Source organism: Muntiacus reevesi, chromosome X (assembly GCF_963930625.1).
Source record: "Muntiacus reevesi chromosome X, mMunRee1.1, whole genome shotgun sequence".
In the NCBI taxonomy this organism is placed as follows: Eukaryota; Metazoa; Chordata; class Mammalia; order Artiodactyla; family Cervidae; genus Muntiacus; species Muntiacus reevesi.
This window is the reverse complement of record NC_089271.1, coordinates 51,023,938-51,284,132: the sequence shown is the minus strand read 5'-3', so window position 1 is coordinate 51,284,132 and position 260,195 is coordinate 51,023,938. Positions and strand designations below refer to the sequence as shown.

Sequence of the window (260,195 nt, the reverse complement as noted above, 5' to 3'; positions counted from 1 at the left end):
TTAACACCGACTACACCAGAAGGGGCCTATAGCTATTGAGAAGTGTAAGCTGGAACAAGGAGCTATCTGAAACTGAACCAAACACACACTGCCCACAACAGCTTCAGAGAGAATTTCCTAGATATATTTTTACTTTTTTTTATTAAAAAAATTTTTTTCTTTATTTTATTTTCTTTTAAAATTCCCTATTACTCATCTATTACTCCTTAATTTTCATTTTCTTTTCCTTTAAAGTCCTCTATTACTTGTCTATTACTCCTTAATTTTCATTTTCATATATTTTTACTTAAAAAAATTTTTTTCTTTTCTCTTTTATTTCCTTTTAAAGTCCTCTATTACTCCTTAATTTTCATTTTCATATATTTTTATTCTTTTTCTTTTTAATTAAATTTTTTTCTATTTTCCTTTAAAGTCCTCTTTTACTCATCTATTACCCCTTAATCTTCATTTTCATTTCACTATAACCTTGCAAAAAAAAAAAGACCCTATTTTTAAAGCAAACTTCACATATATTTCTTAAATTTTTTGAGTTTTTGTTTCTGTTTTTAATATTGTATTTTTAAGAGTCTAACCTCTACTCTAGATTTTTAATCTTTGTTTTTCAGTATTTGATATCAATTTTGGACTTTAAGAATCCAACCTTCAGTACCCATTTTTACTCAGGAGTGTGATGACTGGTTTGATTACTCCCCCTTTTGACTCTCCTTTTTCTCCCCCAGATCACCTCTATTTCCTCCCTCCCCCTTCTCTTCTCAATTCAATTCTGTGAATCTCTGTGGGTGTTCTGGGCTACGGAGAACACTTAGGGAAAAGAGTACTGGGTAGATTTGTCTCCTTTTGAGTCCCCCTTTTTCTCCTCCTGCTCATTTCTACCTCCTTCCTCCCACTTCTCTTCTTCATGAAACTCTGTGAACCTCTTTGGGTGTCCCTCACTGTGGAGAATCTTTTCACCATTAACCTAGAAGTTTTATTATCAGTGCTGTATAGTTGGAGAAGTCTTGAGGCTGCTGGAAGAATAAGACTGAAATCCAGAGGCAGGAGACTTAAGCCCCAAACCTAAGAACATCAGAGAACTCCTGACAACAGGGAATTTTAAGTAATAAGAGATCATCCAAAAGCCTCCATACCTACACTGAAACCAACGACCCCCCAAGAGTCAATAAGTTCTAGAGCAAGACATGCCACGCAAATTCTCAAGCAATGCACGAACATAGCCCTGAACGTCAACATACAGGCTGCCCAAAGTCACACCAAACACATAGACCCATCTCAAAACTCACTACTGGACACTCCATTGCACTCCAGAGAGATGAAACCTGGTTCCACGCACCAGAACACCGACGCAATCTTCCCTAACCAGGAAACCTTGACAAGCCAGTCATCCAACCCCACCCACTGGGAGAAACCTCCACAATAAAAAGGAACCACAGACCACCAGAATATTGAAAGGCCACCCCAAACACAGCAATCTAAACAAGATGAAAAAAGCAGAGAAATACCCAGCAGGTAAAGGAACATGAAAAATACCCACTAAGCCAAACAAAAGAGGAGGAGATAGGGAATCTACCTGAAAAAGAATTTAGAATAATGATAAAATAAATGATCCAAAAATCTTGAAAAGGAGTTACAGATAAATAGCTTGGAGACAAAGATTGAGAAGATGTAAGAAATGTTTAACAAGGACCTAGAAGAAATAAAAAGGAGTCAATTAAAAGTGAATAATGCAATAAATGAGATCAAAAACACTCTGGAGGGAACCAACAGTAGAATAATGGAGACAGAAGATAGGATAAGTGAGGTAGAAGATAAAATGGTGGAAATAAATGAAGCAGAGAGGAAAAAAGAATCAAAAGAAATGAGGACAACCTCAGGGACCCCTGGGACAGTGTGAAACACCCCAACATTCAAATCATAGGAGTCCCAGAAGAAGAAGACAGAAAGAAAGGCCATGAGAAAATACTTGAGGAGATAATAGCTGAAAACTTCCCTAAAATGGGGAAGGAAATAGAACACTTTGTAACACCATACACAAAAATAACCTCAAAATGGATTAAAGATCTAAATGTAAGACCAGAAACTATAAAACTCCTAGAGGAGAACATAGGCAAATCATTCTCCGACATAAATCACAGCAGGATCCTCTATGACCCACCACCCAGAATATTGGAAATAAAAGCAAAAATAAACAAATGGGACCTAATGAAACTTAGAAGCTTTTGCACAACAAAGGAAACTACATATATACAATATACATATACACAATGGAATATTACTCAGCCATTAAAAAGAATTCATTTGAATCAGTTCTAATGAGATGGATGAAACTGGAGCCCATTATACAGAGTGAAGTAAGCAAGGAAGATAAAGACCACTACAGTATATTAACGCATATATATGGAATTTAAAAAGCTGGTAATGATAACCCTACATGCAAAACAGAAAAAGAGACCCAGATGTACAGAACAGATTTTGGGACTGTATGGGAGATGGTGAGGGTGCAATGGTCTGAGAGAATAGCATTGAAACAAGTATGCTATCCAGGGTGAACAGATCCCCAGCCCAGGTTGGATGCATGAGACAAGTGCTCAGGTCTGGTGCACTGGGAAGACCCAGAGGGATGGGATGGGGAGGGAGGTGGGAGGGGGGATCGGGACGGGGAACACATGTAAATCCATGGCTGATTCATGTCAGTGTATGGCAAAAACCACTACAATATTATAAAGTAACTAGCCTCCAACTAATAAAACTAATTGAAAAAAAAAGCATCAATTTTTGGCACTCAGCTTTCTTCACAGTCCAACTCTCACATCCATACATGACCACTGAAAAACCATAACCTTGACTATATGGACCTTTGTTGGTGAAGTAATGTCTCTGCATAGAAAAGGAGTACGTCAAGGCTGTATATTGTCATCTTGCTTATTTAACTTATATGCAGAATACATCATGAGAAATTCTGGGCTGGAAGAAGCACAAGCTGGAATCAAGATTGCTGCGAGAAATATCAATAACGTCACATATGTAGATGACACCACCCTTATGGCAGAAAGTAAAGAGGAACTAAAAAGCCTCTTGATGAAAGTGAAAGAGGAGAGTGAAAAAGTTGACTTAAAGCTCAACTTTCAGAAAACTAAGATCATGGCCTCTGGTCCCATCTCTTCATGGGAAATAGATGGGGAAACAGTGGAAACAGTGTCGGACTTTATTTTTTGGGCTCCAAAATCACTGCAGATGGTGATTGCAGCTATGAAATTAAAAGACGCTTACTCCTTGGAAGGAAAGTTATGACCAAACTAGATAGCATATTAAAAAAGCAGAGACATTACTTTGCCATACCCTTCAAGTGCACTATATTTCCTGCTGCTCTAGCTTCCAACTCCACTGAGTACCTGGTGCTGACAGAACACCTGTGACTCAAGCAGCTGCACCACCACCACACCTGGACCTCACAGGGGGCAAACCCAAATCCTCCAGGGCAGCCTCAGGAGCAATTCCCAGTGGATGACCCACATGCAGAGGTGGAAATAAAACCACAGTTGAAACCCAGGGGCAGTGTGGCTAAGGAAGAAGACTGAAAACCTTCCCACCAACTGTACAAGCTGCAGCTTAAATCCACATGATCAACCAGGCAGACCCTGTGTCTATGAAATATATAAAAGGACATTGAGAGCTCCCACAAAAGAAAACACACTAGTTCTAATAGCTGTGGACATTGGAGACAAGGACACACAGGAGTAGGGCCAGACTAGAATCTGAGCTGCCCCCACAGCAGATCCAAAGATCAGTGCAATGTGGGAGGGCATCCTAGGGAGGTGAGGTGGACTGTGACTCCCAGCAAGGGAAAGGACTCTGACAACAGTGACTCAAGAAAAGCATTTATTATTCTTATGTTTTGACTTGTTCTAATATATCCTTTTGGATCATTTTTTCCTTTTTTTGTTTTCCTTCCCCCCCACCTCACCCATTGTAGTTGTCAGTTTTGGTGGCAATATGAAACCTAATTAAGCCTTTGAGATTTTTTACCCCCCTCAGTCACAGTTTAGTTGCTGTTGTAAACCTCTGCCTCTATGTTGGGCTTTTGCAGTTCTGTGGAGATTTCCATTTTTTCTTTCTTTTCTCTTTTTAAAATTTTTAAAGCAATTATTATTTTCTCTGCATTTATCCCCTTGTTTGCTTTTCCTACTGTTCTTTCCCCCTTGCAGTTAATCTTTAATGTATATAAATTTCTTTATCTATTTCTATTTAACTTTGCATATCTATTCTTCCTTTCTTTTCTTTCATTCCTTTCCTCACAACATATTTGTTAGTTTTCTTTTTGTTGCTTTATTCCCCACTTGGCACCTTGCTTTACTTTTGTTTTCCAGTTTGTGCTTTAGTTAGTTCTGTTCTTAACTGGTAAATATGATATTTGATTTCCTTTGTTTGCTGGGTCAATCTACTGTACTTTATTTTAGTTGGACTGTTTTGACTTTGCTTATGGATGTATATGTCCATGTGTATATTCTATTATTTCAATTATTATTTGCCTGATTTTGTAACTACCATTTGCCTGGGGTCCATCTTTGGTTTCTCATTTTTGGGTATTTGTTTTAATCTCACTTAATGCCATAACAAACTACTTGTGGAATCTTCGTTCCTGACCAGAGATCAAGCCTTTGGAGTGGGAGCACTGACTCCAAGACCCTAGACTACCAGAGAACTAACCCTGGGGAGTATCAAATAGTGAGAATTCACTCAAAGGAAACCACTTGAATATAAGACCCGGCATCACACAACCACCAGTAGCACCCTGTGCAGGATGCCTCATCTAAACAACAAACAAAATAAAAATACAAACCCAGTCATCAGCAGACAGGATTACCACCTCACTCAGTCTTCCCCATCAGAGGAAAAGCAAGCAAGCAAACAAACAAACAGAAAACTCAGCAAAAATCTCACCATATACGAAGCTTATATAAACCACGACCAACCTTAGGAGGGCAGAAACCAAAAGAAAGAAACAATTCAAACTTGAAGCCTGGGAAAAGAGGACCTCAAACACAATAATTATATAACAAAAAGGCAGAGAAATACTACACAAAGGAAGGAACAAATTAGAAGTGAAGAAGTCCAAATAAATGAAGAGGAAATAGGCAAACTACCTGAAAATTAATTCAGAATCAAGATGGTAAAGATAATCACAAATCTTGAAAAGAAAATGGAGAAAATTCAAGGATCAATTAACTATAACCTAGAAGAATTAAACAATAAACATACAAAAAACACAATTACTGAAATTAAAAATACTCTGGAAAGAATCAATAGAAGAATATCTGAAGCAGAAGAACAATTCTGTGAGCTGGAAGAGAAAATGGTGGAAATAGCTTCTGAAGAGCAGAATAAAGCAAAAAGAAAGAAAATAACTGAGGATAGTCTCAGAGACCTCTGAGACCATATCAAACGCACCAACATTCAAATTATAGGTGTCCCAGAAGAAAAAGAGAGAAAGAAAGGGTATGAGAAAATTTTTGAAGAGATTATAGTTCAAAATTTCCCCAATATGGAAAAGGAAATAATCAAGTCCAACAGGCACAAAGAGTCCCATATAGGATGAACCCAAGGAGAAACAGGCCAAGACATGTACTGATCAAACTAATAAAGATTAAATACAAAGAAAGAATATTAAAAGCAGCAAGGGAAAAGCAACAAGTAACATACAAGGGAAACCCCATACTTTTAACAGCTGATCTTTCAGCAGAAACTCTGCCAGCCACAAGGGAATGGCAGGATATATTTAAAGTACTGAAAGGGAAAAATCTACAACCAAGATTACTGTACCCAGCAAGGATCTCATTCAAAATTGATGCATAAATCAAATGCTTTTCAGACAAGCAAAAGTTAAGAGAATTCAGTGAAACCAAACTAGCTTTACAAGAAATGTTAAAGGGACTTATATAGTCAGGAAATACAGAGAAGTAAAAAGATTTACAAAATGAACCCCAAACAATTAAGAAAATGGCAATAGGAAATATGTATCAATAATTACTTTAAATGTAAATGGATTAACTGCTCCAACCAACAGACACAGACTGGTTGAATGGATACAAAAACAAGACCCATATATATATTGTCTACAAGAAACCCACTTCACACTGAAAGTGAGAGGATGGAAAAAATATTCTCTGCAAATGGGAAGCAAAAGAAAGCTGGAGTATGAATACTCATATCAGACAAAATTGACCTTAAAATAAAGAATATTACAAGAGATAAGGAAGGATACTACATAATGATCAAGGGATCAATCTAAGAAGAAATAACAATTGTAAATATCTATGCACCCAACACAGGAGCACCTCAATACAGAAGACAAACAGTAACAGACATAAAGGGAGAAATTGACAGTAACGCAATAATATTAGGAGACTTTAACACCCCACTCACACCAATGGACAGATCATCAAAACAGAAAATTAATAAGGAAACACAAGTCTTAAATGATACACTGGATGAGATGGATCTCATTGGTATCTTCAGGACATTCTATCCAAATGCAGAAGAATACACCTTCTTCTCAAGGGCACATGGAAGATTCTCCAGGATAGATTACATCTTGGGTCACAAATCAAACCTCAACAAATTTAAGAAAACTGAAATCATATCAAGCATCTTCTCTGACCACAATGCTATGAGACTAGATATCAACTACAAGAAAAGAAAACTGTAAGAAACACAGACACATTGAACAACATGTCTATAAATAACCAACAGGTTACTGAAGAAATCAAAAGGGAAATAAACAAATTCCAAGAAACAAATGACAATGAAAACACAACAATTCAAAACCTATGGGATGCAGCAAAGCAAGAAGAGGCCAGTTTATAGCAATACAATCCTACCTCAAGAAACAAGAAAAACATCAAATACACAACCTAACTTTACACCTAAAGCAACTGGGAAAAGAAGAAAAAAGAAAAACCAAAATTAGTAAAAGGAAAGGACCATAAAGATAGGAGCAGAAATAAATGAAAAAGAAATGAAAGAAACAATAGTAAAGATTAATAAAATGAAAAACTGATTCCTTGAGAAGATAAAAAAAAATGGACAAACCTTTGGCCAGACTCATCAAGGAAAAAAAGAAAGAAGAATCAAGTCAATAAAATTAGAAATGAAAAAGGAGAAGTTGCAACAGACAATGCAGAAATACAAAGGATAATAAGAGACTGTTGTGAAGAACTAATAGCAATAAAATGAATAACCTGGAAGAAATGGACAGATTGAGTTTTCCAAGTTCCAAGTTCTAACTTCCAAAAGGTCCATCTTCCAAGACTGAACCAGGAAGAAATATATATTATAAACAACCAAATTACAAGCAGTGAAATTGAATCTGTGATCAACATCTCCCAAAACACAAAAGCCAAGGACCAGATGGCTTCACAGGAGAATTCTATCAAACATTCAGAACAGAACTAATGCCTATCCTAAAACGCTTTCAAAAAATTGCATAGGAAAGAATACTTCCAAACTCATTCTACAAGGACACCATCATCCTGATATAAAAACCAGACAGAGACAATACAGAAAAAAAGAAAGCTACAGGCCAATATCACTGATGAACATAGATGCAAAAATCCTCAACAAAATTGTAGGAAATATAATTCAGCAACACATCAAAAAGCTCACAAAACATGATAAAGCTGGGTTTATTCCAGGGATGCAAGGATTATTCAATATATGCAAAATCAATCAATGTGATACACCATGTTAACAAATTGAAAGATAAAAACCATATGATGACCTCAATAGATGTAGAAAAATCCTTTGACAAAATTCAGCACCCATTTGTGATTAAAACTCTTCAAAAAATGGGCATAGGAGGTAGTCCTAAGATGGCGGAGGAATAGGATGGGGCTACCACTTTCTCCCCCACAAATTCATCAAAAGAACATGGGAACGCTGAGCAAATTCCACAAAACAACTTCTGAATGCTGGCAGAGGACATCAGGCACCCAGAAAGGCAAACCATTGTCTTCAAGAGGAAGTCGCCTCTATCTCCTCCCTCCCCCTTCTCTTCTATACCCAACTGTGTGAATCTCTTTGTGGGTTCCAGGCTGTGGAGAATACTTAGGGAACTGATTACTGGCTGGATCTGTCTCTCTCTCCTTTTGAGTCTCCCTTTTCTCCTCCTGGTCACCTCTGTCTCCTTCCTCCCTCTTCTCTTCTCTGTGTAACTCCGTGAACCTCTCTTAGGGGTCGAGACTGTGGAGAGCACATAGGGAATTGATTACTGGCTAGCTTTCTCTCTCCCCTTTTGATCCCCCCTCTTGTCCTGGTCACCTCTATCTCGCTCCTCCCTCTTCTCTTCTGCATGTAACTCTGTGAACCTCTCTGGGTGTCCTTCATGTGGAGAAGCTTTCCATCACTAACCTAGATGTTTTATCATTGGTGCTGTATAGATGGAGACGTCTTGAGGCTACTGTAAGAATAAGACTGAAAACCAGAGGCAGGAGGCTTAGTCCAAAACCTGAGAACACCAGAGAACTCCTGACTCCAGGGAACATTAATCAATAAGAGCTCATCAAAAGCCTCCATACCTACACTGAAACCAAGCACCATCCAAGAGCCAACAAGTTCCAGAGCAAGACATACCAGGCAAATTCTCCAGCAACACAGGAACATAGCACTGACCTTCAATATACAGGCTGCCCAAAGTCACACCAAACCCACTGACATCTCAAAACTCACTGTTCGGCACTTCATGGCACTCCAGAGAAAAGAAACCCAACTCCACCCACCAGAACACTGACACAAGCTTCCCTAACCAGGAAACCTTGACAAGCCACCCGTCCAATCCCACTCACAGCAAGGAACTTCTACAACAAAGAGAAACCACAAACTGCCAGAATATGGAAAGGCCACCCCAAACACAACAATATAAAGAAGATGAAAAGGCAGAAAAATACTCAGCAGGTAAAGTAACAGGATAAATGCCCACCAAACCAAACAAAAGATGAAGAGATAGGGAATCTACCTGATAAAGAATTCCGAAAATGATAGTGGAAATGATCCAAATCTTGAAAACAAAATGGAGTTACAGATAAATAGCCTGGAGACAATGGTTGAGAAGATGCAAGAAATGTTTAACAAGGACCTAGAAGAAATAAAAAAGTGTCAATGTATAATGAATAATGTGATAAATGAGATCAAAAACACTCTGGAGGAAACCAACAGTAATATAGAGGAGGCAGAAGATGGGATACATGAGGTAGAAGACAGAATGGTAGAAATAAATGAAGCAGAGAGGAAAAGAAAAAACAGAATGAAAAGAAATGAGGACAACCTCAGAGACCTCTGGGACAATGTTAAACGCCCCAACGTTCGAATTATAGGAGTCCCAGAAGAAGAAGACAAAAAGAAAGACCATGAGAAAATACTTGAGGAGACAGTAGTTGAAAACTTCCCTAAAATGGGGAAGGAAATATTCACCCAAATCCAAGAAACCCAGAGAGTCCCAAACAAAATAAACCCAAGGCAAAACACCCCAAGACACATATTAATCAAATTAACAAAGATTAAACACAAAAAACAAATATTAAAAGCAGCAAGGGAAAAATGACAAGGGGATTCCCATAAGGATAACAGCTGATCTTTCAATAGAAACTCTTCAAACCAGAAGGGAATGGCAGGACATACTTAAAGTGATGAAAGAGAAAAACCTACAGCTCACATTACTGTACGCAGCAAGGATCTCATTCAAATATGAAGGAGAAATCAGAAGCTTTACAGACAAGCAAAAGCTGAGAGAATTAAGCACCACCAAACCAGTTCTCCAACAAATGCTAAAGGATCTTCTCTAGACAGGAAACACAGAAAGGGGGTGTAAACTCGAACCCAAAGCAACAAAGTAAATTGCAACGGGATCATACTTATAAATAATTACCTTAAATGTTAATGGGTTGAATGCCCCAACCAAAAGATAGACTGGCTGAATGGATAAAAAAGCAAGACCTCTATATATGTTTTCTACACGAGAACCACCTCAAAACAAAGGACACATACGGAGTGAATGTGAAGGACTGGAAAAAGATATTCCACACAAATAGGGACCAAATGAAAGCAGGAGTAGCAATACTCATATCAGATAAAATAGACTTTAAAATAAAGGTTGTGAAAAGAGACAAAGAAGGACACTACATAATGATCAAAGGATCAATCCAAGATATAACAGTTACAAATTTATATGCACCCAACATAAGAGCACCACAATACTTAAGGCAAATGTTAAGAAGTATGAAAGGGGAAATTAACAATAACACAATAATAGTGGGAGACTTTAATACCCCACTCACACCTATGGATAGATCAAATAAACAGAATATTAACAAGGAAACACAAACTACAAATGATACAATAGACCAGTTAGACCTACTTGATATCTATAGGAAATTTCACCCGAAAACAAGGCATTTCACCTTTTTCTCAAGTGCACACGGAACATTCTCCAGGATAGATCACATCCTGGGCCATAAATCTAGCCTTGGTAAATTCAAAAAAATTGAAATCACTCCAAGCATCTTTCCTGACCACAATGCAGTAAGATTAGATGTCAAATACAGGAGAAAAATTATTGAAAATTCCAACATATGGAGCCTGAACTACACACTGCTGAATAACCAGCAAATCACAGAAGAAATAAAAAAAGAAATCAAAATATGCGTAGAAACAAATGAAAATGAAAGGACAACAACCAAAAACCTATGGGACACTGTAAAAGCAGTGCTAAGGGGAAGGGTCATAGCAATACAGGCTTATCTCAAGAAACAAGAAAAAAGTCTAATAAATAACCTAACTCTACACCTAAAGCAACTAGAAAAGGAAGAAATGAAGATCCCCAGGGTTACTAGAAGGAAAGAAATCTTTAAAATTATGGGAGAAATAATGAAAAGGAAACAAAAGAGATCATAGCAAAAATCAAAAAGGCTAAAACTGGTTCTTTGAGAGGATAAATAAAATTGAGAAACCATTAGCCAGACTCATTAAGAAACAAAGGGAGAAGAATCCAATCAACAAAATTAGAAATGAAAATGGAGAGATCACAACAGACAACACTGAAATAGAAAGGATCATAAGAGACTATGATCAGCAACTATATGCCAATAAAGTGGACAACTTGGAAGAAAGGACAAATTCTTTGAAAAGTAAAACTTTCCAAAACTGAACCAGAAAGAAATAGAAAATCTTAACAGACCTATCACAAGCATGGAAATCGAAAGTGTAATCAGAAATCTTCCAGCAAACAAAAGCCCAGGACCAGATGGCTTCAGAGCTGAATTCTACCAAAACATTAGAGAAGCGCTAACACCAATCCTACTCAAACTCTTCCAGAAAATCACAGAGGAAGGTAAACTTCCAAACTCATTTTATGAGGCCACCATCACCCTAATACCAAAACCAGAGAAAGATGCCACACACACAAATAAGAAAACTACAGGCTAATATCACTGATGAACATAGATGCAAAACTCCTTAACAAAATTCTAGCAAACAGAATCCAACAACATATTAAAAAGATCATACACCATGACCAAGTGGGCTTTATCCCAGGGATGCAAAGATTTTTCAATATCTGCAAATCAATCAATGTAATACACCACATTAACAAATTGAAAGATAAAAACCATATGAATGTCACAGTAGATGCACAGAAAACCTTTGACAAAATTCAACATCAATTTATGATAAAAAAGAAATCCTCCAGAAAGCAGGAATAGAAGGAACATGCCTCAACATAATAAAAGCTATATATGACAAACACACAGCAAACATTATCCTCAAATGGTGAAAAAATGAAAGCATTTCCCCTAAAGTCAGGAACAAGAAAATGGTGCCCACTCTCACCACTACTATTCAACATAGTTTTGGATGTTTTGCCCACAGCAATCAGAGCAAAAAAAGAAATAAAAGGAATCCAGATTGGAAAAGAAGTAAAACTCTCACTGTTTGCAGATGACATGATCCTCTACATAGAAAACCCTAAATACTCTACCAGAAAATTACTAGAGGTAATCAATGAATATAGTAAAGTTGCATGATATAAAATTAGCACAGAGAAATCCCTTGCATTCCTATACACTAACAATGAGAAAACAGAAAGAGAAATTAAGGAAACAATTCCATTCACCATTGCAATGAAAAGAATTAAATACTTAGGAATATATCTACCTATAGAAACAAAAGACCTATATATAGAAAACTATAGAACACTGATGAAAGAAATCAAAGAGGACACAAATAGATGGAGAAATATACCGTGTTTATGGATTGGAAGAATCAATACTGTGAAAATGACTATACTACCCAAAGCAACCTATAGATTCAATGCAGTCCCTATCAAGCTACCAACGGTATTTTTCACAGAACTAGAACAAATGATTTCACAATTTGAATGGAAATACAAAAAAAACCTAGAACAGCCAAAGCAATTTTGAGAAAGAAGAATGGAACTGGAGGAATCAACCTGCCTGACTTCAGGCTCTACTACAAACTACAGGCATCAAAGGCTGTATGGTCCTGGTACAAGAACAGAAATATAGACAATTGGAACAACACAGAAAGCACAGCAATAAACCCATGCACCTATGGGTACCTTGTATTTGACAAAAGTGGCAAGAATATACAATGGGACAAAGAGAGCCTCTTCAATAAATGGTGCTGGGAATACTGGACAGCTACATGTAAAAAAAAATGAAATTAGAATGCTACCTAACAACATATACAAAGATAAACTCAAAATGGATTAAAGACCTAAATGTGAGACCAGAAACTATTAGAGGAAAACATAGGCAGAATACTCGATGACATAAATCAAAGCAAGATCCTCTATGACCCACCTCCTAGAGTAATGGAAATAAAACAAAAGTAAACAAGTGGAACCTGATTAAACTTAAAAGCTTCTGCACAGCAAAGGAAACTATAAGCAAGGTGTAAAGGCAACTCTCAGAATGGGAGAAAATAATAGCAAATGAAACTGACAAAGGATTAATTTCCAGAATATACAAGCAGCTCATACAACTCAATACCAGAAAATCAAACAACCCAATCAAATAGTGGGGGAAAGTCCCAAACAGACATTTCTCCAAAGAAGACATAAAGATGGCTAACAAACACATGAAAAGATGCTCAGCATCACTCATTATTAGAGAAATGCAAATCAAAACCACGATGAGATATCACCTCACACCATTCAGAATGGCTATCATCAAAAAGTCTACAAACAATAAATGCTGGAGAGGGTGTGGAGAAAAGGGAACACTCTTGCACTGTTGGTGGGAATGCAAATTGATACAGTCACTATGGAAGATGGGATGGAGATTCCTTAAAAAAACTAGGAATAAAACCACCATATGACCCAGCAATCCCACTCCTAGGTAGATATAAGGAAACCAAAATTGAAAAAGACACATGCATCTCATTGTTCATTACATCACTTTTTACAATAGCTAGAACATGGAAACAACATAAATGTCCATGGATAGATGAATGGATAAAGAAGTTGTGGTACATATACACGGTGGAATATTCAGCTCAGTTCAGTTCAGTTGCTCAATTGTGTCTGACTCTCTGTGACCCCATGAAGTGCAGTAAGCCAGGGCTCCCTGTCCATCACCAACTCCCGGAGTCCACCCAAACCCATGTCCATTGAGTCGATGATGCCATCCAACCATCTCATCCTCTGTCGTCCCCTTCTCTGACTGCCCTCAATCTTTCCCAGCATCAGGGTCTTTTCCAATGAGTCAGCTCTTCACATCAGGTGGCCAAAGTATTGGAGTTTCAGCTTCAATATCAGTCCTTCCAATAAACACCCAGAAATGATCTCCTTTAGGATGGACTGGTTGGATCTCCTTGAAGTCCAAGGGACTCTCAAGATTCTTCTCCAACACCACAGTTCAAAAGCATCGATTCTTCAGCACTCAGCTTTCTTTATAGCCCAAATCTCACCTCCATACATGACCACTGGAAAAACCATAGCCTTGACTAGACGGACCTTTGTTGGCAAAGTAATGTCTCTGCTTTTTAATATGCTGTCTAGGTTGGTCATAACTTTCCTTCCAAGGAGTAAGCGTCTTTTAATTTCATGGCTGCAATCACCATCTGCAGTGATTTTGGAGCCCAGAAAAATAAAGTCAGTCACTGTTTCCACTGTTTACCCATCTATCTGCCATGAAGTGATGGGACCGGATGCCACAATCTTTGTTTTCTGAATGTATAGCTTTAAGCCAACTTTTTCACTCTCCTCTTTCACTTTCATCAAGAGGCTCTTTAGTTCTTCTTCACTTTCTGCCATAATGGTGGTGTCATCTGCATATCTGAGGTTATTGATATTTCTCCCAACAATCTTGAATCCAGCTTGTGCTTCCTCCATCCCAGCGTTTTCTCATGATGTACTCTGCATATAAGTTAAATAAGCAGGATGACAATATACAACCTTGACATACTCCTTTCCCTATTTGGAACCAGTCTGTTGTTCCATGTCCAGTTCTAACTGTTGCTTCCTGACCTGCATACAGGTTTCGCAAGAGGCAGGTCAGGTGGTCTGGTATTCCCCTTTCTTTCAGAATTTTCCAGTTTATTGTGATCCACACAGTCAAAGGTTTTGGCATAGTCAATAAAGCAGAAATAGATGTTTTTCTGAAACTCTTTTGCTTTATCGATGATCCAGCAAATGTTGGCAATTTGATCTCTGTTTCCTCTGCCTTTTCTAGAACCCGCTTGAACATCTGGGAGTTCACGGTTCACCTATTGCTAAAGCCTGGCTTGGAGAATTTTAAGTGTTACTTTACTAGCACGTGAGATGAGTGCAAATGTGCGGTAGTTTGAGCATTCTTTGGGATTGCCTTTCTTTAGAAATGGAATGAAAACTGACCTTTTCCAGTCCTGTGGCCACTGCTGAGTTTTCCATATTTGCTGGCATATTGAGTTTAGCACTTTCACAGCATCATCTTTCAGGACTTAAAATAGCTCAAGTGGAATTCCATCACCTCCACCAACTTTGTTCATAGTGATGTTTCCTAAGGCACACTTGACTTCACATTCCAGGATGTCTGGCTCTGGGTGAGTGATCACACCATCGTAATTATCTGGGTCATGAAGATCTCTTTTGTATTGTACCTCTGTGTATTCTTACCACCTCTATTTTACATCTTCTGCTTCTGATAAATCCTTGCCATTTCTGTCCTTTATTGAGCCCGTCTTTGCATGAAATTTCTCTTGGTATTGAAAGGTTGTTGTTGAACGAAAAGACGCTGGGATTCTTGGCCTCCAGAGGAGAAGGATTCAATCCGGGGCCAGAGCCGAGGCTTGATGGCTCAGAGCTTTTGTGTAATAAAGTTTTATTAAAGTATAAAGGAGATAGAGAAAGCTTCTGACATAGGCATCAGAAGGGGGCAGAAAGAGTACTCCCCTGCTAGTTTTCAGCTGGATGTTATATAGTCACTAGCCGTCTGTTAATGAGAGAAAGGAATGTCTTAAAACTCAGAATGGCATCAGGCCCCTAATCCATAAAATGTGTTTTGGGATATTCTTGGCACCAGACGATTCATCCTGGGCCATAAAACGATTGACTTGAATCTTGTAGAAGGGCAGATTACCATACAAATAGTTTCGTTTACATAGATTAGGGGAACCATATCTGAGTATAACATAATGGTTTGTCAAGTAGGTTCTGAGCCATTAGGTGGAACCAACTTGAAGACAGAGTCTGGGGTGAATGCATAGTACATTGACATAGCTTAAGACAAACATTTCCATAAGAAACATGCATTGGTTAACTCAAGGTTGGAGAATAGTTAACTTCAGGTGAAACCAGGTGTCATATGGCAACACAGTATTTTAAGAGAAACCTCCTTTTAAATTTGTATAGAGAAGGAAAAAAATATTGCTAGTTTGTTTCCTCCTGCCACTTGAGAGAGATAAAAATGTCTGACTCTTGCAGCCTATCTCCTCCATTTGGAGACCCCTGACCTTCCTGCCTGTTACCCTCTCAGTAACTCTAATTTTCTCGAAGAGATCTCTAGTCTTTCCCATTCTATTGTTTTCCTCTCCTTGCACTGATCACTGAGGAAGGCTTTCTTATCCCTCCTTGCTATTCTTTGGAACTCTGCATTCAAATGGGTATATCTTTCCTTTTCTCCTTTGCTTTTCACTTCCCGCCTTTTCACAGCTATTTGTAAGGCCTACTCAGACAGCCATTTTGGTTTTTTGCATTTCTTTTTCTTGGGGATGGTCTTCATTCCTGTCTCCTGTACAATGTCACGAACCTCCGTCCAGAGTTCATCAGGCACTCTGTCTGTCAGATCTAGTCCCTTAAATCTATTTCTCACTTCCACTATATAGTCATAAGGGATTTGATTTAGGCCATACCTGAATGGTCTAGTGGTTTTCTCCACTTTCTTCAATTTCAGTCTGAATTTGGCAATAAAGAGTTCATGATACGAGCCACAGTCAGTTCCTGGTCTTGTTTTTGCTGACTGTAGAGAGCGACTCCATCTTCGGCTGCAAAGAATATAATCAATCTGATCTCAGTGATCTTATCTGATCTGGTGATGTCCACGTGTGGAATATTACTCAGCCATAAAAAGGAATGTCTTTGAGTCAGTTCTAATGAGGTGGATGAACCTAGAACCTATTATACAGAGTGAAGTGAGTCAGAAAGAGAAAGATAAATATCATATTCTAATGCATATATATATATGGAATCTAGAAAAATGGTACTGAAGAGTTTAATTAGAGGGCAGCAGTGGAGAAACAGACATAGAGAATAGACTTGTGGACTTGGGAAGATAGGAGGAGAGGGTGAGATGTATGGGAAGAGTAACATGGAAACTTGCATTACCATATGTAATATAGAAAGCCAATAGGAATTTGCTGTATGGCTAAGACACTAAAACCGAGGCTCTGTATGAACCTAGAGGGGTGTGATGGGAAGGAGATGGGAGGGAGGTTCAAAAGAGGGGGGATGTATATGTACCTAGGGCTGATTCAGGTTGAGGTTTGACAGAAAACAACAAAACTCTGTAAAGCAATTATCCTTCAATAAAATAAATAAATGAAAAAAAATGTGAAAAAGAAATTCCTGTTTATTTACAGTTATGATGACCAATGCACTGTTAATGAAGAAGCAGCAATATCATTGCATTATGGTAGCCTCATGTAATTGATATGATTGCTTCATGATAGTTTAGCCTATACACTAATGAATGAACTTTTAGAAACATTTTGTGGCATACAGTATTACAGTCATATATTTAATACAGTTTTGGAAGCATTTTTACTTAAAAAAAAAACACCTCTGATAACAGGCTCATATGCAGTTTCTCCATTTACAAGAGAGTGAGCGAGTCATGCTGCACAATAATGTAATTCTTTGAGAGCAAAGTTGTGAAACAGTAAGAAAACTAACACACTAATAATTTTATATTGGATGTTGCTCATCTTATGCCTATTTGAGGATAGGCTATCCATTGCACTACATCTTGCCCACAATATTCTATATCATGCATACTTAGGAGATGAGAATGACACAAAAACATCTCCGTATGTTTCTTGTCATACAGGTATTAGATTTTCACACGAAGACACTCAGAACACATACACATCAGATGTGTTTGCTAAGCATAAGTCATGATGATTCTTTGCTAAAGTGAGTGTAGATCATCATGAATGTTTTCATGCTTGTCTTTGTGTTGAGAATGTTGGAGAGGAGGAGGAAACGGAGGACTTGGTTTCTCTGTCTCCGGGGCAGCAGAGGTCAAGGAAGTGGAAGGGAAGACAGAAGAAGCAGGCACACATGGTGTAACTTAATGGAAACACATCATGATCTCTGAGTTTTTTGTTTTTTCATTTTTCCAAAAATGTTTCTATACTGTACCAACCCTTCTTCCACCATTTGCTTTAGTTTCACTTCCTGTATCATAGAAGATTCCCTGTTATAAAAGAAGTCAAAAGTAGTCTAGAGGGGTCAGAACACTTCTGCCAGATTGTCTAATGTCAGGTTGTTTTCTGACTCTGCTTCTTCTACATCTTCTTCCTACTCTTTGTCAGGTACTGGTTGGAAAGTTCTCATCTCTATCAAATAGTCTTCTGTGAATTGTCTGGTGTGGTGTCTATTAGCATTTGAATTTCTCCAAGATCTGTATCTTGAAATCTTTATCACCTGCCTTCGTGCGCACGTATATGTGGCATCCACAATCTCTTTCCTGATTTCCTTGATGGGCTCTGTCATAAATCCTGTGAAGTCATACACAATATCTGGAGACTTTGCTCCCACAGAAGTTTATTGTTTCAGGTTGATGATTTTCATTGCTTTTTCTAAAACAACAATAACATCTTCAATAGTGTCATCCTTACAGACTTTAATGATGTCCTCTCTATTTGAGTTCTCTTCCATAGTGTTGACAATCCTTTCTTTAGAGGACTGTGTGTGATGAGCCTTAAAGGTCCTTATGACCACCTGATCTAGAGGCTGACCTAGAGGTATATTGTTTGGGGGCACTTGAATCACTTTAACACCTTCAGTGTTGAACAGTTGGAGTTCTGGGTGGCCAGGGGATATTGTCCAAGGTCAAAACAACTTTAAAAGGCAATTCCTTACCAGCCGAATATTTCCTGACCTCAGGGACAAAGCATCGATGCAACCAATCCAGGAAAAGAGTTCTGGTTCTTCAGGAGTTCTTGTTGTACAATCAAAAGACCAGCCGCTGGTGTTTATCTTTTCCCGTCAAGGCTTGCCTTGTGGCTCAGATGGGTAAGAATCTGTCTGAAATGCCAGAGACCCATGTTTGATCCCTGGGTCAGGAAGAGCCCCTGGAGAAAGAAATGGCAACCCACTCCAGTATTCTTGCCTGATAAATCCCAAGGACAGAGGAACCTGGAGGGCTACAATCCGTAGGGTCGCCAAGAGTCAGACACAACTGAGCGACTAACACTTGGGGTTCAGGAGTTAGTATCTTTATAGATAAGGGCAGTCCAGATCATAAACTCGACTGCATTTGAAGAAAACAGTAGAGTTAGCTTATCCATCCCTGCCTTCAATTCTGGTGGTTGCTTCTCTTCCTTACTAATAAATGTCTTTTTTCACATATTTCTGTCAGAATAGGGCACGTTTAACTGTATTAAGAACCTGTTCAGACTTTCTAACACCATACACAAAAATAAACTCAAAATGGATTAAAGATCTAAATGTAAGACCAAAAACTATAAAACTCCTAGAGGAGACCATAGGCAAAACACTCTCCGACATAAATCTCAGCAAGATCCTCTATGACCCACCTCCCAGAATATTGGAAATAAAAGCAAAAATAAACAAATGGGACCTAATGAAACTTAAAAACTTTTGCACAACAAAGGAAACTATAAGCAAGGTGAAAAGACAGCTCTCAGATTGAGAGAAAATAATAGCAAATGAAGAAACAGACAAAGAATTAATCTCAAAAATATGCAAGCAACTCCTGAAGCTCAATTCCAGAAAAATAAATGACCCAATCAAAAAATGGGCCAAAGAACTAAACAGACATTTCTTCAAAGAAGACATACAGATGGCTAACAAACACATGAAAAGATGCTCAACATCACTCATTATCAGAGAAATGCAAATCAAAACCACAATGAGGTACCATTACACATCAGTCAGGATGGCTGCTCTCCAAAAGTCTACAAACAATAAATGCTGGAGAGGGTGTGGAGAAAAGGGAACCCTCTTACACTGTTGGTGGGAATGCAAACTAGTACAGCCACTATGGAAAACAGTGTGGAGATTTCTTAAAAAACTGGAAATAGAACTGCCATATGACCCAGCAATACCACTTCTGGGCATACACACTGAGGAAACCAGATCTGAAAGAGACACGTGCACCCCAATGTTCATTGCAGCACTGTTTATAATAGCCAGGACATGGAGCAATCCAGATGCCCATCAGCAGATGAATGGATAAGGAAGCTGTGGTACAGATACACCATGGAATATTACTCAGCCGTTAAAAAGAATTCATTTGAATCAGTTCTAATGAGATGGATGAAACTGGAGCCCATTATACAGAGTGAAGTAAGCCAGAAAGATAAAGAACATTACAGCATACTAACACATATATATGGAATTTAGAAAGATGGTAATGATAACCCTATATGCAAAACAGAAAAAGAGACACAGAAGTACAGAACAGACTTTTGAACTCTGTGGGAGAAGGTGAGGGTGGGATGTTTCGAAAGAACAGCATGTATATTATCTATGGAAAAACAGATCACCAGCCCAGGTGGGATGCATGAGACAAGTGCTCGGGCCTGGTGCACTGGGAAGACCCAGAGGAATCGGGTGGAGAGGGAGGTGGGAGGGGGGATCGGGATGGGGAATACTTGTAACTCCATGGCTGATTCATGTCAATGTATGACAAAACCCACTGAAATGTGAAGTAATTAGCCTCCAACTAATAAAAAAAATTAGTGACTGAAAAAAAAAATAAATAAAATTCGAGTGAAATGGAAATAAATAAATAAATAAATAAAAAACCTGTTCAGGCAGCTATCCCTATCCCCAGTGATTTTTCTACATGGTATCTGGAACGCATCTGCTGCCCCCTGGTGGGTACAAGCTGCTTCTCCTCTTATCTTGACATTTTAACGTTTCCCTGATAGTTCACTTGGTAAAGAATCCACTTGTAGTGCAGGAGACCTTGGTTCGATTCCTGGGTCGAGAAGATCCGCTGGAGAAGGAATAGGCTACCCACTCCAGTATTCTTGGGCTTCCCTTGTGACTCAACTGGTAAAGAATCCACCTGCAATGCGGGAGACCTAGGTTCGATCCCTGAGTTGGGAAGATCCCCTGGAGAAGAGAAAGTCTACCCACTCCAATATTCTGGCCTGGAGAAGTCCATGAACTATAAAGTTCATGGGGTTGCAAAGAGTCGGACATGACTGATCGCCGGTCAGTCAATCCTGATGTCCCTGCCTTCAATCTTGGTGTTTGCTTGTCTTCCTTACTAATAAATGTCTTTTTCCCACATATTTCTGGCAGAATAGGGCACTTTTGTCTGTATTCAAAACCTCTTCAGGCAGATACCCCTCTCATTGATTTTTCTACATGGTATCTGGAACTCATCTGCTGCCCCCTGGTGGGTACAAGCTGCTTCTCCTCTTATCTTGACATTTTATTTAATTTATTTATTTATTTTTATCTTGACATTTTAAAAGCCAAACAAACCTCTCTTAAAATTATCAGACCTTTCTTTGCTGACATTACATTCTCCAACTTTCGATTCTTCACCTTCCTTTTGCTTTGGGTTGTTGTAGAAAGACTTTGCTTTTCCTAGAATCATATAGAGGCTTTTGGCATGCCTTTCTCAGAGCAATCCTGCATCTACATTAAAGCTGCATTTTCAAAATTAGATACGGTGTTGCACAAAATGTGCAAGGTTTTCAGGCCTGTTGGTATAGCTGCAATGACAGCTTCACCAATTTCCTTTTTTTTCAAGCAATAGTCCTTTTGATGGATTCATTTGTCTTGAAATGGTGGGAAACCACAGCTGCAGACCTCAGTTCAGTTCACTCGCTCAGTTGTCTCCGACTCTTTGAGACCCCATGAACCGCAGCACGCCAGGCCTCCCTGTCCATCAACCTATAGCAAATATCAAGCAGTTCAATCTTTTGTTGTAATGCTGTGGCTTTTCTCTGCTTCTTGGGAGCACTTCCAGCATCACTAGCGGTTTGATTTGGTTCATGGTGTCATTCAAGGTTTACAGTATTGTACTAAGCATGATGAAAAATACATGAAAACCATGGGAGATGGCTTATTACTTCAACACACAGTTTTTTTTTAAAAAAAAACTGCTCACACAGAGATGATTAATATCACATGGTGTTTTAAGTGGATACCTGCATGTCTTGAGCTCATTACAATTGCCCAAGGAGCTGGCTATGAAATGATTACAGTAGTAGGTATGGACTACAGTTAAATTTATGCAGTTATAGTGTCCTACTGACTTTTTCCATTGCTTACATTTCTCTTGGCTGTTAACAGAGCTGTGTATTGTACACATGTCCTTGAAGTTTTGATAAATTTTAACTTTTTATAATAGATTTGTGTATATTTTATGGTAGTAAATGCCAAAAGAGACCATTATCTACACGTATTTTATGAATTCAGGATGTACCTAACATTTTCTTAATTTTTTTGATATTTCTAGGTTACATGATTCATCTGCAAATTTTTCAAATAAATTGTTACGAATCCCAAGAATTTTTTCAGTAGATTTTTTGAAAAAAATATATGCATTATTGGACCTATACAGCTCAAAACCATGTTGCTCAGGGGTCAAGTGTACGTTGAATTGACTTAACAGGGTGACTTTAGATTCCTTTTCACTTATACATACCTCAACCCTATCAGCTGAATCTGGGTGTTTTTTCATCCCTCAAGATCAGATAGAATGGTCTAGGTGCATGTATCCAAAAGATCCTTAAAAGTCCAAGTCTCTCGCTTCTTCAAAGCTCTCCAGAACACTCAGAAGGGGGTGTATGGCCTTTGGTCACTCTTGGGAACCGGGAGCCCCTGTTCCACCCCAATAATTGCTTCAAAATGGCCAATTTCAGAATACAAGGGAAGGGAGGGACAACGTGTAGAGTGAGAGTGAGGCTCTATGACAGAAGGCAGGTCTTTACCTTTATGTTTAGTTTTGAACAATGCAACAGCTGCTTGGGCCTCAACCAAAGGATCTCATGTTTTCAGTATGCCCAGAGCTCTGTATCGGGCAGCAAGGTCCTTGTGACAGATGCCACCTCTTTCAAATTTGAGGATGCCTTGATTCTGCAGTCATGGCCATATTGCTTTCTAGCTGTGCCCATTGGCTAGCTCAGGTATTACTAGTGCAGTTGTTGCTTTTGTTCAGTCACTAATTCGTATCCGACTCTTTGTGACCCCATGGACTGCAGCATGCCAGGCTCCTCTGTCCTTCACTATCTCCCAAATTTTGCTCAAATTCATGTTCATTGAGTCGGTGGTGCTATCTATTCATCTCATACTCTGCTGCCCCCTTCTCCTTTTTTCTTCAGTCTTTCCCAGCATCAGGGTCTTTTCCAATGAGTCAGCTCTTTGCATCAGGTTGCCAAAGTATTGGAGCTTCAGGTTCAGCATCAGTCCTTCCAATGAGTATTGATTTGTTTAAACATTGACTAGTTTGATTTCCTTGCAGTCCAAGGGACTCTCAATATAGCGTGTGATCCCTGAAGGGAAGACTAGAGCAGTAGCAACTTTTAAAGATATTCACTTTAATTCAGGGCATGTGCTACCCACTTTCATTACAGTGGGGGAAGAAAAAGGTTTTCTTGACTTCTTAGGGTCCCTGGCTGAAGTGGAAATTTAAACTGACAGAGACAGATTAAGAGAAGAAAAGCATACACATTAGTTTGTAAGTTTTACATGGTGTGGGAGTCTTGATAAGGGAATGAAGACACAAAGCAACAGTTAGACCTGAGGAGTTCTCTGCTGGGTTAGATGAAGACTGGATGGTTGTGGAGGAATATGATAAGTCAGAGAGTATGACGTAAGTTTAGTAACTCGGAGAGACTTAGCACAAACTGTGTCTTAGGGTCCCTTTGTTTTCTGAGATAAGGATGCTCTTTTAGTCTGAGTGTAGTCAGGGAACCACTCACCTGGGGGTTCAATGACCTGCTTCAGGGAAGAAGGGCAGGGGGGAAGGTTGGAGTGACCTCACTGCTTCCTCTGTTTTCTCAAAGTCTTTCAGCTTAGAGTATTCTGTACACCAAGGTGCCATGTTTGGGGGTAGCACATCCTGAAGCCCAATTATACCTCTATATCTTAAGTTTTTGCTCAATTTTCAGATAAAGGCTAGGGAAAAATTTTCAGGGCAGTGGGGCTGACCTCAAGAATTTATCTAGAATTTTTGGGGTCAATTTCTCTCTTGGCAGTAGGTCGTCTTCATCAGCATTATAGATCCAGTATGGAGCAGTCGAGCCCGGATGCCAGTCATTGCCTCATCTGCGGTTTCCTACGGAAGTTTGTCTTGGTGAAATCTCCCCAAGAAGCTGAGCTATAGCAGGCAGGATCTACTGCAGAAACCTCTGAGTCCTTTGGCTGTGGTTTCTCCATGGATCTGAGGTAGGCATGGTAGACTGTAGATGGACTGAGCCGTAAGACATTTCAGCTTCTTTTGCAACAAGCGTCACATCCCCTCCTGCCCCTTGCTCAACCAACCAGCCAAAGCTGTCACCATGTGCCTGGCTTCTGCCCACACTGGTCATGAGTTTCTCTCCCTTTTCCCTGAGTATAGATGCTCACCTCTGAAACTATTGCCTGAAGAAGTGTTGCGAGCCACACCTGCCCTCCCCCAAATCTTAGTACAGACTCCCCTCATTTTACTTGTGCTTTACAGATATCACGAGTTTTTCCTTTTTTTCAATTGTTTCCATTATAGTTTATTACAAGATATTGAATATAGTTCCCTGTGCTATATAGTAGGTGCATGTTGTTTGTCTATTTTATATATGATAAGCTTTTTTTTCAATTTTTATATTTATTTTAATTGGTTGATTGCTTTACAATATTGGTTTGATTTCTGTCATACATCAACATGTATTAACCATAGGTATACATATGCCCCCTCCCTCTGAGTCTCCCTCCCATCTCCCACCTATTCCCACCCCTTTAGGTTACTACAGAGCCCCAGTTTGAGTTCCCTGAGTCATACAGCAAATTCCCACTGGCTATCTATTGGTGTGTGTTACTGTATACGCATCCATGCTACTCTCTCCACTTATCTCACCCTTTCCCTCTTCTCCCCCACCCAATTTTTTAAAATTTATTTATTTCAGTTGGAGGCTAATTACTTTACAATATTGTAGTGGTTTTTGCCATACATTGACATGAATCAGCCATGAGTTTACATGTGTTCCCCATCCTGAGCCTCCCTCTCACGTCCCTCCCCATCCCATCCCTCTGGGTCATCCCAGTGCACCAGCCCTGAGCACCTGTCTCATGCATCCAACCTGGAATGGCAATCTGTTTCATGTATGATAATGTACATGTTTAGATGCTATTCTCTCAGATCATCCCACCCTCGCCTTCTCCCACAGAGTCCAAAAGACTGTTCTGTACATCTGTGTCTCTTTTTCTGTCTCGCATATAAGGTTATCATTACCATCTTTCTAAATTCCATATATATGCGTTAGTATACTGTATTGGTGTTTTTCTTTCTGGCTTACTTCACTCTGTATAATAGGCTCCAGTTTCATCCACCTCATTAGCTGATTCAAATGTATTTTTTAATGCCTGAGTAATATTCCATGGTGTATATGTACCACAACTTTCTTATCCATTCCTCTGTTGATGGACATCTAGTTTGCTTCCATGTCCTGGCTATTATAAACAGTGCTGCGATTAACGTTGGGGTACACATGTCATTTATATATGGCAATATACATCTGTTAATTCCATACTCCCAATTAACACCTCCTAATTTGGTAACCCTTAACTTGTTTTCTGTGTATTTGAGTCTGTTTCTGTACTGTGGGTTTGGTTTTTTTTTTAAACAAATTGATAGTTCGTGTGCAACCGGGCATTCAGCATGTCTGTTGCCACCATTTTTCCAATAGCATCTGCTCACTGCCTGTCTCTGTGACTCATTACAGTAACTTTTGCAATATTTCCAACTTTTTCATTAGTATTATACTTGTTATGATGATCTATGATCAGTGATCTTTGATGTTACTACTAATCCATGACTCTAGATTCACAAATTTAGATGGTAACTGTATGTGTTCCAATTGCCTTGCTTCCTGTCCCACTCCCTCTCCTCAGGCCTCTCTTTCCCTGAGACATAATTATATTGGAAATTAGGCCAGTTGATAAACTTACAATTTGCCTCTAAGTGTTAAAGTGAAAGGAAGAGTCTCTCACTTCAAATCAAAATCTAGAAATGATTACACTTAGTGAGGAAGGTGCATCAGAATTTCAGGCAGGCTGGAAGCTAGGCCTCTTATACCAGTTACTCAAGCTGTGAATACAAAGGGAAAGTTCTTGTAGGAAATTAAAAGTGATGCTCCAGTGAACACATAAATGATAAGAAAGAGAAACAGCCTTACTGCTGATATGGAGAAGGTTTCCATGCTTTGGGTAGAAGACCAAACCAGCCACAACATGCTCTTAAGCCAAAGCTTAATTCAGAGCAAGGCTGTAACTCTTCTGTTTTGTGAAGCCTGAGAGAGTTGAATGAGGCTGCAAAGGAAAAGTCTGAATCCAGCAGAGGTTGGATCATGAGGGTTAATGAAAGCTGTCTCCAGACCATAAAAGTGCAAGTTGAAGTAGCAAGTGCTAATGTGGAAGCTGCAGCAACTTATCCAGAAGATCTAGTTAAAATAACTAATAAAAGTGGCTACACCAAACAACAAATTTCCACTGTAGTGAAACAGCTCTATAGCAGAAGAAGATGTCATCTAGGACTTTCATAGTTAGAGAGAATTCAATGCCTGACTTGAAAGTTTCTAAGGACTAGTTGGCTCTCTTTGAGTGGCTAATGCAGCTGGTAACTTTAAGAAAGAAGCCAGTGCTCATTGAGCATTCTGGAAATCCCAGGGCTCTTAAGAATTAGGCTAAATCTATTCTACCTCTCCTTTGTAAGTGGATTTCCCTGGTGGCTCAGATAGTAAAGAATCTGACTACAATGAAGGAGACCTGATTTCGATGCCTGGGTAGGGAAGATCTCATGGAGAAGGGAATGGAAACCCACTCCAGTCTTCTTGCCTGGGAGAATCCCATGGACATAGGAGCCTGGTGAGCTAAAGTCCCTGGGGTCACAGAGTCGGACACGACTGACAGCCTTACATTTTCACTTTCACTCTACCTATCCTCTGTCAGTGGAACAACAAAGCCTGGATGACAGGACATCTGTTTACTGCATGGTTTACTGAATATTTTAAGCCTGTGCTTGAGACATATTACTCAGAAAGATAAAAAGATTATTTGTGAAATATTACTGCTCACTGGCAATGGACCAGTCACCCAAAAGCTCTAATGGAGATGTACAATGAGATAAATGGTTGTTCTCATGCCTGCTAACATGCTATTCATCCTACAACTCATGGATCAAGAAGGAATTTCAGCTTAAGTCTTATTATTTAAGAAATACATCTCATAATGCTTTAGCTGCCATAGGTAGTGATGCCTCAGAGAGATCTGGGCAAAGGCAATTGAAAACATTCTGAAAAGGTTTCACCATTCTAGATGCCATTAAGAACATTTATGACTCATGGGAGGATGTCAAAATATTGACACTAACAGGAGTTTGGAAGAAGTGGGTTCAACTCTCATGGATGATATTGAGGGTTTCAGGACTTCACTGAAGGAAGTAACTGCAGATGTCAAAATAGCAAGAGAATTAGAATTTGAAGTAGAGTCTGAAGATGTGACTTAAGTGCTGCTATCTCATTGTGAGCTTGAATAGATGAGTAGCTACTTTTTATGTGTGAGCAAAAAAAAATAGTTTTTTCAAATAGATTGCACTACAGATGAAGATGCTATGAAGATTGCTGTATATGACCTAAACTTAGTGGATAAAACAGGGTTTGAGAGGACTGACCCACATTTTGATAAAAGTTCTACTGTGGGTAAAATGCTATATCAAACAGCATCAGATGCTGTAGAGAAGTTGTTCGTGAAAGGAGGAGATAGTGAGGCAAATTTCATTTCTGTCTCATTTTAAGAAATGACACAGTCACCTCAACCCTCAGCAATCACCATCTTAGTCACCAGTACCCATCAAAATCAAGGCAAGACTCTTCATCAGCAAGATGATAAGACTACCAAAGACTCAGATGATGGTTAGCATCTTTTAGGCCTAAGTGCTATTCTGTGCTCAGTCAGGTTTGACTCTTTGCAACACCATGAACTGTAGCCCTCAAAGCTCCTCTGTACATGGAATTTTCCAGGCAAGAATACTGGAATGGGTTGCCATTTCCTACTCCAGGGGATCTTCCTGACCCAGGGATCGACCCAACGTCTCTTGCATCTCTTCTGCTGTCAGGCAGATTCTTTACCACTGTGCCACCTGGGACGTCCTTAAGGAATAAATTTTTTCTTAATTAACTAACTTACATTGCTTTTTAAGATACAACGCTGTTGAACACTTAAAGACTACAATATGATATAAAGGTAACTTTTATACGCACTGGGAAACCAAAAATTTGTGTCTCACATTTTTGTGATACTCACTTTATTGTGGTGGTCTGGAATACCCACAATATCTCTGAGGTATGCCTGTATATAAGAGGCATAATGAGGAAATTTCACAAGGCCTGCACAGTAAGAGGCTTGAGAGTGTGTACAATAAGTTACACTTGAGACTGATCACAGTTTGTTCAGGAAGTCCCCCACCTAGAAGAATTAAGACCAACCGCACCTAACACTATTGAGCCAGCTGTCTTTAAACCTACTTCATGGTATTTTGTATGCAATAACTTCTCCAGTTCCTCCTCACTGACTGGCAGTAAAGTGGAGGACCATTTATTGACCATACAATTTGTTCAACATTTCCACTACTGACTCCAGAGACTTCTCTCAAATCTCCTTACTTTGCCTCTGTCCGTTTTCTATCATTCCTGTAACAGACTGCCATAAACTCGGTGGCTTAAAACAACAGAAAATTTTAATCTTGTCGTTCTGAAATCGTAAATGACTCCCACTGGGCTAAAGTCAAGATGTTGGCAGATATGGATTCACTTTTTTTTATTTCATTAATTTTGCCTGTGTTGGGTCTTCGGTGGTGCGTGCACTCTTCTCTAGTAGCAGTGAGCAGGGCCGACTCTGTTTCTGTGTGTGGACTTGTTGTGGAGGCATCTTTTGCTGCAGGGCACATCTCTATGTATGTGGGCTTCTCTAGTTGCAGCACATGGGCTCAGTACTTGCGGTTCCCAGGCCCTAGAGCGTGGGCTCAGTAGTTGTGCGACATGGACTTAGTTGATCCGTGGCATGTGGGATTTTCCCAGATCAGGGATCAAACCTTGTCTCCTGCGTTGGCAAGCAGATTCTTTACCACTGAGCCACCAGGGAAACCCAGATGGGTTCTTTTCTGAAGGCTCAACAATCAAGAATCAATTGCTTTGCTCTTTCTAGCTTTTAGAGGTTACACATATTCCTTGATATGGCTCACGTCATCCTTAATACCAGCAACAGCGGGTTGGACATTCTCATATTACATTACTCTAGCCTTCTTGTCTACCTCACTCCTACACTTTGAAGGACTGTTTTCATTGGCCCCACCCAGAAAGGTTAAAATAATATCCTTGTTTTAAGGTCAGTTGATTAGAAACCTTAATTCCATCTGCAGCCTTAATTCCCCTTTTGCAGTGTAGTATAACATATCCACATGTTCCAGAGACCAGGATGTGGACATCTCTGGGGCAGGGACGTCCAAGAGTCCCTTGTATTTCCTTTTCCAGAAAGCCACATATCTGTGCACAGCACATCCTAATCACCAAAACATCCAAGAATTGTGAAAGGTCTGAGATTCTGTCCTACATGCAAACTGACAAGTTAGCTGGCCACGGTGTTATGGCTGCTGATAGAAAACACGAGACTCCTGGGACAGAGTCCAATGACTTGAATACTCATAGCGTTAGTGGTAGTCAGAGTATGAACATTCTCACCAGTTCCCCAAGCTTCAGTTCCCACAGGGTAATGCAGAAGCCCAGATGATACCTGCATGTGCATTAGGTTCCATCACAGGAGAAGCACCCCTAGCTTATGGGCATCGATCGAGTCTTTCATAAAGGGTAGTAAGCCTCCCTGAATCTTGCCTTGAGGAAGAAATGTCTTGGGCATCATTTCTAGTATAAGCTGCCCTTTGCTCTAGAGAGGGTGACTCTATCTTCTAAGGCTGTTCACTATATAAGTATCTTTGAAAATGTAGTTTGGAAAAAAGGCAATCTTGGGTCTGCTCGAAAGATATACAGGAATTGAGATTTCTGGAGAATTCTCTCACAATAAACTCTGAAGTCCCTTTTAATCTGGAACTGATCTAATGGACTCTACCCCGGTTACATTTTTGTTGAAGCAACTGGGCCATTTGCCTTGAACTATGTTCCACCTTTTGGAATTTTCTAATTGCATTCTTGTGGTGTTATTTCATAGTTTCCATGTTCCTATGTTAATTTGAACTGATCATTTTAGAGACTTGATCAAAACAGATTCAATTTTTAGGCAAATGTACTTCAGAAGTGGTATTGAATGCTTGTTAATTCATCCCTCCAGATGGTACACAATGCCTGCTTTTCTCACTCGATATGTTGAAGTGTTGTCAACCCAAATCCACAGATTTTAAATCTATGGATTTGAATTCTATTTCCTTAAATCCCTTTCCTTCTCCAGGGGATCTTCCCGACCCAGGGATCTAAGCAGGGTGTCCTGCATTGCGGGCAGATTCTTTATCATCTGAACCATCAGGGAAGCCCCACATATTTTGGATATTAACCGCTTATCAGACATACAATTTGCAAATAATTTTTCCCATTCAGTATGCTGCCTTGTCATTTTGTGGAAGGTTTCATTTGCTATGCATAAAATTTTTAGTTTGGTATATTCCCACTCATTTATTTTTGTTTTTGTTGCCTTTGATTTTGGTGTCAAATCCAAGAATTTATCTCCACGCGTTATGTTAAGGAGCTTGCCACCTCTGATTTCATCAGAACTTGTATGGGTTCAGGTCTTATGATCAAGTCTTCAATCCATTTTGAGTTAACTTTGGTGTGTGGTGTAAGAGAGTGTTCCAGTTTCATTCTATTGCATGTGGCTGTCCAGTTTTCCCGAGCCATTAATTGAAGAGATTGTTCTTCCCTTTTCATTTTCTTGGCTCCTTTGGTATAAGTCAATTGACCATCCATGTGTGGGTATATTTCTGGATTTTCTCATCTGTCCCATTGATCTGTATGTCTGTTTTTCATACCACAATCAAGTTTGTCAGCACACTCATCATCCCACAGAGTTATTTTGTGCGCGTGTGTGTGTGTGTGTTTGTGTGTGTGGTGTGAACACTTAAGTTAATTTTTGTATATGGTGTGCGGTGTGGGTCATGGTTTGTTTTCTCTTCCAAAATGTTTATCTACTTGTTCCAGCACATTTTTTTTTAAAAGGCTTTCCTTTTCCACATTGAAGTACTTTGTCACTTTTTTCATAAATTGGTTGTTCATATGTGTGCAAATCTGTTTCTGGACCTCTATTCTGTTTCATTAATATATGTGTCTGTACTTACATCAGTAACACACTGTCTGAATTATCATAGATTTCAGGTAAGTCTTAAAATTACATAATAGAAATCCTCCATGATAATCCCTGCTTTGTGTATTCTAGTTCCTTTGCATAGAAATATAAATTTCTGACATCTCCATTTCAGTTTTCACCAACAAGATGACAAATACCTGGTTGAACAAGTAGAAGACAAATGAAGAAAGTGTTATGAAATTTCAACAACACTCAATCAAGTTGACATATATTAAAGAACACTGCACCCATTCTTGAATGAACATGCATTCTGCTCTTGGGACACATGAAACATTCTTCTAGATAGACCATGTGTTGAAATCAGGCAGAGTACGTTTTCCACCTCTTCATGGCTTCATAGTCAACAAAAGTGTCCGAAATACAGAGTTTGGGTGCAGTCTCAAAGCAACAGAATGATCTCTGTTTGTTTCAAAGGCCAACCGTTCAATATCACAGTAATCCAAATCTAGTCACCAACCACTAATGCTGAAGAAGCTGAAGTTGAACAGTTCTATGAAGACCTACAGGACTTTCTAGAACTAACACCCAAGAAAGATGTCCTTTTCATTATAGGGAACTGGAATGCAAAAGCAGGAAGTCAAGAAATACCTGGAGTAACAGGCACATTTGGCCTTGGAGTACAAAAATGAAGCAGGGCAAAGGCTAATAGAGTTTTGCCAAGAGAACTCACTTGTCATAGCAAACACCCTCCTCCAACCACACAAGAGATGACTTCACATGGATATCACCAGATGGTCAATACGGAAATTTGATTGATAATATTCTTTGCAGCCAAAGATGGAGAAGCTCTATACAGTCAGCAAAAACAAGACTGGGAGCTGACTGTGGCTCAGATCAAAACTGCTGGTTGCCAAACTCAGACTTAAATTGAAGAAACTAGGGAAAACCACTAGACCATTAGGTTATGACCTGAATCAAATTCCTTATGATTATACAGTGGAAGTGACATAGAGATTCTAAGGATTATATCTGATAGAGTGCCTGAAACATCATGGATGGAGGTTTATGACATTGTACAGGAGGCAGTGATCAAGAGCATCCCCAAGAAAAAGAAATGTAAAAAGGGCAAAACAGTTGTCTGAGGAGCCCTTACAAATAGCTGAGAAAAGAAGAGATGCTAAAGGCAAAAGAGAAAAGGAAAGATATACTCATTTGAAGCCACAGTTACAAAGAATAGCAAGGAGAGATAAGAAAGCCATCCTCAGTGATCAATGCAAAGCAATAGAGGAAAGCAACAGAATGGGGAAGACTAGAGATCTCTTCAAGAAAATTAGAGATACCAAGGAACATTTCATGCAAAGCTGAGCACAATAAAGGACAGAAATGTTAGGGACCTAACAAAAGCAAAAGCTATTAAGAAGAAGTGGCAAGAACATGCAGAAGATCTATACAAAGAAGATCTTAGTGACCCAGATAACCACAATGGTGTGATCACTCACCTAGAGTCAGACATCCTGGAAAGTGAAGTCAAGTGGGCCTTAGGAAGCATCACTACAAGCAAAGCTAGTAGAGGTGATGGAATTCCAGCTGAGCTATTTCAAATCCTAAAAGATGATGCTGTAAAAGTGCTTCACTCCATATGCCAGCACATTTGGAAAACTCAGCAGTTGCCACAGGACTTTAAAAGGTCAGGTGTCATTCTCTTCCAAAATTAAGGCAATGCCAAAGAGTGTTCAAACTGCCGCACAGTTGTACTCATCTCACACGCTAGCAAAGTAATACTCAAAACTCTCCAAGCCAGGCTTCAACTGTCCATGAACAGGGAACTTCCAGATGTTCAAGCTGGCTTTAGAAAAGGCAGAGGAAGTAGAGATCAACTTGTCAACATCCGTTGGATCTTTGAGAAAGCAAGAGAGTTCCAGGAAAACATCTACTTCTGCTTTATTGACAACACCAAAGCCTTTGACTGTGTGGATCACAACAAACTGTGGAAAATTCTTCAAGAGGTGGGGATACCAGACCACCTAACCTGCCTCCTGAGATGTCAGTATGCAGGTCAAGCACCAGCGGTTAGTACTGGACATGGAACAACAGACTGGTTCCAAATCGCAAAAGGAGTACGACAAGGCTGTATATAATCACCCTGCCTATTTAACTTGTATGCAGAGTACATCATGAGAAATGCTGAACTGGAGGAAGCACAAGCTGGAAACAACATTGCTGGGAGAAACATCAATTACCTCAGATAGGCAGGTGACACCACCCTTATGGCAGAAAGTGAAGAACTAAAGAGCCTCTTGATAAAAGTGAAAGAGGACTGTGAAAAAGCTGGCTTAAAGCTCAACTTTCAGAGAGGTAAGACCATGGCATCCGGCCCCATGACTTCATGGCAAATAGATGGGGGAACAATGGAAACAGTGAAAGGCTTTATTTTATTGTGGTCCAAAATCACTGCAGATGTTGCCTGCAGCCATGAAATTCAAAGATGCTTGCTCCTTGGAAGAAAAGCTATGACCAACCTAGACAGCATATTGAAAGGCAGAGACGTTACTTTGCCGACTAAGATCTGTCTAGTCAAAGCTATGGTTTTTCCAGTAGTCATGTATGGATGTGAGAGTTGGACTCTAAAGAAAGCAGAGCACTGAAGAAATGATGCTTTTGAACGGTGATGTTGGAGAAGACTCTTGAGAGTCCCCTGGACTTCAAGGAGATCCAACCAGTCCATGCTAAAGGAAATGATTCCTGAATGTTCATTGGAAGGACTGATGCTGAAGTTGAAACTCCAATACTTTCACCACCTGATGCAAAGAACTGACTCACTAGAAAAGACCCTGTTGCTGGGCAAGATTGAAGGCAGGAAGAGAAGGAGCCGACAGAGGATGAGATGGTTAGGTGGCATCACCGACTCGATGGACATGATTTTGTGCAAATTTCAGGAGTTGGCGATGGACAGGGAAGCCTGGTGTGCCGCAGTCCATGGGGGTCACAAAAGAGTCAGACATGACTGAGTGACTGAACTGAATGGAACATTTGCCAACAACTATGGAATTAAGTTAAAATTGACCCAGAAAAAGGCATCATGAGAAAATGCCTGTATTTTTGAAGGCAGCAGTAGTGGGAGCTATGTAAATTGAGAAAAAAGGGTTGATGCTGGGCTTTCCTGGTGGTCCAATGGTTAAGAGTCCACTTGTCAAGACAAAGGCCTCCCGTTCAAGTGACCCTGTGCACTAAAACGACTGAGGCTGCACTTTACAACCCAGGAGCCAAACTCAGAGCCTATGCACACCAGCCGCTGAAGCCTGTGTGCTTCAGAGCCTGTGCTCTGCAACAGGAGAGACCACTGCAATGAGACATGCTGGCATTGCACCTGGATGGTAGCCCCACTTGCCACAATTAGAGAAAGCCCATGCACAGGAACAAAGACCCCACCACAGCCAATGATAAATAAATAAATAAATGTTTACACAGTGTACATGCCTCCTTCAAAACAGAATAAAACACAAATTCCCCATTAACATGAGCAACAAAATAGAATAGACATCAAATCCTGGACAAAATTATTTTTCCCCTTTCCATCACATTATTTATTTATTTATTTACTGTTGGAATATAGTTGCTTTGCACAGCTGTGTTAGTTTCTGCAGTAGAGCAAACTGAATCAGGTATACACACCAGTATGTATAAAATAGATAACATGAAAATTATTATTTTTTAAATGAAAGACTGCTATGTACAATGGATGGCAGAAATTCATGACTAGATTTTTCATTCTATACATTACGTGTTCAGTTCAGTTCAGTTCAGTCATTCAGTCATGATCAACTCTTTGCGACCCCATGAACCACAGCACACCAGGCCTCACTGTCCATCACCAACTCTCGAGTATACCCAAACCCATGTCCACTGAGTTGGTGATGCCATCCAACCATCTCATCCCCTGTCGTCCCCTTCTCCTGCCCTCAATCTTTCCCAGCATCAGGGTCTTTTCCAATAAGTCAGCTCTTCCCATCAGGTGGCCAAAATATTGGAGTTTCAGCCTCAACATCAGTCCTTCGAATGAAAACCCAGGACTCATCTCCTTTAGATCAGACTGGTTGAATCTCCTTGAAGTCTAAGGGACTCTCAAGAGTCTTCTCCAACACCACAGTTCAAAAGCATCAATTATTTGGCGCTCAGCTTTCTTTATACTCCAACTCTCACATCCATACATGACTACTGGAAAAACCATAGCTTTCACTAGGTGGCCCTTTGTGGACAAAGTAATGTCTATGCTTTTTTTTTTTCATTTATTTTTATTAGTTGGAGGCTAATTAGTTTACAATATTGTAGTGATTTTTGCCATACATTGACATGAATCAGCCATGGAGGCGACACTGGAGACCTACAGTCAACTGTGTGCAATGGGTGAGTAAGCACGGCTGCCCTCTGCACCTTCCAGGGGCCTCAGAGAGGCTGCTTGCAGTCTCAGCAGCTGAAGGCTCTGGGGCATCTGAAGTGTGTAATGGTGTCCTCTTTGATTTGCTCTAGATACTTCAGTCCTTTTACACTTCTTGATTACTCTATTCCCAGGGAAATGGGATTACTTTCCTGAAGAGCAAATAGGAGCCTGGTTGAAAGGCCCTGAAACCCAGTTAACTGGACCCAATCCCGTGTCATGTCCTATTCACAGAGAACCAAGTTCCCAAACCAGAGGTCATCTTCAAGCTGGAGAAAGGAGACGGCCCATGGACACGGGAGGAGGAAAGCCCACATCACGGCTGCTCAGATGTGTGACCTGAGTAGCTGGGGGACGTGGAGTAGATCTGTTTTTCTAGGACAGGCTGATGCCTTCGAAAGACTCTGAAGATAACCTGTCTTGAAGGTTCTAAGAGCGCCCGTGATTCCTTTCCCAGAGTTCTCTGCACCATGAAGCGCCCGCCTGGAACTCGGGGCACTTTGTATTGGCTGCAGCCGTTATTACAAGGTGGCAGTGTCGGCGCAGACACCCGGGTGCCTCCTGGCGGGAGCCTGCGGCACTGGTGGCAGTGGTATCGCCGCCATAACTTAACGGCTCGCCTTTACCAGCCCCCGAAGTCGTCGCCAGAAGCCAGAGGCTCAGCCGGCTAACGGTGAGAACCCCCTCAACGGTCGGTGGGCTGGTGAAAAGACATCTGACAGTAGCGGTGGTCAGGGTCCCCTTGGCGGATTCTGGGCCCTGTAACGCTGAGAAACAGCCAGCGTTCCCTGTTTCCTGCCTGCCTTCACGGCCTTGCTCCGTGGACGAGCCTGAGGGGCGTCCGTCATCCCCTTAGAGGTGTCGGAGCTTAAACCCAACCCAATCTTTTTCTCTCAGGATGGCGAGCAGCAGCGGACCCAAGGCCGATTCCGTTGTCGGAGGGAGATATAAACTGGTTCGGGAGATCGGGTGTGGCTCCTTCGGGGACGTTTACTTGGCGATAGACCTCACCAACCAGGAGGAAGTGGCAGTGAAACTAGAGTCACAGGATGCGAGTCAGCCCCGGTTGGTATATGAGAAGGAGCTCTATAATGTTCTTCAAGGTGGGGTTGGCATCCCCCAGATACGGTGGTCTGGTCAGGATGCGGACTCTAATGTGCTAGTCATGGATCTTCTGGGACCCAGCCTTGAAGACCTCTTCAATTTCTGTTCGAGAAAGTTCACGATGAAAACTGTACTTATGTTAGCTGATCAGATGATCAGTAGACTCGAATATGTGCACACACAGAATCTGATACACAGAGACCTTAAACCAGAAAACTTCCTAATGGGTGCTGGGCAGCAGTGGAAGCAGTTATTCCTTATCGATTTTGGTTTGGCCAAGAAGTACAGAGACCCCAGGACGGGGCAACACATACCCTACAGAAAAAGTAAAAGGCTCACTGGCACACCCCTCTATGCTAGCATCAGTGCACATGTTGGCCAACAGAGTCGCCGAGATGACTTGGAATCATTAGGATATGTTTTGATGTATTTTAATAGAGCCAGCCTGCCATGGGAAGGATTACAGGCTGCAACAATGAAGGAAAGATTTGAAAAGATTAGAGAAATGAAGATGGCCACATCCATTGATGTTTTATGTAACGGCTTTCCTATACAATTTGCCATGTACTTAAAGTATTGTCGCGCGCTGTCCTTTGAGGAAGCCCCGGATTACAGGTATCTGAGGCGGCTATTCCGCCTTCTTTTCAGGACCCTGAATTACCAATATGACTATGCATTTGATTGGGTAGTGTTAAAGCAGAAAGCAGAACAGCAGGCTGCCTCTTCAAGTGAGCAGGGTCAGCAGGCCCAACCCCCAGCCCCCCCAGGCAATCAATCTGAGAAAACCAAAAGTGAAGCGAAAGATTCCAAAGCATGAATCAAGGAACAGAGGACGCAGAGCAGAAGACTGGAGCACCAAATTCATTTCCCTCTAAACTGGCCCTGGTCAGCAGAGATAGTCTCTCCTGAGTTGAAGGCTCTGTAGTTAGTGAACCATGGTATCTGGTTTTCTGTTTCACTTTTTCGAGTGGAAAAGTTCACTAAATGCTTCACACACACAAATGGGTGGGGAAATTGTGCCTATGCCAATTTTATTTAAAATCTTTATTTTGAACTAGGCTGCTTTGAGAGGTCTCATTGCAGTTGCTGTGGTTGTTAATGCATTCTGAGTGTTTATCCATCCCTGGGGTTTGCAAGTTGTTCACTTAACACATTCTAAAGGTGATTGGCTACTTGTTTGCAAGTCTGCTTTTATGGTAGCAATCAAAGAGTCCAGTGTTTGATCATATGAAAGACTGTGCCTGCTTACCTGTGCTAGAAATAACAGCCTCTTAAGTGAAGACTGAAGAAAATCTTAGTGACTACTAGATTATCCTCAGGACTCTGCATTAATTCTCTAATATTCTTGGTATTTAAGAAAAAGCATATTTGTCACAGAATTTTAGTTAACATCTTACAACTGAACCTGTATATATGTTTAGATAAACTAGTCACTATAAACATCTACATGATCTGGAATTTGTTTTTATTTGGAAATGAGAGCTTTATGATTTACAGATTCATTAAAAACTGTATGGGGAGGGAAGTGGGTGGTGGGTTTAGGATGGGGAACACATGTAAATCCATGGCTGATTCATGTCAATGTATGGCAAAATCCACTACACTTTTGTAAAGTAATTAGCCTCCACCTAATAAAAAAAATTGGGGAAAAAATAAACTGTTTCTGTTGAAAAAAAGTCTCTGAACTTTTAGAGTTGCTTATGTAGAGTTGACAGAATCCCCTTTAATACTTAAATGCCATCTCCTGGTATGACCCTTGCCAGTACCCATTGTCTTCTTTGGCTTTCTGGCAGGAGAGTGTCCTGCCCTTCTCCCCCCATCCCTGTAGTCTAGACCATATGCCACACTACCGTCTCAGGACCTTGCTTTCTTAGTTATTTTTTTCCTTCCTACTATTTTGTGCTGCTTTTGACCTGTCCCCCCCCCCCCCCCATAGCTTTTGACATTTTGTATTTGGATTTCAAGGATCTGCTTCCTTGCAAAGAACCAATTCCGCCCTTGCTCCTGCCAGTCCCTTTCCATTTCCTCTCCAGCTTCTCAATGTCATCTAAGGCCAACCTCATTTTGTTTTACATATCTCAACTCTGACATCAGATCCTATACTCTTGCTCATCACCCTATACCTCATCCTCAGCTGCTAACTTTGTGGTGTTTCAATTTCTCTTATAATCAACTACTTTGAATGTTAATTGTACCTGTTATCCACATGGGATTCCATTCTGTGAAGTGCTTGTTCTTATTGTCCTATCCATTATTACTGTAGATATTTTGTGTTTTCCTTGTTGGTGAGTACCTTGTTTTCTTTTTACAAACTTTTCCCCTTCCATCCCCTCTAGCTGAAGGGCCCTGTCTACTGTCCTCTGCTCTTCCCTTCCTTAAGGGAGTCTCCCATCCATTCTGAACACGTTTTATTTTCCTATTGTACTGACTCATATAGTGATCCCTTTAGTCCGTGCATTAGGACTGTACCTTAGTACCAAAATTTACCTGTGTAGAGTGACATTTCTCACAGCTGTGCAATTCCTTCCTTCTAAATATATTATTAACTGGAATCATCATTGCCCAAATCAGATACTGTTCTCCAATATTCTTCACTCTGCAATTCCTCTTTTTTTCTCTTTTTGAAAGTGTTATTTAAATGCCCCCTCCCCCTTTTAAGTCCCATCTATGTCACCACAAATCAGGTCCATATTGTATCCTGATTGGATTATTCTGTTCTTAATGGGATAACTAATTCCATTTTTTGACAAGTTCATTTTAGGTGCTACTGACAGGTTTCATTACCTAAACCATGACATTTATCTTGTACTAGCGTTATGAAATAAAATAGCAGTTACCACCTATTATGTAGCACATGATAATTAAAATTTCCTCTTAATGTCAGCAGGCCCCTTATTGCCAACTCAAACGTATATCTGTGTATCTTCCACAACTCATGTTTAACTCCAGTTTTCTTAAAGCTTCCTGCATAGGAAATTTCTCTCTGTGTCTAAACTATTGATTTTTTAAGACTCTATTTAGATACAGGCTTCACCTGTTCGATAAAATTGGGTCCTTAATCACTCCATTATCTAATCTTTTCCTTTTCTCACCCCCACCATCCCATAGAGCTCAGAGCAAATAAAAACTTTCCCCCTTTATCTTAACTTTTAATTTAAACTTTTTGGAGAGATGACACATTGACAAATGTGGAAATTCAGATGTGTGAAAGAGTAGGCACTGAAACATCTTACTCTCACCTCTACTCGCCAGTTCTCTTCCCTGTGGCCTACCAATGCTAATCATTTTGTACTTTCTTTCCAGAAATACATCTTTAAAAATAATGCTTTTAGATTGTGTGGTACATGATTACATTCTATTCTATACCTATGAGAAAACTTTAAGAATACAAAATTAATAATATTTTATCCTTAAATTCTCTAGTGGAATAATGGAGAAACCAGTTCAAGTACTGACATTGATAGTTTTTGGAGATGTTTCAGTGTTTTTTGTTTTTTTTCTTTTAAGCGTGTTAAAGAGTTTAAGAAACAGATTGTTAGTAGGAAGGGGAGAAATGGCTTGAAAACAAAAAAGAATTCAGCCTTGTTCATTAATCACTCTAGTGAAGCAGACAACTCTCACTCAGAAAGCATCAAGGTGGGCAGCATAGATAATGTCTGCTTTTAAAATGCAGAGAAAATTATGACTCCCTAAAGTTGTGGTGAGACTGTAGATTGGTTTTCAGAGCATAGTGCTCTTAACTGACCTATGAATCACATGTATATTTTGAACTGGCACAAAGAGCAGAAAGAGCCAAATTAATGGAAGGAGTGTCTGTGAATAATTGTTGGATTGGGGAATAAGCTGGATATTTTGAGGACACATTCGTGACTAGTGGCATCCCTCATAGCTTGGTTGTTAAAGAATCCACTTGCAATGCAGGGGACAGCAGCTTGATTCCTGGGTCAGGAAGATCCTCTGTAGATCGGATAGGCTACCCACTCCAGTATTTTTTGGCTTCCTTTGTGGCTCAGATGGTAAAGAATCTGCCTGCAATGCGGGAGGCCTGGGTTCAATCCCTTGGTTTGGAAGATCCCCTGGAGAAGGAAAAGGCAACCCACTCCAGTATTCAGGCCGAGAAAATTCCATGGACTGTCCAGTCCATGGAGTGGCAAAGAGTTGGACACGACTGAGCGACTTTCACTTTCATGACTGGCAGAATACAAACTCACATTCATAGACGACTCTATGGGCTCAGTCTATGGGCTCAGACTGTTAAAGATAATTATTTTCAGCACAGGCATTAGCTGTTTACATTGAATAGTGTTGGCTGTAACTAAATATTGCTGGCTTTAGTGAATTTTGTACATACATACTAAATGAAGTAGAAAGATGGGAAAAGTCTCAATCCATACCTACAAATCAGGATGCTTAAGATCTATAGAATGAATGAAATGAGGCTTGTGGATATAAAGAGTACAGCATAGGAGTGAAAGAAAAGTGAAGTTTGGCAGGGATAAGACAAAAGTTCTAGATTTCACTATTTTAGCCTAACTAAAAGAGGAAAACAAACTGGATTTCATGATTCGATCAGGCTCAGTATTTGAAACTTTGGTGTAATGGGATAATAGCATAACTTCTTCATTCTATTTCATATTAAAACCTATTGTACTTTTTCAGAAAAACCTATTGTATTTCATCTTCTGTACAAAGCATCAGTGATTTTCCCTTCCAGGTGAGTTGGTACGTTGCTTAAGGTAAAGCTGAGCTGTTGGAAGAACTACATGGGTACTATGTAGGTGTGTGTTTAGTCACTCAGTCGTGTCCGACTCTTTGTGACCCCGTGGACTGTAGCCCACCTGGCTGCTCTGTCTATGGGATTTCCCAGGCAACAATGCTGGAGTGGGTTGCCATTCCCTTCTCCAGGGGATCTTTCCGACCCAGGGATGGAACCCGTGTCTCTTGTGTCTCCTGCATTAGCAGGTGAATTCTTTATCGTCTGAGCCACCAGGAAAGCCCCCAAATGGGTATCAGAGAGTCTATGTAAGTGGAGACATGCTGCCTTGTTTTATTCTCTCCTGCATATGACCCGTATCATCTTGAGAATATTATTTACTTGTTCTGGGCTTTAGTTTCCTCTTTTAAGTAATGTATAATAGTATCTAGCTCATATGGTTTCTGAGAGAATTAAATGAGTTCATGTGTGTATATACTTCTGTGTCATACAGAACAGTGCCTGGCATGTCCTCAAAACTATAAGTACATAGCATAAATAAAGAACCATAGGAGTGTTTTCTATCATCATCATCCTCCTCCTCATCATCATCTGCTTTCCCTGTGTCCAACCTGGATCGGATGCATGTAGCTCCTCTATATTTGTCTAACTGTTCTAAGTTTGAATTTTGCCTTCTTTTTCTCCTTTTAAGAGAGAAACCTGAGATTGAAACCATACAGTAAATAACCGTAAAAGCTTCATTTCACAATGAGAAACTGGATGAATTCAAGAGGCATTATTCATTGTTTCTTTTTAATTAAAATGATTATTCACTTTAAATAAAAATGGTGACAACATGATGACCTGATAAATATAAGGAAAACCAAAAGAGACCTTTGTGTCATGTTGCTTTCATCAATAAGAACACATTGAATAGGTATAGAGACTGTGAATGTAAGTACACTGGAAAAATAACTGATATGAGCCCATAGTTAGTTCATAAGAACAACCCCTTAAAGGTGATTCATTTGGAAACTGTTTGAAGTATAGGTTAAACTTACAAGTACTAATAGAAGTAACATAAGAAAAACCTTGAGACGATTATTGGGTGTAGTCAAAATTTACTGATTCCTTTTTCTATGTTAATTCTCATCTAAATGAGAAATTCTGTGAACCTAATCAGTGTGGGAAAGCCCTCAGCCAGAAATAAGAACACATTCCTCAGTGAAAATTTCTTACTGGGAAGGTAGCCTATGTATGCAGTGAATGTGGAAAGGTCTTCACTCAGAAGCCACACCTCTTTGCCCAGCTGATTCTGTGGGAAAACCCTATGAATGCAATGAATGGGATGAGAGTTTCACTCATCAGTCAACAGTGAGTTTGCATCAGAGAATTCATACAGGAGTGAAACCCTGCATATGCACTGAATGTAGGCAGCCTTTTATCCAGAAGACCCACTTGATTGCACATCAAAACTGAATGTGGAGAGGCCTTCTCTTAAAAGTCAGTCTTGATTACATATCAGAGAATTCATACTGGTGAAAAACCTTATGAATGCAGTGACTGTGGGAAAATCTTTACCCAGGAGTCACACCTCATAGTACACCTGAATGTTCTTACTGGAAGGAAATCCTCTGTATGTACTGAATGTGAAATTCCCTGAACTCCCTCATGACCACTCTGCCAACTTCCCATTCTTCTCTAATGCTATCTTATCATTGGTAGCTTGTGAACCTCTCTGACTTCCCCATTCCTCAAATCATCCGGTGGTACATCTCAGAAGGGGGACTGTTCCATCCTAAATTTCCACCCTCTCACATAGTTGTATGTCTTAGAAGATAATTTCTCTGTCTTGCTCCTGTGCAATAAACTGAGGGTAACACCGTGGCACTATAAATACCATAGATCTCTCTACTCAGATCCAAACACCCCCCTACTCCTACTCCAGGAATCTTTCTGGACCAGCAATCAAACCTATGTCCCCTGTGTCCCCTGTGTTGGCAAGCGGATTCTTAGCCACTGTGCCACCTGCGAAGTCTGTAATGAGTTTTAACCTTAGTATAAAACATAGTATGCCTGTTACTAAATACTTAATATAAAATAACATTTTGTAGGAGAAAATACAATTGAGATTTCTGAAATTCAGTGTTCATGCACTAATAGTTGTTCTTTACTATAAATGAGGGCTACATAGACAAATGAATGGATAGAGAATATGTGAGATACGTATATATGTGAGAACCATTGTCTAGAAGACGGCTGTGGCAGATCTTACTATAATACACTTTTGACAAGATTACTGTCGATACCACTCTGTCTTTTTCATTCGGCCGACCCCTTGTCCAGTTTACACCTGTTGTTTGGTATAACCATTATTACTATTATTAATGGCTGCATTGCACAGCTTGTGAGGTCTTAGTTCCCTGACCAGGGGTTGAACCCAGATCCTCAGCAGTGAGCCCACAGAGTCCTAAGTACTGGACCGCCAGGAAGGAAGTCCCCCACCACAGTTACTAATGATGCCCCTTTCCCATTCTAAAGTGTCCTGATTTAGATGGTAAGGTACAAGGTTAACTCGGCTACACTCCATAAGGAGATCAAACATGTATCTGAAATTCAATTATCAGGAAACATCTACCCTGGAAGAATTGGCATATTTTGTACCTGTGACCAATGTAAATCTCACAAATTACTGCATTTCTTTTCCAGCTGCATCTAATAGGAAGGTAAGAAAGAAACTAATAGCTCAACTTTATTTACTCTGCAGGACTATCAGGCACAAATATCTACAGTCAAAATAGATCCTGGTGCTGACTTTGTTCATTCTCTCTATATCTCCTCTGACCTAAATTTATAGAGTCATACCTGGACATTTTACTTCAGGGATTCTTAAAGGCCCCATAAAGACACTGGGAAAGCAATGGATGCAAAAAACCAAATACATGAATTAATGATAACTCGTTAAAAACTTGGTTATTTCCTGCTTTTATTGGGAAGGAGCTTGGTCTGTGAAGTCAGAATCGTTGTAGAGATCAGATCCACCGGCCTGAAAACACCCACACTTCAGCTGGGGGTCACACCCTATGGGACACCCAAGGAGCACATTTCTATGGCCACAAGCTGTGTATCTGTAACTGATATGATTGTGTGAAACTTAGAAGAGGCAGGTTTCTCACCAGGACCAAGTGTGCCAACTATCGCCTCCTAAGTCATTAAATATCTTTCCTTACACCCTGACCCAAGACTTCAGTTTCTAGAAATCAATCATGTAGATGCACAAAGATTTAGATGCAGAAATGTATCTACAATGGTATTAATTTCAAAACCAAGACTATCCTTCATACATGTTTACTAACAGTATCAGGACAGCTCATTTGCTCAGTCCTGTCCAACTTTTGTGACCCCATGGACTGCAGCACACCAGACTTCCCTGTCCATCACCCACTCTGGGAGCTTGCTAAGACTCATGTCCATCTAGTTGGTGATGCCATCCAACCATCTCATCCTCTGTTGTCCCCTTCTCCTACAGCCTTCAACCTCTCCCAGCAACAGGGTCTTTTCTAATGAGTCAGTTATTCACATCAGGTGGCCAATGTATTGGAGCTGCAGCTGCAGCATCAGTCCTTCCAATGAATATTCGGGATTCATTTCCTTTAGGATGGACTGGTTGGATCTCCTGGCAGTCCAAGGAACTATCAAGAGTCTTCTCCAACACCACAGTTCAAAGGCATCAATTCTCTGCCCCTCAGCTCTCTTTATGGTCCAACTCTCACATCCATACATGACTACTGGAAAAGCCATAGCTTTGACTAGATGGACCTCTGTGGGCAAAGTAATGTCTCTGATTTTTAATATGCTCTCTTGGATTGTCATAGCTTTTCTTCGAAAGAGCAAGGTCTTTGAATTTTATGGCTTCAGTCACCATCTGCAGTGATTTTGGAGCCCAAGAAATAAAGTCTCTCACTGCTTCCATTGTTTCCCCTTCTATATGCCATGAAGAGATGGGACAGGATGCCATGAACTTCATTCTTTGGATGCTGAGTTTTAAGCCAGCTTTTTCACTCTCCTTTTCCACTTTCATCAAGAGGCTCTCTAGTTTCTCTTTGATTTCTGCCTTAAGGGTGGTGTAATTTGCGCATCTGAAGTTATTGATATTTCTCCCGGCAATCTTGATTCCAGTTTGTGCTTCATCAAGCTTGGCATTTCCCATGATGTAGTCTGCATAGAAGTTAAATAAGCAGGGTGACAGTATACAGTTTTGACGTACTCCTTTCCCAATTTGGAGCCAGTCTGTTCTTCCATGTCTAGTTCTAACTGTTGCTTCTCGACCTGCATACAGATTTCCCAGGAAGCAGGCCAGGGGTCTGCTATTCACATCTCTTGAAGAATTTTCCATTAGTTGTGATCCACACAGTCAAAGGCTTTAGCATAGTCAATAAAGCAGAAGTAGATGTTTTTCTGGAATACTTGCTTTTGCTATGATCCAACGGATGTTGCAATTTGATCTCTTGTTGGTCTGCCTTTTCTAAATCCAGCTTGAACATCTGGAAGTTCATGGTTCACGTGCAACTGAAGCCTGGCTTTGAGATTTTGAGCATTACTTTGGTAGCGTGGGAGATGAGTGCAACTGTGCAGTGGTTTGCACATTCTTTGGTGTTGGTCCTTTAGTGGACCGGAGCCTGGTGGTCCGGAGTCGACGATAAGAAAGTAAGAGAGAGAAAGAGACTGATAGCACTTGTTGGTCCTTTAATGGACCGGAACCTGGTGGTCTGGAGAATTAGAGAGAGAAAGAGGCTGATATCCCCTGGTTTACGCAGAAAGCGAATCAAGTCCTCTTCTTAGGGCTCGCGCTGCTGCACGTAGGCATCGGGCGCCCTCTCGAGTGGGTGACGGCACAGTGCGCCTTCTCGAGAGGGTCTTAGAAGCCAAGGCGAGAAAGTGAGCTCAGCGGGCCTCCGCGCTCCAAGGAATTAGCCAGAAACAGAGGGAGAGAGAGAGAGAGAGAGAAAGACAGGAAGAATAGAAAGAAAGAAAGAAAGACGCGGGGACCAAAGCTCTGATGGAGCAAAGGTGTTTTAATCAACATGGCATGGGCATATATACTGTCTTACAAGGTGGTTATTCTCAGCAAAGATAAAGATTAAAATTCCAGACTTACAAAAGCATAAGATGATCCCTATCAAAGAGAGAGTTGCAAACGATCACCTTTTCATAAGAAGGAAGAGGGTACTTATCACTGTAATGAGAAATGCCTAGATTCCTCAGCCCCGGGAAAGGTGTGCCTCTCCTCTTAATTCCTGAATATTCAGGAATCAATAAGAGCCAGAGATTTCCTGACAGATCCAAAACAGCACACAGGAAGCCTCTTGTTAAATGCTTCCTGACACTTTGGCATTGCCTTTCTTTGGCGTTGGAATGAAAACTGACCTTTTCCAGTCCTGTGGCCACTGCTGAGGTTTCCAAATTTGCTGGCATTTGAGTGCAGCACTTTCACAGCGTCATCTTTCAGGATTTGAAATAGTTCAACTAGAATTCCATCACCTCCCCTAGCTTTGTTCGTAGTGATGCTTCCTAAGGTTCACTTGACTTCACATTCCAGGATGTCTGGTTGTAGGTGAGTGATCATATCATCGTGGTTATCTGGGTCATGAAGATCTTTTTTGTATAGTTCTTCTGTGTATTCTTGCCACCTCTTCTTAATAGCTTCTGCTTCTGTTAGGTCCATACCATTTCTGTTCTTTATTGTGCCCATCTTTGCATGAAATGTTCCCTTGGTATTTCTAATTTTCTTGAAGAGATCTCTAGTCGTTCCCATTCTATTGTTTTCCTCTATTTCTTTGCATTGATCACTGAGGAAGGCTTTCTTATCTCTCCTTGCTATTCTTTGGAACTCTGAATTCTAGTGGGTATACCTTTCCTTTTCTCCTTTGCCTTTAGCTTCTTTTCTTTCCTCAGCTATGTGTAAGGCCTCCTCAGACTACCATTTTGCCTTTTTACATTTCTTTTTCTTGGGCATGCTCTTGATCAGTGCCTCCTGTACAATGTCATGAACCTCTGTCCATAGTTCTTCAGGCACTCTATCAGATCGAATCCCTTGAATCTATCTGTCACTTCCACTGTATAATTGTAAGGGATTTGATTCAGGTCGAACCTGAATGGTCTATTGGTTTTCCCTAGTTTCTTCGGTGTAAGTCTGAATTTGGCAAGAAGGAGTTCATGATCTGAGGCACAGTCAGCTCCTGGTCTTGTTTTTGCTGACCATATAGAGCTTCTCCTTCTTTGGCTGCAAAGAATATAATCAATCTGCTTTTGGTATTGACCATCTGGTGATGTCCATGTGTAGAGTCTTCTCTTGTGTTGTTGGAAGAGTGTGTTTGCTATGAGCAGTGCGTTTTCTTGGCAAAACTGTTAGCATTTGCCCTCCTTTGTTTTCTCCTTCAAGGCCAAATTTGCCTGTTTCTCCAGGTATCTCCTGACTTCCTGCTTTTGCATTCCAGTCCCCTATAATGAAAAGGACATCTTTCTTGGGTGTTAGTTCTAGAAGGTCTTGTAGGTCTTCATAGAACTGTTCTACTTCAGCCTCTTCAGCATTACTGGTTGGGGCACAGACTTGGATTACTCTGATACTGACTGGTTTGCCTTGAAATGAACGGAGATTATTCTGTCATTTTTGAGACTTCATTCACTTACTGCATATCAGACTCTTATATGGACTATGAGGGCTACTCCATTTCTTCTAAGGGATTCTTGCCCACAGTGTTAGATATAATGGTCATCTGAATTAAATTCACCTATTTCAATCTATTTTAGTTCACTGATTCCTAAAATGATTCCTATATTAACAGTATATTGGTTATAAAATTGATGATACATGTGAAAACTCAATATTACGCAACTGCTCAAATTGTATTAAAAAAAGTTTGCCAACATGGAGAAATGTTTAAGTTAGTGTAAAGAGCAAAAAATGAAGGTAAACAAGCAATTCTAGTTTTCATATCAACTAAGTGTGCATATATTAATGACATATTAAACACTCATGAACAGACACACATGCACATACCCAGAAAAAATGTCTGAAACCATTAATATCAAAATGTTAATAGAATTGATAGTTAGGTGATAGTAGAGTTAGAGGTCACTTTAATTTTCTTCTTTCTACTTAGACTGTGTGATTTCCTGTTCCAAAAATAAAGCTATTTTTATATAATCATATATAAATATACATTTTTACATATTGATATGCATATATGAATTTATATAATAATATAAAATACATTTAACTATTTCAAATCCATATAATAAACAAAACTATGTAAGGCAGATTTATAATATATAGTGTCTTACTGAGCCCCTGTGACAACCAGCCTGTCCCCGGAGTTGACAGCAGACTCAGGACTCTCAGAAGAAGGAGCTATGGGGCAGGGTCTGGCTCCCTCATCCTCCTGTGTTTGCAAAAATTCAAGGGGAACTTTTAGTGGGAAAGCTGGTCTTGACTGGAGTGTGGGGAGGGTGGAACACACAGTCAGGAGACCTGGCTCCAGTCCATTACTGTCACAACCCCAGGAACCTGGCCAACTCATGTACCTTCTCAGGCCACTTTATTCATCTTTGAGAAGAGGAGGAAGAACTAGAAGGGCCCTAGTGGCTGTGCGCACCCTACGACCTGGCCATCCTCTAAGTTCCAAAAAAAGGACGGGGGGGCAGTTTCTGTCCTAGATCAGGGTAGAGGGAAAATTATCAAATCCCCAAGGATCAGGAAAATGGAAGATCTGGTGGTGATCAGCTGAGCATTTGCACAGAGCCAGTGGGGAGTGCTGGACATCAGGGGGCAGTGTCTCCCAGGCTGGGGCTGGTGGTCACCCCTACCTGGACATTGCTGCCTGCAGACACCCTGGACCTCCCCCTCTCCCAGGCTATGAGGCTCACCCTTCATCCCACCGTTCCTCCATCAACTACATCACATTTTTCACTGAAATATGCAGGGCTCTAGATGTGGGACACCAGCCACGTGGTACTTACGCTCAGCGGTGGGATGGTGATTCATCTCCGGGACAACAAGTCTGGAATCTGCCCCTCCTGTGACACACTTGCCCTGCCCTGAGGCCCTGCTGATCAATAACAGGCTCCTCATTTAATTTTCACTGTAACCTTGCCAGCTACATGACAATGATTATCATTAGAACCATTTGACAGCAGAAGCTATTGAAGCACAGTGAGGTTAAGTCCGTTATCCTAAGGTCCCACTACTAGCAAGTAGAAAGACCAGGAAATACTGAAGCCAAGATCAGCTGACTCCAAAGTCAGTCTGTGATTCTGAACCCCATACTGGGTTGGCTCCCAATAAACAATATTCCTATTATCCATCATCTTCAAAATGCTCAGGCTGAAAGAGGACATCTTGTGGGCATAAAATGAGCTTCTGCATATTTCAGTGCACATCCACAGTAACCTGCCTAAATTTCCCTCTTCTGACAGAGGCAAAAACTCAAACTCATCCTCCCTCCTTTCTTAGACACTGGAATCCAGGTGTGCACCAAGTCCCCCAGTGACTGACCAACTCAAAAAAATTGATCTCTGCACACCTCACATCCCTGGCACTATACCCCTGATTCCTCTCGCTGACAATCAATCACTGACCAGCAGAATCCACCCATGGATGGACTACAGGGACTGCCAGAGGACACTTCAAAGTCCCCTAATCACTAGCTTGGCCAGCCTGTTCATATTATTAAGCCACAGTGATGACTATGACAACATTGAATAATAACCAACACAAGTACAGCAGTGCCACATCCCATGCAGGTTTTCAAGTATCCTTCTTCCCAGACTGCCAATTAAAGACCCACATAGTTTCTAAAATGGACTCATGGAGCAGCCAAACACTGGACTTTCCTGATGGATGCTATGGTTTTCATTTCAGAAACCAACCTAGTACCTTTCACAAAATCACTGACCTGCTAGTCCCTGTCTCCAATTCCCATAAACTTAATTGTCTAAAACAACACACACTGATTATCTCATAGTTTATGTGGGTCAAAATCCTAGGCACAGCATAGCTTGATCCTCTGTTTCAGGGTCTCTCATGTGGCTGCAATCAAGCTCTCAGCTAGGCTTGGGGCCTCATCCGAAGGCTCACCTGGGGAAGGATGTTCTTCCAAGCTCATTTATGTGGTTGTTTGCAGGATCCAGTTCATTTGGGCTCTTGGACTGAGAGCCTCAGTTTCATACTAACTGTCAAAGGCCATCCTGAGTTCCCTGCTATATAGGCTTCCCCAACATGGCAAGTTGGTTCACTGAGTCAACAAGGAAGAGAGCCTGTTAGCAAGACAGAAGCTACAATCTCTTGTAAGCTAATCACAAAGGTGGCATCTCCTCAATATTAAAGGTATGCTTCTGCTTAGAAGTGAGTCACACAAATGGAGGGAATTACACAAAGCCTTGAATACCAGGAGTCTGGGATCTTTGGGAGCCATCTCAGAAGCCACTTCTCATAGGCCATCAATAAAGAAGGACTCTTGGATACATATATATGTATGGCTGAGTCCCTTTGTTTTCCAGCTGAAACTATCACAACATTGTTAATATGCTATACTCCCATACAAAAATAAAAATGTAGTTAAAAAGAAGGACTCTAATGCAGCGATCCTATACCCACTCCCAAGAAAACACTCCTTGGAGCAAAAGAACAACAGTTTCAGACACTAAATAATTTGAAGACTATTCCACTAGCTTACTCTATTTGATGAAAACACCTAAGGAAGTATTCTAAATTAATGAACGGTGAATGAGACGATACATCTCAAAATAAGAGAGCAAAACAATGGTTAGCAATAACTGTTGTGGTAAAACATAGACCTGCAATTGCACATTCATATAGCTAGACTTAAATTATGATCCATAAAGAAAGTAATTGGGAACTTTGAATACAAACACTAAGTAAGTTCTCTTGAAGCAGAATTGACTTAACCTAAGAAAAATACAGTCTTCAAAAGAGCAGCTTTAATATTTCTAGAAAAACACAAAAATAATACTATTCATCATCCTGAGGCAAATATGGGTGATAAATATATTTGTCTACCAAGAAAGGTTAGTTATATTCTGATCAAAAAATAGAGAAAACATAAATCATGCCTGTTAAAAGTGACACAATATATAATTGTACATTTAGTAAACATAAAAAGCATTAATGAGGTAAGGGGGAGGGGCAAAAATGAACAGAAACGTCAAAGTATTAGGAAGAAGAAAAGAAACAATTTGCATTTAGGAAATATTAAATTGATAATAAGGAGACTAGAATACAAAGGACAAGATTATCATATTTATATATATTTAAATGGACTAAATTCGAAGACACAAGTGTGCAATGAGAGCAAAACATATATGTAGTTGAAAAGAAGTATATGTTAATCAATAAGAAAAATACAAAAAAGGTTTAGGCAATGATACACAAGGTTGTGCATGCTCAGTTGCTCAATTGTGTCTGACTCTTTGCAAGTCCTGAACCGTAGTCCTCAGGCTCTTCTGTCCATGGAATTTTTCAGGCAAGAATACTGGCGTGGAGTGCCATTTCCTACTCCAGGGGATCTTCCCAACCCAGGGATCGAACCCATCTCTCCTGCATTGCAGGTGGAGTCTTTACCACTGATTCACCTGGGAACCCACACACAAGGTTAGTGGCTGAAAAATAAAAGAAGCAGTGATGATGTACTTGGCAAAGTAAATTCAAGTTCAAAAGGACTAAACAAGCAAAACAAAGAAAACCCATAGTGGCATTGTGCAAAATAGCCTAAGATGCCTACTTTAGGATTTCCCACCTCTACCTGACAAAAGCACAACTACAAAGAAAAATTTGTTTTAAAATATTACAACATTTATTCTATCTTTTGATAACAAAATGGCTGGAGAGACAAAAAGACAAAAGTCAGAGTAAAGAAGCAGTAACTGTCAAACTAGATAGAAAAGTCCTACTGAGTAATCTGAACCTAACAGAAAATATATTTTCTTATATCCTTGAAAGTTTTACAAAACTCAGTTGAGTAATCTGGGCCACAAAGAAAATCTTGAGTAATATTTTGAGTTCAGATTCAACAAGCTACATTCTCTGATCACAGTAAAAGCATAATTACAAATATAGAAAGGAAAGATAGCCAAAACTGCTTAACCAATTAGAAACTAAGAAACAATCCTCAATAGGTAAAATCAGAGTGAGAAATCAGTTCTGAACTTACACTCTTCAGACCAGAGTTTATGAGATATAGATGCATTAGAAAAAAGTGTATAGTTTCAAATCCTTTACTACTATAATAGACTGGAAAACAAAATTAATAATGTTAGGAATTCTGTTCAAGAAAGAACAAAATGAAGCAAACATAAAAAATGAAACACAAGACAAAAAAATCAAGGTGGCAATTAACAAAATGAAAGTTTACATAAATATCAATGTAGGGAGTATAAATAAAACTAAAATTTAAGCTTATAATTATTTATATGGATTAGCTCCTAGAAAATAGGATCAAGTTAAAGAAAAAAGTACAATATTGGGAATAAAAAAAGGAGATATGGCACCAGATACGTAGCACATTGGTGGTGGTGGTGGTGGTTTAGTCACTAAGTCATGCCCGACTCTTGTGACTCCATGGACTGTAACCTGGCAAGCTCCTCTGACCATGGAATCTCCAGGCAAGAAGACCAGAGTGGGTTACCATTTCCTTCTCCAAGGTTGTGCTTTAGATAACTAATATACTAGTTATGGTGGAATATGAGGTGTAACTCTAGAGCAACATCCTGAAATATGTAGGTGAAATATCTGAGTCCATGCAGAAAAAACAATAGTGAAAATTTCTTAAAAAGAAAAAAATCTCCGAGAGTCTAGTGAGTAGGAAAAGAACAGGAAGAGTAGTTGAAGTCTCTCATTTGCGGCATACCAGTCCCCACAGGCAGCCTTACTGGACACACCTCCACAGGCCTGGCAGGGCCTTGCAAAGGCAGATGTGGCAGAGGTCCCATCCTCTTCTGGCAACCTTACAGCATTAGGTAGACAGAACCAGCTCGAGAGAGTAGACCCAGAGAAGGGTAGTGGGAAGAGGAGAACAAGACAGGATCAGAGATCTGGGGTTGGGGTTGGGGAGGGCAGTGGCGTGTGCGTAAACCAGGACTGCACTGACAGGGGCCAAGGCTGACAGAAGGGCTGGGACCTCGTGGTGTGGTGAGGGGTGGAACAAGATGGGCAGGGGCAAGGGCACGATTGCATTGACACCTTGAACTCTGCTCAGTGTCCCAAAATGGAATCATCACCTTTTCCCTCCATTGCAACATTTTTCCAGCACCTCTGGCCTAGGGAATGCCAAAATTATACAGAAGTCGGTCAAAGTGCACTAATCAGGTGACAGTGACAGACCTGATGGCCTGGGATGGGGGACTCAGGGTCACTGGTACCCACTTTGTAACCTCACCTCTCCCTTGACAGAAAAGGACAAACTGAGCTGAGTGTGGAGCACTTCTCAGTCAACTCCAAATGGGCCTGCCACCCAAGTGAAGCTGCACTGTCACCCACCACCGCTGGAGGTTTGGAATTGGGTTTGTGGGCACAGAGACTGGATTAGGGGCCACCAGGAGATACCAAAATGTCTTGCTAATCTCAAGTTTCTGAACAAAACTCTGGCCAGTGGGAGATGAGCACATGGCAGATCCTTTGGCCCTGCCCAGATTCAGGAAAGAGAGAGATAGGGGATAAGAGAAAGGACAGAAATGGGGAAATTGTAAAGACCAGTTCACCTTAAGGAGCATAGAGACAGGATACTAAATGGGGAACAGAGAAGCACAGAGAAACTTTGAGATGCCCTGAGAAAGACATGGTTAGAGGAACGGGTGTGTGAGAAATTCGTAGTGTCTCCCTTGCAACAGGTATCAAGCATAGGACCGCTGTCTACACTGGAGCGTAGGTCAGTGGTGAGTGGATCATGATGGGTTGCTTGGTGAAACATCAGGGCCAGCAGCCCTGTCCGATTCATAATGGCTGTGTGCACCTTGTGCTCCTGCTCAACGAGCTTGTGCAACTATGGGGGTACGTGCGAGAAGGGGCTTGTAGGATCCCATGCTGCCCCTCAGCTACACTCAGCCTTGTAACCCACCACACGTACACACTCTAGGTCCACCTCAGCACGCCTCAGCTTCGCCCAGCAATAGTGGAGGTTGCGGAAGCATTTGGGGAGATGACAGAAATCCTCAGTGACCTCAAAGACATTGTGCACTAGCGGACAACTGCACACCTCATCATCTGGAACCTTGGGCAGAAAGAATGATGAGGTACAGATGGGGGTGGTTAGAGGGGGATCAGACAGGTAAAATGAGAGGAAGAGGGGGATTGGAGGGCAGTCAGGCAGAAGGAGAGGGATGGGACATGAACTAGCAGGAAGGAAGAGAGGAATTCAGTGATTACTAGGGGGCAAAGAGGGTATGATCAAGCATGGAGGATGGAGGACGAAGTTAAGCTGGGATGTAGGAAAGGGTGTGATCGGGTAGGATGGATGGAAGAGTAGAAAGAGATCAAACAGGAAGGAGAGGAAGGATGGAGGGGAAGTCTGACAGGAAGAAGTACATGAATGTGAGTGACAGTCGCCTAGTCATGTCCAACTCTTTGCAACCCCATGGACCCATGGAATTTTCTAGGCCAGAATACTGGAGTAGGTAGCCTTTACCTTCTCCAGGTGATATTTCCAAACCAGGATTGAACACAGGTCTCCCAGATTGCATGTGGATTTTTTACTAGCTGGACCACAGTAGATGAATGGAGTTGGTAAAACATAGAGGAGGTGAGGAATGGGGTCAGGAGTGTGGAGGAATGAGGGCTGATCAAACAAAGAAGAAGGGATTTTGGAGATGAGAAGCAGGCAGAAGGTGACTGGGGAAGTCAGGGAGGAAGAATAAAAAAAATGAAGGGAAATCAGAAATTCAAAAGAGAGGAATTGAGGGTGGCCTTTCAGGGATGGTTGGGGTGGAATGTCAGGCAGGGGCTGGGAAAAGAAAGTAGATGAGCAAGCAAGGAGACAGGAGGAACAGGGGATGGTTATACTGAGGAGCAGAGCACCAGAAGAAGAAGGTGGTCAGGTAGGGAGAAAGGGGAGGGGAAATGGAAGCTCATGAGATAGAGAAGGAGAAGTCTCACCTTGGGGTCCATTGAGTGCTCGGGGCCTAACACCGGGAGTTGCTTATAGTACCTCTTACTCTGTGGGTTGTAAACATCACAGAAGAGCCTTGTGGCTCTGGGGAAAGATTGAAAGTAAGGTGCTAAAGATGAAGAGAAGGGTGGTTTCACCCTGACCCCAGGCCATACTTTCTCCCAATCCCACCCAAGTGGGCTTCCCTGGCGGCTCCTCATACAAACCCTGCCCCAAATTCACCCACTTTTGCCTCTGAGCCCACCCACATCCTGCCCTTGATCTTGCCCACCTTGCTTCTGATCCTGTCCACACCATGCCTTTGAAGCTTCAGCTTCATCATCAGTCCTTCCAATGAATATTCATTGATGATTTCCTTTAGGATTCGCTGGTTTGATCTCCTTGTAGACCAAGGGGCTCTCAAGAGTCTTCTGCAGCATGAATATTTACCAAAAAAAGACAAGCATAGATTAGCCTCAGAACAAGTTATTGAAACTTGTGTTTCACCAGTTTCCACCTCCAAGATTCCCTCAATCTGTTGACTTTGAGTCTTTTGCCTATTATTCCCTACCTGAGGGTTTCTTCCTGGGCTTTCCTGACTCCCTTTTTCCTGCAGGGTCTGCATTCTCAGGAGTCTCTCTCTCTCCAGTCCCTCTTCCAGTGTCTTTTCATAATGTAATAATGACATATGGTCTTCCCACCTAACTTGGCTCCCTTCACATGTCCAGAGTAGGGGTTCTTCCCTTAGAAAATAAGTGTAACCAAGGGGCTAACACAGCGATGTTTAACTGCTCCTTTTCTCCTTCTTTCTTCTCTAGCATGCCCCCAAATTGAGCAGCTGCTGCTAAGTTTTATGTAATAATCTGTTCTAGGTTGAAACAAATGTAGATAGGACTAGTGTGTGATTTTGAACTGCCTCTGGATCCATGCTGGTAAGTTGTGGGAAAGCCTCAACAAACCGCCAATGAAAATCACCAAAGAAATCACTAGTCTTCTGGATACACTGCTGTGATTTCTCCTAGTTCACTTTTCTTCAAAGGGCTTCAACTATGGCCACCTGCAGGCCTCTCAGTGGGTCCCTCAAGCCATTAGTTCTTCCATGGTTGTGGGATGTGGCATACAGTCTGAGTCTTTTGCCCACCTTTCCCCCTGATATGGTGGGTTACTTTCCGGTCCTGACATGCCTGCTCCATCAAACAACCAAAGCCTGCTGCATGCAGAATTCTGTGCAGCTATAAGGGCACATCCCATGTTTGGGGCTGTAAACTGAAAACACACTGCCAGGTACTTGTGCAAACTTCTGTGGGTATTTCCCAGGCCCAGGAAAAGAATCCCTCAGTGAATAATGTACAGAAGTTGAACAGCATGTAGATTTGTGCTGTTTCAAGTCTGGGTAGTCACTTAATGGCACCAGTTTTATTGGCAAAGTGGTAAGGGAAGGCTAACTGTCTTGTCATTGAGTCAGGAAAAATGTAGAATTAGACGACTCTTGGGTTTCCTTTCCCATATTGTGTTTTTCAGCCTAATGCCACTTTTGTTTGTCTATTCCAGTGACTGCTGCAACCACTCTCCATCCTGTAGCCACCATGGGAGGTGGGGTGTGGACACAGGCTTTTATTAAATTTCCCAGTTACTCCTTAATAGTATTGTTTTATCATCTCTGCTTTCCTGGCTATATAGTTTGTAGATAAGAAAATGCTCTTGAAGGTCAAGATCTAGGCTAAGCCTGAAATGGAATCACAGCTAGGGCATGAGACACATACATCTCACACAGGGCAGATAATTCATTACTGTCTCCTTGTTCTTCTTTGCAGGGAAATCTACTTAAACGCCTATCTTGAAGATCATCGTTTAACCCTTACTAGAAGTCGGATTGAGGTGTGAAGATGAAGAGATGCCATGGAAAGGGACCAAAATAAAGGGAGGCAGCAGAGAAAGTAGGAGGAGGGTTTGGAGAAAGAGAAAGTGACTTTAATTCTCCCATCCCTCTTTCATTTTCCTACATCTTCCCAAATAATGTTTAACCTTTTCCCTAGGTTGATATTCATCCTGTAAACACAAGTAATTCCTTTGCTGGGGATGAAAGTGCAAGTGTTAGTCGACCAGTCAGGTCCACCTCTTTGCAACACCATGGACCCCAGCCTGCCAGGTTCCTCTGTCCATGGGATTCTCCAGGCAAGAATACTGGAGTGGGTTTCCATTCCCTTCTCCAGGGGATCTTCCTGACCCAGGGATCAAACCCAGGTCTCCTGCATTGCTAGCAGATTCTTTACCATCTGAACCACCAGGGAAACCTGTGTAAGAGGTTCTTCTAAAAACCACCATATATGTTAATTCATTCAAATTAATGGAAGCATGCTCAGGCCAATATAAGCCTGCATTTTCCTTTCAAATGGATGCCCTTCCGAATGTCATATAGAGCTGTGTTGGCCATTCAAGAGAGAAGATCTGCAGGCAACATCTGGGCTTCCCATCTTTCCCACCATTAAAACTGATGGTGACCCTGATGGATTTTTATGTCCTGTATTATGCGTGCTTACTCAAAAAGAAAATCTAGAATTTGGAGAGTGAGATCCATCCAGGTCGTATTAGAAAAGAGCAAAGTGCTAAGAGGGGGGGGCACTTTATAATTCACCTTCACTGGTTTGCTCAGTTCAGGAACGTTCAGGCCATCCCATCCTCATCAGCAAACTTGGAAAATTAAAAGTACAGTCTCCTGAAAGCCCAGGACATCTTCTCCACAAATGGAGAATAGAAACAGAATGATTTCATTACTGAGTATTAAAGCAGACTGTGATTGGCATCATGGGCAACCTGCTAATCAGACTGCAAAGGTAGCAAGAAATCAAACTTTTGCTTAACTGAGCAGATACAGTCCAGTACCTGAATGTTTTTAAGAAGAATGACAACTAGTGGTCCTGCAAGAGGACTTGAGACCAACATTTTCTCTACATTCGATCATAGTTCATCTTAAGCTCTGCTGGTAATGGGGGTGGCATATATGTGAAATTTAGAAAAACGGTAGTGATGAACCTATTTGCATGGCAAGATTACAGTCTCAGACATGGACAAGAGAATTATGGACACAGCAGGCAAGCAGAGAATGGAGTGAATTGAGAGAGTAGCACTGAAATATACAGATTACCATGTGTAAAATAGATAGCTAGTGGTAAGCTTCTGTATAGCACAGGAAGCTTAGTTTGGTGCTCTGTAATGACCTAGAGGGGTGGGGTTGGGGGTTGGAAGAGATGTTCAAGAGGGAGGGGATATATGTATACACTTATAGCTGATTCACCCTTTTACTACAGCAATAATTAGCACAACATTTAAAGCAATTATAATCTAATTTTAAAAGGTGAGGAGAGTTCAAACCTCTCTGCCTATATACTTATCTACTGGGACTGGCATGAAAGATGCTCATATTTACCGTGCTGACAAAGTTCAACTTCACCTGAGCTGTTAATAAAAACCACAGAAAAGAAATCTCTGCAGACTTTCGTGTCCCCAAAATGACTTAATGCAAAGCACCACCCTTCCCCGTCGGACTTCGGTAAGACTCATCCAAAGTATCCAGTGACTCCTGGGTTTACCTGCTACAAGGTCAAGTACAGACCTTCCTCCTTGTCATTAAAGGGCGGATACAGATCATCCAACTCCTTGTTTCTGTCTCATGACTAGGAATGGAGATTAAAAGTCAGTTCTCAAGTAAACTTCATATATATTTCTTAAATTTTTTGTGTTTTTGTTTTTAATATTGTATTTTTAAGAGTCTAACCTCTACTCTAGATTTTTAATCTTTGTTTTTCAGTATTTCATACGAATTTTGGACATTTAAGAATCTAATATTCAGTACCCATTTTTACTCAGGAGTGTGATGATAACTCTCTACCCCTTTTGACTCTCCTTTTTCTCCCCCAGGTCACCTCTATATCCTCCCACACCCTTCTCTTCTCAATCCAATTCTGTGAATCTCTGTGGGTGTTCTGGGCTACAGAGAACACTTAGGGAACAAAGTATTGCATAGATCTGTCTCTCTCCTCTTGAGTCCCCCCTTTTCTCCTCCTGCTCATCTCTATCTCCCTCCTCCCTCTCCTCTTCTTCATGTAACTCTGTGAACCTCTCTGGGTGTCCCTCACTGTGGAGAATCTTTTCACCATTAACCTAGAAGTTTTATTATCAGTGCTGTATAGTTGGAGAAGTCTTGAGACTACTGGAAGAATAAGACTGAAATCCGGAGGCAGGAGACTTAAGCCCAAAACCTGAGAACACCAGAAAACTCCTGACCACAGGGAATATTAAGTAATAAGAGATCATCCAAAAGCCTCCATACCTACACTGAAACCAACCACCACCCAAGAGTCAATAATTTCCAGAGCAAGACAACCATGCAAATTCTCCAGCAACGCAGGAACATAGCCCTGAGCATCAACATACAGGCTGCCGAAAGTCACACCAAACACATAGATCCATCTCAAAACTCACTACTGGACACGATATTGCACTCCAGAGAGAAGAAATCCAGTTCCACGCACCAGAAGACCGACGCAAGCTTTCCTAACCAGGAAACCTTGACAAGCCAGTCGTCCAACCCCACCCACTGAGAGAAATCTCCACAATAAAAAGGAACCATAGATCATCAGAATACAGAAAGGCCATGCCAAACAGAGCAATCTAAATAAGATGAAAAGGCAGAAAAATACCCAGCAGGTAAAGGAACATGAAAAATGCCCACCAAGCCAAACAAAAGAGGAGGAGATAGGGAATCTACCTGAAAAAGAATTTTAAAATAATGATAATAAAAATGATCCAAAATCTTGAAAACAAAATGGAGTTACAGATAAATAGTGTGGAGATAAGGATTGAGAAGATGCAAGAAATGTTTAACAAGGACCTAGAAGAAATAAAAAAGAGTCAATTAAAAAAATGAATAATGCAATAAACGAGATCAAAAACACTCTGGAGGGAACCAACAGTAGAATAACGGAGGCAGAAGATAGGATAAGTGAGGTAGATGATAAAATGGCGGAAATAAATGAACAGAGAGGAAAAAAGAATTAAAAGAAATGAGGACAATCTCAGGGACCTATGGGACAATGTGAAATGCCCCAACATTCGACTCATAGGAGTACCAGAAGAAGAAGACAAAAAGAAAGGCCATGAGAAGATATTCAAGGAGATAATAGCTGAAAAAATTCCCCAAAATGGGGAAGGAAATAGTGACACAAGTCCAAGAAACCCAGAGAGTCCCAAACAGGATAAATCCAAGGCGAAACACCCCAAGACACATATTAGTCAAATTAACAAAGACCAAACACAAAGAACAAATATTAAAAGCAGCAAGGGAGAAACAACAAATAACACACAAGGGGATTCCCATAAGGATCATAGCTGATCTATCAATAGAAACTCTTCAGGTCAGGAGGGAATGGCAGGACATACTTAAAGTAATGACAGAGAATAACCTACAACCCAGATTAATGTACCCAGCAAGGATCTCATTCAGATATGAAGGAGAATTCAAAAGCTTTACAGACAAGCAAAAGTTGAGAGAATTAAGCACCACCAAGCCAGCTCTTCAACAAATGCTAAAGGATCTTCTCTAGACAGGAAACATAGAAAGGTTGTATAAACGTGAAGCCAAAACAACAAACTAAATGGCAACAGGACCATACCTATCAATAATTACCTGAAATGTAAATGGGTTGAATGCCTCAACCAAAAGACAGAGACTGGCTGAATGGATACAAAAGCAAGACCCCTATATATGCTGTCTAAAAGAGACCCACCTCAAAACAATGGACACATACAGACTGAAAGTGAAGGGCTTCAAAAAAATATTTCACGCAAACGGAGACCAAAAGAAAGCAGGAGTTGCAATACTCATATCAGATAAAATAGACTTTAAAATAAAGACTGTGAAAAGAGACAAAGAAGTACACTACATAATGATCAAAGGATTAATCCAAGAAGAAGATATAACAATTATAAATATATATGCACCCAACATAGGAGCACCTCAATATGTAAGGCAAATGCTAACGAGTATGAAAGGGGAAATTAACAATAACACAATAATAGTGGGAGAATTTAATACCCCACTCACACCTATGGATAGATCAACTAAACAGAAAATTAACAAGGAAACACAAACTTTAAATGACACAATGGACCAGCTAGACCTAATTGATATCTATAGGACATTTCACACCAAAACAATCAACTTCACCTTTTTCTCAAGTGCACATGGAACCTTCTACAGAATAGATCACATCCTGGGCCATAAATCTAACCTTAGTATATTTAAAAAAACTGAAATCATTTTAGTCATCTTTGCTGACCACAATGCAGTAAGATTAGATCTCAATTACAGGAAAAAAAAAATTTAAAAATTTCAACATAAGGAGGCTAAATAATACACTGATGAATAACCAACAAATCATAGAAGAAATCAAAAAAGAAATCAAAATATGCATAGAAACGAACTAAAATGAAAACACAACCCAAAACCTATGGGACACTGTAAAAGCAGTGCTAAGGGGAAGGATCATAGCATTACAGGCTTACCTTAAGAAACAAACAAAAAAAGTCAAATAAATAACCTAGCTCTACACCTACAGCAACTAGAGAAGGAAGAAATGAAGAATCCCAGGGTTAGTAGAAGGAAAGAAATATTAAAAATTAGGGCAGAAATAAATGCAAAACAAACAAAAGAGATCATAGCAAAAATCAACAAAGCCGAAATCTGGTTTTTTGAAAAGTAAATGAAATTGACAAACCTTTAGCCAGACTCATCAAGAAACAAAGGGAGAAGAACCAAATCAACAAAATTAGAAACGAAAATGGAGAGATCACAACAGATAACACAGAAATACAAAGGATCATAAGAGACTACTACCAGCAGCTCTATGCCAATAAAATGGACAACTTGGAAGAAATGGACAAATTCTTAGAAAAGTATAACTTTCCAAACCTGAACCAGGAAGAAATAGAAGATCTTAACAGAGCCATCACAAGCAAGGAAATCGAAACTGTAATCAGAAATCTTCCAGCAAACAAAAGCCCAGGGCCAGATGACTTCACAGATGAATTCTACCAAAAATTTAGAGAAGAGCTAACACCTATCTTACTCAAACTCTTCCAGAAAATTGCAGAAGAAGGTAAACTTCCAAACTCATTCTATGAGGCCAACATCACCCTAATTCTAAAACCAGACAAAGATGCCACAAATAAAGAAAACTACAGGTCAATAACACTGATGAACACAGATGCAAAAATTCTTAACAAAATTTCAGCAAACAGAATCCCACAACATATTTAAAAGATCATACATCATGACCAAGTGGGCTTTATCCCAGGAATGCAAGGATTCTTTAATATCTGCAAATCAATCAATGTAATACACCACATTAACAAATTGAAAGATAAAAACCATATGATTATCTCAATAGATTCAGAGAAAGCCTGACAAAATTCAACATGCATTTATGATAAAAACTCTCCGGAAAGCAGGAATAGAAGGGACACACCTTAACATAATAAAAGCTATATATGACAAACCCACAGCAAACATGATCCTCAATGGTAAAAAACTGAAAGCATTTCCCTTAAAGTCAGGAACAAGACAAGGGTGCCCACTCTCACCACTACTATTCAACAGAGTTTTGGAAGTGTTGGCCACTGCTATCAGAGCAGAAAAAGAAATCAAAGGAATCCAGATAGGAAAAGAAGAAGTAAAATTGTCACTGTTTGCAGACGACATGATCCTCTATATAGAAAACCCTAAAGACTCTACCAGAAATTACTAGAGCTAATCAATGAATACAGTAATGTTGCAGGATATAAAATTAACACACAGAAATCCCTTGCATTCCTATACACGGACAATGAGAAAACAGAAAGAGAAATTAAGGAAACAGTACCATTCACCATTGCAACAAAAAGAATAAAATACTTAGGCGTATATCTACCTAAAGAAATGAAAGACCAATATATAGAAAACTATAAAACACTGATGAAAGAAATCAAAGAGGACACAAAGAGATGGAGAAATATGCCGCTTTCATGAATTGGAAGAATCAATATTGTCAAAATTACTATACTACCCAAAGCAATCGATTGATTCAATGCAATCCCTATCAAGCTAACGACGGTATTTTTCACAGAACTAGAACAAATAATTTCACAATTTGTACGGAAATACAAAAAACCTCGAATAGCCAAAGCAATCTTGAGAAAGAAGAATGGAACTGAAGGAATCAACCTGCCTGACTTCAGGCTCTACTACAAAGCCACAGTCATCAAGACAGCATGGTACTGGCACAAAGACAGAAATGTAGATCAATGGAACAGAATAGAAAGCCCAGAGGTAAATCCACGTACCAATGGACACCTTATCATCGACAAAGGAGGCAAGGATACACAATGGACAAAAGACAACCTCTTTAACAAGTGGTGCTGGGAAAACTGATCAACCACTTGTAAAAGAATGAAACTAGAACACTTTCTAACACCATACACAAAAATAAACTCAAAATGGATTAAAGATCAAAATGTAAGACCAGAAACTATAAAACTCCTAGAGGAGAACATAGGCAAAACACTCTCCGACATAAATCACAGCAGGATCCTCTATGACCCACCTCCAAGAATACTGGAAATAAAAGCAAAAACAAACAACTGGGGCCTAATGAAACTTAAAAACTTTTGCACACTAAAGGAAACTATAAGCAATGTGAAAAGACAGCCCTAAGAATGGGAGAAAATAACAGGAAATGAAGCAACAGACAAAGCATTAATCTCAAAAATATACAAGCAAACCCTGAAGCTCAATTCCAGAAAAATAAATGACCCAATCAAAAAATGGGTCAAAGTACTAAACAGACATTTCTCCAAAGAAGACATACAGATGGCTAACAAACACATGAAAAGATGCTCAACATCACTCATTATCAGAGAAATGCAAATCAAAACCACAATGAGGTACCATTACACGCCAGTCAGGATGGCTGCTATCCAAAAGTCTACAAGCAATAAATACTGGAGAGGGTGTGGAGAAAAGGGAACCCTGTTACACTGTTGGTGGGAATGCAAACTAGCACAGCCACTATGGAGAACAGAGTGGAGATTTCTTTAAAAACTGGAAATAGAACTGCCATATGACCCAGCAATACCACTTCTGGGCATACACACTGAGGAAACCAGATCTGAAAGAGACACATGCACCCCAATGTTCATCGCAGCACTGTTTATAATAGCCAGGACAAGGAAGCAACCTAGATGCCCATCAGCAGATGAATGGATAAGGAAGCTGTGGTACATATACAACATGGAATATTACTCAGCCATTAAAAAGAATTCATCTGAATCAGTTCTAATGAGATGGAGGAAACTGGAGCCCATTATACAGAGTGAAGTAAGCCAGAAAGATAAAGAACATTACAGCATACTAACACATATATATGGAATTTAGAAAGATGGTAATGATAAACCTATATGCAAAACAGAAAAAGAGACACAGATGTGCAGAACAGACTTTTGGACTCTGTGGGAGAAGGCGAGGGTGGGATGTTTCGAGAGAACAGCATGTATATTATCTATAGTGAAACAGATCACCAGCCCAGGCTGGATGCATGAGACAAGTGCTCGGGCCTGGTGCACTGGGAAGACCCAGAGGGATCGGGTAGAGAGGGAGGTGGTACGGGGGATCGGAATGGGGAATATATGTAACTCCATGGCTGATTCATGTCAATGTATGACAAAACCCACTGCAATATTGTGAAGTAATTAGCCTCCAACTAATAAAAATAAATGAAAAAAAAACAAAAAAAATCCCTGTTTTTTCAATTCCATCAAGCTACAAAAAGGAGAAAAAAAAGAAGTGGTAAGAGATGATATCCTTCTATTGCTGATGATTTTCAGGGGAAGTACTTCTGCCTTTTACCATTAAGTATGTTGATAGCTGTGGGCTTTTCATAGATGTTTTATATTGGATTGAACATGCTGCCTTCTCCTTCTAGTTTGAGTCTTTTTATCTTGAACGGATGCTGATTTTGTCCAGTGCTTTTTAGGTAGCTATAGAGATGAGAATGTGGCTTTTTGCCCTTATTCTACTGATGTGGTATATTAACTTAATTGATTCTTAATATTAAGTCAACAAGGACAAGGATTTTGTAAGGATTTTTCACTTTCATAGATGCTGCCAAAATGCTGTCCATCAGCAAAGCTGATGTCCATCAGTAAAGCAGGAGAAGTAAAGCTTGTTTACTACCTCGTCACATATTCTGGAACCAGACACTCTGCTGCAGTGAACAGGATGCTTCGACCTTTGCTCATCCTGGAGTTCACCAGTTGTGTAGGACGGAGGCTGAGCATGGGTAGAAATGCAAATAGTCCGGTCCCAGCCAGGATCAACAAGCCTGAGTGAAAAATGGCTCCCCATGGGGGTCTCACCTCCTGGGGGTGTTGAAGGGTGAGGTGTGAGACAAACACATCATTGTGGCTACAGAGATGGGAAGCACAACCACAGGAAGTAGAAGGTACTACAGGGGAGAAGGTTTCATTGGGTAACAATGCAAGTACTGTGGATGGAAGGACAAACCGTCCACCACTGCCCAGGGTGACCAACCGCAGCCTTTGACACAGATGGGGAGGATGCTACCCTGGCGACTCAGGCCTAAAATCTGGACTGAGGGGAGTCCCCTTTCTCAGATGTTCAGGAGGATGCTCCAGCCCCATTTTGCCCATGCCCACTCCCTGCGGATTTGAATACACAAGCAGCAGTCATTGGTTGTGTGGCTTGGGAGGCAAGGAATCCCAGACCACTCTGGGGAGCCCACGTGGAAAACACAGCCTCAGGCTCTCACGGGGTACAGGGACAGAGAGCCCAGATCAGACCAGGGCTCACAGAATCAGAAGCTGAGGTTGATGGGCAAGAGTTTACAGTGGGGTCTTGGGCCTGAGCACTGGAGGACCAGTGGAACCCAGTCTCCAGGAGTGTTCACTGCCCAGTAAACAGGCTGGAGACGCTTCCCCACTCAGTGCTGCTTTAGTGAGGTCACTCTAGGAGTCAGCTGGCAACCGTGGGCGCATCTCTGAGTTTTAGGCAATCAATCGTCTGAGTTGCAGTGTCCTAAGCACTTCTAAGGTGCCATCTCACTTGAAGAAAACCCTGTCACTCTTGCAGGATGAGGGGTGAGTCCAGGATCCTTGAGTTCAGCTCTTTCTCTCAGAGACCCCCTCCATTTCCACCAACCCCTGAGGGAAGTGCCTTGGACACGTGGTCTGGGTCTGGATTTCCCCTGGATCCTAGAGAGATTTTCAGTTCAGCCCTCACCAGGACTTTAAGACAGACACCTGTGTGTGGGCAGGAGAGAGGTGTCCTGCAGAATGCAGGGAGCAGGCAAGGTCCTCAGGGGATCGTCTGAGGCAGTGTGGGTGCTGGGTGAGAGGCCACAAATGGGGTGAGGATGTAACTGAGGCCCTGTGAGCAGGGCTAGGGGAGGGGCTAAAGAGGCTCCTGGAGTGGGAGGGAGGCCTGGTGGAAGGTGAGGGAAGAGGGTGGGGATTTGGGGATAGAGAGGATTTGTGGCAGCTGTCACCAGGAGAGGGACTCTGGAAAATGACAGATGACTAGAGGGATGTAAGGGAGCTGTCACAGGCACAGTGAGGGGAAGACCTCTCCTATCTCCAGAATTCAGGAGCGCACCGTGTGTGCTAAGACATGACAGAGAGGACCAGGTCCCTGGGACTCGTTCTGTGGATCTGGGATTCACTCTGACCCTCCCGTGGGGCACAATACAAAGTCAACACGACCAGAGGTGACCAGCATCAGTTAAGTCCATTCTGAGGACCCAGACATGGGAAATCAATTTCAGAACTCCTCAGCTCTCAGGCAATCGCCACCCCTAGGATGAATCTGCCTTCCTCAGGATGACATGCTGGTGAATGCAGACTGCAGGGACTGCAGGACTGGAGGCCTCTCTCCCTTGGGGTTCACTGAACAGAGACTCAGTGCAAATGCCAACACAGCAGCCCAGAGGGAAAGATGTGGGGCTCTGTGTCCCAGGGTGCAGGCTGTAGGCTCTGGGGGAGAGGGGTGAAGCCTCTGAGCTAAAGGAGAGCTGTGAGCTAGAGTAGTGTCTACTTAAAGAAAAGCATATAAAAGGAGAGATGTGAGTTTAAGTTGGATTTGGAGTCTTCTGGGAACTACAACCCAGGACACAGCTCCTCCGTTACTTCTGAGGAAACTGCTTGGAGGAGGTAGCAGAGAAGTCAGTATGATTGTTGCCTAGGAAGTACATACAGTCAGGCGTGCACATTGGTTAAAGATTGCTGTGAAACACAGAGATCAGATGTCACAAGTTCATTATTTTCATGCTTTTCTTTGTGTGGAAGATGCAAGAATCTAGGGTCACTGAAAGTTTTCCTGAGGTATCAGTAAATTTAAAAAGGCCAACTTGTCCAAGAACAGTGTGCCTCATACTGTTTTTCACCCTAAATTCCTTCAGAATGCACTTTAGGTCAGCAACCACAGTGGTTACAACTCAAGACTTGTAGAACTGGCTGTGAGTAATGCTGTTTGTCTTAAGGATCTGAATTTACCTGAGGCCAGATGTTCAAGGTGGATTTACAAATGACAGAGGAACCAGAGATCAAATTGTCAACATCCTTTGGATCATAGAAAAAGCAAAAGCGTTCCAGAAAAACATCTCCTTCTGCTTTATTGACTATGCCAAAGCCTTTGACTGTGTGGACCACAGCAAACTGTGGAAAATTCTAAAAGAGATGGGAATACCAGATCACCTGACTTGCCTCTTGACAAATGTGTTTGCAGGTCAGGAAGAAAGAACCAGAACTGGACATGGAACAACACATTGGTTCCAAATAGGAAAAGGGGTAACTCAAGGCTGTATATTGTCACCTTGCTTATTTAACTTAGATGCAGAGTACATTATGAGAAACGCTGGGCTGGAAGAAGCACAAGCTGGAATCAAGATTGCCAGGAGAAATATCAATAACCTCATATATGCAGATGACACCACCCATATGGGAGAAAGCAAAGAAGAACTAAAGAGTCCCTTGAAGAAAGGGAAAGAGGAGAGTGTAAAAGTTGGCTTAAAGCTCAACATTCAGGAAACTAAGATCATGGTATCTGGTCCCATCACTTCATGGCAAATAAATGGGGAAACAGTGACAGACTTTATTTTGGGGGACTCCAAAATCAATGCACATGGTGACTGCAGCCATGAAATTAAAAGATGCTTGCTCCTTGGAAGAAAAATTAGGACCAAACTAGACAGCATGTTAAAAAGCAGAGACAACTGTGTCTCTTTTTCTGTTTTGTGTATAGGTTTATCATTACCACCTTTCTAGATTCCATATATATGTCTTAGTATGCTGTAATGATCTTTATCTTTCTGGCTTTACTCTGTATAATGGGCTCCAGTTTCATCCAACTCACAGTCTGTGGGAGAAGGTAAGGGTGGGATGTTTCGAGAGAACAGCATGTACATTATCTATAGGGAAACAGATCATCCGCCCAGGTGGGATCCATGAGACAAGGGCTTGGGGCTGGTGCACTGGGAAGACCCAGAGGAATCGGGTGGAGAGGGAGGTGGGAGGGGGGATCGGGATGCGGAACGCATGTAACTCTATGGCTGATTCATGTCAATGTATCACAAAACCCACTGCAATGCTGTGAAGTAATTAGCCTCCAACTAATAAAAATAAATGAAAAAAAAAAGCAGAGACAATATTTGGCCAACAAAGGTCCATCTAGTCAAGGCTATGGTTTTCCCAGTAGTCATGTGTGAATGTAAGAATTGGACTATAAAGAAAGCTGAGCACTGAAGAATTGATGCTTTTGAAATGTCGTGTTGGAGTCCCTTAGACTGCAAGGAGATTCAACCAGTCCATCCTAAGGAAATCGATCCTGAATATTCATTGGAAGGACTGATGCTCAAACTGAAACGCCAATACTTTGGTCACCTGATGCGAAGAACTGACTCATTTGAAAAGACCCTGATGCTGGGAAAGATTGAAGGTGGGAGAAGAAGGGGACGACAGAGGATGAGATGGTTGGATGGCATCACCGACTCAATGGACATCAGTTTGAGTAAATTCGGGGAGTTGGCGATGGACAGGGAGGCCTGGAATGCTGCAGTCCATGGGCTCTCAAAGAGTTGGACATGACTGAATGACTGAACTGAACTGAGGGTTGGAATTGTCTAAGATGGTTAGGGTCTGTGCCTCAGGTGTAACGTACTTAAACTGTTTTGGGTTGCTGTCCAGGATGAGTGCTCTGTGAACTGTTTGTGGATCTCTGTCCCGGGCATGAAGTCTCTGAACTATTGGGAGGGGAGGGGTGGTTGTCCAGAGGGTTGGGTCTCTAAGCTGTTCATGGATCTGCATATGAGAGTAGTCTTAAGAGGAACACTGGATGGACCCCACTATCATCGGTCTTAGAAGTAGACCTGTGATATCACATTTGCTACGATTTCTACCATGCCTCCCTACAGAGACGAAATCTTGTGGCTCCATCCTCAGGGAGGGCAAGTCATGTGCAGTACACAGGAGCTCACGGTAACAATACTGAGAAGAACAATACTTCCTGACATGACTACCACCCTTGATAGGGGCCCTGTGAAAAAACTGTGTACACACACTCACTCAAGCAATCTGCCCAACCCACGACAAAGAGGCCAACATTTGCAGATTGGAGCCCAAGGCTCAGTGCAGATGGAGGGTCTCGGCTCATGAGGACAGGAGGAACTGGATGCAGGCTTGGGCTCCTTGGAGGAGGCAGGGAAGACTCAGCAGAACCCTGGCCAGGTAATGGGGGAGGGGGGCGTTGGCACAGGGCCACAAGGACCCCGTGACTGTCTATCAGGATATGTTCTGTGTCTCCCCATCACACACCCAGCTGCTTACCTGATGCATCAAATGTAATCTGCACATTCCTTGGGGACGTGGTGGTGGAAAATACAAAGGTGAGCCTCCAAGCAGGTGGGGAGAAACCTCACATTCACCAATTTGCATGAGGCTCCACCACAAATGCAGCGATCCCTTCCTCTCTTTCCCCCATTAAAGCATTCATTGGAACTGAGGTCAGCACGAGGGCAGTCAGGGCAGGACAGGTTTTGAGGGACCCTGTGTACAGTATGAGCCTCTCCGTGACAGGAATATCTCCATATCTTGATCAGGGCAGAGGACCCTGATGTGTGCCAAGAGAGTATGATTAAGAGCCAGGGCATGGGCAACTGAGTCATTTCCTAGAGACAGTCCCTGGTGGTGGGGCGGGTGCAGGGAGGGGGAGCAGCTTCTTTTCTCCTGTAGAGATAGGCACCCCATCCAGTAGCAGGGCTGGGGGCCCATCACTTCAGTTGAGTTCAGTCACTCAGTCGTTTCTGACTCTTTGCGACCCCATGAACCACAGCACGCCAGTCCTCCCTGTCCATCACCAGTATCTGGAGTTTACTCAAACTCATGTCCATCGAGTTGGTGATGCCATCCAGCCATCTCATCCTCTGTCGTCCCCTTCTCCTGCCCCCAATCCCTCCTAGCATCAGGATCTTTTCCAATGAGTCAACTCTTCGCATGAGGTGGCCAAAGTACTGGAGTTTCAGCTTCAGCATCAGTCCTTCCAATGAACACCCAGGACTGATCTCCTTTAGGACGGGCTGGCTGGATCTCCGTGCAATCCAAGGGACTCTCAAGAGTGTTCTCTAACACCACAGTTCAAAAGCATAAATTTTTTGGCTCTCAGCATTCTTCACAGTCCAACTCTCACATGCATACGTGACCACTGGAAAAACCATAGTTTTGACTAGATGCATCTTTGTTGGAAAACTAATGTCTCTGCCTTTTAATATGCTGTCTAGGTTGGTCATAACTTTCCTTCCAAGGAGGAAGCGTCTTTTAATTTCATGGCTGCAATCACCATCTGCAGTGATTTTGGAGCCCCCCAAAAATAAAGTCTGACACTGCTTCCACTGTTTCCCCATCTATTTGCCATGAAGTGATGGAACCAGATGCCATGATGTTAGTTTCCTGAATGTTGAGCTTTAACCCAACTTTTTCACTCTCCTCTTTCACTTTCATCAAGAGGCTTTTTAGTTCCCCTTCACTTTATGCTGTAAGGGTGGTGTCATCTGCATATCTGAGGTTATTGATATTTCTCCTGGCAATCTTGATTCCAGTTTCTGCTTCATCCAGCCCAGCATTTCTCATGATGTGCTCTGCATATAAGTTAAATAAGCAGAGTGACAATATACAGCCTTGACGTACTCCTTTTCCTATTTGGAACCAGTCTGTTGTTCCATGTCCAGTTCTAACTGGTGCTTCCTGACCTGCATACAGGCTTCTCAAGAGGCAGGTCAGGTGGTCTGGTATTCCCATCTCTTTCAGAATTTTCTACAGTTTATTGTGATCCACACAGTCAAAGGCTTTGGCATAGTATCACTACGAACAAAGCTAGTGGAGGTGATGGAATTCCAGTTGAGCTATTTCAAATCCTGTGAAAGTGCTGCACTCAATATGCCAGCAAATCTGGAAAATTCAGCAGTGGTAACAGGACTGGAAAAGGTCAGTTTTCATTCCAAACCCAAAGAAAGGCAACGCCAAAGAATGCTCAAACTACTGCACAATTGCACTCATCTCACACGCTAGTAAAGTAATCCTCAAAATTCTCCAAGCCAGGCTTCTGCAATACGTAAACTGTGAACTTCCAGATGTTCAAGCTGGTTTTAGAAAAGGCAGAGGAACCAGAAATGAAATGGCCTACGTCTGTGGGATCATCGAAAAAGCAATGGGGCCCATGGGTGGGTGCTAATTGGGAATCCTTTGCTGCTAGAAATAGTCTCTCTGCTCCTGTCCAATGTTCTATCTTTGTCTTTCTCCCTGACATCTCTGTGCATGTTATACCCTCCCTTTTTGCCTTTACGAGACTGACTGTGACCTCACTCATACCGTGAGGGTCCTTCCTCTGTCTCTCCTGAGGGTATCATCAGTTGACACGGATGTCCACTGGGAGCAGTAGGGGGGATTTCCCTTAAGTGTAGGGGATTCCAGGAAAGGCATGTTCAACTGCAGAGGGTCTGTGGATTTCCTGGGATGAATCTAGAGCTCCTCAACAATCATTGTGTGATCTGAGCCTCTGAAAGAACCCTGGGGGCTTCTCTGGTAAGAACCCTCCTGTGGATCTAGTCAAAGTCCTCCCTGTGGACAGAATGCTGTAAGGGACCCGCCCCTCATCACGACTCTCCTCGGATCTCCCGGCTCTCCCTCCATCATGCTGTGTCAGTCACATAGCCCTCCTCATTCTTTTCATACACTCTACACTGAGATCCACTCGCCAGTTTTTCCACTGGCCTTAACTCTGTCTGGGACACTTTTCTCCCAGATATGCATCTCCTCTAGGCTTTTGCTCAAATGTCACGATCTTAGAAGGAAGGTCTCTGGCCACTCTTTCTAGATATCATCCCCTCTCTCTATTTCACTATCCCGGTTTAATGTTAACCAGAGCCGTTATGAACACCCGATAAATTACTTACCTTTTCGGGCTGTATGACCCCAACACAATGTAAGTTCCATGAAGCCAAGGTTGATTTTCTGTTTCCTAACACACATAGTTGTGCTTGACAGAAACTGTGGAGAGGATGAAAGAATGTCGGAATGATTAAGCAAATTTAAATTGTTGACAGAGGCATAGCTAGACAGGCTGAGGATTCTGCTAGGAAACATATTCAGGGGTAACAAGATGGTGACAAAGCCATGGTCTTTATCTCACCTATGCAGTATCCTAGCGTCCCCTCGGGGTTGACCCCTTTCCGAACAGAATGGAAAGTCCTGTTGTCCTTCTCACATATTACTCGCAGTCAACGACAGAGGCCTTCCCCACTCCAGACCTTCAGATCCCAGTCCGAAGCTTTCTCTCCCCTGCCCGTTGGGGGACTGTGGCTGGCTTTCCCCATTGAGACCTGCTCTGTATTAAACAGAAAAGTACAAACAAGCACAATGCCCAGCACACAGAAAATGCTTTCCTTGCTTCCTGTTACGATAGTGGCCACTACAGACAAGTAATCTTCAGTTTATGGAGACATTTTTCTGAGTCCAAGATTGCAGCAATCGGTGGGGTTTTCATCCTAACTTTGCCTTTCCACCCTTGGAGGATCATCCTCTAACGGTCCACCGGCATCTACATCGGCTGTTCCCCAGTCTCACCACCAAAGGGCGCGCCAGATGAAACAGTTCGGTCCTGGGATGTACCACGCAGTGGTAGCGGTAAGACCACCCACTCTGGAAGGTACCATTCGAGAGCGCGTATGACAACACAGAGAGTACCTTTATACCGCGTCGGGCATCGACCAGGGTTCCTAGCGGAGGCACCCATGGCACCACTGGCTCCATCCCCATTCGCTCCATTCTGGCTTCCCGCTGCATGCGAGTCCGAGTGGACACGGGTATGAAGCTGCAACTGTCCTCGTCACTTTTCCAATTCCACCCCTTCGTTTCTACATGGTTACATCCAAGGGGGGACCGCTACGGAGCAAGATGGGCTGCCAGTTTGGGGTCTGGCGTCAGGAAGCGTTCTGGGCATTGATTGGTCACCGCGAGATCGCCGGAATGAGCTCTTCCGGGGCGCGCATAGGCGCCGGAAGTCCCGCGAGTCCCGCCCTGCTTCGTCGCCAGCCCAGTTCCAGTTGGCTGGCTGGCTGTTACAGGCACTGGGATGGCAGAACTGGACCTGAGGACGAGAGGCATGTTGCCGTTCGCGGCTTTTTAGAGTATACAGTTTTTCTCCGAGTTGCATTGCTTTTCCCGAAGGGGCCGAATAGCTGCCCTGGTTAGTGGCGAGGTTTGGCGCAGTCGCTGGCTGTGTATGGGAACGACGTTTCGGTCTTGTTTAGCTCTCGCTCAGTCTGGAGCATGTCTTGTTTAGCTCTCGCTCAGTCTGGAGCATGTGGCAGCCCTCGGTCATCCGCACAAATGCATGCAATTCTTGTCCAGGGAGAGGTCTCTGACTTTGATGTCTCTCCCTGGAGACTAACCTGTGTCAGCGAGCCTTGGCTTGTACGTGTGAAAACAGGTGCTGTTTGGGTACATTTGATCTCTTTGAGCCTTTGGGCGGAGTCGTGACTGATGGGATATTTGATCTGAGTGGATTTTGTGAGCCATAGTACAAAGCCCCTAGGATGTGTGTGCCTGTATTCCGGGGTGTGCACTCTTGGAGCTTTCTGGCCTTTCAGTTCCTGGGTGTGAGATCTCTGTGTAGGCGTGTGCACCCGAGATTGTGAGACCTCTGAGTTTTTGATTCTGGTCCCAAGTTGTGATGTTTCTGAGCTGCTTTAATGATGGGTTTGTCTAAAGGTGTAAAGTCTCAGGTGCTTGGGGATCTGTGCACAGGGTGCAGGTTTTCCATTTGTCTGGGCACTTTATCTAAAGGTAATATGATGTTCTTGAGTTATTAAAAGTTCTCTTTCCGTTTAGGGTTTTTGTATTAGTTTGGTAAGTGTCCGAGTGGTTTGGGAGTCAGTCTCCATGGTGTGAAGTATCTGTGCGGTTCTCATTTGTTTCTGTCTTGAAAGACTTTGGTCTGTTTGGAGGGTCTTTTTCACAGCGTGTATGGTTATGGTCTCAGTTGTGTTTGAGGGTCTGAGAGTTGTGTGCTCTCTGTGCAGAGATTCAGTGAGCTCTTTTTGGTGTCTCTGGGTATCTATCTGAGCTGTCTGGAGTCTCTGTGTCAGAAAGAAAACCTCTTATGCTCTTTACTGTGACGTCTCTGTCCGGGAACTGAGGGTTTGGAAGCTGGCAGACATGATTCCAAGACATGGAACCTGACGTGCTGTGTGTTGCTGAGCGTATCAGTTGTCTCCTGGAATCTCAGTATGTATCATAATTAACACAGTGGGGCCAGTGTGCGTCTTGCAGGGTACCTGTGCATGTTAGCGATGTGTGCAAAGGGCCTCGCTTCAGACTATCCTTCAGCAAATGTTTTCTGAGCACCTGTCATATACATAAGCACTGTTGGAGGAGTTTGTGACAGGACAGAACTGACCAAATCTCTTCTTTGACAGACTTCGTGGTCAGTAAACAAATCAAGGGTGGCAGGCACTATGAAGAAAGATAATGCTAGATCAGGGGAAAGGGTATATGTAGGTATGATGTTATCATTTTATTCAAGGTAAGGAGGGAAAGTCTCCCTGAAAGATGGCAAGTAAGCAGAGATCTGGAGGAAGTGAGGGAAGTTATCTAAGGGAAGAGCATTCCAGGCAGAAGGAACAACAAATGCAACTGTCCTGGCATGGAAATCTGCTTGGCGTGCTCCTGAATGTCAAGGAGTCCTGTGATGCCCTGGGTTTGGCATGTAGCACTCATTGAAAGGGGTCTGGTTGCTGCTGTCTCTGTTTCTCTCTCAATTTGTGATCATCCGCATTTCACAGATGAAGGAGTGAAGGTTTCAACGTGTGCCCTGCACCGTCTCTCCTACCTATCCCTGAAATTAGGAGTGAGACCTTCTGGTCCATCATGAGAGAGAGAGAGTTTGAGTATCCCAGCTGCAGGGATGTCACACTGAATGTCAAGCAGCAGAGATCAGTTATAATGTGGGAATCATGCCTCGTAACATTGGTACTCTTGATAGAGGGCAGGACTTAAGAAGAAAAAGAAACTGGGGCAAAGGACAGAGGCAGGAAGGGAAGTTGGAGGACAACGAGGGGGAAAATAAAAAGAATGGCTTCATCCCATGGCTTGGGTTTGGCCCAGTTCACATTGAATGGCTGACTGTATTAGGACATAGTCACCTTTTGCTGGCCCTACCCTTTCTTTCCCTTCCCTTCTTTGTGCTTGAGCACGTCAGTCCTAAAGCCATTCGGTGTTTCCAGGCAAGGCATGTGTATGTGTAGAGGGGCATCCCTGCCTTGGGAGTCAGAGCCCAAGGTGGAAAGAAGGATATCCCTGGGGATTGGGTGGGAAGGAGGCTAACTGCTTCATGGATTCAAGGTTGAGTGAGGTGTGGAAGTCAAGGGCAAGGGATGGTTCCGCATAGATTGTGAGGAGGACCTTTTTGTGGAGGAGGGATCACTTGTATGCATTGGGTTCCTCAACTCAGCAAATACATAAGAATGCTGAGAGCCACGTCTGTCATTTTTGGAAACGGGAATTTCCAGTATGGAAAGGAAGTAAACTAGAACAATTTCTGAAGAATTCTCCTGGGATTAAAGGTCTCCATGCATACTTCTTGTATGCGATAGGTGTGCATATGTTGCTAGACTGATATATAACAATAGGTGTGTGTCTATGTGTTTGTGTGTGTGATTGTGTACACTCATATATTCCCAAGTTACTGGAAACAGCAACATTCCAACGGCAATAATTACACCAGTCCCCAGATCCTAGCTTCTGAACCCCTTTCTCCACTAAATGACGGGTTCCCAGGCTGAGGAAGGAAAGGATAAATGAGCCTGGTTCACCTTGTCATGTCAGTAATAAGGGGAAGTTCAAGAATGATGGGGAGATGTCAGAGGGACACAGAATATAGCTTGAGGGCTCTGCCACCGGAAACAGTCAGGACTCTCTTATGTTTTCCACCTTTTTTGAGGTATTATTGACATATAACCTGTAAGTTTAAGATGCCAGTGTGATGATTTGATACACACATATTTGGCAAAACGATTACCACAGCAGGGTTGGCACTCTATCCCCTCACATAATCCTTTTTAAAAATTGTTGAGGAAATAGCATCTCAGAACTACCCTCTTAGCTTTCACTGTATTATACCATTTTGTTAATTATACTCACCATGCTATACATTGGATCCACGCAACCTATTCATCTCATACCTGGAAGTTTGTACCCTGTACTCAACATTTTGCACAGGCCCTGGAAACCACCATTCTAAACTCTTGTTTCTGTAAGTTTGACTTTTTTAGATTCTGCATATAAGTGAGAACATACAATGTATGTCTTTCTCTCTTTCACTGTTTTCATTTAGCATAAAGCCTTTGAAGTCCATTCATGTTGTTGCAAAAGGCAGAATTTTCTTCTTTCTGACGGAATAATATTCCATTGTATATATCGCCACATTTTCTCTTTTAAAATTAATTTGTTTTAATTGGGGGATAATTGCTTTACAATATTGTGATGTTTTTGTCATACATCAACATGAATCGGCAATAGGGATTCACATATCCCCCCATTCTGAACCACCCTCCCACCTCCCTCCGTACCCGATCCCTCTGGGTTGTCCCAGAGTACCAGCTTTGGGTGCCCTGCTTCATGCATGGAACTTGACACTGGTCGTCTGTTTTACATCTGGTAATGTACATGTTTCAATGCTATTCTCTCAAATCATCCCACCCACTCCCACTGAGTCCCAGAGTCTGTTCTTTACGTCTGTGTCTCCTTTGCTGCCCTGCATGTAGGGTCATTGGTACCGTCTTTCTAAATTGCATATATATGCGTTAATATACAGTATTTCTCTTTCTCTTTCTGACTTACTTCACTCTATATAATAAGATCCAGGTTCATCCACCTCAGTAGAACTGACTCAAGTGTGTTCCTTTTTATACTTGAGTAATATTCCATTGTATATGTACCACCACTTCCTTCTCCGTTCGTGTGCCAGTGGGCATCTAGGTTGCTTCCATGTCCTAGCTATTGTAAACAGTGCTGCGGTGAACATCGGGGTCCATGTGTCTGTTTCACTTCTGGTTTCCTTGGGGTGTATGCCCAGCAGTGGGATTGCTGGATCACATGGCAGGTCTATTCCCAGTTTATAAAGGAATACCACACTGTTCTCCGTAGTGGCTCTACCAGTTTGCATTCCAATCCACTGTGTAAGAGGGTTCCCCTTCCTCCACACCCTATCCAGCATTTGTTGTTTGTAGACTTTCTGAAGGTGGCCGTTCTGACCCGTGTCACCACGTTTTCTGTATCCATTCATCCCTTCATAGACACTTAGTTGCTTACAACTTTTGATTGAAGCTGCAAAGTAAATTTCAGGTTTGTGTTATGCCTCCAACAGTTGTTTTTCAGAATCATTTGGCTAATCTAGTTCATTTGCCTTACCACAGAAATTTTATCCTCAATTAGTGTATGTGTACAAAAAATTCCTGCTGGAATTTCTGACTGGAAATTGAAGAAATTCCATGGAAATTGATGGATCTGTATGGGGACTACTGACATCCTAATTATATTGAATTTCTCAACCCACACCATGTGCCCCCATTTTGTTAGGTCTTATTTAAGGAACCACATTGCATTACCTTTTCTGTCATTGTTTTGTCAAGTCTAATTCTCATATATTAAATTCTGAAGATCTGAATCTGATGAAGGTATGAAAATATTAGTAGTCAGACTTGCATAAGTAATGCTTTATTTCTTACTTAGTTTTAACATTGCCCGTTTATTGTGTTTCTTATTTTTTCTGCTAATGTTCATGATTGTTTAATCCAAGGGTAATGGTATGGGTATTTTCTGGGGTAAATCGTGAGGAGATGTTCAGCTCTGTTTTGGGATGGAGACTCTGAGGACAGGGACACAGGGGAGAGAGAGCAGAGTAGGGGTGGGGGAGGTGAACGCGTGGGGGCAGGGACAGGGGGCTGCTAGTACAAGAGGAAACAGAAGTGAAGAGACACAGGAAGAAGAGCTCCCCTTCTGCACCATGCGTAGCTCTCCGTACATATACGCATAATGAAGTCTTTGAGTACTCTTAGCAACCCTGTGAGGTAAGCATCTGTAATGCTATCATCCCTTTTGTCAGCTGAGGAGCAGAGACACGTAGATGTTAACGGGTGAATGCATCTGCACAAAGTCACCTAGCTGGCAAGAGCTGAGTCAGATTGGTGCCCAGGCCAGAGAGAAACAGCCAGGTGTGGGATCTGACCACAATCTGGAATACAGTGCAGTGTCTGCCGTACTCTGGGTCAAAAGGCAGATCAACATGTCCATCCTCCTGAAACATTACTATGGATCTGAGTATGGATTGAAGACAGTGTCTCCTAAGTGCGTGAAAGACCATGGGGTGTCATGTCAGCATGCACACATAACAGAGAACCATTCCTGGTCCATACCGAGGTCTAAACAGTGATTCCTCTGACCAACATTAGTGGAGCACCCTCATCATTATGGAAAGTAGCATAACCATAATATAATATAATGATACACAGACAGAGCAACAGATATAATATCATGAAGAGATTACCTCCCCCATCTCGTGATTTTCTTAAATGCAGAGATCAAAACCTGGAAGGCAATAGACCACATCCTAAGTTTTTTTCTCTGAAGTATGACATTCTAGATAATTTCCAAATAACATTTTATTAGTATTGTAATTTGTTGTATCTTCATTGTTACATAGGCAGTTTTTCTGTTATAATTGAAAAATGGACTTTCTGAAGACTCGTTCTCCTCAGGTGTCTTGAGGTTTCAGCATAAAAAAGTTGTGTTGGTATCCTTGCCAAGTGAAACCCAAACGGCGCACGGAACTCAGAAGTGATGTCTTTGGTACAGCAGGTGGGGGGCTGTGGGGAGCAGAGAGGTCCTGATGGAAGGCTAGCTAAGCCTGCAAGCGTTGTGAAAAAGGTCAGTGACGCCATAGGCCCAAACCAAACAACAGCTCACAGGTGCCAAGGAAGACACTGGTGTTCTGTCCACGGAAATGTCTGTGAAGCACTTTCAGACCTTGGCTCTTTTGGCTCTCATGATGCAGTGGGGCAGCTTATGGCACTTGTAACACAGTCCTGCTTTGACCCAGGCTGTGGATGAGAGTCACAGCCTCCCCTGCAGCACCGCCCCCTTTGTGGGTGATCTGGAGCCCTTTTGTGATATATGGGAGTCGACAGATTCCGAAGAGAATGGAGAAAGAAGATACATGGCGCAGGGCTTACATGCACCCTCCCTGTGCATGTGGTGCTAGAGATGGGCTAGAGATGCAGGTGCAACTTCTTAGAGGGACCAGTTGGGGATGAGCAGGGTTGGATTTGGTGACTCAAGGAAGAAATGTGGAAGTGAGTGTAAAGGGAGAAAACACATTGAGAGGGGTAAAGACATACAACTCCCAATTCTGTAGCAGGGGAGGGTGCTCCATGACTGTTGTGAGGAGGCTCCCTGGTCTGAGCTCTGGGAGGGAGTGATGAGTGTTAAGGACCCGCCATCAACCCTAAGCAGGGGGCGCTGAGTGTGTGAAGACAGAAGTCTCAGCCTTCACCACTGACACACACAGAAAGCTTCTTAGCCCTGCTGAGAGTGGGGCGGTGGCACCTTAGGGAATTTCCAAGGGAAGGTGGAGGTGGTGGTTGTTGTTCAGTCGCTCAGTCATGTCCGACTATTTACGACCCCATGACCTGCAGCACGCCAGGCTCCTCTGTCCTACACTGTCTCCCCGAATTTGATCAAATTAATGTCCATTGTGTTGCTGATGCTGTCTAACCACCTCACCCTCTGTCTCCCCCTTTCTCCTCCTGCCTCCGATCTTTTCCAGCATTAGGGTGTTTGCCAATGAGTCAGCTATTCGCATCAGGTGGCCAAAGTATTACAGCTTCAGCATCAGTCCTTCCAGTGAGTATTCAGAGTTCATTTCCTTTAGGATGGGCAGAGTAGTTCTCCTTAGTGTCCGAGGGATTCTAAAGGGTCATCTCTCCAGCACCGCAATTCGAAAGCATCTCTCAGCCTTCTTAATGATCCAACTCACACATCTGTACATGACTACTGGAAAAACCATAGTTTTGACTCTGCAGACCTTTGTCAGCAATGTGATGTCTCTGCTTTTTAATATGCTGTCTAGGTTTGTCATGGGCTTCCTTGGGGGCTCAGCAGTAGAGAATCTGTCTGCAATGCAGGGGAGTTAGGACACCTGGGTTCAATCCCTGGGTCAGAAAGTTTCTCTGGAGGAGGGCATGGCAACCCACTCCAGTATTCTCGCCTGGAGAATCCCCTGGACAGAGGAACCTGGCGGGCCTTGGTCCATGGGGTCGTAAAGAGTACACTGAGAGACATCACCTTCCAAACAGAATCTCTGGCCAATGGGCTGTCTCTCTAGCTTTACTCATCTCAGGTCAAATCTGTTCCCTGGCCTCAGAAGCCTCGTGAGATAACGAAGGAAACTTGAGGCAGTGGTCATTTAAGCAGCGATTTGGTGCGAGATCTTTATTCGTTTGGTCCAGGTGACTGCAGGGAATGAAATGGGGTAGGGTGATGAAGGAAATGAGATGATGAATTTATTGCCCTGGCCACCTCCCTGCCCCCAGGTAGCCGACTTCATTAGGGCTGGCTGGTGTCAATGCCTTGTTTAGGCTCACTTGTAACAACATCCTGTGTGTGGTGTGAACAACTTGGTGGGTAAATCAGACAGCATGGCCAAATATTCATTTCTCAGAGTGGATGGAGGGAGACAAGAGAAAAGAATGATGAACCATGGGTTAGTTGTGGGTCAGTTTCTAAAATCTCAGTATTTCTTCACAAGTTGTGTGTGAGTTTGAATTCTTTTCTTTATCTGAGAATTGGCTTTCTAGGTGAGGAAATATCATGACAGACTCCTTGTGACATGTGGCAAGAGGTTGGGAGTGAATTGGGTTAAGGTCATTTTCCAAGTGTTTCACACCAACTCTTTGTTTAAGGGGATAGCAGTGGCCTTAAAGAACTGAACTAAGTGGTTGAAATACAGGTTTCAGTTCCTGAAATGTGAGGAGACTCTGGGATGTGTGTTCATCCTAGCCTATGGTCACAGGCAACTCATAAACTCATAGGATATGAGTCGTGCCTTCCTCATGTCTTTTGCTTTCTGCCCTTGTGTGTGGTGGAGGCCCCAGTTCTGGTGACTAAAGTTCCTAAGTAACAGTTCTCTGAGAAACGTAGCTCTCTAGAAGAAAGCAGTGCCTGGGAAGCTGATCTAAAATTTTAATATAGCCTGTGATGTAATTTTTGTTAGCTTCACCCAAGATAATGATCATTCAAAGAATATAGAGAGATGCACCTACTTTGGTACCTACCATTGGATTTTTCAAATGAACACACAGTAAGATTGGCCCGGTTTTCTTTCTTATTGTTTATCTATTTATTGGTGGCTGCACTGAGTCTTTGTTGCTGCACGAGGCTTTCTCTAGTTGTGGAGAAGGAGGACTACTCTCTAGTGGCGGTGCATGCGCTTCTCATTTCAGAGACTTCTCTTGTTGCGGAGAATGGACTCTAGGCTCGAGGGCTTCCGTAGTCGAAGCAGGTGGGTTCAGTAGTTGTGACACACCGTCTTAGTTGCCCTGCGGCACGTGGAATTTTCCTGAACTAGGGACTGAACACCTGCCCCGTTGCATTGGCAGGTGGGTTCTGTTTTATTTTTTTAATGATTAATTTATTTTAATCAGAGGATAATTACTATACCATATCGGGATGGCTTTTGCCATATATCAACATGAATTGGCCGCAGGTATACATGTGTCCTCCCCTCCTGAACCCCCATCCCACCTCCCTCCCCACCCTATCCCTCTGGGTTATCCCAGAGCACCGCCTTTGGGTGCCCTGCTTCATGCATTGAACTTGCACTGGTCATCTGTTTTACATATGGGAATGTGTATGTTTCACTGCTATTCTCTCAAATCATCCCACCCTCGCCTTCTTTTACCGGGTTGAAAAGTATGTTCTGTACGTCTCTGTCCCCTTTGCTTCCCTGCATGTAGAATCGTTGCTACCGTCTTTCTAAATTGCATAAATATGCATTAATAGAAGTCTTGTCTTTCTCTTTCTGACTGACTTCTCTCTGTATAACAGGCTCCAGGTTCATCCAACTCATTAGCACTGATTCAAATGTCTTCCTTTTTATAGCTGAGTAATGTTCCATTGTGTACACGCACCACAACTTCCTCATCCATTCATCTGCCGACGGACGTCTAGGTTCCCTCCATGTCCTAGCTGTTGTGAATCGTGCTGCTGTGAACATTGGGGTACCTGTGTCTGTTCACTTCCGGTTTCCTCGAGGTGTATGCCCAGCAGTGGGACTGCTGGGTCGTGTGGCAGTTCTGTTCCCAGTGTTTTAAGGAATCTCCACTCTGTTCTCCATAGTGGCTGTACCAGTTTGCGTTCCCACCAAGAGGGGAGGAAGGTTCCCTTTTCTCCACACCATCTCCAGCATTTATTGTTTGTAGACGTTTTGATGACGGCCATTCTGACCTGTGTGAGGTGATACCTCATTGTGGTTTTGATTTGCAGTTTTCTAATAATGAGTGATGTTGAGGATCTCTTCCATGTGCTTGGTACCCATCTGTATGTCTTTGGAGAAATGTCTGTTTAGGTCTCTTGCCCACTTTTTCTGGGGTTGTTCGTTTTTCTGTTATTGAGCTGCATGATCTGCTTGTATATTTTGGAGATTCATTCTTTGTCAGTTGTTTCATTTGCTATTCTTTTCTCCTGCTCTGAGGGCTGTCTTTTCACCTTGCTTATAGTTTCCTTCGTTGTGCAAAAGCATTTAAGGTAAATTTGGTCCCTTTTGTTTATTTTTGTTTTTATTTCCATTACTCTTGGGGGTGGGTCATAGAGGATCTTGCTGTGATTTATGTCAGAGAGTGTTCTGCCTATGATTTCCTCTTAAGGGTTTTACAGTTTTTGGTCTTACATTTAGTTCTTTAATCAATTTTGAGTTTATTTTTGTGTCTGGTGTTAGAAAGTGCTCCAGTTTCATTCTTTTACACGTAGTTGAGCATTCTCCCCAGCATCACGTGTTGAAGAGACTTTGTTTACACCATTGTATATTTGTTCGTCCTTTGTCAGAGATATCCTGTGCATAGGTGTGGGGATTTATCTCTGGGTTCTCTATTTTGCTCCATTGATCTATATTTCTGTCTTTGTGCCAGTACCATACTGTCTTGATGACTATAGCTTTGTAGTAGAGCCTGGAGTCAGGCAGGTTGATTCCTCCAGTTCCATTCTTCTTTCTCAAGATTGCTTTGGGTATTCGAGTCTTTAGTGTTTCCATACAAACTGTGAAATTATTTGTTCTAGTTCGGTGAAAAGTACCTTTGGTAGTTTGATCGGGATTGTGATGAATCTATAGATTGCTTTGGGTAGTATATACTGATTCTTCCAATCCAAGAACATGGTACATTTCTCCATCTGTTTGTGTCATCTTTGATTTCTTTCATCAGTTTTTTTTTTCATAGTTTTCTGTATACAGGTCTTTTGTTTCTTTATGTAAATTTATTCCTAAGAATTCTATTCTTTTCATTGCAATGGTGAATGAGATTATTTCCTTAATTACTCTTCCTGATTTTTCCTTATTAGTTTATCGGAATGCAAGGGGTTTCTGTATGTTAATTTTATATGGCAGGCACATTCTTAACCACTGGACCACCAGGGAATTCCTGGCCTGCTTGTCTTTGGGTGTGCAGCTCTCTGAGCTCTGACACACGGAGAGATTCCAGTGATCACCACCACGGCCAGGACACAGGCCCCGTCCATCACCCTAAAAATGCCCTTTCTGGTTTCCCCTCCCACACCCCAATCCCTGGCACACGGATCTGTCCTCCTTCACTACATTGTGTCCTTTGCAATTTTAAAATTCCTTACGTATTCTGAATATAAGACCTTTTTCAGATCTGTGATTCACAAACATCTTTCTCTTAATAACAAATAGCTTCCCTTTTCATTACAGGAGACATGAGTGATGAAATGTACTTTTCCTCCCCACACTCGGAGCCCAATGTTGTGTAGTCAGCAGGTGCCTGTGAGATTCTTCAGAAGTGAAAATGAATTCTGCTGTCTGTCGGTCTGTGCTCTCAGCTAGCCCCCAGAGCTATATTTCTGCAGAAATCCATGAGTCTTCTGTGGACAGAGGCGCTTGAGAACAGGTATATTTATTGGAGTCTGAACTTGTGATCTCATCAGAGAGTTTCAGAGCTCAACCCATCTTGCAGGACTTGTCTCCCAGCTCCAAGGGAGCTTTTCTTCTTGAAACTCAGAGGCATGAATTTAGTCAGTGTGGGCACGTTTAGCAGGGCTAACATGGCATTTCAAGGTTGTTCATCTTTTACCAGGTATCAGACCACATTCAATGTATTTCTTTCTGTCACCTCATTTAATCCTCCTTCAGAGACCCATCATTTTGGACGATTTCAATCCTAATTGATGAGGTGAGAAAGCAGAGGACAGAGAAGTTAGGGGGATTGCTCAGAGTCACATAGGCCGCCAGAGAAAAAGTGACCCGCAGACCTTGGCATCCTCCATTCAGGGTCCCCACTCTTTATTTCTTCAGTAAAGTTGCCATGCGTGCGTGCATGCCAAGTCACATCAGTCATGTCCAACTCTTTGCGACCACATGACTGTAGCCCACCAGGCTCCTCTGTCCATGGGATTCTCCAGGCAAGAATAGTGGAGTGGGTTGCCACGCCCTCCTTCAGGGGATCTTCCCAACCCAGGAATCCAACCCATGCCTCCTGCAGCTCCAGCATTGCAGGAGGATTCTTTACCACTAAGTCACTGGGGAGGCCCAAGATTGATATATGATATTATATTTGTTTCAAGTGCACAACAAAGTGATTCCATATTTTTAAACATTATGAAATGAATTGCCATGATAAGTTTGGTTCCCATGTGTCACCACAGAGATTTATTACAAGGTTATAGACTATATTCCCTGTATGTACATTCCATTCCCATGACTTATTTTATAACTGGAAGTTTGTATCTCCTAATCCGTTCCCTGTTTTATACAACTCCCTACTCCTTCCTCCTCTGGTAACCACCAGTGTGTTCTCTGTGTCTCTGACTCTATTTCTGTCTTGTTTCCTGTGTTCTCTTATTTTATTTCTGAGGTTCCACATCCCCGGGCGGGGACGTCCACTCCTCAGCCTCAGCAGCAAGGTCCCCTAGCCCATTGCCTGCTTAGGCTTCGTCTGGGTTCAGTCCGTTTCCACATTTCTCCCTCGGGTGATGCAGAGCCCTCCCTTGGATCTCACCTGCACCGCAGCAGGAACCAAGATCAGCTCCAGAAAACGAAATTCTTAACTACAGCCACGATTCTGCCCAAAGACAACATTGGGTCATGGCGCAGTGTGCCCCCTGTGAGTCTCAAGTGTGAATGGGGTGGTGGTGTTCCTCTTCATTTCTTGTCACACCTCCCTTGTCTGAGCTCTCTCACCTCTGCCTGCCTCTGCTTCTGTGGTCCGTTCCCCCGCTGTGACTGGGACGCTCTTTTCTTTGGCTTGTCTTTCATTTGACCCAAGACTTCCCATACACTATCCAGGACAAAGGGGGCATAGTGTAGAATGTGTACCTTGTCGAGTACATCTAGGAGACGCTGTTGTCACATAAGCCCCACATCCTGGAGTATAAAAAAACAGAGGGCTAAAAAACACAAGAGTCAAATATGCCTAAGGTGCCTGAGATGTTGGCTAAGATGGGCACTGAAGAGTGTCTGCGGGATCAGGAAGAATGGATATTAATGATGGCCATGACGAGACCAGTTACAGTGGAGTGACTGGGACAAAAGCTCCACCGAAGGGGGCTGAGGAGAGACTATCTCAGCCGAATTTGAAGCAGTTTTGCTTTGAAGGGCAACCGGTGATGTGCCAGTAGCTGCAGAAGAGGGTGGTGGAAGACGGTGGGTTTCCCCCTTTGCTGTGGAACGCTCCAATGTAGAGGGAGCAGGTGCTGGTTCAGGAGAGAGGAGTGATAACTGCAGGTGCAATGTCCCTGAGAAGGTGCAAGGCATGGGATCCCAGGCAGAGGTGAGGGACTGGGTGCAGTCAGGAGCAGGCGTGCAGAGGGGCAGCAGACTGCCAGGGCAGCAACATGCAGACTGGGACTGGGAAACTTGAGAAATCCCACGGGGGGTCATTAGCATGGAGGAAGGTTCCTAGTGTGTAGTGTAGGAGTGTAGCTAGGTGACCGTGAAACTGAACAGCGGTCTACTCCGGCCATGGGTTTAAGAGAAAACACTTCTGTAAAGTTTTCTCTTCCATGCTCAGGTGCTCAGACACAGGCAGGGAGTGGGTAGGCGGGAGTGTGCAAGGAGCACAAGGGGTGTGTTTGCGGGGGAGAAGTGTGTTTGCGGGGGACAGCTTCCAGCCCTGGCTCAGCCGATCGCGGAGGGGCCTGGCGCGTGGTGTGAAAGGACGCGTGGTCGGTGAGCTGGAGGTCTCCAGGAGGTTGTGGTATCAGTGCCCTGGCACTAGTGCGAAGGAGCTGGAGGACAGGACGTCATGTTGAGGGTGCTGACAGGGAGGAATGCTAGAAACAGGACACCATGAGGGGCGCGGTCTTTCCTGATGCCCGGGGCGGGACCGTGGGCAGGGAGATGCTCGGTTGGGGAGGAGGGGAGCATCGCTAAGGACGGAGAGTCTCCGAGGTGACCGGGTGAGCCTCGTGGGCACTGAGGACGGGTCAGAAGGGTGAGGGCTGAGAGAACAGTGAGTATAACACGGGAGGAACGCGTTCACAGGGCTGGGGTGGGCGGAAGGACAAATACAGGGGACTTGTACCGGTCCCGCACTTTGGGGGCTTCGGCAGTTGGCGACAGGACCCGGACCTACATGGCCAGGTTCCTCCGTGAAGACTGAAACAGGGTGCAGGAGAAAACTCCCAACTGACCCCCAGCCAGGAGACTGGCGCGGGTCTCACTGGGTTGTTCCGCGCAGGCCCAGAACTAGCCAATCGGAGCGCAGCCCCGCCCACCAAGCTCCGGATTTCCCGGATTCTCTTGAGTTGCTGCCCGTGTTGCCTTGGTTCCGCTGGCCGCTCCAGAGGAGCCCGCGGTCCACGGGTGGTTTGGCCGTGCCCCTTCGAGAGGGTCCCTTCTTTTCTCTGGTCCTCATGAGCATCCCCCTTAACTTCCGAATCCACGTTGTCCAGTCCTCTGGGCGAAAACCCAACGGAAACGGTGGATTTTCTTCCGGGCTTGTGGCGTTTTGGTTTCTGTGGTCTGCAGGTGGCAGTGTTGCTCCAAGTGTTACCATCCCATTTCTCCTCCGCCCTTCGCCGTTGAAAAAACGCCACGAACCCTTTTGCCACTAGAAGCAGCAGATAATGATAAAAACCACTACAATATTGTAAACTAATTAGCATCCAACTAATAAAAATAAATGGAAAAAAAAAAAGAAGCAACGGATAGTTTTCTCTGCTTGCGCCAGAGGGCTGGTTCAAACTGCATCTGAGTCCTTCTGAGATCCCTTTGTGAAAACTTTGAACAAACCCATTGACACTTAAAATTACAATAACGTAATATAAGCTGATATATTGAATAATGGAGGGAGTGAGCTCCCTTGTCTTGCTTCTGATCTTAGAGGAAATGCTGTATTTAAAGAGAACTTTATGATGACAGTGAGTTTTGAGTTGAAAATGTTTACATGAAGTGGAAATGAAAGTTGCTCAGTCTTGTCAGATTCTTTAAGACCCTTTGGACTGTGTAGGCTGCCAGGCTCCTCTGCCCATGGGATTCTCCATTCAAGAATATTGGAGTGGGTTGCCATTTCCTTCTCCAGCGGATCATCTCAACCCAGGGACTGAACTTGGGTCTCCTGCATTGCAGGCTGACTCCTTACCATCCGAGCCACCTACAATAATAACATGACAGGGACAAGTGCCAAGCTAAGATCCTGCTGGGTAATTGATGCTGGACACCACCCAAGAAGCAGGTGGTATTACTGCCCTCATTTTTTGCCTTTGAGAACTGTGGCACGCAGAGGAAGAGTCAGCTGTCCAGATAATCCGGGTTCCTCCAAGAGTGTCCCTACGTTCAGGTCTCAAGTCTGTCAAATTGTAGTTCGCACACTGGTTTGCAGGATGCTTTCCTATCCCCAGTAGAAGAATGACATAAAATAATGGGAATGAGGGTAAAGTGAAAGTGTTAGTCGCTCAGCCCTGTCTGACTCTTTGAGACCCCCCTGGACTCTAGCCCGCCAGGCTCCTCTGTCCATGGGAATTCTCCATTCAAGAATATTGGAGTGGGTTGCCATGTCCTACTCCAGCAGATCTTCCCAACCCAGGGATTGGCCCTGGGTCTCACAGGGATTGCACGGAGGTCTCCTGCCTTGTTGGCAGATTCTTTACCATTTGAGCCTCCAGGGAAGTCCAAATGAATGTAAAATAGCCTGTGAAACTTTTAAAAATGTATAATAACATAGTTATAACAGTAAGATGCTAAATGAAAAGGGAGGGTGCCACATAGAAAACGATTCACCCACTGTTATCAGTATCATGACACAACACAATTATAAAGTAAAGCACCTGGAAGAAATCAGATACTTCTCATTTGGTCTACAGATTTATATTGTGAACAGAATGCTGGTCATTTCTTGGTTGATAATGCAAATACTAGTGTGAGGAAAATCACAGCAAAAAATACAGCACCTGTCTTTAGACAGTTCTATTATATTTCCCATTCAGGTAGGGGATCAGAGATGAGATATATAGCTCTGGGGACTACCTGAGAGCACAGATAGACACTAGAATTCATTTTCACTTCTGAAGAATCTCATGGGCACTTGCTGGGTAAACAACATTGGGCTCTGAGTGTGGGGAGGAAAAGTAGATTTCATCACTCATGTCTCCTGTAATGAAAAGGGAAGCTGTTTGTTATTAGGGGAAAGGTGTTTGTGAATCAGAGCTATGGCAAAGGTCTTATATTCAGAATACATAAGGAATTTTAAAATTGCAAAGGACAAAATGTAGTGAAGGAGGACAGCTCCTTTTGTCAGGGATTCAGGTGTGGAAGGCGAAACCAGAAAGGGGCAGCTCCTGGGCATTTTTAGGGTGATGGACGTGGCATGTTCCTGGTCACGGTAGTGATCACTGGATTTCACCCTGTGTTAGAGCACAGAGAGCTTCACACCCAAAGACAAGCAGGCCAGGACTTCCCTGGTGGTCCAGTAGTTAAGAATTCACCTGCCATATAAAATTAATACATGGAAATCCCTTGCATTCCTCTACACTAACAATGAAAAATCAGAAAGAGAAATAAGGAAACAATCCCATTTACCACTGCAACAAAAACAATAAAATACTTAGGACTAAATTTACCTAAAGAAACAAAAGACATGTATGCAGAAAAATATTTTTTTAAAAACTGATGAAATAAAGATAACACAAATAGATGGAGAAATGTACCATATTCTTGGACTGAAGAATCAATACAGTGAAAATGACTCTACTACCGAAAGAAATCTATAGATTCGTCACAATCCCAAACTACCAATGGTATTTTTCACAGAACTAGATCAAATAATTTCACAGTTTGTATGGAAACACCAAAGACCCTGAATTCCCAAAGCAATATTGAGAGAGAAGAATGGAACTGGAGGAATCAACCTTCCTGACTCAGACTATACTACAAAGCCAGAGTCATCAAGATGGTATGGTACTGGCACAAAGACAGAAACATAGATCAATGGAACAAAACAGAAAGTTCAATGATAAATCCCTGCACCTATGAACACCTTTTCTTGACAAAGGAGGCACAAATATACAATAGAAAAAACACAGTCTCTTCAGCTCGTGGTGCTGGGAAAACTGGTCAACTAAGTATAACAGAATGAAACTGGAGCACTTTCCAACACCATATGCAAAAATAAACTCAAAATGGATTAGAGACCTAAGTGTAAGACCAGAAACTACAAAACTCTTAAGAGGAAAACATAGGCAGAACATTCTCTGACATAAATCACAGCAAAATTCTCTAGGATCCACCTCCCAGAGTAATGGAAATAAAAATAAAAATAAATAAATGGGACCTAATTAAACTTAAAACCTCTTGAACAACGAAGGAAACTATAAGCAAGGTGAAAAGACAGCGCTCAGAACAGGAGAAAATAATAGCAAATGAAATAACTGACAAATAATGACTCTCCAAAATATACAAGCAGCTCATGTAGCTCAATACCAAAAAAAAAAAAAAAAAAATGAAAAGTCCAATAAAAAGTAGGCAAGTGACCTAAGCACACATTTCTCCAAAGGCATACAGATGGCTAATAAACACATGAAGAGATGCTCAGTATCATAGATTATTAGAAAAATGCAAATGAAAAACACAATGCGGTATCATCTCATGCTGGTCAGAATGACCATCATCAAAATGTCTACAAACAATAAATGCTGGAGAGGGTGGGGTAGAAAAGGGAACCTTCTTCCACAGCTGGTAGGAATGCAAACTGGTATAGCCACTATGGAGAACAGTGTGCAGATTCCTTAAAAAACTGAGAATAAACTGCCATATGACCCACTGCTGGGCATACACCCCGAGGAAACCAGATTTGAAAGAGACACTTGTACTCCAATGTTCACTGCAGCACTATTTACAATAGTTAGGACATTGAAGCAACCTAGATGTCTATCAGCAGACGAATGGATAAGGAAATAGTGGTACATATACACAATGGAATATTACTCAGCTATTAAAAAAGAACACACTTGAATCAGTTCTAATGAGGTGGATGAACCTGGATCCTGTTATACAGAGAGAAGTAAGTCAGAAAGAGAAAGACAAATACTTATATTAATGCATATATATGGAATTTAGAAAGGCGGTAGCAATGATTCTGCATGCAGGGTAGGAAAGAAGAGAGAGACCTATACAACAGACTTTTCAACTCGGTGGGGGAAGGGGAGGGTGGGATGATTTGAGTGAATAGCATTGAAACTTATACATTACCATATGTAAAATAGATGACCAGCACAAGTTCAATGCATGAAGCAGGGCGCCCAAAGCTGATGTTGTGGGACAACCCAGAAGGATAGGATGGGGAAGGAGGTGGGACCCCCAATTCAGGAATGGGGGATCACATGTATAGCTGTGGCCAATTCGTGGTGATATATGGTAAAAAACCATCAGAATATTGTAAAGAGTTATTCTCCGATTAAAATCAATTAATGATTAAAAAAAAAGAATCCACCTGCCAATGAGACAGACAAGCATTCAACCCCTAGTCCAGGAAGATTCCACGTGCAACAGAGCAACTGAACCTTCCTGCTCCTACTACTGAAGCCGTGAGCCTAGAGCTCATGCTCTGCAACAAGAGAAGTCTCTGCACTGAGAAGCCCGCGCACCACCGCTAGAGAGCAGTCCTTCTCCACAGCTAGAGAAAGCCCTCATGCAGCAACAAAGCCTCAGTGCAGCCAACAATAAAGAAATAAAGAAGAAAGAGAACCAGGCCCATCTTACTGTATGTTCATTTGGAAAATCCAATGGTAGACACTGAAGTAGGTGCATCTCTATATTCTTTGAATAATCATATCTTGGGGGAAGCTTAACAAAAATTACATCTATGTTATGTTAAAACTAGGGCATGTTAAAACTGTAGCTAGGCTATGTTAAAACTTTAGATCGGCTTCCCAGGCACTGCTGTTTTCTAGAGAGCCACTTTTCTCAGAGAACTTAAACGTCGAAATTTTAGTAACCGGAACATATAATTGAAAAGATGTGCAACACTGCTCTTTATTAGTGAAATGCAATTCAAAAGTACAACAAGTACAGTCTTGTCAGAATGGCCACCATCAACAAATCTACAAAACATAAATGCCAAAGAGGATGTGGAGAAAAGGGAATCCTCTTGCACTATTGGTGGGAATGTAAATTGGTACATACACTACGGAGCATATTGTTTATCCTCCCCGTGTTTGTATTTTTTTTTTGCAGTTTTTTCTTATGGTTTATTTCTAATCCCACAGCATTGTGATCAGAAAAGACTCTTGACATGATTTCAATTTTCTTAAGTTTATGTGGCTTGATATGTGACTCAAGATATGATCTATAAAGAATGTTCTATGTGCACACGAGAAGAAAGTGTATTCTGCTGCTTTTGGATGGAATGGCCTAGAAATAGCAATTAAGTACATCTGGTGTAAAGTGTCATTTAGGGGCTGTGCTTCCTTCTTTCTTGATTTTCTGTCTGGATGAGCTCTTCGTGGATGAAAGTGGAGTGCTAAACTCCCCCACTATTATTGTGTTGCTGATGTTTTCTCCTTTTATGGCTGTTTATATATTGAGGTGCTCCTATGTTGGGTGCATATTTATTGACAATTGTTGTGTCTTCTTAGAATAATCCATTGATTATTATGTGGTGTCCTTGAATCTTGCAACAGTGGTTAAAGTCTGATTTGTCTGATGTGAGTATTGCTACTCCAGGTTTCTTTAGATTTCCATTTGCATTGAAAATCTTCTTCCATCCCTTCACTTTCAGTCTGTAAGTGTACCTAGATTTGAAAATGGGTCTCTTGTAGACAGTATTGTGTGTGCTGGGCTGTGCTTTGTCACTCAGTCGTGTCTGCCTCTTTGCGAGCCCATTGACTGCACCCCACCAGGCTCCTCTGTCTATGGGGATTCTCCAGGTAAGAATACTGAAGTGGCTTGCCACGCCCTCTTCCAGGTCATCTTCCCAACCCAGGGATGGAATCCACGTCTCCTGCATTGCAGGCAGATTCTTCACAGACTGAGGCACCAGGGAAGCCCAAGAATACTGTAACGGGTAGCCTATCCCTTCTCCAGGGGATCTTCCCAGTGCAGAAATCAAACTGGGGTCTCCTGCATTATAGGCAGATCCTCTACCAGCTGAGCTACCAGGGAAGCCCAGACCGTATTATACATGGGTCTTCATTTTTTTTAATCTGTTATCTTTTTCTTTTCTTTTTTTTTTTTTTAAGAATGCAGCATTTCATCCATTTACATTTAAGTTAATTACTGACATGTATGTTCTTATTGCCATTTTAAAAATTGTTTTGGGTTTGTTTTAAAGGTATTTTTTCTAAACTTCCTTTTGTGACTTGATGACTGTCTTTAGTGTTGTGTTTGGATCGCTTTTTTGTGTGTGTCTATATCTATTGTAGATGTTTGGTTATCATGAGTTTTTTTGTTCTAGCTGTCTATACACACACCACATGCACACGTATAAACATATATATGTGTGTCTCCAAGGTGCTTCAATGCTAAAGAATCCCCCTGCCAATGCAGGAGATGCAGAAGATTTGGTTTGATTCCTGGGTTGGGAAGATCCCTTGGAGGAGGAAATGGAAACCACTCCAGTATCACTGTTTGGAAAAATTCCATGGACAGAGGAGCCGGGAGAGCTATAGTCCATGGAGTTGCAGAGTCAGACATGCCTGAGTAAAAGAGTATGTATATACATGTATATATACTTGTTTAACTTTACTAGTCTCTGAATTTCAAATGCATTTTCAATATCCTGCATTTGTACTCCCATCCTCTCATAACTGCTGGGTTTGATATCATATTTGTGTGTGGATGAGTTCCCATGTTTACTGTGCCTTTGTCTTTACTGGTGAGCTTTCCCATTCATAATTTTCTTGAATGTAGTCATGGACTTTTTGTTTCTGTCTAGAGCTGTTACATTAGTCTTTGTTGTAAAGCTGGTGTGGTCCTGTTGAATTCTCTGAGCCTTTGCTTGTCTTTTGATTCCTCTGTTGAATCTGAAAGAAGAGTCTTGCTTGGTAGAGTATTTTTGGCTGTAGGTAATTGATGCTGGAGACCCCCCAAGAAGCAGATGCCATTACTGACCTCATTTTATGCCTTTGGGAGCTGTGGCACACAGAGGAAGAGTCAGCTCTCCAGGTTCTCAGGGTTCCTCGGAGAGTGTCCCTATGTTCAGCTCTCAAGTCTGTCAGACTGTAGTTTGCACACTGGCTTGCAGGATACATTCCCCTCCCCAGTGGAAGAGTGAAAGAAAATGCTCACTGGGATTGAGGGTAAAACAGCCTGCAATGCTGCGAAAGATTGACGGCAGGAGGAGAAGGGGATGACAGAGGACAAGATGGTTGGATGGCATCACTGACTCAATGGACATGAGTTTGAGCAAGCTCCGGCAGATGGGGAAGGGCAGGGAAGCCTCCTGACGTGCTGCATGCAGTCCATGGGGTCACAAAGAGTCGGGCACGACCGACGGCCTGAAAAACAACAATAACATATTTATTACAATGAGATACTAAATGAAAGGGGGGCGGGAAGGGAAACTACATAGAAAACGACTCATCGACTCTATCACGATTATGACACGATAACACATTTAGAACGCAAAGCACCTGGAAGTAATCCGCTGTTGCGGAGTACAAGTTGCTCAGCTCACTGCAAGGTGAGTCAGGAAGGGACTTCAATCCAGAGTCGACCGACAGAGAAGAGGGCAGGGTAGTGACTCAAAAGAACCATCTTGCTGGAGCCAGGTTGGACAGGACCCGGACGTCAAGGATCAGGTCCCTCAGTGGAGAGTTCCAAACAGTTTCGGGGAGAAATCTCCCAGCGGACGCAGGCTGGGAGACTGGCACTGTCCTCACTGCTCCCCGGGGCAGGCCCAGAACCAGCCCTCAGCAGCTCCAGAGCTTCCTGGACGCCCTGACTTCTTGCCCGCCTCGCTGTGGTTCTGAGGGCAGGTCCAGCGGAACTCGCGCGGTGCGGGGTGGTTTGCCCGGGCCTTTCCAGAGGTTCTCTTTCTTTCTCCGGTCCGCCGGGCCATCCCCCATAAGTTTCACATCTACGTTGTCCAGTCCTCTGCCCGAAAATCAAGCAGGAAGGATTGATTTTTTTCCGGCTTTGCTGGCATTTTGGTTTCGGTAGTCTGCAGGGGGCAGTGTTGCTCCGCGGAGCCGCTTGCTCGTTTCTTCCCCGCCCGTCGGGGTTGAAAAAACGCTTAAAAGCCTTTTGCAGTAATAAGTGATGGGTTTTTTCCTGCGCTTGCGCCGGTAGGCTGCTTCGGTGTGCTGGGGAAAATGCTGAGACACATATTAAGGAAACCAAAAGTTAACAACAAAGAGAAAATATTAAGCAGGTCAAGGGAAAAGTAGCAAATAACAGAAGAGGGCATCCCCATAAGATTATCAGCTGATTTCTCAGCAGAAACGCTGCAGGCCTGAAGGGAGTGGCTTGATATATTTAAAGTGGAGAAAGGGAAAAATCTACCGCCAAAAATACTCTACAAGCAAGACTCTTCTTTCAGATTCAACAGAGGAATCAAAAGACAAGCAAAGGCTCAGAGAATTCAACAGGACCACACCAGCTTTACAACAAAGACTAATGTAACAGCTCTAGGCAGAAACAAAAAGGCCATGACTACATTCAAGAAAATTATGGGGGATCGGGATGGGGAATACGTGTAACTCTATGGCTGATTCATATCAATGTATGACAAAACCCACTGAAAAATTAAAAAAAATAAAAATGAAAAAAAAAATTATGAATGGGAAAGCTCACCAGTAAAGACAAAGACAGAGTAAACATAGGAACTCATCCACACACAAACATAATATTAAAACCAGCAGTTATGAGAGGATGGGAGTACAAATGCAGGATGTTGAAAATGCATTTGAAATTAAGAGACCAGTAAAGTTAAACAAGTATATATACATGTATATATATACTCTTTTACTCAGGCATGTCTGACTCTTTGTAACTCCATGGACTATCGCTCTCCAGGTTCCTCTTTGCATGGAATTTTTCCAAAGAGTGATACTGGAGTGGTTTCCATTTCCTCCTACAGGGGATCTTCCCAACCCAGGAGTCAAACCAAAATCTTCTGCATCTCCTGCATTGGTACAGGGATTCTTTAGCACTCTACCACCTTGGAGACATGTGTGTGTGTGTGTGTGTGTGTGTGTGTGTACATGTGTGTGTGTGTGTGTGTGTGTGTGTGTGTACCTGTGTATGTGGTTTCTGTATAGACAGCTAGAACAAAAAACTCATGATAACCAAACTTCTACAATAGATATAGACACTCACAAAAAAGGGATCCAAACACAACACTAAAGATAGTCATCAAGTCACAAAAGGAAGCTTAGGACAAACACCTTTAAAACAAACCCAAAACTATTTTTTAAATGGCAATAAGGACACACATGTCAGTAATTAACTTAAATGTAAATGGATGAAATACTGTATCCTAAAAAAAAAAAAAAGATAATGATTTTTAAAAAATGAAGACCCATGTATAAAACGGTAAAGGATCTGCCTATAATGCAGGAGACCCCAGTTTGATTTCTGCACTGGGAAGATCCCCTGGAGAAGGGATAGGCTACCCGTTACAGTATTCTTGGGCTTCCCTGGTGCCTCAGTCTGTGAAGAATCTGCCTGCAATGCAGGAGACGTGGATTCCATCCCTGGGTTGGGAAGATGACCTGGAAGAGGGCGTGGCAAGCCACTTCAGTATTCTTACCTGGAGAATCCCCATAGACAGAGGAGCCTGGTGGGGTGCAGTCAATGGGCTCGCAAAGAGGCAGACACGACTGAGTGACAAAGCACAGCCCAGCACACACAATACTGTCTACAAGAGACCCATTTTCAAATCTAGGTACACTTACAGACTGAAAGTGAAGGGATGGAAGAAGATTTTCAATGCAAATGGAAATCTAAAGAAACCTGGAGTAGCAATACTCACATCAGACAAATCAGACTTTAACCACTGTTGCAAGATTCAAGGACACCACATAATGATCAATGGATTATTCCAAGAAGAAGACACAACAATTGTAAATAAATATGCACCCAACATAGGAGCACCTCAATATATAAACAGCCATAAAAGGAGAAAACATCAGCAACACAATAATAGTGGGGGAGTTTAGCACTCCACTTTCATCCACGAAGAGCTCATCCAGACAGAAAATCAAGAAGGAAGCACAGTCTCAAAATGACACTTTACACCAGATGTACTTAATTGCTATTTCTAGGCCATTCCATCCAAAAGCAGCAGAATACACTTTCTTCTCGTGTGCACATAGAACATTCTTTATAGATCATATCTTGAGTCACATATCAAGCCACATAAATTTAAGAAAATTGAAATCATGTCATGAGTCTTTTCTGATCACAATGCTGTGGGATTAGAAATAAACCATAAGAAAAAACGGCAAAAAAATAATACAAACACGGGGAGGATTAAACAATGTGCTCCATACTGTATGTACCAATTTACATTCCCACCAACAGTGCAAGAGGATTCCCTTTCTCCACATCCTCTTTGGCATTTATGTTTTGTAGATTTGTTGATGGTGGCCATTCTGACAAGACTGTACTTGTACTTTTGAATTGCATTTCACTAATAAAGAGCAGTGTTGCACATCTTTTCATGTATTTGTTGGCCATCTGTATGTCTTCTTTGGAAAAATGTCTGTTTTAGGTCTTCTGCCCATTTCTTGATTGGGTTCTTTATATTTCTGATATGGAGCTGCATGAAATGCTTGTATATTTTTGAGAATAATTCCTTTTCAGTTGCTTCATTTGCAATTGTTTTCTGCCATTCTGAGGGTTGTCTTTTCACCTTGTTCATAGTTTCCTTTGCTGTGTAAAAGTCAGACTCCACTAAGCAGCTGAACTGAACTAAACTTGCTGTGTAAAGTACTGTAAGTATAATGAGGTCCCATTTCTTTTTTATTTAACTTCCATTAATGGAAAGAGGATATTGCTAAAAATTTTTTTAGAGTCTTCTGTTGATGTTTTCCTCTAAGAGTTTCATAGTATCTGGCCTTACATTAGGTCTTTAATTCATTTTGAGTCCCCTCCTCCCCCCTGTGGTGATAGTAAGTGTTCTAATTTCATTCTTTTACATGTTACTGTCTAATTTTCACAGCACCACTTATTGAAGATGCTGTCTTTTCTGCATTGTATATTCTTACCTCCTTGGGTATAGATGAGGTGCCCCATAGGTGCATGGGGCTACCTCTGGGCTTCCTACTGTGTTCCATTGGTCTCTCTTTTTGTTTCTGCCTAGAGCTGTTACATTAGTCTTTGTTGTGAAGCTGGTGTGGTCCTGTTGAATTTTCTGAGCTTTCGCTTGTCTTTTGATTCCTCTGTTGAATCTGAAAGAAGAGCCTTACTTGGTAGTGTATTTTTGGCGGTAGGTTTTTCGCTTTCTCCACTTTAAATATATCATGCCACTCCCTTCAGGCCTGCAGGGTCTCTGCTGAGAAATCAGCTGATAATCTTACGGGGATGCCCTCTTATGTTATTTGCTACTTTTCCCTTGACCTACTGAATATTGTCTCTTTGTTAACTTTTCAGTTTGCTTAATATGTATCTCAGCATTTTCCTCAGCACGTCGAAGCAGCCAACCCGCAAGCGCAGGAAAAAACTCTTCCCTTATTAACACAAAAGGCTTTAAAGCGTTTTTTCCAACCCCGACGGGCGGGGGAGAAACGGGCAAGCGGCTCCCCGGAGCAATAGTGCCCCCTGCCGACCACAGGAACCAAAATGCCAGCAAGCCCAGAAGAAAACCGATCCTTCCTGCTCGGTTTCGGAGCAGAGGACTGGACAAAGTAGATGGGAAACTTATGGGGGATGCCCCTGAGGACCAGAGAAAGAAAGGGAACCTCTGGAAGGGGCCCGGGCAAACCACCCCTGGACCGCGCGAGTTCCGCTCGACCCGCCCACAGAACCACAGCGAGGCGGGCAAGAAGTCAGGGCGTCCAGGAAGCTCTGGAGCTGCTGAGGGCTGGGTCTGGGCCTGCCCCGGGGAGCATTGAGGACAGTGCCAGTCTCCCAGCCTGCGTCCGCTGGCAGATTTCTCCCCGAAACCGTTTGGAACTCTCCACTGAGGGACCTGATCCTTGACGTCCGGGTCCTGTCCAACCTGGCCCCAGCAAGATGGTTCTTTTGAGTCACTACCCTGCCCTCTTCTCTGTCGGTCGACTCTGGATTGAAGTCCCTTCCTGACTCACCTTGCAGTGAGCTGAGCAACTTGTACTCCGCAACAGCGGATTACTTCCAGGTGCTTTGCGTTCTAAATGTGTTATCGTGTCATAATCGTGATAGAGTCGATGAGTCGTTTTCTATGTAGTTTCCCTTCCCGCCCCCCTTTCATTTAGTATCTCATTGTAATAAATATGTTATTGTTGTTTTTCAGACCGTCGGTCGCGCCCGACTCTTTGTGACCCCATGGACTGCATGCAGCACGTCAGGAGGCTTCCCTGCCCTTCCCCATCTGCCGGAGCTTGCTCAAACTCATGTCCATTGAGTCAGTGATGCCATCCAACCATCTTGTCCTCTGTCATCCCCTTCTCCTCCTGCCGTCAATCTTTCGCAGCATTGCAGGCTGTTTTACCCTCAATCCCAGTGAGCATTTTCTTTCACTCTTCCACTGGGGAGGGGAATGTACCCTGCAAGCCAGTGTGCAAACTACAGTCTGACAGACTTGAGATCTGAGGACACTCTCCGAGGAACCCTGAGAACCTGGAGAGCTGACTCTTCCTCTGTGTGCCACAGCTCCCAAAGGCATAAAATGAGGTCAGTAATGGCATCTGCTTCTTGGGTGGTGTCCAGCATCACTTACCCAGCAGGATCTTAGGTTGGCACTTGTCCCTGTCATGTTATTACTGTAGGTGGCTCAGATGGTAAGGAGTCAGCCTGCAGTGCAGGATAGCCAGGTTCAATCGCTGGGTTGGGAAGATCCGCTGCAGAAGCAAATGGCAACCCACTCCATTATTCTTGCCTGGAGAATCCCATGCGCAGAGGAGCCTGGAAGGCTACAGTCCAAGGGGTCTTAAAGAATCAGACAGGTCTGAGCCCCTTTCACTTCCACTTAACGGAATGATTTTCAAGTCAAAACTCACTGTCATAATAAAGTTCTCTTTAAACACACAAGAATTCCTCAATGATTGGAAGCAAGAGAAGGGTGAACACTCCGTCCTGTATTATTCAATGTATCAGCTTATTATTATTATTTCTGTAATTTTACGTGTCACTGGGTCCGGTGAAAGTTCTCACAACGGGCTCTCTGAAGGGCTCAGGTGCAGTTTGAATCAGCCTACCGGCACAAGCGGAGGAAAAACAAGAACAAAATACCAGCCACTTCTTATGGCAAAAAGCTTCTTGTCACTTTATGAATGCGCGAAGGGCTGAGGAAAAACCGGCCCGGCGACACTGTGGAGCAACACTGCCACCTGCAGGCCACAGAAACCAAAATGCCGCAAGCCCGGGAGAAAATTCATCGTTCCTGCTGGGTTTTCGCGCGGAGGACTAGACGGCGGGGATGCGAAAGTTAAGGGAGATGCCCGTAAGGACGAAAGAAAGGAAGGGAATCTCTCGAAGGGCTCCCGCCAAACCACCCCTGGACTGCGAGCCGTCCGCGGAACCGCAGCAACAGGGGCAGGAAGTCAGGGTGTCCGGGAGGATCCGGAGCTTGGCGGGCGGGGCTGCACTCCGATTGGCTGGCGCTAGGCCTGCGCGCAGCAGCCCAGTGAGGCCCGTGCCAGTCTCCCCGCCCTGGTCGGCTGGGAGTTTTCTCCGGGACCCTGTTTGGAAGTCTCCACTGAAGAACCTGACCGGTGACGTCCGGGTCCTGTCGCCCACTGCCGTAGCCCCCCACGTGCGGGAACGTTGCGAGCCCCCCGTCCATTCTCCCTCCCACCCCAGGCCTGTGAACGCGTTCCTTCCGTGGTACACTCACTGTTCTCTCAGCTCTCACTCTTCTGATCAGTCCTCCGTGCCCACGAGGCTCCCACGGTCACCAGGGAGACTCTCCGTCCTTAGCGATGCTCCCTTCCTCCCCACCGGAGCAACCCCTGCCCACGGTCCCGCCCCGGGCATCAGGAAAGACCGCGCCCCTCATGGTGTCCTGTTTCTAGCATTCCTCCCTGTCAGCACCCTCAACATGACGTCCTGTCCTCCAGCTCCTTCGCAGTAGTGCCAGGGCACTGATACCACAACCTCCTGGAGACCTCCAGCTCACCGACCACGCGTCCTTTCACACCACGCGCCAGGCCCCTCCGCGATCGGCTGAGCCAGGGCTGGAAGCTGTCCCCCGCAAACACACTTCTCCCCCGCAAACACACCCCTTGTGCTCCTTGCACCCTCCCGCCTACCCACTCCCTGCCTGTGTCTGAGCACCTGAGCATAGAGGAGAAAACTTTACAGAAGTGTTTTCTCTTAAACCCATGGCCGGAGTAGACCGCTGTTCAGTTTCACGGTCACCTAGCTACACTCCTACACTACACACTAGGAACCTTCCTCCATGCTAATGACCCCCCGTGGGATTTCTCAAGTTTCCCAGTCCCAGTCTGCATGTTGCTGCCCTGGCAGTCTGCTGCCCCTCTGCACGCCTGCTCCTGACTGCACCCAGTCCCTCACCTCTGCCTGGGATCCCATGCCTTGCACCTTCTCAGGGACATTGCACCTGCAGTTATCACTCCTCTCTCCTGAACCAGCACCTGCTCCCTCTACATTGGAGCGTTCCACAGCAAAGGGGGAAACCCACCGTCTTCCACCACCCTCTTCTGCAGCTACTGGCACATCACCGGTTGCCCTTCAAAGCAAAACTGCTTCAAATTCGGCTGAGATAGTCTCTCCTCAGCCCCCTTCGGTGGAGCTTTTGTCCCAGTCACTCCACTGTAACTGGTCTCGTCATGGCCATCATTAATATCCATTCTTCCTGATCCCGCAGACACTCTTCAGTGCCCATCTTAGCCAACATCTCAGGCACCTTAGGCATATTTGACTCTTGTGTTTTTTAGCCCTCTGTTTTTTTATACTCCAGGATGTGGGGCTTATGTGACAACAGCGTCTCCTAGATGTACTCGACAAGGTACACATTCTACACTATGCCCCCTTTGTCCTGGATAGTGTATGGGAAGTCTTGGGTCAAATGAAAGACAAGCCAAAGAAAAGAGCGTCCCAGTCACAGCGGGGGAACGGACCACAGAAGCAGAGGCAGGCAGAGGTGAGAGAGCTCAGACAAGGGAGGTGTGACAAGAAATGAAGAGGAACACCACCACCCCATTCACACTTGAGACTCACAGGGGGCACACTGCGCCATGACCCAATGTTGTCTTTGGGCAGAATCGTGGCTGTAGTTAAGAATTTCGTTTTCTGGAGCTGATCTTGGTTCCTGCTGCGGTGCAGGTGAGATCCAAGGGAGGGCTCTGCATCACCCGAGGGAGAAATGTGGAAACGGACTGAACCCAGACGAAGCCTAAGCAGGCAATGGGCTAGGGGACCTTGCTGCTGAGGCTGAGGAGTGGACGTCCCCGCCCGGGGATGTGGAACCTCAGAAATAAAATAAGAGAACACAGGAAACAAGACAGAAATAGAGTCAGAGACACAGAGAACACACTGGTGGTTACCAGAGGAGGAAGGAGTAGGGAGTTGTATAAAACAGGGAACGGATTAGGAGATACAAACTTCCAGTTATAAAATAAGTCATGGGAATGGAATGTACATACAGGGAATATAGTCTATAACCTTGTAATAAATCTCTGTGGTGACACATGGGAACCAAACTTATCATGGCAATTCATTTCATAATGTTTAAAAATATGGAATCACTTTGTTGTGCACTTGAAACAAATATAATATCATATATCAATCTTGGGCCTCCCCAGTGACTTAGTGGTAAAGAATCCTCCTGCAATGCTGGAGCTGCAGGAGGCATGGGTTGGATTCCTGGGTTGGGAAGATCCCCTGAAGGAGGGCGTGGCAACCCACTCCACTATTCTTGCCTGGAGAATCCCATGGACAGAGGAGCCTGGTGGGCTACAGTCATGTGGTCGCAAAGAGTTGGACATGACTGATGTGACTTGGCATGCACGCACGCATGGCAACTTTACTGAAGAAATAAAGAGTGGGGACCCTGAATGGAGGATGCCAAGGTCTGCGGGTCACTTTTTCTCTGGCGGCCTATGTGACTCTGAGCAATCCCCCTAACTTCTCTGTCCTCTGCTTTCTCACCTCATCAATTAGGATTGAAATCGTCCAAAATGATGGGTCTCTGAAGGAGGATTAAATGAGGTGACAGAAAGAAATACATTGAATGTGGTCTGATACCTGGTAAAAGATGAACAACCTTGAAATGCCATGTTAGCCCTGCTAAACGTGCCCACACTGACTAAATTCATGCCTCTGAGTTTCAAGAAGAAAAGCTCCCTTGGAGCTGGGAGACAAGTCCTGCAAGATGGGTTGAGCTCTGAAACTCTCTGATGAGATCACAAGTTCAGACTCCAATAAATATACCTGTTCTCAAGCGCCTCTGTCCACAGAAGACTCATGGATTTCTGCAGAAATATAGCTCTGGGGGCTAGCTGAGAGCACAGACCGACAGACAGCAGAATTCATTTTCACTTCTGAAGAATCTCACAGGCACCTGCTGACTACACAACATTGGGCTCCGAGTGTGGGGAGGAAAAGTACATTTCATCACTCATGTCTCCTGTAATGAAAAGGGAAGCTATTTGTTATTAAGAGAAAGATGTTTGTGAATCACAGATCTGAAAAAGGTCTTATATTCAGAATACGTAAGGAATTTTAAAATTGCAAAGGACACAATGTAGTGAAGGAGGACAGATCCGTGTGCCAGGGATTGGGGTGTGGGAGGGGAAACCAGAAAGGGCATTTTTAGGGTGATGGACGGGGCCTGTGTCCTGGCCGTGGTGGTGATCACTGGAATCTCTCCGTGTGTCAGAGCTCAGAGAGCTGCACACCCAAAGACAAGCAGGCCAGGAATTCCCTGGTGGTCCAGTGGTTAAGAATGTGCCTGCCATATAAAATTAACATACAGAAACCCCTTGCATTCCGATAAACTAATAAGGAAAAATCAGGAAGAGTAATTAAGGAAATAATCTCATTCACCATTGCAATGAAAAGAATAGAATTCTTAGGAATAAATTTACATAAAGAAACAAAAGACCTGTATACAGAAAACTATGAAAAAAAAAACTGATGAAAGAAATCAAAGATGACACAAACAGATGGAGAAATGTACCATGTTCTTGGATTGGAAGAATCAGTATATACTACCCAAAGCAATCTATAGATTCATCACAATCCCGATCAAACTACCAAAGGTACTTTTCACCGAACTAGAACAAATAATTTCACAGTTTGTATGGAAACACTAAAGACTCGAATACCCAAAGCAATCTTGAGAAAGAAGAATGGAACTGGAGGAATCAACCTGCCTGACTCCAGGCTCTACTACAAAGCTATAGTCATCAAGACAGTATGGTACTGGCACAAAGACAGAAATATAGATCAATGGAGCAAAATAGAGAACCCAGAGATAAATCCCCACACCTATGCACAGGATATCTCTGACAAAGGACGAACAAATATACAATGGTGTAAACAAAGTCTCTTCAACACGTGATGCTGGGGAGAATGCTCAACTACGTGTAAAAGAATGAAACTGGAGCACTTTCTAACACCAGACACAAAAATAAACTCAAAATTGATTAAAGAACTAAATGTAAGACCAAAAACTGTAAAACCCTTAAGAGGAAATCATAGGCAGAACACTCTCTGACATAAATCACAGCAAGATCCTCTATGACCCACCCCCAAGAGTAATGGAAATAAAAACAAAAATAAACAAAAGGGACCAAATTTACCTTAAATGCTTTTGCACAACGAAGGAAACTATAAGCAAGGTGAAAAGACAGCCCTCAGAGCAGGAGAAAAGAATAGCAAATGAAACAACTGACAAAGAATGAATCTCCAAAATATACAAGCAGATCATGCAGCTCAATAACAGAAAAACGAACAACCCCAGAAAAAGTGGGCAAGAGACCTAAACAGACATTTCTCCAAAGACATACAGATGGGTACCAAGCACATGGAAGAGATCCTCAACATCACTCATTATTAGAAAACTGCAAATCAAAACCACAATGAGGTATCACCTCACACAGGTCAGAATGGCCGTCATCAAAACGTCTACAAACAATAAATGCTGGAGATGGTGTGGAGAAAAGGGAACCTTCCTCCCCTCTTGGTGGGAACGCAAACTGGTACAGCCACTATGGAGAACAGAGTGGAGATTCCTTAAAACACTGGGAACAGAACTGCCACACGACCCAGCAGTCCCACTGCTGGGCATACACCTCGAGGAAACCGGAAGTGAACAGACACAGGTACCCCAATGTTCACAGCAGCACGATTCACAACAGCTAGGACATGGAGGGAACCTAGACGTCCGTCGGCAGGTGAATGGATGAGGAAGTTGTGGTGCGTGTACACAATGGAACATTACTCAGCTATAAAAAGGAAGACATTTGAATCTGTGCTAATGAGTTGGATGAACCTGGAGCCTGTTATACACAGAGAAGTCAGTCAGAAAGAGAAAGACAAGACTTCTATTAATGCATATTTATGCAATTTAGAAAGACGGTAGCAACGATTCTACAGCAGGGAAGCAAAGGGGGCAGAGACATACAGAACACACTTTTCAACCCGGTAAAAGAAAGTGAGGGTGGGATGATTCGAGAAAATAGCAGTGAAACATACACATTCCCATATGTAAAACAGATGACCAGTGCAAGTTCAATGCATGAAGCAGGGCACCCAAAGGCGGTGCTCTGGGATAACCCAGAGGGATAGGGTGGGGAGGGAGGTGGGATGGGTGTTCAGCAGGGGAGGACACATGTATACCTGCGGCCGATTCATGTTGATATATGGCAAAAGCCATCACGATATGGTGTAGTAATTATCCTCTGATTAAAATAAATTAATCATTAAAAAAATAAAACAGAACCCACCTGCCAATGCAACGGGGCAGGTGTTCAGTCCCTAGTCCAGGAAGATTCCACGTGCCGCAGGGCAACTAAGACGGTGTGTCACAACTACTGAACCCACCTGCTTCAACTAAGGAAGCCCTTGAGCCTAGAGTCCATTCTCCGCAACAAGAGAAGTCTCTGAAATGAGAAGCGCATGCACCGCCACTAAAGGGTTGTCCTCCTTCTCCACAACTAGAGAAAGCCTCGTGCAGCAACAAAGACTCAGTGCAGCCACCAATAAATAGATAAACAATAAGAAAGAAAACCGGGCCAATCTTACTGTGTGTTCATTTGAAAAATCCAATGGTAGGTACCAAAGTAGGTGCATCTCTCTATATTCTTTGAATGATCATTATCTTGGGTGAAGCTAACAAAAATTACATCACAGGCTGTATTAAAATTTTAGATCAGCTTCCCAGGCACTGCTCTTTTCTAGAGAGCTACGTTTCTCAGAAAACTGTTACTTAGGAACTTTAGTCACCGGAACTGGGGCCTCCACCACACACAAGGGCAGAAAGCAAAAGACATGAGGAAGGCACTGTTCAAATCCATGAGTTTATGAGTTGCCTGTGACCACAGGCTAGGATGAACACACATCCCAGAGTCTCCTCACATTTCAGGAACTGAAACCTGTATTTCAACCACTTAGTTCAGTTCTTTAAGGCCACTGCTATCCCCTTAAACAAAGACTTGGTGTGAAACACTTGGAAAATGACCTTAACCCAATTCACTCCCAACCTCTTGCCACATGTCACAAGGAGTCTGTCATGATATTTCCTCACCTAGAAAGCCAATTTTCAGATAAAGAAAAGAATTCAAACTCACACACAACTTGTGAAGAAATACTGAGATTTTAGAAACTGACCCACAACTAACCCATGGTTCATCATTCTTTCCTTTCTTCTCCCTCCATCCACTCTGAGAAATGAATATTTGGCCATGCTGTCTGATTTGCCCACCAAGGTGCTCATACCACACACAGGATGTTGTTACAAGTGAGCCTATACACAAGGCATTGACACCAGCCAACCCTACTGAAGTCGGCTACCTGGGGAGCAGGGAGGTGGCCGGGGCAATAAAGTCATCATCTCATTTCCTTCATCACCCTACCCCATTTCATTCCCTGCAGTCACCTGGACCAAACGAATAAAGATCTCGCACCAAATCGCTGCTTAAATGACCACTGCCTCAAGTTTCCTTCATTATCTCACGAGGCTTCTGAGGCCAGGGAACAGATTTGACCTGAGATGAGTAAAGCTAGAGAGACAGCCCATTGGCCAGAGATTCTGTTTGGAAGGTGATGTCTCTCAGTGTACTCTTTACGACCCCATGGACCAAGGCCCGCCAGGTTCCTCTGTCCAGGGGATTCTCCAGGCGAGAATACTGGAGTGGGTTGCCATGCCCTCCTCCAGAGAAACTTTCTGACCCAGGGATTGAACCCAGGTGTCCTAACTCCCCTGCATTGCAGACAGATTCTCTACTGCTGAGCCCCCAAGGAAGCCCATGACAAACCTAGACAGCATATTAAAAAGCAGAGACGTCACATTGCTGACAAAGGTCTGCAGAGTCAAAACTATGGTTTTTCCAGTAGTCATGTACAGATGTGTGAGTTGGATCATTAAGAAGGCTGAGAGATGCTTTCGAATTGTGGTGCTAGAGAGATGACCCTTTAGAATCCCTCGGACACTAAGGAGAACTACTCTGCCCATCCTAAAGGAAATGAACTCTGAATACTCACTGGAAGGACTGATGCTGAAGCTGTAATACTTTGGCCACCTGATGCGAATAGCTGACTCATTGGCAAACACCCTAATGCTGGAAAAGATCGAAGGCAGGAGGAGAAAGGGGGAGACAGAGGGTGAGGTGGTTAGACAGCATCAGCAACACAATGGACATTAATTTGATCAAATTCGGGGAGACAGTGTAGGACAGAGGAGCCTGGCGTGCTGCAGGTCATGGGGTCGTAAATAGTCGGACATGACTGAGCGACTGAACAACAACCACCACCTCCACCTTCCCTTGGAAATTCCCTAAGGTGCGACCACCCCACTCTCAGCAGGGCTAAGAAGCTTTCTGTGTGTGTCAGTGGTGAAGGCTGAGACTTCTGTCTTCACACACTCAGCGCCCCCTGCTTAGGGTTGATGGCGGGTCCTTAACACTCATCACTCCCTCCCAGAGCTCAGACCAGGGAGCCATCTCACAACAGTCATGGAGCACCCTCCCCTGCTACAGAATTGGGAGTTGTATGTCTTTACCCCTCTCAATGTGATTTCTTCCTTTACATTCACTTCCACATTTCTTCCTTGAGTCACGAATCCAACCCTGCTCATCCCCTACTGGTCCCTCTAAGAAGCTGCACCTGCATCTCTAGCCCATCTCTAGTACCACATGCACAGGGAGGGTGCATGTTCGCCCTGCGCCATGTATCTTCTTTCTCCTTTCTCTTCGGAATGTGTGGACTCCCAGATATCACAAAAGGGCTCCAGATCACCCACAAAGGGGCGGTGCTGCAGGGGAGGCTGTGACTCTCATCCACAGCCTGGGTCAAAGCAGGACTGTGTTATAAGCGTCACAAGCTGCCGTGCCACAAGCTACCCGACTGCATCATGGGAGCCAAAAGAGCCAAGGTCTGAAAGTCCTAACACAGACATTTCCGTGGACAGAACACCAGTGTCTTCCTTGGCACCTGTGAGCTGTTGTTTGGTTTGGGCCTATGGCGTCACTGACCTTTTTCACAACGCTTGCAGGCTTAGCTAGCCTTCCATCAGGACCTCTCTGCTCCCCACAGCCCCCCACCTGCTGTACCACAGACATCACTTCTGAGTTCAGTGCGCCGATTGGGTTATCACTTTGCAGGGATACCAACAGAACTTTTTTATGCTGAAACCTCAAGACACCTGAGGAGAACGAGTCTTCAGAAAGTCCATTTTTCAATTATAACAGAAAAACTGCCTATGTAACAATGAAGATACAACAAATTACAATACTAATAAAATGTTATTTGGAAATTATCTAGAATGTCACACTTCAGAGAAAAAAACTTAGGATGTGGTCTATTGCCTTCCAGGTTTTGATCTCTGCATTTAAGAAAATCACGAGATGGGGGAGGTAATGTCTTCATGATATTGTATCTGTTGCTCTGTCTGTGTGTCATTATATTATATTTATGGTTATGCTACTTTCCATAATGATGAGGGTGCTCCACTAATGTTGGTCAGAGGAAACACTGTTTAGACCTCGGTATGGACCAGGAATGGTTCTCTGTGATGTGTGCAGGTTGACATGACACCCCATGGTCTTTCACGCACTTAGGAGACAGTCTTCAATCCATACTGAGATCCATAGTAATGTTTCATGCGGATGGACATGCTGATCTGCCTTTTGATCCAGAGTACGCCAGACACTGCACTGTATTCCAGATTGTGGTCAGATCCCACACCTGGCCGTTTCTCTCTGGCCTGGGCACCAATCTGACTCAGCTCTTGCCAGCTAGGTGACTTTGTGCAGATGCATTCACCCGTTAACATCTACGTGTCTCTGCTCCTCAGCTGACAAAAGGGATGATAGCATTACAGATGCTTACCTCACAGGGTTGCTAAGAGTACTCAAAGACTTCATTATGCGTATATGTACGGAGAGCTACGCCCGGTGCAGAAGGGGAGCACTTCTTCCTGTATCTCTTCACTTCTGTTTCCTCTTGTACTAGCAGCCCCCTGTCCCTGCCCCCACGCGTTCACCTCCCCCACCCCTACTCTGCTCTCTCTCCCCTGTGTCCCTGTCCTCAGAGTCTCCATCCCAAAACAGAGCTGAACATCTCCTCACGACTTACCCCAGAAAATACCCATACCATTGCCCTTGGATTAAACAATCATGAACATTAGCAGAAAAAATAAGAAACACAATAAACGGGCAATGTTAAAACTACGTAAGAAATAAAGCATTACTTATGCAAGTCTGACTACTAATATTTTCATACCTTCATCAGATTCAGATCTTCAGAATTTAATATATGAGAATTAGACTTGACAAAACAATGACAGAAAAGGTAATGCAATGTGGTTCCTTAAATAAGACCTAACAAAATGGGGGTACATAGTGTGGGTTGAGAAATTCAATATAATTAGGATGTCAGTAGTCCCCATACACATCCATCAATTTCCATGGAATTTCTTCAATTTCCAGTCAGAAATTCCAGCAGGAATTTTTTTACACATAGACTAATTGAGGATAAAATTTCTGTGGTAGGGCAAATGAACTAGATTAGCCAAATGATTCTGAAAAACAACTGTTGGAGGCGTAACACTAACCTGAAATTTACTTTGCAGCTTCTACCAAAAGTTGTAAGCAACTAAGTGTCTATGAAGGGATGAATGGATACAGAAAACGTGGTGACACGGGTCTGAATGGCCACCTTCAGAAAGTCTACAAACAACAAATGCTGGATAGGGTGTGGAGGAAGGGGAACCCTCTTACACAGTGGATGGGAATGGAAACTGGTAGAGCCACTACGGAGAACAGTGTGGTATTCCTTTATAAACTGGGAATAGACCTGCCATGTGATCCAGCAATCCCACTGCTGGGCATACACCCCAAGGAAACCAGAAGTGAAACAGACACATGGACCCCGATGTTCACCGCAGCACTGTTTACAATAGCTAGGACATGGAAGCAACCTAGATGCCCACTGGCACACGAACGGAGAAGGAAGTGGTGGTACATATACAATGGAATATTACTCAAGTATAAAAAGGAACACACTTGAGTCAGTTCTACTGAGGTGGAATAACCTGGATCTTATTATACAGAGTGAAGTAAGTCAGAAAGAGAAAGAGAAATACTGTATATTAACGCATATATATGCAATTTAGAAAGACGGTACCAATGACCCTACATGCAGGGCAGCAAAGGAGACACAGACGTAAAGAACAGACTCTGGGACTCAGTGGGAGTGGGTGGGATGATTTGAGAGAATAGCATTGAAACATGTACACTACCAGATGTAAAATAGACGACCAGTGTCAAGTTCCATGCATGAAGCAGGGCACCCAAAGCCGGTACTCTGGGACAACCCAGAGGGATAGGGTAGGGAGGGAGGTGGGAGGGTGGTTCAGAATGGGGGGATATGTGAATCCCTATGGCCAATTCATGTTGATGTATGACAAAAACATCACAATACCGTAAAGCAATTATCCCCCAATTAAAACAAATTAATTTTAAAAGAGAAAATGTGGCGATATATACAATGGAATATTATTCCGTCAGAAAGAAGAAAATTCTGCCTTTTGCAACAACATGAATGGACTTCAAAGGCTTTATGCTAAATGAAAACAGTGAAAGAGAGAAAGACATACATTGTATGTTCTCACTTATATGCAGAATCTAAAAAATTCAAACTTACAGAAACAAGCGTTTAGAATGGTGGTTTCCAGGGCCTGTGCAAAATGTTGAATACAGGGTACAAACTTCCAGGTATGAGATGAATAGGTTGCGTGGATCCAATGTATAGCATGGTGAGTATAATTAACAAAATGGTATAATACAGTGAAAGCTAAGAGGGTAGATCTGAGATGCTATTTCCTCAACAATTTTTTAAAAGGATTATGTGAGGGGATAGAGTGCCAACCCTGCTGTGGTAACCGTTTTGCAAAATATGTGTGTATCAAATCATCACACTGGCATCTTATACTTACAGGTTATATGTCAATAATACCTCAAAAAAGGTGGAAAACATAAGAGAGTCCTGACTGTTTCCGGTGGCAGAGCCCTCAAGCTATATTCTGTGTCCCTCTGACATCTCCCCATCATTCTTGAACTTCCCCTTATTACTGACATGACAAGGTGAACCAGGCTCATTTATCCTTTCCTTCCTCAGCCTGGGAACCCGTCATTTAGTGGAGAAAGGGGTTCAGAAGCTAGGATCTGGGGACTGGTGTAATTATTGCCGTTGGAATGTTGCTGTTTCCAGTAACTTGGGAATATATGAGTGTACACAATCACACACACAAACACATAGACACACACCTATTGTTATATATCAGTCTAGCAACATATGCACACCTATCGCATACAAGAAGTATGCATGGAGACCTTTAATCCCAGGAGAATTCTTCAGAAATTGTTCTAGTTTACTTCCTTTCCATACTGGAAATTCCCGTTTCCAAAAATGACAGACGTGGCTCTCAGCATTCTTATGTATTTGCTGAGTTGAGGAACCCAATGCATACAAGTGATCCCTCCTCCACAAAAAGGTCCTCCTCACAATCTATGCGGAACCATCCCTTGCCCTTGACTTCCACACCTCACTCAACCTTGAATCCATGAAGCAGTTAGCCTCCTTCCCACCCAATCCCCAGGGATATCCTTCTTTCCACCTTGGGCTCTGACTCCCAAGGCAGGGATGCCCCTCTACACATACACATGCCTTGCCTGGAAACACCGAATGGCTTTAGGACTGACGTGCTCAAGCACAAAGAAGGGAAGGGAAAGAAAGGGTAGGGCCAGCAAAAGGTGACTATGTCCTAATACAGTCAGCCATTCAATGTGAACTGGGCCAAACCCAAGCAATGGGATGAAGCCATTCTTTTTATTTTCCCCCTCTTTGTCCTCCAACTTCCCTTCCTGCCTCTGTCCTTTGCCCCAGTTTCTTTTTCTTCTTAAGTCCTGCCCTCTATCAAGAGTACCAATGTTACGAGGCATGATTCCCACATTATAACTGATCTCTGCTGCTTGGTTGACATTCAGTGTGACATCCCGGCAGCTGGGATACTCAAACTCTCTCTCTCTCATGATGGACCAGAAGGTCTCACTCCTAATTTCAGGGATAGATAGGAGAGAAGGTGCAGGGAACACGTTGGAGCCCTCAGTCCTTCATCTGTGAAATGCGGAAGATCACAAATTGTGAGAGAAACAGAGACAGCAGCAACCAGACCCCTTTCCATGAGTGCTACATGTCAAACCAAGTGCATCACAGGACTCCTTGACATTCAGGAGCACGCCAAGTAGATTTCCATGCCAGGACAGTTGCATTTGTTGTTCCTTCTGCCTGGAATGCTCTTCCCTTAGATAACCCCATGGCCTGCTCCCTCACTTCCTCCAGATCTCTGCTTACTTGCCATCTTTCAGGGAGATTTTCCCTCCTTACCTTGAATAAAATGATATCATCATACCTACATATACCCTTTCCCCTGATCTAGCATTATCTTTCTTCATAGTGCCTGCCACCCTTGATTTGTTTACTGACCACCAAGTCTGTCAAAGGAGAGACTTGGTCAGTTCTGTCCTGTCACAAACTCCTCCAACAGTGCTCATGTATATGACAGGTGCTCAGAAAACATTTGCTGAAGGAGTCTGAAGCGAGGCCCTTTGCACACATCGCTAACATGCACAGGTACACTGCAAGACCCACACTGGCCCCACTGTGTTAATTATGATACATACTGAGATTCCAGGAGACAACTGATATGCTCAACAACACACAGCACGTCAGGTTCCATGTCTTGGAGTCATGTCTGCTAGCTTCCGAACCCTCAGTTCCCGGACAGAGACCTCACAGCCAAGAACATAAGAGGTTTTATTTCTGACACAGAGACTCCAGACAGCTCAGATAGATACCCAGAGACACCAAAAAGAGCTCACTGAATCTCTGCACAGAGAGCACACAACTCCTCTCAGACCCTCAAACAAAACTGAGACCATAACCATACACGCTGTGACAAAGACCCTCCAAACAGACCAAAGTCTTTCAAGACAGAAACAAATGAGAACCGCACAGATACTTCACACCACGGAGACTGACTCCCAAACCACTCGGACACTTACCAACCTAATACAAAATCCCTAAACGGAAAGAGAACTTTATTAACTCAAGAACATCATATAACCTTTAGATAAAGTGCCCAGACAAACGGAAAACCTGCACCCTGTGCATAGATCCCCAAGCACCTGAGACTTTACACCTTTAGACAAACCCATCATTAAAGCAGCTCAGAAACATCACAACTTGGGACCAGAATCAAAAACTCAGAGGTCTCACAATCTCGGGTGCACACGCCTACACAGAGATCTCACACCCAGGAACTGAAAGGCCAGAAAGCTCCAAGAGTGCACACCCCGGAATACAGGCACACACATCCTAGGGGGTTTGTACTATGGCTCACAAAATCCACTCGGATCAAATATCCCATCAGTCACGACCCCGCCCAAAGGCTCAAGGAGATCAAATGTACCCAAACAGCACCTGTTTTCACACGGAAAGATATACAAGCCCAGGCTCGCTGACACAGGTTAGTCTCCAGGGAGAGACATCAAAGTCAGAGACCTCTCCCTGGACAAGAATTGCATGCATTTGTGCGAATGACCGAGGGCTGCCACATGCTCCAGACTGAGCGAGAGCTAAACAAGACCGAAACGCCGTTCCCATACACAGCCAGCGACTGCGCCAAACCTCGCCACTAACCAGGGCAGCTATTCGACCCCTTCGGGAAAAGCAATGCAACTCGGAGAAAAACTGTATGCTCTAAAAAGCCGCGAACGGCAACATGCCTCTCGTCCTCAGGTCCAGCTCTGCCATCCCAGTGCCTGTAACAGCCAGCCAGCCAACTGGAACTGGGCCGGAGACGAAGCAGGGCGGGACTCGCGGGACTTCGGGCGCCTATACGCGCCCCGGAAGAGCTCATTCCGGCGATCTCGCGGAGACCAATCAATACCCAGAATGCTCCCTGACGCCAGACCCCAAACAGGCAGCCCATCTTGCTCCGTAGCGGTCCCCCCTTGGATGTAACCATGTAGAAACGAAGGGGTGGATTGGAGAAGTGACGAGGACAGTTGCAGCTTCATACCGGTGTCCACTCGGACTCGCATGCAGCGGGAAGCCAGAATGGAGCGAATGGGGATGGAGCCAGTGGTGCCATGGGTGCCTCCGCTAGGAACCCTGGTCGATGCCCGACGCGGTTTAAAGGTACTCTCTGTGTTGTCATAGGCCCTCTCGAGTGGTACCTTCCAGAGTGGGTGGTCTTATCGCTACCACTGCGTGGTACATCCCAGGACCGAACTGTTTCATCTGGCGCGCCCTTTGGTGGTGAGACTGGGGAACAGCCGATGTAGATGCCGGTGGACCGTTAGAGGATGATCCTCCAAGGGTGGAAAGGCAAAGTTAGGATGAAAACCCCACCAATTGCTGCAATCTTGGACTCAGAAAAATGTCTCCATAAACTGAAGATTACGTCTGTAGTGGCCACTATCATAACAGGAAGCAAGGAAAGCATTTTCTGTGTGCTGGGCATTGTGCTTGTTTGTGCTTTTCTGTTTAATACAGAGCAGGTCTCAATGGGGAAAGCCAGCCACAGTCCCCCAACGGGCAGGGGAGAGAAAGCTTCGGACTGGGATCTGAAGGTCTGGAGTGGGGAAGGCCTCTGTCGTTGACTGCGAGTAATATGTGAGAAGGACAACAGGACTTTCCATTCTGTTCGGAAAGGGGTCAACCCCGAGGGGACGCTAGGATGCTGCATAGGTGAGATAAAGACCATGGCTTTGTCACCATCTTGTCACCCCTGAATATGTTTCCTAGCAGAACCCTCAGCCTGTCTAGCTATGCCTCTGTCAACAATTTAAATTTGCTTAATCATTCCGACATTCTTTCATCCTCTCCACAGTTTCTGTCAAGCACAACTATGTGTGTTAGAAAACAGAAAATCAACCTTGGCTTCATGGAACTTACATTGTGTTGGGGTCATACAGTCCCAAAAGGTAAGTAATTTATCGGGTGTTCATAATGGCTGTGGTTAACATTAAACCGGGATGGTGAAATAGAGAGAGGGGATGATATCTAGAAAGAGTAGCCAGAGACCTTCCTTCTAAGATCGTGACATTTGAGCAAAAGCCTAGAGGAGATGCATATCTGGGAGAAAAGTGTCCCAGACAGAGTTAAAGCCAGTGGAAAAACTGGGGAGTGGAACTCAGTGTAGAGTGTATGAAAAGAATGAGGAGGGCTATGTGACTGACACAGCATGATGGAGGGAGAGCCGGGAGATCCGAGGAGAGTCGTGATGAGGGGCGGGTCCCTTACAGCATTCTGTCCACAGGGAGGACTTTGACTAGATCCACCGGAGGGTTCTTACCAGAGAAGCCCCCAGGGTTCTTTCAGAGGCTCAGATCACACAATGATTGTTGAGGAGCTCTAGATTCATCCCAGGAAATCCACAGACCCTCTGCAGTTGAACATGCCTTTCCTGGAATCCCGTACACTCAAGGGAAATCCCCCCTACTGCTCCCAGTGGACATCCGTGTCAACTGATGATACCCTCAGGAGAGACAGAGGAAGGACCCTCACGGTATGAGTGAGGTCACAGTCAGTCTCGTAAAGGCAGAAAGGGAGGGTGTAACACGCACAGAGATGTCAGGGAGAAAGACAAAGATAGAACATTGGACAGGAACAGAGAGACTATTTCTAGCAGCAAAGGATTCCCAATTAGCACCCACCCATGGGCCCCATTGCTTTTTCGATGATCCCGCAGATGTAGGCCATTTCATCTCTGGTTCCTCTGCCTTTTCTAAAACCAGCTTGAACATCTGGAAGTTCACAGTTTACGTATTGCAGAAGCCTGGCTTGGAGAATTTTGAGGATTACTTTACTAGCGTGTGAGATGAGTGCAATTGTGCAGTAGTTTGAACATTCTTTGGCGTTACCTTTCTTTGTGTTTGGAGTGAAAACTGACCTTTTCCAGTCCTGTTACCACTGCTGAGTTTTCCAGATTTACTGGCATATTGAGTGCAGCGCTATCACAGGATTTGAAATAGCACAACTGGAATTCCATCACCTCCACTAGCTTTGTTCGTAGTGATACTATGCCAAAGCCTTTGACTGTGTAGATCACAATAAACTGTAGAAAATTCTGAAAGAGATGGGAATACCAGACCACCTGACCTGCCTCTTGAGAAGCCTGTATGCAGGTCAGGAAGCACCAGTTAGAACTGGACATGGAACAACAGACTGGTTCTAAATAGGAAAAGGAGTACGTCAAGGCTGTATATTGTCACTCTGCTTATTTAACTTATATGCAGAGCACATCATGAGAAATGCTGGGCTGGATGAAGCAGAAACTGGAACCAAGATTGCCAGGAGAAATATCAATAACCTCAGATATACAGATGACACCACCCTTATGGCATAAAGTGAAGAGGAACTAAAAAGCCTCTTGATGAAAGTGAAAGAGGAGAGTGAAAAAGTTGGGTTAAAGCTCAACGTTCAGGAAACTAACATCATGGCATCTGGTTCCATCACTTCATGGCAAATAAATGGGGAAACAGTGGAAGCAGTGTCAGACTTTATTTTTGGGGGGCTCCAAAATCACTGCAGATGGTGATTGCAGCCATGAAATTAAAAGACGCTTCCTCCTTGGAAGGAAAGTTATGACCAACCTAGACAGCATATTAAAAGGCAGAGACATTAGTTTTCCAACAAAGATGCATCTAGTCAAAACTATGGTTTTTCCAGTGGTCACGTATGCATGTGAGAGTTGAACTGTGAAGAATGCTGAGAGCCAAAAAATTTATGCTTTTGAACTGTGGTGTTAGAGAACACTCTTGAGAGTCCCTTGGATTGCACAGAGATCCAGCCAGCCCGTCCTAAAGGAGATCAGTCCTGGGTGTTCATTGGAAGGACTGATGCTGAAGCTGAAACTCCAGTACTTTGGCCACGTCATGTGAAGAGTTGACTCATTGGAAAAAATTCTGATGCTAGGAGGGATTGGGGGCAGGAGGAGAAGGGGAAGACAGAGGATGAGATGGCTGGATGGCATCACCAACTCGATGGACATGAGTTTGAGTAAACTCCAGATATTGGTGATGGACAGGGAGGACTGGCGTGCTGTGGTTCATGGGGTCGCAAAGAGTCAGACACTACTGAGTGACTGAACTCAACTGAAGTGATGGGCCCCCAGCCCTGCTACTGGATGGGGTGCCTATCTCTACAGGAGAAAAGAAGCTGCTCCCCCTCCCTGCACCCCCCCCCCACCAGGGACTGTCTCTAGGAAATGACTCAGTTGCCCATGCCCTGGCTCTTAATCATACTCTCTTGGCACACATCAGGGTCCTCTGCCCTGATCAAGATATGGAGATGTTCCTGTCATGGGGAGGCTCGTACACAGGGTCCCTCAAAATCTGTCCAGCCCTGACTGCCCTCCTGCTGACCTCAGTTCCAATGAATGCTTTAATGGGAGAAAGAGAGCGAGGGATCGTGGCGTTTGTGGTGGAGCCTCATGCAAATTGGTGAATGTGAGGTTTCTCCCCACCTGCTTGGAGGCTCACCTTTGTATTTTCCACCACCACGTCCCCAAGGAATGTGCAGATTACATTTGATGCATCAGGTAAGCAGCTGGGTGTGTGATGGGGAGACACAGAACATATCCTGATAGACAGTCACGGGGTCCTTGTGGCCCTGTGCCAATGCCCCCCTCCCTTATTACCTGGCCAGGGTTCTGCTGAGTCTTCCCTGCCTCCTCCAAGGAGCCCAAGCCTGCATCCAGTTCCTCCTGTCCTCATGAGCCGAGACCCTCCATCTGCACTGAGCCTTGGGCTCCAATCTGCAAATGTTGGCCTCTTTGTCGTGGGTTGGGCAGATTGTCTGAGTGAGTGTGTGTACACAGTTTTTTCACAGGGCCCCTATCAAGGGTGGCAGTGTTTTCAGGAAGTATTGTTCTTCTCAGTATTGTTACCGTGAGCTCCTGTGTACTGCACATGACTTGCCCTCCCTGAGGATGGAGCCACAAGATTTCGTCTCTGTAGGGAGGCATGGTAGAAATCATAGCAAATGTGATATCATAGGTCTACTTCTAAGACCCATGAGAGTGGGGTCCATCCAGTGTTCCTCTTAAGACTACTCTCATATGCAGATCCATGATCAGCTTAGAGACCCAACCCTCTGGACAACCACCCCTCCCCCCCAAATAGTTCAGAGACTTCATGCCCGGGACAGAGATCCACAAACAGTTCAGAGAGCACTCATCCTGGACAGCAACCCAAAACAGCTTAAGTACGTTACACCTGAGGACACAGACCCTAACCATCTTAGACAGTTCCAACCCTCAGTTCAGTTCAGTCATTCACTCGTGTCCAACTCTTTGAGAGCCCATGGACTGCAGCATTCCAGGCCTCCCTGTCCATCGCCAACTCCCCGAATTTACTCAAACTGATGTCCATTGAGTCGGTGATGCCATCCAACCATCTCATCCTCTGTCGTCCCCTTCTTCTCCCACCTTCAATCTTTCCCAGCATCAGGGTCTTTTCAAATGAGTCAGTTCTTCGCATCAGGTGACCACAGTATTGGCGTTTCAGTTTCAGCATCAGTCCTTCCAATGAATATTCAGGACCGATTTCCTTAGGATGGACTGGTTGGATCTCCTTGCAGTCTAAGGGACTCCAAGACGACATTTCAAAAGCATCAATTCTTCGGTGCTCAGCTTTCTTTATAGTCCAACTCTCACATTCACACATGACTACTGGGAAAACCATAGCCTTGACTAGATGGACCTTTGTAAGCAAAGAATTGTCTCTGCTTTTTTTTTTTTTTTTCATTTATTTTTATTAGTTGGAGGCTAATTACTTCACAGCATTGTAGTGGGTTTTGTGATACATTGACATGAATCAGCCATAGAGTTACATGTGTTCCGCATCTCGATCCCCCCCCCCACCTCCCTCTCCACCCGATTCCTCTGGGTCTTCCCAGTGCACCAGGCCGGAGCCCTTGTCTCATGGATCCCACCTGGGCGGATGATCTGTTTCCCTATAGATAATATACATGCTGTTCTCTCGAAACATCCCACCCCTGCCTTCTCCCACAGACTGTGAGATGGATGAAACTGGAGCCCAATATACAGAGTGAAGCCAGAAAGATATAGATCATTACAGCATACTAAGACATATATATGGAATTTAGAAATATGGTAATGATAACCCTATACACAAAACAGAAAAAGAGACACAGTTGTCTCTGCTTTTTAACATGCTGTCTAGTCTGGTCGTAATTTTTCTTCCAAGGAGCAAGTGTTTTTTAATTTCATGGCTGCAGTCACCATGTGCATTGATTTTGGAGTCCCCCAAAATAAAGTCTGTCACTGTTTCCCCATTTACTTGCCATGAAGTGATGGGGCCAGATACCATGATCTTAGTTTCCTGAATGTTGAGCTTTAAGCCAACTTTTATACTCTACTCTTTCCCTTTCTTCAAGGGACTCTTTAGTTCTTCTTTGCTTTCTCCCATATGGGTGATGTCATCTGCATATATGAGGTTATTGATATTTCTCCTGGCAATCTTGATTCCAGCTTGTGCTTCTTCCAGCCCAGCGTTTCTCATGATGTACTCTGCATCTAAGTTAAATAAGCAAGGTGACAATATAGAGCCTTGAGTTACCCCTTTTCCTATTTGGAACCAATGTGTTGTTCCATGTCCAGTTCTGGTTCTTGCTTCCTGTCCTGCAAACACATTTGTCAAGAGACAGGTCAGGTGATCTGGTATTCCCATCTCTTTTAGAATTTTCCACAGTTTGCTGTGGTCCACACAGTCAAAGGCTTTGGCATAGTCAATAAAGCAGAAGGAGATGTTTTTCTGGAACGCTTTTGCTTTTTCTATGATCCAAAGGATGTTGGCAATTTGATCTCTGGTTCCTCTGTCATTTGTAAATCCACCTTGAACATCTGGCCTCAGGTAAATTCAGATCCTTAAGACAAACAGCATTACTCAAGCCAGTTCTACAAGTCTTAAGTTGTAACCACTGTGGTTGCTGACCTAAAGTGCATTCTGAAGGAATTTAGGGTGAAAAACAGTATGAGGCACACTGTTCCTGGACAAGTTGGCCTTTTTAAATTTACCGATACCTCAGGAAAAGGTTCAGTGACCCTAGATTCTTGCATCTTCCACACACAGAAAAGCGTGAAAATAATGAACTTGTGACATCTGATCTCTGTGTTTCACAGCAATCTTTAACCAATGTGCACGCCTGACTGCATGTACTTCCTAGGCAACAATCATACTGACTTCTCTGCTACCTCCTCCAAGCAGTTTCCTCAGAAGTAACGGAGGAGCTGTGTCCTGGGTTGTAGTTCCCAGAAGACTCCAAATCCAACTTAAACTCACATCTCTCCTTTTATATGCTTTTCTTTAAGTAGACACTACTCTAGCTCACAGCTCTCCTTTAGCTCAGAGGCTTCACCCCTCTCCCCCAGAGCCTACAGCCTGCACCCTGGGACACAGAGCCCCACATCTTTCCCTCTGGGCTGCTGTGTTGGCATTTGCACTGAGTCTCTGTTCAGTGAACCCCAAGGGAGAGAGGCCTCCAGTCCTGCAGTCCCTGCAGTCTGCATTCACCAGCATGTCATCCTGAGGAAGGCAGATTCATCCTAGGGGTGGCGATTGCCTGAGAGCTGAGGAGTTCTGAAATTGATTTCCCATGTCTGGGTCCTCAGAATGAACTTAACTGATGCTGGTCACCTCTGGTCGTGTTGACTTTGTATTGTGCCCCACGGGAGGGTCAGAGTGAATCCCAGATCCACAGAACGAGTCCCAGGGACCTGGTCCTCTCTGTCATGTCTCAGCACACACGGTGCGCTCCTGAATTCTGGAGATAGGAGAGGTCTTCCCCTCACTGTGCCTGTGACAGCTCCCTTACATCCCTCTAATCATTTGTCATTTTCCAGAGTCCCTCTCCTGGTGACAGCTGCCACAAATCCTCTCTATCCCCAGATACCCACCCTCTCCCCTCACCTTCCACCAGGCCTCCCTCCCACTCCAGGAGCCTCTTTAGCCCCTCTCCTAGCCCTGCTCACAGGGCCTCAGTTACATTGTCACCCCATTTGTGGCCTCTCACCCAGCACCCGCACTGCCTCAGACGATCCCCTGAGGACCTTGCCTGCTCCCTGCATTCTGCAGGACACCTCTGTCCTGCCCACACACAGGTGTCTGTCTTAAAGTCCTGGTGAGGGCTGAACTGAAAATCTCTCCAGGATCCAGGGGAAATCCAGACCCAGACCAGGCGTCCAAGGCACTTCCCTCAGGGCTTGGGGGAATGGGAGGGTGTCTCTGAGAGAAAGAGCTGAACTCGAGGATCCTGGACTCACCCCTCATCCTGCAAGGGTGACAGGGTTTTCTTCAAGTGAGATGGCACCTTAGAAGTGCTTAGGACACTGCAACTCAGAAGATTGATTGCCTAAAACTCAGAGATGCGCCCACGGATGCCAGCTGACTCCTAGAGTGACCTCACTAAAGCAGTCACTGACTGGGGAAGCGTCTCCAGCCTGTTTACTGGGCAGTGAACACTCCTGGAGACTGGGTTCCACTGGTCCTCCAGTGCTCAGGCCCAAGACCCCCACTGTGAACTCTTGCCCATCAACCTCAGCAGCTGACTCTGTGAGCCCTGGTCTGATCTGGACTCTCTGTCCCTGTACCCCGTGAGAGCCTGAGCCTGTGTTTTCCACGTGGTCTTCCCAGAGTGGTCTGGGATTCCTTGCCTCCCAAGCCCCCAACCAATGACTGCTGCTTGTGTATTCAAATCTGCAGGGGGTGGGCATGGCCAAAATGGGGCTGGAGCATCCTCCTGGACATCTGAGAAAGGGGACTCCCCTCAGTTCAGGTTTGAGGCCTGAGTCGCCAGGGTAGCATCCTCCCCATCTGTGTCAAAGGGTGCGGTTGGTCACCCTGGGCAGTGGTGGACGGTTTGTCCTTCCATCCACAGTACTTGCATTGTTACCCAATGAAACCTTCTCCCCTGTAGTACCTTCTACTTCCTGTGGTTGTGCTTCCCATCTCTGTAGCCACAATGGTGTGTTTGTCTCACACCTCACCTTCCAACACCCCCAGGAGGTGAGACCCCCATGGGGAGCCATTTTTCACTCAGGCTTGTTGATCCTGGCTGGGACCGGACTATTTGCATTTCTACCCATGCTCAGCCTCCGTCCTACACCACTGGTGAACTCCAGGATGAGCAAAGGTCGAAGCATCCTGTTCACTGCAGTGGAGTGTCTGGTTCCAGAATGATGTGACGAGGTAGTAAACAAGCTTTACTTCTCCTGCTTTACTGATGGACATCAGCTTTGCTGATGGACAGCATTTTGGCAGTATCTATGAAAGTGAAAAATCCTTACAAAATCCTTGTCCTTGTTGATTTAATATTGAGAATCAATTAAGTTAATATACCACATCAGTAGAATAAGGGCAAAAAACCACATTATGATCTTAGTAGCTACCTAAAAAGCATTGGACATAATCAGCATCCGTTCAAAATAAAAAGACTCAAACTAGAAGGAGAAGGCAGCATGTTCAATCCAATATAAAACATCTATGAAAAGCCCACAGCTATCAACATACTTAATGGTAAAAGGCAGAAGTACTTCCCCTGAAAATCATCAGCAATAGAAGGATATCATCTCTTACCACTTCTTTTTTTTTTCTCCTTTTTGTAGCTTTATGTAATAGAAAAAACAGGGATTTTTTTTTTGTTTTTCATTTATTTTTATTAGTTGGAGGCTAATTACTTCACAATATTACAGTGGATTTTGTCATACATTGACATGAATCAGCCATGGAAATACATGTATTCCCCATCCCGATCCCCCCTACCACCTCCCTCTCTACCCGATTCCTCTGGGTCTTCCCAGTGCACCAGGCCCGAGCACTTGTCTCATGCATCCCACCTGGGCTGGTGATCTGTTTCACTATAGATAATATACATGCTGTTCTCTCGAAACATCCCACCCTCGCCTTCTCCCACAGAGTCCAAAAGTCTGTTCTGCACATCTGTGTCTCTTTTTCTGTTTTGCATATAGGGTTATCGTTACCATCTTTCTAAATTCCATATATATGTGTTAGTATGCTGTAATGTTCTTTATCTTTCTGGCTTACTTCACTCTGTATAATGGGCTCCAGTTTCTTCCATCTCATTAGAACTGATTCAGATGAATTCTTTTTAATGCCTGAGTAATATTCCATGGTGTATATATACCACAGCTTCCTTATCCATTCATCTGCTGATGGGCATCTAGGTTGCTTCCATGTCCTGGCTATTATAAACAGTGCTGTGATGAACATTGGGGTGCATGTGTCTTTCAGATCTGGTTTCTTCAGTGTGTATGCCCAGAAGTGGTATTGCTGGGTCATATGACAGTTCTATTTCCAGTTTTTAAAGAAATCTCCACTCTGTTCTCCATAGTGGGTGTACTAGTTTGCATTCCCACCAACAGTGTAAGAGGGTTCCCTTTTCTCCACACCCTCTCCAGCATTTATTGCTTGTAGACTTTTGGATAGCAGCCATCCTGACTGGCGTGTAATGGTACCTCATTGTGGTTTTGATTTGCATTTCTCTGATAATGAGTGATGTTGAGCGTCTTTTCATGTGTTTGTTAGCCATCTGTATGTCTTCTTTGGAGAAATGTCTGTTTAGTTCTTTGGCCCATTTTTTGATTGGGTCATTTATTTTTCTGGAATTGAGCTTCAGGGTTTGCTTGTATATTTTTGAGATTAATCCTTTGTCTGTTGCTTCATTTGCTATTATTTTCTCCCAATCTGAGGGCTGTCTTTAATCTTACTTATAGTTTCCTTTGTTGTACAAAAGCTTTTAAGTTTCATTAGGTCCCATTTGTTTATTTTTGCTTTTATTTCCAATATTCTGGGAGGTGGGTCATAGAGGATCCTGCTGTGATTCATGTTGGAGAGTATTTTGCCTATGTTTTCCTCTAGGAATTTTGTAGTTACTGGTCTTACATTTAGATCTTTAATCCATTTTGAGTTTATTTTTGTGTATGGTATTAGAAAGTATTCTAGTTTCATTCTTTTACAAGTGGTTGACCAGTTTTCCCAGCACCACTTGTTAAAGACGTTGTCTTTTTTCCATTGTATATCCTTGCCTCCTTTGTCGAAGATACGATGTCCATAGGTTCGTGGATTTACCTCTGGGCTTTCTATTCTGTTCCATTGGTCTATATTTCTGTCTTTGTGCCAGTACCATACTGTCCTGATGACTGTGGCTTTGTAATAGAGCCTGAAGTCAGGCAGGTTGATTCCCCCAGTTCCATTCTTCTTTCTCAAGATTACTTTGGCTATTCGAGGTTTTTTGTATTTCCATACAAATTGTGACATTATTTGTTCTAGTTCTGTGAAAAAGACCATTGAAAACAGGTGTTTTATGTATCTCCCAAATGCTAGAGATTTATTTAAAATTTTTTTCTTTTTTTCTTTTTTCTTTTTTTGGATTTTATCATAGATTGACATGAATCAGCCATGGAGTTACATGTATTCCCCATCCCGATCTCACCTCCCACCTCCCTCTCTACCCGATTCCTCTGGGTCTTCCCAGTGCACCAGGCCCAAGCACTTGTCTCATGCATCCCACCTGCGCTGGTGATCTGTTTCACTATAGATAATATACATGCTGTTCTCTCGAAACATCCCACCCTCGCCTTCTCCCACAGAGTCCAAAAGTCTATTCTGTACATCTGTGTCTCTTCTTCTGTTTTGCATATAGGGTTATCATTACCATCTTTCTAAATTCCATATATATGTGTTAGTATGCTGTAATGTTCTTTATCTTTCTGGCTTACTTCACTGTGTATAATGGGCTCCAGTTTCATCCATCTCATTAGAACTGGGAAGACCCAGAGGAATTGGGTGGTGAGGGAGGTGGGAGGGGGGATCGGGATGAGGAATACATGTAACTCTATGACTGATTCATATCAATGTATGACAAAACCCACTGAAATGTTGTGAAGTAATTAGCCTCCAACTAATTTAAAAAAAAAGAGGCATTTTCTCTAAATAAATATATTGATTCAATAGCAGTGTAGCTGGTATGAGACATGGCATCCATTCTAAGGTTGGTTTGTAAAAGAGGACTGAGAAGGCTACACTAAGTCATAGTATGTAGTGACAACTATGCTCCTTGCTGTGTGTGATGACAAAGAAAATAAGCCAATATTCTAGTCATGCAACACCACAGAACTCAACACCAGACTCTGTCACATAGTCAGGTAGCCAGTCCCTAAAGAACAATGCAGGGGCTACAGGGCCACACAGTGTACCACTGAGTTGTTAGTTTGGCTTGTCACCTTTTTATGGGCTTGACCAGTAGAGAGACAATGAACCCAAATTGATTCCGTTTCTAACTTACAGACAGTACAGAAGCAATATGCCCCTGGTGTCAGTTGCCTTGTCCCTAGTCCCACGGTTTGACACTGAATTGGAAGGCCTCAGTTACAGGCACTGCAGGTGGTGGGTCTCTGCCAGGAAGGAACCCACAGCTGTGCCCTGTGGATTGAGCAGCTCTGTAGTCCACACCTGTACTCTCAGTTGGGTCTAGGGAGACCATCCTATGTTCAACCAAAACCAGAGGTGGATGAGTAACAACCTTGTGTCAGCCTCCAGCTGGAAAAGGAGGCAGGTGAGAAATGGCCTCATAGCAGGTCTTCACCAGGCTGCTTATCTCCCCTTGCTGCTAGAGCAACCTGAAGTTTTTCTGCCAAGATTCAAGTCAGCCCGCAGTTTAGCCTTGCCTACGTAGCCTCCGTGTGGACGTGCAAGGTCACCAGGCCACCAAGACAGAGCCACACCCCTACAAGTCTCAAGACTTTATGCATGGTGCTACAAAAATGACACCTATTATACTGACTCCTCCATGGAGGAGATGCTTTTCTTGTCAGTCATTAGAAAATATTCCTTCATTTAGTACACACACATTGATTCCTAGCGTGTTTCAGGACGTATCTGCAATGCTCAAAATGACCAGTGATGTGAGGTGGATGATGGGAATATCACACTGGTGGACAAGACAGACACATGAACAGAAAAGAAATGCAGAGGAGAAACACAATGAAGAGGCCTAAGGGGGAAAAAAAATACCCTGAGTGGAGTGGCCAAGAAGCAGGAGGAAAGCTAGAATATAAGGTTCATTGTAAGAGTGAGAGAGGTTAACTGAACTTCCCACATCCAATGATAACCACTGCTTTCACATACAGATTTTGTGACATTAAAGCTGTTGATATCTTTACCTCTGCTATGGACTCAACTCTGTCTCCCACCAAATTTGTATATTGAAGTGGTAACCACCAATGAAATAGTATTTGAAGATGAATCTTTTGGAGACAATTAGATTTAGATGAGGTCATGAAAGTGGGGCTCACATAAGAAGAAACACCAATCCGGCTGCTGGGCACACACACCGAGGAAACCAGAATTGAAAGAGACATGTGTACCCCAATGTTCATCACAGCACTGTTTGCAATAGCTAGGATGTGGAAGCAACCTAGATATCCATTGGCAGACGAATGGATAAGAAAGTTGTGGTACATATACACAATGGAATATCACTCAGCTATTGAAAAGAACACATTGGAGTCAGTTCTAATGAGGTGGATGAAACTGGAGCCTATTATACAGAGTGAAGTAAGTCAGAAAGAAAAACACCCATACAGTATATTAATACATATATATGGAATTTAGAAAGATGGTAATGATGACCCTATATGTGAGACAGCAAAAGAGACACAAAGATAAAGAACAGACTTTTGGATTCTGTGGGAGAAGGTGAGAGTGGGATGATTTGAGAGAATAGCATTGAAACATGTATGTTACCATATGTGAAATAGATGACCAGTCTAAGTTTGATGCGTGAAACAGGGCACTCGAAGCCAGTGCACTGGGACAACCCAGAGGAGTGGGATGGGGAGGGAGGTTGGAGGGAGGTTCGGGACAGGGGGACACATGTACACCCATGGCTGATTCATGTCAATGTATGGCAAAAACAACCACAATATGATAAAGTAACTAGCCTCTAATTAAAATAAATTAATTAATTTTTAAAAAGAAACTTCAACTGGGCCCTGCAATACTTCTAAATTATTCTAGCTTATCGTCAAACCCTCTGGAAAATGCAGACCAGTGGCTCTTAATCTTGCCTGGGAAAAAAATATATCACTTGGGGGCTCTACAAACTATAATATCCAGGATATCACACTTAAATATTCTGAAATACTAGGAAATGTTAGGAATTAGGGCCCCAGACATAAGCGTTGCTTAAAAAGCTTTCTGAGTCATTCTAACATGCATCTGGAGTTAATTGCTGAACCAGTTAAAAAGCAGGCCTCTGCTGTTTTCGCTGGAAAGCATGGAACGTGACTCATTTGTGTGGGCCTTAATTTCAGAGGATAACTTACAGTAATTAGTTTACCTGGTTTAGCAAGCGGTCCAACCCTCTTCCTGCTCAAGAGGAAGATGATCCATCAAAAGGCCCTATAAATCAGCAGCCTGCAGATTAACTCAAGGAAACAGAGGAGACAGTCCCCTCCCAGCCAACCTTCGTTCATTTCAGCTAACATGTGTCTCCCTTTCATTTACAGGATGTCTAATTAAGAAGCTATAGCCCTGGTTTAAAGTCCATATAAACTCTTTACATCCACTGTGTGTGTTTGACAAACAGTATACATGGGTGTAACAAAATAAATACTTTGTAAAAATTTTTTTAAAAAGAAGAAACACCAATGCATTCACTCTGTCTCTCTCTGTGTGTCTGTTTCTCTCTCTCTCACTGCCATGTGAGAACACAACAAGAGGACAGCCATCTATGATCCAGGAATGGAGCTCTCACCAGAATCCAACCATGCTGCCATTCTGATTTGGAAAGCCAGTCTCCAGAACAGTGATAAATAAGTTTCTGTTCCTTAAGTCACCCACTTTATGGTATTTTGTTTTGGCAGCCTGAGCCGACAAACACAGCTTTCCAGCCAAACATTAAAATAATCACATTGTTGGACTTCCCTGGGGATCTAGTAGTTAAGAACCCATCTGCCAATGCAGGAGACGTGGGTTCAAACCCTGGTCCAGGAAGATTCCACATGTCATGGGACAACTAAGCCCGCATGCCACAACTCTTGAACTCACATGCCTCAAATTCTAAAGCCCACACACCCTACACCTTGTGCTCTGCACCAAGAGAAGCCACCACAGTGAGAAACTCATGCAACACAACTACAAAGTACCTCCCACTTGTCACATCTAGAGAAAACCCACATGCAGCCATGGAGACCCAGAGCAGCCAAAAATTACTTAATGAATGAAAATAAAAAATGATAATAATAATAATCACATTGTCAGCATTATATCCATTCAAAAGTATTTATCAACAGTCTAGTCTGTTCTTCAGCCCCTTTATATATGGGAACACTTCAGTGAATTAGTCAATGCAGCCCCTAACTGAGAGGTGATCTCAGAAAGTAGCAGAGTGTCCAGAATTATGAACATAAAAGTAGGGAATAACACACTAGTACTAGATGCTTTTGGACAAAGTAATGTGTACATTTCCCACTCTACAAGAACAGAAATTTGTCAAGAGAAATGTCCTACGATCACTAGTTAATAATGTATTACTTCCAGTAAAGAAATTGCTGGTTTGATAATGACTATAATTGATTGTGAGTAGCGTAAGTCATCATCATTCAGAGGGCAGAAAATTTCTCTGAGCCTCTGCTGGGAGTCAGGCTTCAGGTTCTGGACTGAAAAGGAACTGAGTATGTAGTTACAATTATGCGGGATAGACAGACGAGAGCCAGGGGATACTTAGAACACAGACGAGAGCCCTGCAAATCTGGTGGTCAGGAATGGTTTCTCCCAGGGAATGATGTGTGGGCTTTAGTCTATTTCATCACAAATCACTTTAATCTCTCCGTTCATTACTCCTCTTGTTCACTAATAATATAAATCTCTCTAGTCCATTATCTCCATGTTATAGATGAGGTAATTGAAAATCATTCCATTGTGTGGATATGCCATCATTTGTTTAACAATACATTGATTGATGGATACTGTGGTTGTTTCCAGTCTGGGCCTTAATAAGTAAAGCATTCATGTAAAAGACTTTGTGTAGATACATACTTTCCTTTGTCTTGAAAAAATACTCAGGATTGGAATGGCTGAAGCCTACAGTATGTATGCCTTTAACTTTTTAATAAAGTATGTGGTATACATAATTACATTCCCAGCTATGTATGACAGTATGACTCAGTTATATATGAGTTCCATTCTTGAAAACTCTTGGTATGGTAAGACTTTTAAATTTTCACCATTCCAATAGGTGTGTAGTGGTATCACATTCTAATTTTGATTTGCATTTCAATATATTGAGCATATTTTCTGGTGCTGACTTGCCAGCCAAATGTATTCTGGCCTGTTCCAATCTCTTGCACAGATCTGTGGGGTTGTTTGTCTTTTATATGCTATTAAGATTTGCTATTGATTTTTATTTATTCATTCTGAAACTTTGCTGTGATGTGCCTTTGTCTAAAGCTTCACTTGTCCTGCATTCTCATGGCCTTCATTTTTAGGACCATTATTTTCATTATTTCATATAGAAACCATTTAGGACCATTATTTTCATTATTTCATATAGAAACCATTAGTTTCATTATTTCTTTGATAATTTTTTCTCTCTTTTTCTCTGCTCAGAGTACCTGGACATTTTCTTAACTTAATTGAGGGCCACATTTATTAGGACTTCGTTTGTTTACTTTTCTCCTCTTCTTTCTTTTTACTCAAGTAACTGGAAGATTTGCTCAGCATCTTTGTTCTCAGGTATTCTAGGGACTTCAGAGCCAGTGAATGCATGGAGATTTGGGCAGAGCTGTGGGCCTGGAGAGGGCAATGGATACTCTGGGCCCATGCCTTGTCCTAGCACCTCTTCTATTGGATGTTCAATTTTATCCTTTATCATAACCTGTAACAAACTGCTAAACATAAATATTTTTGGACTAGGAAAAAGAAGAAAACAATAATATTAACAAGAGAGAAACTTTCTTCTTGATAAAAACCTAAATCTTGGCCAGCAATGACCCAAATATTCTACCTATGGGAAGACTGCTTCCCAAGTGAGCAAGAAGGCATTGAGGTAGTCCCTTTGATTGGAAGCATTCTATACTTGCAGATATTTACTCATAGAACTTGTGAATCCATTGTCTTAAGCTTCCTAAAGCTCCAATTCCTTGCCCTCTGACCTTGGACTTTGAGAGTCTTTGAAAGGAGAATTACCTACCCTGGCTGTCTCCCAAGTAAACGATTCAAAGGAGAGGTGAAGACTAGATGGTAAAGTGGAAGGACTTGAGCTCACATCCTCTCACAAAAACACTGAAATCACAACTAACTGCTGAACAACCATTGACAGAAAGACTGGAACCTACCAAAAAAGATATTCTACATCCAACTGCAAAGAATAAGCTACAATAAGATGGAAAGAAGGGTGCATTCACAATGCAATCAAATCCCATTCCCACTTGGTGAGCAAACCACACACTGAAAAATAATTACATCACAGAGCTTCTCCCACAGGAGGAGTTCTAAGTCCAGTGTAAGGCTCCAGAGTCTGGGAGTCTGGCTTGAGAACTGAAGCCCACAGATCATTCAGCTTTGAAGGCCAGTGGAACTTCATCACAAGAACTCAAGAGGACTTGGAAAAACAGAAACTCCACTCTTGGAGGATGCACACAAAGTCCTCTGTGCACCAGAACCTGAGGGAAAAGCTGTGACTCATAGGACCCAGGGCAAGGCTTATCTTCTGGTGTTGGAGGTCCCCTGGGGAGGCAAGGGGCATCCGCAGTTCACTGTGGGGAAATGTGTAGTGGATGCATCAGAATGTACTCATTGGCATGAGTCCTCCTGGAGGCCACCATTTTAACACCAAGACTGGTCCCACCCAAAAGCCTGTAGGTATGTGAGGTAGGTTCCTTCTATGCCCATTTTCTGAAGAATTTTAATCATAAATGGATGCTTAATTTTGTCAAAGGCTTTTTCTGCATCTATTGGGATGATCATATGTTTTTTAATCTTTCAATTTGTTAATATGGTGTATCACATTGGTTGATTTGCATACATTGAAGAATCCCTGCATCCCTGGAATAAACCCAACTTGATCATGGTATATGAGCTTTTTGATGTGTTGCTGAATTATGTTTGCTAAAATTTTGTTGAGAATTTTTGCATCTATGTTCATCAGTGATATTGGCCTTTAGTTTTCAGCGCTGGGATGCCTCAGGCTAAACAACCAGTAGGATAGGAACACAGTCCCACCCATCAGCAGACAGGCTGCCTAAGTCTTCCTGAGCCAACAGCCACTTCTATATACATCTTTTGACATGCCCATCAGAGGGACAAGACACAGTTCCACCCACCACTGGGCAGACATTAGTCCCTCCCACCAGGAATCCTGAACAAAACTCTCAGAACAACCTAACCCACAAGGGGAAAGACACTAAAAACAAGAGGAAATACAGTCCTGCATCCTGCCAAACAGAGACATAAACACCGAAAGTGAGTCAAAATGAGATAGCACAGGAAAATGTTCCACACAAAGGAATAAGATAAAACCCCAGAACAAAAACTAAGCAAAGTGGAGATAGGCAATCCATTCAAAAAAGAATTCAGAGCAGTGATAGTAAAGATGATCCAAGATCTCAGAAGAAAACAATGGAGGGACAGACTGAGAAGATACAAGACATGTTGAAAAAAGAAGATCAAAAGAACAAAGAAACAGTTAAACAATACAACAACTGAAATGAAAAATACAAGAGAAGGAATCAATAGCAAAATTAATGAGGCAGAAAAATGAATACATAAGCTGGAATACAGAGTTGTAGTAATCACTGCCAAGGGACAGAATGAAGAGAAAAAAATGAAAAGAAATGAGGACAGTTTAAGAGACCTCCGGGACATTAAATGGACCAACATTCACATTGTAGGGCTCCCAGAAGGAGAAGAGAGAGAAAGGGCCTGAGAAAATTCTTGAAGACATAACAGGTGAAAACGTCCCTAATGTTGGAAAGTAAACAGACACTCTAGTGCAGAAAGTGCAGAGAATTTCACACAGGATGAACACAAGGAGGAAAATACTGAGACACATATTAAGCAAACTGAAAAACTAACAACAAAGAGAAAATATTAAGCAGGTCAAGGGAAAAGTAGCAAATAACATAAGAGGGAATCCCCATAAGATTATCAGCTGATTTCTCAGCAGGAACTCTGCAGGCCAGAAGGAAGTGGCATGATATATTTCCAGTGGTGAAAGGGAAAAACCTATAATCAAAAATACTCTACCAGGCAATGTTGTTCTTTCAGATTCAACAAAGAAATCAAAAGATTTACAGAAGAGCAAAGGCTCAGAGAATTCAACAGTACCACACCAGCTTTACGACAAGACTTATGTAACATCTCTAGTCATTAAACAAAAAGGAAAGACCAATGGAACACAATAGGAAGCCCAGAGATAGACCCATGCACCTATGGGGCACGTCATCTATACCCAAGGAAGTAAGAATATACAATGGAGAAAAGACAGCATCTTCAATAAGTGGTACTCTGAAAATTGGACAGTAACATGTAAAAGAATGAAATTAGAACAATTCTTAACATCACAGGGGAAAAAAAGCTCAAAATGAATTAAAGACTGAATGTTTAAGGCCAGATACTATAAAACTCTTAGAGGAAAACATAGGCAGAACACTCTAATAAAAACTTTAGGAATATCCTCTTTGGAAATAAAATTTAAAAATGGGATCTAATTGTACTTACAGTATTTTACACAGCAAGTTCAGTTCAGTTCAGTTGCTTAGTCGAGTCTGACTCTTTTACACAGCAAAGGAAACTATAAAGAAGGTGAAGAGACAACCCTCAGAATGGCAGAAAATAATTGCTCTAGGAGTAATGTTTGCTCTAGGCTTATCATATATGGGCTTTACTATGTGAGGTAGGTTCCTTCTATGCCCATTTTCTGAAGAATTTTAGTCATAAATGGATGCTTAATTTTGTCAAAGGCTTTTTCTGCATCTATTGGGATGATCATATGGTTTTTAATCTTTCGATTTGTTAATATGGTGTATCACATTGGTTGATTTGCATACATTGAAGAATCCCTGCATCCCTGGAATAAACCCAACTTGATCATGGTATATGAGCTTTTTGATGTGTTGCTGAATTATGTTTGCTAAAATTTTGTTGAGGACTTTTGCATCTATGTTCATCAGTGATACTGGCCTTTAGTTTTCATTTTTTTGTGTTGTCATTTTTTGGTTTTGGTATCAGGGTGATGGTGGTCTCGTAGAATGTGTTTGGAAGTGTTCCTTCCTCTGCAATTTTTTGAAAGAGTTTTAGAAGGATAGGCATTAGCTCTTCTCTAAATGTTTGATAGAATTCTTCTGTGAAGCCACCTGGTCCTCGGCTTTTGTTTTTCCAGAGATTCTGGATCACAGCCTCAATTTCAGAGCTTGTAATTGGGTTGTTCATAATTTCCATTTCTTCCTGGTTCAGTCTTAGAAGATTGGACTTTTCCAAGAATCTGTCCATTCCTTCCAGGTTATCCATTTTATTACCATATTGTTGTTCATAATGGTCTCTTATAATCCTTTGTATTTCTGCATTGTCTGTTGTAACCTCTCCTTTTTGATTTCTAATTTTGTTGATTTGATTCTTCTCTCTTTTGTTCTTGATGATTCTGGCTAGAGGCTTGTCATTTTTTTTTAATCTTCTCAAAGAACCAGCTTTTAGTTTTATTAATCTTTGCTACTGTTTCTTTCATTTCTTTTTCATTTATTTCTGCTCGAATCTTGATTCTTTCATTCTACTAATTTTGTCGTGTTTTTGTTCTCCTTTTTCTAGTTGTTTTAGGGGTAAGTTAGGTTATCTCTTCTATGTTTTTCTTGTTCCTTGAGGTAGGAGTGTATTGCTATAAACTTCCCTCTAAGAACTGCTTTTGCAGCATCGCATAGGTTTTGAGTTGTCATGTTTTCATTGTCATTTGTTTCTATAAATTTTTTTATTTTCCTTTTGATTTCTTCAGGAACCTGCTGATTATTTAGAAATATGTTGTTTAATCTCCATGTGTTTGTGTTTCTTACAGTTTTTTTCTTGTACTTGATATCTAGTCTCATAGTGCTGTGCTCACAGAAGATGCCTGATATGATCTCAATTTTCTTAAATTTACTGAGGTTTCATTTGTGACCCAAGATGTGGTCTATCCTGGAGAATGTTCCATGTGCACCTGAGAAGAGGCGTATTCTTCTGCATTTGGGTGGAATGTCCTGAAGCTATCAATGAGATCCATCTCATCTAATATATCATTGAAGACTTGTGTTTCCTTATTAAGTTTCTGTTTTGATGATCTGTCCATTGTTGTGAGTGATGTGTTAAAGTCTCCCATGATTATTGTGTTACTGTCAATTTCTCCTTTTATGTCTGTTAGTGTTTTTCTTATGTATTGAAGTGCTCCTATGTTGGGTGCATAAGAAAGTGAAGCTGCTCAGTCGTGTCTGACTCTCTGTGACCCCATGGACTGTAGCCTACCAGGCTCCTCCATCCATAGAGTTTTCCCGGCAAGAGTACTGGAGTGGGTTGCCATTTTCTTCTCCAGGGGATCTTCCCGACCAAGGGATCTAACCTGGGCCTCCCACATTGCGGGCAGACACTTTATCATCTGAGCCACCTGGGAAGCCCAATAATTTTCTCTTTTTATTTGGCTGTGCCATGTGGCATGTGGGATCTTAGTTCCCCAACCAGGGATCAAACCCGTGCTCTCTGCATTGGGACTGTGGAATCTTAACCACTGGACCACCAGGGAAGTTGGGTGCATAAATATTTAGAGTTGTTATGTCTGCCTCTTGGATTGGTCCCTTGATCATTGTGTTGCGTCCTCCCTTATCTCTTGCAATATTCTTTATTTTTAAGGTCTGTTTTGTCTGATATGAGGATTGCTACTCCAGCTTTCTTTTGCTTCCCATTTGCTTGGAATATATTTTTCCATCCTCTCACTTTGAGTCTATGTGTGTTTTGAGGTCTGATGTGGGTTTCTTGTAGAGAGCATATATAGGGGTCTTGTTTTTTGATCCATTCAGCCAGCCTGTGTCTTTTGGTTGGAACATTTAACCCATTTACATTTAAAGTAATTATTGATATACATGTATCCTTTGCCATTTCCTTAATTGTTTGGGGTGGATTATGGAGATCTTTTTCCTTCTCTTCTATTTCTTGGCTATATAAGTCTCTTTAACATTTGTTGTAAAGTTGGTTTGGAGGTTCTGAATTCTCTTAACTTTTGCTTGTCTGAAATGCTTTTGATTTCTCCATCAATTTTGAATTAAATCCTTGCTGGTTACAGTAATCTTGGTTGTAGATTTTTCCCTTTCAATACTTTAAATATATCCTGCCATTCCTTTCTGGCCTGCAGGGTTTCTACTGAAAGATCAGCTGTTAAGCATATGGGGTTTCCCTTTTATGTTACTTGTTGCTTCTCCCTTGCTGCTTGTAATATTCTGTCTTTGTGTTTAGGCTTTGTGAGTTTGATTAGTATGTGTCTTGGCATGTTTCTCCTTGGGTTTATCCTGTATGGGACTCTTTGTGCCTCTTGGACTTGATTGACTATTTCCTTTCCCATGTAGGGGAAATTTTCAACTATAATCTCTTCAAAAATTTTCTCATACCCTTTATTTGTCTCTTCTTCTTCTGAGATCCCTATAATTTGAATGTTGGTGCATTTGATATTGTCCCAGAAGTATCTGAGACTATCCTCAGTTCTTTACATTCCTTTTACTTTATTCTGCTCTTCAGAACTTATTTCTACCATTTTATCTTCCAGCTCACCGATTCATTCTTCTGCTTCAGATATTCTGCTATTGATTGATTCTAGAGTATTTTTAACTACAGTAATTGTGTTGTTTGTTTCTGTATTTTTATTCTATGATTCTTCTAGGTCTTTGTTAATTGATTCTTGCATTTTCTCCATTCTGTTTTCAGGTCTTTGATCCTCTTTACTATCATTATTCTGAATTCTTTTTCAGGTAGTTTCCCTATTTCCTCTTCATTTATTTGGACTTCTGTGTTTCTAGTTTGTTCCTTCATTTGTGTAGTATTTCTCTTCCTTTTAATTATTTTTTTTCTACTTATTGTGTTTGAGGTCTCCTCTTCCAAGGCTTGAAGGTTGAATTCTTTCTTCCTTTTTGTTTCTTCCCCCCTAAGGTTGGCCCAGTGGTTTGTGTAAGCTTCGTATAGGTTGAGATTTGTGCTGAGTCTTTGTTTGTTTTTCCTCTGATGGGCAAAGCTGAGTGAAGTGGTAATCCTGTCTGCTGATGATTTGGTTTGTATTTTTGTTTTGTTTGTTGTTTAGATGTGGCATCCTGCACAGGGTGCTACTGGTGGTTGGGTGATGCCGAGTCTTGTGTTCAGTGGTTTCCTTTGTGTGAGTTCTCACTATTTGATACTCCCTAGGGTTAGTTGTGTGGTAGCCTTGGGTCTTGGAGTCAGTGCTCCCACTCCAAAGGCTCAGGGCTCGATCTCTTCTAAGTTCACCACGCACAGGAGCCAGGAAGATAGTCCTAAAACTCCAAACACAGTCAGGGTATTTCTTCAAGCCAGTCAATAGTTCCCTGTGGTTCCTCTTTCCAAACAGAGATTTACAGACTCCATGTAGACAGGTATCGTTCTTGGCTGCCTAAGTTTGGTGAGAGCTGCATCTAGAAGCACTTTCCCAGCTTGCGGAGACCAGGAGCAGAGTAGCGAGGAGGCGAGAGGGGCGAGAGGGCTATTTTGCCACTGTTTTTTAAATGCTACCAAACGCAGCTTGGGTCCTTTCACCAGAGTGTCGTGAATTGAAACTACTAACACTTATTTGTGGTGAGGAAAAGTACAGCATTTGGGGTCTCTGGTGGCTCAGGGGTAAAAAATTCGTCTGCAATGCAGGTGATGCAGGTGACAAGGGTTTGATCCTTGGATTGGGAAGATCCCCTGGAGGAGAGCATGACAATCTACTCCAGTGTTCTTGCCAGGGAAAATCCCATTGACAGAGGAGCCTGGCAGACTACAGGCCATAGGCATGCAAAGAGTCAGATGCGACTGAACAACTGAACGCAAAGTACAGCATTTAGTGTAAGGTGTTTGACATGGGGCCAAGCAAGGAGGACAGGAGTCTCATCCTTAAAAAACCTGACCTCTGGCTATCTACACTACTCTTGACACAGCTCAAATGCTCTGTGACAACCTAGAGGGGTGGTGGTGGGGGGGGGGTGGGAGGTGGGAGGGAGGTTCTAGAGGGAAGGGACATACATACACCTGTGCCTGATACATGTTGGTATGTGGCAGAAACCAGCCCGATATTGTAAAGCAATTATCCTCCAATTAAAAATAAATAATTTTTTAAAAAAAGACCTGAACTCCTAGAAGTCTTTCAGGGAAGGATTTTTTTAAAGGCAAGGTGAAGGAGATAGTCATGGGACTCATGATCAGTTCAAGCTAAATTCTCTGGTTAGTTGAAGGTAAGGTAGCAGGGTGATGTTTTGGGAATCTCAATCATCAACCAACTGGGTTCCGACTGATATGGGGTCTATGTGCTGATCATCAGAATGCAGTAAACTTCCTCCAACTGCTGGGGGTTTTAATATCTGCAAAGCATTTCAGGGATACAGCTCAGAATGTTATCTATGGCCTTTGAAGAAGAACTAAAGGTCCTTGACATTGTTCTATAGCTAAACTATGCTTATTTTGCTTTCTTTGACGGTTTTCTTTTATTTCTCTGTGTTGTCACCTCTCTGATTAAATTGCTCTTTGGAAGTGGGGAAAGGCTTAGAAGACAAAAGCTTTCCTGCAAACAATAGACAGGGGACATGAGGGCAGGAGGTCTATTGTTACAGAAATGTATGCTTGAGGGGTCCAGCTGCTTACCACCCAAAAGCCAGTAAACAAGCTAGGTTGGTGGAAAGGAAAGTTTGCTTTATTTCAGGTGCCAGCAACTGGAGGGCAGGGGAGGGTGGCAGACATCTGCCCAAAGGCTGACTCCCCCGCATGCTCAACAAGCAGGGGATGAGACCATTTATATATAGAGAGTGAGCGGGTGGGGGGTGTTACATGTAGAAACAGCATAGTCATCTCTAACAGTCATCTTCACACTGGTCATCAGTGGTCTGACTAACATCACCTTGGTGGTTTTAGGTACACTTAATCTATAGCTTGGGGTGCACTTGTTCCCATTTCTTTGCAGCCAGTTCTCCGAAATGTGGCACTCAAATCATGGGTACAGTCTGGTCATCATGTAGTTAACTTTTTTTCTTTTTCACTTATTTTTATTAGTTGGAGGCTAATTACTTTACAATATTGTAGTGGGTTTTGTCATACATTGACATGAATCAGCCATGGAGTTACATGTATTCCCCATCCCGATCCTCCCTCCCACCTCCCTCTCTACTCGATCCCTCTGGGTCTTCCCAGTGCACCAGGCCCGAGCACTTGTCTCATGCATCCAACCTGGGCTGGCGATCTGTTTCACCATAGATAATATACATGTTTCGATGCTGTTCTCTTGAAGCATCCCACCCTCGCCTTCTCCCACAGAGTCCAAAAGTCTGTTCTGTACATCTGTGTCTCTTTTTCTGTTTTGTATATAGGGTTATCATTACCATCTTTCTAAATTCCTTATATATGTGTTAGTATGCTGTAAGGTTCTTTATCTTTCTGGCTTACTTCACTCTGTAGTTAACTTTTCCACCTGGTGTTTTGGTATCAAAAGACAGCTCCCAGGATACAGCTCAGCATATTATCTACAGCCCTTGAGAAAGAACTAAATGGCCTTGACTATGCTTAATGACTCCATTATTATTATTTAGTCTCCTTAGACTCTTTTCCTTTGTTTCCACATCTCTCACTTCTCTGATGAAACTTATTCTTTGACTAAAGTTTTCCACAGGCAGAAGGCATGCACAGGACATAGTGGGGGATGGGCAAGGCCCATATGGTCCTGCTCTGTTTCACTATCCCCAGGATGGTCCAACATGGTCCTGCTCAGTTTAAGAAAAATATTTCTACTGAGTATAGAATTCCAGGTTTAGAGGGTTTATACTTTTTTCCTTTCACTACTTGAAAGATATTGGTACACTGTCATCACTTTGGATTGTCTCTGAGGAGAAACTTCCTCTCTGTAATTAACATGACTTTTTTCTCTGGTTGCTCAAATATTTGCTCTTTATCAGTGGTTTTGAGTGGTTTGATTATCATTTGCCTTAGTGTAGTTTTTTTCATGTTATTTGTGCTCAGGCCTTATTGGGCTTCTTGCATCTATGGGACTAGAGTTTTCAGCAAGTCTGGAGGAATTGGGGGCATTATTTCTTCAGATGTTTTATCTGTCCCCACTTCTTGGTCCACTCCTCCAGAGAACCCCAACTGAAACCTTATCAGGCTGTTTGAAGTGATCCCACAGCTTATGGATGCTATTTTAGTTCTGAACAGTATTTCTTTTCTCCCTGTGTTTAATATCGGATCAGTTATACTGCTATCTTCAAGTCCAGTATTTTTGTTCTGCAATATCTACTCTGCCATTCATCCCACCCAGTGTATCCTTCATCTTTCACATTGGACTTTTCATCTAGAGATCATTTGTGTCTTCTTTATGTTTTACATGTCTTAAATTTTTGAACATATGGAATACAGTTATAATAACTGTTTCAATGTCCTTGTCTGCTATTGTTGACATCTGCTTTAGTGTTTCAGTTTTGAGTGAGTTTCAATAGATTCATTTAATGACTTATTATGGGGTGATCATTTTTCTGCTTATTTGCATTCCATCTAAGTTTCGATTGGATGTCTGATTTTGAGTGTTACCATGTTGAATAATGGACTTGTGCATTTCTAGAATGCAGTTAAATTACTTGGAAACACTTTGATCTTTTGGGGTCATCTATTTATGGTTTCTTTGGTGGGACTGGAGCAGTGACCAGTTGATGGCTACTTATTCTCCAGGACGGAGAAGAGACTCTTCTGATGACTCTACCCAATAGCCCATGAATTCTCAGGGTTTTGAACCTAGCATTTGGGGAAGTATTCTCATACCTGTGCAAGCCCTCAGTATTCGGCTCTCTCATCATTTCACATGGTTTTCTCTGGACTTGGGAAGTGACCTCACATCCAGGTGTTGTGGGGACCCTCCTAAGGTCTGACAGATCTTATAGAGTTTACATGTAAATCTTGATGCATATTCCTAGCCTGGCTTCCAGCTGATACCAGCATTGTGTGAAAGTAAGCACTATCCTTCTTCTCCAATAGTATTTACTTATTCACTTACTTATTTGCTTCTTTGTCTCTTTGAGGACCCAATTATTCATTTCCTTATGTTCAATGTTATTTGTTAGGTAAAACTGGAGCAGTGCTCACAACTGGACTCATTACTCCCACTCCTTGGAGCAGTTTCATCACTTGATGAAACCTCTTGATGAAAGTGAAAGAGGAGAGTGAAAACATTGGCTTAAAACTCAACAATCAGAAAAAACAGATCATGGCATCCTGTCCCATCACTTCAAGGCAAATAGATGAGGAAACAATGGGAACAGTGATAGATTTTATTTTCTTAGGCTCCAAAACTACTGCAGATGATAACTGCAGGCATGAAATTAAAAGATGCTTGCTCCTTGGAAGGAAAGCTATGACAAACCTAGACAGCGTATTAAAAACCATTTTACTTTGCTGAGACATTACTTTGCCAACAAAGGTCCATATGGTCAAAGGTACGGTTTTTCCAGTGGTCATGTATGGCTGTGAGAGTTGGATCATCAAGAAAACTGAGTGCCAAATAATTGATGCTTTTGAACTGTCGTGTTGGAGAAAGCTCTTGAGAGTTCCTTGTACTGCAAGGAGATCAAAACAGTCAATGCTAAAGGAAATCAGTCCCAAATATTCATTGGAAGGACTGACACTGAAGCTGAACCACCAATACTTTGACAACCACATGCGAAGGACTGACTTATTGGAAAAGCCCCTGATGATGGGAAAGATTGAAGGAGAAATGGGGGACAACAGAGGATGAGGTGATTGGATAGTATCACCAACTCGATGGACATGAGTTTGAGCAGGCTCTGGGAGTTGGGTGATGGACAGGGAGGCCTGGAGTGCTGCAGTCCATGGGGTTGCAAAGAGTCGGACACTTCTGAGTGACTGAACTGCACTGAACTCCCACTAGTGAGTAAAGACCCTTCTGAGTCCTAGCCCAGTGTCCCATGAATCCTGAGGTTTTCCACTCTGGGTGACTCAGAAAGGCACTATGACCATCCAAGTCCAAGCACTAGGTAGTGTTCTCTCTATTCCTTTCAGATGTACTTTTCCTGGCCTCATATGCATGGACTGAGTAAATGAGGGGATCACTTTGAAGATCCCTGGGGTTCTCTTGCTTTGTGGCTTTCTGCTGTCTGGCACCCACTGACCTCTTGTTGCCTTCATCTCCTCTGACCTCAGCTCTGTCTTCTGATATCAGATCTCTATTGGCTCCAGCTAGGTTCCCCTCCATTAGCCGCAACAGACTGAAAACTCTAGGCAGTAAGCTGGGGCACTCACTGTTCACACCTCTTTTTGTTTCTTCTCTCTCAGGGATCACTTTCCTTCATATTTCCTTATGTACCACGATTTGCCAATCACTGTTTCATATATGGAGTCTGGAGTTTGGTTGTCACAAGTGGGACATTACGACTAGTTATGCAGTGTCAACAAGAAGCAAGTTGACAGTCAGCATTGACTCAGAGACTCCACAGTGACCTTGTAAACTGTACTGAGAAGTGCTGCACCCTTTAAGATGCTTCCACCCAGGCTTTAATCCTTGTCTCTCCTTCACTGGGGTTCATACCAGAATCCAAATCCAATGGCTCTCCCAATCTTCCCTGAAATCTCACTTTCTCGCACAGTTACTTCCCCTAATAAATTTCCTGCACTTTGATTTTTGCTTTAGCATCAGCTTCTTGAAAGATCTGCGCTGATACATAAAGCATGTGTGCAATACTCTAACTCCACAAAAAATACTGGGGTATGGGAAGTTTTGCTCTTTGTGATGTTATTGTTTTCTGTAAGTAGGTCCCGTGTTTCAGTGAGTGTGGCCTGAAGATTTGGAGGCATACTTAGAGTTTTAAATGCATATTATTCCATGCATGGAATTAGGCAGCTCTATTAAGACAAGATGTTTGGATAGCACCCTTGACTGAATGGACATGCATTTGAGCAGGCTCCAGGATATGGTAAAGGACAGGAAGGCCTGGAATGTTGCAGTTCGTGGGGTCACAAAGAGTCAGACATGACTAAGCGACTGAACAACAAATTCAATCAAATGAACTTCCCTGGTGGTCAGATGATAAAGAATCTGTCTGCACTTTGGGAGACCTGAGTTTGATCCCTGGGTTGGGAAGATCCCCTGGAGGAGGGCATGACAACCCACTCCAGTATTCTTGTCTGGAGCATCCCCATGGACAGAGGTGCCTGGTGGGTTGCAGGGTGTGCTGCACTTAGTTGCTTAGTCAGGTCCAACTCTTTCGACTACATGGACTGCAGCACATCAGGCTTCCCTGTTCTTCACCATCTCCGAAAGTTTGCCCAAATTCAGGCCCATTGAATCGGTGATACCATCCATCCACCTCATCCTCTGTCATCTCCTTGTCCTCCTGCCTTCAGTCTTTCCCAGCATCAAGGTCTTTTCCAGTGAGTCGGCACTTTGAATCAGATGACCAAAGTATTGGAGCTTCAGCTTCAGCATCAGTCCTTCAAACAAATATTTAGGGTTGATTTCCTTTAGCATTGACTGGTTTGACCTCCTTGCAGTCTAAGGGGCTCTCAAGAGTCTTCTCCAGCACCACAGTTCAAAGACATCAAGTCTTTGGCACTCAGCCTTTTTTATTGTGCAACTCTCACATCTGTACATGACTACTGGAAAAAGCATAGCTTTGACTACACAGACCTTTGTCAGCAACGTAGTGGCTCTGCTTTTTAATATGCTGTCTAGCTTTGTCATTGCTTTTCTTCCAAGGAGGAGGCGTCTTTTAATTTCATGGCTGCAGTCACCATCTGCAGTGATTTTGGAGCCCAAAAAATAAAGTCTGACACTGTTTCCATTGTTTCTCCATCCATTTGCTGTGAAGTGATAGGACAAGATGCCATGATCTTCATTTTTTGAATGTTGAGTTTTAAGCCAGCTTTTTCACTCTCCTCTCTCACTTTCTTCAAGAAGCTCTTTAGTTCTTCAATTTCTGCCATAAGGGTGGTGTCATTGCATATATGAAGTTATTGATATTTCTCCCAATAATCTTGATTCCAGCTTGTGGTTCATCCAGCCCAGCATTTCACATGATATTCTCTGCATGAAAGGTAAATAAGCAGGGTGACAGTATACAGCCTTAAGGTACTCCTTTCCCAATTTGGAACCAGTCCATTCTTCCATGTCTGATTCTAACTGTTGCCTCTTGACTTGCATACAGGTTTCTCAAGAAGCAGGTAAGGTGGTCTGATATTCCCATCTCTTTAAGAAGTTTCCACAGTTTGTTGTGATTTACAGACTCAAGGGCTTTAGTGATGTCAATAAAGCAGAAGTCGATTTTTTTTGATATCTCTAGCTTTTTCTATATTTCAATGGATGTTACAATTTGATCCCCCGCTTCTCTACCTTTTCTAAATCCAGCTTGTACATCTGGAAGTTCTCAGTTCACATAGTGTTGAAGCTACCCTGAAGGTTTTTGAGTATTGCTTTGGTAGCATGTGAAATGAGTGCAGTTGTGAGTTACTTTGAACATTTTTTGGCATTCTCCATCTTTGGGATTGGAGAAAAGCTGAACTTTATCAGTTCTGAGGCCACTGCTGAGTTTTCCAAATTTCCTGGCATATTGAGTGCAGCACTTTAATTGCATTTTTCTTAAGATTTGAAATAACTCAGCTGGAATTCCATCGTCTCCACTAGCTTTGTTCCTAGTGATGCTTCCTAAGACAAACTTGGCTTCACACTCCAGGATGTCTGGCTCTAGGTGAGTGATCACACCGTTGCGGTTATCTGGGTCATTAAGTTCTTTTTCGTATAGTCTTATGTGTATTCTTGCCACCTCTTCTTAATATCTTCTGCTTCTGTTTGGTCCATACTATTTCTGTCCTTTAAGGTGTCCATCTTTGCAGTAAATGCTCCCTTGGTATCTTTTTTTTTATTTTTATTAAAAAAATTTTTTTCCCATTTATTTTTATTAGTTGGAGGCTAATTAGTTTACAGTATTGTAGTGCTTTTTGCCATACCTTGACATGAATCAGCCATGGATTTACATGTGTTCCCCATCCCAGTCCACCCACCTGATTCCCTCTCCATCCCATCCCTCTGGGTCTTCCCAGTGGACCAGCCCTGAGCACTTGTCTCATGCATCCAACCTGGGCTGGTGATCTGTTTCACCCTTGATAGTATACTTGTTTCAATGCTATTCTCTCAGGACATCCCACCCTCGCCTTCTCCCACAGAGTCCCAAAGTCTGTTCTGTACATCTGTGTCTCTTTTTCTGTTTTGCATATAGGGTTATCGTTACCATCTTTTTAAATCCCATATATATGCGTTAGTATACTATATAGGTCTCTATCTTTCTGGCTTGCTCCACTCTATATAATGGACTCCAGTTTCATCCATCTCATTAGAACTGATTCAAATGAATGTTTTTAATGGCTGAGTAATATTCCATAGTGTATATGTACCATAGCTTCCTTATCCATTTGTCTGCTGATGGACATCTAGGTTGCTTCCATGTCCTGGCTATTATAAACACTGCTGCAATGAGCATTGGGGTACACGTGTCTCTTTCAGATCTGGTTTCCTTGGTGTGCATGCCCAGAAGTGGGATTGCTGGGTCATATGGCAGTTGTATTTCCAGTTTTTGAAGGAACCTCCACATTGTTCTCCATAGTGGCTGTACTAGTTTGCATTCCCACCAACAGTGTAAGAGTGTTCCCTTTCCTCCACACCCTCTCCAGCATTTATTGCTTGTAGACTTTTGGATAGCATCCATCCTGACTGGCGTGTAATGAATGGTACCTCATTGTGGTTTTGATTTGCATTTCTCTGATAATGAGTGATGTTGAGCATTTTTCATATGTTTGTTAGCCATCTGTCTGTCTTCTTTGGAGAAATGTCTGTTTAGTTCTTTGGCCCATTTTTGATTGGGTCATTTATTTTTCTGGAATTGAGCTGCAGGAGTTGCTTGTATATTTTTGAGATTAATCCTTTGTCTGTTGCTTCGTTTGCTATTATTTTCTCCCATTCGAAAGGCTGTCTTTTCATCTTGCATATAGTTTCCTTTTTTTGTGCAAAAGTTTTTAAATTTAATTAGATCCCATTTGTTTAATTTTGCTTTTATTTCCAATATTCTGGGAGATGGATCATAGAGGATCTTGCTGTGATTTCTGTCGGAGAGTGTTTTGCCTATGGTCTCCTCTAGGAATTTTATAGTTTCTGGACTTATATCTAGATCTTTGATCCATTTTGAGTTTATTTTTGTGTATGGTGTTAGAAAGTGTTCTAGTTTCATTCTTTTACAAGTGGTTGACCAGCTTTCCCAGCACCACTTGTTAAAGAAATTCTCTTTTTTTTCATTGTATATCCTTGCCTCCTTTGTCGAAGATAAGGTGTCCATAGGTATGTGGATTTATCTCTGGGCTTTCTATTCTGTTCCATTGATCTATATTTCTGTCTTTGTGCCAGTACCATACTGTCTTGATGACTGTGGCTTTGTAGTAGAGCCTGAAGTCAGGCAGGTTAATTCCTCCTGTTCCATTCTTCTTTCTCATGATTGCTTTGGCTATTTGAGTTTTTTTGTATTTCCGTACAAATTGTGAAATTATTTGTTCTAGTTCTGTGAAAAATACAGTTGGTAGCTTGATAGGGATTGCATTGAATCTATAGATTTCTTTGGATAGTATAGTCATTTTGACAATATTGATTCTTCCAATCCATGAACATTGTACACTTCTCCATCTCTGTCCTCTTTGATATCTTTCATCAGTGTTTTATAGTTTTCTATATATTGGTCTTTCGTTTCTTCAGGTAGATATACTCCTAAGTATTTTATTCTTTTTGTTTCAATGATGAATGGTATTCTTTCCTTAATTTCCCTTTCTGTTTTCTCATTGTTAGTGTATAGGAATACAAGGAATTTCTGTGTGTTAATTTTATATCCTGCAACATTACTGTATTCATTGATTAGCTCTAGTAATTTTCTGGTAGAGTCTTTAGGGTTTTCTATGTAGAGGATCATGTCATCTGCAAACAGCGAGAGTTTTACTTCTACTTTTCCTATCTGGATTCCTTTTATTTCTTTTTGTGCTCTGATTGCAGTGGCCAACACTTCCAAAACTCTGTTGAATAGCAGTGGTGAGAGTGGGCACCCTTATCTTGTTCCTGACTTTAGGGGAAATGCTTTCAATTTTTCACCATTGAAGATAATGTTTGCTGTGGGTTTGTCATATATAGCTTTTATTATGTTGAGTTATGTTTCTTCTATGCCTGCTTTCTGGAGAGTTTTTATCATAAATGCATGTTGAATTTTGTCAAAGGTTTTTTCTGCATCTATTGAGATAATCATATGGTTTTTATCTTTCAATTTGTTAATGTGGTGTATTATATTGATTGATTTGTGGATATTAAAGAATCCTTGCATTCCTGGGATAAAGCCCACTTGGTCATGACGTATGATCTTTTTAATATGTTATTGGATTCTGTTTGCTAGAATTTTGTTAAGGATTTTTGCATCTATGTTCATCAGTGATATTGGCCTGTAGTTTTCTTTTTTTGTGGCATCTTTGTCTGATTTTGGTATTAGGGTGATGGTGGCCTCATAGAATGAGTTTGAAAGTTTCCCTTCTGCAATTTTCTGGAAGAGTTTGAGTAAGATAGGTGTTAGCTCTTCTATAAATTTTTGGTAGAATTCATCTGTGAAGTCATCTGGCCCTGGGCTTTTGTTTGCTGGAAGATTTCTGATTACAGTTTCGATTTCCATGCTTGTGATGGCTCTGTTAAGATCTTCTATTTCTTCCTGGTTCAGTCTTGGAAAGCTATACTTTTCTAAGAATTTGTCCATTTCTTCCAAGTTGTCCATTTTATTGGCATAGAGCTGCTGGTAGTAGTCTCTTATGATCCTTTGTATTTCTGTGTTGTCTGTTGTGATCTCTCCATTTTCATTTCTAATTTTGTTGATTTGGTTCTCCTCCCTTTGTTTCTTAATGAGTCTGACTAATGGTTTGTCAATTTCATTTACCTTTTCAAAAAACCAACTTTTAACTTTGTCAATTTTTGCTATGGTCTCTTTTGTTTCTTTTGCATTTACTTCTGCCCTAATTTTTAAGACTTCTTTCCTTCTACTAACCCTGGGTTCTTCATTTCTTCCTTCTCTAGTTGCTTTAGGTGTAGAGTTAGGTTATTTGTTTGACTTTTTTCTTGTTTCTTGAGGTAAGCCTGTAATGCTATGAACCTTCCCCTTAGCACTCCTTTTCAGGGTCCCATAGGTTTTGGGTTGTTGTGTTTTCATTTTCATTCGTTTCTATGCATATTTTTATTTCTTTTTTATTTTTTCTACGATTTGTTAGTTATTCAGAAGCATGTTATTTAGCCTCCATATGTTGGAATTTTTAATAGTTTTTCTCCTGTAATTGAGATCTAATCTTATTGCATTGTGGTCAGAAAAGATGACCAGGATGATTTCAGTTTTTTGAATTTACCAAGGCTAGATTTATGGCCCAGGATGTGATCTATTCTGGAGAATGTTCCATGTGCACCTGAGAAAAAGGTGAAATGCATTGTTTTGGGGTGAAATGGCCTATAGATATCAATTAGGTCTCGCTGGACCATTGTGTTATTTAAAGTTTGTGTTTCCTTGTTAATTTTCTGTTTAGTTGATCTATCCATAGAAGTGAGTGGGGTATTAAAGTCTTCCACTATTATTGTGTTATTGTTAATTTCCTCTTACATACTCATTAGCATTTGCCTTACATATTGCGGTGCTCCTATGTTGGGTGCATATATATTTATAATTGTTATATCTTCTTCTTGGATTGATCCTTTGATTGTTATGCAGTGTCCTTCTTTGTCTCTTTTCACAGCCTTTATTTTGAAGTCTATTTTATTTGATATAAGTATTGTGACTCCTGCTTTCTTTTGGTCTCCGTTTGCATGAAATATTTTTTTGCAACCCTTCACTTTCAGTCTGTATGTGTCCCTTGTTTTGAGGTGGGTCTCTTTTAGACAGCATATATAAGGGTCTTGCTTTTGTATCCATTCAGCCATTCTCTGTCTTTTGGTTGGGGCATTCAACCCATTTACATTTAAGGTAATTATTGATAAGAATGGTCCCGTTGCCATTTGCTTTGTTGTTTTGGGTTCACGTTCATACAACCTTTCTGTTTCCTGTCTAGAGAAGATCCTTTAGCATTTGTTGAAGAGCTGGTTTGGTGGTGCTGAATTCTCTCAACTTTTGCTTGTCTGTAAAGCTTTTGAATTTTCCTTCATATCTGAATGAGATCCTTGCTGGATACAGAAATCTGGGTTTTAGGTTATTTTCTGTCAGTACTTTAAGTATGTCCTGCCATTCCCTCCTGAGCTGAAGAGTTTCTATTGAAAGATCAACTGTTATCCTTATGGGAATCCCCTTGTGTGTTATTTGTTGTTTCTCCCTTGCTGCTTTTAATATTTGTTCTTTGTGTTTGATCTTTGTTAATTTCATTAATATGTGTCTTGGAGTGTTTCACCCTGGGTTTATCCTGTTTGGAACTCTGGGTTTCTTGGACTTGTGTCACTATTTCCTTTTCCCCATTTTGGGGAAGTTTTCAGCTATTATCTCTTTGAGTATTTTCTCATGGCCTTTCTTTTTGTCTTCTTCTTCTGGGATTCCTATGATTCGAATTTTGGGGCGTTTCACATTGTCCCAGAGGTCCCCGAGGTTGCCCTCATTTCTTTTAATTTTTTTTTCTTTTTTCCTCTCTGCTTCATTTATTTCCACCATTTTATCTTCTACCTCACTTATACTATCTTCTGCCTCTGCTATTCTACTGCTGTTTCCCTCCAGAGTGTTTTTGATCTCATTTATTGCATGATTCATTTTTAATTGACTTTTTTATTTCTTCTAGGTCTTTGTTAAACATTTCTTGCATCTTTTCAATCCTTGTCTCCAGGCCATTTATCTGTAACTCTGTTTTGTTTTCAAGATTTTGGATCATCTTTATGATCATTATTCTAAATTCTTTTTCAGGTAGGTTCCCTCTCTCCTCCTCTTTTGTTTGGCTTGGTGGGCATTTTTCATGTTCCTTTACCTGGTGGGTATTTCTCTGCCTTTTCATCTTATTTAGATTGCTGTGTTTGGCATGGCCTTTCTGTATTCTGGTAGTCTGTGTTTCCTTTTCATTGTGGAGGTTTCTCCCAGTGGGTGGGGCTGGACATTTGGCTTGTCGAGGTTTGCTGGTTAGGGAAGCTTGCATTGGTGTTCTGGTGGTTGGAGCTGGATTTCTTCTCTCTGGAGTCCAATGGAGTGTCCAGTGGTGAGTTTTGAGATGGGTCTATGGGTTTGGTGTGACTTTGGGCATCCTGTATATTAATGCTCAGGACTATGTTCCTGCCTTGGTGGAGAATTTGCGTGGTATGTCTTGCTCTGAAACTTATTGGCTTTTAGGTGGTGGTTGGTTTCACTGTAGATATGGAGGCTCTTGGATGATCTCTTATTCATTAATGTTCCCTGTAATCAGGAGTTCTCTGGTGTTCTAGGTTTTGGACTTAAGCCTCTTGCCTCTGGATTTCAGTCTTATTCTTCCAGTAGTCTCAAGACTTCTCCAACTATACAGCACTGATAATAAAACTTCTAGGTTAATGGTGAAAGGATTCTCCACAGTGAGGGACACCCAGAGAGGTTCACAGTGTTACATGAAGAAGAGGAGAGGGAGGAAGGAGATAGAGGTGAGCAGGAGGAGAAAAAGGGGTATTCAACAGAAGAGAGACAGATCTAGGCATTACTCTGTTCCCTAAGTGTTCTCCTCAGCCCAGCACACCCACAGAGATTCACAGAATTGGATTGAGAAGAGAAGGGGTAGGGAGGAAATAGAGGTGATCTGGGGGAGAAAAAGGAAAGTTAAAAGGGAGAGAGAGTGATCAAACCAGTAATCACACTCCTGAGTAAAAATGGGTACTGAAAGTTGGATTCTTAAATGTCCAAAATTGATATCAAATACTGAAAAGCAAAGATTAAAAATCTAGAGTAGAGGTTAGACTCTTAGAAATACAATATTAGAGAAACAAAAACACAAAAAATTTAAGAAATATATAGGAAGTTCGCTTTAAAAGTAGGGTCCTTTTTTTTGCCAGGTTATAGTGGGTTATGAAAATTAAGGAGTAATAGAGGACTTTCAAAAAAAGAGAAAAAAATTTTTTTAATTAAAAAAGTAATAATAATAGTAAAAATATATCTAGGAATTTCTCTGGAGCTATTGCGGCCAGTATGGGTTCATTTCAGTTTCAGATAGCTCCTTGTTCCAGCTTACACGTCTCAATATCTGTAGGCTCCTTCCAGTGTAGTCGGTGTTAACTAGAGGGATTTTAATCTGTTGCACCTGTCACTTCTAAAGCGGTTCCCTTTGTTTGTCTAATTTTCTTGAAGAACTCTCTAGTCTTTCCCATTCTATTGCTTTCCTCTATTTGTTTGCATTGTTCACTCAAAAAGGCTTTCTTTTCTCTCCTTGCTGTTCTCTGGAACTCTCATTCAGAAGGGTGAAAATATACAGCCTTTATGTACTCCGTTCCCAATTTGAAAGCAGTTCATTGTTCCATATCTGTTTCTACCTGTTGCTTCCTGACCTGCATACAGATTTCTCAGGAGGCATGTAAGGTGGTCAGTTAGTCCCATCTCTAAGAATTGTCCACATTTTGTTGTGATCCACACTGTCAAAGGCCTTAGCGTAATCAATGAAGCAGCAGTAGATGTTTTTCTGGAATTCTCTTGCTTTTTCTATGATCCAGTGGATGTTGGCAATTTGACCTCTGGTTCCTCTGCCTTTTAAAGCTGTTAAATCCAGCTTGAACATCTGGAAGTTCTCAGTTCACGTACTCTTGAAGCCTACCTTGGAGAATTTTGAGCATTACTTTGCTAGCATATGAGATGAGCACAGTTGTGTGGTTGTTTGATCGTTCTTTGATATTGCCTTTCTTTGGGATTTGAATGAAAGCTGACCATTTCCAGTGAAAACTGACTTTGACGTTGTGGAAAGTCATATCTGAGGTAGAATCCCAAGTCCGTCACTTACTGCATGGGTGAGCTTAGACAAGTTCCTGTGGTTATGGCTGCCTGGGTTTCATGGTGTGTATTTGAGGGGTAGGAGATATGAGAGGCCTAAGCAGGTTTTGAACTCACATCAGAGACTTGATCACACCACCTCGTTTTCCATACACTCTGTGAGGATGGGGCCCTGAAGCCCAACACTTCCTTCTCTTCCCCCCGTCCCCCAGCATGGGAAATGTAAGATGCAAATAGCCTGGTTATGGTTCAGAAGATGTCATAAACCGCAGACCCATGAAACATGCATCAGTGAGGAGGACAAGACTGCCAGGATTCTCGAAAATCTCATTTAGTTTCACTCCACTCAGCAGTGTGCTCGAGCCAGATCACACAAGAATCGTACCTGCTCACCCCTAAATTTCCAGGGGTTTTACAAACCGACTTGTAGATTGCTAGCTGCTCAACATTAGCAATGGTGACAGTATTTACACCACCAAAATTAGCCAGCAAGTGCTACAGACAGTGCAACTCTCTCACACCCCCACCACACCCAGTTTATCAGTGCAGAACTAGAGTGCTGGAGTGAAGGGACTAAGTGCCATAGCTATGCTGTTCTTTCTTTTTTTAGTTTATTTTGACTGTGCTGTGTCCTCGTTGCTGTGCCCAGGCTTTCTCTAGTTGCGGCAAGTTGGAGGCTTCTCTTGTTGCAAAGCACAGGCTCCAGTGCATGTGGGCCTCAGTAGGTGCAGCACACGGGTTTAGTTGCCCCACAGCATTTGGATTTTCCCAGAGTAGGGGTAGAACCCATGTACTCTGAATTGGAAGGCAGACTGCGACCCCCCCTGGACTACAGGGAAGTCCTCTATGCTGTTCTTTTAGTTTACATACCAGGGCACAGACATCTCTGTGAGTTGACATCAAGTGAGTTATTAGGTTGTTGTCGTTTTGCAGTTGATAAGCTGTGTCCCACTTTTTGAGAACCCATGGACTGCAGCATATCAGGATTCCCTATCCTTCACTGTCTCCTGGAGTTTGCTCACATTCATGTCCATTCAGTCAGTGATGCTATCTAACCATTGCATCCTCTGTGGCACCCTTCTCCTTTTGCATTCAATCTTTCATAGCATCAGGGTCTTTTCCAATGAGTCAGTGCTTCACATCGTGTGGCCAAACTGTTGCAGCTTCAGGTTCAGCATCAGTCCTTCAAACATACATTCTGGGTTGATTTCCTTTGTGATTGAGTGGTTTGATCTTGTATTCCAAGGGAATCTCAAGAGTCTTCTCCAGCATCACAGTTCAGAAGTATCAATTTGTCGGTGTTCAACCTTCTTTATGGTCCAAGTCTCATATCTGTATATGCTGCTGCTGCTACTGTTGCTAAGTTGCTTCGGTCGTGTCCAATTCTGTGCGACCTCATAGACAGCAGCCCACCAGGATCCCCTGTCCCTGGGATTCCCCAGGCAAGAACACTAGAGTGGGTTGCCATTTCCTTCTCCAATGCATGAAAGTGAAAAGTGAAAGTGAAATGACTCGGTTGTGTCCGACTCTTAGCAATTTCATGGACTGCAGCCTACCAGGCTCCTCCATCCATGAGATTTTCCAGGCAAGAATACTGGTGTGGGTTGCCATTGCTGGGAAAACCATAGCTTTGAGTGGATGGACCTTGGTCAGCAAAGTGATGTCTCTGCTATTTAATATACTGTATGGCAGAAAGTGAAGAAGTACTAAAGAGCCTCTTGATGAAAGTGAAAGAGGAGAGTGGAAAAGTTGGCTTAAAGCTCAACATTCAGAAAACTAAGATCATGGCATCCGATCCCATCACTTCATGGCAAATAGATGGGGAAACAGTGGAAACAGTAGCTGACTTTGTTTTTCTGGGCTCCAAAATCACTGCAGATGGTGATTGAAGCCATGAAATTAAGACACTTACTCCTTGGAAGGAAAGTTACGACCAACCTAGACAGAATATTAAAAAGTAGAGACATTACTTTGTCAAAACAAAGGTCCATCTAGTTAATGCTGTGGTTTTTCCAGTGGTCATGTATGAATGTGAAAGTTGGATCATCAAGAAACCTGAGCTCCAAAGAATTGATGCTTTTGTACTGTGGCGTTGGAGAAGACTCTTGAGAGTCCCTTGGACAGCAAGGAGATCCAACCAGTCCATCCTAAAGGAGATCAGTCCTGGGTGTTCATTGCAGGGACTGATTTTGAAGCTGAAACTCCAATACTTTGGCCACCTGATGCGAAGAGCTGACTCATTTGAAAAGACCCTGATGTTGGGAAAGATTGAGGGCAGGAGGAGAAGGGGACGACAGGATGAGATGGTTGGATGGCATCACCAACTCAATGGACGTGGGTTTGGGTGGACTCCGGGATTTGGTGATGGACAGAGAGGCCTGGCGTGCTGTGGTTCATGGGGTGGCAAAGAGTCGGACATGACTGAGCGACTGAACTGAACTGAACTAGGTTTTTCATTTGTCTTTCCTTCCAAGAAGAAAGTGTCTTTTAATTTTGTGACTGCAGTCACCATCCACAGTGATTTTGGAGCCCAAGAAAATAAAATCGGTCCCTGCTTCCACTTTCCCCCCATCTATTTGCCAGGACGTGATGGGACTGAATGCCATGATCTTAGTTTTTTCAATGCTGAGTTTCAAGACAGCTTTGTCACTCTCCTCTTTCAGTCTCGTCAGAAGGCTCTTTGGTTCCTCTTCATTTTCTGCCATTAGAGTAGTATCATCTGCATATCTGAAATTGTTGATATTTCTCAGGGCAATATTGATTCCAGCTTGTGATTCATCCAGTCTAGCATTTCGCATGGCGTACTCTTCAAATAAGCTAAATAAGCAGGGTGACAATATAAACCCTTGTCATACTCCTTTCCCAATTCTGAACCAATCAGTTCTTCCATGTCCAGTTCTAACTGTTGCTTCTTGACCCACATAAAGATTTCTCAAGGGGTGTGTAAGGGGAGATAAAAATTGTATGTTGTAAAGTTAAGGAACTAGCTCTCATAGTTTGTTCTACAGCCAAGAGTGCCAACTCTGGGGTCCCAGGCCCTATGTGGCCATTGTAGGAATGGGCACAGCCTGGGGAGGTTTTAGGTGAGTCCAAGGTGATGGATAAGGTTTGTTAAAGTCCCTGAGAGTGTCCCCAGGAACCAGCAGAGGACTCAACCTTGTCTCTCTGGTGACAAAGAGGGACCAGGAATGAAACACTGGACAGAGCTAGGATCACTTAGTTAAGATACAGTCTTGAGATGGTAGAAAACATGACAAAATTGGTTCAAGTTATGATGAAAGTTATCTATTTAAGAAAAAGTCCTTAGGCAGAGAGGTTCCATGCATGGCCAATTTAGTATCTCAATGATGCCTTCAGTTAACCAACTTCATATTTCTGTGTTTCCATCTTTACTGGATAGGCTTCTCCTAGGCCAATGTCCCCTTCTGGTATCAAAATTGTGCCCACACTTCCAGGCACTGCTCCAGACACAACAGCCTTCAATGGAAAACAAGGGCTTAACCCTTGCTGTGTGTATCCTATTCTGACCAAAGAAACCTTTCCCCGAGACACCCAGACCTCAGACTGCATTTCCACTTATCCCATTCTGAACTTGAATCAGTGTTGATATACTTGTCGTTTTATAATGAAATTCTGTCATGTTCCACCCATTAAAATTAAAAATATCAAATTTATTAACTGAACTCTTCCATTCAGATTTTTTATTGAAGTATAGATTCTTTACAATGTTGTGTCAGTTTCTGTTGTATGGCAAGGTGACTCCACAATACCTATACATATATCCCTTCTCTGTTGGATTTCCTTCTTGTTTTGGTCCCTCCAGAGCACTGAGTAGAGTTCCTTGTGTTATCCAGTAGGTTCTCATTAGTTATCTATATTATACATAGCGGCAATCTTGCATATGTGTCAATCCCTGTCTTCCAATTCATCTCACTGCCCCTTCTCCCTTGGTGTATATACATTTGTTCTCTACATCTGCATCTCAGTTTCTGCTTTGCAAACAAGGTCATCTATACCATTATTTTTAGATTCCACATGTATGCATTAATATACAATATTTGTTTTTCTCTTTCTGACTAAATTCATTCTGTATGACAGTCTCTATTTCCATCCACATCTCTACAAATGGCACAATTCCATCCCTTTCCTTGGCTGAGTAAAATTTCATTGTACATATGTACCACAAATTATTTATCCATTCATCTTTCAATGGACATCTAAGTTGCTTCCATACCCTAGCTATTGTAAACACTGCTGCAATGAAGATTGGTCTACATGTGTCTTTTTGAATTATGGTTTTCTCTGGGTATATTCCCAGCTGTGGGATTTCTGGGTCCTATGGTAGTTTTAATTTTAGTTTTTTAAGGAAACTTCATAGTGTTCTCCATAGTGACTGTATCAATGTACATCCCCACCAACAGTGCAGTAGGTTTCCTTTTTACCACAACCTCTCTAGCACTTATTGTTTGTAGATTTCTTTTGGTGATGGCCATTCTGAACATGTGAGATAATACCTCACTGTAGTTTTGATTTGCATTTTTCTAATAATTAATGACATTGAGCATCTTTTCATGTGTTTATTGACCATCTGTATGTCTTCTTTGGAGAAATGTCTATTTAGGGCTTCTGCCTCCATTCAGATTGAACCTGTGTTGGATGAAGAAGAATTTGATATATGATTTCATAACTGATTATTTCCCCATTCTAACATCTGATACTGAACTATGACACTGAATCTGTTAAACAGTGTCTCCCAGATTTATGTTAGGTTCTTGGACTCAAGGGTGGAAAAGACACACACAATATCCACCCTCAGTGACTCCTAGTCTGTTGGGAGACATTCAATAAAAAAGCACTGACAAGTAACTTGGTAAGTGCTTTCTATCAGAGAGAAGGTAATTATATGGACTTGTCTGTACATACCAGGAAATAATCTAACTTCAGAAGGACAGAGAAGCTCCCTAGAGAAAGACAAGTCCTGAGAGCTGAAGGTAAGGTGTTTCAGTCAGATGAAGATGGAGGGAATCATCCCTGACAGAAGATAATGAAGTTGTGGAAATCAGAGAGAGCATCGCGTATGTGATGACTAGAAAGAGGTTCAGAATGGCTGGAACATGCCATGTGGGATGTTGATTCGAGGTCCTGTCTGAAACATTGTGAGCCTACTGAGTATTTATTGAGTTGAATAATTTTTTGTGCTCCTGACTGAAAGAACACTCCCTCAGTCCTTGAGTCTGTGTGGAGAAGATATCTGTGAAGTCACCAGTTTATAAAGCATAACCAATTGTTGGACAACCTCTTGTACTCAGCTGTGAGTTATTGCAGGAATAGAACTTTGACTTACTTTACTGTGTTATCACACAAGTAACACAGTTATAATCCCTTTGTGTGCCAACATTTACAGGACTCAGTCCTTTCCAGAGAAGCTTTGGGATTATTGGAATATATGGTTTGGACTGAAATGTTATTTATTTAGTTTCTTTACTTATATCAATTTCAACAGCTTTATTGTTATAAATAAATTGTTACAAATTATATTTACTCTACAAATCATACAGTGGAATCCTTGAACTTGAACATGTCAGTGATACTTAGTATATTCACAAAAGTGTGCAACCATCAACACAACTTAACAATATTTTAATCACTCAAATGAAAAACCCGAATGCTAGGCACCTACCAGTGCATTTTCTGTCTGTTCTCAACATTGTACATACATGCAATCACACAGTATATTATTCTTTATGACTGGTTTCTTTGACTTGAAAATATTTTAAAAGCTCATCCATGATGTATTTCATTTTTTATTATTGTTGAACAGCATTTCACTGTATATATGTACCATATCTAGTTGTGAAGTCATGGGTATTTCTATTGTTTGTACTTTCGGTAACTAATGGTTGATGCTACTGTGAACATCATATACAAGTTTTATGAGTATACATATGTTTTCATTTCTTTAGCGTATATACCTAGAAGAGGAATTGCTGGGTCATATGATCACTCTTGTTTACCTTTTGAGAAACTGCTGCATTGTTTTGGAAAGGAGCTGTACCATTTTAAACTCCAATCAGCATTGAATCTGGCTTCAGGTATCTCCACGTTTGTTTTTATCTGTCTGCTTTATTGTAGCCATCCCAGCAGGTGTGAATTGGTATCTCATTGTAACTTTGATTTTCATTTTTTTGAAGCTAATGATGTTCAGCACCTTCTCATGTGTTCAGTGGCTATTTGTATATCTTCTTAGGAGAAAGATCTATTCAAGTCCTTTGTCCATCTTTAATTGTGTTTCTTGTTTTTGGATTGAGTTGTAAGATTCCTTTATATATTATGGATAGAAAGAAAAGAAAGAAAGTGAAGTCGCTCAGTCGTGTCTGACTCTTTGCAACCCCATGGACTGTAGCCTACCAGACTCCTCTGTCCATGGGATTTTCCAGGCAAGAATACTGGAGTGGGTTACCATTTCCTTCTCCAGAGGATCTTCCCTGACCCAGGGATCAAATCCGGGTCTCCCACATTGGAGGCAGACGCTTTAACCTCTGAGCCACCAGAGAAGCGCATATTATGGATACATGTCCCTTATTATGTACATGATTTGCAAAAAATTTTCTCCCATACTATAGGTTGTCTTCACTCTCTTTTGTTGTTGTTATTTATTTATTTTTTAACTTTAGTTTTTAATGGGTGCATAGTTGACTTACAATGTCGTGTTTGTCTCTGGGGCACAACAACTTGGATAAATGTGTATCCAGCTGTGTATACACACACACACACACACACACACACACACACACACACGCACATCCACTTCCTCCTGTGCTTCCCTCCCACTCTCCCACCCCACCCATCTAGGTCATCACAGAGCACCAAGCTGAGCTCCCTGTGCTATACAGCAACTTCCCACTAGCTATCTATTTGACACAGGGTAGTGCATATATGTCAGTGCTACTCTCTCAATTCATCCCACCCCCTCACTCCCTAAACCCCATGTCTGCAAGTCCATTCTCCACATTTGTTTTTCTATTTCTGCCCTGCAAATAGTTTCATCAGTACCACTTTTCTAGATTCCATATATATTTTTAATTTTTCTAGATTCCATATATATGCATTTTTCTAGATTCCATATATATATATACATTAATATTGTTTTCTCTTTCTGACTTATTTCACTCTGAATGACAGATTCTAGGTTCATACACATCACTACAAATGCCCCGTTTTCATTCTTTTCAATGACTGGGTAATATTCCATTGTACCAATATACCAATATACCAAATGGTATAATGTACCAATATACCAAACTTCTTTATCCGTTCATCTGTTGATGGACATCTGGGTTGCATCCATGTCCTGGCTATTATAAATAGCTCTGCAATGAACACTGGGTGCATGTTTCTTTTTGAATTATGGTTTTCTCAGGGTACCTGTTCAGTAGTGAGATTGTTGGGTCAAACAGTAATTTTATTCCTAGTTTCTTATAGAACCTCCACACCGTTCTCCATAGTGGCTATATCAATTTAAATTCCAAACAGTGCAAGAGAGTTCCTTTATCTCCACATCTTCTCCAGCATTTACTGTTTGTAGATTTTTTTTTTTTCATCATGGCCATTCTGACTGCTGTGAGGTAATACCATATTGTCAGGTTTTTTAACTGGAGGCAATTGCTTTACAATGTTGTATTGGTTTTTGCAGTACAATGATGTGAATCAGCCATAATTATACATATATACTCTCCCTTTTGAGCCTCCCTCCCCTCTCCCATCCCACTCCTCTAGGTCATCACAGAGCACCAGGCTGGGCTCCCTGGGTTATATAGCAGCTTCCGACTAACTATCTACTTTACTCATGGTAGTGTATATAGGTCAATGCTACTTTCTCAATTCATCCCATCCTCTCCTTCCCCTGCAATGCCCACAAGTCCACTCTGTGTCTGCCTCTCCATTCTTTCCCTGTAGTAGGTTCATCAATATTTTTCTAGATTCCATATATATACGTTAGTATACACTATTGGTTTTTCTCTTTTTGACTGATTTCACTGTGTATTACAGGCTCTAGGTTCATCCACCTCACTACAAATGACTCAATTTTGTTCCTTTTTATGGCTGAGTTATATTTCATTATATATATATGTACCACATCTTCTTTATCAATTTATCTGTCAAGAGATGTCTAAGTTGCTTCCATGTGCTGGCTCTTGTCAATAGAGCTTCAGTGAGGATTGTGGTACAAGTGTCTTTTTCAGTTTTGATTTCCACAGGGTATATGCCAAGCAATGGTATTGTTGGGTCATATTTTAACTTTATTACTAGTTTTTAAAGGAATGTCCTCCCTGTTTGCCATAGTGGCTGTGTCAGTTTACACTCCAACCAACAGAGCAGGAGAGTTCCCTTTTCTGCATATCCTCTTCAGCAGTTACTCTTTGTAGACTTTTTCATGCTGGTTATTCTGATTAGTGTGTGGTGAAACCTCATTGTACTTTTGATTCGTATTTCTCTCATAATGAATGAGATTGAGTATCATTCTGTGTGTTTGTGGGCCATCAGTATGTCTTCTCTGGAGAAATGTCTATTTAGGTCTTCTGTTCATTTTTGGATTGACTTGCTTATTCTTTTGATCTTGAGCCCAGTGAGATTCTTGTACATTTGTGGGATTAGTCCCTTTTCAGTTGCTTCATTTGTAAATATTTTCTGACATTCTGAGGGCTGTCTTTTCATTTTGTTTATGGTTTAGCTTGCTGTGCAAAAGCTTTTAAGTTTAACTTGGTCCCATTTGCTTGTTTATGTTTTTGTATTCATTACTCCAGAATGTGAGTCAAAAAAGATCTTGCTATGGCTTATGTCAAAGTGTGTTTTTCCTATGCTTTCCTCTAAGAGTTGTATAGTGTCCAGTCTTACATTTGGGCTTGCCTGGTGGCTCAAATGGTACAGAATACACTTGCAATGCCCAAGACCCAGGTTCGATTTCTGGGTCAGGAAGATCCCCTGGAGAAGAGAATGGCTACCCACACCAGTATTTTTGACTGGAGAATTCCATGGACAGAGGATATTGGGGGGCTAAGAGTCAGACAAGACTGAGTGACTCACACTTTCACTTTCATTACTTGCCATTGAATTGTTTATATTTTCTAATTCTTCCTCTTTCAGTCTTAGAAAGTTGTATCTTTCTAAGAATATGTCCATTTCTTCCAGGTTGTCCATTTTATTGGCATGCAGTTGCTTGTAGTGTTCTCTTATGATCTTTTGTATTTCTGTGGTGTCAGTCATAACTTCCCTTTCTTCATTTCTAATTTTATTAATTTGGGTCCTCTCCCTTTTCTTTGTGAGCAGTCTGCCTAAAAATTTTTCAGTATTGCTTATCTTCTCGAGCAACCAACTTTTCCTTTTAATGATCCTTGCTATTGTTTACTTCATTTCTATTTCACTTATGTCTGCTGTGATCTTTATGATTTCTTTCTTTCTACTGACATTGGGTTTTCCTTGTGCTTCTTCCTCTAGTTGCTTTAGGTGTGAGATTAGATTGTTTATTTGAGATTTCTCTTGCTTCTTGAGGTGAGATTGAATTGTTATAAACTTCTTCCTTAGAACGGGTTTTGCTGCATCTCACAGGTTTGTGGTCTTTGTGTTTTCACTGTCATTCTTTCTATGTATTTTTTTTCTTTCTATGTATTTTTAAATTTTCTGTTTAACTTCTTCAGTGATCACTTGGTTATTTTGCAGTGCAATGTTTATCCTCCATGTACTTTTGTTTCTGCAGTTTTTTCCCTGTAATTATTTTCTAATATCATAATACTGTGATTGGGAAAGATGTTTGATACAATTTCAATTTTCTTAAATGTTCTGAGGCTTCATTTGTGACCCAAGATGTGGTCTCTCCTGGAGAATGTTCCATGTGCACTTAAGAAGAAAGTGTACTCTGCTGCTTTCAGGTGGGATGTCCTTTAAATATCAGTCAAATCAATCAGATCTATTGTTTTATTTAAAGACTGAATTTCCTTATTAATTTTCTGCATGGATGATCTGCTTATTGGTGTAAGTGTGCTGTTAAAGTCCCCCACGATTATTGTACTACTGTGGATTTCCTCTTCAATACTTGTTACCATTTGCCTCATGTATTGAGGTGCTCCTATTTAGGGTACATAAATATTTAAAACTACTATATCTCCTTCTTGGATTTATCCCTTGATCATCATGCAGTGTCCTTCCTTATCTCTTGCAACAGTTTCTATTTTAAATCTATTTTATCTGATATGAGCATTGCTACTCAGCTTTCTTTTGATTTCCATTTGCATGGAATATCTTTTTCCATGCCCTCACTTTCAGTCTGTATGTGTCCCTCAGTCTGCAGTGGGTCTGTTGTAGGCAGCATATACACCGGTCTTCCTTTTGTGTCTATTCAGCGAGTCTTTGTCTTTTGGTTGGGGCATTGAATCTATTTACATTTAAGATAATTGTTGATATATATGTTCCTATTACCATTTTCTTAATTCTTTTGTGTTTGTTTTTGTAGGTCTTTTACTTCTCTTGTGCTCCCTGCCTTGAGAATTTCTTTAGCACTTGTTGTAATGCTGGTTTGGTGGTGCTGAATCCTCTTAGCTTTTGCTTGTCTCTAAAGTTTTTGATTTCTCCATTGAATTTGAATGAGATCATTACTGGGCAGAGTCATCTTGGTTGTAGGTTTTTCCGTTTCATCACATTAAATATATCCTGCCACTCCCTTCTGGACTGCAGAATTTCTGCTGAAAAGTCAGCTGAAAACTTTATGGGATTCCCTTCTATGTTATCTTCTGCTTTTCCCTTGCTGCTTTTAATATGCATTTTTATTTAATTTTTGTTAGTTTGGTTAATATATGTCTCAGTGTGTTATCCTAGTGTTTATCCTATATGGGACTCTCTGCTCTTCCGGGACTTAGATGGCTATTTCTTTTCCCATGTTAGGGAAGTTTTTTTTACTATAATCTCTTTGAATATTTTCTCAATCCCTTTCTTTTTCTCTTCTTCCTCTGAAGTGAAGTGAAGTGAAGTCACTCAGTTGTGTCAGACTCTTTGCGAGTCCGTGGATTGTAGCCTACCAGGTTCCTCTGTCCATGGAATTCTCCAGGCAAGAATACTGGAGTGGGTTGCCATTTCCTTCTCCAGCGGATCTTCCCGACCCAGGGATCGAACCTGGGTCTCCCACATTGGAGGCAGACGCTTTAACCTCTGAGCCACCAGGGAAGCCCTCTTCTTCCTCTAAGATGCCTAAAATTTGAATGTTAGTGTGTTTAGTGTGCTTTTCATTCTTTTTTCTTTATTCTGCTCCTCAGCAGTTAATTTCCACCATTCTGTCTTGTAACTCACTTATTTGTTCTCCTGCTTCAGTGAGTCTCATATTGATTTCTTCTAGTGTATTTTTCACTTCAGTTATTGTGTTTTCATCTTTGTTTGTTTGCTCCTTATTTCTTCTTAATCTTTGTCAAATATTTCTTGTATTTTTTAAAATCCATACCTCCACTGTATTTTCAAGGTTTTGGATCATCTTTAATATCCTTACTCTAAATTGTTTTCCAGGTAGTTACCTTATTTCCCCTTCATTTATGTGCTCTTGTAGTTTGTTTACCTTGCTCTTTTGTCTGTAACATATTTTTTGTCATATCATTTTTTTTTATTGGTGGAACTGTGTTCTTCTCTCATTGATTGTTCGACCTGAGAATTTTAGCACTGGAGTTTGCAGGCAGTTATGTAGAGCCAGGACCGGGTGTTGAGATATGGACCTCCAGGAGACCTCGCTCCAAATAGTATTCTATGAGGTCTGAGTGTCTCTGTTAATCCAGAAGTTTGGACTTGTTCCTCCCACCACAGGAGCTCACGCCCATGAATCAAGATCCCGCAAGCTGTATGGCACACCAAAAAATAAAGAAAAAGAAAAAAAATGTGGAAGACAATGACAAATAATAAAAAAATAAAACAAATAAGAAATCTAACATGAATTAGAAAAATTAAACATATAAATGAAATAATCACTGGAAGATAAGACACAGCTACACTAGCAAAATAGGGAAATTTTTAAAAAGGAAGAAAAAAGCTTTGCTGTAAGGGCAGGGCTTAGGTGTGGTGAAGCTCAGGCAGGGTGGGCTTAGGCAGGGGTGTGGCATATGCTGAGTGTGACCTGAAGGGGGCCCCAGAATGTGTCCAGCTTCAGAGTAAAGAGGAGTAGACTCCAGGCCTCAGCAGGTTCCTGAATGTTGAATGGGAGGAGTGGGGGCAGAAACACCAGGTGCATTCCTCCATAACCCCAAAGGTCCCTCCCCATCCCCACAGATCCCCTCAAGGTAAGAGTGCCTCTCCAGGTGTGGGAAAACCTTTCCTCCCCTGGCTGCACCTCAGGAGCACTGATCCCACCTAGCCTGCACATCTCCTTCCCCCTTGCTACCCCCTTCCCCTCATCATACAGAGTGGTTTGGGTGTTCCTCTGGTCCACCTGGGATTCAAGGCTCCTTGCCAGCATGCAGTAGGTGCCCAGGATGTTTCACTTTCTTGATAGTGTCCTTTGAAGGATAAAAGTTTTAGTTTTGATGATTCCAAATTGCCTATTTTTGTTTCTTTTGGTGCTTGTGCTTTTGCATCATATCTAGGAAATCATTGCCTAATCCAACATTAACATTTACATCTCTGTTTTCCTCTGAGTGCTTCATAGTTTTAGCTCTTATATTTAAGTTTTTGATCAATTTTTAGTTCATTGTTATATACAGTGTGAGATATAAGTCTAAACTGATTCATTTGTTTGTGAACATCCAGTTGTTCCAAGACGATTTGTTGAAACATTATTCTTTGCCATTGAATGGCCTCTGCACCCCTCACAATAATCAGTTGACCACAGAGATATGGTTTTGCTTCTTGCATCTCCATTCTATTCTGTTATCTGTCCATATAGAGTCCTTATGTCACTACCATTGAAGGAGGAAGCAGACAGAACAGGCTCCATCTTGATAGCGGGACTCCATCTTGGGCTGGACTGTGGACTTTGTGCTATATGCCCAGTATCTATGGAAATGACACACCAACTGGAAAACCAGACCCCCCGGGTGGAAGAGCTCTAGGGCTCATACCTAAACTCTCCATCACCTAAAAGAATACCCTAATTATCTGTGTAGCTGAAGAGAATCATAAAATCTATTATGCTTATTGGGGTATGACCACAGGCCTATTGATAATCGTCCACTGTTAACTACCTAGGCTTAAGGCATATGAATCACGGGTTAACTTTGAGTGTATCTTTCTTTTCCTTTGTTCAGACTAATTTCAGGGAATTTGGGGAGGTGGATTTGGGCACATACACTTAAGGTATACAAGGTTTTCCCAAAAACTGGTTGGGGTCCTTGTCCAGGAGGAGACTCTGCCTCGGGCCCACTGGTGTAATAAACTGCACTCCACTATCTATATTGTCCTTCTGAGTGAGTTTGTTTCCCAGAACGCGTGGCGACAACACCATATAATGTCTTGATTATTTTGGCTTTGAAGTGGATTTTGTAGTTGGGAAGTGTAAGTACCTGTTCTTTTTCACACTGTTTTGGCTATCCCAGGACCCTTTTAATTCTGACAGTTCTAGGATCAGTTTGTTGATTTCTGGGGGAAAGAGCAGTTTGAATTTTGATGGGGCTCTATTAGGGGAGTACTGCCATCTTAACACAATAGTAAGTCGTCCAATCCATAAATGTGAGATGCCTTTCCACTCATCTAGACTATCTTTAATTTCACCCAGCAATGTGTTGTAGTTTTTATTGTACAAGTCTTGAATGTGTATAGAAATATATCTGCTCTTTGTATATGACCTTGTATTCTGTAAACCTGTTGAGCCCCTGTATTGGGTCTAATAATTTCTGTGGGGAGAGGGTATTCTTGAGGATTTTCTATACACAAGATTATGTTATCTGCAAATTGAAAAGTTTTATTTCTTTTCCAATGTAAATTCATTTTATTTCTTTCCCTTGTTTAATTACCCTGTCCAGAACCTCCAGAACAATGTGGAATAGAAGTGGTAAGAGATGATATCCTTCTATTGTTCCTGATTTTCAGGGGAAGTAAGTACTTCTGCCTTTCATCATTAAGCTATCACGATGATAGCTGTGAGTTTTTCAGAGATGTTTCATATCAGGTTGAAAATGTTGCCTTCTACTTCTAGTTTGAGACTTTTTATCTTGAAGGGATGCTGAATTTTGTCCAATGCTTTTTATGTAGGTACTGAGATGATAATGTGGTTTTTGTCCTTTATTCTGTTGATGTGGTATATTAATGTATGGATGTGAGAGTTGGACTATAAAGAAAGCTGAGTGCTGAAGAATTGATGCTTTTTAATTGTGTTGGAGAAGACTCTTGAGAGTCCCTTGGACTGCAAGGAGATCCAACCAGTCCCTCCTAAAGGAGATCATTCCTGGGTGTTCATTGGAAGGACTGATGCTGAAGCTGAAAGTCCAATACTTTGGCCATCTGATGCGGAGAGCTGACTCATTTGAGAAGACCCTGATGCTGGGAAAGATTGAGGGCAGGAGGAGAGGGGGACAACAGAGGATGAGATGGTTGGATGGCATCACCGACACAATGGCCATGGGTTTGGGTAGACTCCAGGAGTTAGTGATGAACAGGGAGGCCTGGCATGCTGCGGTTCATGGGGTCACAAAGAGTCGGACACGACTGAGCTACTGAACTGATGATGATGACTGATCAACTTAATTGAGTCTTAATTAATTCCTGGGATAAATCCTACTTCCTCATGCTAGATAATTTGGTTTTCTAGTATTGTACTAAGAATCTTTGTGTCTATATTCATAAAAATATTGGCCTGTGGTTTTCTTTTCTTGTGTTGTCTTTGTTTGATTTGGTTTGGTATCAGGGTAACCTTGGCGTCATAAAATGAAGCAGAAGAATTAACTTCCTTGGGGTTTCCCTGGTTGCGCTAGTGGTAAAGAACCTCCCTACCAATTCGGGAGAGGTAAGAGATACGGGCTGAATCCCTGGGACAGGTAGATCCCCTGGAGGAGGGCCTGGCAACCCACTCCACTATTTTTGCCTGAGGAATCCCATGGACAGAGGAGCCTGGCGGCCTATAGTCCATAGAATCGCAAAGAGTCGGGCATGACAGAAGAAACTTAGCATGCGTGCACATAACTTCATTAATAAAGTTATTCATCCTTATTTCTTTTTGAGTGACCTTGGCTAGTCAGTATTTTTCAAGGAATGTTTTCATTTTATGTAAGTATCAATTTTTTTGATAACATTGTTCTGCTCTCCTTTCTTAAATAGCTTTATTTAAGCATAAGTGATATACAACAAATCATATATATTTACTGTGTACAATTTGATGAGTTTGGGCCTATGTAAACAATGATAATATCATCATCAGAATCAAGATAATAGACACATCCAACACATCCTAAAATTTCTTTATGTCCCTTTTTGTTTCTTTGTTTTTTGTTAAATTGTGTGTGTGTGTAGGTGTTTGTGTAGTGAGAACACAATTTTAGATTTACATTCAACAAATTTGGGGGCTTCCCAGATGGCTCAGTGATAAAGAACCACCTGGCAATCCAGGAGACATAAGAGACGCAGGTTTGGACCCTGAATCAGGAGATCCCCTGGAAGAGGAAACGGCAACCCATTCCAGTATTCTTGCCTGGAAAATCCCATGGAGAGAGGAGCCTAGTGGGCTAAAGTCCACAGGGTCACAAAGAGTCTGATACGACCAACAATGCAACAAATTTTGAATAACATTTTAAAAATCTTCCTTCATTGTGCATTTAATATCTGAGAGCTCTCTATTGATATCCCCTATGGTATTACTGAAATTGGTAACTAGTGTCACTCTTTCTTTCTCTCTCTTTTAATTAATTTTTTAATTAATTTTAATTAATCAGGCTACAGGTTTCTTATTATATTAATCTATTCACAGTATCAACCATTGGTTTCAACTGAATTTTTTGGCACTACTGATTTTCTGGTTTCAATTTAATTGATTTCTTCCAAGATGTTTGTTATTCTTTTCTTTTGCTGGATTTGGGTTAAATTTTGTGCTATTCTAGTTTCTTAAAGAAGATTATTGATCTTCAAATGATAATTGGCCTTTTCCATTTTCTAATACAAACATTTAGTGCTATAAATATCCCTCTGTGAAGCTTTGGCATCACCTCATAAATTTTGATATATCATATTTTCTATTTCTCCTTTGATCCTTGCATTAATTTGAAGTTTTGTTCAATTTACAAACAGTTTGTGATTTTCCAGCTAACTTTCCATAGTTAATCTTTATTTTAATTATTTTTTGGTCAGGAAAAATATTTTGTGTTATTTCAGTCCTTTTGAACTTATTAAGGTTTTTAACTGGCATATTTTGTTGAACTTCCATATTCACTTCAGAAGAATATGTATTTAGTTGCTGTTGCTCCATAAATGGGCTTCCCAGGTGGCGCAGTGGTAAAGAATCTGCCTGCCAATGCAAGAGAGGCAAGAGAGGCGAGTTCAAACTCTGGGTCTGGAAGGTCCCCTGGAGTAAGAAATGGCAACCCGTTCCAGTATTCTTCCTTGAAAAATTCCATGGACACTACAGTCCATGGGGTCTCAAACAGTTGGACATAACTGGGACTTGGCACATTCTGTAAATATCAATTAGGTCAAGTCGGTTAATAGTATTGTTCAATCTTCTATATATTTTCTCACTGTGTTTCTCACTTACTATATTAATGGCTGAGCGTGAAAAGTCAAAGTCTTCAGCTACAACTGTGGATTGTCTGTTTCTCCTTTTCATTCTATCAGATTTTGGCTCCTGTATTCTGAAATGGCATACACATTCATGATTATTATGTCTTCTCAGTGAACTGAATTCTCTATCATTATGTACTGTCCTTCTGTATCTTCAGTAAAAATCTTCATTCTGAAGTACACTTTTATGATGTTAATTCAACCTTGCCAGCTTTTGTTTGATTTGGGATTTGGAGGTATAAGTATTTCCACATACTTAATTTTAAATTATTAGCTTATTTAAGGTGAGGTTATTTTTTTTTTACCATACATAATGTGATCTGACAAACAAGGTCTTTATTTATTTATCTGGCTTCATTGGTCTTTGCTGCTGCACTCGGGCTTCTCTCTAGTTGCAGTACGTGGGCTTCTCTTGTTGCGGCACAAGGGCTTAGTTGCCTTGTGACATGTGGGAATCTTAGCTCCCAGACCAAGGATCAAATCTGTGTCCCCTGCATTGGAAAGCAGATCCTTAACCACTGGACAACCAGGGGAGTCCCCCAAAGTAGGTCTTTTAATTGACGTGTGTAGGCAACTTACAATTAGTGGGTAAATAGTTCAATTTCAAATCTACCATCTGGATATGCTTTTCTTTATATCACATATGGTTTTTAGTGACCAGTTTCCTGTTTCTTCTCTTCATTTAGATTGGTTATTTCTTTATTAGTCCATTTTATTGCCCCTATTGGCTTTCAAGATATACATCTTATTAAAAATCTTTCTAGGGAATTCCCTGGTGGTCCAATGATTAGGATTCAGTGCTTTCATTGCCATGGCCCCAGATCCAGTCCCTAGCCAGGGAACTAAGATCCCGTGAGCTGATGCATAGCCAAAAAATTCTTTCTAGGGTGGCTCTAGAGTTTACAATATGCATTTTATACTTCTTACAATACGCCTTCAATTAATATTATACCCATTTCTTACATAAGAACCTTACAACTGTGTATTTCCCTTTCCTTCCTGCTATCCTTTGTGCTATTGTTTTCTTACATTTTATTTTTACATGTGTAACAAACACCACATTGCACCATTAATATTTTGCTTTAGATGATTATCATTTAAAGAAATTAAATATTTTTAAAATGTGTATTAATAAAAAGGTTTTTACCATTTCTAGTATTATTCACTTCTTTGTATAGATACAAAGTTGCTTCTGATATCGTCTTCCTTTTCGCTTAAGAACTTTATTAACAAACTTTGTAGGGCATATCTGTTAGCAATGAATATTCTCAGATGTTTAGTTTGATAATCATTGGTTTAAATATTTCCACTTCATCTTCATTTTCAAAAAAGTATTTCCACTAGTTATACAATTCTGGATGGCATAAATTCTGATGAGAATTTTTCTGCCTTTCTTAATTTTGTTCCTGTGTATGAAACGTGGCTTTTTGTTTCTCTTTTTGCCACTGATGATGTCACGTCAGAATCACTGCTGATGTTTGAGTCAATCTTCTCAGTTGTCGAACTGGCCTTCAGTTATTTTCTAGCTATAACTATTTTCAATCCAGTACAATTTTTTTTACTATATGCTATACATGGAGAATTTTACCTTGTTGGGTTCTGCATTTTAGGATAAGAGTAATAGCAGTAATGATAATACCTTTCAGTGATGTTGAGATTGATCCTGTGATGCATTTCAGATGCTTAGAAGATTTATCCTTTTCAGGCTTGCTTTCAATCCTTGTTAGACTGGACAAGAGCAGTCACTAATCTAGGTCTAATTAGCCCCACTACTGAGGTAAATAAGTTTCTGAGTAATGTACAAGACACCTGCATATTCTGGGTGTTTTCTTCCCCCTGGCAGGTAAGAAGAACTATCTCCATCCCTCTGTGAGCTCTGGGATTCCTCCACCAAATCCTTTTCTGTGGTTCTTTTCTTGGCCTTGGGTGCATGCTGCACACACACGAGCTAATCAGAATGTGTGGGGGACTCCCAGAGAACCCTGTGCAAATATCCTTAGTGCTCGTTCCTGTGCTGTCTCTCTCTTTCTCTTTCTCTCTCTGCAGTCCTCCCTACCCCCACGCAACGTCACATTCTGTTAACCTGTGTTCCAGGAATTCTAGCATATGCTCAGTTGCTCAGTTATGTCCAACTCTTTGCGACCCCATGAACTGCAGCACACCGGGCCTCTCTGTCCCTCACCATCTCCCAAAGTTTGCCCAAGTTCATGTGCATTGCATCGGTGATGCCATCCAGCCATCTCATCCTCTGATGCCCTCTTCTCCTTCTGCCCTCAATCTTTCCCGGCATCAGAGAGTTTTCCAGTGAGTCAGCTGTTCACATAAGATGACCAAAATACTGGAGTTTCAGCTTCAGCATCAGTCCTTCCAATGAGTATTCAGGGTTGATTTCCCTTAAGATTGACTGGTTTGATTTCCTCGTTGTCCAAGGGACTCTCAGGATTCTTCTCCAGAACCAAAGTTTGCAGGCATCAATTCTTCAGCACTCTGCCTTCTTTACGGTCCAACTGTCACAACCATACAAGACTACTGGGAAGACCATAGCCTTGACTATATGGACCTTTGTTGGCAGAGTAATGTCTCTGCTTATAGCACACTGAGTTTCTCAGAGCTTTCCTGCCAGTAAGCAAATGTCTTCTGATTTCATGGCTGCGGTCACCTTCTGCAGTGATTTTAGAGCCCAAGAAGAGGACATCTGTCACAACTTCCACCTTTCCCCCTCTATTTGCCATGAAGTCATGGGGCCAGATGCCATGATCTTAGTTTTTTAAGTATTTAGTTTTAAGCCGGCTCTTCCACTCTCCTCCTTCACCCTCATCAAGAGGCTCCTTAGTTCCTCTTTGCTTTCTGCCATTAGAATTGCATCATCCGCATATCTGAGGTTGTTGATGTTTCTCCTGCCTATCTTGATTATTGTAACTCATCCAGCCCAGCATTTCTCATGATGTACTCAGTGTATAGATTAAACAAACAGGGTGACAGCAGACAGCCCTGTTGTAGTCCCTTTGGTTACTCAAATACTATAGGAGTACAGGGCTGGAGAAAGATTCCATTAGTGTATCAGTACATGGACTACACAGGTCATCATACTCCACATTCTCTGCTTCCAGGGCCTACCACTGGGGTTAGTTATTGGTGCCTCCCTGTTGTTTTCAAACACGTTTCTCTGAATTTAAACCACACACACACACACACCACACACACACACACACACACACACACAGAAGAGGCCCCACTTTGGGCATCAAAGTGCTTTTGCTTCCCCTCCCTCAAATATTAACAACATGACCTGAAGAAGTTCCCTCTGAGGCAGGACGAGAGTTTTGTAAGGATTTTTCACCCTGATAGATGCTGCCACAATGCTGTCCATCAGTGATGCAGGAGAAGTAAAGCTTGTTTACCCCCTCCTCACATCATTCTTGGAGCAGACACTCTGGTGCAGTTAACAAGATGCTTAGACCTTTGCTCATCATGGAGTTCACCAGTTGAGTAAGAGGGAGATTGAGCAGGGTTAGAAATGCAAATAGTCGGGTCCTAGCCAGGACTAACAAGACTGAGTGAAAAATGGCTCCCCGTGGGGTCTCACCTCCTGGGGGTGCTGGAGGATGAGGTGTGAGACTGGAACACTCCCTTGTGCCTGCAGAGAGGGGAAGCACCACCACAGGAGGTGGAAGGTACTGCAAGGGAGAGAGTTCCATTTGGCAACAATGCAAGTCCTGCGTGTGGAAGGACAAAACATCCACCACCACCCAGGGTGGCCAACCTCAGCCTTTGACACAGATAGGGAGGATGTTATCTTGACAACCCAGGCCTCAAATCTGGACCAAGGCGAATCCCCTTTCTCGGATGTCCAGGAGGCTGGTCCAGCCCCATTTTGGTCATGCCCATCACCTGCAGATTTCAATACACCAGCAGCAGTGATTGGTTGTGGGGCTTGGGAGGCAAGGAATACTAGACCACTCTGGGGAGCCCACGTGGAAAATGCAGGCTCAGGCTCTCATGGGGTATAGGGACAGAGAGCCCAGATCAGACCAGGGCTTACACAGTCAGGCACTGAGGTGGATGGGCAAGAGCTTGCAGTGGGAATCTTGGGTCTCAGTACAGGAGGACCAGTGGAACCCAGTCTTAAGGAGTGTTCACTACCCAGTCAACAGGCTGGAGACACATCCCCAATCAGTGGCTGCTTTAGTGAGGTCACTCTTGGAGTCAGCTGGCATCCGCAGGTACGTCTCTGAGTTTAAGGTAATCATTCTTCTGAGTTGCAGTGTCCTAAGAACTTCTAATCAAACTGATCACATGGACCACAGCCTTGTCTAACTCGGTGAAATTATGAGCCATGCCGTGTAGGGCCACCCAAGATGGACAGGTCATGGTGGAGAGTTCTGACAAAATGTGGTCCACTGGAGAAGGTACTGGTACACCACTTCAGTATTCTTGCCTGAGAACCCCATAACAGTATGAAAAGGCAAAAAGATACGACACTGAAAGATGAACTCCTCAAGTCGGTAGGTGCCCAGTATGCTACTAGAGAAGAGTGGAGAAACAACACCAGAAAGAATGAAGAGACAGAGCCAAAGCAAACACAATGCCCAGTTCTGGGTGAGACTGCTGATGGAAGTAAAGTCTGATGCTGTAAAGAGCAATATTGCATAGGAACCTGGAATGTTAGGTCCATGAATCAAGGCAAATTGAAAGTGGTCAAATAGGAGATGGCAAGAGTGAACATCAACATTTTAGGAATCAGTGAACTAAAATGGACTGGAATGGGTGAATTTAATTCAGATGACCATTGTATCTACTACTGTGGACAAGAATCCCTTAGAAGAAATGGAGTAGCCCTCATAGTCAACAAAGGAGTCTGAAATGCAGTACTTGGGTGCAATCTCAAAAACAACAGAATGATCTCTGTTTGTTTCCAAGGCAAACCATTCCATATCACAGTAACCCAAGTCTATGCTCCAACCAGGGATGCTGAAGAAGTTGAAGTTGAACGGTTCTATGAAGACCTATGAGACCTTCTAGAACTAACACCCAAAAAAGATGTCTTTTTCACCATAGGGGACTGGAATGCAAAAGTAGGAAGTCGAGAGATACCTGGCATAGCAGGCAATTTTGGCTTTGGGGTACAAAATGAAGCAGGGCAAAGGCTAACAGAGTTTTGCCAAGAGAATTCACTGGTCATAGCAAGCACCCTCATCCAACAACACAAGAAAAGAGTCTACACATGGACATCACCAGATGGTCAATAAAGAAATCAGATGGATTACATTCTTTCCAGCCAAAGATGGAGAAGCCCTAAACAGTCAGCAAAAAGAAGACCAGGAGATGACTGTGGCTCAGATCATGAGCACCTTATTGCAAAATTCAGACTTAAATTGAAGACAGTAGGGAAAACCTTTAGAACATTCAGGTACGATCTAAATCAAATCCCTTATGAATATACAGTAGAAGTGACAAATAGATTCAAGGGATTAGATTTGACAGAGTGCCTGAAGAACTATGGACGGAGGTACATGACATTGTACGGGAGGCAGTGATCAAGACCATCACCATGAAAAAGAAATGCAGAAAGGCAAAATGGTTGTCTGAGGAGGCCTTACAAATAGCTGAGAAAAGAAGAGAAGCTAAAGCAAAGGGGAAAAGGAAAGATATAATTATTTCAATGCAGAGTTCCAAAGAATAGGAAGAAGACATAAGAAAGCCTTCCTCATTGACCAATGCAAAGAAATAGAGGAAAACAATAGAATGGGAAAAACTAGAGATCTCTTCAAGAAAATTAGTGATACCAAGGGAACATCGCATGCATATATGGGTATAATAAGGACAGAAATGGTATGGAGCTAACAGAAGCAGAAGATATTAAGAAGAGGTGGCAAGAATACACAGAAGAATTGTACAAAAAAGATCTTCATGGCCCAGATAACTACAACTGTGTGATCACTCAACTAGAGTCAGACATCCTGGAGTGTGAAGTCAAGGGGCCCTCAGGAAGCATCACTACGAACAAAGCTAGGTAGGTAGCTTTTTCACCGACTTGATGGACATGAGTTTGAGCAATCTCTGGGAGTTGGTGATGGACAGGGAGCCCTGCCATGCTGCATGCCACGGGGTCACAAAGAGTTAGACACGACTTAGCGACTGAACTGAAGTTGTTTATGGTAGCCTATAGCTAAGGAAATAACTTAAAAATAGTGGAAAAATCAGTAAAGAATTAAAAATGCTACACTAGAAAATACACATTTAATGCAAAAGAAAGCAGTAACATGAAGACCATCGAACAAAATGACATGAAACAGAAAAATATATTGGCAGATGTAAGTCTGTATCAACATTAAATGTGAATAGCTAAAACAATATGACCACAAGGCAGACATTGAGAGACCAGTGTAAAAACAAAAACAAGATCCAACTGTATGTTGTCTACAGAGGACACAGTTTAGAGTCTAAGATACGTAAATTATCATGTGTGTGTGTGTGTTTGTGTGTGTTCAATCACTCAGTTGTATCCAACTCTTTGTGGCCCCATGGACTGTACCTGCCAGGACCCCTCTCCATGTAATTTTCTAGATGAGAATATTGGAGCAGGTTGCCATTTCCTACTTCAGGGGATCTTTCAGTCCCAGGGATCCTACCTGAGTCTCCTGCATTGGCAGGTGGCTTCTTTACCACTAGCGCCACCTGGGAAGCCTTATATGACCCAGCAATTCTACTCCTAGACAATTTTAACCAAGAAAAAGGAAAACATGCTCACACAGCGGCCTGTACTCAAATATTCCACACATGTATTCCTAATAGCCACACATAGAAACAACGGAACTATTCAATAACTGGTATACAGAAGAAAGAAAAGCAAAAGAGTATACCCATACAAAGGAATACCACACGGTAATAATAATAAAAACGAACTACTAATGCATGCAACAGCAAGAATGTGTCTCAACTGTGCAAAAACTGTGAGACACCAGACACAGAAGGCTACATATTATGTGATTTCATGTCAATGGGTTTCTGGAAAAGGCACAACTATTCACACAGAAATGTATCTGTGGTTGCCAGGGTATAGGAGTGGAAGAAGGAGTCTGATGGCAAACACACCAAGGGAGTATTTTCAAACGATGGACCATTTCTTACATTTTTATTGTGGTAGCATTTATACCACAGTATGCCTTTGTCAAAACTCTACAAACTGTAATGCTTTAAAGTGTTGGCTTTTATTGTATACAAATTATACCTCAATACTGTTTTTTAAGGAAAAGGAACATTTAAGTATTTAAATATTGGTTATTGCATCCATCTAGATCATGAGCTCAAAAACACAAAAATCTTATTTTGGAATTCTTCCCAGACCTGGCCAACCTCTAGGATTCCCCATGACACTTTTGTACTCTTATGACAGAACACACAAACTTGTTCTTAACCATGTTTACAATTCCCTCTCCTTCACCTCAAGTCCAAATTCATGCTGAGTTCTGTCCAGTTTCCTTAGTAAATGTCTAATGCGTCTACTTTTACCCACATCCACCACATCTGCTCTAGTCCAGAGCCTCCTTTCATTTAATTCTCAATGCCCCTTCTAACTCGTCTCTTACATCCACTCAGGGTGTCTGTCTCCCTCTTCCCTCCCTCTCCCTCCTTCTGTTACACTTGCAAAACATTCTGTGTCTTTCTAGATAATTCTACTCTCCTACACAAGGACTTGAAGGCATGGTCTAGCCCCTGTGCACCTTGCTAGCAACAACGAAAGTAGAGCTTCCTCTTCTTGTCTCTCTTATCAGGCTTCCTTCACACCATCTAATTTCCTAAGCTTCTCCACTTAGATTGTCCCCAATTTCTGAAGCCTCATGGTTAGAAAACTCCTTCAAGCTAGGCTTCAACAGTACGTGAACCGAGAACTTCCAGATATAGAGCTTAGGTTTCGAGGAGGCAGAGGAACCAAAGATCATATTGCCAACATTCGTTAGATCATGGAGAAAGCAAGGGGATTTTGAGAAAAACATATACTTCTGCATCATTGACTATGCCAAGACCTCTGACTGAATGGATCACAACAAACTGTAGAAGCTTCTTAAGCAGAGCGGAGTACCAGACTACTTGACCTGTCTGCTGAGAAACCTGTATGTGGGTCAAGAAGCAAGTTAGAACCAAAGATGGAAGAGGTGACTGCTTCAAAACTGGGAAAGGAGTATGACACGGCTGTGTGTTATCAGGTAACAATGGCCTCATAATATGAGACAAAGGAATTCACTTCCTTGGGACTTCCCAGGTGGTGCTAGAGGTGAAGAACCTGCCTGCCAATGCATGAGAGTCAAGTTCAATCCCTGGGTCAGAAAGATCCCCTGGAGGAGGCCCTGGCAACCCACTCCAGTATTCTTACCTGGAGAATCCCAGGGATGGAAAAGTCTTGCGGGCTATGGTCCATAAAATCGTAGAGTCAGAAAAGATAGAAGTGAATTAGCATGCACACACATGAACTTACTTAATAGATATAAAGGGATTCATCTTCATTGCTTCTTAAGTGAACTTTGCTCATCAGGATTTTTCAAGAAATGTTCTCATTTTATGTAAGTATCAATTTTTTGGAGAACCTTTTCCTGCTCTCCTTTTTAAAACATCTTTATTGAAATAGAATTGATATATAGCAAATTGTATATATTTAATGTGTACAATTTAATGAGTTTGGACATATGCAAACAATGATACTATCATCACTACAATCAATGTAATAGACATATCCAACACCTCCTAACATTTCCTTGTGTCCCTTTAGTTTTGTTTTATGTTAGGCTGTGTGTGTGTGTGTGTGTGTGTGTGTGTGTGTGTGTGTTTGTGTGTAGTGAGAAGACAATATTAGATTAACTCTCAACAGATGTTGGGGTTACCCAGGTGGCTCAGTGGTAAAGTATTCACCTGCCAGTGCAGGCGATGCAGGAAATGGGGGTTTGATGCCTGGATCGGCAAGATCCCCTGGAGGAGGAAATGGCAACCCATTCCAGTATTCTTGCTGGAGAATGCCATGGACAGAGGAGCCTGGTAGTCATGACAAGAGAATTTGCACACACTTGGCATGTATGCATATGCACTTATAAGGTGCCATTTCACTTCATCCTCACTAGGACCCTTGAAGAAAACCCTTTCACCCCTGCAGAACTCTGATGCATCTCTCGGAGACCCACTCTGATTCATTCCAGCCCCACAGGAACTGCCCCGGGCTCCTGGTTTGGGTCTGAATTTTATCTGGATCCCGAACAGATTTTTCAGTTCGGCCCTCACAGGGACTTTATGACAAACCCTGTGTGTGGGCAGGAGACAGGTGTCCGGCAGAATCCCAGGAAAAAGCAGGGTCTTGAGGGGATCTTGTGAGGGAGCGTGGGTGCTGGGTGAGAGGACACAAATGGGGTGAGGCCCTGTGAGTAGGGCTGGGGGAGGGGCTAAGGAGCCCCCTGAGAGGGGAGGGGAGGCCTGGTGGAAGGGGAGGGGAGGGGTGGGAATTTGGGGAGAGAGAGGAATTGAGACAGCTGTCACCAGGAGACGGACTCTGGAAAATGACAGAGGTGACTAGAGGGATGTACGGGAGTTGTCATAGGCACAGTGAGGGGAAATCCTCTCCTATCACCAGAATTCAGTAGCCCAGAGTGGGTGCTGTGATAGAGAGGACCAGGTCCCCGGGGCTTCTTCTGTGGATCTGGCATTCACTTTGAACCTCCCATGGGGCAGGATACAAAGTTACCACGACCAGAGTTGACCACGGTGGGGCTAGGGCCATTCTCAGGACTCAGACATGGGTCTAAGGCACACCACGCCCAGGGAATGCACCTGCCAACCTCAGGGTGACATGCTGGAGACTGCGGGCTGCAGGAAGTGCAAGACTGGAGGCCTCTCCGGGTTGACTGAACAGAGACTCAGTGCAAATGTCCACTCAGTAGCCCAGAGGCAAAGATGTGGGGCTCTGTGTCCCAGGGTGTGGAGTGTAGGCTCTGGGGGAGGGGTGAGAAGCCTCTGAGGTAAATGGGAGCTGTAAGCTAGAGTAGTGTCCACTTAAAGAAAAACATATAACAGAAGAGTTGTGAGTTTAAGTTGGATTTGGGATCTCCTGGGGACTATAGCCCGGGACACAGCTCTTCCGATAGCTCTGAGAACACTGCTCTGAGGAGGTAGCAGTGAAGACAATATGATTTTTGCCTAGGAAATACATGAAGTCTAGCATGAATACAGGTAAAAGATTACTGTGAAGCACAGAGATCAGACATTGCAAGTTAATCATTTTCATGCTTTTGGGTATGTGGGAAGATGCCAGAATCTGGGGTCACTGAACCTTTTCCTGAGGTAGGTGAGTGACTAAATAAGGGCGAGTTTGTCCAAAGAACAGTGTGCCTCTTCCTGTTTTTTACCCAGAATTCCTTCAGAATGCTGTGTCATTCAGGAACCACAGAGGTTACAACTTAACCCTGTAGAGCTTGGCTGTGTGCAACGCTGTTTCTCTTAGGGATCCTAATTCATCCGAGGCCACAGTTGGCATTTCTGAGATGGGGTGCATCTGTGTCCTTAGATGTGACCTGTTAGAGTTGTTTTGGGTTGATGTCCAGGATGAGCAGTCTGAACTGTTTGCAGATATCTGTCCCAGGGCATGAAATCTCAGAACTATTTGGGGGGCCTTTGTCCAGAGGGTTGGGCCTCTCAGCTGTTCATGTATTTGCAAATGAGAATAGCTTTAAGAGGAAGGGTGGATAGACCCCACTGTCACAGGTCTTAGAAGTAGGCCTGTGATGTCACATTTGCTAAGATTTCTACCATGCCTCCTTACAGAGATAAAAGCTTGGGGCCCTATCCTCAGAGAGGGTAATAATGCCCAGTTCACAGAAGCCCAGGTAATAATCCTGTTAAGAACAATACTTGCTGATATGACTAGAACCCTTGATAGGGGCCCTATGACAAACACTGTGTCCACACACTCCCTCAGTCATCTGCCCAACCCACAACAAGGAGGGCACCATTAGCAGATGGGCGCCCAAGGCCCTGTGCAGATGGAAGGTCTCAGGTCATGAGGAGGGGAGGAACTGGATGTAAGCTTGGGCTCCTTGGAGGAGGCAGGGAAGACTCAGCACAACCCTGGCCAGGTAGTGGCGGAGGGGGGCGTTTGCACAGGGCCACAAGGACCCTATGACTGACTGACTGTCAGGATATGTCTCTGTGTCTCCCCATCACACACCCAGCTTCTTACCTGATGTGTGAAATGTAATCTTCACATTCCCTGGGGAGGTGGCGGGGGAAGGTACAGAGGTGAGCCTCCAAGCAGCTGGGGAGAAATCTCACATTCACCCATTTGCATGAGGCTCCACCACAAATGCAGAGATCCCTACCTCTCTTTCCCCCATTAAAGCAGTCATTGACAGTGAAATCAGCAGGAGGGCAGTCTGGGTAGGATAGTTTTTGAGAGACCCTGCGTATAGCATGAGCCTCCCCAGGAACGGAGCATGTCTTGTCCTGATGGGCAGAGGCCCTTGATGTGTATGAAGGGAGCATGGTTAAGGTCCAGGACATGGGCAACTGAGTCATTCCCTAGAGACAGTCCCTGGGGAGGGGCTTCTTTTCTCCTATAGAGACAATGTACTGTCCATCATCTAGCAGCAGGGCTGGGGCTAACTGAGTGAGGACAGTTTGGTGCCAGAAGTAGTCTCTCTGTCCCTGTCTAATGCTCTATCTTTGTCTTTCTCCCTGCCATCTCTGTGCCTGTGATATCATCCCTCCTTGCCTTTGCAAGACTCAATGTGACCTCACTCACACCAAGAGGGTCCTTGCCCTGTCTCTTCTGAGGGTATCATCAGTTGACATGAATGTTCACTGGGAGCAGTAGGGGACATTCCCCTTGAGTGTAGGGGATTCCAGGAAAGGCATGCTCAACTGCAGAAGGGGTGGGGAAGGGTTTTTCTTCAAATAAACCAAGAACTCCGCGACAATCATGTGCGATCCGGGCCTCAGAAGGATGCCTGGGGACTTCTCTGATAAGAACCCTCCTGTGGTTCAAGTCAAAATCCTCCCAATGGCCAGAAGGCCCAAGGGACCTGGCCTTCATCACTTCTGTCCCCAATCTCCTCGCTCTCCCTCCATCATGCTGTGCCTGTCACATTGCCCTCCCCACTCTTTTCATACACACTACACAGGGTTCTACTCTCCAGTTTTTCCACTGGCCTTACCTCTGTCTAGGATACTTTTCTCGAAGATAGTCATATCTCCTCTAGGCTTTTGCTCAAATGTCACAGTCTTAGAACTTCCCTGACCACTCTTTCTAGATATCATCCCATCTATTTCACTATCCCGATTTAATTTAAATCATGGCAGTTACAGACACCTGATAAACTACTTGTATTTGGGGACCACATGATCCCAACAGAATGTAAGCTCCATGAGGAAAAGGTTGATTTTCTCTTTCCTAACACACAGAGTTGTGCTTGACACATACTTTGGGGAGAATGAATGAATGATGGAATGAATAAATAAATTTAAACTTGTTGAGAGAGGCATAGCTAGACAGGCTGAGGATCCTGCTAGGGAACATATTCAGGGATGACAAGACGGTGACAAAGACATGGTCTTTATCTCACCCACGTGGTGGTGTCCTTGGGTCCCCTCGGAGTTGACCCCTTTCCTAACAGAATGGAAGGTCCTGTTGTCTCTTTCACATATTACTCGCAGTCAACGACAGAGGGCTTTCCTTCGCCAGGCCTTCAGACCCAGTCGGAAGTTTTTTCTATCCTGCCCCTTGGGGGACTGCGGCTGGCTTTCCCCCATGAGACCTATTCTGTATTGAACAGGAATGCACAAAAAGCACAATGCCAGCATAGATAAAATGCTTTCAGTGCTCTCTGTTACGACAGTGATCCCCATAGAGACGCAATCTTCAGTTTATGAAGACTTTTTCTGAGTCCAAAATTGCAGCAATCTGTGGGGTTTTCACCCTAACTTTGCTCTTCCGCCACTTGGGGATCATCTGGAATGGTCTACAGGCATCTATATCTGCTGTTCCCCAATCCCACCAGCAAGGGGCGCGCGAGATGAAACAGTTCTGTCCTGGAATGTGCCACTGAGGGGTAGCGGTAAGACCACCCACTCTGAAAGGTACCATTGGTAGAGGGCGTGTGCCAACAAGGAGGATCTGCTTACACCGCGTCGGGCATGGACCGCCGCTCCCAGCCGCGGCACTCATGGAGCCGCAGGGCCCATCCCCATTCCCTCCTCTTCGTCTTCCCACTGCTTTCGAATTCGAACGGACTGCGGTATTAAGCGGAAACTTTCTTCGTCTCTTTTTCAACTCCACCCCTTCGTTGGTGGGCCGACTACGGAGGGAGAGACTGGCTATCGGTTTGGGTTTGGCGTCCGGGAAGCGTTCTGGGCAGTGATTGGCCACCGCGTGATTGCCGGCACTGTGGTCCCAGAACTGGAACTGATGGCGGGAGGTGCCTGTATCCCCTGCGCCCGCGTTGGCGTGCGCGACTTTTCAGAGCATACAATTTTCCTCCGAGTTTTCTTGCTTTTCTTGAAGGGGTCGAGTCCTGGTTAGTGGCAAGGTTTGGCGCAGTCGCTGGCTGTGCATGGTGACGGCGTTTCAGTCTTGTTTAGCTCTCGCTCAGTCTGGATCGTGTGGCAGCACAGGATCATTTGCACAAATGCTTGCAATTCATGTCCAGGGAGAGATCTCTGAGTTTGGTGTCTTTCCCTGGATCATAACCTTTATCTGGCAGCTTGGGATTCTGTATTGCTACGTGTGACAACACAAGTGCTCTTTGGGTACATTTGATTTCCTTGAGCCTTTGGGCGGGATTGTGAGTGACAGGATATTTGATCTGAGTAGATTTTGTGAGCCATAGTACAAAGACTCTAGGATGTGTGCCTGTACACCAGGATGTGCATCTTTGGAGTTTTCTGGCCTTTCATTCCCTGGGTGAGAGATCTCTGTGTAGGCGTCTGCACCCCAGAATGTGAGATCACTGAGCTTTTGATTCTAGGTCCCAAGTTGTGATGCCTCTGTGCCACTTTAAGGATGGGTCAGTCTAAAGGTGTAAACTATCAGCTCTGTGGGGCTCTATGCACAGGTTGCAAGTTTTTCATTTGTTTGGGAACTGTATCTTAAGATTATATGATGTTCTTGGCTTATTAAAACTTCTGTCTTTCCGTTTAGGGGTTTTTGTATTAGGTCGGTAAGTGTCCCTGGGAGTCAGTCTCCATGATGTGAAGTATCTGTGCAGTTCTCATTTGTTTCTGTCTGGAAGACTTCGGGCTGTTTGCAGGGTCTCTGTCACAGTGTGTATGCTTATGGTCTCCGTTCTGTTTCACCGTCTGAGACTCGAGCTGTGTGCTCTCTGTGCAGAGGTTCAGTGAGCTCTTTTTGGTGTCTCTGCATATCTATGAGCTGTTTGGAGTCTTTGTGTTAGAAGTAAAACCTCTTATGTTCTTGGCTGTGAGGTCTCTGTCCGGGAACTGAGGATTTGGAAGCTGGCAGATATGATTCTGAAGCCTGGAACCTGACATGCTGACTGTGTGTTGTTGAGTGAATCAGTTGTCTCCTGGAATCTCAGTTTGTTCGTAATTAATACAATGGGGCCAGTGCCCATCTTGGAGGGTTTCTGTGGGTGTTAGCAATGCGGGTAAAGGGCCTGGCACCAGATTGTCCCTCAGCAAATGTTTTCTGAGCACCTGTCATAGACTTGAGCACTGTTGGAGGAGTTTGGGACAAGACAAAACTAACCAAGTCTCTCATTTCATAGACTTGGTGGTCAGTAAATAATCAAGGGTGGCAGGCACTATGAAGAAAGATATTGCTAGATCAGGGGAAAAGGTGTATGTAGGTGTGATGTTATTATTTTATTCAAGATAATGAGGAAAAGACTCCCTGAAAGATGGCAAGTAAGCAGAGATCTGGAGGAAGTGAGGGAGCAGGCTGTGGGGTTACCTAAGGGAAGAGTATTCCAGGCAGAAGGAACGATAAATGCAACAGTCCTGGCATGGAAATCTACTTGGCTTGCTCCTGACTGTCAAGGAATCCTGTGATGCGCTGGGTTTGGCACGTAGCTCTCATTGAAAGGGGCCTGGTGCTGCTGTTTCTGTTTCTCCCACAGTTTGTGGTCATCGGGACTTCACAGATGAAGGACTGAAGGCTCCAACATATGGCTGCACCTTCTCTCCTACCTATCCCTAAAATTAGGAGTGAAACCTTCTGGTCCGTCATGAGAGACAGACAGCTTGAGTGTACCAGCTGCAGGGATGATAGCATCCACACTGAATGTCAGCCAAGCAGTGGACATCAGTTATAATCATGGGTCGCTCCTCTTGATGGAGGGCAGGACTTTAGAAAGAGAAAGGAACTGGGGCAAAGGAGAGAGGCAGGAAGGGGAAACTGGAGGACAATGAGAAAAAAATGAGTGGTTTCATCACTTTGCTTGGATTTGGCCCAATTCACCTTGATTAAATGATTGGATTAGGATATGTGTGTGTGTGTGTGTGTGTGTGTGTGTGTATTCACCTTATCCCTGTCCCTACCCTTTCTTTCCCTCCCCTTCATTTTGTGCCTGAGATACTATCTGGGGCTGGAGATTTCTTTTCTGTAAATTTTTCAACCATAAGCTCGGTTTTAATATAGATTTTATGTTTCTTTTTCACTGAACTTTGATAGTTTGTTCCACTTCACCTAAATTGCCAGATGAAGTTATATAGAATTATTCATAAAATCCTTTCAATTTCTGTGGGATCTGTAACCTATTTCTTTCCTGATATTGGTAAGTTTTTTCTTTAGTTATCTCTTTTTTTTTTTATTCTTGTGGATGGAAATTTATGAATTCGTATTGACCTTTTGAAAGAGCCAGCTTTGGGTTCTGTTGATTATCTATATATTTTTTCTAATATCTGTTCCGATCTCTAATTTGCTTATTTTGCTGACAGTCTCACTCCAAAGGGGTTTAATAAAGTCCCTGAGAGTTTCCCAAGTGTAGTGAAATCTCACAGATTCTAGGGCACTGTTGTAGCCACACTGAGTGACATTCACTGAGTGTAGATCATGGAATCTGCACTTTTTAAAAGAATTCCTCAGTTCTGATTGACATGGACAACTTGTCTAGGCACTACCGAAGCAGAGGCATGGTCTTATTTTGCCTACTGCCAGGCTCATGTCTCTGCGAGCATGTGACAGGGGTTTCCTGCCTTCTCTGATGCACAAACTCAAGACCTCCAGTCTAGGAGACTCACTGACATGCTGTCTTGCTGTTCTGAGGAGGTTCTCAGACCATCGTGTCTACAAAACATCCTGATGCCAGTCTTGTCAAGCCTCCATTTGAAAGATTTCTGAAGAAATTGAATATCTATTTACTGTGCATTTCTATGATGTAAGGTCAATTTGTCTTATGTGGTAGCTGTTATTCTACATATTTTGCTCTAGAGGTTGGATCCTACCCTTGACTGAGTAAATACAGAACACACAGAGATTTCTACAGTGTGTCCAGACCTGTGGCTCCCTTACTGCTGGGCGACACTGAACAAGTTACGTAGCACCTCTGTGCCTCATTCCTCTTTTCACCACATGGGAACACCAGCTGGCAGTAAATTTAACTACTTCATGGGGCAGTGTAGACCACTGACCATGTTAAGACATGGGAAATTGTCAGGACAGTACGTGCCAGTTCCAGCTGTTGTCATTGCTGTTGTTAATATTATTGCTGTTCTACATTTCCCTGGAGATTGTTCCAGAGACACAATGTCAAGACCACCTTTGACACACTGCATGGACCTTGCACTATCATTTTGGGCCTTTCAGGGCCTCAAGATCGGAGTGTATGAGGCATGAGGGAGGAATTTTTTTTTTTTTTTTTTTTTTAGGGAGGAATTTTTTTTAGCATAATGTGTATCCCCCTCTTCTTACTGGGATATTGTGAAGCTTAAATGAAATATTTAGGTTTCATCATGTGCTCGTATGAAAAAGTTTAGTGAATTTTCTCTATGAATTTAGAAGTTAATGACCTCTTCATAGGATTTGCACCATGACTGGAAAGCAAGTGGTCACTGAACAGTTATAGAACATGAGTATACAAATTTTTAAAAAACATTGTCCAGGGAAATTAAAAGGCCAAGAAACCTCATCACATGGCCTTTTTTTTTGCCATTATTTTTGTCAAGTCTAATTTTCAATCAAATTCTGAAGATCTGAATCTGTTGAAGATATGAAAATATTAATAGTCAAACATTCATCAGCAATGCCTTCTTTCTTGTGTGGTTTTCACATTTCCAGTATTCTTGTGTTTCTTATTTCTTCCACTAATACTCATGATTGTTTAATCCAAGGGTTATGATATGGATATTTTCTGAGGTAAGTCATGAGGAGTTGTTCAGCTGTGTTTTGGGATGGAGAGTCTGAAGACAGGGGCACCGATCAGAGACGACACAGATCAGTTGGGATTGGGGAGGTAAAAGCATGGGGGCAGGCACAGGGAGATTATGAGTACAAGCAGAAACGGAAGTGAAGAGAGACAAGAAGAAAAGTTCACGCTTCTGGATCGCGTTAGCTCTCCAAATGTACACAATGTACATATGTACTCTATATGTACTCAAAAGTCTTTGAGTACTCATAGCAACACTGTAAGGTAAGCATTTTTCATGCTATTATCCCTTTTGACAGTTGAGGAGCAGAGACACGTAGACATTAATGGGTGGATGAATTTGCACAAAGTCACCTAGCTGGCAAGAGCTGAGTCAGATGGGTGCCCAGGCCAGAGAGAAACAGACAGGTGTGGTATCTGACTCCCAATCTGGAATACAGTGCAGTGTCTAGTCTACTGTGGATCAGAAGGCAGATCAACATGTCCATCCGCATGAAACATTATTATGGATCTGTAGATGAATTGAACACAGTTTCTCCTAAGTTCGTGAAAGACCATGTCAATATGCGCACATCACAGAAAACAGTTCCTAATCCATATCAAGCTCTAAACATGTATTTGCCGTGACAGACATTAGTGGAGCACCCTCATCATTCTGGAAAGTAGCCTAATCATAGTAATAATATAATGATAAACAGAACAAGAAATACATGATCTTGAAGACCTTACCTCCCCCATCTCATAATTTTCTTAAATGCAAAGAACAAAACCTGAAAGGCAATAGACCACGTACTAAATTTTTTCTCTTAAGTGTGACATTCTAGATAATTTGCAAAAAAACATTTTATTAGTATTTTAATTTGCTCTATCTTCATTGTTACATAGGCAGTTTTTCTATTATAATTGAAAGATGGACTTTCTGAAAACTTGTTCTCTTCAGGTATCTTGAGGTTTCAGCATAAAAAGTTGTGTTGGTATCCCTGCCAGGTGAAAACCCAATTGGCACACTGACATCAGAAGTAATATCTTTGGTACCGTAAGTGGGGGGCTGTAGGGGAGGAGAGAGATCCTGATGGAAGGCTAGCTAAGCCTGCAAATGTGAAAAAGGTCATTGACTCTATAGGCCCAAACCAAACAACAACTCACAGGTCCCTAGGAAGACACTGGTGGTCTATCCACATAAGTGTCTGTGTTAGGACTTTCAGACTATTGCTCTTTTGGCTCCCATGATGCAGTGGGGCAGCTTGTACACTTATAACAAAGTCCTGCTTTGACCCAGGCTGTGGATGAGAGTCACAGCCTTCCCTGCAGCACCGCCCCTTTTGTGGGTGATCTGGAGCCCTTTTTGTGATGTCGACAGATTCCAATGGGAAAGGAGAAAGAAAATACATAGCACAGGGGATACATGCACCTTCCCTTGACAGAGCTGCAGGTACAGCTTATTACAGTTACCAGTTGAGGACGAGAAAATTTCTATTTGGTGACTCAAGGAAGAAATGTGGAAGTGAATTGAACGCAAAGGGAGAAAGCATATTAAGAGAGGGTAAACAGTTAAAACTCCCATTTCTGTAGCAGGGTAGGGTGCTCCATTACTGTTGTGAGAAGGGTCCATGCTCTGAGCTCTGGGAGAGAGTGATGAGCGTTCTAAGGATCCACCATCAACCCTAAGCAGGGGGTGCTGAGTGTGTGAAGACTTAAGTCTCAGCCTTTAGTACTGACAGACACAGAAATCTTAGTCCCGCTGAGACTGGGGCTGTGGCACCTTAGTGAAACTCAAAGGTAAGGTGGTGGTGGTTCTTCTTTTTCAATCACTCAGTTGTGTCCGACTCTTTTCGCGAGACCCCATGGACTGTCCAGGCTCCTCTGTCCTCCACTATCTTCCATGGTTTGCTCAAATTCATGTCTGTTGAGTCGGTGATGCTGTCTAACCATCTCATCCTCTCTACTGCCCCATTCTCCATTTGCCTTCAATCTTTTCCAGTGAAAGGTTGTTGCTGAACCACAAAAGACACCGAGATTCTTGGGCTCTGGAGAAGAAGAATTCAATCCAGGGCCAGAGATGAGGCTTGATCGCTCAGAACTTTTCTGTAATAAAGTTTTATTAAAGTATACAAGAGATAGAGAAAGCTTCTGACATAGACATCAGAGGGGGACAGAAAGAGTGCCCCCCTGCTAGTCTTTAGCTGGATGTTATATAGCTACTAGAAGTTTGTTAATTAAGGAAAAGAAATGTCTCAAAACTCAGAGAATGTCTCAAAACCCAGGCTCCTCACCCACAACATGCATTTTGAAATAACATTGGCACCAGGTGAGTCATCCCGCACCATAAAATGATTGACATGAATCTTGAATAAAGGCAGATTTCCATACAAATATATAGTTTCATTAACATAGATTAGGAGAACAATGTATGAGTATAACATACTGGTTTGTCAAGTGGGTTCTGAACCTTTAGGCAGAACCAACTTAAGACAGAGTCTAGGGTAAGTGCATAGAATATTAACATAGCTTAAGACAAGCATTTCCATAAGAAAAATGCATTGGTTACCTCAAGGTTTGAGAAAAGTTAGGTTCAGGTGGAACCAGGTGTCATTATGGCAACACAAAATTTTAAAAGAAACCTCTTTTTATATTTGTATAGAGAAGGGGAAAATATATAGCACTGGTTTGTTTACTCCTGCCTCTTACTGCTGCTGCTGCTGCTAAGTCGCTTCAGTCGTGTCCGACTCTGTGCGACCCCATAGACAGCAGCCCACCAGGCTCCCCCGTCCCTGGGCTTTTCCAGGCAAGAACACTGGAGTGGGTTGCCATTTCCTTCTCCAGTGCATGAAAGTGAAAAGTGAAAGTGAAGTCGCTCAGTCATGTTCGACTCCTAGCGAGCCCATGGACTGCAGCCCACCAGGTTCCTCCGTCCATGAGATTTTCCAGGCAAGAGCACTGGAGTGGGGTGCCATTGCCTTCTCCACCTGCCTCTTAAGAGAGAGATAAAAAAAATGTCTGAAAAAAAAAATGTCTGACACTTACAGCCTATTTCCTCCGTTTGGAGACCCCTCGACTTCCTGCCTGTTATCCTCTCATTCCCCCCTTTTCTTTTAGGAGAATTATGTTGCCTAGGGAAAGGGGCATCAGTCTCATTCCATAACTGCTTCCAAGCTGATAAGGGGCATTGTCCTTAAATTGATGAGGCAACATATTCTCCTAACCCTTATACTGAGGGTCTCTGATCCAGGAGCTCCAAGTAGTAGTTAGAGGAAGCTGCAGGAGTCACAGGAATTTGAGCAACCATTTGTAACTTAAAAGTCTTCATGCAACTAGAATCAAATCCAGCTATACAAGTTACAGTTTCAGGGAGCAAACAGCAAAAACAGAACAAACAGAATTATTGTAATTCAGATAGTTTTCCACCATGGGGAACTAGGTAACTTCTCCCAAAGTGAGGCAATTGAGGCTGCAGGAGTATCCATAGCCTGAATCATCTTAGTCGTGTGTTTAGTAAAATGAGTAACATTAGTGCTCATTTCAGGTATATATGTACAGCACTGGGTATGAATAATGGCACAAGTTCCTCCTCGTGCAGCTGTCAGAATATCTAAGGCCAATCTGTTTTGTAAAACCACCTTTCCAATTTGTGCTTGTTTGGCATTAAGAACTGAAACAGCTTTTTGAGAATCTTGTAATGCCTGTTGAGTAAAATTAGTCAAAGCATCCACTCATAGCATAACATCTGTGGTTCCCAGAGAGGGAACAAACACTGCGGCCAAATAATCACACCAGTGAAATACAGACCTTGCCCACTGAAGCTTAAGGTGTGGTAAATTAGCAGGCTTTTCTGGAAGCTCTGAAAATATGAAGCCATGAGTAAAAGCTAGACCTAGGGTGCATCTCCCTATCCAGCCAGGGGGAAGCCATGCCCATAGGTAAGAGCCACATATCCAATAGGTCCCATTTGGAGCAAGCCAGCGTGACTGAGATATCCAGTCCCAATCAGTGCCTGGCCAGGCAAAGGGAGGACTTGAACTGGGGTTGGAAAATAGGGGAATGATTACCTTGCATATTTCCCAAGGCAAAAATCCCAATTGTTTCCAATCATCTTAATTAAATTGTTGGCTAACTTCTGGGGATGGCTCTACTTGTTCCCAGCATATAGGGGCAGTAAATATTAGACATCCTTTTTCAGGAATTCGCCATATAACCTTATATCATCCCGTATTTGATAAACGTCAGGTTAAAATCCCCTAGATCTAGACCCATTTACCTTATGTGTAGCAAAATAGTCATTAAACCAAGACAATGTATAATCAAAATGAAAAGTCATGTTATGTCCATAAAGTACAAAGTGTTGCACCAGTCCATCTTAGGGTTGTTAGATGTCATCAGATGAAGACGAGGCATCGCATATGATTGTTGTCAAAGGTATTTGCAGACTTGGAGAAAGTCTTTTCCTTGAAGTGGAGATGTCCCCCATGGGCAGCCTTCCACTGATGAAGAGGTGAGTGCTCCACTGATCCAGCAGTTAGACCAATTGTGGGATGCAGTGTAGGAGGGAGCCCAGGACAGGAAGACATTGTCTTGAGGATCAAAAGGCACACTCAGGATCTTTGGAGTCAGCAGAAGTACGCTCACATAGATTATCAGGCCCATCTGAAAAGTACAAAGTCAGAGCATAAAAAGTAAAGACGTAAAATGATGTCATTTAGTTCTGGTCAGGATGCCACCTCTTAACTCCAGTGTGATGCACCAACAAATGAATTCCTGGCACTTTGACAGCTGTGGGAGAAGAAAGAATAACCTGGTAAGGGCCTTCCCAGAGGGGTTCGAGGGATGGGACCCCAGAGATCAGTGTTGTTATGAGGACCTCGGTTCCTGGCTCAAAGAGATGCTTGCTTGACTCAGAGGCTGGGTCAGGAGTCGTCTCCCAGAGTTCTGTTAATGCCTGTTGAAAAGCTGAGAGCTGAGTTACATAACTAGTTAATTCCAAGGCTTCGGGGTCTATAACGATGTCTGTGTCTAAGAAAGGCTTTCCATATATACATTCAGAGGGAGACAGTCCCTCCTTTTTTGGGGGACAGTTCGAGCCCTCATTAAAGCTATGGGTAGGACTTTAATCCAATTGTCCTGTGTCTCTTGAATTACTTTGATAACTTAAGATGTCTTTTGATAATGTCGTTAGCTTTTTCAACCTTTCCCAAGGATTGGGGTCTCCAGGAACAGTGTAAGTGATATTCTATTCCTAGAGCTTTAGAAACTCCCTGAGTTACAGCAGCTGTAAAGGTGGAGCCATTGTCACTCTGAAGACTCCGTGGCAGCCCAAACCTGGGGATAATTTCATGGATTAAAATCTTTATAATCTCCTTAGTTTGTTCACTACGACAGGGGAAATCCTCAATTCATCCAGTAAAAGAATCCACCCAAGCTTGTAAGCAAGAATATCCAATAGCTTTTGGCACATGAGTAAAATCAATTTCCCAATTCTCTCCAGAATACTTTGGACTTCGTTGTAATCCAGATTTTGCTAGGTTTTTAGTCTTTGGGTTATGTTTCTGGAAAACCTCACACCTTTTGATAATGTTCTTTAAAGTTTGCATTACATTTTTACCTTCAAACAAATGAGAAGCCATCTGGTAAGCACTCTCTACAACTAAATGAAAACTCTGGTGTAAACCCTTAAGAATTTTCCATTGAGTATTTTCAGGAATTATTAATCGTCCATCCTTGGATTTAACCATCCTTTATCAGTAATGTTCGCTCCTCTTTTCTCATATCTTTCTAATTCTTCCTCAGTATATTGTGGTTTTTCCTGTTGAACAGGACCTGTCCAGATCAAAGGCATCTGCAGTGAAGGGGTTTCGTAAAGAGCCTCTTTTCTGGCTTGACAGTCAGCCAGCTGATTACCTTCAGCTACTTACTCCTATCCCTGCTGTGCCCTTTGAAATACATAACAGCTACTTCTTTAGAACAATCTATAGCAGTTAAAAGTCTCTCGATCTCCCTGGAATGCTTAATAGGTTCTCCTGTTGCTATTTTAAACTGTCTTTCTTTCCATATTGCAGCATGAGCATATAAAGTCAAATAAGCATACTTAGAATCACTGTAGATATTTGCTCGCTGTCCTTTGATTAACTCTAGAGCTCGGGTCAGAGCCACAAGTTCTACTAACTGAGCGCTGGTTCCCTGGGGGAGAGATTTTGCTTCTAAACCCTGTTCAGCAGTCACCATGGAATAACCTGCTTTACGACCAACATCAGGGTCTTTTCCTGTGAGTTGGCTCTTCCCATCAGGTGGCCAAAGTATTGGAGTTTCAGCTTCAGCATCGGTCCTTCCAGTGAATATTCACAGTTGGTTTCCTTTAAGATTGGCTGTTTTGATATCCTGGCTGTCCGAGGGATTCTCAAGTGTCTTCTCCAGCACCACAAACCAAAAGTGTCAATTCTTTGTCACTCAGCCTTCTTAATAATCAAACTCACACATCTGTACACAACTACTGAAAAAGTCATAGTTTGTCAACAAAGTGATGTCTCTGCTTTATACTATGCTGTCTAGGTTTGACATAGGCTTCCCTGGCGGCTCAGTGGTAAAGAATTCTCTATGGACAGCTTATCTTTGACAAAGGAGGCAAGGATATACAATGGAAAAAAGACAATCTCTTTAACAAGTGGTGCTGGGAAAACTGGTTAACCACTTGTAAAAGAATGAAACTAGAACACTTCCTAACACCATACACAAAAATAAACTCAAAATGGATTAAAGATCTAAATGTAAGACCAGAAACTATAAAACTCCTAGAGGAGAACATAGGCAAAACACTCTCCGACATAAATCACAGCAAGATCTTCTATGACCCACCTCCCAGAATATTGGAAATAAAAGCAAAAATAAACAAATGGGACTTAATGAAAATTAAAAGCTTTTGCACAACAAAGGAAACTATAAGTAAGGTGAAAAGACAGCCCTCAGATTGGGAGAAAATAATAACAAATGAGGAAACAGACAAAGGATTAATCTCAAAAATATACAAGCAACTCCTGAAGCTCAATTCCAGAAAAATAAACGACCCAATCAAAAAATGGGCCAAAGAACTAAACAGACATTTCTCCAAAGAAGACATACAGATGGCTAACAAACACATGAAAAGATGCTCAACATCACTCATCATCAGAGAAATGCAAATCAAAACCACAATGAGGTACCATTACACGCCAGTCAGGATGGCTGCTATCCAAAAGTCTACAAGCAATAAATGCTGGAGAGGGTGTGGAGAAAAGGGAACCCTCTTACACTGTTGGTGGGAATGCAAACTAGTACAGCCACTATGGAAAACAGTGTGGAGATTTCTTAAAAAACTGGAAATAGAACTGCCATATGACCCAGCAATACCACTTCTGGGCATACACACTGAGGAATCCAGATCTGAAAGAGACACGTGCACCCCAATGTTCATCGCAGCACTGTTTATAATAGCCAGGACATGGAAGCAACCTAGATGCCCATCAGCAGATGAATGGATAAGGAAGCTGTGGTACATATACACCATGGAATATTACTCAGCCGTTAAAAAGAATTCATTTGAATCAGTTCTAATGAGATGGATGAAACTGGAGCCCATTATACAGAGTGAAGTAAGTCAGAAAGATAAAGAACATTACAGTATACTAACACATATATACGGAATTTAGATAAATGGTGGCGATAACCCTATATGCAAAACAGAAAAAGAGACACAGAAATACAGAACAGACTTTTGAACTCTGGGGGAGAACGTGAGGGTGGGATGTTTTGAAAGAACAGCATGTATATTATCTATGGTGAAACGGACCACCAGCCCAGGTGGGATACATGAGTCAGGTGCTCGGGCCTGGTGCACTGGGAGGACCCTGAGGAGTCGGGTGGGGAGGGAGGTGGGAGGGGGGATCGGGATGGGGAATACATGTAACTATATGGCTGATTCATGTCAATGTATGACAAAACCCACTGAAATGTTGTAAAGTGATTGGCCTCCAACTAATAAAATAATATTAAAAAAAAAAAAAAAAAAGAATTCTCCTGCATGGGTGTACCTACGACTGATTCTTGTTGATGTTTGACAGAAAACAACAAAATTCTGTAAAGCAATTATCCTTCAATGAAAAAATAGATCAAGTGGCAAAAGAAAAAGAATCCCCCTGCAATGCACGGGATGCAGGAGATATGGGTTTCACCCCTGGGTTGGGAAGATCCCCTACCATGACCCATGGGCAGAAGGCATGGCAACCCACTAAAGTACTCTTACCTGGAGAATCCCATGGACAGAGGCACCTGGAAGGCTACAGTCCATGGAGTCATAGTCAGACCCGACTAAAGCAATGACCATGCATGCATACTACCTTTGTAATAGCTGCACTTCCAAGGATCAAGTGTTTTAATTTCATGGCAGCAATCACCATCCACAGTGATTTTGGAGCTCCCTAAATTAAATGTCACTGCATCCACTTCCTCCCTTCTGTTTTCCGTGAAATGATAAGACTGGATGGCATAATCTTATGTTTTTGAATGCTGAGTTTTAAGTCAGCCTTTTCACCTCCTCTTTCACCTGCATCAAGAGGTTCTTTAGTTCCTCTTTAGTTTCTACCATTAGAGTGGTATGATATGCACATCTGAGTTTGTTGATATTTCTGCCAGCAATCTTGATTCCAGCTTGCGAGACATCCAGCCCAGGATTTCCCATGATGTGCTCTGCATGTAAGTTGAATAAGCAGTGACAATATACAGCCTTGTCTTACTCCTTTCCCAATTTTGAACCAGTCCATTGTTCCATGTCTTATTCTAACTGTAGCTTCTTCTCATACAGGTTTCTCAGGATACAGGTCAGCTAATCTGGTACTCCCATCTCTAAGAATTTTACAGTTTGTTGTGATCCACAAAGTCAGAGGCCTTGAGGTAGTCTAGTGAATGAAGCAGAAGTAAGTGTGTTTCTGGAATTCCCTTGCTTTCTCCATGATCTGAGGAATGTTGCAATTTGATCTCTTGTTTCTCTGCCTCTTCAAACCCAACTTGTATATCTGGAAGTTCTGGTTCCATATACTGTTGAAGCCTAGCTTGAAGGAGTTTACTAACCAGGAGGCTTCAGAAATAAGGGACAATCTAAGCTTGAGAAATTGGAGGGTGTGAATGAAGCCCAATAAGAGAGACAAGAAGAGGATTCTCTAATTTGCATGTTGTTAGCAAACTGGGCAAGGGCTAGACCATACCTTCAAGTTCTTGTGTAGGACAGTAGCCTTTATCTAGAAAGTCATAAACAGTTTCACAACTGTAAGAGAGGGAGGGAGAGGGCAGTGAGTGGGAGACAGGTACCCTGAGTGGATGTGAGAGACCGGTTAGAAGGGGGTTGACAATTAAAAGAGGGAGGCTTCGGACCACAGCAGATGTGGTGCACATGGGAAAACGTAGATGTATTAGATATTTTCAAAGTAAAATGGGCAGAACTCAGCAAGAATATGGACTTGAGCTGAAGGAGAGGGAATTGTAAACATGGTTAAAATCAAGTTTCTGTGTCCTGTCACAAGAATACAAAGGTGGAATGGGGAATCCTGGAATTTGGTCAGGTCTGGGAAAAATTTCAAATAAAATTTTTATGTTTATGAGCTCATGATCTAGATGGATATGATAACCAATATTTAAATATGTAAAAGCTCCTTTTCCTTTAAAAAAAGTGAGAAGTGTTGAGATATAATTTATATACAATAGAAGTCAATGGTTTAATGCATTACAGTTTGTCGAGTTTTGACATATGCATACCATCGTGTAAATGCTACCACAGTAAAAATATAGAAAATGTTCCACTGGTTCGAAAATGCTCCCTTGGGCTATTTGCCATCAGACTCCTTCCTCCACTCCTACACACTGGCAACCACAGATATATTTCTGTGCCGATACTTGTGCCTTTTCCAAGAATCCATTGACATGAAATCATATAATACATAGCTTTCTGTGTCTGACATCTCTCATTGGCACAGCTGAGATGCATCCTTGCTGTTACATGCATTAGTAGTTCCTTTTTAAGTGACTGTGTAGTATTCTTTTGTACGAGTATATGCTTTTGTTTTTCTTTCATCTATATACCAGTTGTTGAATAGCTGGGCTGTTTCTAGGTTTGGCTATTAGGAGTACATGAGTAGAGTATTTGAGTAAAGGTCCTTGTGTGAGCATGTTTTCCTTTCTCTTGGGTAAAATTAAAACTGCTAGTAAGTATGAAAATTCCCATTATAATAGAATAATAAGAAGAATGTGCTACTGGAGAAGAGTGAAGAAATAGCTACAGAAGGAATGAAAAGGCTAAGCCAAAGTGGAAACAACACCAAGTTGTGGATGTGTCTGGTGGTGAAAGTAAACTCTGATGCTAAAAGAACAATATTGTATAGGAACCAGAGGTATATTCAGAGAAATCAGTTACCAGTTCAGAGATTTATATGTGCAGTGCTCCAAGCAAAAAATGGAAACAGAGGTATGCATTTATGTATTTATTCCATAGAAGTGAGTAAAGCCATTGCAAGCATGATGGAAAACCCAGAAACAGAGAAAAAAATGGTTCATCAAAGCATGTATAAAAATAGGTATTAAAAACCTTAATATCTATTTCTGTCATGAGTGTCTTCCAGAGAAACATTCTCCACTAAGGGTAACCTGGGACTACCTATCACCAGAGTTAGTGGATGCATAAGAAAGATTGCCATGGAAGGAAAAGAAATAGGCTTTAAGCCCTTTTCTCATCCACCAGAACCCTGCGGTTCCAGGACTCCACCAGAGTGGCGGGAAAACCTCACCCTGCACTGCACACGCCCAACTCAGGGAGCATGCGCAGTGTGTGCGCACGCGCCTCTTGCTGCGCATGCGCCTTGGTGCTCATACGCCTTCCTGAGCGCATTCTGTGAGAACCCTTGGGCCTGAGACGGGTGTGTTTATTCAGTCCCAGTTCTTTCTCACTACTTGAGACTCACCAGGTAGATTCACAGATCTGTCTTGTCTGGAGTTTAAGTATGCGTGCGTGTGAGGGGGAGACAGCGAGTTTTGGGCGGGTCGGGCAGTGCCGTCTGGGGCCTTTGAGGGGGAAGGCCCTCGAGGTCACCATCTTTCTCCTCACAGGTGTCGCGATGCCCTAGTTCTTGTCCTGGTGGCTGGAGAGGAAGGGCGGTGGGCAGAGGAGGGCAGGGGTTCAGATGACAGTGGGGGGAGACTTGGGAGTGCTGTTTGAGATATCTGGCTCATTGGGGCCCGGGAACTGACGACAGAGCACAGAATCTGGGGTCGGCAGTGGGACCTGGGCAGGGGGCAGGGTGGGCGATTAAGGAAAGGCCTAGAAACCGGACCGCGGTGGGGTTGTGACTTTATTGCGGGTTTTGTGGTAAGATGCCAAGAGGGAAGTGGATCGGTATGCTCTGTATGCAGACTCACCTCAGCCACAGACGCTGAGAAAATCGCCATAGTCAGGCTGTAAAGACTGAGCCTTTCTTCGTGTTCCAACTGAATTCCAAGGGAGTTGGGGAAAATAGGTCTGGTGAATAGGAGTGTGACAAGAGCAATAGTCCTGAATTTTTAAATTCCTAGCAGTATTTCACTAACTATCTTCATGATGGAAAATTGTGTTGTGAAATCAAACTTCCTCACAAAAATTCTCTGTCTTCCTGTGTACCTTAAGGTGATTTCTCTGCCAGCTTAGCGAAGATACAAATGGCTTTGCAAGCAACTGTATTTGGTGTAATTGGAATGCATGTACACTCATACTTAACCGGAGTTTTCTTTTGAAAGTATTTTCACACTTTTGAAACATAGTAAGTCAACATATGGTCATAAAAGTGATCAAATATAGCTGTGCTGTTAAATACATTTTCTAAATCACAATATTCTACTTTCAGGGAGAAATATGAGTGGGCAAGTGGCATCAACATTGGGACCTACAGGTCAAGATTCCTCCCAGCTGGATGAACCTATGGTTGTGAGTACCTTACCATTTGATAGTTTCTATTAGGGAGTCCCTGGGCACATTTCCAGGGAATTTACTTTTGAGAAAATGATGTTAAGTAATGCAGATGCAGTGATAAAGGTCTTCCGTGCTGATAAAGGCTGACAGTTTGTCTTAGGAAGGAACACTGATCCAGATCTATTACAGTCTGGCCTTGCCTGGATGTGTATACTGTGAAATTGCCTGGAAATGTGCTGAGTGACTCCCTCCTCCTGCTTATTAACAACAGATTGCGCACTTCCATCCCAGCATAGATTGAAATAGCTTGCAAAGTCTTTCTGGGTATCTCTTATGGGAGCTAACTCTTCTCTGTGGGAAGAGTAACTTTATTAAAAGTAAGTACATAGAATTGTGTTGGGAAAACATTGTTAGGTTTACTTATGATTGGATATATCTGTGTATTATGTATATTTTTGCTGTTAGATGTATTAACAACAAAAAGTTTTATTTGCATGCACACTCCACTAGGACCAGCAGCCCAGTGTTGAGCAACCTCAACAAGAGGAACCACCAGCTGAGATTCAGGATATCACACCTGGAAAGGAGGAAGTCAATGGAGAGGATCCAGTGAATCATGATGAAGAGAAGGAGAAGGATGCCCCTGGAGGTAAAGTGTATGCGTGCATCATGCCTTAAGACATAACCAGTAAGAGGAGGAAAGGAAACATTAGAAAAGGACTTCAGACAGTTCCTAAAAAACTGAGGAGAGTATGGTTTGCAGGTCAGTGTGGTCACTCAAATGTTCCCTTGTTTTCAAGATAAAGAGAAAGGGGCAACTGAGTTGTCTGAGGACAGCCCTGGGAAAGGAAAATGGTCATAACATCTGGAAAATTCTGCTTTCCTTTTTCTCCAGCAAAACATTCCTGGAATAATGCTCCTGAGGTTCTTATTCATCACATTTTTACCAAACTGGCCCAAGGCTTTTAATTCATAACACTGAGGGGATCAATATTATCATTCCCTTGTTTATAGTGTATTCTTTACAGCTGAATTGATATTTTTTTTTTAAAGATTCTGACCTGGAACCTCATCTCCAAGAATTGACTGTGGCAAAGCCTGGGGGTCAAGGCGGAGATGGTCCCGATGTTGAGGAGGAGATTGCATCAAATACAGAGCCTGTTGAAATGCCAGAAGCAGGTATGTCATCCATTCAGAAAGTAATTTATGTGGTTTCTGTTTTTCAGAATATTATATCTTTAATAATATAGAGGGGAAATTACTATTATTTTAATAACAGAGTTCACATATTCTTTGAACGATAGTTCAGACCCCAGATGCCTGAGTGCCTGACTTACAGACTTGCAAATAAAGAAACAGACAGGATCAAAACCATATCGAATTGAAAATAGGAAACCGTTTCCTTCTCTTGAGTATAAGTACTTTAACCAACAGCTAATAGTTTTCAGGTTCTTTTATAATTTCTGCTTGTAACAAATATGGAATGCATCTGTAATAAATATCAGTTTATATGAAATATGCTCAGGCATTCAAGTAGGTTCTAGTACCAGCTTTAACATAATGTGTGTGATTCTGTGAAATCCCTTAACTTCTAAACTCAACTTTACTCATATAAGTTGTGAATTCAGAACAGATACACTGAAATGCTCATTTTTCAATGCTAATTTTTGCATTCTCTGGTTCTCTTCGATGGCATGCATACAAGAATACTCTGTTTTCCATGAAAAGAAACATTTAGAATTATATGAGGGCCACAAGGAAAACAGGGGACAAATGTTGAACCCTCTTAAAACAACCATATCAGGGATAAACTAAAACATGAAAATTTCTATACTTTTCCACAGTAGAGAAGAAGCAAATGTAATACTGGCCTTCTTATTTACTTCCCTTAAGTAGTAACAGAGGTAACAACTGTTTAGCTATCCTATATTCAGAACATTATTTCAAATCAATATGTGTAAATGATACTTTTGGGGGATATTTTTGTTTCATTTTTTGTGTATTTTGTTTTCCTTAGGGTGTTGTTTGTTGTTAGATATTTTACTGAATGTGTACACAGTTTTGCCTTCTACTGAAAACTACCTTCTGATAGGTTCCATTGATTTCATTTGTTCTGAACTCAGTGTCCTTGTTTTCTTGTATAACTAGGAAGAGTAGTGTTTTAAAAAATACTCGTAATGTACCTGCAAAGTCTATAAAATCTCTAGAGAGGATGAACTGAAGGTAAGCCAAAGGGTCGACCTTAGTGTTCTTGTTTTAGTCCATTATATATAACTACAACTGCAGTGACCTTTGTATACCTCTGCTATCATCGAAATAAAATTATGCTAAGTATCTTTAATGTTTATATTATAGGTGAAGGGCAACCATTTGCTTGAAAGAAGATAAACTGAAACCATCTATGCTGTTCTTATGCTGTTTATTTGACTGTTAAAGTTCTGTCAATAAAGTTTCATTTTCTACTTGCACATTTTTTGTTAACTTTTCCCTGGATATTTAATGTTATTGAAAATTCATGGTTTCCTATTTTTATTGTCTAGTTAAGGATGTATGTAGAGATAGAATGTTTGTATATAGACTTTCTGTCCAACAATTCCTCTATGCATATTAATTCCAGAAATTTAGATCTAGATTATTTTTGCTTTTCAAAATATACTATTATATTTGATGTCAACAGTTTCTACTGGCTTAAACCTTAAACCTTTCCTCATTTTGCAGCATTGAACAAACCTAGCCAGAATAGTCTTGACTAAAACAGGTGATAATCAGCATTTTTTCTGATAGGAAAGGAAAAATCTTCTCCATTTCAACCTGTTTACGTTGCTTTTATGTAGATATACTTTATCAGAGTAAGTTCCATTCTATTCCTAATTTGCTGTTTTGAATATAGATTAATTTTCATCAAACACTTATAATGCATAAATTGTGATGATCATAGAATTGTTTTCCATCCATTTTTCTATTGCTGTGGTGAATTGCATTGGTAACCTTATACATGTAAACCACCCTCGCACTTCTAGGGTTAAAAAACTTTGGTCATAACATATTCTTTATGTGTAATCTATATGTTAATACATATACATACATATATATACCACACATAAAAAATTCATAAAAGGCTTTGGTCTTCTCTTGAATATATGGGTTTACAAAATGTGCCACCCAGATCTCATATGGTCCCTGATGAAATCATTGACAGAGAAACATTTTTTAATACTTAATACACTTGTATTGTCCTACAGAGAAATGAAATGCCAAAGCCGTTGTTAAAGGTTCTAGGGAGACAGAGAAAAAAAACTGCTGTCAAATTCCAGGCAAATACCACAGCGTATCTTTCACACACTTCTGACTTGGCTTCCAAGGTTTTTCGGGTACAGGGAGAGAGCAGCCACAAACGTCTTTTCTTCTCCATGACATCCTCCATTGGCTTGATAGTCACCAGATCTCAGAAGCCCTCCAGCTGTGCGTGTCTGTGTGTGTGTTAGTCACACAGTTGTGTCTGACTCTTTGCGACCCGACAAACTGTAGCTCGCCAGGCTTCTCTGTCCATGGAATTCTCCAGGCAAGAATACTGGAGTGGATTGCCATTCCCGTCTCTAGAGGATCTTCCCAACCCAGGGATCGAACCCTGGTCTCCTGCATCGCAGGCAGATTCTTTACCGTTTGAGCTACAGGGAAGTCCTCCAGCTGTCTGATTACTCCCTTATATTCTTATTATTACATAATAACAAAACGCTTACATCTCTGAGCCCCCATCTGCATCCTCACGCACCAGAAAATATATTTATGCAACAAAGGACCTGTTCAGAACGCACTCTGCTTAGGGAATAAGAGGGGATTATAAATAGCAGCTTTTGTGCCCTTACAGAGGTGTGAAAATCCAGGTCCAAAAGGACTGAAAATTGGAGGTTCATATCTACCACGAAACTTAATTTAGTTTAATTAAGTTAAACTTAATTTACTTAATTTACCAAAAAGTATGTGAAAAAGTCCCTAGGTCATGGAGCTGCCTGACAAGAATAGATCCCAGGAAGAAGAAAAGGGAAAGGAACGAGGGGAACTTTGTGAGACAAAATGACTTGAGTTTTACCTGCTCTGTCTCCTTATTGGCTATGACATTACATAACTGGGATTCCCTGGTGCCTCAGATGGTAAAGAATCCACCTGCAGGGCTGGAGACCTGGGTTTGATCCCTGGGTTGAGAAGATCCTCTGGACGAGGGCATAGCAACCCACTCCAGTATTCTTGCTTGAAGAAACCCCATGGATAGAGGTGCCTGACGGGCTACAGTCCATGGGTCGCAGAGTCAGACACGACTGAGTGACTAAGCACAGCACGTGACATATCTAAGAGTATCAATACTGGCTCTGACACAGTGTGTGAAGGTGAGAAAGGTATTTACATCCTTTGGATCTGTTTCCCCATTTCTAAAATGGAAATTACAATTTTACACTAAATATTTGTTATAAAGAATAAACAAGATAACGTGAGTTAGGCATTCCATTGCAAATGAATTTGGCTTATTCTACTCCAATTTTTCATTTAAACTTTCAAAACTTTTAATTTCATTTACCTTTACAACTACAATTCTCTCAAGTGATACAGATATTGAATTTTAAGTAGACTATAAGACTACCTTTTTAAATGAATTGGAGTTCAGAAACATATTTTGTCTAAATAAATAAATTGACTCAATAGCAGTACAGCTGGTATCAGACATGGTATCCATTCTAAGGTTGGTTTGTAAATGAGGACTGACAAGGCTACCCTAAGTCATAGTATGTAGTGAAAACTGTGCTCCTTGCTGTGTGTGATGACAAAAGAAAATAAGCCAATATTCTGGTCATGCAACATCACACAACTCAACACCAGACTCTGTCACGTAGTCAGGCAGCCAGTCCCTAAGTAACACTGCAGGGGCTACAGGACCACACAGTGTACCTCTGAGTTGTTAGCTTGTCACCTTCTACGGGCTTGACCAGTAAGGAGACAATGAACCCGAATGGATTCAGATTCTAACTGACAGACAGTGCAGAAGCAATATGCCCCTGGTGTCAGTTGCCGTGTCCCTAGTCCCACGGTTTGACACTGAATTGGAAGGCCTCAGTAACAGGCACTGCAGGTGGTGGGTCTCTGCCAGGAAGGAGCCCACAGCTGTGCCCTATGGACTGAGCAGCTCTGTAGTCCACACCTGTACTCTCAGCTGGGGCTAGGGAGACCATCCTATGTTCAACGGAAACCAGAGGTGGGTGAGTAGCAATTTCGTGTCACCTCCAGCTGGAAAAGGAGGCAGGTGAGAAATGGTCTTATAGTAGCTCTTCATCAGGCTGCTTATCTCCCCTTGCTGCAAGAGCAATCAGTAGGTTCTCTGCCAAGATTCAAGTCAGCCTGCAGTTTAGCCTTGCCTGCGTAGCCTAAGTGGGAACATGCAAGGTCACCAGGCCACCAAGACAGAGCCACACCCCTACAGTGTCTGGAACAAGACACAAGGCTTTATGCATGGTGCTACAAATATGACACCTATATACTGACTCCCACATGGAGGAGATGCTTTTCCTGTGAGTCATTAAAAATATCCCTTCATTTAGTACACACACATTGATTACTAGCATGTTTCAGGGCATATCTGCAATGCTGGCAATAACAAGACCAGTGATGTGAGGTGGATGATGGGAATATCACACTGGTGGACCAGAGAGACCCATAAACAGAAAGGAAGTGCAAAGGAGATACACAGGGAATGGACCTAAGTGGGGGTGGGGGTGGGGGGGATAGTGAGTGGGGTGACCAAGAAGCAGGAGGAAAGCTAGAAGATAAGGTTCATTGTAAGAGTGAAAGAGGTTATATATAACACAGTCGTGCTTTGACCCAGGCTGTAGATGAGAGTCACAACCTCCCCTGCATCACTGCGCCTTTTGAGGGTGATGTCTGGGAGTCTACAGATTCTGAAGGGAAAGGAGAAAGAAAATACATAGTGCAGGTAGTACATGCACCCGCCTGACAGAGATGCAGGTGCAGCTTGTTACAGTAACCAGGTGGGAATGAGCAGAGTTGGATTCGGTGACTCAAGAAGAAATGTGCTGCTGCTGCTAGGTCGCTTTAGGCGTGTCTGCTGACTCTGTGCAACCCCATAGACAGCAGCCCACCAGGCTCCCCCGTCCCTGGGATTCTCCAGGCAAGAACACTGGAGTGGGTTGCCATTTCCTTCTCCAATGCATGAAAGTGAAAAGTGAAAGTGAAGTCGCTCAGTCGTGTCAGACTCGTAGAGACCCCATGGCCTGCAGCCTACCAGGCTCCTCCGTCCATGGGATTTTCCAGGCAAGAGTACTGGAGTGGGGTGCCATTGCCTTCTCCGAAGAAATGTTCAAATGAATGTAAAGGGAGAAAACCCATTGAGAAGGGGGTAGAATAGAAAGTGAAGTCACTCAGTTGTGTCCGACTCTTTGCGACCCCATGGACTGTAGCCTACAAGAATCCTCTGTTCATGGGATTTTCCAGACAAGATACTGGACTGGGTTGCCATTTCCTTCTCCAGGAGATCTTCCCGACTCAGAGGTTGAACCCCGGTCTCCTGCATTCTAGGCAGATGCTTTACCGTCTGAGCCAATAGCTCCAACTCCCATTTCTGTACCAGAGTAGGTGCTCCATTACTGTTGTGAGAAGGCTCACTGGTCTGAGCTCTGGGAGGGAGTGATGTGCGTTAAGGACCCGCCATCAACCCTAAGCAGGGGGCGCTGAGTGTGTGAAGACAGAAGTCTCAGCATTCACCACTAACAGACACAGAAAGCTTCTTAGCCCTGCTGAGAGTGGGGCCGTGGCACCTTAGGGAAGCTCAAAGGGAAGGTGGAGGTGGTGGTGGTTGTTCAGTCGCTCAGTCGTGTCCGACTATTTATGCATGGCCTGCAGCACGCCAGGCTCCTCTGTCCTACACTATCTCCCTGAGTTTGATCAAATTAATGTCCATTGTGTTGGACGATGCTATCTAATCATCTCACCCTCTGTCGTCCCCTTCTCCTCCTGCCTTCGATCTTTTTGCATCAGGGTCTTTTCCAATGAGTCAGCTATTCGCACCAGGTGGCGAAAGTATTGCAGCTTCAACATCAGTCCTTCTAGTGAATATTCAGAGTTCATTTCCTTTAGGATTGGCGGGTTTGTTCTCCTTGCTGTCCAAGGGATTCTCAAGGCTCATCTCTAGCACCACAATTCGAAAGCATCAATTCTTTGGCACTCAGCCTTCTTCATGATCCAACTCACACATCTGTACATCACTACTGGAAAAACCGAAGTTTTGACTCTACAGACCTTTGTCAGCAAAGTGATGTTTCTGCTTTTTAATATGTTGTCTAGGTTTGTCATCAGTCTCCCCAGGGGCTCAGCGGTGAAGAATCTGTCTGTAATGCAGCACACTTAGGAGATATGGGTTCAATCCCTGGGTCAGGAAGATCCCCTGGAAGGGGGCATGGCAACCCACTCCAGTATTCTTGCCCAGACAATCCCCTGGACAGAAGAGCCTGGCAGGCCTCAGTCCATGGTCGTAAAGAGCCAGACACTCCTGAAGTGCCTGAGAATGCGTGCAACCTAGGTTTGTCATAGCTTTCCTTCCAAGGAGCAAGTGTCTTTTAATTTCATGGCTGAAATCACCATCTGCAGTGATTTTGGAGATCAAGAAAATGAAATCTGTCACTGCTTCCACTCCCCCCCCCCTTCTATTTGCCATGAAGTGATAGGACCAGATGCCATGATCTTAGTTTTCTAAATGTTGAGTTTTAAGCCAGTTTTTTCACTCTCCTCTTTCACCCTTATCAAAAGGTTCTTTAGTTGCTCTTCCCTTTCTGCCATTAGAGTGGTATCATCTGTGTATCTGTGTATCTGAGCTTCTCGATATTTCTCCCAGCAATCTTGACTCCAGTCTGGCATTTTGCATGATGTACTCTGCATATAAGTTAAATAAGCAGCATGCCAATATACAGCCTTCTCATACTCCTTTCCCAATTATAAAGCAGTCAGTTGTTCCAACTCTGGTTCTGTTGCTTCTTGACCCGCATACAGGTTTCTCAGGAGACAGGTCGAGTAGTCTGGTACTGCCCTCTGTTTAAGAATTTTGTGTATTTGTTGTGATCCATGCAGTCAGAGGTCTTAGCGTAGTCAATGACACAGAAGTAGATGTTTTTCTGGAATTCCCTTGCTTTCCCCATGACCTAAGAGATGTTGGCAATTTGATCTCTGGTTGCTCCACCTCCTCGAAACCTAAGTATATCTGCAAGTTCTTCGTTCACATACTGTTGAAGCCTAGCTTGGAGGAGTTTTCTAACTAGGAGGCTTCAGAAATTGGGGACAATCTAAGTGGAGAAGCTTCGGATATTGGATGGTGTGAAGGAAGCCTGATAAGAGAGACAAGAAAAGGAAGCTCTCCTTTCGATGTTGGTAGCAAAGTGGGCAGAGGCTAGACCATGCCTTCAAGTTCTTGTGTAGAAGAGTAGCCTTTCTCTACAAAATCATAGACAGTTCTGTAAGAGAGGGAGGGAGAGGGCAGGAAGAGGGAGACAGGCACCCTGAGTGGATGTGAGAGACCCGTTAGAAGGGAGCTGACAATTAAATGGAGGGAGGCTTTGGACTAGAGCAGATGTGGTGGAATTGGGCAAAAGTAGACGCATTAGACCTTTACGAAGCAAAATGGAGAGAACTCAGCAAGAATTTGGACTTGAGGTGAAGGAGAGGGAACTGTAAACATGGTTTAGACTAAGTTTCTGTGTCCTGTCGTAAGAGTACAAAGATGTCATGGGGAATTCTGGAAGTTGGCCAGGTCTGGGCAGAAATCCAAAATACGATCTTTATGTTTTTGAGCTCATGATCTACATGGATACAATAACCAGTATTTAAATACTTAAAATTTCCTTTTCCTTTAAAAAAAAAAAGTATTGAGATTTTTTATTATTATTACCGTGTAGTGTTCCTTTCTATACTCGTATACACTTTGGTTTTTCTTTCATGTGTATACCAGTTGTTGAATAGTTGGATTGTTTCTAGGTTTGGCTATTAGGAATATATGTGTGGAATATTTGAGTACAGGTGTTTGTGTGAGCATGTTTCCATTTCTCTTGGGAAAGTTGTCTAGGAGTAGAATTGCTGGGTCATATAAGGCTTCTCAGGTGGCGCTAGTGGTAAAGAACCCATCTGCCAATGCAGGAGACTCAGGTAGGATCCCTTCCTCTGGAAGATCCCCTGGAGTAGGTAATAGCAACCTGCTCCAGTATTCTTGCCTGGAAAATTCCATAAAGAGGGGTCCTGCCAGGTTACAGTCCATGGGGTCCCAGAGAGTTAAACACGACTGAGCAACTGAACACACAAGTACACACACACACATACATGGTAATTTATGTATCTTAGAATCTAAACTGTGTCCTCTGTAGACAGCATACACATGAATTTTTTAAAACTGTTCTCTCAATGTCTGCCTTCTGGTTGGATTGTTTTATCTATTGACATTTAATGTTGATACAGTCTTACATCTGCCAATATATATTTCTGTCTCATGTCATTTTGTTCTATGGTCCTCATTTTACTGCTTTCTTTTGCATTCAATGGATATTTTCTAATGTAGCATTTTAAACTCTTTACTGATTTTTCCACTACTTTTAAGTTATTTCCTTAGCTGTATGCCACCGTAAACATCTTACTTTATCACAATCAGCTTGAAATTTACACAAATTCGAATGAGATACAGAAATATTACTCCCATATCACTCTATTCTGGTTTCCTGTTTTCCTCATATTGTCACATATATAATAAATCTATAAAGGGTAAGTCCATTAATACACTCTTATTGTTATTATATATAATGTTATGTGATGAAAAGCTGATATACGGCAGGATATCAGGTATCTATAGCTTCTGTTATATTCACATTCTTTGTCATGATTTCTGATTCTTTGCATATGTTTGTATGGATTTGACACCATCCAGACTTGTTTCCTTACCTAATACACCTTTGCTCCCAACCACCTCCTTTGTGCTGTTACAGCGAATATATTACATTCCATGTGTCATTGCCTCAACAATAATTGGGCTTCTATGGTGGCTCAGACAGTAAAGAATCTGCGTGCAATGCAGGAGACCCGGGTTCAGTCCCTTGGTCAGGAAGATCCCCTGGAGAAGGGAATGGCTAACCATTCCCGGATTCTTGCCTGGAGAATCCCACGGACAGAGGAGCCTGGCAGGCTACAGTAATGGGGTTGCCAAGAGTCAGACATGACTGAGCTACTACCAGTTTCACAACAATAATTTATGTGATATTGTTTTAGACAGTTGCTTTTTAAACACAGGAAGAAAGGAGTGAACTATGTGTCCATAAAGAATTTTTGTTCATATAATTACCTCTACCTCTGCTCTTTGCTTTTTCACATGGATTCTGATTAACATCTGAATTCACTTATTGCAGCCTGAAGAACTTCTTGTAGTTTTTCTTGTAAGCCATTTCTAGGAACACATACCCTGAGTTTTTTTTGAAATTTGGGCATACCTTTAATTTGCTTTCATTTCTATTTTCTTAAGCCACGTTATTGTGGTGTGTATGACATATAAAAAGCTCTGTACACACCCGTGAAATCATTACCAGCTTCAATATACAAAACTGAACTGTATTTCTATACTAGTGGTGAATACTCCTAATAAGTAAGAAAATTCCAGTTAAAATAAAAAGAACTTAGGAATTGGTTTAAGCAAGGAGGTGTAAGATTTGTACATTGAAAATGACAAAACCAGTTGAAAGAAATTAATGAAAATTTAAGTAAATGGTAACTGATTATCAGCGGGCACTAGAGTTTCCCCTAGAAATTTGCTGTCATTGTACACACATCTCTGAGCATGTGGGAATATTTCCTAAAGGCACATTCATAGCAGTGTGACTGCTGGATCAAACACTTCCTTGGCTAAACAGACATATCTGGAGTACCTACTATGTGCATGTGCCTGACACTGTTCTAAACGCCAAGGAGGCATCACAGAATAGGACTAACACATGTCCCTCTTTCATGAAGGCAAATGCTGCTGAGGGTGAGGGCAAGATGGAATGTAAATTCTGATGGGTGCTGCCACAGACCCCTGCAAAGGTGTTTTACCAGTTCACACTGGCCTCAGTGGGGCAGGGGAATGAATGTGCCTTTACTGGCATCTTGGCACCGTTTGTAGGGTGGGAGGTCTAGGCAGGAGGCTGGACTCCTTATGTCCGGTTCCCTAGAAGAGCTTCAAGTCCACAACTAGGAATGATCTTCGTCGGGATTTCGGGGACATGAATACCCTAGGTGTCCATACCCTTGGTTGTGACATCACAAAGTGTATTTGTCAAAGCATGGGAGGTATCTGACCCTTTGGTGGCACTGCACCCTGAGTGTGCCATCTCTGACCTGGAGATAAGTCTGTGAGCCAGGGACTGAGGGTGCTGAAACCTTGAGGGGTTTACTATGTCTTGGGCTATGAAATTTGGAGTTTGGAGGATGCCGGGTACCATGGTCTGAGGTCTCTATGTGGTGCCTGCAGGAAACATCGTGAAAGAGCTGTATGCGTTCACCATACCAGTGCTCTGTGCAGTTGGAGTGAACGTGTCCTATGGTGTGAGCTGTGTGATTGCGACATCTGTGTCCAGGGTGTGAGGTCTCTGTGCTGTCGGGTTTCTCCATGGCCGCTTATGAAGTTACTAAAATACATGTCGGCCTGTATTCGAATTTCATCTCACTTATCGAGTCTCTAGAGTTTTAGTTTGGTGGATTGTTTGGAGTTGGGTGTCCAGTGAAGTGAGGTCTGCCATCTGCTATTTCCTTGGTCCATATCTGGTCGAGTGTATCATTGATATTTGGGTTTTCTGACCCATCACGTGAGGTCCCTTCTTTTCCCTTCCCTAGCCTTTCCCTTCTCCAGGGGAATCTTCCTAACCCAAGGATTGGACCCAGGTCTCCCGCATTGCAGGCGGATTCTTTACCACCTGAGCCACAAGGGAAGTCCAAGAATACTGGAGTGGGTAGCCTATCCCTTCTCGAGCCGATTTTCCCGGCCCAGGATCGAACCAGGGTCTCCTACATTGCAGGCAGATTCTTTAACAGCTGAGCTATCAGGGATGGAAATATTTCATGTTGTTGTTGTTCATTAGCTCAGTCGTGTCCAACTCTTTACAACCTCGTGGACTGCAGCACGCCAGGCTTCCCTGTCCTTCACTATATCCCGGAGTTTGCTCAAACCCATGTCCATTGAGGCAATGATGCCATGCAACCATCTCATCCTCTGTCGCTCCCGTTTCCTCCTGCCCTCGATCTTCCCCAGCATCAGGGTCTTTTCCATTGAGTCAGCTCTTCACATCAGGAAGCCAAAACATTGGAGTTTCAGCTTCAACATCAGTCCTTCCAATGGATATTGACGGTTGATTTTCTTTAGGATTGACTTATTTGCTCTGCTTGCTGTCCAAGGGACTCTCAAGAGTCTTCTCCAGCATCATGGTTTCAAAGGTTCAACTCTTTGGCACTCAGCTTTCCTTAGGTCCAACTCTCCCATCCATACAGGACTACTGGATAAACTGTAGCTTTGATGATAGGGACTTTTGTCGGCAACGTGATGTCTCTGCTTTTTAATATGCTGTCTCCGTTTGTCATAGCCATTCTTCCAAGGAGCAAGTGTCTATCAATTTCATGGCTACAGTCACAACCTGCAGTGGTTTTGGAGCCCGAGAAAATTAAGCCTGCCAGTGTTTCAATTTTTTCTTCATCTATTTGCCATGAAGTGACGGGACCAGATATCATGATCTTACTTTTTGAATGCTGAGGTTTAAGACAGCATCTTTACTCTCCTCTTTCACCTGCATTGAGAGGCTCTTTAGATCCTCTTCGATTTCTGCCATAAGGGTGGTGTCCTCTGTGCATCTGAAGTTATTGATATTTCTAAAAGCAACCTTGATTCCAGATTGAGTTTCATCCAGCCCAGCATTTTACATTATGTAATCTGCATGTAAGCTAAATAAGCAGGGTGACAATATACAGCCTTTACATGCTCTTTTCTGAAGCTTGAATCAGTCTGTTGTTCCATGTCCAGTTCTAGCTGATGCTTCTTGACCTGCATACAGCTTTCTCAGGAAGCAGGTAAGGTGATCTGGTAGTCCCATCTCTTGAAGAATTTTCCACCATTTGTTGTGATCCACACAGTGAAAGACTATCAGTTCAGTTCAGTTCAGTCACTCAGTCGTGTCCGATTCTTTGCGACCCCGTGAACCGCAGCACGCCAGGCCTCCCTGTCCATCACCACCTCCCAGAATTTACCCAAACTCATGTCCTTTCAGTTGGTGATGTCATCTAACCATATTATCCTCTGTCGACCCCTTCTCCCCCTGCCCTCAATCTTTTCCAACATCAGGGTCTTTTCAAAAGGGTCACCTCTTCACATCAGGTGGCCAAAATATTGGAGTTTCAGCTTCAACATCAGTCCTTCCAATAAACACCCAGGAATGATTTCCTTTAGGATGGACAGGTTGGATCTCCTTGCAGTCCATGGGACTCTCAAGAGTCGTCTTCAATACTGCAGCTCAAAAGCATCAATTCTTTGCCACTCAACTTTCTTTATAGTCCAACTCTCATATCCATACATGACTACTGGAAAAACCATAGACTTGACTAGATGGACTTATGTTGACAAAGTAATGTCTCTGCTTCTTAATACGCTGTCTAGTTTGGTCAAAACTTTCCTTCCAAGGAGTAAGCATCTCTTAGTTTCATGGCTGCAATCACCATCTGCAGTCATTTTGGAGCCCCCCCCCCAAAAAAAAATAAAATCAGCCACTGTTTCCACTGTTTCCCCATCTATTTGCCATGAAGTGATGGGGCCAGATGCCATGATCTTTGTTTTCTGAAGGTTGAGATTTAAGCCAACGTTTTCACTCTTCTCTTTCACTTTCATCAAGAGGCTCTTTAGTTCTTCTTCACTTTCTGCCACAAGGGTGGTGTCATCTGCATATCTGAGGTTATTGATATTTCTCCCAGCAATCTTGATTCCAGCTTGTGCTTCTTCCAGCCCAGCGTTTCCCATGATGTACTCTGCATATGAGGTAAATAAGCAGGGTGACAATATACAGCCTTGACATACTCCTTTTCCTATTTGGAACCAGTCTGTTGTTCCATGTCCAGTTCTAACTGTTGCTTCCTGACCTGCATACAGGTTTCTCAAGAAGCAGGTCAGGTGGTCTGGTATTCCCATCTCTTTCAGAATTTTCCATGGTTTATTGTGATCCACACAGTCAAATGGTTTGGCATAGTCAATAAAGCAGAAATAGATGTTTTCTGGAATTCCCTTGCTTTTTCTATGATCCAACGGATAATGGCAGTGGGATCTCTGGTATCTCTGCCTTTTCTAAATCCACGTTGTACATCAGGTACTTCTCTGTTCACATACTGTTGAATCCTAGCTTGATGGATTCTGAGAATGACCTTGCTAGCATCTGAAATGGGTGGAGTTGTGCAGTAGTTTGAACATTCCTTGGCGTCGCCCTTCTTTGGAATTGGGATGAAAACTGACCTTTTCCAGTCCTGTGGCCACTATGGAGTTTTCCAAATTTGTTGGCATATTGAGTGCAGCACTTTCACAGCATCAGCTTTTAGCTTTTGAAATAGCCAGGATTCCATCAACTCCACCAGCCTTGTTCATAGCAATGCTTCCTAAGGCCCACTCGACTTCACAGTCCAGTGTGTTTCTTGTTGTTTCACATTGGCACAACCAAATTCATCAAAAATAGTGAACTTGTGTTTCACAAACTGCAACAATTCGTACTCAATGTGGGTGCCAAAAACCTTGAGGCCCAAAGTAAAGTCTAAACATTGAAAATACCTACATTCCTTTAGAAACAAGTGTTTGCAGTTTGAAGTGAAGCCGGGTGACTCCTGAGTCCCAGGTCACGGAGCTGCTGGGCTGGAGGTGTGGCTGAAACTGAGGCAGCTGCAACTTGAGGCCCTCTCCCTGCATGGAGGGAGGGCCTGCCCCCAGGACGAGAAGAACTGGACCCTCAGGGGTCTCACAGTCTAGCAGAGAGGCAGGCACATTGCTTCAGGCAGCAAATATTCAACGAGGCTTTTCTGGGCTCCCTGTGCCAGATACAAGTGGCCAGACAACAGAAATCCCTGTGCTGGACTTGACTCTCCCCGAAGGGGAAGGGGTAGGGGTAGGAGGCACCCAGTAAACCCTCCTCATAACAACCCAGGGCATTCTACAGTGTGTTAGAAGGTGGTGGTGCTGTGATTAGATAAATGTCCTGTAAGGGACTCGTAGTGTGGGCAGCAAGGGGGAGAACTGCAAGTCACAGTATTGAACAGAGCAACCAGGTTGGGCTTCATTGAGGACCTGATATTTTAACAAAGACTTGAAGGGGGAAAGGAGTCAGCACAGCAGACATCTGGGGTCAGGATATTGCAGAAGAGCAAACAGTGGGGATAAATGTTGGGGGCAGAGACAGCCAGGAGGCTGGGGCAACTAGAAGCAAACGGAAAGTGGGGACCAGATGGCATTGCAGTGGGTAAGCATCTGCTCTGTCAGTGGACCAGCGGGGACAAACATGGATCAGAGGTGCTGATGGACATGCCTGTGCCAGGCCTGTGAGGGAGGCAGAGGCAGGACAGGGGGAGACAGCAGAGACAGCTGAGCTGGGGCAACAAAGTGTGAGGAGGACACACGAGGGGCAGCTCCGAGTGAGGCTGACGGCTTCCCCTGGACTCGACACGCCCTTCCTACCTGTGCTTGTGTCCCCAACTCCATAGACGCCTGTGCTCCAGGCACAGTGTCACAGACTCCACTAGCAGCCTGAGTTCATTCAACAGTCCATCGTCTGGACACAGTTGCGGGACCTACACTGCCACTTGGTCCTTGGGAAATGTTCAGTGACCTGACTGGTTCTCTCAGGATCTTGACTCCAGTTCCACTCTGGGGCTACAACTATGGCTGATGGGGCAACAGAGTGACCCACACGTGTGAAATGAAACTTGCTGCCTATTTGATCAGGAGTTTCCAGAATTAGGGGCCATATGCAACATGCAGTCCTCCCCCGTCTCTAAAGAGAAAAGAATCTGATTCCACAGATGTCCTGCTTACTCCATTCTCCTGTGTCATTATTAACACAAAAGTAACTGGTCCACGAAGAGCTACGCTATATTGACTGAGTATTTACCTTGAGTCCCACTCCTTCATTCATTGAGGAAGCAGTTCTAAGCAGGGACCAGACTCTATGTCTCCTCCTACTGCGACCAGATTGGTTATGGATGATGGGGACTGTCACCACCAAGCAGATGACTGCCACGTGCTATGTGAGAAAAGCGACAGCAGGATTTAAATTATAGAACTCTGGGAACACAGAAGAGAGCATCTGACACCTGCCATATGTCCGGGGCTGGGATGTGGTGTGGGTCCCTGGTCAGGACACATTCTCGGGGTGGGGTGTTTCTTGAGGTGGCACTTTGACCTTCCACAGTTTACACACACACGAGCAGAAGGGCACAGACCTGGTCACAGGTGGAGCCAGACAGACTTTCATTCCCAGTGGTCTCCAGACCACCATGGCAGCTGGGTCAGCTCCAGTGCTGTCCGCAGCCACTAAAAACTCTTCTTGTGCTTTGGCATGCCTCCCAATTCCTTATATCTGATAAATAGAGTGAGACTGGTGGAGACATAACTGGGGTGGGGGCTGGTTGCAAAGCCTCTCTGATATGGCAGAGTGCCTCTCTGCAGGGGAACTTAAAAGTCCTTCTTGGTGTTGCCTCTGGAGCAAACCTTTCCTACCAGTGGACTCCAGTTTCTTGGCTGCCAGGCAGCTCCTCCTAAGGCGCACACGCAAAGGGGCTTAGGACCTTTCAGGGTGGCTTTGCCCTACTGCGTACCTGTGTTTCACAAGTGGACAGGAGGCTGGAAGGATGGTGGCTCTCCTCTCATGGAACAACATCTGCATCTCGGTAACTGAAACACAAGCCACGCATGTTGTGGTCACTGCAGAGAAGACTGGCTCTGCACTCAAGAGGAACGAGGGCGTGATTCCCAGATCCAGCTTTTACTGCATCAGACACCTAAGCTCTTTCAGCTTGCTTCCTTGTCTGTGAGAAGGCTGGGGTTCATCCTTAGCCCTCTGGGTCTGTGGGGAATAAAACCCCACATGCCCAGCTCCCACAAGCTCCATAAGTAGGCTTCAGATGTCATTTACACTGTGCCCTGTGTTACGGACACATCAGTGGGGAGGGAGGCTTGCCAGAGCACTCGAGCGTATATTCCATCCTCTAGCTGGGGTGGGGGTTGGGGTTAGGTGGTGGAACTGGTGCTGTGTCCAACTATGTAGTTGGCGTTACATGCCACAGGCACACACTTCATTTCATATTTAGGTGTGTTCTGCTCAGAGGAGTTGTAGTGAATGAAGTCAGTCATCACAGGTGAATCTGTAGCAGGTAGAAGCAGCAGTGGGGTCGCTCCCTCCACTGGCCATCACAGGAACTGGCAGTTCCCTCCGTGGGTTGATGGCACCAGGTGGAGACACCTGAGGAGCTGCAAGAAGGTGCTGTGACATTCCCTAGGAGGGTCCCCGAACTGAGCTGGCAGCTCATCCTTGCCTCCCCGATGACCACAGGGACTAGTAAATCAAACGCCTGCATAAGGAGGACGTGTTAATATACTTCATCTTGTCCTAAGAGGAACTCAGGCTATAGAGTGAAAATTAGTGAAAATCTCAGCAAAACATAGTGCCTGGGAGGGGCAGTTCAAGTCCTGTTCCGTGTACTGGGTCACTGACACCGTAAAGTGACATTTTGAAATGTCCATGCTTCGGCTTATCCCTCCTCACTGTGAAGCTGGTGGTCAACCTGGATCCCTTTATGCTTCCAACACTGTGACCAAATTCCAAAGGCCACATTCAACCACAACAATGGGCCCATATAAAGCAAGAGGAGAGCTTTTCTGTCTGCATCCTATTCTTAGCAAGGAAGCCTTTCCCAGGCAAACTCTGCCATCAGATTGCATTTTGCATCAGCTCATCGTGAAGCAGGGATTCACAGTGAAATCTCCACCACCTTCCATTTGGTAAAGATATCAAATCTGTTAACTGTGACTTTTCATCCAGGTACTCACCAGGAAAAATGGAAATTGCTCTACCCAGCCTGACATCTGAACCTAAGAAGGAATCAGGCAGATGAGGAGGGAGGAAGGGCATGTGAAGATGGAGGCAAAGGCAGGAATGAGATTGTGAAATCGGTGGGTGGGGAGGGGGCGAGACGGGGTGGGGGGTGGCCTCGGGAGTACGAGTGAGCACACTGGCCATCTGATGACCAGAGGGATCTGGGTGGCTGGAATATCAAGTAGGACATGGAGCAGAAGGAGGGGGTCTGGTGAAGATCAGGCATTTGGGGGCAGAACAGACCTGCTGCACCAAGTCCAGGAGGCTGGACAGTATCCTAAGAGCAGCAGGCATCCCTGCACAGCTTTGAGCAGGGCTGGTGTGCCCAGATTGCACTGAAGAAACCTTCCCTTCCTCAGGCAGCAGGACAGAGCATGTGTTGGAAAGCATCAGGTTTGCTGGTGCATGTCAAGGAGAGAGAGGAGGGTGACCTGGCCTAGGGAACTCACTGTGCTGATGGAGAGAAGGAACAGAATCTTACTTAGACTGAGGGGGCAGAGAGATGAGGCTTGAAGACTGAGAGTGTGGTGAGAGAGAGGCAGCAGGCAAGGATGACTTTCAGGATCTCTGGCCTAAGCAGCTGGGGAGAAAGCTACCTTGCACTGAGTCAGGTAACAGTAAAGGAGGTGCAGCTGTGTGGGGAGTCGGGGAGATGGGCGCAGTTTAGACATGTTGAATATTCCTTGCCTGTGGGACTCAAACACATACCATCAGAACGACTTGGGGGAGCTGACCTAACTTCTCTGTGCCCATGATGCCTCATCTGTGATAGGGAGAATAAGACTGATAATTAAGAAAAAGACTCATTTCCTGTTTCATTGCTTTAGTCTAGGAGAATGTTCTCCTTTTACAAAGAAGTGCTGTCTTCCTGTCAGGTACTCCGTCAATAAAATGGGAATGTATCTACTTATCCTTATATCTGCTTGGTTTACATATCTGCTTTGTGTATTTTCACCATGTGGTATGTATTGTCAACTGTAAAGAAAAATAAACTCAAAGGAACAAGTGTTTCTTGTCACATGCATGCAGAACGGCAGACCATCAGCCTGTCTCTCAGAGATACAGCTCCCTTTAGAACCTCCAATCTTCACCTGTAGCACCTCACTCCCCCCAGGGGGTGGGTAGAGGCCTGTGGGACCCACTGTGTCTTACACTTCTCTTCCCTGTGAAGGCAACTCCGGTGTCCCAGAAGGTGCCTAGCACTTGATGAGTGCAGTCTCCCTGCAGACCTGTCAGTTGACTAGGGAAGTCTGTAGTTAGGAAGAGAGTGCTGAGCCTGATGTGTGGATCTGGAAACCATCACTGTGTGGTGCCGAGCTGGGAGGTGATGAAGACACAGATAACCTAGATTTGAATCAAGGTCCCACCACTTATTCCTTCTGCGACCTTGGGCAAGTTACTTACACTCTTTGTGACTCAGTTTCCTCAACTGAAGAGGATGATGATCGTATTCTGTGATAATGACTCCTTTTTGCTGCCTTTATTTAGATTACCAAAAAAAAAAAAAAAAAGAAAAAAAACCTTTTGAGAACTATACAGAGATGTTCAGGTGTCGATTACTTCCAGAGTAAAAACGGAACCTGTCAACAAAGACATGTAAAGATGCTCAACCTCGCTCATCAGGAGAGAAATGCAAATCAGAACCACAATTAGGTATCTTGTCACAGCGGTCAGAATGGTCCGTATCAGAAGTCTACACACAATGTTGGACTGGATGTGGAGAAAAGGGAATCTTCCTATACTGTTTGTGAGAATGAAAACTGATACAGCCACTATGGAGAACAGTGTGGAGATGTCTCTAAAAACTGCGAATAAAACCACCACGTACTGTGCTGTGCTAACTTGCTCAGTTGTGTCCGACTATTTGCAACCCCGTGGACTGTGACCCACCAGGCTACTCTGCCCATGGGGATTCCCCAGGCAAGAATACTGAGGTGGGTTGTCATGCCCTCCTCCAGGGGATCTTCCAAACCCAGGAATCGAAACTGGTCTCCTGCATTACAGGTGGATCTGTTATTGTCTGAGCCACCAGGGAATGCCATAAATACTGGAGTGGGTAGCCTATCCCTTCTCCAGAAGATCTTCCCGACCCAGGATTTGAACAGGGTTCTCCCACACTGCACATGGATTCTTTACCAGCTGAGCTGCTAGGGAAGCCCATAAAACTACCATATGACCCAGAAATCACACTATTGGGAATACGCCCTTAGAAAACTATAATTCAGAAAGACACATGTATCCAAATGTTCCTTGCACCACTGTCTACAATATCCATGATATGGAAGAAACGTAGATGTCTGTCAATGAATGGATAAAGATGTTGTGGCACATGTATAGAATGGAATATTAATCAGTTATAAAAGAACGAATTTGAGTCATTTCTAGTGAAATGGATGAAGCTAGAGCCTGCATTACAGAGTGAAATAAATCAGAAAGAGAAAAAAAATCATACATCAACACATCTATGTGAAATTAAGAAAAACGGTACTGATGAACCTATTTGCAGGGCAAGATAAGAGTCTCAGACATGGACAAGAGAACTATGGACACAGCAGGCAAGGAGAGGTTGGATTGAATTGAGAGAGTAGCACTGAAATATACAGATTCCCATGTGTGAAATACAGAGCTAGTGGCAAGCTTCTGTATAGCACAGGAAGCTTAGTTTGGTGCTCTGTGATGACCTAGAGGGGTGGGGTTGGGCGGTGGAAGAGAGGTTCAAGAGGGAGGGGATATATGTATATACTTATAGCTGATTCACCCTTGATCTACAGCAACAATTATACTTAAAGCAATTATAATCCAATTTTAGAAGGTGGGGGCTGTTTGAACCTCTCTGCTTTTATACTTATCTACTGGGACTGGCATGAAAGATGCTCATATTTATCATGCTGACAAAGTTCAACTTCACTTGAGCTGTTAATCAAAGCCACAGAGAAGAAATCTCTGCAGACTTTCTTGTCCCCAAAATGACTTAATGGAAAGAACCACCCTTCCCCGTCAGACTTCGGTAAGACTCCTCCAAAGTATCCAGTGACTCCTGGGTTTACCTACTACAAGGTCAAGTACAGACCTTCCTCCTTGTCATTAAAGGGCAGACACAGATCACCCAACTCCTTGTTTTCTGTCTCATGACTAGGAACAGAGATTAAAAGTCAGTTCTCCTGAAACCAGTTAGTCACAAAGATCATCATTTCCTCTTTTGTCGACGAGATTCCCCCTAAATCTTTTCCCACCTGCAAAGGTCCCCACTGTAACTTCTCTACTACTCTCTGTGGAATGAAGTACAATGCAAAACCACCTTGCTGACAGTCTGATCATCAGGTCTGTGGTGATCTCCCAATTGCAATCGGTAGAAATACAGTCAGTGTCTCTATTCGTTTGCTTTTACTCTTTCCTAGGGTGTTACTAGTAACAATCGGGAGAAAAACATTCAACTAACAGGAGCTGCTCCTCACGTTGACAGGCGACAACACAAATTAGCAGGCAAACAGGGAGAAGCCCCCGCCTTCCAACCCCAAGAGACGACCATCACCAGCTGTCATCTGTGTGGAATGAAACCCTTCCTGCGACTCTGGCAGCGATGGTTCCTCCTAGCCTCCAAGCTGCTGGGAGATGCGCTCTGGGCAAGCGGTGGAGAGGGCCGGGCACTAACTCCTCTTCTCCGAATCCCCCCTGCCCTACTGCCGCCGTCCCCAGGCAGGAACCTACTTTGCTTCAGGCCATTCCAGGCTCCCTATCAGTCCACTACAACGCAGGGAATACGCAGGAAGGTCCTTCTATAGGAGCGGAGCGGTAAATGTCCCATCTTTGTGACCTTAAAACCAGGCCCGCAGACTCCTCCCCGCTCAAGGCCGGGTAGGCTCTATAGGACGCTGGAGGACTCCTCTCGGTGGTCTTTACCATTCTACTGCACACGCACGAAGGATGGGAGGCCGAGCCCCGCCCACTCCCAGCTTCTCGCCTGGGCTGAGGATGGGAGCCACTGCATTGGCGTCCTGCTGTTGAGAACCTGATCCTGAGAAAGAACGTGTGAGAGCCACGGGTAGAGAGAGGGACAGACGCAGAGGCAGACATCGATCTCTCTAGGAACCACCAGGTGTGCTTTCGTGTCACAGGACCAGAATCCTCTTTAGCCAAGTGGGATCCGTGTTGTCTCAAGACAGTTATTTTCCGCAGATGCCCCACCTCTTCAGTATCAGATGGCGGTTGGACAGTCTTCAGTTAGTTCAGTCGCTCAGTCGTGTCCGACTATTCTACCCCATGGACTGCAGCACACCAGGCTGCCCTGACCATAACCAACTCACGGATCCTACTCAAACTCATGTCCATTGAGTAGGTGCTGCCATCTAACCATCTCATCCTCTGTTGTCCCCTTCTCCTCCCACCTTCAGTCTTTCCCAGCTTCAGGGTCTTTTCCAATGAGCCGGTTCTTCTCATCAGGTGGCCAAAGTATTGCAGTTTCAGCTTTAGCATCAGTCCTTCCAATGAATATTTAGGACTGATTCGCTCTAGAATGGACTGGTTGGATCTCCCCAAAGGCCAAGGGGCTCTCAAGAGTCTTCTCCAACACACTGTTCAAAAGCATCACTTCTTCCGCACTCAGCTTTCTTTATAGTCCACCTCTCACATCCATACATGACTACTGGAAAAACCAAAACTTTGACTAGACGGACCTTGGTTGTAAAGTAATGTCTCTGCTTTTAATATGTAGTCTAAGTTTGTCATAGATTTTCTTTTGAGGAGAAATCGTCTTTAAATTTCATGGCTGCAGTCACCATCTGCAGTGATTTTGATGTCCAAAACATAAAGTCTCTCACTGTTTCCATTGTTTTCCCCATCTATTTGCCATGAAGTGATGGGTCTGGATGCCATGATCCTAGTTTTCTGAATGTTGTTTTAAGCCAAGATTTTCACTCTGCTCTTTCACTTTCATCAAGAGGCTCTTTAGTTCTTTGCTTTCTGCCACAAGGGTGGTGTCATCTGCATATCAGGAGTTATTGATATTTCTCCCATTAATCTTGAATCCATCTTGTGCTTCATCTGGCCCAGCATTTCGCATGATGTACTCTGCATATAAGTTAAATAAGCAGAATGACAATATACAGCCTTGAAGTACTTGAGAACCCCATGAAGAGAATGGACAGTCTATATGTGGCATTTCTCTTTCTCTCCTTGCTAATTGGCATTTGAAAAACAATATCGAAACATCCTGTGGACATCAGTCGATGACCAGGATAACTGGGGTCAAATCGGTGTTCACCAGGTTCAGAAGTAGACTCTTTCCTTGGCATCACCTTCCTCCATTCCTCCTGTCCCACGTCACAAAGTGAGACAAAATAATGAAGTATTTTCAGGGGGAAATGTTTCCCATATTGAAATCATCACAGGTGTTCTTTCTCAAGAGTGTGTGAGTTAGATCTTGATGTGACATAGGCATAAGTACATACTTTTAATAGTCTCCTTGAGTCCTGCCTTGGTGTGCAATGTGTTTGAAAATTTTCATCTCCTGAATCGTCCAGTGGCAGTGTATAGTAATTTAAAAAGGAAGGTGTCTTTGGTTCTCTGGTTTCCTGGAGTAGAGCTGATCCTGGACAGTAGACCTCTGCTGTGGTCAGAAATTCAGATATATGATTAGTTAGGGGTTTCCATTTGTATTTCGATTGTTGTTGATTAGTCCCCAAGTCATGTCCCATTCTTTTGTGATCCCATGGACTCTACCCACCAGGTTTCTCTGCCCATGGGATTTCCCAGGCCAGAATACTGGAGTGGGTTGCCATTTCCTACTCCAGGGGATCTTCATGACCCAGGGATCAAACCCTAGTCTCCTGCATTAGCAGGTGAATTCTTTACCACCGAGCCACCAGGGAAGCCCCTGTATTTCCAATACAATTGCTTTATATTTGACATATCTCTATTTGGTGTATTACATAAGTCTATGCACCTGTGTGTTAGGGTTGCTTTGCTTGTTTTGTCAGAAACAGAAAGGTGAAGTGGCTTTGCTTGCTTAAGTCTCTCAGTGAACGAGCAATAGTGAAAATATATTTTTTAAAAAAGGATTTCCATATCTTAAGGAAATGAATTTCCTCAACTCCCTATGCAAGGAGTTTAGTCTGCTGTCTAGAAAGTACTGACATTGAATGAACTCTTTCATGACTGGTCATTTTAGGAAAGAGGTGGTTCTACTGTTTTTAATTGAATATTGGCTACATTTCAAATTATGCTTGAGACTGTGTGAAATAGGTAAGTAAAACTACAGATCCCAGTGATACATTTTCTTTACCCTGCATATGGGTGCAACACAGACTCAGTGTAAACCATCAGTTTGGGTGAGGCCAATGTGCCCTGCAAGGAAATTTTGTTTATAAAGTGGACAGACTGGATGTGCTAACAGGAAATCTATACTTTTCTCAGCAGATTATTTATTTAATAAGTGAGGACACAGAGCCAAGGGAATGTGTAACGTGGTGATTGTGAGCTAAAATAGGTGACAACATTGAGAGAGAGAGTGGTATAATGAATAGGGCAGAAATCTTCACATTTTAACCCACATAGATGAAAAACGGTCAGGACCACTACCAAGCAGTGTGACCTTGAGTAAGATGCTGACCCTCTCTGATCCTCGGTTCCAATGTCTGCAAATGTGGACAATATATATGTTATGCTACGCCCAGGTAAGCCCATTCCTGACCCTCTGATCCCGATCTCCTCTGGTTCCTGAGACCAAGGCTCTCATCACATTTGTTTCACCATGGTCTTCAGTCTGGCTCCCTGCACACCCCACGGTGAGCTCCTTGAGGACCCTTTTGCTGCATGAAACATTCCTGTGCTCACAAAGTCTGGAAAGCACCCGTCTGGGAGTCTGGGCCCCACGGCTGCTCAGAACACGATCACCATCTTATGAGTGTTGATAAGGTGAGGGACACAGAGCAGTGCCGCTGTTGATATGCTGTCAATTTGTATCTGCAAACAGCACACAGGAAAGAGTGGCTAGAGCAAACCTCTCGGCTCAGTTGACATAGGTCCAGGGCTCTTCCTGTCTTTTATTCCCACATTGTCCAGAACCTTATTGTACCAGAGTAACACTCGCCTTTCCCCTTCCTAGTGCATCACCATCATAGCAGCTGTTTCTCAACTGAATTGCCAGTGAGTGAACCCTGAAAATTCTAGGTTCACATTTCTGTTCCTTCGAGCGCTTGAGGGACATCCTGTCTTCTATCCCCACTCGGACAGGAGTGTCTAGTGTCCCTCTCGTCCCACTTGGCTTCCCCTTTATTCTATATCTTGGGCAGTCCTTTACCTCCTGAGACTGGGTTCTGTCCTAGGCTATGGCTGCTTTCAGCAATGTGCTGAGGGCATTGATGACCAGGTGGGCGCTGGGGGGATACTTGTGGGATGAATACAGCTCGGAGAGCCCGGATACTTCATTTCACGGGTGAGAGGTGTAACTTCCACTCAGGCTGCCGTCAGCAAGATGGATGGTTTGAAGGTGCTGATCAGCGTCCTTGGGCAAGTCCACAGGAGCTCTGTCAACTCTGCTCTCCTCATCTTCCTCTTGCTCCCATAGCGACTTCTACTCCTTACCCTCCCCCGTGCCCTCCTTTCTTCTCTCACTGCTCTCCGTGTACATGTACACTGTGCCTGAGCCTGTCCTGTCTCCTGACTTCATGTTGTGTGATTGTCAGTTACCTTTCTGATTATCTTCTTTGAGAAGTTTTCCCTTGACTCACAGTCCAGGGTGGATGCTGCAATACAGTAAGCATCATGGGTCTCCTTTTATCTTTTTTCTTCGTTTTCTGTTTTTCTTTTCTTACTTTTCTCCCTTTTATGAGGACACAATACAGTGTCTGGGTACGGACACTAGCTCTGATTCTAGACAACCTTCCTTGCACCCAGTTCTCCCCCTTGCTATCATCACATCTTGAGAACTTAAATTGACTCACTGTGCCATACCAGCCTCACCTGAAAATGGGTGAATTATTCTGAATAACGACCTGAACTGAGCAGGTTGTTTTTGTGAGTATGGAATGGGGTTAGTAGAGATGTGCTGGCACCTTCCCTGGTGTAACAACTACTGAGTTGTCACAGGGCAGATTACAGGTCAGGCCTTACCTTCAAGCTTCACAAAGCACTTCAAGGTCACATTAGACATCTGTGTCCAGCGCTAGAGGCTCCTTCCTTCTCAGCCACAGCCCTGAGCTTTTCCCGCACAACTAGATGAACCCTCACCAGGAGGCTGGGTTTTCTGTTACACCTCTCCCACCTGGAAACCACTCACGGACTTCATCTTCTGTTGCGTGCATGATGCTGTTCCTGGTAATTTTCGCTTCAGATGGATTGGGGCTGCTCCTATGGCAACGGAATGCCCAGGACTGATAACAAGGGTGTGATGTCTCCCTGCTCTCCTAATGGCATAGAAACAATCTGGGACCTGTGCCCAAACTCCTCTCCCCATGTCATCTTCCTCCATCCCACAGTTCACAGTTTACACTCAAGCTGGGTTCCAGTGCAGGCCGTACCAGCCCAGTCACTCTCCTTCAGCCTCAAATTCCTTATCTGTAAAATGGCAGTAACTCTACCTGTTGGTGAGGTTTATTGGGAGACCTAGTGGACATAACAGATATAAAACACCTAGCACCCATGACCTGGCAGGTGGAAGGCACTGAATAAATGGCTGTATCCTCTATCTATCAGCTTCTTTAATGCACAGCATCTGGTGTGGGATGATAGAGTGACTCAGTCAATGTCTTGGATTGGATTGAGAAAGATGTGACATATTGGGGGTGTATTAGTCAGGCTTCTCCAGAGAAACACAGCCAATAGGGAGAGGCTTATTTTAAGAATTGGATCATGGGCTCATGGGTGCTGACAGTTCTGACATCCTTAGATATTAGTGAGCTGGCTGGAAACCCAAGTTACTGTCTGGAGGCCCAAATCTGCAGAACAGGCCAGCAACTTTGAGCCTCATGCAAAGTTCCTCAGGCTGTATTCTTGAGGCTAAACTGTTTCATGCTCAGGAAGCTTCAGTCCCTGCTCTTAAGCTTTTTCAATTGACTGGATGAAGAAACTGCCCCCCACCCCCGCCCACAACCCCATTATGCTGGGTAATACAATCCCCTTAAAGTCTACTGGGAGAAAAGTTATGACCAACCTAGAAAGCATATTAAAAAGCAGAGGCACTGTTTTGCCAACAAAAGCCTGTCAAGTCAAAGCTATGGTTTTCCCAGTAGACATGTACAGACCTGATAAAGAAAGCTGAGTGCCAAAGTATTGATGTTTTTCAACTGTGGTATTGGAGAAGACTCTTGAGAGTCCCTTGGACAGTAAGGAGATCAAACCAGTCCATCCTGAAGGAAATCAACCCTGAATATTCACTGGAAAGACTTATGCTGAAACTGAAACTGCTATACTTTGAACATCTGATGTGAAGAGCTGACTCATTGGAAAAGACCCTGATGCTGGGAAAGATGGAAGCCGGGAGGCAAAGGGGACAACAGAGAATTAAATGGTTGGATGGCATTAGCGACTCAATGGACATGAGTTTGAGTAAGCTCCGGGAGCTGGTGATGGACAGGGAGGCCTGGCCGTGCTGCAGTCCATGGGGTCACAAAGAGTTGGACATGACTGAGCAACTGAACTCAACTGAAAGTCTACTGATAACTTCAATCAAGTATTCAAGTACCTTTCTAGCCCGCCATCTAGTGGCTAACACCTCAAAAACCGGGCACCAGAGCCAAGCCAAGATGACTTTTACTTTATTCATCACAGTGGGTGAGCAATACACTGACAAACATCACCTCCCAAACAAAATCTCTAGCCAGTGGGCTGTCTCTCTAGCTTTACTCATCTCAAGTAAAATCTGCTCCCTGGCCTCAGAAGCCATGTGAAATAACGAAGAGAGTTTGAGGCAGTTGTGATTTAAGGAGAGATTTGGTGCGATATCTTTATTCATTTGGGCCAAGAGACTGCAGGAAATGAAATGGCATGGGGTGGTGTAGGAGAGGAGATGATGAATTTATTGCCCTCGCCACCTCCCTGCCCCCAGGTAGCCGACTTCAATAGGTCTGACTGGTATTAATGCCTTTGTGTGTGGGCTCACTATTAACATCAGGTGTGTGGTACGACAAACTTGGTGGACAAATCAGATAGCATGGCCAAATATTCATTTCTCAGAGTGGATGGAGGTAGAAGAAGAAGAGTAAACATGATAAACCACAGGTTAGTTATGAGTCAGTTTCTAAAATCTCAGTATTTCCTCACAAGGTGTGTGTGTGTGAATTCTTTTCCTTATCTGGGAATTGGCTTTCTACATGAAGAAATATCATTGTGAGAGACTCCTTGTGACATGTGACAAGAGGTTGGGAGTGAATTGGGTTAAGGCCATTTTCCAAATGTTTCACACTAAGTGTTTTTTTTGTTGTTGTTAAGGGGCCAGCAGTGGCCCTAAAGAACTGAACCAAGGGGTTGAAATACAGGTTTTAGTTACTGAAATGTGAAGAGACTCTTTCTGGGATGTGTGTTCATCCTAGCCTGTGGTCGGTCACAGGCAACTCATAGGATTTGAACCGTGTCTTCCTAACGTCATTTGTTTCTTGCCCTTCAACACGCTGGAGGCCGCAGTTGCGGTTACTAAAATTTCGAAGTAAGTTCTCTGAGAAAAGTCGCTCTCTAGAAAACAGCAGTGCCTGGGAAGCCGATCTAAAGTTTTAACATAGCCTAGCTACAGTTTTAACATGCCCTAGTTTTAACATAACATAGATGTAATTTTTGTTAAGCTTCCCCCAAGATATGATTATTCAAAGAATATAGAGATGCACCTACTTCCGTGTCTACCATTGGATTTTCCAAATGAACATACAGTAAGATCGGCCTGGTTCTCTTTCTTATTTATTTCTTTATTGTTGGCTGCACTGAGGCTTTGTTGCTGCATGAGGGCTTTCTCTAGCTGTGGAGAAGGACTGCTCTCTAGCGGTGGTGCGCGGGCTTCTCAGTGCAGAGACTTCTCTTGTTGCAGAGCATGAGCTCTAGGCTCACGGCTTCAGTAGTAGGAGCAGGAAGGTTCAGTTGCTCTGTTGCACGTGGAATCTGCCTGGACTAGGGGTTGAACGCTTGTCCGTTTCATTGGTAGGTGGATTTTTTTTAATCATTAATTTATTTTAGTTGGAGATAATGCTTTACAATATTCTGATGGCTTTTACCATATATCACCACGAACTGGCCACAGCTATACATGTGTGCCCCCATTCCTGAACCGGGGGTCCCACCTCCCTCCCCATCCTGTCCTTCTGGGTTGTCCCAGAGCATCAGCTTTGAGTGCCCTGCTTTATGCATTGAACTTGCTCTGGTCATCTATTTTACATATGGTAATGTATAGGTTTCAATGCTATTCACTCAAATCATCCCACCCTCCCCTTCCCCCACCGAGTTGAAAAGTCTGTTGTATAGGTCTCTCTCTTCTTTGCTACCCTGCATGCAGAATCATTGCTACCACCTTTCTAAATTCCATGTACATGCATTAATACAAGTATTTGTCTTTCTCTTTCTGACCTACTTCTCTCTGTATCACAGGATCCAGGTTCATCTGCCTCATTAGAACCGATTCAAGTGTGTTCCTTTTTAATAGCAGAGTAATATTCCATTGTGTATATGTACCACTACTTCCTTATCCATTCGTCTCCTATTAGACATCTAGGTTGCTCCAATGTCCTAACTATTGTAAACAGTGCAGAAGTGAACATAGGGGTACATGTGTCTATTTCAGGTCTGAAAGAGACATGTGTACCACAATGTTAATCACAGCACTGTTTATAACAGCCAGGACATGGAAGCAACCTAGACGCCCGTCAGCAGACGAATGGATAAGAAAGCTACGGTACATATACACAATGGAATATTACTCAGTCATTAAAAAGAATATATTTGAATCAGTTCTAATGAGATGGATGAAACTGGAGCCCATTATACAGAGTGAAGTAAGCCAGAAAGATAAACACCAATACACTATTTTAATGCATATATATATACATGGAATATTAAAAGATGGTAAGGATAATCCTATGTGCAGGACAGAAAAAGAGAGACAGATGTATAGAACAGACTTTTGGGCTCTGTGGGAGAAGGTGGGATGATCTGAGAGAATAGCATTGAAACATGTATATTATCAAGGGTGAAACAGATCACCAGCCCAGGTTGGATGCATGAGACAAGTGCTCAGGGCTGGTGCACTGGGATGACCCAGATGGATGGGATGGGGAGGGAGGTGAGAGGGGGGATCAGGATGGGGAACACATGCAAATCCATGACTGATTCATGTCAATGTATGGCAAAAACCACTACAGAAGTGTAAATTAATTAGCCACCAACTAATAAAAATAAATTGAAAGAAACAAACAAATCTGGCTCCCTCAGAGTGTATGCCCAGCAGTGGGTCATATGGCAGTTCTATTCCCAGTTTTTTAAGGAATCTGCACACTCTTCTCCATACTACCTATACCAGTTTGCTTTCCCACCAACCATGAAAGAACGATCCCTTTTCTCCCCACCGTCTCCAGCATTTATTGTTTGTAGACATTTTGATGATGGCCATTCTGACCAGCGTGCGATGATACCTCATTGTGGTTTTCATTTGCCTTTTTCTAATAATCTATGATACTGAGCATCTTTTCATGTGTTTATTAGCCATCTCTATGTCTTTGGAGAAATGTCTGCTTAGGTCACTAGCCTACTTTTTATTGGATTGTTCATTGTTTTGGTATTGAGCCACATGGGCTGCTTGTATATTTTGGAGAGTCATTCTTTGTCAGTTGTTTCATTGGCTATTATTTTCTCCTGTTCTGAGCGCTGTCTTTTCACCTTGCTTATAGTTTCCTTTGTTGTTCAAGAACTTTTAAGTTTAATTAGGTCCCATTTGTTTATTTTTGTTTTTATTTCCATTACTCTGGGACGTGGACCCTAGAGGATTTTGCTGTGATTTATGTCAGAGAGTCTTCTGCCTATGTTTTCCTCTTAAGAGCTTTGTAGTATCTGGTCTTACACTTAGGTCTTTAATCCGTTTTGAGTTTGTTTTTGCGTATGGTGTTGGAAAGGGTTCCAGTTTCATTCTGTTACACATAGTTGACCAGTTTTCCCAGAATCACGTGTTGAAGAGACTGTGTTTCATCTATTGTATATTTGTGCCTCTTTTGTCAAAGATAAGGTGTTCATAGGTGCAGGGATTTATCGTTGAAATTTCTGTTTTGTTCCACTGATCTATATTTCTGTCTTTGTGCCAGTACCATACCATCTTGATGACTCTGGCCTTGTAGTATAGTCTGAGTCAGGAAGGTGGATTCCTCCAGTTCCATTCCTCTCTCTCAAGATTGCTTTGAGCATTCTGGGTCTTTGGTGGTTCCAGACAAACTGTGAAATTATTTGTTCTAGTTCTGTGAAAAATACCATTGGTAGTTCGATCAGGATTGTGATGAATCTATATAGATTGCTTTGGTAGTAGAGTCATTTTCACTATATTGATTCTTCACTCCAAGACCATGGTAGATTTCTCTATTTGTGCTATCTTTGATGTCTTTCATCAGTTTTATCTTAATAGTCTTCTGTATCCAGGTCTTTTGTTTCTTAGCAAAATTTATTCCTAAGTATTTTGTTGTTTTCGTTGCGATGGTGAATGGAATTGTTTCCGTAATTCCTCTGATTTTTCATTGCTAGTGTATAGGAATGTAAGGAATTTCTGTGTGTTAATTTTCTATGGCAGGCACATTCTTAACCACTGGACTACCAGGCAAGTCCTGGCCTCCTTGTCTTTGGGTGTGAAGCTCTCTGAGATCTGACACATGGCGAATCCCAGTGATCACTACCATGACCAGGAACAGGCCACGTCCATCACCCTGAAAATGCCCAGGTGCTGCCCCTTTCTGGTATCTCCTTCCACACCTTAATCCCTGGCAAAAGGATCTCTCCTCCTTCAATATATTTTGGCCTTTGCAACTTTAAAATTCCTTACGTATTCTGAATATAAGACCTTTCTCTTACCTGTGATTCACAAACATCGTTCCCCTAATAACAAACGGCTTCCCTTTTCCTTGCAGGAGATGGGACTGATGAAAACATCTTTTCCTCCCCACACTCAGAGCCCAATGTTGTGTAGCCAGCAAGTGCCCGTGAGAGTCTTCAGAAGTGAAAATGAATTCTGTTGTCTGTCAGTCTGTGTTCTCAGCTAGTTCCCAGAGCTAAATTTCTCATCTCTGATTCCCCTACCTGAAGGGAAAATATAATAGAACTGTCTAAGAACAGGTACTATATATATCTTTTGCTTGTTTTACTCACACCAGTATTTGCAGTATCAACCAAGAAATGACCAGCAGTCTGTTCTCAATATGTACCTGTAGACCCAATGAAAAGTACCTGATTTGTTCCAGGTGCTTTACTTTATAATTGTGTTCTGTCACAATACTGATACAGTGGATGAATCGTTTTCTATGTGGTCCTCTCCGTTTTCATTTAGCATCTTATTGTAATAACCATGTTATTATACATTTTTTAAAGTTTGCAGGCTATTTTACATTCATTTGGGCTTCCCTGGCGGCTCCAATGGTAAAGAGTCTGCCAGCAATGCGGGAGACCTTGGTACAATCCCTGTGAGACCCAGGGTCAATACCTGGGTCGGGAAGATTTGCTGGAGTAGGGAATGGCAACCCACTCCAGTCTTCTTGCCTGGAGAATCCCCATGGACAGAGGAGCCTGGCGGGCTAGAGTCCAGGGCTTCTCAACGAGTCAGACAGGGCTGAGTGACTACACTTTGACTTTACCCTCATTCCCATTATTTTATTTCCTTCTCCTATTGGGGATAGGAAAGCATCCTGCAAACCAGTGTGCAAACAACAATCTGACAGACTTGAGACCTGAACGGAGGGACACTCTTGGAGGCACCTGGAGAACCAGGACAGCTGACTCTTCTTCTGTGGGTTACAGTTCCCAAAGGCAAAAATGAGGGCAGTAATACCACCTGCTTCTTGGGTGCTGTCCAATATCAATGAGCCAGCAGGATCTTAGCTTGCCACTTGTCCCTGTCATGTTATTATTGTAGGTGGCTCAGATAGTAAGGAGTCAGCCTGCAAAGCAGGACACCCAGGTTCAATCCCTGGGTTCGGAAGATCCGCTGGAGAAGGAAATGGCAACCCACTCCAACATTCTTGAATGGAGAATCCCATGGGCAGAGGAGCTGGGCAGCCTACACAGTCTAGTTCAGATCAGTCATTCAGTCGTGTCTGACTCTTTGCAACCCCACAAACCACAGCATGCCAAGCCACCCTGTCCATCACCAACTCCCGGAGACCACCAAAACCCATGTCCATCGAGTCAGTGATGCCATCCAACCATCTTATCTTCTGTCGTCCCCTTCTCCTCTTGCCCTCAATCTTTCCCAGCATCAGGGCCTTTTCCAGTGAGACAGCTCTTCCCATCAGGTGGCCAAAATATTGGAGTTTCAGCTACAACATCAGTGCTTCCAGTGAACACGCAGGACTGATCCCCTTTAGGATGGACTGGTTGGATCTCCTTGCAGTCCAAGGGACTCTCAAGAGTCTTCTCCAACACCACAGTCCAAAAGCATCAATTTTTCAGTGCTCAGCTTTCTTTATAGTCCAACTCTCACATCCATACATGACCACTGGAAAAAACATAGCCTTGACTAGGCGGACCTTTGTTGACAATGTAATGTCTCTGCTTTTTAACATGCAGTCTAGGTTGGTCATAACTCTCCTTCCAAGGAGTAAGCGTCTTTTAATTGCATGGCTGCAATCACCAACGGCAGTCATTTTGGAGCCCCAGAAAATAAAGTCAGCCACGGTTTCCTCTGTTTCTTCATCTATTTGCCATGAAGTGATGGGCCCAGATGCCATGATCTTAGTTTTCTGAAGGTTGAACTATAAGCCAAGTTTTTCACTCTCCTCCTTCACTTTCATCAAGAGGCTCTTTAGTTCTTCTTCACTTTCTGCCACAAGGGTGGTGTCATCTGCATATCTGAGATTATTGAGATTTCTCCCGGCAATCTTGATTCCAGTTTATGCTTCATCCAGCCCAGCGTTTCTCATGACGTACTCTGCCTATAAGTTAAATAAGCAGGGTGAAAATATACAGCCTTGACGTACTCCTTTTCCTATTTAGAAGCAGTCTGTTGTTCCATGTCCAGTTCTAACTGTTGCTTCCTGACCTGCACACATGTTTCTCAAGAGGCAGGTCAGGTGGCCTGGTATTCCCATCTCTTTCAGAATGTTCCACAGATTATTGCGATCCACACAGTCAAAGGCTTTGGCATAGTCAGTAAAGCAGAAATAGATTTTTTTGGGAACACTCTTGCTTTTTCGAATATCCAGCGGATGTTGGCAATTTGATCTCTGGTTCCTCTGCCTTTTCTAAACCCAACGTGAACATCTGGAAGTTCACGGTTCACGTAACCGTGGCTTAGAGAATTTTAAGCATCACTTTACTAGCGTGTGAGATGAGTGCAATTGTGCGGTCATTTGAGCATTCTTTGGCCTTGCCTTTCTTTGGGATTGGAATGAAAACTGACCTTTTCCAGCTCTGTGGCCACTGGTGAGTTTTCGAAATTTGCTGGCATGTTGAGTGCAGCACTTTCACAGCATCGTCTTTCAGGGTTTGAAATAGCTCAACTGGCATTCCATCACCTCCACTAGCTTTGTTCATAGTGATGCTTCCTAAGGCCCACTTGACTTCACATTCCAGGAGGTCTGGCTCTAGGTGAGTGATCACACCGTCATGATTATCTAGGTCGTGAAGATCTTTATGGCACAGTTCTTCTGTGTAGTCTTGCCACCTCTTCTTAACATCTTCTGCTTCTGTTAGGGCCCTACCATTCCTGTCCTTTATCGAGTCCATCTTAGCATGAAATGTTCCCTTGGTATCTCTAATTTTCTTGAAGAGAGCTCTAGTCTTTCCCCTTCTATTGTCCAAGGGGTCTTAAAGAATCTGACAGGACTGAGCAATTTTCATTTCCACGTCACTTAAACATTTTCAAGTCGAAACTCACTGTCATAATAAAGTTCTATTTAAATACTACATTTCCTCTAGGATCAGAAGACGGACAAGGAGCTCACTCTCTCCACCATTATTCAATATATCAGCTTATATTATTTTATTGTAATTTTCAGCCTCAATGGCTTTGTTCAAAGCTTGCACAAGGGGCTCTCTGAAAGGCTCAGAGGCAGTTTGAACCAGCCAACCTGCTCAAGCAGACAAAACAGTGTGCTCCTTCTTATGGCAAAAAGTTTCCTGGCATATTTTCAACCTCGAAGGACGGGGGAGAAACGAGATGGTGACACTTGGAGCAACACTGCCACCTGCCGACCACAGAAACGAAAACGCCACAAGCCCAGAAGAAAAGCCAACGTTTTTCTTTGGTTTTCTCGGATAGGATTGAACAGCGTGGATGAGGAAGTTAAGAAGGATTCCCAACAGAACTAGAGTAAGGAAGACAACCTCTCGAAGGGGCCCGGCCAAACCACCGGAGGACCGCGGACTCCAGCCGCTCGCGGAACGCTGGAAACAAGGGCAGAAAGTCAGGGAGTCTCAGACAACCCGGGCTTGGTGGGCGGTGCTGCGCCCCCATTGGCTGGTTCTGGGCATGCGCGGAACAAACCAGTGAGGCCGGTGCCAGTCTCCTAGCCGTCGTTGGTTGGAAGTTTTCTTCGGGACCCGGTTTCACAGTCTTCACTGAAGAACCTGACCGTGAATGTCCGGGTTCTGTCGCCCACTGCCGAAGCCCCACAAGTACGGAACCCGTACAAGTCCCCTGTATTTGTCCTTCCGCCCACCCCAGCCCTGTGAACGCGTTCCTCCCGTGGTATACTCACGGTTCTCTCAGCCCTCACTTTTCTGATCTGTCCTCAGTGCCCACGAGGCTCCCACGGTCACCCCGGAGACCTCCGTCCTCGTCGATGTTCCCCTCCTCCCTACCCGAGCATCCCCCTGCCCACGGTCTCCCCGCCCCGGCCCCGGGCATGAGGAAAGACCGCGCCCCTCATGGTGTGCAGTTTCTACCCTTCTTCCCTCTCATCACCCTCCACATGCTGTCCTGTCCTCCAGCTCCCCAGCTCTGGTGCCAGTGCACGGATACCAGAACATCCTGGGAACCCTCACCTCCACTACCACACGTCCTTCCATTACCATCCGCCAGGCCCCGCCCTGATCGGATTCGCTGAGCCAGGGCTGGAAGTTGTCCCCCACAAACACCTCTTGTGCTCCTTGCACACTCCTGACTACTCACTCCCTGCCTGTGTCTGAGCACCTGAGCGTTGAGCACCCAACTTTACAAACTTTACAGAAGTGTTTTATCTTAAACCCGTGGCCAGTGTAGAACTGCTGTTCATTTTCACTCTCCCCTACCTACACTACTACAATACACAGTAGTAACCTTCCTCCATCCTAATGACCACCAGCCCCAACCGAAATTAATTCGTGGAGAAGAAAGAAGCAATCCCGTGGGATTTCTCAAGTTTCCCAATCCCAAAGTGCATGTTTCTGCCCTGACAGTCTGCTGCCCATATGCCCGAGTGCTCCTAACTGCACCCAGCCCCTCACCTCTGCCCGGGATCCCATGCCTTGCACCTTCCCAGGGACTTCCAATCTGCAGTTATCACCTCTCTCGCCTGAACCAGCACCTGCTCCCTCTACATCGCAGCATTCCACAACACAGGGGGAAACCCATCCTCTTCTACCACCCTCTTCTGCAGCTACTGGCACATCACCCGTTGCCCTTCAAAACAAAACTGCTTCAAAGTCTGCTGAGATATTCTCTATTCAGCCCCCTTCCATGAAGCTTTTGTCTCAGTCACTCTACTGTAACTGGCCTTGCCAAGCCCATCACTGAAATCCATACTTCCTGATTCCGCAGAAACTCTGCAGTGCTCATCTTAGCCAACATCTCAGGCACCTTTGGCATATATGACTCTTGTGTTCTTTATCGCTCTGTTTTTATGTTTCACGGGTGTGGGGCTTATGTGACACCAAAGTATCCTAACTGTACTTGACAAGGTACACATTCTACCCTATGCCCCCTCTGACCTGAATATTGTATGGGAAGTCTTGGGTCAAATGAAAGACAAGCCAAAGAAAAGAGCATCCCAATCACAGTCGGGAATGGCCCACATAGGCAGTGGCAGGCAGAGGTGAGAGGGCTAAGACAGGGAAGTGTGACAAGAAATGAAGAGGAAGACCAGGGAAAGGAGGATCCCACCCCATTCCCACTTGAGACTCACAGGGGGCACACTGCTCACTGACCCAATGTTGTCTTTGGGCAGATGGGTGGCTGTCGTTTAGGAATTTCGTTTTCTGGAGCTGATCTTGGTGCTTGCTTTGCTGCAGGTGAGATCCAAGGGAGGGCTCTGAGTCAATTGAGGGAGAAATGTGGAATGGGACAGACCCAGACGAAACCTAAGCAGGCAATGGGCTAGGAGGCCTTGCGGCTGAGGCTGAGGAGTGGACATCCCTGCCCAGGGATGGGCTGGACGATGAGACCCAGATTCAGAGGGGTCTGCAGATGCCAGCAGAGTGGCTGAGACTCAGTCAGCCAGGGAGCACTGGATCCACAGCAACAGGAGCGAGACAAAAATGCAAGTTTCACCACTCCCACCCATGGATGGTATAGGTCAGCATCAACAGCTGGAGCCAGGAGAGGACAGTCATCTTTCCCTCAGGGACCGCTGAGGCCACTGTGAGGAAAAAAGGTATGCTGTGTTATAGACTATCCCTCCCACATCACCAAGAGCCTTGTAAGTGACACATACCCCTGCTCCATCGCTGAAAGAAGTAGAGAGCATTTTCACCAGAATAGACTGAGCATTTGTATCTATGGATATTCAGCTGGTTGCATGCAACCACACTTTCCATCTTAGAAGCAACTTCAGTAGGAGTTTTCTGGTTACTAACCAGTATGAAGGGTGAACACTCATGAGGAAGATCAGACCAGCCAGGGAGAACAAATACACTAAAGTGTCCGTGGATTCTGAGGAGCATACATTGAGACTGTGATCTCAGCAACCCATGCCCCTCCCCACCAGCACCCTGGCTCTTCCTGTGACCAAGGGTCGCAGAGGCAGAGTGGGGCCCAGAGGGAGAGGAAGGTCTTCCTGAAACTCCAATGCTGCTTTGAAACCACCACTCTCCCTTGACCTCAATGTGAATACTCACCTGTGAAGATCATTCCAATTCTCCATTCTGTCTTCTAGTCAACAGTCCTGATGATTCCTTTGGAACTGGCATCCTGGCCTCTTTGGTCTAGAGAACAGAAAATAGCATACCCTGCAAGCACACAGACCTCTACTTCCAATACGCTGCATCTTTGATTCCTTTCAAGCCATGCTTCTTGAAAGTACAGACTCCAGGAGCATCCTTATCTGGTTACCTCTTGATTCCTCCTCTGAGTACCCATCCACAGAACATCCCCTTGCTAATTCATCCCAAGACCTCCATGGGCCAAACCGTAGTACCCGGTGGTGTATTGGCCACAGACACATTCCGTCTTCAAAAACACTTTCCTTGGTCAGAGTCTCTGACAGAAGTGCATGCTGGCTTTCCTCCTCCCTCTCAGTCCATTACTTCTAAGACTCCTTGTCTGTCCATTTACTTTAACCCCTCCTAAATCTTGGTTTTGCTTTCCTCTGGTTTCCAACCTCTGCTCTGCGCTCTTCCATTCTACACATAATCCTTGGGTGACCACGTCACACCCCACAGCTTTTACCCATCTGACTTGTTCTCATTCGTTATCCCCCTGTATGCTGATGACTTTGCCGATCACCAGATCTACCTAAGACGTCCCAACGGGGCCCCACTTCCCCCACAGGCTGAGACGTATAGGCCATCTGCACTCAGATGTCTCATAATCACTGCAGAGCTGATAGTTGCCCCAGGCCAATGTTCTCTGGGGTGTCTCATGGATGGGCACGGCCATCCACCCAGTTCCTTCAACCACAATCCCGGGCATGCTGCTGGGTGTGATCTTCACCGAGCCATGACTCCCCTGGAGCTGCTCTGGAAAAGGCTGACCCAAGGTCTTCCTGTTGCCACAGGTGCGGATCCGTTCCTCTCAGAGGCCCTGTTCCTACAGACCCACTCTGAAGGTGTCCGGAGCACAGGCCATCACCCTCCTTTGGATCTCCAAGAGAACCTGGCCACTGTAATCCACCTGAGAGGTTGAAAGCCCTGTCTTTAACAGGACGGTGAGGCAGGACACAGCAGTGTAAGCCCGTCATTGGGGAACATGCCAAAGAATATCCAGAAGAGATCCCTAAAGTAGAACATTTCGAGAGGTGGGTCTTAAACGAGTGCATCAAACAAGGGATTGCTTAACTGTAGTTTTCCCAATAAACATCCTTTTCTTATTTGCTCTTCATCTGAACATGGGGGTTAATTTGATAACACAGGAAACAGTTTAAAACGGCAACTGAGCACAAGCAGCAGATATACTGACAGCCGATCCTTCCACATCAACATCAATAGCTACAATTTTCAGCCATCTTTAATCTTTTTTTGAAGCACTCTTTTGATTTGTCAAATGAAGTAATCTCCACAGTGTTTTAGAAATGTATTCAACTAACTAGGCACAAGGGATCCTGACAAGAACTAAAACATACTGAGTTTCACTAACAACAGCAGGGTTTTAACTGTAAAACTTTGGATTCAGGAACATGAAGCAGAGCAAGCACAAGGTCAGTTTTCAAACAAGTATTTATTTGGGCAAGTTATCCCTTTCCTCAGCCTAAGGTGCCTGTCAAACATAGCTGGTCATGATGAAAGCCTGCTTTGCTTGTAGACAGTTTCAAGTTTTCGATGTTCGATTTCTTCCAGTAAGAATGGGTTCTGTTTCCACAGCTGCAAGCACGGCTTTCTTAAGAGAACTTTTTCAGATAATGCTCATGCCAGGGCCACACACCAACCCTACTACTTCAGACTCTCCCGGGATGTGCTGCCAGCATCAGCTCTTCTAAAGCCTCTGCAGGGGAGATTTGATGCACAGTTAAGATTGAGAAGCACAATCACATGATGCTTCTCACCCATCCTGGTTTTAAATAGAATCTTCAACTGAAGAGCCATGTTTATTACTTATGAAATTCTAAAAAAATTTGTAATTAAAAATTCCCTTCTGAGGTAAATTCCCTTCTGAAGGATTTTTGACATATTTATTCACTGCCATATTGAGAACAATTTCAATGACTCAGTGGTGTGTCATGCCTCCAAGTCCCCTTCCTTACTAGACACTCAGGCACATGGAGGGGAGGGAATGCACCTCAGTCCTGGCAGCAGAAGGAGGATGGATGGAGTTGCGTTGTCTTGGTTACTGCTCTGCTGCGCATCCCTCCTGGGTTGTTGAGCTCAGGCAGGGGGCCTCACACCAGGCTACAGGTATTCCTGTGACCAGAGGTTGGAGCTAAGTGCTGAGATCCGTTACCAGGGAAATGGAAGCTGAGTCCAAGTGATTTGAGAAGAATGGGAAAACAACTAAGTGCAATTCCAGATGCAGGGTGGGTTCTGGGAGCCTGTCCAGAGCCATTGAATTGTGGCCACACAAAGGGCGCCTGTACGGAACAACAGAGACACACTCGACATGTGTGCTCACTGGGGATTCTGTCCTGACATGCACAGCGACTGTTTCTGGAGGGAGCATCTAGCACATGTGGAGGAGCCCGGACCCAGAACATGGGAGGAGCAGGGGCACTCCTCGTTGTGACAAAAGCAACGGCATGTCTTTCCCCACATGTCTCAACTGGACATCTGCATTACCTTCCTAAACTGCTTTACTGAAGTATAATCCCATATCACAAATCACACCCATCACTTCCAAGGCAGTGACTTTTAGCAACTTCACACAGTGGTGCAACCACCATCACAGTGCAGTTGTGGAACACTGCCAGCGCCACAAAATGTTTCTGTGTACCCATCAGCAGTCGATCCCCAACAGGAATAGCAGTGAATAGACATTTCTGCAAAGAGGAGATACAGATGGCTAATAGACATATGAAGAGATGCTCAACATCTCCTCATCAGGGATTAGAAATTCAAGACCTCAGTGAAGTACTTCCTCATACCTGTCAAGTAGCTATTATCAACAAGACAAGTAAGAAATGTTGGTGAGGATGAAGAGAAAAGTAAACCCAAGTTCATATACAATGGCGTAAACAAATCTCTTCAACACGTGACGCTGGGGAAAATGCTCAACTACATGTAAAAGAATGAAACTGGAACACTTTCTAACACCACAAACCAAAATAAACTCAAAATGGATTAAAGGTCTAAATGTAAGACCAAAAACTATAAAACTCTTAAGAGGAAACCATAGGCAAAACACTCTCTGACATAAATCACAGCAAGATCCTCTATGGCCCACCTCCCAGAGTAATGGAAATAAAAACACAAATAAACAAAAGGGATCAAATTTATCTTAAATGCTTTCACACAATGAAGGAAACTGTAAGCAAGGTGAAAAGACAACCCTCAGAATGGGAGAAAATAAAAGCAAATGAAACCCCAGTTATGTAGAAGGGAGACTGAGCATGGTTAGAAATGCAAATAGTCGGATCCCACCCAGGACCAACAAGATTCAGTGAAAAATGGCTCCCCATGGGGGTCTCACCTCCTGGGGGTGTTGGAGGATGAGGTGTGAGATGAACACGCCATTGTGGCTGCAGAGATGGGAAGCACAACCACAGGAAGTAAAAGGTACTACAGGGGAGAAGGTTCCATTTGGTAACAATGCATGTACTGTGGATGGAAGGACAAACCGTCCACCACTGCCCAGGGTGACCAACCGCAGCATTTGGCACAGATGGGGAGGATGCTACCCTGGCAACCCAGGTCTCAAACCTGGACTGAGGGGAGTCCCCTTTCTCAGATGTCCAGGAGAATGCTCCAGCCCCATTTTGGCCATGCCCACCCACTGCAGATTTGAATACACCAGCAGCAGTCATTGGTTGTGGGGCTTGGGAGACAAGGAATCCCAGACCACTCTGGGGAGCCCACGTGGAAAATACAGGCTCAGGCTCTCACGGGGTAAATGGACAGAGAGCCCAGATCAGACCAGGGCTCACAGAGTCAGGAGCTGAGGTTGATGGGCAAGAGTTCACAGTGGGGGTCTTGGGCCTGAGCACTGGAGGACCAGTGGAACCCAGTCTCCAGGAGTGTTCACTGCCCAGTAAACAGGCTGGAGACGCTTCCCCAGTCAGTGCTGCTTTAGGGAGGTCACTCTAGGAGTCAGCTGGCATCTGTGGGCGCAACTCTGAGTTTTAGGCAATCAATCGTCTGAGTTGCAGTGTCCTAAGCACTTCTAAGGTGCCATCTCACTTGAAGAAAACCCTGTCACCCCTGCAGGACCTTGAGCCCAACTCTTTCTCTCAGAGACCCCCTCCCATTCCCCCAAGCCCTGATGGAAGTACCTTGGATGCCTGGACTGGGTCTGAATTTTCTCTGGGTCCTGGAGAGATTTTCAGTTCAGCCCTCACCAGGACTTTAAGACAGAGACCTGTGTGTGGGCAGGACAGAGGTGTCCTGCAGAATGCAGGGAGCAGGGAACATTCTCAGGGGATCCTCTGAGGCAGAGAGCGTGCTGGGTGAGATGGGATAAATGGGGTGAGGATGTAACTGAGGCCCTGTGAGCAGGGCTAGGAGAAGGGCTAAAGAGGCTCCTGGAGTGGGAGGGAGGCCTGGTGGAAGGTGAGGGGAGAGGGTGGGGATTTGGGGATAGAGAGGATTTGTGGCAGCTGTAACCAGGAGAGGGACTCTGGAAAATGACAGATGACTAGAGGGATGTAAGGGAGCTGTCACAGGCACAGTGAGGGGAAGACCTCTTCTATCTCCAGAATTCAGTAGCCCACAGTGTGTGCTGAGACATGACAGAGAGGACCAGGTCCCTGGGACTCGTTCTGTGGATCTGGGATTCACTCTGACCCTCCCGTGGGGCAGGATACAAAGTCACCACAACCGGAGGAGACCAGGGTGGGTTAAGTCCATTCTGAGGACCCAGACATGGGAAATCAATTTCAGGACCCTTCAACTCTCAGGCAATCCCCACCCCTGGGATGAATCTGCCTTCCTCAGGATGACATGCTGGTGAATGCAGACTGCAGGGACTGCAGGACTGGAGGCCTCTCTCCCTTGGGGTTGACTGAACAGAGACTCAGTGCAAATGCCAACACAGCAGCCCAGAGGGAAAGATGTGGGGCTCTGTGTCCCAGGGTGCAGGCTGTAGGCTCTCGGGCAGGGGGTGGGTTGGTGAAGCCTCTGAGCTAAAGGAGAGCTGTGAGCTAGAGTAGTGTCTACTTAAAGAAAAGCATATAACAGGCGAGTTGTGAGTTTAAGTTGGATTTGGAGTCTTCTGGGAACTACAACCCAGGACACAGCTCCTCCGTTAGCTCTGAGGAAACTGCTTGGAGGAGGGAGCGGAGAAGTCAGTATGATTGTTGCCTAGGAAGTACATGCAGTCAGGCGTGCACATTGGTTAGAGATTGCTGTGAAACACAGAGATCAGATGTCACAGGTTCATTATTTTCATGCTTTTCTGTGTGGGGAAGGGGCAAGAATCTAGGGTCACTGAACATTTTCCTGAGGTATCGGTAAATAAATAAAGCCAAACTTTTCCAAAGCACAGTGTGCCTCATACTATTTTTCACCCTAAATTCCTTCAGAATGCACTTTAGGTCAGCAACCACAGTGGTTACAACTTAACCTTGTAGTACTGGCTGTGAGTAATGCTGTTTGTCTTAAGGATCTGAATGTACCTGAGGCCAGATGTTCAAGGTGGATTTAGAAAAGGCAGAGGAACCAGAGATCAAATTGCCAACATCCGCTGGATCATAGAAAAAGCGAAAGAGTTCCAGAAAAATATCTCCTTCTGCATTAAGGACCATGCCAAAGCCTTTGACTCTGTGGACCACAACAAACTCTGGAAAATTCTGAAAGAGATGGGAATACGAGATCACCTGACGTGCCTCTTGACAAATGTGTTTGCAAGTCAGGAAAGAACAGCCAGAACTGGACATGGAACAACAGACTGGTTCCCAATAGGAAAAGAGGCAACTCAAGGCTGTATATTGTCACCCTGCTTATTTAACTTAGATGCAGAGTACATCATGAGACACGCTGGGCTGGATGAAGCACAAGCTGGAATCAAGATTGTCAGAAGAAATATCAATAACCTCAGATATGCAGATAATACCACCTTTATGGGAGAAACTGAAGACGAACTAAAGGATCCTTTGAACAAAGTGAAAGAGGAGAGTGGTAAAGTTGGCTTAAAACTCAACATCCATAAAACTAAGATCATGGTATATGGTCCCATTACTTTATGGCAAATAGATGGGGAAACAGTGACAGACTTTATTTTGGGGGGCTCCAAGTTCACTGTAGATGGTGACTGCAGCCATGAAATTAAAATACACTTGCACCTTGGAAGAAAAATTAGGACAAACCTAAACAGCATATTAAAAAGCAGAGACATTACTTTGTCAGCAAAGGTCCATCTAGTCAAGGCTATGGTTCTCCCAGTAGTCATGTATGGATGTGAGAGCTGGACTATAAAGAAAGCTGAGTGCCGAAGAATTGATGCTGTCAAACTGTGGTGTTGGAGAAGCCTCTTGAAAGTCCCTTACACTGCAAGGAGATCCAACCAGTCCATCCTAAAGGAAATCAGTCCTGAATATTCATTGGAAGGACTGAAGCTGAAATGGAAACTCCAATACTTTGGCCACATGATGCAAAGAACTCACCCATTTGAAAAGACCCTGATGCTGGGAAAGATTGAAGGCAGGAGGCGAAGGGGATAACAGAGGATGACATGGTTGGATGGCATCACCGATTCAATGGACATGAGTTTGCATAAATTCTGGGAGTTGGCGATGGACAGCGAGGCCTGGAATGCAGCAGTCCATGGGCTATCAAACAGTCAGACATTACTGAATGACTGAATTGAACTGAGAGTTGGAATTCTCTAAGATGGTTAGGGTCTGTGTCCTCAGGTGTAACGTACTTAAGCTGTTTTGGGTTGCTGTCCAGGATGAGTGCTCTCTGAACTGTTCGTGGATCTCTGTCCCAGGCATGAAGTCTCTGAACTATTTGGGAGGGTTTTGTCCAGAGGGTTGGGTTTCTGAGTTGTTCATGTATCTGCATATGAGAGTGGTCTTAAGCGGAAGGTTGGATGGACCCCACTCTCATGGGTCTTAGAAGTAGACCTGTGATATCACATTTGCTATGATTTCTACCATGCCTCCCTACAGAGATAAAATCTTGTAGCCTCATCCTCAGGAAGGGCATGTCATGTGAAGTACACAGGAGCCCACAGTAACAATACTGAGAAGAACAATACTTCCTGACAAGACTACCACCCTTGAAAGGGGCCCTGTGAAAAAACTGTGTACACACACTCACTCAGTCTGCCCAACCCATCACAAAGAGGCCACCTTTGCAGATGGGAGGCCAAAGTCCAGTGCAGCTGGAAGGTCTCGGCTCATGAGGACAGGAGGAACTGGATTCAGGCTTGGGCTCCTTGGAGGAGGCAGGGAAGACTCAGCAGAACCCTGGCCATGTAGTGGGGAAGGGGGGCGTTGGCACAGGGCCACAAGGACCCCGTGACTGTCTCACTGTCAGGATACGTCTCTGTGTCTCCTCATCACACACCCAGCTGCTCACCTGATGTATCAAATGTAATCTGCACATTCCCTGGGGACATGGTGTTGGAAAATACAGAGGTGAGCCTCCAAGTAGGTGGGGAGAAACCTCACATTCACCAAGTTGCATGAGGCTCCACCACAAATGCAGCGATCCCTGCCTCTCTTTCCCCCACTAAAGCTTTCATTGGCACTGAGGTCAGTAGGAGGGCAGTCAGGGCTGGACAGCTTGTGAGGGACCCTGTGTACAGCATGAGCCTCCCCATGACTGGATCATCTCCATGTCTTGATCAGGGCAGAGGACCCTGATGTGTGCCAAGGGAGCATGATTTAGACTCAGGACACGGGCAACTGACTCATTTCCTAGAGACAGTCCCTGGTGGGGGGCGGGGCGGGGAGGGGGAGCAGCTGCTTTTCTCCTGTAGAGATAGTACCTCATGCAGTAGCAGGCCTGGGGGCCCATAGGTGGGTGCTAATAAGGGATTCTTTGCTGCCAGAGATAGTCTCTCTGTCCCTGTCCAATGTTCTATCTTTGTCTTTCTCCCTGCCATCTTTGTGTCTGTTACATCCTCCCTCTTAGCCTTTATGAGACTGTCTGTGACCTCCCTCATACCGTGAGGGTCCTTCCTCTGTCTCTCCTGAGGGTATCATCAATTGACAGATGTCCACTTGGAGCAGTAGAGCGGATTCCACTTCAGTGTAGGGGATTCTAGGAAAGGCATGTTCAACTGCAGAGGGTCTATGGTTTACCCGGGATGAATCTAGAGCTCCTCAACAATCATTGTGTGATCTGGGCGTCTGAAAGAACCCTGGGGGCTTCTCTGGTAAGAACCCTCCTGGGCTCAAGTCAAAGTCCCCCCTGTGGACAGAAGGCCCTAGAGGACCCGCCCCTCATCACCACTCTCATCGGATCTCCTGGCTCTCCCTCCATCATGCTGTGACAGTCAAATAGCCCTCTACATTCTTTTCATACACTCTACACTGAGTTCCACTCCCCAGCTTTTCCACTGACCTTAACTCTGTCTGGAACACTTTTCTCCCAGACAAGCATTTCCTCTAGGCTTTTGCTCAAATGTCACAATCTTACAAGGAACTTCCCTGGCCACTCTTTCTAGATATCATCCCCTATCTCTATTTCACTATCCCGGTTTAATGTTAATCACAGAAGTTATGAACACCCGATAAATTACTTATCTTTTGGGGCTTTATGACCCCAACACAATGTAAGTTGAGGAAGCCAAGCATGATTTTCTCTTTCCTAACACACATAGTTGTGCTTGACAGAAACTGTGGAGAGGATGATTGAATGTAGGCATAAATAAGCAAATTAAACTTGTTGACAGAGGCATAGCTAGACAGGCTGAGGATTCTGCTAGTGAACAAATTCAGGGATGACAAGATGGTGACAAAGTCATGCTCTTTATCTCAACTATGCACTATCCTTGGCTCCCCTCAGATGTGACCCCTTTCTGAACAGAATGGAATGTCCTGTTGTCCTTCTCACATATTACTCGCAGTCAACGACAGAGGCCTTCCCCACCCCAGAACTTCAGATCCCAGTCCAAAGCTTTCTCTCGCCTGCCGGCTGGGGGTCTGTGCCTGGCTTTTCCCATTGAGACCTATTCTGTATTAAACAGGAAAGCACAAACAAGAACAATGCCCAGCACACAGAAAATGCTTTCCATGCTTCCTGTTATGTTAGTGGCCACTACAGAGAAGTAATCTTCAGTTTATGGAGACATTTTTCTGAGTCCAAGATTTTAGCAATCGGCGGGGTTTTCATCCTCACGTTGCCTTTCCACCCTTGGAGGATCATCCATCCTCTAACGGTCCACGGGCATCTACATCGGCTGTTCCCCAGGCTCACCACCAAGGGGCGCACGAGATGAAACAGTTCGGTTCTGGGCTGTAGCACTGAGGGGTACCGCTAAGACCACCCACTCTGGAAGGTACCATTCGAGAGGGCCTATGACAACACATAGAGTACCTATACCCCGCGTCGGGCATCGACCAGGGTTCCCAGCGGAGGCACCCATGGCACCACTGGCTCCATCCCCATTCCTTCCATTCCGGCTTCCCGCTGCATGGGAGTCCGAGTAGACACCGGTATTAAGCGTCAGCTGTCCTCGTCTCTTTTCCAATTCCACCCCTTCGTTTCTACATAGTTACATCCAAGGAAGGGGGGCGGCTACGGAGCGAGATGGGCTGCCTGTTTGGGATCCGGCTTCAGGGAGCGTTCTGGGCATTGATTGGTCTCCGCGAGATCGCCGGAATAAGCTCTTCCGGGGCGCGCATAGGCGCCGGAAGTCCCGCGAGTCCCGCCCTGCTTCGTCTCCGGCCCAGTTCCAGTTGGCTGGCTGGCTGTTATAGGCACTGGGATGGCAGAACTGCACCTGAGGACGAGAGGCATGTTGCCGTTCGCGGGTTTTTAGAGAATATAGTTTTTCTCCTAGTTGTATTGCTTTTCCGGAATGGGTCGAATAGCTGCCCTGGTTAGTGGCGAGGTTTGGCGCAGTCGCTGGCTGCGCATGGTGACGGCGTTTCGGTCTTGGTTAGCTCTCACTCAGTTTGGATTGTGTGGCAGCGCACGGATATTCGCAGAAATGCATGCAATTCATGTCCAGGGAGAGGTCTCTGAGTTAGCTGTCTCCCTGGAGACTAACCTGTGCCAGGGAGCCTGGGCTCGTGTATCGCTACGTGTGACAACACAGGTGCTGTTTGGGTGCCTTTGATCTCCTTGAGCCTTTGGGCGGGGTCATGAGTGATGGGATATTTGATCCGAGTGGATTTTGTGAACCATAGTACAAAGCCCCTAGGATGTGTGTACCTGTATTCCGGGGTGTGCATTTTTGGAGCTTTCTGGCCTTTGAGTCCCTGGGTGTGAGATCCCTTTGTAGGCGTGTGCACCCGAGATTGTGAGACCTCTGAGTTTTTTATTCTGGTCCCAAGTTGTGATGTCTCTGAGCTGCTTTAAGGATGGGTTTGTCTAAAGGTGTGAAGTCTCAGCTGCTTGGGGATCTGTGCACAGGGTGCAGGTTTTCCATTTGTCTGGGCACTTTATCTTAAGGTCGTATGATGTTCTTGAGTTATTAAAAGTTCTCTTTCCATTTAGGGTTTTTGTATTAGGTTGGTAAGTGTGGAGTGGTTTGGGAGTCAGTCTCCATGGTGTGAAGTATCTGTGCAGTTCTCATTTGTTTCTGTCTTAAAGACTTTGGCCTCTTTGGAGGGTCTTTGTCACAGCGTGTATGGTGATGGTCTCAGTTGTGTTTGAGGGTCTGAGACGAGTTGTGTGGTCTCTGTGCAGAGATTCAGTGAGCTCTTTTTGGTGTCTCTGGGTATCAATCTGAACTGTGTGGAGTCTCTGTGTCAGAAATAAAACCTCTTATGTTCTTGGCTGTGAGGTCTCAGTCCGGGAACTGAGGATTTGGAAGCTGGCAGATATGATTCTGAGGCCTGGAACCTGACATGCTGACTGTGTGTTGCTGAGTGTATCAGTTGTCTCCTGGAATCTCAGGTTATTCATAAATATTACAGTGGGGCCAGCGCGTGTCTTGGAGGGTACCTGTGCATGTTAGCAATGCGTGTTGCCTGGCTCCAGACTCTCCTTCAGCAACTGTTTTCTGAGCACCTGCCATATACCTGAGCACTGTTGGAGGAGTTTGTGAGAGGACAGAACTGACCAAGTCTCTCCTTTGAAAGACTTGGTGGTCAGTAAATAAATCAAGGGTGGCAGGCACTATGAAGATAGATAATGCTAGATCAGGGGAAAGGGTATATGTAGGTATGATGTTATTATTTTATTCAAGGTAAGGAGGGAAAGTCGCCCTGAAAGAAGGCAACTAAGCAGAGATCTGGAGGATGTGAGGGAGCAGGCCATGGAGTTATCTAAGGGAAGAGCATTCCAGGCAGAAGGAACAACAAATGCAACTGTGCTGGCATGGAAATCTACTTGGCGTGCTCCTGAATGTCAAGGAGTCCTGTGATGCACTTGGTTTGGCATGTAGCACTCATTGAAAGGGGTCTGGTTGCTGCTGTCTCTGTTTCTCTCACAATTTGTGATCATCCGCATTTCACAGATGAAGGACTGAGGGCTCCAACGTGTGCCCTGCCCCTTCTCTCCTTCCTATCCCTTAAATTAGGAGTGAGACCTTCTGGTCCATCATGAGAGAGAGAGAGAGAGTTTGAGTGTCCCAGCTGCAGGGATGTCACACTGAATGTCAGCCAAGCAACAGAGACCAGTTTTAATGTGGGAATCATGCCTCGTAACATTGGCACTCTTGATGGAGGGCAGGACTTAAGAAGGAAAAAGGAACTGGGGCAAAGGACAGAGGCAGGAAGGGAAGTTGGAGGACAATGAGAAAGAAAAGCAAAAACGACTGGCTTCATCACATTGCTTGGGTTTGGCGCAGTTCACGTTGATTGGCTGACTGTATTAGGACATACTCACCTTTTTCTGTCCCTACCCTTTCTTTCCCTTCCCTTTTTTGTGCCTGAGCAAGGCAGTCCTAAAACCGTTAGGTGTCTCCAGGTAAGGCATGTGTATCTGTAGAGGGGCATCCCTGCCTTGGGAGTCACAGCCCAAGGTGGAAAGAAGGATATCCCTGGGGATTGGGTGGGAAGGAGGCTAGCTGCTTCATGGATTCAAGGTTGAGTGAGGTGTGGAAGTCAAGGACAAGGGATGGTTCTGCATAGATTGTGAGGAGCACCCTTCTGTGGAGGAGGGATCACTTATATGCATTGGGATTCATCAACTCAGCAAATACATAAGAATGCTGAGAGCCACGTCTTTCATTTTTGGAAAAGGGAAATTCCAATGTGGAATTGAAGTAAACTAGAAAAAATTCTGAGGAATTCTAGTGGAGTTAAAGTTCTCCATGCAAACTTCTTGTATTCGATAGGTGTGCATATGTGGCTAGACTGATTTATAGCTGTAGATGTGTGTCTATGTGTATGTGTGTGTGATTGTGTACACACATATATTCCCAAGTTACTGGAAATAGCAACATTCCAATGGCAATAATTTCACCAGTCCCCAGATCCTAGCTTCTGAACCCCTTTCTCCACTAAATGATGGGTTCCCAGGCTGAGGAAGGAAAGGATAAATGAGCCTGGGTCACCTTGTCATGTCAGTAACAAGGGAAAGTTCAAGAATGATGGGGAGATGTCAGAGAGACACAGAATACAGCTTGAGGGCTCTCCCACCAGACACACTTAGGACTCTCTTATTTTTTCCACCTTGTTTGAGGTATTATTGACATATAACCTGTAAGTTTAAGACGCCAATGTGATCAGTTGATATGCACATATTTGGCAAAACGATTACCACAGCAGGGTTGGCACTCTATCCCCTCAGATAATCCTTTTTAAAAATTGTTGAGGAAATAATATCTCAGAACTACCCTCTTAGCTTTCACTGTATTATACAGTTTTGTTAATTATACTCACCATGCTATACATTGGATCTGCATAACTTATTTTTCTCATACCTGGAAGTTTGTACCCTGTATTCAGCATTTTCCGCAGGCCCTGGAAACCACCATTTTAAACTCTTGAAAATTTCTGTAAGTTTGACTTTCTTAGGTTCTGTATATAAGTGAGAGCATACAATGTATGTCTTTCTCTCTTTCACTTTTTTCACTTAGCATAAAGCCTTTGAAGTCCATTCATGTTGTTGCAAAAGGCAGAATTTTCTTCTTTGTGACTGAATAATATTCCATTCTGTGTATCACCACATTTTCTCTTTTCAAATTAATTTATTTTAATTGGAGGATAATTACTTTACAATATTGTGATGTTTTTTCCATACATCAACATGAATCAGCCATAGTGATTCATGTGTCCCCACCATCCTGAACCCCCCTCCCACCTCCCTCCCCACCCTTTCCCTCTGGGTTGTCCCAGAGTACCGGCACGGCTTTGAGTGCACTGTTTCATGCATGGAGCTTAACACTGGTCATCTCTTTTACCTATGGTCATATACATGTTTCAATGCTATTCTCTCAAATCATCTCACCCACTCCTCCCACTGAGTCCCAGAGTCTCTTCTTTACGTCTGTGTCTCCTTTGCTGCCCTGCATATAAGGTCATTGGGACCGTCTTTCTAGATTCCATATATAAGTGTTAACATACAGTATTTCTCTTTCTCTTTCAGACTTACTTCACTCTGTGTCATAGACTCTGGCTTCATCCACCTCATTAGAACTGACTCAAATGCGTTCCTTTTTATAGATGAGTAATATTCCATTGTGTATGTACCACAACATCCTTGTCCGTTCGTGTGCCAGTGGGCATCTAGGTTGCTTCCATGTCCTAGCTATTGTAAACCGTGCTGCGGTGAACATTGGGGTCCATGTGTCTGTTTCACTTCTGGTTTCCCCGTGGTGCATGCCCAGCAGTGGGATTGCTGGGTCACATGGCAGGTCTATTCCCAGTTTTTAAAGGAATCCCACACTGTTCTCCTTAGTGGCTATACCAGTTTGCATTCCCACCCACTGTGTAAGAGGTTGCCCTTCCTCCACACCCTAACCAGCATTTGTTGTTTGTAGACTTTTTGATGGTGGCCATTCTGACTGGTGTCACCATGTTTTCAATATCCATTCATCCCTTCATAGACACATGGTTGCTTACAACTTTTGGCTGAAGATGCAAAGTAAATTTCAGGTTAGTGTCACTCCTCCAATGTTGTATTTCAGAATCATTATCTATTCTAGATCATTTGCCTTACCACAGAAATTTTATCATCAATTCGTCTATATGTACAAAAAAGTCCTGCTGGAATTTCTGACTGGAATTGTATGAAATTGATAGATGTGTCTGGGAACTACTGACATCCTAATTATATTGAATTTCTCAACCCATGAACACACCATGTGCCCCCATTTTGTTAGGTCTTATTTAAGGAACCACATTGCATTACCTTATCTGCCATTGTTTTATCAAATCTAATTCTCATATATTGAATTCTGAAGATCTGAATCTGATGAAGATATGAAAATATTAGTAGTCAGACATTCATCAGGAATGCTTTATTTCTTCTGTAGTTTTTACATTGCCCGTTTATTGTGTTTCTTATATTTTCTGCTAATGTTCATGATTGTTTAATCCAAGGGTGATGGTATGGGTATTTTCTGGGGTAAATCATGAGGAGATGTTCAGCTGTGTTTTGGGATGGAGAGTCTGAGGACAGGGACACAGGGGAGAGAGAGCAGAGTAGGGGTGGGGAAGGTGAACGCGTGGGGCAGGGACAGGGGGCTGCTAGTACAAGAGGAAACAGAAGTGAAGAGACACAGGAAGAAGAGCTCCCCTTCTGCACCGGGCGTAGCTCTCCGTACATGTACGCGTAATGAATACTTTGAGTACTCTTAGCAACCCTGTGAGGTAAGCATCTGTAATGCTGTCATCCCTTTAGTCAGCTGAGGAGCAGAGACACGAAGATGTTAATGGGTGAATGCATCTGCACAAAGTCACCTAGCTGGCAAGAGCTGAGTCAGATTGGTGCCCAGGCCAGAGAGAAACAGCCAGGTGTGGGACCTGACCGCAATCTTGAATACAGTGCAGTGTCTGGTGTACTCTGGATCAAAAGGCAGATCAACATGTCCATCCACATGAAACATTACTATGGATCTGAGTATGGATTGAAGACAGTGTCTCCTGAGTGCGTGAAAGGCCATGCGGTGTCATGTCAGCATGCACACATCACAGAGAACCATTCCTGGACCATACCGAGGTCTAAACAGTGATTCCTCTGACCAACATTAGTGGAGGACCCTCATCATTATAGAAAGTAGCATCACCATAATATAATATAATGATAAACAGACAGAGCAACAGATAAAATATCCTGAAGACATTACCTCCCCCATCTCGTAATTTTCTTAAATGCAGAGAACAAAACCTGGAAGGCAATAGACCACATACTAAGTTTTTTTCTCTGAAGTGTGACTTTCTAGATAAGTTCCAAATAACATTTTATTAGTATTGTAATTTGTTGTATCTTCATTTTTACATAGGCAGTTTTTGTGTTATAATTGAAAACTGGACTTTCTGAAGACTCGTTCTCCTCGGGTATCTTGAGGTTTCAGCATAAAAAAGTTGTGTTGGTATCCCTGCCAGGTGAAAACCCAATCGGCGCAGTGAAGTGAGAAGTAATATCGTTGGTACCGTAGGTGGGGGTCTGTGCAGAGTAGAGAGGTCCTGATGGAAGGCTAGCTAAGCCTGCAAGCATTGTGAAAAAGGTCGGTGACGCCATAGGCCCAAACCAGACAACAGCTCACAGGTCCCAAGGAAGACACTGGTGTTCTGTCCACGGAAATGTCTGTGTTAGGACTTTTAGACCTTTGCTCCTTTGGCTCCCATGATGCAGTGCAGTGACTTGTGGCACTTATAACACAGTCCTGCTTTGACCCAGGCTGTGGATGAGAGTCAGAGCCTCCCCAGCAGCACCGAACCCTTTGTGGGCGATCTGGAGTGCTTTTTGTGATGTCTGGGAGTCTAGAGTTTCCGAAGAGAAAGGAGAAAGAAGATCCATAGCGCAGGGGGTACATGCACCCACCCTGTGCATGTAGGACTAGAGATGTGCTAGAGATGCAGGTGGAGCTTTTTAGAGGGACCAGTTGGGGATGAGCAGAGTTGGATTTGGTGACTCAAGGAAGAAATATGGAAGTGAATGTAAAGGGAGAAAACACATGGAGAAGTAAAAAGACCTACAACTCCCCATTCTGTAGCAGGGTAGGTGCTCCATGACTGTTGTGAGAAGGCTCCCTGGTCTGAGCTCTGGGAGGGAGTGATGAGTGTTAAGGACCCACCCTCAACCCTAAGTAGGGGGTGCTGGGTGTGTGAAGACATAAGTCACAGCCTTCACCACTGACACACACACAAAGCTTCTTAGCCCCGCTGAGAATGGGGTGGTGGCACCTTAGGGAAGTCCAAAGGGAAAGTGGTGGTGGTGGTTGTTCATTCGCTCAGTCATGTCTGACTATTAACGAGCCCATGGCCTGCAGCACGCCAGGCTCCTCTGTCCGACACTATCTCCCTGAGTTTGATCAAAATTAATGTCCATTGTGTTCTTGATGCTATCTAACCATCTCACCCTCTGTCTCCCCTTTCTCCTGCCTTCGATCTTTTCCAGCACTAGGGTGTTTTCCAATGAGTCAGCTATTCTCATCAGGTGGCCAAAGTATTGCAGCTTCAGCATCAGTCCTTCCAGTGAGTATTCAGAGTATTCAGTATTCATTTCCTTTAGGATTGGCCGCATTGTGCTCCTTACTGTCCGAGGGATTCTAAAGCATCATCTCTCTAGCACCACGATTCGAAAGCATCACTCAGCCTTCCTAATGATCCAACTCACACATCTGTATACAACTACTGGAAAAACCATCGTTTTGACTCTGCAGACTTTGTCAGCAAAGTGACGTCTCTGCTTTTTAATATGCGGTCTAGGTTCATCATGGGTTTCCCCGGTGGCTCAGCGGTAGAGAATCTGTCTGCAAGGAATTAGGACACCTGGGTTCAATCCCTGGTTCGGGAAATTTCCCTGGAGGAGGGCATGGCAATCCACTCCAGTATTCTCACATGGAGAATCCCCTGGACAGAGGAGCCTGGCGGGCCTTGGTCCATGGGGTCGTATAGAGTATATTGAGAGACATCACCTCCCAAACAGAATCTCTGGCCAATGGGCTGTCTCTCTAGCTTTACTAATCTCAAGTAAAGTCTGTTCCCTGGCCTCAGAAGCCGCGTGAGATAATGAAGGAAACTTGAGGCAGTGGTCATTTAAGCAGCGATTTGGTGCGAGATATTTATTCGCTTGGGCCAAGTGACTGCAGGGAATGAAACGGGGTAGGGTGATGAAGGAAATGAGATGATGACTTTATTGCCCCGGCCACCTCCCTGCCCCCAGGTAGCCGACTTCAGTAGGGCTGGCTGGTGTCAATGCCTTGTTTAGGCTCACTTGTAACAACATCCTGTGTGTGGTATGAGCAACTTGGTGGGCAAATCAGACAGCATGGCCAAATATTCATTTCTCAGAGTGGATGGAGGGAGACGAGAGGAAAGAATGATGATCCATGGGTTAGTTGTGGGTCAGTTTCTAAAATCTCAGTATTTCTTCACAAGTTGTGTGCGTGTGTGAATTCTTTTCTTTATCTGAGAATTGGCTTTCTAGGTGAGGAAGTATCATCGTGAGAGACTCCTTGTGACATGTGGCAAGAGGTTGGGAGTGAATGGGGTTAAGGTCATTTTCCAAGTGTTTTCCAAATGTTTTCCAACATTTTCCAAGTGTTTCACACAAAGTATTTGTTTAAGGGGATAGCAGTGCCCTTAAAGAACTGAACTAAGTGGTTGAAATACAGGTTTCAGTTTCTGAAATGTGAAGAGACTCTGGGATGTGTGTTCCTCCTAGCCAGTGGTCACAGGCAACTCATAAACTCATAGGACTTGAACTGTCTCTTCCTAATGTCTTTTGCTTTCTTCCCTTGAATGTGGTGGAGGCCTCAATTCCGGTACTAAAGTTCCTAAGTAACAATTCTCTGAGAAATGTAGCTTTCTAGAAAAAGCAGTGCCTGGGAACCTGATCTAAAATTTTAATATAGCCTGTGATGTAATTTTTATAAGCTTCACCCAAGATATGATCATTCAAAGAATCTAGAGAGATGCACCTACTTTGGTATCTACCATTGGATTTTTCAAATGTACATACATAAGGTTAGCCCGCTTTTCTTTCTTATTATTTATGTATTTATTGTTGGCTGCACTGAGTCTTTGTTTCTGCACGAGGCTTTCTCTAGTTGTGGAGAAGGAGGACTACTCTCTAGTGGCGGTGCATGCGCTTCTCATTTCAGAGACTTCTCTTGTTGTGGAGCATGGACTCTCGGCTCGAGGGCTTCAGAAGTCGACGCAGGTGGGTTCAGTACTTACACACAGTATTAGTTTCCCTGGGACACATGGAATCTTCCTGAACTAGGGACCGAACGTCTGCCCCGTTGCATTGGCAGGTGGGTTCTGTTTTATTTTTTTAATGATTAATTTATTTTAATCAGAGGATAATTACTATACCATATTGTGATGGCTTTTGCCATATAGCAACATGAATCGTCCGCAGGTGTACATGTGTCCTCCCCTCCAGAACTCCCATCCCACCTCCCTCCCCACCCTATCCCTCTGGGTTGTCCCAGAGCACTGGCTTTGGGTGCCCTGCTTCATGCATTGAACTTGCACTGGTCATCTGTTTTACATATGGGGATGTGTATGTTTCACTGCTATTCTCTCAAATCATCCCACCCTCGCCTTCTTTTACCGGGTTGAAAAGTATGTTCTGTACGTCTCTGTCCCCTTTGCTTCCCTGCATGTAGAATCGTTGCTACCGCCTTTCTAAATTCCATAAATATGCATTAATAGAAGTGTTGTCTTTCTCTTTCTGACTGACTTCTCTTTGCATAACAGGCTCCAGGTTCATCCACCTCATTAGCACTGATTCAAACGTCTTCCTTTTTATAGCTGAGTAATGTTCCATTGTGTACACGCACCACAACTTCCTCATCCATTCATCTGCCAATGGACGTCTAGGTTCGCTCCATGTCCTAGCTGTTGTAAATAGTGCTGCAGGGAACATTGAGCTACATGTGTCTGTTCACTTCTGGTTTCCTCGAGGTGTGTGCCCAGCAGTGGGATTGCTCAGTCGTGTGGCAGTTCTGTTCCCAGTGTTTTAAGGAATCGCCACTCTGATCTCCATAGTGGCTGTACCAGTTTGCGTTCCCACCAACAGCGGAAGAAGGTTCCCTTTTCTCCACACCATCTCCAGCATTTATTGTTTGTAGACTTTTTGATGATGGCCATTCTGACCTGTGTGAGATGATACTTCATTGTGGTTTTGATTTGCAGTTTTCTAATAATGAGTGATGTTGAGCATCTCTTCATGTGTTTGGTAGCCATCTCTAAGTCTTTGGAAAAATGTCTGTTTAGATCTCCTGGCCCCTTTTTATGGGGTTGTTTGTTTTTCTGGTATTGAGCCGCATGTGCTGCTTGTATATTTTGGAGATTCCTTCTTTGTCAGTTGTTTCATTTGCTATTATTTTCTCCCATTCTGAGGGCTGTCTTTTCACCGTGCTTACAGTTTCCTTCATTGTGTGAAAGCATTTAAGCTAAATTTGGTCTATTTTCTTTATTTGTGTTTTTATTTCCATTACTCTGGGAGGTGGGCCATAGAGGATCTTGCTGTGATTTATGTCAGAGAGTATTCTGCCTATGGTTTGCTCTTAAGAGTTTTACAGTTTTTGGTTTCACGTTTAGATCTTTAATCCATTTTGAGTTTATTTTGTTGTGTGGTATTAGAAAGTGCTGCAGGTTCATTCTTTTACACGGAGTTGAGCATTTCGCCCAGCATCACGTGTTGAAGAGACTTTGTTTACACCATTGTATATTTGTGCCTCCTTTATCAAAGGTAACCTGTGCATAGGTGTGTGCATTTATCTCTGGGTTCTCTATTTTGTTCCACTGATCTACATTTCTGTCTTTCTGCCATACTGTCTTGATGACTGTCTTGATGACTGTAGCTTTGTAGTATAATATGTAGTATAGTCTGAAGTCAGGAAGGTTGATTCCTCCAGTTCCATTCTTCTTTCTCAAGATTGCTTTGGGTGAATACTTACTGGTGAGTGAGTCCTTACTGTCTCCATACAAACTGAGAAATTATTTGTTCTAGTTGTGTGAAAAATACATTTGGTAGTTCGATCGGGATTGTAATGAATCTGCAGATTGCTTTGGGTAGTAGAGTCATTTTCAGTGTACTGATTCTTCCAATCCAAGAACATGGTACACTTCTTGATCTCTTTTGGTCATCTTTGATTTCTTTCATCAATTTTTTTTAGAGTTTTCTGTATACAGGTCTCTTGTTTCTTTTCGTACATTTATTCCTAAGTATTTTATTCTTTTCATTGCAATGGTGAATGGGATAGTTTCCTTAATTACTCTTTCTGATTTTTCGTTATTAGTTTCTACGAATGCAATGGATTTCTGTGCATTCAGTTTATATGGCAGTCACATTTGCTTTTTAATTTTTTTAAATTATTTATATTAGTTGGAGAGTACTTTACAATACTGCAGGCACATTCTTAATCACTGAACCACCAGGGAATTCCTGGCCTGCTTGTCCTTGGGTGTGCAGCTCTCTGGGCTCTGACACATGGAGAGATTCCAGTCAACTGGAGAGTGGTAAACAAAGTATTCTGTATGTAGCCATACGGTGGAATAGCATAGATGGATGAAAAGTGATGAACGTCTGCTTTCTGGTGCTACATGGGTGAGCCTCCAAAGCATTACGCTAAGTGAAAGAACCCAGACACAAAAGGCCACTTCCTGCAGGACTCCGTTGATATGAAATGCCCAGAAAGGGCAAATCTACAGAGACGGAAATTAGATGAGAGAATGCCTGGGCCTGCAGGTCCTGTTGGGGATCTACTGCTGATGGGTACACGGAACCATTTTGTGGCGCTGGCCGTGTTCCACAACTGCACTGTGGTGGTGGTTGCACCACTGTGTGAAGGTACTAAAAGTCACTGCCCTGGAAGTGATGGGTGTGATTTGTGGTATGGGATTATACCTCAGTAAAGCAGTTTAGGAAGGTAATGCAGATGTCCAAGTGAGACATATGGGGAAAGACATGCCATTGCGTTTGTAACAACGAGGAGTGCCCCTGACCCTTCCACGTTCTGGGTCTGGCCTCCTCCATGAGTGGTAGATGCTCCCTCCAGAAACAGTCGCTGTGCACATCAGGACAGAATCCCCAGTGAGCACACACGTCTAATGTGTCTCTGTGTTGACTCACAGGCCCCCCTTGTGTGGCCACAATTCAATTGCTCTGGACAGTCTCCCAGAACTCACCCTGCATCTGAAATTCCACTTAGTTGTTTTCCCATTCTTCTCAAATCACGTGAACCCAGCTCCGTTATCCTGGTAACGGATCTCAGCCCTTAGCTCCAACCTATGGTCACAGGAATACCTGTAGCCTGGTGTGAGGACCCCTGCCTGAGCTCAGCAACCCAGTAGGGATGCTCAGCAGAGCAGTAACCAAGACAATGGAACTTGATCTATCCTCCTTCTGCCACCAGGGCTTAGGTGCGTTCCCTCCCCTCCATCTGCCTGAGTGTCTGGTAAGGAAGGGGACTTGGAGGCATGACACACCACTGAGTCATTGAAATTGTCCTAAATATGGCTGTGAATAAATATGTCAAAAATCGTTCAGAAGGAAATTTCCCTCAGAAGGGAATTTTTAATTACAAATTTTTTAAAAATTTCATTAGTAGCAAACATGGCTCTTTAGTTGAGGATTCTATTTAAAACCAGGATAGGTGAGAAGCATCATGTGATTGTGCTTCTCAATCTTAACTGTGCATCAAATCTCCCCTGGAGAGGTTTTAGAGGAGCTGATGCTGGCAGCACATCCCAGGAGAGTCTGAAGTAGTAGGGTTGGTATGTGGCCCTGGCATGAGTATTATCTGAAAAAGTTCTCTTATGAAACCCGAGTTTGCAGCTGTGGAAACAGAACCCATTCTTACTGGAAGAAATCAAACATCGAAAACTTGAAACTGTCTACAAGCAAAGCAGGCTTTCATCATGACCCCCTATGCTTGACAGGCACCTTAAGCTGAGGAAAGGGACAACTTTAAGAGGTGTGTTTGTGGGGGACAACTTCCAGCCCTGGCTCAGCGGATCCGATCGGGGCGGGGCCTGGCGGATGGTAATGGAAGGACGTGTGGTAGTGGAGGTGAGGGTTTCCAGGATGTTCTGTTATCTGTGCACTGGCACCAGAGCTGGGGAGCTGGAGGACAGGACAGCATGTGGAGGGTAATGAGAGGGAAGAAGGGTAGAAACAGCACACCATGAGGGGCGCAGTCTTTCTTGATGCCCGGGGCCGGGGCGGGGAGACCCTGGGCAGGGGGATGTTCAGGTAGGGAGGAGGGAAACATCGACGAGGACGGAGAGTCTCCGGGGTGACCGTGGGAGCCTCGTGGGCACTGAGGACAGATCAGAAAAGTGAGGGCTGAGAGAACAGTGAGTATACCACGGGAGGAACGCGCTCACAGGGCTAGGGTGGGCCGAAGGGGAAATACAGGGGACTTGTAAGGGTTCCGCACTTGTGGGTCTTCGGCAGTGGGCGACAGGACCTGGACATAAACAGTC

General features: G+C 43.2%; 2 protein-coding genes and 4 long non-coding RNA genes across 18 annotated transcripts; 4 read left to right on the top strand and 2 right to left on the bottom strand.

The window, feature by feature from the left end:
• The first annotated feature begins 36,582 nt into the window (after positions 1 to 36,582).
• LOC136154460 (casein kinase I-like) lies at positions 36,583 to 37,605 on the top strand. The gene has a single exon (XM_065916727.1). It carries the CDS (start codon positions 36,583 to 36,585, stop codon positions 37,603 to 37,605), a length of 1,023 nt encoding a protein of 340 aa, XP_065772799.1.
• Positions 37,606 to 48,259: 10,654 nt separating this feature from the next.
• LOC136153860 (uncharacterized) lies at positions 48,260 to 247,258 on the bottom strand. Of its 6 annotated transcripts, XR_010660438.1 has the most exons (7): positions 246,966 to 247,258; positions 73,423 to 73,929; positions 73,187 to 73,280; positions 70,566 to 72,373; positions 55,930 to 56,068; positions 55,646 to 55,742; positions 48,260 to 52,158 (listed from the first exon to the last, which is right to left on the bottom strand). It is a non-coding gene; the product is annotated as an uncharacterized lncRNA (long non-coding RNA). The 6 variants fall into 6 exon arrangements; XR_010660435.1 differs by lacking the exon at positions 246,966 to 247,258 and having other exon boundaries at positions 73,423 to 74,255; XR_010660437.1 differs by lacking the exon at positions 246,966 to 247,258 and having other exon boundaries at positions 70,566 to 71,872; positions 73,423 to 74,255.
• Positions 87,908 to 101,184, top strand: LOC136153868 (uncharacterized). 3 transcript variants are annotated; one of them, XR_010660452.1, is made up of 3 exons: positions 87,931 to 88,024; positions 98,875 to 100,309; positions 100,445 to 101,184. It is a non-coding gene; the product is annotated as an uncharacterized lncRNA (long non-coding RNA). The 3 variants fall into 3 exon arrangements; XR_010660450.1 differs by lacking the exon at positions 98,875 to 100,309 and having other exon boundaries at positions 87,908 to 88,024; XR_010660451.1 differs by lacking the exon at positions 87,931 to 88,024 and having other exon boundaries at positions 97,927 to 100,309.
• LOC136153845 (P antigen family member 3-like) lies at positions 115,674 to 202,674 on the top strand. 6 transcript variants are annotated; one of them, XM_065915963.1, is made up of 11 exons: positions 115,674 to 116,037; positions 116,395 to 116,589; positions 116,732 to 116,825; positions 117,639 to 119,443; positions 134,211 to 134,402; positions 159,124 to 159,252; positions 167,146 to 167,217; positions 199,131 to 199,210; positions 199,706 to 199,844; positions 200,249 to 200,374; positions 201,551 to 202,674. In XM_065915963.1, exons 5-11 carry the CDS (start codon positions 134,375 to 134,377, stop codon positions 201,571 to 201,573), a joined length of 597 nt encoding a protein of 198 aa, XP_065772035.1. In that variant the 5' UTR covers positions 115,674 to 116,037; positions 116,395 to 116,589; positions 116,732 to 116,825; positions 117,639 to 119,443; positions 134,211 to 134,374; the 3' UTR covers positions 201,574 to 202,674. The 6 variants fall into 6 exon arrangements, with proteins under 6 accessions (XP_065772035.1, XP_065772036.1, XP_065772038.1 ...); XM_065915964.1 differs by lacking the exon at positions 117,639 to 119,443; XM_065915962.1 differs by lacking the exons at positions 117,639 to 119,443; positions 134,211 to 134,402 and having other exon boundaries at positions 115,681 to 116,037; positions 201,551 to 202,672.
• On the bottom strand, positions 189,327 to 219,216 carry LOC136153866 (uncharacterized). The gene is made up of 4 exons (XR_010660449.1): positions 218,770 to 219,216; positions 216,089 to 216,164; positions 200,257 to 200,353; positions 189,327 to 191,886 (listed from the first exon to the last, which is right to left on the bottom strand). It is a non-coding gene; the product is annotated as an uncharacterized lncRNA (long non-coding RNA).
• A 4,253-nt stretch (positions 247,259 to 251,511) lies between the features above and the next one.
• On the top strand, positions 251,512 to 254,228 carry LOC136153872 (uncharacterized). Its single transcript, XR_010660458.1, has 3 exons — positions 251,512 to 251,684; positions 253,034 to 253,088; positions 254,152 to 254,228. It is a non-coding gene; the product is annotated as an uncharacterized lncRNA (long non-coding RNA).
• Positions 254,229 to 260,195: the final 5,967 nt, after the last annotated feature.

Coding starts and splice junctions, on each gene's coding strand:
- LOC136154460 (XM_065916727.1), top strand. CDS start 36,583: ATGGCGAGCAGCAGCGGACCCAAGGCCGATTCCGTTGTCGGAGGGAGA.
- LOC136153845 (XM_065915962.1), top strand. CDS start 116,750: ATGTGTGTTAGAAAACAGAAAATCAACCTTGGCTTCATGGAACTTACA. Junction 159,253..167,145: donor AGCATTGAATCTGGCTTCAG/GTATCTCCACGT, acceptor TACCCTGTCCAG/AACCTCCAGAACAATGTGGA. Junction 167,218..199,130: donor GTTCCTGATTTTCAGGGGAA/GTAAGTACTTCT, acceptor TTCTACTTTCAG/GGAGAAATATGAGTGGGCAA.